The 221578-nt window shown below is 45.9% G+C and overlaps 5 protein-coding genes and 1 long non-coding RNA gene across 13 annotated transcripts; 3 read left to right on the forward strand and 3 right to left on the reverse strand.

The window, feature by feature from the left end:
- Nucleotides 1-5261: 5261 nt before the first annotated feature.
- LOC8054076 (V-type proton ATPase subunit e 1) lies at nucleotides 5262-18777 on the reverse strand. Its single transcript, XM_040219927.2, has 4 exons — nucleotides 18486-18777; nucleotides 18381-18428; nucleotides 18216-18317; nucleotides 5262-5400 (listed from the first exon to the last, which is right to left on the reverse strand). The coding sequence occupies exons 1-3, from the start codon at nucleotides 18581-18583 to the stop codon at nucleotides 18224-18226; spliced, it is 240 nt and encodes a 79-aa protein (XP_040075861.1). The 5' UTR covers nucleotides 18584-18777; the 3' UTR covers nucleotides 5262-5400; nucleotides 18216-18223.
- Nucleotides 18778-19089: 312 nt separating this feature from the next.
- LOC115332591 lies at nucleotides 19090-29394 on the forward strand. The gene is made up of 8 exons (XM_042287276.1): nucleotides 19090-19181; nucleotides 19526-19609; nucleotides 19972-20043; nucleotides 21137-21208; nucleotides 21906-21989; nucleotides 24842-24925; nucleotides 27286-27357; nucleotides 27441-29394. Exon 8 carries the CDS (start codon nucleotides 27614-27616, stop codon nucleotides 28412-28414), a length of 801 nt encoding a protein of 266 aa, XP_042143210.1. The 5' UTR covers nucleotides 19090-19181; nucleotides 19526-19609; nucleotides 19972-20043; nucleotides 21137-21208; nucleotides 21906-21989; nucleotides 24842-24925; nucleotides 27286-27357; nucleotides 27441-27613; the 3' UTR covers nucleotides 28415-29394.
- A 2715-nt stretch (nucleotides 29395-32109) lies between these two features.
- Nucleotides 32110-35775, reverse strand: LOC115332592. Its single transcript, XM_029995003.3, has 4 exons — nucleotides 35726-35775; nucleotides 33716-33948; nucleotides 33152-33314; nucleotides 32110-33077 (listed from the first exon to the last, which is right to left on the reverse strand). Exons 2-4 carry the CDS (start codon nucleotides 33940-33942, stop codon nucleotides 32811-32813), a joined length of 657 nt encoding a protein of 218 aa, XP_029850863.3. The 5' UTR covers nucleotides 33943-33948; nucleotides 35726-35775; the 3' UTR covers nucleotides 32110-32810.
- Nucleotides 35776-37506: 1731 nt separating this feature from the next.
- On the forward strand, nucleotides 37507-46469 carry LOC121833742. 4 transcript variants are annotated; one of them, XM_042287279.1, is made up of 3 exons: nucleotides 37507-37592; nucleotides 38580-40725; nucleotides 43841-46469. In XM_042287279.1, the coding sequence occupies exons 2-3, from the start codon at nucleotides 38580-38582 to the stop codon at nucleotides 44251-44253; spliced, it is 2559 nt and encodes an 852-aa protein (XP_042143213.1). In that variant the 5' UTR covers nucleotides 37507-37592; the 3' UTR covers nucleotides 44254-46469. The 4 variants fall into 4 exon arrangements, 3 of the variants coding, with proteins under 3 accessions (XP_042143213.1, XP_042143214.1, XP_042143215.1); XR_006076801.1 differs by having other exon boundaries at nucleotides 37514-39498; nucleotides 40503-40725; XM_042287280.1 differs by having other exon boundaries at nucleotides 37514-40725.
- Nucleotides 46470-46524: 55 nt separating this feature from the next.
- Nucleotides 46525-179777, reverse strand: LOC8054077 (protein slit). Of its 5 annotated transcripts, XM_042287277.1 has the most exons (33): nucleotides 179712-179777; nucleotides 138042-138113; nucleotides 137427-137498; nucleotides 136460-136531; nucleotides 131303-131374; nucleotides 126561-126632; nucleotides 126330-126496; nucleotides 120345-120486; nucleotides 117155-117226; nucleotides 115885-115956; nucleotides 115758-115829; nucleotides 110013-110084; nucleotides 107377-107448; nucleotides 97990-98153; nucleotides 97269-97419; nucleotides 96404-96478; nucleotides 96273-96344; nucleotides 84672-84743; nucleotides 84542-84613; nucleotides 82929-83000; nucleotides 82707-82873; nucleotides 80380-80509; nucleotides 78694-78762; nucleotides 76375-76446; nucleotides 72796-72867; nucleotides 67672-67743; nucleotides 67457-67620; nucleotides 65189-65405; nucleotides 61074-61213; nucleotides 59020-59113; nucleotides 54617-55356; nucleotides 51949-52158; nucleotides 46525-48445 (listed from the first exon to the last, which is right to left on the reverse strand). In XM_042287277.1, exons 1-33 carry the CDS (start codon nucleotides 179729-179731, stop codon nucleotides 48222-48224), a joined length of 4098 nt encoding a protein of 1365 aa, XP_042143211.1. In that variant the 5' UTR covers nucleotides 179732-179777; the 3' UTR covers nucleotides 46525-48221. The 5 variants fall into 5 exon arrangements, with proteins under 5 accessions (XP_042143211.1, XP_042143212.1, XP_029847396.1 ...); XM_042287278.1 differs by lacking the exon at nucleotides 126561-126632; XM_029991536.4 differs by lacking the exons at nucleotides 131303-131374; nucleotides 136460-136531; nucleotides 137427-137498; nucleotides 138042-138113; nucleotides 179712-179777 and adding an exon at nucleotides 127576-127840.
- Nucleotides 122824-126352, forward strand: LOC115329848. Its single transcript, XR_006076802.1, has 3 exons — nucleotides 122824-122922; nucleotides 123438-123472; nucleotides 126154-126352. It is a non-coding gene; the product is annotated as an uncharacterized LOC115329848 (long non-coding RNA).
- Nucleotides 179778-221578: the final 41801 nt, after the last annotated feature.

The following is a 221578-nucleotide window of genomic DNA, read 5'->3' on the forward strand; positions in this document are numbered from 1 at the left end:
CGCCGGAGACAGGACAACTGGAACCCCTCTCTACCGTTCTCATCCTGTCCGACCATAGTTGCCAACACTTCAGTGGCGCATGATGCATCGCCTCAGTCATGTGCCCATCTACGTACATACAAGCTGAAAATAAATTGCCAGGCTCCAAATAGCTTTTTGAACGCCACCTGAATTATCTTAAAATTGTGGATCCAGGCTGGGACACCAAAAAACCGATTGAAAATGTGTTTATTTATACGTGGCTGAGATGACCGTCACTCTCGCCCAAAAGCATCAGTACGAAAGTGGTAGAGGAGAAAGGGTGTGGTATTCTCAAACGAATTGGCCCAGGTTGGCTCGGTGGATATATGGGACCGAGGCTTGGTAAGCCGTGGTCCGGCGCCATGCTGGGCCGGATAGGTGTGTGTGTTCCTGGTTGGAAATGACAGTGCTGCGGGTTCAGAATCTGGGCCAGGGTGGTGGAGCGGCAAGATGCTGTCGCCAGACATTCCAAGACTGTGACTTTCATGGTGCTTGCAGCGACAGCAAAAGCCGGGGCTAGGAGAGGTGGGCGAGAGTGCGAGGATGCCCCAGTGGGCCAACACAGATAGCGTGATGCCCGTGCCCCCTTACGATGGATTGCAGCAAACACTATGAGTCATGGGAGTCAATCTAATGCAGTGCGAGTGTTGCACGACATTTGGCAGAGGCGCAGCTATGTGCAGGTTGTGTAGTCATGTGAAACGTTCACGGCGCTCGATTGGCTGCAATGGCTCGTAGCATCCGCCACGGTCCGTCTAAGAAGCTCATCTTTTTTTTTTCACCATTAATACTTAAAAAAACAAAAAGCAAACATGAAAAGAAATCGAAGGCTGTCTGTGTGTGTTAGTTTTTTCTGCAGTGGCAAAAGCTGGGAGCCGCCATTGGAGAAACCAAGTGACGAGGATCGAGACACTGGGGCGCCTGTCGCTATGATGCTAATCGCCTGGAGCTCGAAACACTGCCCAAGGAAAATATTTTTTTGTTTAGTTTTGTTTTTCAATTGTGGCATGGTGATCATTCTATTTTCTTTTTTGTTTGCATTCTCTTTCCACTGTCCTTTGCCGTTTTCTCGTCTTCAACTCTGTCATTTGAGGCAGGTAGTTTGCGAGCAGAGCGTGTGCTAGTAGGAGGGGTCGGTGGCCGAGTGTGCTATACTCGAGGACAACTTTTTCTGGCATTTCCAAAGAAGTGAAGACCATGCGAGCACAGCTGTGATCGGCACTCAATGTGCACAAGTGCACGGGTACCCATAGCTTTGGCTTCATTGCCCAAAAAAGTTGTCCCCAAGTATAATGTACTGCAGCTCAAAGCATGTGTAGCAAAAGCTTGCACTACAGAACCCACCCAAGCAGCACAGAGTTGGCCAGTCATCGGCCAATGGCTGGCAATGGTCCTTGGCCAAGTGGGCAGAGACTGGCCGGTAACTGGCCTTTATATGGCCATTGGCTAATGGCCACTGGCCATCAGCCATTGGCCAAGCATTGGCCAATGAATGGCCACTCTCTGGCCACTGGCGAAAAGACCATCGCCAGACATTGGCCATTGCTTGGCCAAAATCCGTCCTACTTGGGCAGTGATCCTGGCTTCAATCCCCACCCCTGCAAATTTCAATATGGATGAGCATCGTACTGGTATGTGATCATGTAACGCCGGAGGCATCCATTTTATAGAAGCTTATTTTAGAGACCCATTTATAGAATCCCATTGTAGAGAAACCCAGTTTAGAGAAAATGGCAATGAGCCTCCTTTTAGTGAACTCTGCCGCTGTGAAGTGGCGTGTACGAGTGGACCAGGTGGGTTAACATTTGTGTAACGAGCCGCCGCAGACTTTAGCCGGCAAAGTTCCTTAACTGGAGGGGGGAGGGGGAAAGGGGGGGGGGGGTTGCGGGTGCGAGGTTGGGGGGTTAAGACACGCCCCAGTGATACATGCACAAGTAGGGGAGTCTATTTCTTAAATGGTGTCCCTTTTTCAATAAACGGCCAGTTTCGATAAACGGACAGTTTTGCCATTCTCTAAAATGTGTGTCGATGAAATGGCATTCAATCTACCGTGATGGACCCATCTATCACTACTGCGTGAGGCATGTTAAAGACTCCAGGCTAGCGATTGTAATGCAATGGCTGAATATCTCATCTAAAGTGGGTAACAATGTTGCCATATTCTGGCAGACTCCCGCCGTATTAACTACTCATTGCGGTGTTGTGGGTGCTGGCCGGTTTATTTGGCATGCAAGTACAGTACCTTGGTACTGTTTTCGAGCGGAGGCATGCGGTTTAGAGAAGCTTGTTTTAGCGAACGCCGTTTTACCGACCCCGGTTTATCAAATGCCTTATAGAGAATCCAGTTTAGAGAAAATGGCAATGAGCCTCCTTTTAGCGAATTCGGCCACCACAAAGCGGCGTGTACGGGTAAATCAGGCGAGTTCACATTTTTGTAATGAGCCGCCACAAAGCGGCGGGAGCGCAGCGGGGGGCATGGATTAACACACGCACCAGTGATACACGCGAAAAGTAGGAAAGCCTTTTTTTAAAAAGCGTCCCCTTTGCGATAAACGGCATTTCTCTAAACTGAGGCACTGCTTTCTCTAAACCGTGCTTCGATGAAACGTGCCCATTCTCTAAAACGTGCTTCGATGAAATGACATTCAATCAACTGTAGTAAACCCGTTTTCGAGCACTTGTATGACCACGTAATTTACATACAATGGTGTTAACGATAAAAAGTAAAGATCAAACAACGAAATTAAGCATATCTATAGACCGACACGCTGTTTACAAACAAGCCTGCGTTTGCCCACACAAGGTGTGGGCACTGCGCGTGCGCAGAAACCAAATTCGCGCGAAGTGAAGCGTCTGCGCATGCGCAGTGCCGTTGACAGCGCCACCGCAGCTGTGCGACGTCAGGGCCGCGTGTTGGTCTATTAGTTTTGCTCTCCTTTCTGTGGCACGGGTTTTGTTGACTACTTTTTTATGGCATTTTTAATGCAGATGACGCCGAGTCGAATCCACTTTTTTTTTTTTTTAACCAGTGGCAGCTGTGATCTTTCCTTTTTTTTTTAGCAGAGAAAATGCACGGGCGGCCGCAGTCTAAGGTAGGGCTACGAACCAGTTTGATCCGCTTCATGCTTGTTGAAACCGGTAACCAAACATATTCCAATCCAGAGCTGAACCAGAACAAATGCAAAACAACTGAACCAAACCAAAATAAAAACCAGTTCGACTCCCTGGTTTTTTATGGGAATCTAGGTTATTAGTTTATAAGAGTGCCATGGTCTTTATCTTCCATGTTCCAAAAACCTTGCCTTACAGTGTCTCCTAAATGAGCCCAATCTTCGTAACAAAAACATGTATATCATCCAGGGAGCCTGCAAGGAAGGATGCTCCTCTTCTCAATGGTAGTGTTCAGAAAAATTTAAAGCAGAAATTTAACGTAGAAGTTTGGGCTAGTTAGTATTTCCATGATTAAAAATTAAAACAGTGCAAGGACACGGACAAGAAGGTAGACGAACAAGGTGCTGACTTACAACTAAAGTTTATTCATGCTAACATCAAGTATAAATACTGCAACGTTTGTTTGTTATAACGTTACAGTATTTACACTTGATGTTAGCACGAATAAACTTTAGTTGCAAGTCAGTGCCTTGTTCGTCTACCTTCTTGTTCGTGTCCTTGTGCTGTTTTAATTTTTAATCAGAAATCTAAATTTCTTTTACAGCAGATGCAAAAGGTGAGGAATAAACTAAAAACAGGATAGCATTGCAGCACTACCACGAGACAGCAGAAAACTGCACTAACCCGTGTTCTAACAAAGCAATGCAATGTCTTACCGTAAAATATGGAAGAGCCCACTATTAACATTTAAGGACTTTTTTTACTGGTTTTTAATTTGCACCGAACCCGAGCGCACTGAACGTAGTAACATAATGAAACTTTTCCTTTCTCGAAATTCGCTTTATTTTAAAATTTAGATGCAAATTAAAATTACAAAAACAAGCAAAAAATAACCTCCTTCATGACGTCCTTGGTCGCTTGAGTGGCCGTGAACTAGAGGAGGGGTAGTGAGCTCGGCGAGCGCTCACGGCTGCCGCACTCCGTGTCAACGGCTCGAGAGGGCGCCACTAAAGCATATTCTGGATAGGCTGTAAGGGTATGAAACGGGCAGCCAGGGTGGCTCGCATTGCATTTGCTGCGCGATGAAACACTAATTTGGCATGACACTTCATTGGCCACAAACGACAGCAAACACGGGGTAAAGATCAGTTCAGAACGGGAGCCACTTCGCGCTGCCATACCGCAAGCCAAAGCTGCTTGCCGAAGGCCTTTGGAACGCTCGTAACCGGTCAGATCCTCCAGGCCATTTGACCGCATAGCTGCCGCATACATCCGGGACTTTTCTTCACTCGCCGCTCGCTGGTGCCCGATACCACTACACCTTTCTAGTATGCGCCGCCTTTTCCACCTCTTGGTGGCGGGTATGCCGACGGATCATTTCTTGTTTCCGTACTTTCTAAACTGCATTTGTTTCTTTTCTGATCTTAAAATAGTGAACAAAAACTACTTTTATAAATAATAGAAACGGTTCACACCACTTGTATTTTCTATTTCGACTAAAAAATAAGCTTTTAGTGGCTCTGACCAGTAGTAAGCCCAGGAGCAAGGACGTCGCATTTCGCGTGCTTTCGGCACCGCGGGTCGCCCCCATAGGTGAAGGAGGTTTCCGCGTCGTCCGGTTAAAATATGACGCACTGATATTTAGTTACTCTCTCCGTGTCCGCTGGCTTGCCCGAACCTCAAGAGGCATGGAAACCGCAAAAAAGGTAAACGCTTAAATATGATCGCAGGGCCCCTTTCAGTGCTTGATTTGGCCGGACAAGCAGCTAAGTTTAGATTAACCCAGTTTTCAGTGAAACTGTGGTAGGCACTCCCCTGGTATTTTACGGTGAGTGCTTGTGCAGTGTATCTTTTTTCCTAGGCTCTCTTAAGTTCAAAACATGCTTTAGAAATATTTTGGGTCATTTCTTTTTCCAACCTAATTCAACTTGTTTTCATTTGCTCGGATTTCTTCTTCAACCTCTCTTTTTCTGTTCTTTGGGCACACAAACGGATTTTGCCTCTTGGACGATCACTTTGCTGCATAGGCTTTTCAACACCTATAATCAACATCTAGGCCAGGAAACTAATATTTTTTTCTCAACAAAGCACCTTGGGGAAAACTTTTTCCTGCATAGAGAGGGTGCAGATTGGAAAAATGCAAAACACTGCTTTTATTTGCAGATACTTCAGTTTCAGTTTAAAATGCATACATTCTTGGTTATTAATGTGTTGAATCCATGACTTGTACTGGAAGGCACTTGGTTACTTGGTAAAGATGTGAACTATCTGAAAAGAAAAAAAAAAGCCATTGTGTATGTTATGAGTTGCATAAAATCTGAAATTATTTCCCCTGCTTGTGGGTCCCTTGATAAAAAAAAACCGTGCGTCACTTATTTTTTAAATGTGTAAAATATTGCTTTAGCTACAATCTGTGCAGTACCAAATAATTAGGGACAGCACAAAGGACCACAAACTAATTGCGAGGTCTTTGCTTGCAACAAAGGAAGGCCCCTGTGGCTGCAAATATATATTTTTTATATATATTTATCAATACTGTTGGCTTTTTCTTGAAAGTCATTACAGGAGAGGGTGATATATAGTTACACAATTGCACCAAGCTTGCTACAAACGAAATAACTTGGAAAACTTAGAATAACTTAGATTTACAATTTATACTTCCATTTCGGTGTACAATACTTGCTGCAATAGGGTGAATTCAGGTAAGATCGAACAGAGTGCAGCTGGTTGATAGTTTCAAATTGCTTCAGAATTTTATGTCATTTTTCAGTCCCTGGAATAAACAAAATCATAAATATTTTCACCCACCAAAAAAAAATTCTCGGACACAAAAAATTGTTGTTTACGAACAGGTGAAAAGTCGCATTTATGTGCGCAGCCAGAGTGGTCGCCTTTGGCGATAAATAGCGGAGCTGTACTTTCTGAGCGAGTTTTATCATTTTTGGACGCAGTCTGGATGCTTCATAATAAAAAAAAATAAAATTGTTATTTTTTTTTTTTTTTTTATGATAAAACAATTTTGGCTAGTTGATAAGTTTTCCCCCTTCGAAAAAGGGGCTCAGTAGAGGAGCTTGCATCTATTACACCAGTGGTTCTCAAATGGGGTCCGCGATCCCCTGTCTCATGAGTCAAGCCCGGCAATATAAGTTGTCTTTTTTCACATTGAGAAGAAACGTTTCAATTTTTGAGCAAGTTCTCTCATGAGTATGTCATTGAGGTAAGTCTACTTCGCACTAGAAAATAGCTATATTCATTTATAAAATCATTATCATGATTAATGTATACCCTTCTACTCCCCTCGCCCCAAACGGGGTCCTCCATTATCTCCGCCTATCTACAAGGGGTCCGCGAAACATCAATGGTTGAGAACCACTGTATTAGACCATCAATATGTTGCAACATTTTTTAATGGATATTACACTCAAATAAAATATAATGATGAAACAATTTTCAAAAAATCAAGAATTTTTTTTTTTAATTGTTATCAGGAGCTTTTTTTTTGTTTCATGCTTTTCTTGTGTTTGCGCGTCCAGTGACGTGATTGGTCCGAATCATTTCGGAGCAGCTCTTGGAGCAGCAAAAATAACTTTTGTAGCATCATTCTTATGCATACTAATGCAGACATTATGTTAAGATTAATGTGTCGGCGTGTCCCACTTAAATGCAATGTCTACATTGCCTTCTCACTGACGTGCGACCCTTAGTTTGCATCAATTGCACAGCAGGAGGGAGTCCCTCAAACACAAAACTAGCGTTTAGTTGCGTGGAGAAGCACCAGAAAGGCTGAGTGATGAAGGACAGTACGAACTGCTGTGAATGGTTATTCTAAGTACTGAATGCCTGTGAAATAATAAATAATATAGAGCCCATAAATTAATGTTTCCTTCAAGTTCTAAAGGTTGTAATAAAACAGCAATTCTTAATTCAGATATAAAAGCACTTGTCATTGGATTATGAACGTCAATTACCTTTTATGTGTAGAACTTTATAACAAAAACGGCATGCAAACATTCTTCCCGAGCTTCCATCCACTGCTCCTGCCAACTTGGTTCTAATTTACTCAGATCTATATAAAAGTCGCAGCTAAACAGATGAGTTTGCATAAATAAATAAACATACGAAGGAGCGCATATAAATTTCCTTGCAATACCAAAGTGTCCTTGCTAAATCTCGATTTGGAAAAAGGTACTGCCAGGATATCGTAGTCTATCAGGATATCGTAGTCTATCAGATACGTATAAAACCCAAGTTTATTCAGGAATTGTGACGCATCTCGCTCTGGATATCGTAGTCTATCAGGATATCGTAGTCTATCACATACATATACAACCCAAGTTTATTCAGGAATTGTGACGCGTCTCGCTCTGGAGGAGAGCTTTCCCCGTAGCACGGGGGTGCGCTGTGGCGAAGCAAGACAAGCAAAATCACGATGCTTACTTTGCGGTTTTCGCTTCTCTGCAGTACACCAGTGCGCGAGGAAAAACGCACTCAACGAGACTAATCCTCCAGCAAAACTGAAGACGAACATGAGAATTATTGTGAAACTTCCGGGTACTGTCAGCCTTTCACACGAAATGCGATCGAATAGTATGTTATCCGAGACAGTAGTCAAAAATTCTGAGAACTCTCATAAGCATATCGTAACGGTCCGGCCGGGCAGCGAGGCCCGAGCTTTTATATTTTCAGTATTAAAGTGAAATTAAGTTTTGGCACAACGTTGGTGGAAATTCCTCACATTTTGGTAAAATGTAGCAGGATGTAGCAAAGTAAGCACATTGGCGCAGTTTGGCTCAAATGGCGCAGCAATCACATCACTGGCATCAATAATTTAAGAACCCTTTCATAATTAAATTTGATTTCTGTGTCAATTTACTTCCACTTATGACTAGAATATTGTATCAAAATATCACATTTATGAATTAATTATTAAGATACAGGTCTGTGAAGTTGGGAGGGGGGGGGGGGACGATCAAGTAGCCGAAACTTATATTTCCTTATAAATTATTTTTATAATATAAACAATAAGAATAACTTCTTCGCATAGCTAAGTACACATAGATTGCATCCAAAAATTATGAAACTCGCTCAGGAAGTATAACTTGTTGTTTATCACCAAATGTGACCACTCCAGCTGCACACGTAAATGCTACATCCAGCTCTACGTCATCTATGATTTTTTTTGCGCCTGATAATTTTTTTTTTGTGGGCGAAACTAATTATGATTTTTTTTATCCTGTGCACTGGGAAAGAACATATAAAATTATTAATCAAATTAAAAAGGTTCATCTTATCTAAAATCGCTCAATAAACCTTTGTCAATTTACCATGATATTGTCCACGTTTAAATCTGCTCACTTACATGGGGCAGTATTACCTCGATTCTGCAGAGGTGGCAGATGAAAAAGCGTTGAAGTTTGGGGAAAAGTCTATAATTGGGATCCTTCATTAAAATCAGCCGTTTTGTAGAACTGTTCCCCAAGATTTTAGAGACTACAAGGTCAGAACAATGCACCAGGTTGTCATTACGTACCGTAACATGTGCAACTAATAAACTTCTTAGTAAGCTATATACAACTATTACGGGTAACTTTATATATTTTCTGGTGTTTACTTGCCTGTCTGACTTGTATGCAATTTCTTTTTTTCTATAACAGCAGCATCACAGCTTAGGAGGTGTGCACACTACACGTCGAGCGGTAGCTGTTCTTATGGCGCCATCTCCAGAGAGGCGCAGAGAGTAGACGACCAGGTTGTCTGCTTTTGACTGCATCATTTGCTCGTTGAGATTATCTGAAGATGGCACCACAAGTACAACCATCTCTAACTTGGTCATCTGTGTCAATGTCTGCCATTGACCCCGACAAGTTTGCTTTATTTTTCTAAGGAAGCTGCACCTTGGAACCTTACAAGGTAAAAAAAAAGCATCACTAAAATATAACTGGGCAGTTTCACTTGAATTCAGGCAGTGGGGTAGTTCCAATTTTTATTTTCCGTAAAATTTTTATATGCGATGGAGCATACCACACACACGACAATGATTTTTGTTTCAACGTTCATTTGTGTTTAGTTTTAAAGATGTAGAATTTCAAAGGAGCGGGAGAGAACAGTAGGTTTTTGATGACTGTTGCCAGTGCCCTTTCTGAATCAAGCTGGAGCCATACATTTCTTTGTGTTGCCTAGAAAAACATTTATTTCTACTACAATAAAATTTTGTAAAAATGCCCAGAATACCTTCACTAACAATTATGCACTAAGCATCCAGATTTTTTTTTTCTTCTAAATTTAGCTTTATGGGTATTGCATCCGTGCTTATTGTAAAATACCGAGCAAGCACCCATTCAAGATTTGAAAATAATAGCAAAAAAATAGGAGATGGGCACATGTGAGGCCATCAATTTGACAATATATGCACAGCGCATATTTTTTCAGATGTTTCAAAGTTTGGGGGTGGGCGGTGGAACGGGCTGCACGATATTCTATGGTAACTAAAAGACAGTGCACGCTCATTCCGTTTAGATGAATAGTGTTGTTTTATTTTATCATTGTATTGTCTTCTGTATGTGCAGGGACATCGGCCTAGTCAAGCTTCCTACGGGAGCTTTTTTAGTCCGGTGTCCTCGGCAAAATTTCTTTCAATGAAGTTCAACTGATACCACTTACAGCATGTGTCATTGCCTTCCAAACGATGCAATGTTTTTTTGTATTTTTATTGTTTGTTTATGGCACAAAATAAATTATGAAATAGGAGACATTTCGAAATTTCGTTCAGCTTGGGCAAGCTTTTCTTAAAAAGGTAGTTTTTTTTTTTTTTTTTTTTCCGCCTGCATTTTTTTATGGCCTTCTGTCTGTTTCAGCTTAAATCCTGACACAGGGGATGCAAAGAGCTAATGGGACCAATCAAGCAGTGAAGGTGGGAGACCCTTCACCGACCTTTCTCAGTCTTCTAGCGACGTCCTGCCATTCTTGAACCCAAAGTGCCACTCAAAACACCTCGCTGCTTTTTTACCGTAAGCCTGCCGCATCACTTCAAAGGTCTTTGTTTCACCGAGTTTGTTGCAGAACTGATGTTTGTTCTCATTCTGGTTTGCAGTCAATGCTGAAATCACCATTGTTCTCACGCGCGTGCTCATAAAAACTTCTGTAGTGCAGCTCTAAATGTTCACAGAATGGCACCCTTTGGCATAACGAGAGATGAAGGTCCCCACCTTTGACAGCTGTGTGCGCATCACCGTGCTGCCTTCTGCCTTTATGCTACAAACTTGGCTCTGGAATTTTTGAATCGCACCTCATGTAGTTTTGGAAAAGTATAGGTAATGCATTGCCACTAGCTTAGGCTTGAGACTTAGTGAAGCTTGGCACCAGATGCCAGTTGCCAAAAACCAGCCTTAGCCAGTTACTGTTTCACAGCACATTTAGAGGCTCGACACTACAAAACTATGATTTTACTACTCAAAATATATGCAGGCTAACAAAGCCAGAAAATAAAATGTAAAGTGACAAAGTAAAAACAAAAATTAAAAATTGCCTTTTTTTCTTAAAGTGGCCTAAAGATTAACAAATTTGGAAACGTCTCCCATTCCATAATTAATTTTGCACAATAAGTAAACAATACAAAAATTAATTGTGCACCGTTTCGAAAAACAAAAATTGGAAGTTCAGGGCATGCTGGTTTTAGAGGAGCATTTTTTTACAAAATTCTGGATTATACTAAAAATAAATGCTCTTTTAAATATTGTTTTACTAGGAAATACACACATTACCCTAGCAAAATATTTAATCTTTGTCGCTAGCAGGTATGGATCGAGCGAGATTCAGAAAGAACTCTGGCGACCACTGTCCAAAACCCTGTCCTTTTCCCGCTACTTTGGAATTTTATATCTTTAAAACTAAACACGTTCCCATTAAAGACCCGCTCACACATTGGCGACTCTTTAGAACCAAGTTCCCTGTAGCCTTGCTTGTGAAGTTAAACATGATGTCACGAACAAGCTGGAGGTGCCGAATATCCCAAGATGCATCACACTCTCCGATAGCTGCTCTTTTTTTGCTGGAATCCGCCGTTTGGAAAGAAAAATGTAGACATTCGTTCAAAAACAAACGTGTGATTGTCATTAGCAGATTTTGTTTATCATGTTATTTCTTATTTATTTCTGAAAGTGACTTATATTTTAATTTTCATTTCCAGTGTCCTCCGACTTCTTACCACTTTAGCAAAGCAAATGCTGGAAAGGAGGCACTTCCTCTCCAGCATTCGCTCTACTACAGTGGAAAGAAGTGGGAGCAGAACTGTATATAGAGAGTTTGGTCAATGGGAGAAGCGGGCAGAGCCAGGACGTGTACCAGACGCGGAAAGAGGGCTTCACATGCTCTCTTGGCCAACTAAAAGCCAAAAATAATTCCCTAGCGGTGGTAGCGAGAAACAGCTTTAACGAATGCGTTTAGTGTTGAATGTAGTAACTCTTCAAGGTTGGAAGTATGGTGCAGGTGATATTTTAATTGTGATCGCAAAGGTTGATAAACCTACACAGTGGGTCAGTAGCATGGGTGTTGCCACCAAGAAAGACGGTGAGCTGCGGATTTGCATCAATCCACAAGCACTCAACCAAGCTCTCAAGAGGGAACGACACATGTTGCCAATCCTGGAGGATGTGTTGACAGAACTGACAGAAGCAAGAGTATTCTTCAAGCTTGACCTGCACAATGGATACTGGCACTGTATGCTCGACCCGGAGTCTAGCCTGCTCACAACCTTTCAAACGCCATTTGGACGACACAAGTGGCTTCACCTGCCCTTTGGTTTAACAGCTAGCAGAGAAACCTTTCAAAAGCGGCTGAAGACTGCATTGGAAGGCCTTAGTCAGTTAGCGGCAAATGGCCCTATAGGTAGCGGCAAATGCCCCTCAAAGGGAATCGGATATCCCTCCGCCACCTCCGCATCCAATAGCGTCCCACCGTTTCCGTGACGTCGCGGCCAACGCGCGAGGAAGGGCTTGCCTTTTTGTAGATATTTGCTTTATCTTTCGACTTTTACTTAGCATTGTGGAAGGCACGAGAGGGAGATTAGAGTTCTCCCCCACCGACGGAAACAAATACGACTTTCGGGGATTAGCTTCCCCCCCCGATGGATACAAAGGCTGCTTTCAGGGGCTCGGTTCCCTCTCTGATAAATACAAAGGTCGCTTTCTTAAAAAGTGGGATCGGAGACAAGTGGGAATCCATTGAAGCGGAACAAGGAGTGTTTCCAGTGAACTCTTCTTTCGACTGCGGAGAGATTTGAAACGGGCGCATCACGCTTGTGGGTGGAGCTTCTCCTACCTTCTTGACTTGTAACCGACTATAGAAGGTGTCACCTGCGTGGCGGATGACATCATATTGTAGGGAAAGGGCCCCAACAAAGCCGCTGTACAGAAGAACCACGGCAAGAACCTTCACAGTCTTATGCAGAGATGTCGTGAACAAGGCATTTGCATTAACAAGTCCAAGCTTGAACTAAATGCTGAAGAGATTACTTTCATGGGTCACAAGCTAACATCACGTGGATTGGAGATTGACCCCGACAAAGTCAAAGCCATTGTCAACATGGATGCACCTTCAGATGTGAGTGGTATCCTGCAGTTTTGAGGAATGGTGAACTATCTGGCAAGGTTTGTGCCAGGTACGTCCGACATCATGGAGCCACTCAGGAGACTGACAGCTAAGCATGCAGAGTGGGCGTGGACTGATGAGCAGGACAGAGCATTCCACAAAGTGAAAACTGCTGTCCTCTCCACCGGTTTTCGACTTCTATGACCCACACAAGGAACTCTCAATACAGTGTGACGCCAGCGAGAAAGGCTTGGGAGCTGTGCCGCTGCAAGAGGGCTGTCCAATCTGCTATGCCAGCCGAGCTCTGACAGCAACTAAGACCAGGTATGCCCAGATAGAGAAAGAGATGTTGGCCATCCACTTTGCTCTAAACAAGTTCCACCAGTATACCTTTGGCAGACATACCACTGTGATCTCCGACCACAAGCCACTGCAGAGCATCACAAAAAAAAGCCCTGGACAAGGTACCCGAGCGGCTACAAAGCATGTTGCTGCAAGTGCAGAGATAAGACTTCACAGTCAAGTACTGCCAAGAAAAAAACTAGCTGTGGCAGATGCGATGTCAAGAGCCTACTTGAAAGACACACAATGTGACTCACCTGCAGAGGAACTCAATGTTGTCTGTCGTCAGCGCATAAAGCCTACAACCCTTGAGACAATCAAGGAACAGTCCCCAAGTGACCAACTGCTGCAAAACCTAACAATTAACCCTGAAAGGATGGTCAAAAGAGAAGTCGAGTCTCCCGGAAAGAACCTCAGCATACTTCAACTTCTGTGAACGAACTTGCAGTTGAGGACGATGTGGTCTATAAGGGACAGACAGCATTCATACCTTCGAGTATGCGTGCTGACATAAAGCAAACCCTCCATGCGTCGCACCTGGAGATAGAAAGCTGCCTTCGAAGGGCAAAGGAGTGCGTCTTCTGGCACGGAATGAACTCTGAAATCAAAGATTTCAACCTGTCCTGTGAGGTGTGCCAGAGGCACAGCCACGCGCAACCGAAGGAACCTTTGACGCCTCACCCGCAGCCAGCGTATCCATGGGAGAGAGTCGGCACCGACATCATGAAATACACGAATCGAAACTTCCTCGTGACAGTCGATTACTTCAGTAACTTCGGGGAGGTGGATGAACTGACTTCAACCACAGCTTCTGCAGTCATCCGGAAACTCAAAGCACACTCTGCCAGGTGTGGCATACCTGCAATGCTCATCAGCGACAACGGTCCTCAGTTCGCCAGTGCTCGATTTGCAGAGTTTGCTACTCAGTGGCAGTTTATACACAATACCTCAGGTCCAGGTCATGCCCAATCTAACAGAATGGTGAATCGGCCTTCAAGACTGCAAAGCCGCTTCTCAAGAAGGCCCTAGAGAGTGGTCACAATCCACAGTTGTCTTTTCTGGATCGCCGCAATACCCCATGCCACAGCAGAAAGGCAAGCCCAGCACAACTAATGATGGGCAGGACTCTGACCACACTACTGTCAACAAATGCACTCTTGAAGCCACGCACTCTAAACCAACGAACAGAGTGGAAGAACAAGACAAGACGGGTGCAAGACTACTACAACAAGACTGCGAGAGAACTCCTAACTCTGAAAAAAGGGGACACCGTCAGAGTTCAACCGTTCACCCCTGGATCACGATGGGAAAAAGGTACAGTCATGGCACCTGTGACATCCAGATCGTACAACATAAAAATCCATGGCAAAACATTAAGAAGGAATGGTGTGTAAAGTGGCAAATGTCGATTAACTTAGACAAGACAGTATGTATGACGATCACTCATAAACGACAGCCATTAGAATATGTGTATATGCTGCACGGAAAAGCATTAAGCCGAGTGTCAGAGTTTAGATACCTTGGTCTTACAGTAGCCTCAAACCTAAGTTGGACACTGCACGTTAGCAATATAATCGGAAAAGCTAATAAAAGATTAGGATACATCGGGGGCTCTTTTAAACTCGCTTCCTCAGAAAGAAAACTCGCAGCATACAAGATGCTAATAAGGCCTTTATTAGAATACGCACGTGAAGTCTGGGGACCCGCATGTTAAATATCTTATATCAAATCTGGAGCAAGTTCAACGGCGTGCATTACGTTTTGTTTTTTCTTGCTATAGACGGCTGGACTCTGTGTCACCTCTTTATAAAAGGGCAAATCTACCCCTCCAAGTGCGGAAGAAGCAGAAGCGGCTTAACCTTTTTTATAACATAATGAATAACTTGGTTCTAGTAAATAAGCAACAGTATATTAATGAGAGCATGTCGCGTATAACCCGCAACAAGCATGCTCGGTATGTGGAAGAGCAGTTTTCCAAGGACTGTTTTAGGTATTCGTTCTTCTTGCAAACAGCGCGAGAATGGAACAAGCTACCGGCACATGTCGTGACCGCTGAAACTCGAGAAGAGTTGAGTTCCCTTATTTCAGAGATTTCTGACAGCAGTACCTAGAGTTGTCATTTCATCGTTGTGTTGAATATGTGTTATTAATCTGTGCATTTTAAGCGCATGTATTTTTTTGTGTTGTGCAAAATCCACTCCTATCTTGGTCCTGTGTAGGACCGATAGTATTTCAAATAAATAAATAAAAATAAAAACGGTACATCTACGACAAGTTCCTGCGCCTGCCCAAACGGCAGCAAGCCCAGTGAGAAACCCAACAACTATGCAAGCGATAACTACTGGCACAGACACTGCTGATACAGCATCAGAGCCAGCACCAGTCACGCTGCATGATTCTGCGAGCAATCAATCACCAAAGACAGTGGACACTTGGAAGGACAGCTCACAAGAACCATTGGTAGAGTGCACACTCTGACCTGTTGGGAAGAAGCTGTTACCGCGACACCTCAGTAACTTTGTAGTGTCATAGTTGGGACTGTCTTCTTTCCCTCAAAGAAAAGAGGATGTTACAATATGTTATGGTTTCGTTTTGTCTTTGGTTTCAGAGTGCTATTATCAGCTTTATCGGACAATAAAACATGGCAGTCAGTGCACATGCTGCTTCGTTGGTCTCCTATAAAAAGACACACAAAACACAATAATCTGTTGGAAACAAAGCCAGAGTTCCCAAAACCAGTCGTGCACGGCTATAGATCCGCTCGCACACTTGCGGCTTAGAACCGACTGCCTTAAAACCTCTTGAAATCTCAAACGACGAGAGAACACACTGGCACGCTAGCGCCATCTACGTAATAGGGATTGTGTGGATATTTATACAGCGTGTAGTTGGTGAGCCATTTCAAAGTTGCGACGAGCCACTCGTCGCACCTTTGAAATGGTTGACCAAATACACGGCGCCATCTATGTGGTGACCCTGGAACCGCATTTTACTAGATCGAAGGCTTGGTGCTCTTGGCGAGGTCAAATGTACTATCGCAGACAATACGAGTTGAAACAGCGCAATGGCCGGCGCACGGTAGTACCTGCGCCGCCTTGCTTTGCACACACGGCACACCCTGAAGCCGAGATAAATTATCACTTGCGCTCTTCCAACCGTCTGCTAGTGAGACGGCGGGTGCGACAGCGGGCGTGTGTGGTAGGGTAGGGGGGAATAAGATTACACTTGTCGTCCCTCACGTAGAATCATGTAGAAAACGCTGACTGGTGAAGAAGATATGTTGAAGTATCTTAAATTGCAGATGCGATTATTGTTTTTTAAAGTTGCATCAAAAGATTTTTTTTTTATTAAGTGCATGAACAAAGTAGAACATCGTAAAATTTAGGCCAAAATCTGTATACCGGATGTAGTCCGGCTCCAAGGTTTTTTTTTTGTTTCATTGATCACAGCTGTTTAAAAAAAAAACGGTAATCATACTGCAAAGGTTTTGTGACCTTGATTGGTATGAAAAGGTTTAAAAATAATATTTATTACTGGGCCCACATGTTTGTTTCAAACAAAACAAGTTGCTGACAAGACACCAGTCATTTATTTACAAATTCCTTGTCTTAATAAAGTGGGATAACAGTCATATTTGCCAGGAGAAGAAGCTTAAACTTCATCGAAAGAATATTCGCAGAGGAAAATGTCAAACACAACAGATTAATAGTCGGCGTGGAAGTTCAACGGCATGATACAAGAAGATTGGGATCAAGGATGCAGCACACAAAAGTATGCGCTGGTTAGCGTCAGTGTGTCGCAACCGTAGCAGCAAGTTTTGTTCCAATCGGCAGAAGTCCGGTTCAGGGGGTCCTGAGGGGCAGTAAAACTTACAAAAGTATATAATACCGCGTCACTCTCCCCTGACCCGCGACCACGGCTCTCATCCTGTCTGGTAAGGAACCATAGAGCGCGGCCACGAAGTCTGGTTCGGCCCAAAGCCTCTCCCATTCACCTCTCATTGCTTCCCACAATTCATCAGCAGTGGCGCTGTGGAGGGGACGCCGTGACATGGCAACCTTGATTTGCCTCCAAACGTTTTCGATGATATTTCGATCGGCTCGTCTTGGGGCCAAGGCAGCTTCGTCAAACAGCGTCTTGGGGCCAAGGCAGCGTCAAACAACACATTTTCCACTTCGGCGCTTTCTTGAAATGCACTGAAATGCATGTAAGCTGAAAACGTGAACATTGGGCTGCACGGCATACGCATCGTGATGGTGGTTCCGTCGGCCAATATTTTCGCTAGCAGACGGCCGGAAGAGCGCAACGGTGCAGTGAGCGCAAGTGAGAATTTATCTCTGCCTCAGGGTGCGCCGTGTTTGCGGAGCGATGCAACAGGCGCCGCAGGTAGTACCGTGCACAGGCCAGAGCGCTGTTTCAGCTCATATTGTCCGCAACAGTACAGTCCGCAGATAGGAAACGTATGCATGCGCTTCCTCTCGTGTTCGCAGACATGCCCGTTTTTTTCGCTCGCTTCCGTCGCCTCCCTCTGACGCGCACCCGTGATACACGGATACACGCGTGACGAAACGTCCCTACAGCGCGCAATTTGCGTAACGCGTGTCGATGAAACGTTCGTGTCGACGAAACGCGTGTCCATGAAAAGTTGTCCACGAAACGTTAATTCCACGAAAGGAGTTTCGACGAAACGATAGGGACCCGTGAATGGGCCTCGCGATCTATACATTTTGCTTTCACTAGCTGCAGCTCACTGCTGTGGCCCATCACTCCGCAGTCAATGAGCGTACGGCTGGAAATAATAACTTGATAAGCCAGGCGATTCCGGAGCTATCGCTGACCGCAACAGCCAAGATTATCTACGGGAGCTCCCTTTGGGTGGCGGCTTTGGGTGGCCTTAATGGCGCAACAAGTCACGAGACCGCGTGCAAGTTCTGACTTCCTGTGGCAACCAAACTACGGACGCCCGTGCGCTCGCGCAACTAGAGCGCGCTGATCAAAGCTGTGCACGCGCTCTCTTCTGAAATGCCACAAAGCTATAAGAGCGCGCGCGGGCAGAGAGCTCCCGAGCTGGGGCAGGCGCCCCCCGTGTGCGCTTCTGTTTCTTTGAGCACAGAGCGAGTGCCGTACTCCCTCCCGTACCGCCCGTGCGTACTCACCTGGCGGTTTACTTCCAGTAAGCTTCGATGGCCACCACTGTGTGATTGTTCAGGCTGGGCCCCACCAACGGGTACATCTGAGACATGTAGGTGCACAGCCAGCTGCAAAGGTGGACCACCGATTGCGTGCCTGTCTGCGCCATGGGGACTACGGCGGCTACTCACAACATGTAGCAGGAGATCGACGTGATGACCAGCATGGCCTGGATGATCCTGCAAGCGGAAGGGCGTCACGGAACGCCGGCGGCATTCGGGGCGCCCGCTTCTTACCCGCGCTGCGAGCCTTTCGGAATGAACCAAGGCACGATGGCGCCCACGATGACCCAGAAGACGCTCACGATGGCCACGGGGGCCACATCAGCTGCCATCACTACCTCCTGGCCCTGCACACTGCGAATGACCGAGAGCCAGCTGATGTAAGCTGACGCGACGCCGTCCCCCTTCGTCGGCGGCCAGCCGCCTGTTGCTGCCGGCAGCACAGCACGTGACTGACGCGATGCTGCACCGCTGCACGCCGGCACGCCTCTGTCGCCTCTGTTTCGCAAATTTCCGAACCTTTGGTGACGAATTTTCGGCCTCTTCGGCTGCTTCAGGTTTCGGCCAGGTTCGGCGTTTCGGTCGCTGGTTTCGGCAGAACGTTTGGTGTAGGTTTGGTGTAGGGTCTAAACTCGTCAAACACAAAGTTGGAATGATAACTTGGCGAACTGTGGAGGCTGCGGACCCGCACCACCGGAGCAATGCACGTGGTGGTGATAACACACTCCACCATTAATAGTTCAATAGGTTTGCCGAACTTCAGATGCTTCAGACTTCAGATTCGGCAAAGTTCGGCACATGACGACTTTTAAAGTAAAGTTCGGAAAATAGGGAACAGCGTTGACAGATACGAGCGGGCGAAACGTCGCCGGAGTAGCTCGGTTCGCCATGTTCCCCTCTTGCAAGCGGTGCCAGCAGCGATTCTAAGCAGTGAGTAAAATAATCCAGTAGAGCTTGTCTGTCAGCAGTGGCGGCGCCAACCATTTATGACAGTCTCGCACGGAGTGGCGTCACAAGGGGGGGGTCGCGGTGGGCCAAGCGGGCGGGCGGGCGGGGGGGGGGGGGGGGGGGGGGGGGGGAGAGAGAGAGGGAGGGAGGAGGGTTCGGGTCGTGTCGTGTCGTGTCGTGTCGTGGTGTGGTGTGCCATTAACCCTAGTGACGCCACTGCTCGCACGTGTTTAGGCTAGTCGTGTGATATGCTGTATGGATGCTCATTCTTGCACAGTATCGGACGGAACTAAAACATCCGATAAGTCGACTGTTGGTAATTTCAGATGCTGCTGGTTTTGCAGCAGCAGGTCACTCTCCTGCTCCTCAGGCACAGGAGACGTCTCCTCAACCAGTGCCAACTGCAGAACGTAAGCCTGTGCTTAATCAGCTACTTTTCGTAGCTAACCGCTTTGAGTGCCTAATTTGTGCGAACATCTCTAAATTACATGGTAGTGGATTAGGAAATGTCGAACACAGGTGTGCAACCTCTATCTTGTCTCACAACCCTTCGTTTTGCTTACTTTAGACACTGAAAGCAGTCCCAGAACAGGCTGAGACATTAGACATACAATACCCGTAACACAGGAGCTCACAGCCAATTGGTTGTTTGCTGTGCCTGCTTTTGGTGCCCTATTTGTGTAAACATCTCTAATTACATGGTAGTAGGTTATGAAACCTCGAAAACAGGTGTGCATTATCTCACAACTCTTCTTGTTGCATACTTTCGAAGCTGCAAGCAGTCCCGAGACAGAACAAGGCTCGGAAGGTGTCATACCCCTATCACAAGACCACACAGCGCCAGGTAAATAGCATAAGCTCAGGAATTACAGTGCACACGTCAATTGGCTGTTTGCTGTGCCTACTTTTGGCGGCGCCCTATTTGTGTGAACATCTTTAATTAAATGGTACTAGGTTATGAAATCTCAAGCACAGGTGTGCACCTTCTATCTTATCCCACAACTCTTCTTGTTACTTACTTTAGTGGTGCAAAACACTGCTAGGACAGCACGGAACTCCAAAACTGCCATATCCCCAACACAAGAGCATACAGCATCAGGTACTATCGTGGACCAAGGTCCCCAGGACATGTGAGTGGTGACAAAAGCACACCGCTTTGCCGTCTGCCAATGGCTTGTCTGGTTTTGAGACCATAGAAGAGCGCTTGCACGTCCTACTGTGCTCGCAGGCGCGTGTTTTTCCACTGTTCGTCTCTCAATGCTTGCCGCAGATACTGGCGTGAGGTGCCATGATTGAAGATAGCGCTTTTAGCTTTGCCGTGCATATTGCTCGATCAGCCACCTCGGCTTTCAAACGAAATGAGCTCCTTGCTCAGTTGACTGGCGTGACTTGTATTCATTGGTGCCATATCATCGAGTGTGCCCTTATAATCACAGTATGAAGAGGAACATTGAATTACCGAATTCAAAAGCCAGGCTCGTTATCGGCCAGCAATTTGAGCCGCAGAGCCGCAAGCGTTCTCTAGTGGCTGCATCCGAGGCAGGCGTCCATCACCTGCGACTGCCAAAGTGGTGCCTCGTGCCAGATACTGCGACAAGTACTACATCGCAGAAGAGCAGATAAACACACATCTCTGCAGGCACAGCAGGATTTGCATGCGCTCTTCTGTGGTCTCGAAACCAGGTGAGCCACAAGCAGGTGGCAAAGTGACGCGATTGAGTCCCTGCAGGTGTGTCCTGGGGACGTTTGTCCACTGTAGTACACAACATAAGCTCATGACTTACAGCACACACGTCAATTGGGCTGTTTGCTGTGCCTGCTTTTGGTGCCCTATTTGTGGGAACATCCCTTAATTACATGGTACTAGATTAGGAAATGCAAAACACAGGTGTGGATCTTCTGTCTTGTCTCACAACTTTTCTTGTTGCTTACTTTAGAAGCTGCAAGCAGTCCAGAGACCCAAAGCTCCGAAGGTGACACACCCCTAACGGAGGACCACACAGCACCAGGTACTGAACATAGCTCAGAACTGACAGCGCACAGCAGTTTTAAAGAGAAGCTACGGAGGCTCTTGAAAAAAATAAGATTGAGGCAAATTTTAGCAATTTTTACCCTGTCAACCCGAATATCCAAACCATTTGCTTCGCAGGCGTTGTTTTGCGCGAGACGACACGAAAAAGAGTCACTGTATGTGACGTCATCGTCGGAGCATTAGGCTACCGAATGCCAGAAGGGCATGGTTTCAGCTCTGTTTTGAAATCACTCTTATGGCCCTCCGGCACGTTGAGTTGAAACATAATTGTTATCTTTATTGGTCTGAAGGCCAAATGAATGCAATTTGTGTTTCTGATCAAATACAGAACTGCTCTACCTCCCCTTTAATACACTAATCTCATTGGTCAGTTTTGCCACACCATCGCTGCCATGATCCACAAAAACACTGCTGTGGGCCTGCGCAAGCAGAGCTTGGAACGGTACGTGCAGTCTTGTGCACTGCCGTCTGGCCCCTGTGAACTACATTTATGGTGCTGCCAAGCATGCACAGAACAGCTGGTGAGATCGGTCTATTGGTTGTTTGCTGTATCTGCTTCCGATGCACCATTTGTGGGGCCATTCTTTAATTACATGGTAGTAGGTTATTAAATCTCGGAACACAGGTGTGCATATTTTATCTCGTCTCACAACTCCTATTGTTGCTTACTTTAGATGCTGCAAGCAGTCCCAGAACGGACAGCGACCCCGAACATGACATCGCTGAACCACCTCCAACACAGGAGCATGAGGCACTAGGTACAGTATGCTCAACTGTTAACTGTAATATGCGAGCAGCGGCTGGAGAGACTGCATGCATCATCTGCCAGCACAGCCTGGCCACTCACGGCGCTCTTTTTTTTTTTTTGTTACACTCCCACTTTTAATCTGATGACCGATACATTGTAGAGCAATAACAGAAAAACATCTTCAGGCTTGTATGTTTTTTTGATGCTTAGATTAGGTTTGTGCTTATCAGAGAAGCTCCACAATCATCGGCATAAGGCAACCCACATGTGAAACTCTGTACCATCTAGGCCAGGGGTGGCCAAGTTGCAGCTCGCGAGCCGCATGCGGCTCTTTGCGTGTTATAGTGCGGCTCGCGGCTCCCTCGCCTAACACCCCCCCACACGCACACACACACTCTTTCCCCCCTCCCCCGCGGTCACACGAGCACTTCCCCAAGAGAAGAAACGGAACACGTTTTAAATCGAAAAACAGGTTGCGGTTTGTTAGTCTTGTGCTACAGCTATCTTACATCCAGTTGGACTGCTTTTGATTTGGATAGACTGGAAGTAGTTAGACTTTTGTTTATTGCTCTGGACAAAAGTTTGACCCCCCCCCCCCCTTGCAGCTTTTGGAAGTTTCGCGGTTTTGTTTGCGGCACTCAGGCCGGTTTAGCTTGGCCACCCCTGATCTAGGCACTCGTCATACGTGGTTCATAAGGAACTACTCCTGAGAGCGATTAAATAAACTTCTGATTCGTAAACTTTGTCACTGATTTTAGAACAAGCACGAAAAGTCGTGATCAAATTCGAAATGGAGCAGCGAATAAAAACTAAAAATGAGGTTGACAAAGACGGGAAGGTCATGTGATAACTATAGGGGAGTGCCGACAATCTCGGGAAAGGCCGCTTTATCCTCTGCAGCATCGCTGATTTAAGGGAACGTCCCTTAATTACATGGTACTAGATTAGGAAATGTAAAACACAGGTGTAGATTTTCTATCTTGTCTCACAACTTTTCTTGTTGCTTAATTTAAAAGCTGCAAGGATTCCAGAGAGCCAAAGCTACGAAGGTGACACACCCCTAACAGAGGACCACGCAGCGCCAGGTACTGAGCTCAGAACTGACAACGCACAGCAGTTTTAAAGAGAAGCTACGGAGGTTCTTAAAAAAAATAAGCTTGAGGCAAATTTTAGCAATTTTTACCCTGTAAACCCAAATAACCAAACCATTTGCTTCGCAGGCATTGTTTAGCGTGAGACGACACAAAAAAGAGTCACTGTATGTGACGTCATCGACGGAGCGTTAGGCCTCATTCACACAGCCGGCGTTTCGCCCCATCCCGGCGAAAGCGCCGTGGGCGCCGTGCCGAAAACGGGACGGTGCGGGGACAAAGGAGTGTTCGAACCAGCGGCGGCGGCGGAGCTGCCGGCGATGCTGGCGGCTGTGCCCCCTTATATTGGGCGGTAGCTTGCGTCACCTAGCTTAGACATCTTCGTGCACCTTTTAAATTTTGCTTCGAACGTTTGTATCCCGTAAAACTGTATAACCGATATAACCTATTATTTCGTGCGCAATTACACACTTCCCTCCATCTCTATTACGAATCTTGTAATCCTGTAGTTGTAGCTACTTTGTGGCAGCGAGGACCACCAAATGTAGCGGACGATCGGCGTCGACGGGCGCAGCCACAATTGTTTTGTTCCTCAGAGCTTGCGTTTGGCTCGCCGATAACGATCTTGCATGTTTCAATACATTTTATTTGTCTCCACGTTTTGAAACCAAAACGACAACACCCACCGCGAGCACATTTCACATCAGTCACTCCTTGCGACGCATTTCGTCCTCGATGATCGACGACCGTATTTTGTTTCTTCAGCTGTTCTTCCTTAAAATCACATTTAGGTCTATTGCAAAGGAATCGATGTGGTCTCACCATTTCGAGCAGCAGCTCAGCGGTAAATCCAAATCTCTGTATGCACGTTGTTTAAGAACCGTAAACATCACACAATGCGCCCGTCGTCTCGCTGGCCTCCATCCTTCCCGAAAAGAGCTTTGTTGGCTTCGTCGTTAGGGCAGTTAGGGCGTTAGGGCACAATACGGTCAACTCTCCCTCCCACGGCCGTGCCCATGATCACCCATCTTTTGCGAATCTGCCAAATTTAGCGAAACTTTCCTATTTTGTGATTGGCCGCCCCTCGATGGGGCGGGGCACCGGCGTTCCCGCTCTCTCGCCGGTGCCGGGGATGTTGAACATCCTCATAGGGCCCTTTTCGGGGCTGGCGCCCCGATTTCGGCCGGAAACCGGTGCCAACATCCTCTCCCCCGGCGCAAAAGACTGCCGGCGTTTTCGCCGGGCCGCGAGAAAAAACGGCTGTGTGAATGAGGCTTCAGGCTGCCGAATGCCAGAAGGGCATGGTTTCAGCTCTGTTTTGAAATCGCTCTTATGGCCCTCCGGCACGTTGAGTCGAAACATAATTGTTATCTTTATTGGTCTGAAGGCCAAATGAATGCAATTTGTGTTTCTGATCAAATACAGAACTGCTCTACCTCCCCTTTAATACACTAATCTCATTGGTCAGTTTCGCCACACCATCGCTGCCATGATCCACAAAAACACTGCTGTGGGCCTGCGCAAGCAGAGCTTGGAACGGTATGTGCAGTCTCGTGCACTGCCGTCTGGCCCCTGTGAACTACATTTATGGTGCTGCCAAGCATGCGCAGAACAGCTGGTGAGATCGGTCTATTGGTTGTTTGCTGTATCTGCTTCCGATGCTCCATTTGTGTGTCCATTCTTTAATTACATGGTAGTAGGTTATTAAATCTCGGAACACAGGTGTGCATATTCTATCTCGTCTCACAACTCCTATTGTTGCTTACTTTAGATGCTGCAAGCAGTCCCAGAACGGACGACAACCCTGAACGTGACATCGCTGAACCACCTCCAACACAGGAGCATGAGTCACTAGGTACAGTATGCTCAACTGTTAAATATAATGTGCGAGCAGCGGCTGGAGAGACTGCATGCATCATCTGCCAGCACAACCTGGCCACTCAAGGCGCTGTTTTTTTTTGTTACACTCCCACTTTTAATCTGATGACTGATACATTGTAAAGCAATAACAGAAATACATCTTCATGCTTGTGTGCTTTTTTTGATGCTTAGATTAGGTTTGTGCTTATCAGAGAAGCTCCACAATCATTGGCATAAGGCAGCCCACATGGGAAATGCGTTGGACCATCTAGGTACACGTCATACGTGGTTAATAAGGCACTACTCCTAAGAGCAATACAATAAACTTCTGATTCGTAAACCCTGTCAGTGATTTTAGAACAAACACAAAAAGTCATAATCAAATTTGAAATGGAACAGCGACTACAAACTAAAAATTAGGTCGACAAAGACGGGGGGGGGGGGGTCATGGTGATAACTATTGGGGAGTGGGGAAGATTCGCTTTATCCTCTGCAGCATCGCTTTTAATGCAGAGGGCAAGTTTGTCTGCTTCTTGCGCAGGGGGTAGTGGTGACATCAGAACGCTGAGCCCCGATTGGCTGATTGCGACCCCCTATCCGAGTGTCGTCTGCATCTGTCTTACCTTTCCTGCGACTTTCGGAAGTACAGGTCTTTACGAGCGAGCTCAACTTCGTCTTTCAGAGAGGGCAGAAAAAAATAACTCGAGTGGTACGTTGCTTTTGTCTAACAACTAGCAGACGTGCATCAAGGAGAGAAGTCAAAGGACTCCCTGACGAGGTGTCCCGAGGCGCCGAGGTTTGTTTGCTAAGTACCGAGAGTGAGGGTGGTTAGTGTCTGCAAGTTCCCTCCCAAATACTTTTTCCCTTCTTTTGTGTGCGGCGAGACTCCTCACTCTTTGACAGGGTTGGCATGGTTGGCGCAGTTAACGTCATCTGCTTTACGTCTGCTAGTTAAAGCGATGGCTGCTTTACCTTTCCTGCGTCTGTCGGAGATTCACCGCTGTGTGGAGTCTCGCCGCACACGAAAGGCGGGAAAAAGTATTTGGAAGAGAACTTGCGCACACTAGACACCCTCACTCTTGGTTCTTAATAAACAAACCTCGGCGCCTCGGGACGCCTCGTCGCCAGTGAGTCCTTCAACTTCTCTCCTTGATGCGTGTTTGCTAGTTGCTAGACAAAAACAATGTACCGCTTGAGTTATTTCGTCTGCCCTCTCTGAAAGGCGAAGTCGAGCTCGCTCGTAAAGACCTGCACTTCCGAAAGTCACAGGAAAGGTAAGACAGATGCAGACGACGTTGCAAAGGAGCAGACGACGTTGCAAAGGAGCAGACTATGCTCAGATAAAGGGTCGCTATCAGCCAATCAGGGCTCGGCGTTCTGACATCACCGCTACCCCCTGCGCAAGAAGCAGACGAACTTGCCCTCCATAGAGTAGACGGCTCCAATATCAGTTTCGACCACTGCTCCCACATTATGTTTGCAATAAAACGCTAAAAGTAGGCCAGTGGTTTTCATTGCACCGTCGGCACTATGATGAAGCTTGGGATGCGCCTACTGCCGAGTGAGGGCCTAACACATCAGTGTAGGATATTGATCGAAATGACAAATAATGAAGGGGATAATAACTGGAGAAACGAAACGTGTTATGGAGTGAACTTTTGCCCAAAACAAAATAGAAGGTTAGCGTCGCAGGCATCAATGTCTGTGAAACAGCAGGAACGAGCGCTGCGGCGAGACTACTCCGGCTCGCCACGCAGAGCCCCTTATGTACACGCAGGGGCTTCTGGAATAATTGCCGCAGAAGGTTTGTCGCATAGAACGTTCGAACCTCCGATAAGCGACAGGGTTCGCGAATTCGCCAGAACGCGTCATTTACAGAAACAACAAGAAGGTGCATCCGCAGCCAGGCATCAAACCTCGGCCCTCCAGCGTGGAAGCCAAGCACGATAACCGCTCGGCCACGGACGCGCTGCATACTTGGCCAGCTGCGCTCGTGGCAATATGTTAGACCCCAGCCTGGCGGGTGCCAAGCTTTGGCGTAGAGACAGCAGTGCACTGAAAACCCATCGGTCTATTGTTCATGTTTGACTGCGTCCAGACTGTACATGACGTTGTCGCTCCGCCCTTACAGGCACGTGGATCGTCATTATCACAGCCGGCTTCGCTTGCTCAAGCGAAGCCGGCTGCGATATTGACGATCCGCATGCTTGGAAGTGTGGAGCATCGACGTTACCGGCGCTCTTCCCCGCTTAGTTTCGGTTTCATGCTGTATGCTACGAATTTTGTAATCAGAATTTTTTCCTGTATTATTCTTGTCTGTCCTTTCTTACATGCTTATTGTTCTGACAATCTCAGGCTCGGACGGGCTCATCGCCGAGAATTCAACTCAAACGGACGTGGTGGTAGCAGTCCCTTGTTTCATCTGCTGTAAGTCAGTGGGACACGGTTTAAAATCTGTCCCAATTCTAGAGTGGCACTAATATTTGTACGAAATGTGGCCTGCTTTTCAGCTTCCAAGTTTGAAGCCCTGCAGAAGGAGGTACATCGCCTTCAAGACAAAGAGGCGAAACTTTTGGCTGACAACCGAACTCTACGTGAAGGTCTGCAAGACAGACGAGTAACATCATTTTCTGCCGAGCAGCTCACTGAATCATCAGTGCAGTTCTATACCGGCTTGCCGAGCATGGTTATGTTTTCGCTGATCGTCCAGTTGGTGCGAGAAGGCACGAAGTACCTGCCAAGGGCCGTCTCCCTTGGGGATGCTGTCTTCATGGTGCTGGCTAAGCTGCGCCTCGCTCTGCTGAATCGCGATCTTGCTTTCCGGTTCAATGTGTCGGAGGGGACAGTTGCAAACATTATGGTGAAGTTCATTCCTTTACTTGCCGAGACTTTTTCTAAATTTATCATTTGGCCTACACAACCAGACATTGCACGGACAATGCCCACCCTTGTGCGTCGCTACTATCCACGGTGTCGTGTGATCGTAGACTGCTCAGAATGCCGCATTCAGCGGCCACTAGCCTTCACTGCCCGTTCGCAAACATATTCGCACTACAAGTCGTGCAACACTATAAAGTTTCTTGTGGGTGTGACACCGTGCGGTGCAGTAAGCTTCATCTCAAAGGCATGGGGAGGAAGAGTGTCGGACAAGCGGCTTACACAGAGAAGTGGGCTGCTGGACAAGCTCGAGAATGGGGACACTGTTCTAGCCGACCGGGGGTTCCTTATTCGCGAGGACATTGGCAGGGTCGGAGCTAGGCTGGTTGTGCCAGCGTACACAAAGGGCAAAAGACAGCTCCCTGCAGAGGAAGTGGAGACAGCGCGGAAGATGTCAAAGATAAGGGTTCATGTAGAGCGTGCCATTGGTCGCATCAAGGTTTTTAGAATTCTTCAGGACAGGCTGCCCATAACGCTACTGCGACATGCCACAAACATTTTACTAATATGCTCTGGCATCACAAACCTAAAACCAAAATTGATGTAGGGCTTTTCGTGAGGCAGGTACTGTGCACTAATTAAAAAACTCCTGAAAAGAAAAAAAAAAATTTGTTTTGAACAGTCTGGTTGCGACACTCATGTCAAAAAATAAATTTTATGTGAAACTTTTTTTTTAAGATCAATACTGGCGGCAAGAGATTTATTTGAAATTCTGTGCGAAGACGACGTCGCGTGTCACTCCGGAATGACCATCTCGGTCGCGAAGGTGAAGCCGATCCACCACTCCTTCCTGTACCCAAAATGCCGAGGGAAAACAAGTGGAAAGGCGGCGACTGTCAACTAAATCGCATCTCGCGGCATCAATATTGCTCTAAAAATTTTTTCTTTCGCATAGAATTAGTTATTTGACATGCATGTCCCAACCATGTTGTTAAAAAGAAAAAAAACTTTTTCTTTTAGGGGCTCTTTAAGGCAGGGAAACCTGCCTAACCTGTGTGCATTTCTTTTTCAAAGGAACTTCCTGGAAAGCTCATTGGCCAAAGACATTTATTTTTTTCCTCAGACTTTTTCGAAGCCAGCTGCCACCAAGGGACCTGCATTTTTTAGTGATGGCTGTCACACTGAGCTTTCCAAAGCATTGTTTTTGTCAGCATTGTCCGTTGTTGTCTTTAGATGAAATGCATTGTAAATACTTTTGTCCCCAACAATTACATGAACAGGGTTTCTTTGTTAAATGAATATTTATCTACAACTCTTTCATTACCTTCTACTCCTTTGTTCCTCCACCGTCAATATTGAATTCATATTTTGTTAAAAAAAATAAACTGGGCTGTGTGGATGCTTAGACAGCGTTAAGTTAGGCAGCTATCAAAATGTGGGCACTTGGTTTTCTTTTGTAGATGCATAGTTAGGCCAATGTCCAGTACAACTACTAAGCCATGGTCTTTAAGGGGTACTTCAACGAAATTCTAAATATACCCGTCGTGTTCAGAAATAGGCTGAATATGATCCACAATATCTGTAAATGACAATCACACGTTTGTAGTTTGAACTTGATGGCTGTATTTTTCGTTACAAATGGTCCACTCTGGCAAGCGCCCGGAGAGCAGCCAGCAGAAAGCACATACGTCACATCCGGCGCAATCGTTAAGTAGTTTTCTTGGGATGAGCAAAGCTGCAGCGAGGCCGACGTGGTCAGGATGCCCTAGCCGTTCCAGCCACCAAAGCGGTTGAAGCACACCAGCAATCGGCCCACTGCGACTAACCACGCAGCTGCTTTTGTGTGAATTTTGAGTGACGGGTTAATCTTCTAGAGGTTCCTAGATGGGCCTTACAAACGAGGCTTTAGCAACATCCACCAGGTGCTCTTTGCTAATCGTTTAATCAGCTTGAAAATTCTTTTTTGTGTCTTCTTTTACAAGATATTGGTGCGTCCGATGCGATACTGCTCCTTTGAACACGTATAAACCCCCCCAAAAAAAAGCTTGAGGTACACCTAAGCATTTCTTACGAGTTGTGAATGCGAAAGCATGCAAGCCGCTTGTCCGCTCCCTTTGTCGCTTGCTCGATGCATGGTTTCAAAGCTGATGACGTCAGCTCGCTCCATGAGACAGTTAATGCTTGCGCGTTAATAAGTGCCGATATTTCATTGTAGTGTTCCTTTAAAGTGTACCGTGCAAGCAGTGATTACACGAACACATGCTGGCACAATGTTCAGCGAGATCGGTGGGCACTGAACCAGTCCAATATTTTGCTTCACAAGTTAGATTGCATTTGAAAATCTAGATAATTCTTAAAAACAATTTTTCTCTCCTCCCCCCCCCCCCCCCCCCCCCCCTTCCTGACATATTGAACCGAAAAGCAAATTGTGATCTACATAACGAGGTGCAGTACCATTATATTCTCCAAACTGATAGCCAAGGTGCCCCTCCATCTTAAGATTGTGGTGATAAGGCTGTGCAAAAGCTTAGACATGTTAAACTCTGCCAAAACAGAGCCTAAGTGGGGGGAAATGCTTCTTTTGACAGCAGAGACAATCAAGGAAGCTCTAGATGTTGGAGAATCTCTAGGAACAGTGTTGTAGAAATACCAGGTTGCACATCCTTTTACCTAGTGAGTTGCACATGCACGACTGCCATTTCAGTTTATTTTGACTACTTTCTGTATTTGCTATGGAAATATACTTAAAAATCTTGTTCTGCCTGTTTAGAAATGACATGCTTTTGTGTACTCTCCAACGTCCCTAATTATTTTTTGTCTTTTTCACCTAGATGGGGAGACATTTTTTTTGTCATGTCGTAGGAAGCTAAAGATCATAATAAAGTTTGTTTCTCTTTTCGTCGCAGCCCGTCTCATTACTAGACCACCGATTTATTGTAACCATTGTGGCTGAAATTTAAAATGCCACCAAGGCAACACTGCTTGAAAATTTTCAGTGCTGTCTTGAGTCATGGTCTATGCTAGTCACTATCATGGACACCGGGTAGGCACCTTAAATATGCATACCATTTATTACATGCACAGCAAATAGACAGCTTGAAGATGGTACACAGTATTGGATATGTTAGCAGGATTCAAAGAAAGATAAGGAAATAGCAATCGATGCTGAAACTTATGCACAGGAACCAGGACAATCGACAAAACCTAAAGGGATGATGGACCGGAATTCGCCAAGCAAGGCAGCAAAAGCATCAGACGGGACGCTACAAACCCCCAAGACATTACCCATACGGCAATAACTTGGACGGATGGCCACATTTTTTAACAAAAATGGTAGAATAGAGCAAGGCGCGTGCTGTCTCGTATCTTTTACGAGAGTTGGAGAAAATGTGACGTTGCGAGTTGCTACACCGCACCCTTTTTTTTCAAAAATGGCTGTCCATTCGAGATATTGCTTTGAGTGGTGCTTACGGGTTTGTAACATACTATTGGGCGCTTTTGCTGCCTGGTTTTGTGAATACAAATTATGGTTCATTAACCCTTAACAAAAGTGATGACAGTGGCAAAGCAAAGACTATTTTCGCTAGGCCCCGGTACCACACTGTCATCTACCCTCTGGACCGTTCTTCCATTTTCATTGGTGGACACCACAAACTCACAGTAGCTCTGGTACGACATGGTCAGCCCAGAATGCTCGTGCTTTCTCCAGTACAGGAGCAAAGAAGCATCTGTCAACAGGCACAACCGTTAAAACCCAATCGTTTGGCGTCCATACAAGGAAGTGCGCCACTTCCTTTCGGCAGACATGAAGTTGTGTCTGCACCTGTGTGTAATGTTTGTGTGACTCCTTTAGTTGCAAGTCATCTCTAAAGCACTCGTGCTGTGTGGCACTGGACGTCTTATGCCGCAATGACCATGGGCACTTGACCTCCAGTGTGCCCACACCGTGACAGCTGCAGGTCCAGATCCCATCTGGAGAGGCCCCAAGGAAGTTATCCTGAACACATCCAGTAAAAAGAAAAAAAAAAGAAGGGTGATAATAACAGCACGCCCAGACATTTTTTTACATATGAAGCATGAGATAAGTTCTCTATGCGAGCTTTAAAGGGATGGTGAACCGAAATTTGGATTTCGAGAAAACAATGCAAGAGATGTAGGCGGGACACTACAATCCCTACAACACTACTCGTAAGGCGATATCTCAAATGGACAACCGTATTTTTGAAAAAAGAGGTCGAGATTGAATCAGGCCGACGAGGCGCGTGATGTCAAGATACCTTGTTTCCTCCTCCCTTTGCTTCGCTCCATCAAGGCGGCGAGGCGGAGAAGACGCGAGGCCGTTCCCTGTCCTTCTCGGAGAAACATGACATCAACATTCCTGGCAAATGCGCCTCCTTTGAGAGATACGGTCATCCGTTCGAGATATCGCTGTATGAGTGATGTTTGGTGTTTGTAGCATCCCGTTGCACGCTTTTGCCGCGTGTTTTGGGGAAGCCAGATTTTGGTTCAGCATCTCTTTAATGCATGATTCAGCGATATCTGCACCTCCACTGAAGAGCGACGTATGTAGTGGGTTGAAATTGGAATAAAGCATTAGGTGCTTCTTACTCTTATTAGCAGTATATTATGTACAATAATTGATTTGATAATAAAATGGATAGTTATGGTAATGCACTTTTCTGGGGATATGGAAGAGTGTAGTTTCGAAAACTGTTGTTTGCTTTGTATGTTACCGTGTTTAAAATAAGTGCTAGGAAGCAGAAACTGCAGCCACAGGAACCCAAGGTGTGGAGTGCAGAAATAGCCATGTTGACAATGGCAAGTCATGCTAAGGCACAGGCTGCTTAAGGCACTAAAAGTGAGTTTACAATCGTTCCCGGCGCATAGATCCTCCAGAATGCAAGACATGCGAATTGTTGCATTATATCAGGTCGGTCAAGTCAACCACCAACACCATAGGACTTGTTGCAGCAGTGTTACAGTTGTTGCCATTGCAATATAAATCAAGAAATTTGCGTCAAAAATATCTGCTTTTGCATATTCAAAATTGCGATAAATGTTGTAGGTACAACCTTGACATCGACCACAAATCCAACGTCGCAGAGCCGAAAGTCGTTGTGCTTTGTGCACATGTACTCCTGGTATGCTTTCTTCGCCACTGGCTCTTTCTCGATCCCCCAGCGGGTGGCCTCAGTGTCGACGGGAGGGCTCCTCTGCAGGATCAGGTCCAGGGTGGCCTTCGGCGACGTACTATCCCTCATCGTCTGCACCTGTTGAAGGAAAAAGAAGACTGCATACTAAAACCTCCCTGCAAGAGGCGAGAAAATGTCAACAATTCACATACCTTGTTCAGTACCGAGGCAGTTATTCTTCCATACCGAACTTGCCGCCAGAATATGGTTACTGCCTGGCGTCGCGTGCTCTTCTCGATCCGCTCGATTTCGTTGATGGGCACAAACATGTCGAATGGCAGTGAAGCTCTCGTTGCCCCCGTCCGTCTCACTTTCCTTCAGAAAATTGATTTAGAAACATTACAAAAAGAACTGGAAAATGGGTGTGTCCCTCATATATGAATATGTGGAACGTCAACTTCTGTCCCTGATGGGTAATGTCTTTCACAATGAGGCAGTAAGCACTGCCACAGTCAAATTTTGTTGGACAACTCTTGCACTTATGAAGTATCGTTGATTGTTATGTAAATGTTGAAGCTAGCACAAGAGAAAGCACACTTGCCGAAGACGCGACTGCTCGGCCCAATAGGATACAGATGTCAAAAAAACCCAAGTGTGTTATAAATTGTAAAATTGCTCATCATAGTCCATGTTGTCTTATGCCTCAGGAAACATAGCTATTGTAAGCTAGTTCTGTTGATGAGATATTTAATAACGGGAACAAGCATTTAACTTGCCTTAAGAATGTGTAAGACTGCTCGTCTTCAGATGCCGAATCTGTGTCCTCGTCGTTCATCTTAGGTATAGACCTGAGGACGACCGCTTTTGGGTTCAGCCTCAGGATCTCCTGGAAGAGGGCCCTGTCGTCGGGGTTGTAGTCATGGGCTACATGGTTGGGCTCATCAGGAAGACGCCTGCTTGGCATCCCGGGCTTACTTAAGTCCAGCTTGTGCACGGGGACCATGTCTTCCTGCAGTGGAGACAGTCACATTTGCACCGCACTTGCTTTAAAAAGCCCCACAAGTGAAAAAGAGGTTTGGTCTGACAAAACAGTGCTGAGATTCCAAAGTAATTTCTTGCATCTGGCTGCCTCTGAATTTCTAGTGCAGTCACAAACATTTTGTTTTTTCAGATAGAGCAGTACAACCCCTGAGCCGTGTTGTACATGCTCCAGAAAAAAAAAAAAGAAAAGGAATGAAAGTTTGTACCTTCTAATTTTTGGAACGTGTTCCCGTTACAAGTTTCTTATGTGAAAAAGGAACTCGCTCCCGTTACAGTTAAAAAAATGAAACGCATCATTACATATACGTTACATTTGTATTTTGCTGATTACCATATTGAGTTAGATCAAGTAAATTTTTTTTAATCTATCCCATCAAATGGCAAAATACGAATTTGAATGCAGCGAGGGAAGGGCACCAGGAGAAGACACGCGAAAGCAGGGTTTCATTTGCTGATTTATTCACCATTAAAACTCTCGGCTTTTTACCATCTTTTGTGGTGGTTGATCAGACGAGCCAAATGTACTGTTACCCCAGATTGCACGAGCGTATTACAACAATGTCCCACATTTCAATCTCACAAAGTCCCTTGTTCGAATTTAACAGTTGCTTCTTGATGTTGGTGTCCACAAGACAAGCAAGTGAAGAAGAGGGTAGGGCTTTTGAAGGTCAGTCTTGAAAACTACAAGGTTTCTTCGTGAAAGTTGGATTCGTTGTTCAGTTTCAAGGTTTGGAACAAGGAGAGAAGAAATGAAGTTTTTTTTTTTTTGTATCATTTAAGTGACCAATATTTGGGTTACAAGAGTGTGTTCGATGTCAGGTAACCTGTTCTTTTGTTGTAACTGTAAGTCTGTGGAAGTTCAGTAATGGCTGTAGTCGGCCTTAGAGTTCTGGGTGTATGAGGATTCGTGTTTGCAAACGAAGTAGCTAAGTTTGAAACGTCCCTCTTTCTGGGTCTTTTCCTTCGACGACAAATTTTGGTTTATGAACCGCAATCTCGGGCACTGAAAAAATAAGCAATGTCCACTAGCTCTCCTGCACCCGACCGTTATTAAGCGAGGACTCCGAAAAATAAACGTTGAGATAAGCAACCAAAACTTTTAACGAGATCCTGCTCTTCAAAAAGGTATTGTTTTTATATTTTTAGAATTTCCCTCTTAGAAATAAAATACAAATTAGCCCACTGGACGACGAAAAAAAATGCCGTTCTTTTTTTATTTTAGTAAAAAGGTAACGACTTCCCGTTCCACCGAAGAAAATGGAACGGCAACGTTCCTTCGTTCCTCCTAAAAGGAACGCGTTCCAGGAACGCCGTTCCATACAACACTGAATAGGCATACTTTATGCTTGGATATCCACTCATGATTAAGAATTTAATTGAAAGAACAAAGGATGTGGCTGTGCGAGACTAAATATGCAGGTATCCGACTACTATCCACGAAATGTGTCGATACAGGTCAGGTGCACATACGGCGTACTGCTAGTGCATACTGATTGCGATCTCCTAAGCTTGCACATTAGAGGGGGGATGTTTGTTGTCATGACAGCCAACCGATAATAGCGTACTAATAAAAAAGAAATGTGTTGATTCAATTATTTTGACGGGACTATGCAAATCATAGTACATTTCAGCACCCTGCACATGGCAAGAAAAGAAAAAAAAAAAGAATGAAAATCATTCTCACGAGTTGTGAAAATATTGTATGATAGTAGTTAGATGTCAAATATATCGGGGATAAAGCATACTTTCTTTGTCGCACTCCTGGTCCATGCACAAGGTTGGGAGGTGCATGATGAGGCCTCTTGACACAATCTTGAACTGTACTCAATACCAAACAAGACTGCTGCAATGTGGCTGCACACCTCACCCAGACTGGAAGGAAAAAAATATTGTTTATTCATATCTATTGCTTGGGGTCAATGCTGTTACAGATGAGGTTAAGCAGGGACTTACCCAGCTTTACATGTGCAATGGCCAGAATGTACCCGTCCTGAGGAGTTGTCGAGGCACACCCAAGCATCATGAGGCGGGCCAGTTGCCCTCTGTGACGGTCTCACATTTGCTCGAATGAAGCATGTGTCGTGTCCGTCAGGCTGCCAGAGTCTGATGTCCTGCACATGGCCTGGACAACAGTGCAAAGCCAATACATGCGTTTTAACTAAATCCTTACAAAGTGTATCATTTGTTTTGAGATCAGCCGTTATTCTGCAATGACCACACTGGCTATGACAGCCTATGTTTCAGAAAAATATCGAGACCAGCCCTGCACTGGCAAGTGTTTGCAAGCATGCTGTGCCTGCATAGTATGCACATGTGCAGGGTATGTGTGTTTCATGAAGCACATATAACATTGGTCCTTTTTTTTAAACTTTACTTGCACAGGGTACATCTCAGTGGATCCGTCACGTAAGGACACTGCGGCAGCTTGAAAAATATTGATAACAGCCTTTCAGCTGTACAAGAACTACTGGGCAGACTGACGATCACGATCTGTAGTGTACCAGGAGCGCAATGGGCGATCAATAAAGCAATATCTCTGAGAATGAGAGACTGCATGAACTACCGAATTTGTTCCGAATCGCTAGGAACACTTAACCGTACAAATTGGCCCTAAATGCGGAACGTTCCCGATGCAGAAGGCTGAGAAACGCAGATACACAGAGAAGAAATGCAAGTCAAGATCAAGGACAGCGCCTGTGCGCGTAAAGCACGCAGCAATACTGCAAGTGCGGTTTCAAACCTAAAAGATATTAAGTGAGAAAAGAAAACAACGAAGACCACAGACGGAATTCTTGGCGGCTGCGGTTACAGCGAGCGCGAAACGCGGCCCGGGTGACGGGAAAATGGTAGCCGCAGACGTGCAATATCGTACGTTTCGCTAGATTCGTTGTTTTTTGACGTAAATCTTACAAATCTCGCTACGTAGCACGGAAGTAACGAATTTATCGTATCAGTCTGAGCCTCTGACTTGAAACCGCCGCGCTCGACTTGCACCAGCTGGATTGGGCAGGCACTCTTCACTGCCGCTGTGCTTACCTGAAACGAAGTAATTGTAAGCCTCCAAGGACTTGTAGGCCTCCAGGGTTTCCGGGGTAAATTGGCTCGGCGTAAATAATAAATACAAGGTGATGTTCACCATAGTGACGGGTGGCCACCGTCGACTCGCTAGGGTCCATTCTGCGGCGTCCACGCCGTACGGGTCGCCATGCATAACACTATTTACGCAAAGCTTCGCTTTGTATCGCACTTTTTCTGCCTCACTTAGGCCACTTACATAGTCAGACATCTCTCCGGGGACGCACAGTCATCGACAACGAGTAAAAACGGTGAAAACAGCGAAAGTAGACGATGTCAACAACGCCCCAATGCGTTGCTTGCATAGGACGCCGTGGTTTTCTGCCCACACCCTATCGCGCATGCGCGGCCGCCGCTTGTGCCGCTAGGGGCGCGCGAGTTTGTTTGTAAACATGAGTTGGTGTATACCGAAACTGACGTCAACGTTTCAAAGCTATTTTGAAAATAAAAAATAGGTGGCGCCCTAGGCGCTCCCCCTTAGGGAAGTATTCTCCCCTTCCGTCTTCATCTTTCCTTCGTTGATCGGAGCGACGAGTCGTAAGTTTCATCGCTCTTCGAGCCTTTTCTTTGTTCTCCGGAGATTTCAACCGATAGAACTCGGAGAGGCTCACTCTCGTCAAGAGATTGACTTCGCCTTCTGCGAGGTTTAGAAGAAACTTTATCCGACCGCTGAGTAAACAATTTTGAACCTATTTGTCGCACGTCCGCTATCGGTGCTAGGCCTAAGTTCTCGGGCCCCGGCCTCGAACAAAGGCAGTGGAGTTTCAAGCAGCGGAGTTTTAGTGGCTTGAAGGACCCGTTCCCGCTCACGTCCTATGGGCTCCGGCTCCGGACAAAGCAGGACTATTTTCGGTTTACAATAGGGTCCGATCCCCCTTGTTGTTCTATGGGCCCCGGCCCCGAACAGAGGCGGCGATCTTAAACTACTTCCGGCGTCCTCGCTCGCGTCCTATGGGCTCCGGCTCCGGACAGAGCAGGACTATTTTCGGTTTACAATAGGGCCCGATCCCCCTTGTTGTTCTATGGGCCCCGGCCCCGAGCAGAGGCGGCGATCTTAAGCTACTTCAGGCGTCCGCGCTCACGTCCTATGGGCTCCGGCTCCGGACAGAGCAGGACTATTTTCGGTTTGCAATAGGGCCCGATCCCCCTTGTTGTTCTATGGGCTCCGGCCCCGAGCAGAGGCGGCGATCTTAAGCTACTTCCGGCGTCCCCGCTCGCGTCTTGGGAGCTGCGGCTCCAAACGACGCAGCGCGGTCTTAGACAGTCACAAGGGCTATTCAATAAGCCAAACTGTCCGATCCCCCTTGTTGTTCTATGGGCCCCGGCCCCGAACAGAGGCGGCGATCTCAAGCTACATCCAGTGCCCCCACTCGCGTCTTGGGAGCTCCGGCTCCGGACAACGTGGCGCGTTCTTGAACAGCCTCAAGGGCCACACTTAGCACCTTTATCCCTTTCGTTCGACAACGGAGATCAGTGCGGCGGTAATCGTTTCTAACCGATATGTGACTTTCTTGGGCTTCTCAGATGTCAACCGCCGAGATCGTGGAGCTCCAACGAACGGTGGCGAACATCGCTACTTCGGTAGCGGTGCTCACCAACCGCCTCCCTCCGTTAGCCACGGAGGATGTCGAACTCCGACATAGTGAGCGGAGCAACTCGCCAGACCTGGACCCTTTGGGTCCCGCTGACGAGCCCCATGCCTGGTTGGGGAGACCGACGGAGGGCCGTCCCCGGGAGGTGGACCCTGCCCTCCTCGACTTCCTCAAAGAGCACTGGGGCCCCGAAGGGCGCGCGGAGCGGTGCAGGGCGGCCCTGACGAGCTTCCCGCGACCGCGGCTCCCCTTCGCCACAGTGCCGGAGTTAAATCCGGAAATGAAGGCCCTGGCGAAGGAGAGGAGCCGCCGTCCAGAGGGTGGCTCGGAAGGGCCCGCCAACGTCGCTGCCCGGGACCAGGCACTCCGAGAAAGCCAAGACGGAGTGGCCGCTGCTATGGGGCCACTGGTTGGCCTATTAGAGATTGGCCTCACGGAGGAGGCCATTGATAGAAAGACGGTGGCTGACCACGTGGGGGCAGCTACCGCCCATCTCGGGCGGCTCTTCGCGTCGCTCTCCCGCGAGCGCCGGGAGGGGGTGATTGCACGAGTGGCCCCAGATCTCCGCCAGATGGTGGCCCATGACGGCGGGGACGAGGGATCCCCACTGCTGTTTGGAGAGGGCTTCCTGGGGCAGCTGCGAACGCGGAACGAGACCATCAAGGTCCTCCGGGAAGCCCGCCAACCGCCCCCTCCCGCCGCGGAGCCAGCAGCCAAGAGGTCCCGCAGCTCGGCTGCCCCAGGGACCAGTGCCCAGAGCCGGAGTGTGGGCCGGCAGCCCTTTCACGGGGGGCCCCCTTCCCGAGGCTACACGAGGGGGGCCTACCTCCGCCAGGGACATCGAGGCAACGGTAAGCCCGCACCTCTTAGCACTGCCGCCCGCGGGCCGACTGGCATATTGCCGCGAAGCGTGGAGGTTACTCACCCACGATGCTTGGGTCCTTCAGACAACACAGGGGTACAAGCTGGAGTTTGCACAGGTACCAGCGATTCAAGGGTTGCACAACGTGCCGACCCGAGGGCAGTCAAATCAGGTCCGGGAGGCAGTGTCCGAGCTGGTCAGAAAGGGAGCGGTCTCTCGGGTACCACCCTCCGAAGTGAAGTTCCTCTCCCCCTTCTTCATAGTACCAAAGAAGGACAACAAGATGCGCCCAATTCTAGATCTCCGACAACTAAACGAGTCGGTGCAACACAACCACTTCAAGATGGAGGGGTGGCACTCTGTGAGGGATCTTATCCAGCAGGGCGACTCCATGATACGTATCGACCTGAAGGACGCATACCTGTCTGTCCCAATCTGCCACCAGGACCGCCCCTGGCTCGGCTTCCGAGAGGGGGACAGGGTCTACCGTTGGAACGTGCTGCCATTTGGCCTCAGATCGGCACCGAGAGTTTTCACAAAACTACTGAAACCAGTCGCGGCCTATCTCCGGTCCAAGGGACTTCGCATTGTCATGTTCTTGGACGATATCCTTGTCATGGACCAATCCCCCTCCCTACTCGCAAACCAGGGACATCTAATCGTGAACCTCCTACAAAACCTGGGTTTTGCCGTAAACTTGGAGAAGTCGGTACTGACACCAGCCCGGGACTTGTTGTTTCTGGGACTATCGATAGACTCGAGACGATTGACGCTCGAGCTCCCTGGAGAGAAACTCGCCAACCCGTTAGACCACCTACAGCAGAGGCTAGAGCAACCGGTGATCTCGGCCCGCCAAGTCGCAAGCTTGGCGGGACAACTGAATGCATGCCTAATGGTACTGCCGGAGGGTTCCTTTTATATCAGGAACCTTCAAACAGATTTGAGACGGGCCCTACAGAGAGGTACATACACGACCACTCTTACACTATCCAGGGACACGCGGCAGGACTTAGCGTGGTGGATCCGAGCACTGAGGAAGACCCCAAGGGACCAGATCAAGACACCCCCAGTAGTACAGACGATACAGTCGGACAGCTCGCTGAAGGGGTGGGGAGCATGCTCGGAGGGGTGGACGATCGGGCATCACTGGACACCACTCCAATCCACTTGGCACATCAATGCCCTGGAGCTGATGGCAGCCTTCCTGGCCCTTCAGGTGCTGGCAAAGAATGTGTCTCGGGGCTCCATCCTCCTCGAGCTAGACAACACAGCAGCAGTAGCGGCCATCAACAGGAGGGGCAGCACCTGCTCTCCACAACTCACCAGGATAGCCCACGAGCTATGGTCGTGGTGTTGGACTAACCACGTTTTGCGCTTTGCGTGTGCTATTTAGCGTGCGATTCATCACGAATCTTCCTCTAAGGAGGATTCGTGCTGAGAAGTTGGCTAAAGCCAAGACGAGCACAGTTAAAAAATGGCGGCTCCGAGGAGTCGCCATTCTCCTGGCGAAGTTGTTCGAACAACTTTTATTCAGTGGGGATACAAGCCTTACTTGCAAAAACAGGGCATATGCATCGGCTCGTGTATCGCGCCTGTTCTAAGCGATATATATTTAGCACAGCTTGACAGTACTCTTTACAGCCGGCTTTAAAGATCAAAGGTTAAAAAAAGTTTAGGTACGTAGATGATTTTTTAGTTTTCATTGCATCTGACACAAACGCTTTTGAAGCAGAGGCTGTCAAAACCCTGACCATTTTTACGGAATGTTTTGGCCCACTCGAGGTCACGCATGAGATACCTGTGGACAACACAATTCGCTTTCTTGACATCAGATTTATTTCTCGACGACCACATCTGTTGGTGTTGGGCGGCGGAGAAAAGCTCACTGGAGAAAAGCTCACGGGAGATAAGCTCACCGCAAAACCGGCATATGCGGAAAAAAGCTCACCGGCCTTTGATCGGATGCGGAGAAAAACTCGCCGATTTTCTTTTTTAACTTAAGAGTATTTTGTGTCAAACGTGTCGATTTAACACAATTGGCATTCTTCACTTCATTAAAAATATATCCTCTTTTTGTAATATTCTTGAAGTTCATTGGGCATAATTACTAATTCCTCAGAAATTAGTAATCACCCATTCTGTACATTATTGAAGTTGCAAGTATAAAACCAGATCATTGTACACCGGTAAAAAATACAACAATTTATATACAGCTGAAAGTGCGCCGTCGGTAGCTCTGTCAGATAAAGAGGTTTGTACTTTTCGAGCTAATATGAGTAGCGATGTGTGAACCGTTTCAGCTCCAAATATTGTGTAGTGCCTAATAGATAAGTAGGTGTTTGCTGCTGTAATCAGTGTCGGCTACGCTGTTTTCTTTCTGTTAATTTCACTAACAAACTTTAGTTACGAGAACAGCTTCGTCCTGTCGTGTTTGTTGTCTTCACTCCGTCATCGTCGTTTGAGCGGTTTTCAACTTGTATAAAGTTTACCAACTCGCCCAATTCGCTATATTACTGAAGACTAATTCTTATATAGGTCACGAGAAACAACATGCCAGTGTGCAGCTCTGAAGGTCATGGGTGGCTCGTCGTAGAAGGGCAAAATCACACAAAGGCAACGTGTGGAAACACCAGCACGAACGGCTACAAAACGTGCATGTCCGTAGAAGAAAGTCTCGACATCCTACTGACTGTTTTATCCAGTTTTCAAAGGTTAACAAAAGCTTCAAAGAGAATTTCAGGCACCGCATTGTTGCGCATGCACTTTCGAATTTTCGGCATTTAGAATTTTGACTTTTAGGTTTTAGGCAGGCATTATTATGTTTTCAAACTTTTTCCTGTTCTTCAAGTTCATAAAGTTTTCAGTTGGGCTTTCGTTGCCTACAGATTAAGCCACAGAAAACACTCGCCCGCAATTATTAAATTGGAGGCAATATACACAATAAGCTTAACAAATATTACAAAAAAAGACACTTTCTTTTCTACAAAGCTGATGAATTTTAATTATAATAAATTGATATATGTTACGCATGATCCAACAGCCTCAATATAAAACGAAGAAAAAAAATCGGTGAGCTTTTTTTTTTGCATACGCTCAATGGCCGGCGAGCTTTTCTCCGCATCCGCCGGTTTCGCGGTGAGCTTTTCTCCGGTGAGCTTTTCTCCGGGATTCGTTGGTGTTATGAGCCACGTGCGAATAAGCCGTTACTTCCGTTTCATTCGGCCCACTTCAAGCTAGTCAGAAGAAGTATTGTTACCCTTTGTTTCACCAATGGACTCAAAAAGTTCTGTAAGCATTTGATCAGTAGTGTTGACAATTGGGCTAGTTGGTCATTCATATTAGCGGAAAACAAACAGCGCAAGGACAAGGACAGAGTAGAAGGCGATAGGCAGCATTGTGTGTGTCTATCGCCTTCTACTCTGTCCTTGTCCTTGCGCTGTTTGTTTTCAGCATTTGATCCCCAGTGGTTTTGATCAGCAAGTTTTGCGCTTGCTCGCAACTGGGTACCCTAAACACATCCTTGTTGCGGTCGCGGAGGGCCTTCTAAGAAAGCGCCGTCTCGTGGAAAACAATGGGAGCCAGCTGAAAGACAAAAAGGAAAAGTTGTTGTGATACCGTATATACACAGAGTGTCGCAAAATTGAAAGAAAGTAGCAATGCAATAAAATGTAAAGGTAGTGTTTTCTGCGCCCAATAAGCTCATGGACCTGTGCAAACTATCAAAGCCTGGCGTGCGTGCCAAACACTGATGTGAAAAGAAGCACAGAACGAAATTTGTCAACTGTACAGAAGGTGTGGTTTATCGCATTCCGTTGTCCTGTGGCAGGCACGACGTCGGGCAGACGGGGCGCTGCCTACATGACCGGCTTCGCGAGCACAATAACAACGTGCAAAAAAAGAAGGGTGGCTTTCTTGACTTGCATTGCAGGACATGCGGTTGTACCCCACTGTTGGATGGATGCATAAAAATTGGGAAATGCAAGTCTGCGTTAACACACGAAATCATAGAAGCCGAGCACATTGATTATTTAGGACACACTTGTGTTGCTATGCCGTCAATTGCGTTATCAGAGAAGGAATTGTTTTTCTCGAGAACGAGATAGTGTTATTTTCCAATTATGCTCTGTGATGGTAGTTCTCCTTTGCTTTTGTTGTTTTGTTGTCATTGTGACGATGGTTGAGACTATAAATACCGGAACACATATTCAATAAAATTCAGTTGAAAGTTGTGCCTTGTTGTGTGCTGTTCTCTGCTTTTGTCCTCGTCCTTGCTGCGCACATGGTTGTATAAGATGTCAAAGCAACTCGCCCAAACAACCACTCTTCTCAAGCCCCAGTAACGACTGGTCCTGCTCCGGACCTACCTCCTGCCCCGCCTCTTCCCTTGGTTGGTCCCGGGTCGCTGGTCCTGCGGCCTCCTGAAAAAGCTGGACACCAGGGTCAAAGCCTCCACGCCGGCCTGGCTCGACCTCCCCCACGACACACCACTGGGGTACTTCCATGCCCCGGTGGGGGAGGGTGGGCTAGGAGTGGTGTCCTTGCGGGCCTTAATACCATCAATGCGCCTGCTGCGACTGGACGGGCTGCGGTTCTCCGACCATCCAGGGTGTGCTCCGGCCTTGGAGCTGCCCCTCCTGGCTGGCTTCCGCCGGAGAGCGCTGGCGGCCTGCTGCTACCAGGGACAGAAGCTCCTCAACAAGAAGTTGGTCCAAAAGATGTGGACCGATCTCCTGCACTGAAGTAACGACAGGGCCGCCTTGCGCGACTCCGGCGAAGTCCCGGGAGCACACCGCTGGGTGTCTGAGGGGACCCGTCTCCTGCGTGAACGACAATTTATGAACCTGATCAAGCTCCGAATAAACGCCATGCCAACCCTTGAAAGGACCAGTCGAGGCCGTGGTGTGGACGTTTCCTGTCAGGCCGGCTGCCGAGCTCCAGGGAGCCTGGGACTTGTCCTCCAGTGCTGCCGCAGGGGACACCGTGGTAGGGTGAAGAGGCACAACCTCGCCCGCTACGTGTGTAACTGCCTGAAACAGCTTGGATGGATGGTCCTCTGGGAGTCGCACTTCCCTCTGCCCGACGGGACACTGAAGCCCGACTTGGTCGCCTTCAAGGAGCAAGACGCCCTTATCCTGGACGCCCAGGTCGTAGGAACGGGCATGGGTCTCTGCTTCCTGCACCATCAGAAGGTGGCCGAATACTTGGGGCCACTACTGCAACTCTCAGCTCGAGCCGGACGGAGCAGCACTCTACTAACCTCCACCATCACCCTCAACTTCAGGGGCTGTGTGGTCTGCAGAGAGTGCCCGGGACCTCCTTAGTCTCGGGTTGACGCAAAACGACCTGAAGCTCGTGCGAAGGCAGCGAAGGTCTGACAGGAACGTGCGAACATTTCTCGGCGAAGGCAGCGAAGGTCAGCACACGAGACCTCTCTTGCCGAGGCGACGCAAGCGGACACGACCGGTCGACTGCTCGCGTCGCATTCTCATGTTTAAACAAATCTAAAATGTTACTCTGGACCAAAAAAACTTGTTTTTTTCTCAAGTTACAGTTACAGTGTCTGAAATAAAAATTGTGACTATGTTGGTGGCGTTCCAAGCGCGATATGCTTGGGCTTTTTCGTCGCGGTGGTGAAACGCTATTCTAGAACTAGGGAGTTTTAGACAACGTATGCAATTTTAGCACACGCTAACGCTAGATTTAGCGCTTGCGTTAGCGCACGCTACGCAAGAGTTTTAGAATAACGTTTCTCCGCCGTGACGCAAAAGCCCAAGCATCTCGCGCTTGCAACGCCACCAAGATAGTCAATTTTTATTTTCACAAACGAAATGCTGTAACTTTCCTGCCCAGCATTCCTTCCAGAAACTTCTCTTTCCTAGAAATTCAATCACTTTTCTCCGGCCTCCTTTTTATGAAAGATTTCACTTCAGCAAACTTTCCCTTGTCGTTTGTTTTGACAACAGGAATTCAAAATTCATTCAGTGGACTTCCTCAGTATTTCTGCATGATGGGCAGGAAGCAAAGGGTGACTACACCAAGCAATACCCAGATTTTGGAATGACTGGCTTGTTTTTATAAGCTCTGAACCCAATGACACTGAAACCCCCCAAAACTCGTATTTTTGTGTACCACGAATGAAAGCTACAAAAAGTGCAGAATATGTGGTAAAAAAATAAATTTCAGAAAAGCCCTCCCATTTTGCACAAACATAAACTTCGCAAATGCAGGGCCGTACACATGGGTGACCAAAATGGCAACTGGTGAGACAACCGGAAAATGCCGGAAAAAGTGCCCACCCCACTTTTACTGAAAACTGGGATAATCTTGACATGGGTGCTTGTCCAGTCAAACTGGGCACTTAATGTATAATTTGCTAAATACCCAAGTTTGTTTTAAAAATGTTAATAGTGGGCACTTCCAGAATATTTTACGATATGTCTCCAGCAGCAAGATGCGAAATTTGCCCCCTTGGGAATGAAGTTGTGAAAGCAGGTTTATACTGGAGCATCCCAGCATGAAGTGCAACAGTCTCTCTCCAGCACGGAGAGAGACACTGCCACGTTTGGGCAGCCCCAAAATATTAACGAGGGTTGGTTTCTTCTCACTTGCCTTCTCTGTCACTGTCCGTGGGTCTTACTCATTTCTTACTGCACACTATTATTTTCAAACAAAGTAGGGCAAAGCTGCATAAGCTTGACGACAAAGGAGAGAATTGTGCATTGGTGAGGCTGAACTCGGGCAGCACAGTCAACGAGTAAAACACAACAAACAACCCTCAGTAAAACTTTCTTTTCGGTGAGATTGAACTGATCGGGTGAAGGAGTGTTTGGTGTACATGACTTGCATCGACGCCATATCGGCTGCTGTTTTGGTGACAGTGCGTGTACGTTCAACAGCATGCATTTTGCAGCACCAAATTTGTTTTTCTTGGCCAGAAGCAGGAACGAGCACTAGCATGGCGTGATGTCGCGTGCAATATATATATAGTTCGGTATCCCAGTTGGATGCTGCATTCTTTGGTTCAGAACATTTTATTCTTTCGCATAAATACAGCACTATTTATTTTTGCGACTCCAGATTTGTCCATCACAAAACAACTGCACGAAATAAAGTGCATAGTGAATCCAATTTCATGCTGCAGTGTGGCAAAATCAAGTTATCACTGCAAGACTGATGAAATAATCAGTTTCAGGTCATACTTTTTCTACAGAACTAAGTGCAGAATATTGAAAGTAATAAGCTGGTACTCTACTATAAATGTGTCTAACTGTAAATTCTGCGAGTTCTTGGTAGCATAACTCCTTTTGTTGAGCATTTTGTCAAAACTTAACTCAACCATTACTGCACATACTGGCAGTTGCCAGCAAACCCTGTTGTTTTTAGTGAACATAAAACGGTGAAAATTAGTTAGACATTCATAGGTCGCACGAGTGAAACAAGCAGCGGACGCAAGTGCGCACTCTGAATATGTCTTTTTTCAGGGAACAAGGTTGCACTTGTGTACTTACAGTTGAGGGCGGGAGATTCTCTTGAACATGTTTCCTCCTGAAAAGAGGTGGCCAGTGTCCTCTGGTCAACACCCGGAATCGGTCCATTGGCATGCTTAACCTTGCGTCAATATTCCCGTTTCACTTTCCCACTTGATGAAGCTCTTAAAAAATGTTTTCATTCCTCCCAACGCAGGCAAGGAGAGCTTTGTATGACCAAAGGATGTTGTGAAACCTTACATCTGTAACTGGACCACTTCACAGAAGTGTCCCCAAAATTCTAGTTCAATGTTGCCAGAGTCGACCGTGACAACTGCCACAGGAAATTGGGATCTCTGGCCTACCGCTTCGCTGCATCGGCATAGTGGAACTATACGGAGAGCCTACTGGTGCAAGAATGCCAATAACCTTACGGGAGAAAGCTACATTCAGCAGCATATTGTGTTGTAAGGTGCCTCCAAACATGCACCGGAAAGCATCGCTAGGAGCAACACATGGCCAGTACGGTATGTGGTGCTGGTGCCCAAGGGGCAACAGTGGCGCCCGCCCTGCTCTGTCGTTTCTCCCTCGTGTAGCCTGAGGATGGCGGAAACAAGGGCACCACTTGATTCGGGGAAGAACGGGCTGCTATCGTTCCGACCCTGCAGTCTAGTCTGTGCAGGCTGGCCCCTGTGACTGCGTGGCTCGTCGTCCAAGCGACCTATGGTCAGAAGCTCCCCAACACTATGTACATGCATGCCACCATCGCACTGAACCCAGCACCAGAATAAGGCTCTCGTCGTTATCCTCGCATTCCAAGAACAACTGGAAAAGTTGACACAGATGGAGTGGTAATGGTATAAATTACTGCAAATGCCTAATGTAAAAAAAAAAAGATTGTTTTGTCTTCAAGAGCAGTGCTTATTAAAGAACGAGTGTGGCAAGTGCAGTCTTGTGGGAGAAACGGTGATTTCTGCCTGCGGCACTCGATCGAGATTGTGCACACGGCCTCGTCGACGGAAAACATTCCTCTACTTCTGTACACGAACGGCGTATGAAAACTGGTACTCAAGAAACGTGTCTTGGTTCGCATTAGAAAAGAATCCAAGGCGAACGAGTGCATTGTCTCTCGTGCTGAAAAGTGGGACCACTGCGTCACTCGGGAAACAAACCACGAGGAGGAGTAATGACTGTGTGCTGGATGTGTACAACCACAGGGGGAGCCCGCTTGGTGTGGGTCGGCTCCCTAGCACTTGCGAGAGCAGCCACACTTGCGGACCACTTCCATGTGCTTGGTATACGTTCTGCCCAGGGGGCACACCATCTTGACGCTGCGTCGTTTTGTCTTGTGCGCCCGGCAGCAGTGCGTGCCGCAAGAGCCGATGCACGCGGCCATCTTGACCTTCTTCTGAGATCGGCACCCGGCGTCCTCGAGGTGGTCTCGATACTGCTCCTTCTGGCACGTGGGCGCTGCAAGGGCCAGGCGAGTCTTTAGCCGTCTGCTACAGTCTTTAGCCATTTGCTACAGTCTGGTGGCGTGTTTGAGGAATGCCACCAACGCTGCTCTATGCGGTGGACAACAACAAAAAGGCAGAAAACACAGTCTCGAAACTGTGTTCTCACAGATTTACAGGCACTTGGACATCTCGTCCTTAAGAATATGATTGTGGAATAAGCTCCATTTATTTCGAAACAAATATAAAAAGATCCATTGGGGGATCCTTAGGGAATGCGCTAGGATGACCCTTGGGAAACGCCACACACGTCCCCTTTTGGGAAATGCTAACGCTGACCCCCTCACTCTTCTGTTTTGGCTTTCTCTTTTGCTTCCTCTATTTTTTGCTGCCCCTTTCTGGCTTCATTACGGGGTCAGTGTTGGCGTTTCCCAAAAGGGGACGTGTGTGTCGTTTGCCAAGGGTCATCCCAACGCATTCCCTAAGGATCCACCAATGGATCTTCCTTTAATTTTGGCCGGCGAAGCGGACTCGCCGAGCCTGCTTTGCCCCAGCCTCTGTTGCACGCAGACCCGCATCGGCTTGCCGCTTTTTGCGCCACATTTCGGCCAGCTGAGCTGCTGCTTCCGCTCCGCCGTCTCGTTCGCTCGCCTCGCACACTTAGCCACGGCATCCGCTGCCTGACGCTGCTTTCGCTGTTCACCGGTTTCCCACGCGCGCAATGCATTCCGCCTTGAGATGTTGCCTCCCTCTCGCCTCGCCGTGCCGCGCGCGCATTGGCTTCAACCTAATGAAGTCACCTCCCTCTTCCCTTTGTCCTTCACTACTCCCCTCCTCTCGACATGGTGCACTTCCCTTTCCACTGCTTTGTCCGCAGATGGACGGCATCAGCATTCCCTGTCATGTAGGTACTAATGCTAACGCATTAATAAATTACTTCTCTACACAAAAGTGCTCGTTCAACAAAATAGAATGAAGTCGCCGTTTGTTTCCTACGAGTCCAATGTGTTTTTATGACAACTACAATGAATACCTGTTTAACAAATAGAGCACGTGGCCCTGCGAGCATAGATGACCTGTACTAAGAATTTTCTGAGTAAAAAGTACTAACTGATTTTAGCAGTGGCATACCAGAAAATACTTTTGAGGGGTGTTTTAAAATGCTGGTGTGATCACAAAAAAAAAAAAAATATATATATATATATATATATATTTATACACATTTATTTAGACAAACACTGCCTTTACTTTAAACTATGATCCATTCATAGGAAAGTGCACAGGAGAGTCCAAGAACTCAATTGGAAAGGAAACATTTTAATACATGACTAAAAAAAACAGAAAAAGTTACAATGGACAAAGATTTGAATACTATAACATAGAAGATAAAAGGTTCTGATATATAAGGCAAATGCGAGAGTGCAAGTGAATAACTTTCTTTGATCTTCCCACTGCAGATGCGTTCGTACAGCAAACGAATGTTCTGAAAAAGTGAGCTTCTTCCAATATTCTTCACGATATTCATAATTTGAAGAATTACATTTACACGAGCTCTCCTACAAATGAAGCACCAGTTTAAACAAAAAGGACAGGGAACTTAAGCAATAGCGGTTGCTAATGTTTATTTCTTTTTGAAAAAAGTTGTCACCTGACTCGCTTACTTCATTTTCACAACAGTTGCACGGCACCACGCACGCGGAACACCACCTTACAACCTTTTGTCAAGCACAACGATTAAACAACGCGAAAGTCAGTTCGTGCACTCAACTGCACGGAGGTGTTATCCCTATGGAGCCTCCATGGTCATCCCTATGCATTCTACACTCGGAGAAACGAGGTGACCAGAGCATGCCCCTCTCTATAGAGTAGCTGTGTTCCATTTACTTACACGTCCTGCACCAGTGCAGAAAAGTGTAGGGCAGTCTACTTCCAGTATGTGTATTGAGATACGACCGGAAGTACACCACCCTACACTTTTCTGCACCGGTGCAGGAGGTGCAAGTAAATCGAACGCGGCTACTATGCCACACCTGTGTACCGTGTTATTGCAGCATCAAGACCTGCCTCACCAAAACTGCCCATTCTGGCTAACACAGACATGCTGAAAAATGCTGCAAGTATTTCATTATTTGCATGCCTTTGTAATTACCTTAAAGCAAGTAGGCATAGTCTGTCTTTTGGAAGTGCTTGGAGCAAACAGTCCTATCGCTCGACGGATCGTTCTGCGAGCAGTTATTTCCTACTTTTGGGAAAGAACAGACTTTTCGTAGATCATACACAAAAGCTTTGCACTACTAGCGGGAGCTTTTGCCATCACATTGAGTATGGATTGAACTGGCGACCGCAGGTCCCGAAATTTGCACCGTATGCAATTTACGAAAAGTCTTTAATGAATTGAGAAATACCAGTTCCTTCATGTTACACTGTCACGAAGCAGAACAAAATTTCTATTGTAATGCGCTCGCTTTTTGCATTAAAACTGCACGATGCACGAACACACCGACCAGAACAATGCGGTAACAGTAGAACAAAGGCCGACAATCCCCGCTCCTCTTGTTCTTTGTTCGTCTGCGAGAGGGCGAGCAGCAGGCTGGAGTTGCGAATCGGATATAATTATCTCGCAATCTTGCCCTAGCTGCATTCTCTCATCCTCCTGTTTTCTTCTTTAGCATTTGTTCCTGCGCATAGGTATACAAATGTGAGGAGTGTTTCTTCATGTGCTACCTCCCCTTTGGAGACGAATGCCCTATGCATTCCTGCCTGGTCCTTTGCCAATGTTTTTTTATTGAACGCTCCAATTCCACCCATTCCTGCTGCCCTCCCTTCTATAGCATTCTTCTCACACAAAGTCAGGATTACAAGGAGGTTGCTCCGTATCACTACGAAGCATTTTAATAAACCCGTGTACCAATAAATCCTCCTGCCTTAGCTGCTCTTCTATTTCCTCCCAGTTCAACCTGTTCCTGTCCCAATCAAGTTATTGTAAAATGCCAAGCATGAGCCCATGTCACAAGAAATACCCACCCTCTACTTTTTAAATATTTGAAGTATAAGCAAAGGACATATCAAGCACCCACTCCAGCAAACTTTTGAGCTCACCGAGCAAACTGAGGTGTGCTTCCGCATCAGCTGCTCCTCGAAACCCGTGCAAAGCAGTAATGCTTTACCCGCATGCACTGATGCTTAGCGGTGAAGCTTGATGCAAGAGTGCCGGCGCGAAGCAGGCTTGATGAGAGTGGCGTAGCTGTTCTAAAAATGAAGGGCTCTGCCAGTTCGCTGCACTGCTCCCATACCATTCCATCGGATCAAACAAGGACACAACCTACCATGTGCACCTTCTGCTTTTCTGATCTCAAACCTAACAAGTGCCCATCCACCTTTTCCGGGATTGTCTTTTGAATGGGCACTTGCTCTCAGTATTTTACGATCGTCAAAGTGCTAGGTCCCAAATCCCAGTTCAAGGTGCGATAATCTTCCGAATAAAATGAAGGGGGACTGTTTCTGAAGCATGGCACCCACCCTGATCGCAGAACGGGCCGCTCCAGCCGCTGCGGCAGCTGCATTCGTAGTTGTACCTGTCCACTGGAAGGCACTTGCCCCTCTTGCACAGGTGGCTCTTGCAAGGTTGGGGGTCGTCGAACTCGGCACAGCCGGGCGACACTCGGTGCTGCTTGTTCGCATTGCCCACGTCCATGGGCTTGTTGTTGATGAACAGTTCTTTCATGCAGCCTGCACGGAAGGAGCCAGTATGCTTGCGTGAGGCCGGCAAAAACAACAAGAGCCGAAGTAAATGACTGAAGTGCAAAACCAGACCTCGGGTAACGAAGTTCCTGCAATAGAACAATTTGCAACGCCAATAAAAATGGGAGAAACAACCCACATTAGTTTCTCAGAGGAGCTGGCCCCTGTGGAGGATAAACAACAGCACAAAGAACACAGGGACGAGTAGGACACAGATTCTGCACTGATAATTCCAAGCTGTCGTTACTGCAGGATCCACAGAGAGTGAAAGGGGACACCAGAGCAACCAAAGTAACAAGAATAAAAAAAAAAAAAATTTCAGCCTTTCCATTCTGGTGAAGAAGGAAGAGCAACGGAGCTGTAGCTTCTGTTCTTGGCGGCGGCTTTCCAGGCGAGCGATCTGCTTTTCTTTCACAAGAGAATCTGAAGCACTCGACACAGTGGAACTCGAGGCGACAACGGCTTTGCGGCAGTTGCGGACCCATTCGCGCTGCTGCGTACATCGCCGCTCGTTCTGTTCCCGCTCTTCTTCCTCCGAAGAAATGTTGCCGCCATCTATGAGCGACGGCAGCAACCAGTTGTCTGGTTGCCGAGCCTAGAAAGGTTGCCGCGATTTAGGAGCGACGGCGGCAAGCAGACAACCGACAAACACAACACTCTGGACAGCTACCGCCATCCATGAGCGACGGCAGCAACCAGAGTGCTGTGTCGACCACGGTTGTCGACATTTGTTTGGTACCGGACACGATCCTGGAGAAACTAGCCCTTAACAGCTCTGCTGTAAAATTTTTGTTGACAAGATATTGAGATATCCGAGGTCCCCCCTAAAGACTCTTCAAGATAAGTGATGAGTAAATGCATTGTGCCTATGGGAATTCATTCAGTGACAAAGAAATCTTTCAACTTAACCGATATTTCAATATAGCTAAGTTTGAGTTCATGAGGAATTACTTACGGCATCATATTGTAAACCTAATAAACCTCAGGAAAAAAAAGAAATTAATAAAAAAAATTCACAAAAATAGCATTTTCTCTATTGTCAAGAAAAAGTGAAGTACCAAAATTTACTTCCCCAGGCGAAAATCGGTCCACTTCCAGCTGGATTATGGAACTGGAAATGAGGCGGTCCAGCCGGATTCCAGGTGGGTCCAGCTGGAATCCAGCTGGACTGCCTTATTTCCAGTTCCATAATCCAGCTGGAAGTGGACCGATTTTTGCCTGGGTCTTTTATGCACTAAAACAGTTTGTCAGCATTCCTTGATTACGTTACCACTGAATATTTCCAGAGTACCACAACTACTGAGCTTCATTTCGATACTGTGTTGTGGCACTGTAATCAATGGCTACAGAAAGGCAGCTCTTTGGGGCAGGCAGACTTGGCACCGCCTGCTTGCCATTGTGAAAAGGGGCCATCGTCCTCCTTTTGCAGACTAGACTATGAGCTTTTTGATATGCTGGCAAAAACCAAGCCGCCTATCACCCTCCAACTGGTCGTAATAGACCTGGTAAAAAATCCCAAAATGTTGCATGCAACAAAATATGCAAACGTCCCACACTTTCCTCCTTGCTCTAGCAAGGGCGGCCAAGCTGCGGCTCGCGAGAAGCATGCGGCTCTTCGTGTGTTAAAGTGCGGCTCGTGGCTCCCTCCCTTACCACCCCCCCCCCCCTTTCCGCACTTCCCCAAAAAGAGAAGAGGAACGCGTTTTAAATCGAAAGATAGGTTTCGGTTTGGTAGCTGTGTACTACTGCTACCTTACGCCCGGATAGATTGAAAGTAGTTTGAGTTTTGTTTATTGGTCTGCATAAAAATTACGCCGCCCGCCCCCCCCCCCCCCCCCCCCCCTGCGGCTCTTGGTAGTTTCGTGGTTTTGTTTGAGGCTCCTAGGCCGGGTCAGCCTGGCCACCCCTGATCTATAGCGTGGCATTGAAGAGAGAGAGAGAGAGAGAAGGTAGTGCGGGTTGCATGCCTGGCCTCGCCCGCTCGTCTGCATTGCCTTCATCATTTGTTACAGCTGGTTTTATACAGCTAGTTCCCAGAATTGCTAGTGGTGCTCGTAAAGGCGGCGGAAGGCGCTGCACGTATCGAAAAAGCTCCATTTATCTTGAAGTGAGGCGCCAAAACAACGAGGACACAAGGAGGGAAGCAGACAGGACGAGGCGCATGCATTTATCGGCTGTTCAGAGCTCCCCGTTTTATTGTTTGCTTTTTTTTTTTTTTTCTCCCGGCTTCAGGATGACTGATAAATCGAGCTTGGCTAGCTCGAATGTCCAGTTGAAGCGGGAGCTACTGAATGTGGTACCCTGGGAACATTCGGTGGTTACATACGCTAGTGTCGTCATGTGCGCAGACTGCCGCCACCTGACCGAATGACCGTGGTCGCCCAAGCAACTGTGCCAAAGGCACCTGGGCAAGATCCAGTGGCGAGAATGATTCGAGGTCACCCACCCAGGAAACTGGAGGCATTGCGGAGGTGCCAATGCTTGAGAGCGACGGAGGCCACCTCTTGCGGGAGACCTCCGATGTAGAGTGGCGCCGCCACCTGGAGGTATTCCCGGGGCCCCTCGTTGACAATGCTCCGTGAGACGCCGCCATCGACGCTTAGCGTGACATTCTTCTTGAGCAGCAGGATGCTGACCGTGTGGTAGTCCCCGTCGGGCAGTGTCTCGAAGCTGAACATGTTGGAGACTGGGTAGTTGCCCACGTCGTAGCTGACGCGGATGCGGCCCTGGAACAGCTCCACGGCCAGGTGGTGCGTGTCCCCGTGGTAGGCGATGACGCCGTGCTGCTGCCGGGTGGCCAGCTTCAGGGTGATGTTGGCCATGGGCTTGGTTTGCAGCGAGGGGTACTCGAGATAGGAGTCCTCACGGAAGTTCAGACTTGACACCGTCTCGCACCGCTTGCCCGTGAACCCCGGAAAACACTTGCACACATAGTCGCTCACCCCGCTCGGCTGGAAACAAGCACCGTGTTGGCAGTCATGTTGCTGGCAGGGGCTCGTGCGCGGGTAGAGCATCGACACCATGGGTGCCAGCTCGCACAACTTGCCGCTGAACCCCCGGGGACAGAGGCACGAGTAGCCGTTGATGCCGTCCAGGCAGCTGGCTCCATTGAGGCAGGCATGTTCCACGCAGTCATCCACGTTTGTGGAGCAGTTGCTGCCGGTGAAGCCCACAGCGCAGTGGCACCTGTGCACATGCCGAGAGGTGAACACACTGTGCCCTAGGACATCTCCCAGATCTGGTCGATGCATTACGGCACACCACTATGGAACCAGAAGCATTTTCAACGGCTTCTGGTTAATTCAGACGTTCAAAGCGCTAAAAAACAATGGACAAGTGAAAGAGACCAACACCACAGAGCGCTACTTGCAACTGAAGTTTACTCGTGGAAAAACATATATATGCACACCATGAAATCAGGACACATGATGAAAGAACTGCAACATCATCACACTAATGCTTATTAGTCTAGTGTCAGCGCTCCATCGATAGCGCTGTTTGACTCTGAGGTGGCATTTTTAAAATCTTTCGAAAAGTAAATGGTAGATTGATAAGCATTGGTGTGATGATGTTGCAGTTCTTTCATCACATGTCTTGATTTCACGGTAAGTATATATATGTTTTTACATGAGCAAACTTCAGTTGCAAGTAGCGCTCTCTGGTATTGGTCTCTTTCACTTGTCCGTTTCTTTTTAGCACTTTTAAGCTCTAAACTATGAATCACCACCTAGCCCAAGTGCATATCCTTCTGTGGCTTCTGGTTAGGGTACTTCTGGCATCCTGCAAATGTCCATTCAACTTTGAATTCCTTTTTAGTGACATTTGTCAGCCCAAATAATCCTCCCAATTTGTTTGCTTTTATTCTCGTCTGACAACACTGGGTCAAATAGAATAAATGTTTCTGTTAGTAACAACACCTAAGGGATGTTTTCGCATTCTCCTATCAATTTCCGACGAAATTTTGGCAATTCAGAAGGTTTCCATACCACCTGGATAGATAGCCTGTGGCTTGCTAACTTCAAATTACATTATAATTAGCCTCATGGTAGTAGTTGGTTATTCACACTGATGACAACACAGAACCCACAGACACCCAGAAAAATCCAGTTCCACCTTAGTTTTTAAATCCCTCAACTTGTTGCAAATTCTGTCGGAGGTTCAAATACCCAAGGTTTGAAAGCTAATGACTACAATAGTGGTGTTATGAAACACATTTGCGTTTGACTGTGACTGACTGCATTGTGATCTCTTGCAATTTCTTAATTAAAGGGCAACTCCGGTCGAAAACGAAACTAAAATAAATTACTGGTACCGCTTTAGTGGCATGAAATATGATCACGGCCGAAATATTACGTCCAAGTGAGGCCGCATACTTAACTAAAACCGATTTTAAAGATGCGACCAGCTGGTTTTTAGCAGGCGGCAAGCGGGTTAGCTTTTAGTCAAGCAACACTGGTGCAGCACCCTTGTGACGTCACATAGTGGTGGAGCTGCAGTTGATTGGTTGTACCGCGTATCGCAGCACCAGTGTGACGTCACGTCGCGGCTGTACTGCTGATGATCAGTGTTGCCCTCTCTCTTGCAGATAGTTTCGGTTTTGCCGTAGACGCCCGAAACCAAACTTTGAGCCGTGATATTTATAAAACTACACACACTATTGAGAAAAAAAATTATACCTATTTTGATTCAGGGACACTGACTGAGCTGACAACAGTCGTAATCCCAAATTAAAAAATATTGACAGGAGTTTAACACACTGGCACCACCTATTAGATAGCCCTGGCACAATTCTCAGCAGCTGAAATGCTCATCATCACTAACATTAAAAAGTATTGGAGATTACAGTAAGGCTTACTTTATTTCAGTAAACCAATAATTATGCCACTTTCTGGACGGCTATCTAGAAGGGTTTCCTAATTGATCCGTTGAAACAAATTGAACTATGTTTCAATCTATCGTCTCTTCTGTAGCAAATAAGTATATCCCATTTAAGAAAATTCTCAATCACGCAAACACACCCTGGTACAACATAACCCTAAACGGGATATCAAACAAAAAGAAAAGGCTGTTCCAAACAGCAAAACAAGAACCAACAAGCGCCTGCTGGGATGCATATCAAGCTATCAGTTATACTAACAGATATAGCAAATCAGTTAAAAATATGAAGTATAATTTTAAAAATAATACACTTGCTTCTATGCTACAGAAAATAATTCTCAACAATCTTGGAGCACCGTTAAAACCAGTGATAATAGGAATTTATCTCTTATCTCTGCCCATGGGCAAACCATATCTGCCACTGAATGTGCCGCAGTACTAAATGAACTTTTTGTCAAATAATTTTCCGTCCACATTAACATACGGCGTTTAACAGATTTGTTTGAAAAAAAATTGTGAAAGCTATACAAATGCGGTTTGTGCAGGTGAGTTATACGATTAGTGGGACATAGTAAAGGGTGCTAATCATAGTGATCAGCCAGCTAATAACTAAAATGTGCTAACGCTTCCTAATTATCAAAAATAGATATATGATTTCGATTAGAAACTTGCTGAACGTCATCAAAAACCGCTAAACCAGTCAATATTGGAAAGACTTGAAGCACGTGGGAAGCACAGGGGAGCTCTAAAGTTACCACTCCTGCAGCAGGTGCAAGGCTACCGGTGCGATAACGCACCTGCGCTATTTTTCCAGCTCTTATCATAGCCCCAGCCTTGTGCTTGTTGCACGAGTGGCAACTACTGTGCTTCCCACATGCTCAAATTTTTTCTAAAAATTAATTATTTCGTGGTTTTCGAAGATGCTCAGCAAGTTTCCAACTGAAAATAATCATACAAACAAAGTAAAGAAATCTGTTAAGCTTAGAAACACCCTGTATGTGTTCCCTCGAAAACTTCGAGTGACTTTTAACTAATGAACTCTGTTGATGCTGATGTACTAGGTCAGCGGTTCTCAAACTGTGGTCTGCAGAACCCCCCAGGGGTCCTTGAGAGCATTCATAGGTGTCCACACTAAGTCAAAAACCGCTCTAAAAAAAAAAAAAACCTCCTATGTCATAGCACAAGACCTCTGGGTGGGTCAGGGGGTCCATGACAGCCAAAAGATTGAGAACCGCTGTACTAGGTATTTTCAACATAACAGATGGGCTGAAGGTTTCATCATCTGCAGGTGTTAATATTTATTCTAAATTAAAAAAAAAAGAAAGTATTTTCTTATAATTTTTATTCTTTTTTATTTTCCCAGTCACTCGAATCAGGCACTATGCCCAATACTGGAAGGCGAGTAAAAGGGTTCTGTTGCATAAAGCAGGAGACAAACATGAAGCATTCATTACCGTCCCATTTCTCTAACAAGCATTCTATGTAAAATCCTCGAACAAATCATCTTAGCAAGCTTCTTAAAATCCCAGAAATATTTTATGTCAGCTCAGCATGGCTTCAGGAAGGCATTTTGACTCAACTTGTGTCCTTCACCCATAAACATCTTCATTTCGTCGATTGTAACCCTCAGACTGACTGTTTTTTTTTTAGATTTCTCACAAAGAAGCTTCTTGCCAAGAAGTCTCACCTCTTTCTTGATGAGATTTCTCACCAAGAAGGGTGTTATGAAACATGAAGCAAATATAAAGAATCACAATTTTCTGGAAAAAAAACGGTAAGAACACTAAGTTGTTTGGCAAAAACTTCAAAATGTCTGCAAAAAAATGCAAATCGTCTGGTGAAAACTCAAATTCCTCAGGGGAAATCTTCAAACTCTCAACGTCTGCCAGTGTGTTGGCTTTTCTGGGATGCTCGAGACCATTCTCGGGGGAGCTGGGGAGCCCCTTTTTGAGGAACAACGGTCACACTCACGTCAAGTGACCCTTGTGGTCTTTGCATGTGGCCCCGTTTTTACATGGGCTAAACTCTTTGCTGCAAAAGTTGATTGGCTTCTCGCAGTAGGTTCCTGGAACACCAAGGTGAACAATGCGTGAAAGACACGGGAAAAGCACAGAACAAAATGCACACAGAAATCCGAGTACTGAAAGACCCCAACCTCATTCTCTATGCCCTCTTACATCAAACCGGCGAGGTATTATTACAGTCGCCTCGCAAACTCACAAGACAAATGACACAAATTAATTAGATTTAGATGACTCTATGGCAGTGATTTGTAAACATTTTGGGAGACATACCCCGTGGTAACAAATTCAGCGAAAAACATGAGGACAAGAAAGGGACACAAACACAATTACCAATTAGCCCAATTATCAACCCTAGTCCCTTGGTAAACTTCTGTTATTTAATGTACCCTGACTGTGTAAAAAAAAGAAAGAAAGGACAGCCTATTCTTTATGGTTTCCAACTAAGAAGATATATTAATGCTCAATAATTAATTTGATGACTCAATAGGATACATATATTCCTGCTTTCTGAAGCACAGTTCACTAATTAATTGGTGGTGGTGTAAACAGTTTGAGCCCAGGGTTACCTAAGTGCAGTCTCAAATCTTTCACACTATACTTGGCTGCTCGATGATGTGACGCAGAAAGCTGGTTCAAAGGTATGTGGTAGAAAAGCACGAGAAACTAAACAGCCTTTCACGCAAACTCAGATTCTCTGCACCCAGAATATTGCCAAGCCTCTGCCAACAAAAGCTTTTACCGCCCATCACCACAAACGCTTCTTAGAGGCTCTTGCTCGCACGAAGAAAGGATGAAGAATTGGCTTAGCTTCAAATGCTGGGAACCAAGGTTGAATCAAGAGTTCTAAACCGACTGAAAGGTAATCTACATGTGTCGTTACAAAAATTAATTCGACTATGCTTTCGTGAAGTACCCCTAGGGCTACGAGCAGCACAGCTAGAAATTCCCTGCTCTAGGAACACAACTACATCGTATCACGCCCAAAATGTGGCAAATCGGTCAACATTTTCATGAACTGAGTTCACCCACATACGGTACCTTTACGGAAAGCAGACACAGAAGGAACGCAGGCAAAGACCATGGGCTGTATTTTCTCACAGAAAATTGCACCTTCTTATGATTGCCGACCTTGCATTTGCTTTTCTGGAGTACATGAGGAGTCAATCAAGGAGCAAATCACGAGACACCACTAACATTGGACCAAGAAAGGCAGCTTAGGTAAGTTGGGGGACACAGAGTGTGGTGTGCATATGCTCAGAACGGCACCACGGCAAATTAGCACATGATGAAACAGCATGCAACAAAGCATGGCCAAAACAGCACGCATCGAAATACCATGGCATCAAGACGGCAAAGCAACAAACGATTATGTCTTTGAAGCACGCTGTCTGAACACCACATAATCTATGCATAAAGGGGAGACAAACGGCACATCTCAGTTTGTCCCTTTTTTTCTGTCCCTTCTGTAATGTAAATGCATGTGCTGTTTAACCAAGTTCTAGTTTAATGCATGCTGTGTCGACTGTGCTGTTATCTGGCATGGTGTTTTATTATGTGTCATTTTGTCGCATTCCTGTCCAGAACCTAAAAAAGAATGTTGTTCTTTTCTTGGGTCTGAAAGTGATACTAGTATGTGCCTCATCCTTTATTGGGTTCGTAAATCGCAGTGCTCTCCGTGCACTCTACAGGAAAGTGACGCGGACTTTGTTCATGCATGGTGATCCTTTTTTGGGAGAAATACAGTCTATGCTCATTACAACAGACTTTGTTACAACAGGCATTTGGATATAACATACCGATCTGGGAAGTTAAGTTTGTCTTTCTCTACATACCATTGAGTCAACTTCATATCTGCATACAACATATGTACTTATTTTACAACAGACCGAAATCTTTGTCAAAATCAAGGTCTGTTATAACGAGCTTAGACTGTATGTCAATTCCAGAATAAATTGTGGAGGTTCCAATGCACTTAAGAAATTTGTAATGTATGATGCTTACCAACAAAGCCAGGCTTGCAAATGCAAGAGTAGCCATCAACTGCATCGACACAAGTAGCATTGTTGTCACACTTGTTTTTATAGCAGTCATCTTTGTTGGTCTCACAGCGATCACCTTGAAATCCCACAGGACAATGGCAGCTACAGTAAATGAACAAAAGAAACGCCACCACCAAATGGTCAAGAAAACTGCGCACAATTATTCAATCAATTGTTTCCATATGTTGCTGTGAACAAACATATATCGACAGCTCGAGTGTAACTCAAACGAAAGTCATTCAGAAAGTTTGAATACTACCGAAAGTTTTAATACCAGGTACACTGACACACTATTCCATTGTATATCGGCAAAAATTACCATAGGCTAGAAGCACGAGTCTGTCTAAGTTGCTCTTTCTGACTGCCTGCATCCAGCAAAGAGTGAATTTCAGAATCAATTTGCATTTTATGACTGTAGCAAGCCCACATTTAGAACACATCTATGCCAACTCTTGCATTGAATGTGTTGAAGCAGATGCAAAAGCTGCAATAAACCTTAAGATGGAATGCGCACTTGGGTTTCAGAGCTATACCAGAGGGTGATGCCCAAATGCATCCTGCACTGTGCTCCTGGTCTTTCATCAGCCACTAAGACTTGCCCAAACCCTGAACGACATAAAATTGTCTTGATTAAACTGACAAAGAAACTGGCTAAAGCTATGCACCAGTGCACAGCTGCACACAGTGGAAGGTTGCTGAGAGAGAGGAAACACCAAGGAAAAGGCCTTCGCCACTGGGAAGACCCGAGAAAATGCGGAAACATTTATCTGTTCCCAGATAAATCAGGAGAACTCTTTGAAACATTTATCAATTGAAGCTTCTCAAATCGTATTCATGCAAAATCCAAGGTTGTTTAAACTTGAATGCATAAGTCCCCAAACTGACATTTACACGTCGAGGAAATTTTTTTAAATAAAAAAAAATTAGATCGCTTAGAGACATAGTAGCTGGACTAGCTTTTTAACTACATTTTAGCTCTATCTTTATTGACAGTTGTTTTGTTTTTTAAATGTTTGCACATTCATCCTTGGTATCGCTGTCGGACTCGTGTTAGTGCCGCAGTCAGATGTTCCCAATGGTTGGATCAATCAAAGTAGTGACTATATGTAAAGACGTTTGGAATGCACCATGCACAGTTGCATATCTACTAGCGATGGACCGAATCTGCCGAACTTCAGATTTGGCAAAGTTCGGCACATGCCGCGAACTTTTGAAGGAAAGTTCGACAAAGATTCGGCACAGATTCGGCAAAAATTCGACAAATATTTGCGCACGCGCGAGAACGTGGCGGGGCTATGGATTGCAAATGGACTATGTGCAGTCGTGCAGTTACCATAGTACAGTGTAGTATAACCAGCGATTACGGCTAGGTGTGGAGTAGGCAACATGGTAACTCTGCGTTTGCGAGCGAGTGTGGTTCTCTTCAATATTTTCTGCCTCAAGAACAGAAGATCAACCAGGAATTTACGCAGTCCACTGCGATAGTGGCAAGTGATGCGATACATTCTGGATAACGTGATTTCTATATGACCTTTCCAGTGATGCAACAAGGTAGTTGAAACATTGACTGACAGTAACTTTTAAGCACTCCTCGCAATTATAACAATCCTGTTTTCGGCTCACAAGTACTTTGTGCCAAAACAAAATAATATTGCTTTTTCAGTTAGCGTTATTTCGCGATTTTATGTATCTGCATAAAACTAAACACAGAGCTATCATTGCCGTCTGCTCGTTCGTTGGCGGCAGTTGGCGTCGCGACCGCTTGCGCCATCTCTTGTCTCCCGTGTGAAACGGCGCAGTATTGTTTGAAGACCGGTGGTTTCGCTGCGTTTCCACTGGAGCTAAGCCTTTTTCTTTCTTTATTTTTTACTCAGGTAACTTCGCTCTTTGAAAATTTTACAAAAAAAAACGCACCATCTGTGGGCAACACTGCACAGAGTCATAGCGCGATAGGTTAAGAAACCGAATTTTGCGGTCGATTTAAAGAGCCTGGCCGCTCCTTGAAACACCCAGTAAATCATTAATACTTAAAGGGGCCCTGCAATCATATCTAAACGTCTACCTTTCTTGCGGTTTCCACGTCTCTTGGGGTTCGGGCAAGCCAGCGGGCATGGAGAGAATAACTAAATATCAGTGCACCATATTTTAATTGGACGACACAGAAACCTCCTCCACCTACGGGGGCGACTCGCGGTGCCGAAAGCGCGCAATATGTGAAGTCTTTGGTCCTGGGTTTACTACTGGTCAGAGCTGCTAAAAGCTTCTTTTTATAAGAAATACAAAATATAAGTGGTGCGAACCGTTTCAATTATTTATAAAAGTAGTTTTTGTTCAGTATTTTAAATCAGAAAAGAAACAAGTGCAGTTTATAAAGTACGGGAACAAGAAATGACCAGTCGACATACCCTCCACCAAGCGGTGGAAAAGGCGGCGCATACTAGAAAGGTGTAGTGGGATCAGGCGGTGACGAGCGGTGAGTGTAAAAAGGTCTTGGATGTACACGGCGGCGCTGCGGTCATATACGGACTTGAGGATCCGACCGGTTTCAAGCGTTCTGAAAACCTTCGGCGAGGAGGTTTGGTTTGCGGTTTGGCCGTTTGGCGGTATGGCAGCGCGAAGTGGCTGCTGTTCTGAACTGATCTTTAACCCGTGTTTGCTGTTGTTTGTGGCCAATGAAGTGTCATGCCGAATTAGTGTTTAATCGCGCAGCAAATGCAATGCGAGCCGCCCTGGCTGCACGCTTCATACAGCTTATCCAGAACATGCTTTAGTTGCGCCCTCTCGAGCCGTCCACACGGAGTGCGGCAGCCGTGAGCGCTTGCTGAGCTCACTACCCCTCCTCTAGTTCACGGCCACTCAAGCAACCAAGGATGTCATGAAGGAGGTTATTTTTTGCTTGTTTTTGTAATTTTAATTTGCCTATAACTTTAAAAATAAAGTGAAATTCGAGAAAAGAAAAGTTTCATTAAGTTACCACGTTCAGTGCGCTCAGGTTCGGTGCAAATTAAAAACCATTAAAAAAGTCCTTGCAGGGCCCCTTTAATGACATAGAAACTAGTGAACCATTGACAATTGCCAGTGCAGTTAATACATACTTCCAGTTGGTGTTTATGCCAGATAAACTTGAAATTCTTTCTATCACTAATGATTCACATTTCACAAATATTGGTGACGTAGCTGTGTGTGGTCAGGGTGTTCTTAACCCGATTTTGCATTTAGTTCATAAAAAACGTTTGGGCTCTGATGACACCCATAATTATTTTCTTGTTCAAAACTCTTTTTGAACTAAACAGTTTTTCAAAAACTGTCATCAACTGCCACAGTTCCTTCGTCATGAAAAGTTACAGAAGTCCTTCCATTGTGTAAAGCTCGAAACACAGATATGTATTGTCAGAACTAATATCCTCGACATCCCAATTACACAAATTATTAGAACTCATAATTTGCAAACATATTGTGGAGTTGACTGAAACTGACAATATTTTCTATGATATTTAGCACAATGCTCAGAGTGGGTATGGCAGTAATATTTTACAACTAACTGAATTTGCGCATAATATCAGTCAGCTTTTTAAAATTACTAACCAAGTTGACTCAATAGTTTTTACATACTTATCTAAGCCCTTCGACACAGTTCTTCATTCTCAACTCTTACGCTAGTTTAAAGTTCAAGTAAACAATCCTTCCCTCTTTAATGGCCAGGATATCTAGTTTTTTCTGCTCATAGCTCATCCAAACCTTGTGCTGCAGTTGTGTCACCAGGTGTCCCACAAAGCTCACTTCTCGGACCCCTTATCTTTTTATTACAGATCAACATTAATTTGCTATGTGACATCTCAACAAAAATTTGTCTACGCTGACAGTTGCACCCTTGAGCTTGCCATTAACTCCTGTCGGGATCCCCGGCAAGCTTTGGCGTGTGGTACAACACCCGGGAAATGAGCCTAAATTTCTGAAAAACCGTATCCTTCGTGTCCTTTTCTAAGCACTCGTCCCCTTTCTCGTTCACCTGTTCGTTTGACGACCCCTCCCTGCAAAGAGCGTTTGCAGGACATGCTAATGGTGCGGCGCCCCCACCTGAAGCGGCCCTCTTCCAGGACCTTGCAGGTGCCGTGGTTCTCGCAGGGGCTGCCGTAGCAGGCGTCCACGGGGTGCTGGCAGTTGCGCCCGTGGAAGCCCGGAGGGCAGTCGCACTCATAGTCCCGCAGGGGCACCGGGCGGCAGCTGGCACCGTTCTGGCATGGGAAGGTGTAGCAGGCGTCGCACTTGGCCAGGACGTCCGGCTCCGGTTTGTCTGCCAAGCAAGGCGTGCATCTCAACATACGCCATCAAGCTCCTCACACTGGCACAAAACGTCCGATTTTGGGCTTTATTTTTTGCTCCAAGTCACAGGTTGCAAACTAGGTTCCTAGGGACCCAGGGGTTCACCAAAGTACCCCTCGTGTGTTCCCCGAGCTCCCGAATTTCCTCGACCATCCTTGCCCCTCGGCTTTCCCTAGGGATGGTCCCTGCCCCATAGGGTAAGCAGGTCTGAGCCACCCATTGATACATAACTTTGGACCAAACACTCCCAAAAATGTGCATTATTGTTTGCAAGACTTGAAGGCTACTGCACTGTTTTAGTGCATCAATGCCGAGACCGGGAGGGGTTCCTTGGTTGGGAAGGTTGAGTCTGTGACGTGTGACGCAGCAAAGCTGAACCTGTTGATGGCAAAGCAGCATGAATCTTTCCGAAAAAAGTTGTCCAGTGCCACATGGAACAGCACATCATGATGATATCGAGCAACAGCAAGGTTTTAGGTATATTTTTCAACTTCAGGCATTTTTGTTTTTGAGCATTCTCACCAAATATTTATTCAACTTTTTCCAAATTTGACTATGTTATATCTGCAATCCTGCTTCGAGGTTCTCCATTGCTAAAAATGGGTTTTACATTGGAAGTATAAAACCAGGAGAGTGAAACAAACATTAGTTTATTATATCTTAATATTTGCTATTCCCAATTTTTTTTTATGAATGGGTCTGATGCATTTACGGCCAAAAAAGATCCCAATATTCAACATAATTTTTGAACTTGCCCTCTACAGTGTATCTTTATCTTCATTCGAGCATCCCTTTAAAAAAGGACTAAAGACATCATATTTTTGGGTTGTGTTTTTACAGCGGAGCTGTTCGTTAGTTTCCCCGGGATCGTGTCCGGTACCAAACAAATGTCGACACAACACTCTGGTTGCCGCCGTCGCTCATAGATGGCGGTAGCTGTCCAGAGTGTTGTGTTTGCCGGTCGTCTGCTTGCCGCCGTCGCTCATAGATCGCGGCAACATTTTTTCGGAGGAAGAAGAACGGAATGAGCGGTGATGTGCGCAGCAGTGTGAATGGTTCCACAACTTCCGCGAGGCCGCTGTCGCCTAAAGTTCCACTGCGTCGAGAGCTTCAGATTCCCTTGCGAAAGAAGAGCAGATTGCTCGCCTCGAAAGCCACCGCCGAGAATAGAAGCTACAGCTCCGCTGCTCTTCCTTCCTCACCAGAGTGGAAAGGCTGAAAGTGTTTTTTTATTCTAATACATATAGTAGCCCTGATCATGGAACGCAACCAAGAATACACCAGAATGCTGTAAATACTTTATTATCACGGTATTATTTACTCAGTGGTTTTGGTTTTGCTTGTGGACAACTGGATCTTGGGATGACATTACAGACCAGAAAGCGCAACTATAACAGCAGTCACGTAAGCTCAAAACACTTGGGCACGATCGCGACTTTGTTGCCTCAGTTGACTGCTGCCACACTTGCGCTTTCTGGGCTGTGACATCATCTTGAGATTCCATCTCCTGGCAATCAAAACAAATAACAAGACAGCACATAGTATTTACAATATCTTGGCATATTCTATGCTGTGTTCCATGAGATGTCACATGCATTATCTAGAATAAGAAAATGCGGTCCAAAATCTATGGGTTTTCAAACTGGGTACCCCAGGGTACCCTCATAGATTCCAAATTTCCTCGACAATCCCTGCCCATAAGTTCTAGTTCAAGACTATTTTAGCACGTCCGGGCCACCCACTGATGCGTAGCAACGAGTAAATACTACCTAATACATGCATTATTGTTTACAAGGTCCGTAGGCTTCTGCATGCAGCTTTACTACATCAATGTGCCAAGACTGGGAGGAGTTCCTTAGCTGCTCTTCAGAGCAGGTACGAGTTCCTCGAAGTTGAAAAGTTTGACAACCCCTGCAATGCCGCCATTTGCTGTGATCAAGCTTTCTCAGAATATGTATCAACTCTGGGCCTCCGCGAGAGCAGAAAACAAGGACATAATCTCCAATAAGTTCATCAACTCACCCACACACACAAAGTGGTTGGAGGGGGCCGTGAGAACCAGCTTGTCCTTCATGGACCGAGGCTCCGAGCAGCGTGCGATGCCGGGCTCAATGTAGTCCTTCTTGATCCAGTCCGAGAGCCAGCGCAGGGTGCAGTCGCAGTAGAGTGGGTTGGCGCCCAGCGCTCTGCACGGCACGCCAGTCAGCTCGAGCTCACGGGGCCCGCTGAGCACTCACATGTGGGTGATGGACTGCAGGTCTCGAAAGGTGCCCTCCGGGATCAGGGACACGTCATTTCCATGCAGGGACCTGAATTCCATGCATCCATTCAGAAAATGCACCCTGGCATTTTACCAGATCACTGGCCGATCTCAGGCCCAAAGAGCAAGAAGAATGCAGCACACAATTGGGAGAGCTAGCACCCTGAAGGACCCTTCTTTAGTCTTTCAATAGAAGAGCCGAGAAGACAATGTGGTGCAAGTGTTTGGCTCACAGCAATGAATCGACGTGTCGTTCAGCCACATTCAAATTTTTCCTCGACTGAAAAACCCCAGAGAACAACACAGCTATACTTCGTCTCACCCTATGATGGACTAGGGTCCGAAGGCTGGCAGGTGGAGCACTATACTGACTATACCGCAGAAAAGCTTGCACCGCATTGCAAAAGAGTGTGCGAGAGAAATTCTGATACGAAGAGCACTAATCGTACACATATGGTTTTCTGTTGTGATAGGGTGGTATTTTATATTGGTGAAGTTAACCTACATGGTACTAAGTTTCATAAACATTTATATGCCATATTTTGTAAGCATGTCAACTGTTTGGAGGAGATGGAGGGTGCGCAGGCAACACTTACATAAAGCCGTTTCACCTTGGCCGTGACAATCCAATCCAATCCATCTTTGTGTACCGTACATAGACCCGTATCTCACTTTCGCAACTACATACGCTCCCATGTCAAACACTCGATCTGACTCATCTTAATTTCTTAATGGCCGCTGGTTCTGATACTGGGCTCTCTTCGCCACATTGCTTCCAGACAGTATTTAATCGCTTCAGTAGTCATCAGTAGTAGCAAGTAGACGGAGCCAATGCGAGGCTTCGATAAGCCTCCGCACGACGCGTCTTGGTGCACTGATACGTACGACGGAGCAAATATATCATGTGGTTTCTAACAAGCTCGTGACTGGACCCGGTGGCCTGTAGTATTGGGCTTTAGCCCATCGTAGGATAAGACAGAGTATAACAACAACAAGCAATAGCCAGTTTTTTTTTTCTTTTAGAATTGTAAATAGTGCTAATGTCACATTAGCACTAACTGCATCATGCAGTGTATGGGGGGAACCGAAAAAGAATGAGAATTTCGTTATAGAGGTGGGGTGGGCATTAGTACTAATATTTGCCGGCACATGTTCTACACTACCCTCTGCATCAGTTGGCCATGAGGCGTCGTTGGAAAAAGGTTTATTACATCAGTGTGTTGATTTTCTCAAGCCTCTGTTACCGTCTTCATCCATTTTGTGATGGCAAACGTGAATGAACAATGTGTGTGCATCAAGTTCTGTTTCCTTTGGGAGAAAACTGCAGCAGAAACTGTCACAATGTTTTGAGAGGCTTTTCAAACAACAGCTTTGAGCCAAGCAAGGATTTTCGAAGGATTTTCTTGATCCCAACGTGACAACATGTCGCTTGAAGACCAATAGACCTGGGAGTCCTTCGACTAGGAGAACCAAACAAAACCTTACAAAAATTTGTGATGCAGTAATGTTTGGTCGCTATCGAACAATTGATGAGTTGTTAGCATTGACTGGAATTCCTAGGCGAGTTTATGTCAATGGATTCTGACAGAAGAACTTCACCTGAAACGAGTGAGTGCAAAATTTGTGCCCTGTTTGCTCCCCGAGGATCAGAGAGTCAACCGCTTGGACGTGTGCTGTGAACTGAAGGATTAATTGGAAACTGATCAAAATGGGATTAATAAATTTTCCCACCTTCCATAGTAGTACTTCCCGAACCTTGCCACCTGCGATTGTTTTTTTATTTTCCTGACTGAAAAGGAACTTTATTAACTCTTTCCTGACCACGGGAAAAGCAGCAATTTTCGAAGGATCCGTGCAACCACTTTTATTTTCCTAGCTAATTTGCATATGCAGAAATATGAGACATCAAAGTGTGGCCAATTGGTTGTTCTTTTAAAAGAAACAGAGATTGGTATAATGTGGGGAAAAGATTTTAAAACATAATTTTTTGAAAATACAATGTATGTGCAGAAGGCGTATAAACGCAAAAACTTCTACAGCTATGTCGAATTACTAAACGACAAATAAAAAAAATTCCGAATATACAAAATGTGCCCCACACCCACGGCTACTACTTCTCAAAGTTAGTGTACTCTAACTGACGTTGTCTATTTTTTATTTGTTGGAGAGTTAGCCTCCATAACACATGTGCTTTTCAGCAAAGGAATGCTTATATTGGTAAAACACAGATAGTACACCTCACATCCCCAGCAGAATGCTTTCTTTGTGTTCTATCTTGGTTTTGTCATAGTCTTGACTGCAGTTTCTTCATATTTAGCATTTCTGTCCACCTTGTTGGGAACATAAAATGTGCACGTTGGCTCAAGACAGCATTGGAAATTATAGTGATGCTTAGTGACAACCATCTGTTAAGTGATGCCTGTAACATCATTTAAAGTGTCTTCAGAGCTCTTGACGTCTAAAAATATGCCACAATACAGTTGAATTATGTAAATAATGCTATCTTTGTTACGAAAACTGATGCAAGCAGTTAGCCGTGTTAAACAATTGTGCAACCACCGTTCCCAGGACTATTTATTAAAGCACATTAGCTTGTGATCAAGCTCAAACCTACTTTGAAACCGAAACTACAGTATGGAAATGTTCAAAAAAAATTAATAAAAATTGAAAAAAGAAATTCTCTTTATAAAAAATCTTCATTGAAAAAAACGAAATGAGAACTCGCGTTTATATAGCTTCTCGAAAACAAGTTAAATATTTAGTATGAGTTCACCCACTGCTCACAATGTTCCATTCTACGACCAGTGAATAAATCGTGAGGAAATTTGAATGGAGGCTTGGGCTGATTTCGTAGATTCCAAGTAGTTTGAGTTTATGGCAAAAACAAGCAAGCCTGTTATTAGCGAAAAGCCATAAATGCCTCCTCAAATAGTGCAAGTATTGCTTAGCACCACTTTATCTGCATGTTTGACTGAACTCAATCCATTAGAAGTACAAGTCAAGGCACAGCAAACAAACCAGTGCATTTAAAAATATGCAACTCAATATTCTGATTATCTTCAGAACCAAAAACAACTTTTCACAGTTAAACACATATTTCCAAAGCAAGAGGTGCCTGTAACACTGCCATCAGTTCTTTTTACTAATTACTAATGGCTACATCACATTAATACCTAAATGGCCAAATGCTTCACAACTAGCATATAATATCTACACGGAACAAACCGTACCAGTGACGTCGGCCACGACACAAATCCCATCATTCAAGTTTTGATTGACACTTGCTTCTAAACCTGGTTAATAAAAACATTACAGTTCTCCCGAGAATGTAACCACCGTAAAATATTGGGGGAGCGCCCATCCCACTTTCATTGAAAGCTGGGTTAATCTAGACATAAGCACTTGTGTCAGAAGACTAGCCAATCAATATTTTGTTACAGTGTCACATATATTTTTAATAAAGTAAAAAAATGCAACTGCTTGAAACCGAAACCTGTGTACGGAGGCTGGGAGGAGAGAGTTGCTGCAGGTCACGTGGCTACGATGGTTTAAAAAGCGGAAAGGACTAAGAAGAGAAGGAGGGGACAGGAAAGAGCACTTCTCTTCTTAGTCCTTTGCGCTTGCTTTTTAAACCACCGTCGAGATGTTCAACCAACTAGCCCCCCCAATTAATTTTGGTGCAATTTTTTATCAATCTCTACCCAGTGTTTTTCCGTTCCTCTGCTTCTCGGGCGTGTGAAGCAGACGACGAGAACAAGGACGTTGCATACACCGTTTGTTGTGTGATTGTTTCGCACTTACATCCCTTCCCCTCACTGTTCTGTGCTTGAAGATTGATTGGCCGGTACTACGAACGAGTTCCAAAGTAGCGGTCCCACGTCCGTCGCAACGTAGGTCCATCGTGCGCCACCATAGCGTCATCCAGCCCGCGGTATTTCGCCATAATGAGAATGACATGTACATGCACTTCCTATGATCTGTGCAACATTTTAGAGCGCAGCTCTTAGGGGCCCGTTCCGGGCTTGAGCGGCGTCGGTGTCGGCGTAACCAAGGGCACCCCAAGGTCACGCGACCCCCAAGGTCATCCCAAGGTCACCCCAAGGTCAGGTGACCCCTCCCCCAGGGTCACGTGACCCCCAAGGTAACGTGCCACCCAAAGTCACGTGACCCCGAGGTCACGTGACCCCCCCCCCCTCCCCCCCCGAAGTCACATGACACCCCCCGAGGTCACGTGACCTCCCCGATGACGTCATCATCACTGATGACGTCATCAGTCACTGATGACCTCACCGGCATCCGCATCATCATCATCACTGATGACGTCACCGGCATCCGCATCGTCATCGTCATCATCACGAATGACGTCATCAGTGACGTCACTGATGACGTCACTGACATTCGCATTGTCATCGTCATCATCGCTGATGACGTCATCGGAGTCTGCATCAGCATCGTCACGTGACCCCCAAGGTCACCCCAAGGTCCCGTGACCCCAAGGTCACGTGACCCCCCAGGGTCACATGACCCCTCCCCCAGGTTACTTCACCCCCCCCCCCCGTACCCGTCCCTCCTCCTCCTCAAGAGCTGCGCTCTAATTCGGTATTACAGGGAGTTGTAAACGGCTTTCACTTTTTTTTTTTTCGATAAATGTATTTGCAGCTTGTTGGAAGCCACAAAAAAAGGGGTTCATAATCTTTTCTATTTTTAATAGTGAATGTGTGCCTTAAATAATCCACGACTTTAAATATATTTAGTATGCATCAGTTTGAAAGGCACGTGACCGTAGAAAAGAAACTGAGTGCGCCTGAAACCGGTCAATTCTCGACCGGCAGTTTCTGGGCGTAAAGAATAAGAATTTCGAGCCGTAAATTGTGTTCTGGGTAGTTGGGCTCTTGTTAGTTATTTTCAAATCAAAACCTTGGCATGCATAAATATTTTATCAGTGTCTCTTTAACGCAAAATTTGCAGAATTTCAAAGTCTGGGAAATGTTAATAGTGTGTGCTTGAACGAAGTGGGCGCTTCCACGGTATTTTACGGTAGAATGTAATTTTCTCCAATGTTAAAATTGTAGGGTGCATAAAAAAATGGTTCTAGACTTACAATATTCGCAGGGACTTGAGGCCAATGAAACTGTCACCTTGAATACACTGCAGCTTGTTATAGCTCAAAATTCTGGAAAAGCAGAACACATTTTATTCTCTGTAAATAACCGATGGCTTCAATACTACAGGGCAGACATGGCTTGTGGTAGACTGTCCAGTCGACTTTGGAGCACCCCCAAAATTTGATCAGGCATTCAGAGATTAGCAAGTCTTACACTGAAAGTATTGTTTTAGCTCTCACTTGGGACAAATCTTTTTTACTGGAACATGGGGCTAAACTATGGATGTGCCCCCGTCTTTACCGCCCTGCTTCATTAGGCTTGCCACCTTTCCTCGAAAAGAAAAACCAGCCATTTCAGGGGGGAAGGAGGGGGGTAATTTTGTGAGATTGAACTGGTAAAAAAAAAAAAAGACGCAGTTGTTGACAGCCTTACCTAATTTATACACGGATTCAATTAATTTTGATACAAGCTTCCCAAAGTGAAATAAATTAACACAGATCTATTAATACACCATAGCAAATGTAAGCACATGAATACACAACACTGAACTCAATAACATATATAGACGCATACCATTTAGTCAAAATGAAAGCGCAAAAAATAAATCTCACACCTCTACCCATCCTGTGTAGCAGGTGGAGAACCTATTATTAAAGTTTACACAAAAAATGGCTGCGAATTAAAAAAACATTTCGAGTAAAAATGGCTCTGAGATGCTGAGCATGATGCTAAGCATGCAGATTTCGAGTGCAAATCTATTATTTTCAAAAATCGCTGGTTCTAGAGGTTTTTCTGTAGTGAACGCGGGTATAGACGACAGGCACCGGCACGAGCTTGAAAGCTCACAGCCACTCATGAATTCCTGTAAAGCAAGCTTGTTTTCATACCTCTCAAATCTTATGAATTGCAAAAGGACAGTGTCCTCGGATTCAAAGTGATGTCTTGCTCGCCATTCTCTGATCTTTTTGGTAAATCGGTGAAAGTAAACGCGCCAGACTTTTACGAAAATTATGTCTTATTTGTGACTAAATAAACAATTCCACGCACCAAGATAGAATATGGATATACCTATAAACCCGATAACGTTGATGATCTAAAATATATTTATAACCCCTCCCCCCCCCCAAAAAAAAAAAAGGAAAATTGTGCTTGGATAGTTGAAAAAAACTGGCAAATAAAGGCCGGTTTTAGATACAAACCAACAACCGGCCTTTTATAAAAAAAAAAAAAAAACAAGAAAACGGTTGTGCTGGTCAAAAACTGGGCAGGTGGCAACCCTATGCTTCATACGTGCTCTTTGCCAGTTGCTCTTGTCGTCCGCCACAATATGAAGACAGCTGAACTCTTGACATGTGATGAGACAAAGCAAAACTCGTGGAGCATACAGCAGCCCGAAGTTTCCCGGAAAGAGCCAATTGGTGCAGCTTAACACCACTGTCCAGTGTGATAGCACGGAAAACTACAATATGTATTTATTTTTTAGAATTTTTGCCCTAGTTTCCGCCATGTTCACCATAAATTTTCTCAACTCTTGGAATTTTTGCTTTGTTGCATCCACGGGCCCGCTTCCGACTTTTTAAAGCGATAGCTTTAAGGGTGACAGTTTGCAGGGATTTCGGTGTCAGCATTTGTTGTCTGTCTTCGCAGCGAAGATGGAAAAACCCTTCTTCTCCCCCCTCATGGTGCAAGGAGAGAGAAGTCAGATGTTCCCATTGCCTGCATTGTGCAAAGAGCGAAGAGAGGAGAGCTCTGACGACCTGCCAATAACGGCGCGAGGAGGAGAATGCGTCAGTGGAGGGTCTTCTCCTGTCATCTGCTAACGATTACTGCAAAACAGGTGTTTTCAAACATTCTCACATTATATGAAATCCTACTTTGGCAGTGTCCAGCTGCTATGCGTAATGTTGGAGGGTTTTAGAAACTTCTACTGTGTTCAATTTCACTATAACACCTCTACTTCTCGAACCGAACTCGAAACGTAATATATGTTCTGCAAAAACTCGTCGCCTTGCACCCGCCCCGTTCGTCTGTATGCATCCCCATCTCCGCCTATCGCTGAACATCAACGTAACCCACTCCCTTCACCACTCAACAACACCGGAAAAAGCGTCACCACAGCCGCAGACTCTTCCTGATGGCACTAAGGACATATTTTGTCCCAGGGTCAAGCATGGAGGAACAGCTGGCTTCAACGGCTTGCAACTGGCCTTGCGCCCACACTGACCACCACCGAGAGGCTGCTCGTGCCACACGTACATGGCGACGTGAAGTTCCCGACGTATGACAGCGCGAGGTGGACACGCACACACGGCAACATACAGCTGTCACTTTTACTTCGCACATTGTGGGCAAAAAGGGCACTTTTTTCGTTAAACATGGGTTTTAAGTCATACGAAAAATAGAGCCCAACCAGGGGTATGAAGCAAACATTAGTTTGTTATATCCAATATTTTGCTATTTTCCCAGTGTGCCATAAATGGGTTCTGTTGTAAAGCAAATACACTTCTGATTCCTGTTGATCTTGTTATATATAACCAGTCTCGACTGTAGTATTTGCACAAATACTGCCCGACTGAGTAAACACTGCAATCAAATTTTTGAACCAAATCCTTTTTAAAGGGGTCATACTGCCATACCACAAGTAAATTTTTTACAGGATATTATTCCTTTGATATCTCAGGATTGATATTGGAACTTCTTGGTCTCCTTTCTTTTTTTTGGTAACAACTTTATGCCCTCACAAGCTCACATACCTACTACATTTACCTAAATCTAAGGCAACCTTGAACCTAACACTACCGCCTAAGAACACTCAATACTGAAAAACAAAGTTTTTTTAACGGTTAAGCCTCGACAAAGCAAGTGGTGCCAGGCTTTATTTAAGCGAGCTATTGTCTTTTAAGTTACCCAAATGCCTTGTAAAGGGAGCAAGGTCTGAAAGCCAATAAACAAAATAAACAATGGGTTATATCCGTGCCTGCAGAGGGTGCCAACTAACTCTTTTCCCAAAAAGCACTTTATTATTTTCATTTAAAAAAAAAATAAAAGAAGCGCAGCGAGGATGTTCCCTACCATGACAGAACTGGCAAACAAAGGGGTTCCTTGTCTTGGTTCAGCGCTTGTACAACAGATATATTTTTCTTTCAGAATCTTTTAGTCTTTGCAGTGGGTTTCGGACGTTTGAGTCTTTTCCCGCAGCTGGATTTCAAGATGTTTTCATTCCCCATGTCCTATTGCTTCGACTCTCTCTTCTTTTCCTGTTTTTTTTTTTTTTCAGAGCACAAGCTTTGAGCTATTTGTACACAATTCTAAGACGACTGCTTTAGAAGTGTCTTATACCTTTGGGAAAAAGCTGGTCTTAGATCTGTGTAAACCCTACAGTATCAATCAAACATTTTGAAGAAAGCCACGTGCCGGAAGTGACTTGTACGCCTCCTAAAAAGTAGGAACACAAAGCGGCTAAAGCCTTCTATGAAGATGAGGGTTGTCCATGGTTCAAGTGGGGAACATATAAGTTTAGGAACTACAACTACGTACAATTTGTATGCACAGACATTGGCAAAAGGCATGCTCACAGTGTTGACAACTTGGACAAGTTGGCAAAGATGTTGTTTGGCAAGATGGATATCTGGTTGTTGCTCAGGTCTCTGCACATAGGGCAAAAAAACATGGCACAAATTTCACGGTACAGCAGGCACCTCAGGCAGAGGCTATTTCTGCACACCAAAGGTTTAGGAACACGTCCATTCAATGGCAGAGGGTACTCTACACAGACAAAACACAAGTCAAAATTCTGCGTACAAAAGGAAAAAGTCATGTTTTCTTGACACATTCCTACTAGTATAGGTGGAGAGTTTGACAAAAAAAATACAGTGCTGCAATTCATGACCTTAACAGTAGTAAGTATTGGCTGACAAAACAGAAAAAGCAATACTCTCCAATAAATCCCCCTGTATATTTCAGCTCGGACACATACCGTGGCATTAAAGCCGCCCTGTTTGTCAATGGATACCAGTAGTGCAGGGAGGCTAGGGACACAGTTACAATTATTTTCAGGAACACCACAGGCCTCGCACCACTTAAGTCCCACCCCTTATTCCCCCCCCCGATGGAAGCCAAATCAACCTTTATGACGGGCTGCAGATTGCAGTTTTCTCCGCAAATTTTAGCTCTCTCGTATGATCTGATTGCCGCTGCCCAAGGTCCGACCATCTGTCAACAGGGCCACTGTATGTATGCCAAAGTAATGCCACGCTTTTCCCTGTGCTGCCTTTCGCCACAATTGGTCCGTGCGTTACCGTGGAGCAGGCTTCGTTTTCATGTCAACAGACTGCACCAAGGCTTGCCGAGCATGCTCGGGCAGAAATTGGGCATCGTCTGCTAATACCGCTCCCCTACGATACTTCAACGAAAGACCACCTTCCTGAGGCATGAAGTTTGTGGTGGACTCCATCTCACTCTGTACAAGTTCAACAATCCACGTTTATATTCACACGACCATTCAAGGTTCCAAACTTGAATCAATATATGCTGGAATGAACGAAGTGCTTAAAGCCATAAAATAGCCTGTAGCATTGCATGATTTCTAGCTGCTTCTGGTGTTGTGCATCTAGTACTTTCACCTAGAGCCTATGATGCAAGATAAAATTGTGATTTTTTACACGGATATACAAAGCAGATATTTGATGATTTCCTCTACAAAGGCTAATCATGAGCAGGTATGCTACACATGAAACATTGGTGAAATGTATGACACAAGTTTATTTATCTCTTAAAAATATTGTTGATTGTGGACTGTTCAGACAGCACATGACACCTCAAAACAAAATTAAGTTTGTTCATCCAGCAAAAAAGTTGTCCACTGTGGACTATTAAGCAAGGGACACATTAGCGATGAAAACTGGTGCTGAGCGACAGTTTCCATAGCACGTTGCATGGACACTGTGACGTGGAGCTATGCCATGCCGCCACGTCGCAACATTCATGCAAGCTGCCATGGAAACTGCAGCGTGATGCCCGTTTTCATCGTTCACGTGTCCCCTGCTTTAGTCCCGTTAAACACGCTTCTCTGCAGTGCACCAGTGCCCGGAAAGAAGTGCGCTTAATGGGGACTGTGAGAACAAAAAGTTTGAATTACACAAAAACGCCGTTCAAATAAAGCGGCTTATAAATGCATTGAAAACACAGTGGGTCAGCCCAAATCTTGAAATCTGTTTGAATTAACCGAAAGTATGAAATATCCGAGTTTGAATTATCGCGAGCCTACTGTAGCCAAATCTGCCGTACACAGTGGCTCTATACGTCACAACAGAGGCATTAACGAGATTTGCATCAGTAATTAGTTTTATCACAGTTTTTGTTTTTGTCGTTGACTAGGTGGCCAAATAAGTATTCAGAAAGAAACTATGTTCCCTTATCTGCCAGACTGGGGCCCTTTCATATATCTTTCATACTTATTATTTGCCAGCAGTGTGGTGCAGTTTACGCAATTCAAAGCATTAGCAATCGGAAACATGCCGCATCTACTATATGCCATTTGGTGCTATTATAAGACGAGGGTGGACATGCTGTAATATGTACTAGTAAAGTATAGCTTGTTATATTATGAGGCTTGGATGGAACAGCGCGGATATACGGTCACTCTCACAGGCACCCAAGAAGGAAAAAGATTCGCAGCGCTGCGAGTCTGTTTCCTTCTCGTGTGCCTATGAGAGTGACTGTATGTCTGCGCTGTTCCATCCAAGCATGAATTACCAACTAGCACAAGCATCCATATTATGAGGGTGCTTAATACTGAGTTTAGGAAAACTGATTGTGGAATACTTCATTTAAACCCTTGAGTGAATCACCTACTTAGTTAGGAGTGCTCAAGGGTTTCTATGAGCTGTACTTACATCCTCGTCACCTCCTTCAGCATGTTTATCTCCATAGGAATTGCTGCAATGTCATTCACATCCAGGTACCTGAAGAAAACAAAGAGCAGCTGTCACATCACAGTTGTGAAGCAGTATTCTCGGGCCCTAAGCACCCCAGGGGCAAAACCACAGGGCCAACGTTTTCTCTCATTCATCAAATCACATATCTTCCAGCATATGCTATTGGAATGTAACTGTGAGGCATTGTTTATAGCTAATTAATTGCACATTAAAATATCAGAAATTGTTACATGGATGTGTCCACAAAGATCCATGTATGGCAATGCCATTTGACGACGGTTTTGAGAATTATCTTAAACAAAAACGGTTTCCATCACGTCAGAGGTATTTGCACGATGGTATGTTGACTCGATTGTAGGTTGACCCCTAGATCATTATGTGCCAGCGGAAGAAAAAACACAATTGTATCCATAAACCCATCCTATGACATGTTGTTAGCAAAAATAAATCTTCCTGCATCTTGCAATGATTTAAAGAAAGAAAACTATTTTTAGGTGCCCATAGGTGTGAATTTAGTCCAAACAGAAAGTGCACTGTCGTACTGGTTGCCATTCTGCTTGGCTGCACTTTTTCATACTCGCTTACGCTACACGCACAGACTAAGTCGAAATTAGGAAGAGAAGAAGTAGCAAAATAAGTGCAGAATGGAGCAACGTTGGGTAAAGTTATGGAGGAAATTTGAACTGAAGCAAACCGGAGGGCTTCCGATAGCTCAGTTAATTGACTTGGCTTTGTCCAGGGTGGCATGGTTTAGCTCCAATTAGAGGTCAAACCCCGAGTTTGGGATTTAAAATCCCTACAATCGTGTAAATTTGACACATATGAGATAATGCTTAACTGTGTCGTATACCTAGTAAACATACAAAGAATCCATATCAGCTGTCCATTCAGTAAGATCAAATGTAAAACAAAGGGCATAAAGAGAAAGAGGATAATAAAATGTCAACATTGTTAACATGGGTGTTTCAAATGTTGAGTTTTTTTATTTTGATAATAGCCTCTTTTTTTCTTTTTTTTCTTTCAGCCACTTAGTAAAAAGTTTTAGAGGCAAATAATAGACAGATCTCGCCAAGCATTCGGTGCATGCGTGAGACCACCATAACTTTAGTTCACAGAAGGCAGGCGGCAATGCGCAAGACAGTTTGTGCCGTCTCATGCTCTACACGCGCAGCACTTCAGCAAGGTTGACCGACATGCAGAAAGACCCCCTCAATGCATTGCAGCCGAGGCGGTGTAAAGAAACTGGCTGGCGAGATCGGTCTATTCCAAAAAACATTCAGATGTTAAGGTGAAAGTTTGCAGAAGTCATTGAAAGCTCAACGAGACAGGTTTATCGTAAGCCAGCTTCTGGCATGAGGAACAAAAATGTGTGATTTTAATCTGTTTGGAGTTGAATGCATTTTCAGAAAAAAAAAAGTGCAAGACACCTTACGGTGATCACACTTTAAGAATGGCGATAACTTGGAGCAAAGTTTTGAAACTAGGACAGCAAAGATTGCACGTGCATATCCCATACACTGCTAGACTGATGCATCGGGTGCTACAGATAAGGCAACCTTTCAGCAAAGTCCAGATGTAACGAACTTTCTATCTCAAAGTGACTACAGCTCCCAAAGCAAGGCTCAGTGTCAAAGGGGCCCTCACAGTTCCGTTGTGGTTGCCTGGATGTTTGTGGGAAGCTGCTGCAGGCGCTGACGAGAGCAGTGCACCGCATGTCCCAGGCAGCTGCAGCCACGGGGGCAGTGCTCGTCGAAACCGCAGCCTTCATCAGCGTCTTGAAACAGGACAAGGTGCAGCAACAAGCTTTCACTCAGCTCCCACAAATTAGTGTCCAGGGGATCATCTCAAAACGCACACCAAACACTGGATGATGACATATGCAAATAACAAGTTTAGGTTAGGTTTATGCCTATAGTTTTAGGTTAGGTTTAGGCTAGGTTAATGCTCACGAAACACAGCCTCAACAAAGCAAGTTGGTGCAAGCATGTGGAAAGACTTCTCTCTTCCCACATAGAAAATTAGTCGTCGTAAATTCTTTCGAACAGACTTCTATATCGGAATCACTCCGACTAAAATATGTCTCACAAGGTAACTACTGCAATTATATATATATATTTTTTTTAAAGTGCAACAAAATTATAGAATTTCTTTGCTAGAAAATCAGTGTACAATTTCGCACATATGCTTAATTCACAGATTGTAACAACGCCACTCGCATGTTTATCTCACTCCGTAAACCCGTTAATAAAGAATCACGTAACTTTAATACTAAGAGCTTCAGACATATTTTCGGGTCAACATTAGCATTCAATAGCTCTTCCTTACCATCCCCCATGAAACTCTGGAACAATCTTCCCAATGCCATTGTTTGTATTTCAGATCCAGAAAATTTCCGCTCAGAATTAGTAATCATTTTCATTACATAATTAACAACCATGCTTCAATAGATGAAATGTTTTAGATAATGATATAATATATCCGTGAGTCAAATTTATTTCATGTCTATCTGCTCGTGTTTGATTTACTTGTGTTAAAAGCTCAAGTTAATATGTATAATTGTTCTGTCAATAGGTTGGCAGTGTGTGCACGTCAATTTTTAATCAATCTGTACTCCTTTATTTTTTGTTTTGTTCGTTATTTATCAAGCTGTACAGCCCCCCTCATGTAATGCCAAAAGGCCTCCGAGGTATTTTAAATAAATGAATAAATAAACAAGTGGCCTAATCATGCGGTTTAAAAAATGTTTTTTTGGGAGTTTGGGGAGTTTGGTTGGGTTTGGTTTGGGGAGTTTGGTTGGGTTTGGTTTGGGGAGTTTGGTTGGGTTTGGTTTGGGTTTGGAGAAGGCATTTTCCATTGTCCCAGCTATAAATTTTCACTTGAGATGGTAAACTATAATTTGGGTTCCATGTTTATAGATCCCAGAAAGTAGCCTGCAAGCTAGTTTTCTCAGAATTGGGGGGAAAGGCCAAAAACCCTGATTAGGAGTTGTCTTGAAAGGGGAAACAAGAAAAAGCTTCATGGGAAAAAATCTTTGTCTACAGCTTTATTTTGTTAACCCAGGACACAAACCACACTCAACTGCCTGTGAGGCTGCTTTTCTGTTTCGAAAACAACACCCCCAGGTACTTCTCTTGTCGGTATCGAAACGCCATTCGAGTATTGTCAGGTGTAGTACTCTGGGGGTTGAGCAATCCTGCCACCGGGACGGTAAATGCTAATTTTTTGCCGACACCAAAAATAGGCTCAAAGCAACACCCAAATCCACGGGAAAAAGTAAACCAAAAAGAAAAACCCCTCGAATTCAAAAAGAAATAAAAGAAATAAACACGGAATCCGAGTTAAAATTCAAACTCCCGCACGGCCTCACCTAGTCACCTCCATTATTTTTTGACTCATCATCCACTCGAATGTAACCTCTATGAGAGCCAAAATTGTGCATTGTACATCAGGGACAGGACCCCTCTGAATGGTGTGCAAAGACTTGCGCTACACACTCAACAGTTACAAGCCCAATGTTTTGCTATGAAACTGCACCACCGTGTAACCATTCTACGACTGTCTAGGCAAATCCAGAGCCACTGAATGTCCCCAGAGTACCGAAGCTCTCACACTTCGGTTCAGAGCTGCGTCGCGATGCTTGAATCGACACCCACAATATGGACGCCCCGTGAGACCAATCAAACTGGGCAGGTGAACCCTGCAGAGCCTGCTCGTGAGCAGGAAAACAAGACGCCATTCTCCTTCGGCAGATTACACTATGCGCACCTTGATGGCACAAACCAACATGCCCAGAACCTTCCAACCAGCTGTGTTTTTTTTTGTTGTTAAATGCATGTTTTTTTTTTCAAAAGTTAAGACAAAAACACATCATGAGAATGCTCAATTGGCTCAATTTTTCAAGTCAAGCGGGCACCAAAGACTGCAGTACTCTGGCAGCACTGAGTAGCTCTAGGGAAATCCCGGTCCCTGACCAGAGCAGTGTTCCAGCTGGCTCGAAGGGACATCTTCGAGTGCCACATCCTGCAGGGCGACCGGAGACTGGCAGCGAGGCTTGCCCGTGACCTTGTCTCCCCCGCGCAGCCAGTCCGCCAGCCAGCGCAGGTGGCAACCACAATGCAGTGGATTCCCCAGCAGGTTCCTGCACGAGTGTTGCTGAGTACGGCCACCCGTGAGCACGGCCACCGGACACTCACAGGGTTCTCAGGGAGGTGAGCCGCTCAAAGGCGCTCTGAGCCAGGCAGCGTATCTTGTTGTCGTACAGAGACCTGCGCACAGACGTGCCAGAAAGTTGCAACTTTGGCAAAACGACTACACTACATTAATGTCTAGGGTGATGCATCAATTTCTGCAGCGGCAGTGAGGTAACAGTGACAGCGTGGAACGAGAAGAAGATGAAAGCCGGTGCGTGGTTCGGTGCAGAAAGGGAAGCAATAGAAGAAGGAAGTGGAACGGTCCTGGATCAAGAAGACTTCCAGGCATCGTCAAGGGCACAGGGCCCAAAACTTCAGGCATGTAACTGGTCTTCAAACTCCCAGTGGGCTCTGGTGGAAGTCCTCTTGATTCAGGACCAGTCCACTTTCTCTACTTCTTTTTTTACTACTTTTCTTCGGCCACCGAACCACCCGTCTGCTTTCATCATCATCTACTTTTTCTTCCTCACCATCACTGTTATGTCACTACGGCCCCGAAATCACATCGCCACAATGGCCCGTACTCCCAAATGTCTTTTTGTCCTACTCCAAGTGAAATCGAGTCACATTAAAAAACACCTGCGTTAATATACAACCAAAATCAACTGTTAAAAGGCCAAGCTGCAAAATCTCCTTCAGTGGGCCCGAAAAATTTTCCCTTCCACTTTTTTCATTCATCACAAAGAAAGGAAGGAGGACTGTCATGTTAGAGGACTCAAAAGACTTTAATTTTACTTAATTGCTCGCAGCCAACAAGAATGGGGAAGTCGATAGGTGGGACAGGCTGCACTAAGTTCTTGGTATAGCAAACTCACAATGCTCTGTGCTACCATACTAACCTAGCTACCCGAGGGACTCGTGTAAAAAAATATGTTTTGACCAAGTTTTGAAAAGAGTCATTCTAAAGGCCCGTTCACACTCTTGCAACCGAGTATGACAGAGAGTAACGAGATCTGTTAAAACTTCTTAAAATTTCTTAGGACGAGAGAACACACTGGCACGCTGGCACCATCTATGTGGTGACCCTGGAACTGCATTTCACAAGAGCGAAGGTTTTGCGGGATTTCCGAGGTCAAATGTGCGTAATACCTATGAGAAAGGCTCATTTATAACGTTGACAAAAGTTTTTGAACCAAGAAAGAAAGGGTAATGCACGAGAGAAATAGAAAATATGCCGGACCGCCAAGTTTACACTGCTACCCAATAGATGGCGCCAGTGTGTCCTCTCGTAAGAGGTTTTAAGGAACCCAGTTTTAAGAGGTCGCAAGAGTGTGAACAGGCCTTAAGACACCACTTCAACAGCTGGAATCTTGTGAATCGACATCGCAGATATAAAGGCAGTATAATGGGACAAAAAGAATCTGGCCTTCAAGAACCCATTAAACACCATAGTCTGCAGTAGTGTTCCGTAGAAGAAGGCCACCTTCCTATTAGGAGGCGCATCAGGTAGAGATGTAATCAAACAAAGTACTATATACGTAAAAACACTCCCTAAAAAAAATGCCCCAGGGGGCCAATGAAAGCGCATCTTTGCTTTGTTGTTGAACTGGGATACTCTCTGCCTAAGCAACTGCGCCTCACTGGAACTTGAAGCGAGGTTGTGAAAGGAGACTCACAGGAGACGCACAGTGGTCAAATCTGCAAAGGTGTCGTTGGCGATGAAGCTGAGCTGGTTGGAGCGCAGCATCCTGGAAGAAAGCCATGGAGGTGGACCATGGCAGAGCCGTGCGGAGAGGGTGCACTTACAGCGTCCGCAGGCTGCTCAGGCCCGAGAACATCTTGGGGCGCACCTGGCGCAGCTTGTTCTCCATCAGCAGCCTGCAGAGAGCGTCCAGGGGGACCTAAGAGCATCACCCTGCGGTCCCTCCTGGCACTACGCAGGCTCGGGTACGGGCCCGTTTCTCTGGCAAAAGTGTCTATACCTAATCATTGACAAAAGAAAAGTAAATACACTGTACCAAAACTTTTTATGTACGAAAGGCTAGTGACGTCGCTCCCCACGTCGCAAGGTGCCGTCACCGCAGCAGCTTGCGCGACAGTAACCTTTACCGGGAAACGTATGCAGTGAACGCTTGTTGTTTTGTGCTTGTTTTTTATTGAACCCTAGCAAAAATTCCGATAGAGATTTGTATCGGACCAATAGAGATTTCTATCGGTCCGATAGGAATTTCTATTGGTCCCATAAAAATCTGTATCGGTCCCATAAAAATTTGTATCGGTCCCATAGGAAGTTGAATTGGTCCCATAGGAAATGTGTATCGGTCCCATAGGAGTGCGTATTGGTCCCATAGGAAGTTTTATTGGTCCCATAGGAGTGTGTATCAGTCCCATAAGAGTGTGTATCGGTCCCATAGGAGTGTGTATCGGTCCCATAGGAGTGTCTATCAATCCCATAGGAGTGTGTATCGGTCCCATAAGAGTGTGTATCGGTCCCATAGGAGTGTGTACCGGTCCCATAGGAATGCCTATTGGGCCTATAGAAATTTCGATCGGTCCAATAGGCATTCCTATTGGCCCCATAGAAACTTAGACTGGTCCCATAAGGACTTTATTGGACGGTTAGGAATCTTCATCAGTTAAACCAAAAGTTTTGTTGGCCAAATAGGAATGTTTCCTTGACTAGTGGAAACCTCGAATCATTCAATAGGAATGTACCAATTGTGCATGTCAATATTTGAGCAATAGGAATAAATTAGACATATGTCTGTCAGAATAGTCCGTGTCAGAAATACACCAGCCCATTTGATGCATGTGTTATGTAACCTGGGCTCTGTGATGCAAATATCTATTCCAAGTGCAAAAAAATGTGTCCACTTTAGAACAGCATGCATAAAACTACATCAGTCAAGTTAATTATGTTACGCTTTTTTTTTCCTCAATATTTTCGAATGGCAAAAATGGTTAAAGCCCAGGTTACATAACACAACATCATTGTAAATCAATGGGTTATAAAAATTCATATAATTTTGTAGCTTGAAATAATGCTACAATAAGAGACTCACAAACAGTCATGCACAATTTAGAGGAAAATAGCACAATGAAATGCTTGATTTTCTGAATAAATTTTAGGGCAATATTCTAAATAAAACTTGGGACCCTGGTGCGTCAAAATAATTTACTAATAAAATACTGTAAGGAAAGTGTAAATAAAAGTAATCTCCACGAAAAATAAAGAAAATATCTTGATGGGTTGAAACAAAAAAATCTACTTCCTACTCCATTTCACCCAAAACAAATGGCAAGTCGGTACTAGTCATGATTTACACATTTATTTTATGTGCTTATAACAATAATTAAGTTTGTAAAGACATTTTTATGGCATCCTCCATCGCGATTTGGCCAGTTTCGGTTTCGATTTTGTAAGGAGCTCATATTGTTGAAAAACAGCATGGCTGGGACGAGGACAAAAAGACGAAGAGAACACAGGAAAGCGCCTGTCCTGTGTTCTCTTCGTCTTTTTGTCCTCGTCCCGGTCGCGCTGTCTCTCAACATGAATTCTCACCAACTTGCCCAGTTATCTATTCCTATCGAGCTCGTACTAGTTACAGCACCCCATCGCTAGCGACACCACACTTTTTTTTTTTTCCCCCGACATTGTTTTGTCGTGCGTCGGGTGTGTTTCTGTCAGGGGACGAAAATGCTTTTAGACATGGAAATGTGCTCATTTATTCAAGTTTACCTATCTGTGAAGTCTCCTCTTATGTTGAATATGGTCAAAAAGAGCTTGGAAGACCCACGACGCGACAGTCTAGCGAGCACCTCAACACACTTGGTAAGTATGCTTTTGGTCTTTGTTTGCGTTGTAGACGCGTGGAAGTTTGAACATTAGGGAGTTTCAGAACGACGTCCGCAACCTCGAATAAATAACGTCGTCGCTAGTGCGAATGCGCAGACCCAAAACGAGCATTGGGGCTTGGGCTTTGGGGCCCGTTATTTCTCGGAAATAGCGCGGATACCGAAAATGGCGGCGCCCACGACATTCCGTCGATCGCGTCTTCGACGCCCGCCGCCCGCTTCGGACTGCATGAGTCGCACTTGGCGACCGCGGTTGGTATATCCATAGCGTACAGAAAATGTCATATACCGTTGGATTCAGAGCTCAAAGCTATCAAAGCGCGTGTACTTGCGATCGCGGCAGAAATGTAAATATGCCGGGGTTGTGGATCGGCGTGGCCTCGGAAGTGCAACGGAGCAGCTTGACAGTGACAGAAACATGCGGCATTGAGTATAAAACAACTATAAAAATGTTATTCCAGACGATAAGCTTGTTTAATTTTAAAGATATAACATTCTAACTTCAAAATAAAAGCTATTGTAACATCTTGGTGGCGCTTTAAGTGTGAGATGCTTGCGTTTTGGGTCCCCGGCAGAGAAACGCTTTTGCCGTCCGTAATGCGAGATAAATTAGCGCCCGTTATTCTAAAGCTCCCTATTTTCTCGGCTCACTTTTGCTTGTTAAGCTATTTTTTTAACTAGTTGTGCTTGTTTGCCTGTTCTTATGTTTGGAACTGCGCGTCGCATAGAGAAAAGTTGTCACTCATTCCGGGTGTGGTCCGAGAAAGTGTAGCTTATGTCAACAGAGCACACTTACTAAATTCCTTAATGCTACCTTCAATGCGTTTCTTTAGAAAATGTCTTACTGGTCTAGCAGTGGACTGAAGTGGTCCCACTATAAATTGATTACATTGATCATACTTAATTTCATTTGAAAAGTTTTCCATAGTATTCGGTTCATGCAGAGCCGACCTTTGACCTTTGCAGTCAAAATGGTTCGAAAATAGCCATCTTTATAAAACGCGTGACAGCATGCGACTAGTTTTGAAGTTATGCAAGTGGACTGGATGGTACTGTTAAGCCAAACAGTGCAAACTTCGATCCCCTGACTTTCCCGAATTAATCTGAGTTTATATACCTACTATGTATTTGTTGACCGAACTAAATGAAGCGTTGTTAGGAATCCCACAAACAAAGCTGATATTAATTTTACATTATTTAATTTCAACGTTCTTCAGAAGGTTGATGCTTAATAAGTTTTGAAGGCAGTTAGGCTCATGATGAAGACAGAAAACAAAGAAAATCCAGCCTCTTAATTTTATTTTCTTTAGTCTGAAATTTAAAATGCTCGAGTCATCTATCGAATGGCTTTAGCCTTAATCACTTTCTGTGGTGACATCATCCTCCACCTTTGTCACGCCGCCGATTAACTCTTTTTGTTTGTTCTGCTGCTCATTTCAGGATTTCAAGCAAGAAGTATGCCCTTACGCTCTGGCACCTTCAAGACTCGGTTTGTGACAGTGTTCAGCGTCAAGATGCCCTCATAACAGGAGCAAGTGTACCCCAAGACCCTTTTTTGCATAATAAAATGTATAAAGGCACCACCATACCCTGTGTGCTCATGCGGATGGCCTATATGCCAATGCACAAATAGGCCCATTCACCAATAGGCCCATACGCCAATAGGCCCATACGCCTATAGGCCCGTACGCCTATAGGCCCGTACGCCTATAGGCCCGTACGCCTATAGGCCCGTACGCCTATAGGCCCGTACGCCTATAGGCCCATACGCCTATAGGCCCATACGCCTATAGGCCGATACACCCATAGGTGTCAATAAACCGATAGGCTATGGGAATTCTCTATGGGAATTTTTGCTAGGGAAACTAATGCTGATCTGTATTTTGTATGATACACACTTTTCACTTCAATCGCTGAAGGGTTTTTTTCTGTGAGGACGACAACACGAAAAAATTTCAGAAATCTGACCTGTGAGTCATATACAGCTTCGCTGTAAAATAGGATTATTTTGGAACAAAAAGTTAGGGCACGAACAAGCTGGTGAAAGTTTAACATATTGGACAAAACCTCGAGACTGGGGGAAAAAAGGACAACACAACACAAAGTCTCAAACACAGCTGAAATTTATTGGACAGAATACAGTATTGTGGTTTTATAGGGCACAGGTGTCCGGAAAACTAAAAGGAATGAAAAAGGGGGACAATGAACTTCATTTTCCCGAACACACAAGACAGGGAGAACATTGACCAATAGCCACACTGGTACTGTTCTAACTCAAACAAAAGGGGGGAGGGGGAAGATCTCTTAACCCACTACCGATTCTTCACTGTCAGCGTTGGTAGAAAACTTTGTCTATGAAAGTGCGCCAGAGCTGCAATTCTCAGTAGAAAGACCTGTAAATGACTGCCTGCAGTTTCTAGATATACAGCTAAAAACACGTTCCGGTTTATGTTGGCAGTATGGCAAAAAGAAAGTCAAACCGCTTCATCTTTTCAAAAGTTGTCACTCGAAGAATATCAAGGCTGGCATAGTCAGGAATTCAGTAGATAGTGCACTTAGGAAATCTTGTTCGCACTCCATTGGTTCTGCGCTCCAATGCCTTTTTAACCGTTTCAGTGTGGCAGGTTTTCCCGAGGATTATGTATTCAGACAGTTGTTGTACCGGGTTAATATGAGAAAGAAATGTTCAAAGGTTTGTGAATCTGCCAGGCGTGTTGTTCTCCCTTTCTTCCATCGTATTTCTCATAATCTAAAATCAGCCGGCAACTGTTACGGCATTAGCACTGTGTTCAGAAATGATTTCAAACTAAATCGATTGACCCTGTTCAACTCGGCCAGAACTGGATGTACCAAAAAACAGAGAGAAAAAGATGTTGATTGTGTGTCGGGCGTAGTTTACAAGATTCCTTTTGCCTGTGGGTTATGTTACATTGGACAAACGAAGCGGTGTTTGAATGATCGTTTAGCTGAAAACAAACGTTGTACTAGAAACAAAAATCAGTATTCAGAAATGTCAAAACATGTGTTAGAATGTTATAATTGTGTACCTCTATGGAATTCCACATCGGTTATGTTGACCGAGAGAGAGGATCATAAACACTTAGTGAAAGAGTCCCTCAGTATTATTAGCCACAAAAATGCAGTAAATAGGCCGTCTTTTAATTTGGACACGGAGTTGAAAAGATTTCTGCAAATTCAATTGTTTGAAGGTCACCTTTATATCTGTGTAGGATGTTGTTTGTTCGGGTTTCAGTTTCACCCCTGCCCTTTGTTTTGGGTATGATGAATGTCGGGGGTTGTCCGCTTTTGTCCATGTTCAATCTTTCCCCTAATGGGTCACCATCCTGCAGCCCTTTCTTTTGTGATGTTATCAAGACCTCACCGAGGTGGGTTAAGAGATTTTCCCCCTCCCCCCTTTTGTTTGAGTTAGAACAGTACCGGTGTGGCTATTGGTCAATGTCCTCCCTGTCTTGTGTGTTCGGGAAAAAGAAGTTTATCTTCCCCCTTTTTCATTCCTTTTGGTTTTCTGGGCACCTGTGCCCTATAAAACCACGATATTCTGTCCAATAAATTTCAGCTGTGTTTAAGACTTTGTGTTGTGTTGTCCTTTTTTCCCCCCCAGTCTCGGGGTTTTGTCTAATAGGATATTTTGGCATTTTTCACACAAGTCGGCAGACAATTCCAAGTAAAGACTTGGCCGGTGGAAGCCGAATAAGACTTGCTTGTTTTCCGCAGCCGAGCTTCCACAAAAAACACTTTCTTATGATGTCATTTTAGTAGCAATGTTTTTCTAGGGAGCTGCCTTACCCTTCGCTCTTACTTTGAAACAGTTGCTTAACCTTTTGGAATCATGTGAGTTTTTCACTTGTAGGCCCCTCTAGTCAGAATTAATTTATGCGAAAAAAGATAAAATCAATGAGTGACTTCAAATTCAACTCTTTATATACTACGATCAATATGTTCAATTTGAAATAACTCTGCATTGTCCTGAATCTTTTCATTTGAATTATTTAACTATATACTAGTGATATTTGTGCAGCATATGATACTTTTCAAAGCAAATGCTGGGGTGCAAGCCAAGGTATTGAGTGCAGTTTTTACAGTAGAAAACATTTTCATGTCTTTGCCTTTTAACTTTTCTGTCACTGCAAACTGCGTAGTCTCGAGGCTGCACAGTCCCTAAAACGCAGACGGAGTAAAGGCTGCCATCTTGAATACCCAAAAGCATGCGCAAAATGCCCGTCTGCGCATCTAGAAAAAACAAAAAATGTGTCGTACCTCTTACGGCACCTGTTGGAGGGACAAAAAACTAAGTATGCATAGTTTACATACTCGATAAGAGATGGCACAAGCTGAAATTGTTATGAGGCGCCCGACACTTGACCGCAAAGGAGAAATGGGCCTGTCAAGGGAGCCCCAACACTTGTCCAGAACGGGAACATTTATTTGTCGGGAGATACCCGACATATGACCCCAAACGGTTAAAGGCTAAAACATGGACACTGATTTAAACACGGATTTTTCCTGCCACTGCCAAATATCATTAGTGTAGTTGATGAAGTCGAAGCACTTGCATGAATTAACTAGGTGAAAAATTGTGAAAGCTTGAAATGCTACAGAAGTTCAGAGTACACTCGAAGCTAGACGTCACTTGTTTTCTGCCCCAATGTGGACAAAATATGAATACCAGTATGTATGTCTGTTCTGAGTAAACCAAGCATTGTTCTGCGGCATAAATTTAGCAACATGAATTACGAGAAAGATACTACTTGGAAGGGAAGTAGCACCAGAACCTCGATTGGGTCGATACTTCTGGTCAAGCGTATGAAATGTGATACTCTGGGAAAACTCAGTGGCTCTAGACAAAACCAGGGTCACTAAATATTACACTTTGTAGCTCTGTTTGGAGTGACTCTATGCTCTTTTTGTTAGTTCAATTTTGTGATTACGAAAATGATTATTATAGAACAGTTGAACCTCAATTTAACGAAGTCACCGGGACCTGCTATTTATTTAGTTAAATCGGGAACTTCGTAAAATTGAGGAAGGGAGGCCTCGTACATAGGCTGTGCGGGGAATCCTAATTTGTTGGTCAAATCGGAAAATTTGTAAACTCGGGTTTCGTTAAATCGAAGTTCAATTGTATGTAGGCATGTACAAATAGTGGATTTTGAGTTTGAAGCGAATAGTGGTTTTGGACGAATATTTTCATATTGAATATTGGATAGTTTCTCCAAGCCTTTTGCTACTGCACCATGCTTAAGCGAAAGCCCAGCTGAACTCATGAAGATGGTTCCCAAGCTTACAGTTGTTCATTTCTAAGCTAATTTTAATCTAACTATATTTATGAACTGTGGCCTCAGAAAGTCTAATGCCTACATTGGGATGGCAAGTAAATGACGCATTTGACGTAAAATTGAACCTATTCTGTGTACTCTCGTCCCCAGCCACCTAATAGGCGTATCCGGTATGGGCGATGAAAAAATAATCCAACGTTTCAACCTGCAAATAGGGAAAACATAAAAGGGAGGCAAAACGAGAAAGTGTGACGGTTACATTTATATCCGAAATGCCTTCCATTGGCGTGGCAAAGGCAAAACAATGTTTTCGCCCATACTGGAAGTGACGTCAATTCAAGATGGCAGCGCACTTGCAGAAAAGGTCTATAGAGATGCCCAGCTATACCTAATCGAAGAGATTTATTAGTGTTGGGCAAATATTCAAAATTTCTAATAATAGTCTGGAATAGTACACTATTCAATATTCACTTTGAGATGAACTGCAATATTCATATTTTTCTAAGTGTTGATCGCAGCTTCTCACCGGGCACGGGTGCACTACGGAGAAGCAACACCCGCGGAAGCGAGCTCCGCAGGTGTCGCTTCTCCGCAGTGCATCGGTGCTCGGTAAGAAGCGCACTCAATGGGTTAACGTGCCACGATCAACACTTTGGAAAGTATGAATATCACAATTGAGTGCATGGGAAAAAAGCACTTTCAAAGCAAGATGGTGCACGCACATACCTGGTGTATTCAAAAAGAAATGGGAACTGTGAATGTTAATATCTACATTGGAGAAAAATTTTCAGAAATAAACTGTGGCTGGAATGCAAGTGTATATGTTAAGCAGAGATGCCCTGATAATTTTATGTCAAATCCGTCCTTTACTTGCCAATCCAAGGCATCAAGCTTTCCGAGGTCAGTCCATAAATATACAGAGTGATTCAAAGAGACACCAGGCTCTTTAAATCGACCACAAAATTCAGTTTCTTAACTTATCGCGCTACGACTTTGTGCAGCGTTGCCCACAGATGGTGCATTTTTTTTTGTAAAATTTGTAAAGAGCAAACTTACCTGAGGAAAAAGTAAAGAAAGAAAAAGGCTTAGCTCCTATGGAAACGCAGCGAAGCCACCGGTCTTCAAACAACACGGCGCCGTTTCGCACGGGAGTCAAGAGATGGCACAAGCGATCACGACGCCAACTGCCGCAAACGAACGAGCATACGATGCTGAGAGCCGGCGTCTTTAGCAGACAAGAAACTGCAGTTCCTTGTTGTTACCGAGCCTATTTTTGTTTCTGCGACTGTCGACGCCTGCGGAACGCGTGCCGCTTTTGAGTCGAAAAGAACATCTGCTAAATACGCCGGCTCTCGACGCCGTATGCTCGTTCGTTGGCGGCGTTCATTGCGCCCTCTCTTGTCTACCGTGCGAAATGGCGCCGTGTTGTTTGAAGACTGGTGGCGTCGCTGCGTTTCCATAGGAGCTAAGCCTTTTTCTTTCTTTACTTTTTCCTCAGGTAAGTTTGCTCTTTGCGAATTTCCCCCAAAAAATGCACCATCTGTGGGCAACGCTGCACAAAGTCGTAGCGCGATAGATTAAGAAACTGAATTTTGCGGTCGATTTAAAGAGCCTGGCATCTCCTTGAATCACCCTGTAGTTAGATTAAAAGTAGCAAATGGACAAGTGGAAGTTTGGGAAAAACCTTCACGAATTGAGCTGGGTTTTCGTTTAAGCATGGTGCAACAATATAGTGAAAGGCTTCGAGAATCTATTTGCATTTATAAATATTTTTGCTATATACAAGTATTCTTTTTTCAATCTCGAAGTTTAAAAAAAGGACAATGACTAATGATGAATGCAGTGTTGTCAGGGCACCTCTGCCTAACATTATAGGCATAGTTCAGATTTGAAAATTTTACTGCAATGTAGATTTCAACATTCACAAAGTTTCCATTTCTTTTTTTACACAAAGTGCTGAAAAAAAAAATTTACAGTACAGGGTTTTTTTATTGCAAATTTAAACTATGCATTGCCAAACGCTCATTTTCTGCCCAAACGTAGTGCTAGTGGTCAGAACCAGATGCCAAAGTTTCAGCACTAACCATTATTTTATTCAAAAGTTATAAATAATTTTTTGAAATTTTCAATGGGAAAATGGTGGCCGACAGAGCTCATGAATACATGCTCTATGGCTTCAGTTACCGAAAACAGATGAAAATGGACCCTATTATCCCATTGAAATTTTAAAAAATATCACTTGCAACTATTGAATAAGACAATGATTAGTTCTGAAACTTTAGCATCTGGTTCAGACCGCTAGCACTATATTTGGGCAGAGAATGAGCTTTCAGCGATGCATAGTTTATTTTTGCGGTGAGAAACATAATAAATTTTTTGGGGGGACACGCTGGACGTGTATGCACCGTCCTGCTTTTAAAGTGTGCTTTTCTCCTAAGCACGTGACGACTGCAATATTTATACATTTCGAAGTGCTGACCATGGTGGGTTAGCCCTGTTGAGCACGCTTCTAATCGGCCACCAGTTTGGAGATGCATTCATGCACAGCACTTCAGTACACCACAGCCCCAAGAAAGTGTTGCTGGATGAAAGGCTGATTGGATGTGCAAAAAAGACTATGGCGTGCTCGACAAGTTTTGACAGAAGCTTCTCGACACGGACCCGGGGGAGTACTGGGACCTGCGTCGCGTCAGCCGGGCAAACCTTCTGAGGCTTCTTTCATGCATGAAACCAAGAATCGCGCAACAAAATGAATCAGCGAACGCACAAAACACAATGATGTGCCATCTTTGTTTTGCTTGTCCAAAAACAAAAAAAAAAATGTTGTACTCTTGCCAGTTAAACGCCCCCCTTTTTGAGTCAATAACCCGCCAAAATTTCACGAGAGAATGGGTGCTCGGCCATTTCAGTCCGCGCTTCTGCGGATGAGGCTCGAATCGCAGGAATCGGTGATGTGACGGTCACATGGTACTTGGTTTGCATCTGAATCGGCCATCAAAAGCGGACTCAACGGGGCTAACCTGCCACTTCCAAAAATATGAACATCCCAGTTCAAATCGAAGCAAATATAGAATGGCATATTATTCGAAACTACCTAGCACTATTCAAATATTTGAACATTCGCACAACCCTAATAGTATATAATGCCCCCTGAAGGTCTTTGGAGGCACCGAGCATCCCAGTTCAACACACAAAACATTGGCTAGCTTAGTTTTAGGAAAAACATTGACTTCCCAAAGTAAGAGCAACACATCAGCCATCCAGCCAATGTTACAGCCGTGTTACTAGGCCGAATCCAGGAAATAGAAGCTATACTTTGTTTCACGCCAAGTCCAATCAAGCAGCGCCAAAAGTGTAGGGTCGAGGCATTTCTAATCTTTCTTTGCATGCGCCGGCATCGGCTAAACCAATGAAGTGCAGTGAATACGCTGTGACCTTGCGCTTTTAGTTTGTGTCCGTGTTTCTCCGTGTTCTATATCCTTTGACTGCTCTCCGACATAAAATGAAACAAAGTATAGTTGTATGTACTATGGAGCCAAAATGAAGAAAAGCATGTTTGCTCTGTTCCAAGGTGAGTTCCCAGTGTCCCCAGCCATAAGGGTCTTAAAGACAGGAAAGGAAAAGGAGAGAGATACAGTTCCACAGCGTTCCACTTCAGAAAGAACAGCAATATCCGATCCATGTACCTGGCCTATTGAACCCGAGACAGAGGAATAATAAAAAAAAACGGAGAGAACAATGAAGTCAACATTGTTCTGTTCTTTTTTTATTATTCCTCTGTCTCGGGTTCACGATAGATGTCATTCACCAGCTCACATGCATTTTTTTCTCTTTCTTCCCTATATAAAATCCTGGTTACATGTAATTTGGAAGGTTTGGAACAGCAGTCATTAGCCAAGAGTTTCTAGATAGCAGAAAGAGGGGTAAGATACCTCCTTTTGTGTCGCTAGATTTCATTTTTGGCAATTTTGTTTGAGTATATACTCAAACATTCTGCTGCTGAGGGAAGCGGATAAGTGATAAAATGGGATGAGGGACTTAAATAAGCAAACCGCTCAGCTCAGCAGCAATTCTATCCAAAAGGACCTATAGTGACTGTCAGAAAAAATGCAGTGCAATCGAGTCGCTCGTTTCCTGACACAGTCCCTGGGCAAAGGCAGCCATTATGCCGTGTTTTGAACTGGCACAAGGATAGCAGGTGCCAAAATGTTTGTTTCCAAAAGAGTGCACAGAGCAGAGCAGGAGTTCCACTCACAGATCAGCCAGTTGCTCGGCTCCCAGGAAGGCATTGTCCTCAATGTCAGCAATGGCGTTGTTGCGCAGGTCTCTGGGAAAAACATGGCATCTGAGCTATGTGTCGTCAAGCATGGCTGTAGATGCACTCACAGCTTGATCAGCTTTGGTAGCTTCTTGAATATCCCGCTGTTTCGAACCTTCGTAATGTGGTTGTCATTAAGGCGCCTGCAAAGAAACGGTTTTTATTAGTCCATTGCAAACAGTCCTATCTTTGGTGGATAATTCATATGCATAGTCAGCGTTTAGTTGTTTGGTTTAACCAAAATTGAGATTGAATAATTCATGTTACTTTTGATTGAGGAACAACTTTAAGTCCATTTCACAAACAAGTCCAGTGTCAAGCTGAATCCTTCTAGTCAATGAGGTCATTTGTACCTAGCTGCTAAACTGATTCTGTAGTCTGTTGGATCAGTCTGTGTTAGGCTGCATATCTCCCATTGTCGAGAGGCATGAATTCTCGAACTGGACGAACCCAGGGGTTTTCCTGTGCACTTCCAAGCACCCAAATTCACTCAATCGTCGCTACCCCCAAGTGAAGTGTTGTCCCAGTTAAGCTACCTTGGCCTCTCTGAGTCATGCATTGATGAACAACTATGATGCAGGCATTCTATCTGCCTGCCACTGCATTCTTGAAACAATGTTGAGGTCATTCCTCAGTTGTCGCTCAAAGCAGACAGGTGTTCCTTGAAGCCTCAAAGTCACCTGGTCTAGCTAATTAAATCCTCCAACTGGGTTCATACAATCCTAGGAATCGTGCAAGGACCGCCGAGGTTTCTCAAGTGCCCAAACTCGGTGATTCAATCGTTAAAATATAATTTTGAGCAAAATTGCCACTTCACTGAAGGCATAACTTGCTGGGGGAAAATTTTATGGTGCAAGAAACGACCTGACTGGCACTAACGGCTGCGTCATCTGGCAATGAAGGAATTGTTAGGTTGGGGCCAGCGCAACTCACAGTTCGGTCGTGAATGTGGGCAGGTCACTGGGGATCTCCCGGAGGCTCTTCCGAGAACAGTCGACGATGGTGCCCTCGCAAACGCAGCTTTCCGGGCAGTCCCGATCCACAATGCAGTCTCCAGCCAGTCGGGTCCGGTGTTCCTCTGACCCTGCGAGCGTGCGCAACGGAGAGCTTGGGGCGTCGCGCCTTCCCCCGTCCAACCCAGAGCCACCGTATACGACAGCTTTAGGTGTAACACTACGCTTTCTTGGTGCCGCCTCTCGGCACAAATGGTCGGTCTGTTCCCGTGGTAATAGTCAGGCCTTGCTCGTTTTTCATACTGACTGTGCCAAAAATTGCAAAGGGTTGCCGAGCAAGCTTGTACAGCAATCGGGTGTCGTCCGCTAATCCTGCCTTCCGACAATACTCCATTGGGAAACTTTTTCAACGAGCCAAGCTCGTGGTGGTAAACTTCTTCTTTGTCAAAGTTCAGTTAGCTTTTTTTTTTTTTAATTTGCATCTATACTGATCGCATCACCGTACCGCATCCCTAATTTAAATCGATGCACTCGAACAAATGGTAAAAGGGCACGCTAGGTGCTGCTAAACATCCCATTGCTGCAATATTTTTTGGAATCAAAATGGAGGTCACCAGCGCTGGTGTCATGCGTTTAGTACCTTTGCCAAGTGTCGCTACCCTGGCAGCTCAAGCTGCCACCTATGGGGGCCCCAGCCCAACCTTTGCACTTGAACTTGGAGTCTCCGAGGAGGGTGAGGCGGCGTCGATGCATGCGTTTGGGACTCTCGCACCGAGCGCCGCTCGTCTCCACGGGGTACTGGTGCAGATAGGTGGCCAGCCAGCGCAGGTTGCAGTCGCAGATGAAAGGATTACGTGCCAGGTGCCTGCATGGCACAAACTGCTAGCTTCCAGTTGGCGCCCACAGGCTCCAAACAGGTGTGCTCAAGGTGCCAAAGACAGACTCATGTGGAACCACCATCGTGCAAAATACGAAATGGAACTCCCGGGCACTTGCAGGTGGCACTTACTTTTTAGCTCGGGGATTCTCAAACTCTTCAATCTCGAGAACGCTTCTCTTTTTTGATTGACAGCCGAGAAACCCCTCTTAGTCTCAGCACTGATGCAGTAAAGCAGTTCAGAAGCCGCTTACAAGCAATAATGCAAATACTAGGAAGTGTTTGGCTCATACTAATGCATTGGTGGGTGGCTTAGATCCGCTAAAATAAACTGGGAAAGCACTTCACTCAGGGGCAGGGATATCCGATAAAATTTGGGCCCTTCCATGACAAACTACTCGGGTGCAAGCAAGCACCAGTCGGAGACCCACCAACCTTCCTATTGACCGGGTAATCAGAAAAATTAGCCGTTTGGCTAGTGGTACAGTATAGACCACTCACAACGTAACCGCTTATAGTGCAGGACCGGGTATAACGCGACTTTTTTATACCACCGGTTCTCCTCCCATAGAACTCCATGTAATTATATACCGCTTAAAGGGGCCCTGCAATCATATTTAAGCATCTACCTTTTTTGCGGTTTCCACGTCTCTTGGGGTTCGGGCAAGCCAGCGAGCACGGAGAGAGTAACTAAATATCAGTGCGTCATATTTTAACCGGACGACGCGGAAACCTCCTCCACCGACGAGGGCGACCCGCGGTACCGAAAGCGCGCAAAATGTGACGTCTTTGGTCCTGGGCTTGCCACTGGTCAAAGCCGCTAAGAGCTTTTTTTTAGTCGAGATACAAAATAAAAGTGTCGCGAACAGTTTCAATTATGTATGAAAGTAGTTTTTCTTCACTATCTTAGATCAGAAAAGAAACAAATGCAGTTTAGAAAGTACAGAAACGAGAAATGACCCGTCGACATGCCCGCCACCAAGCGGCGGAAAAAAACGGCGCATACTAGAAAAGGCTAGTGGGATGAGGCTACGACGAACGATGAGCGGAGGAGGGACCCGGATGTATGCGGCGGCGCTGTGGTCGTATACCGGCTCAAGAATCCGACCGGTTCCGAGCGTTCCGAAGGCCTTCGGCGCGGGCTCTGCTGGCGATTTGGCCATTTGGCGGTGCGTCAGCGCGAAGTGGCTCCTGTTCTGAACTGATCTTTACCCTGTGTTTGCTGTCATTTGTGGCCAATGAAGTGTTATGCCGAATTAGTGATTAGTCGCACAGCAAATGCAATGCGAGCTGCCCTGGCCGCCCGCTTCATACAGCGTATCCAACACGTGCTTTAGTGGCGCCCTCTCGAGCCGTCGACACGGAGTGCAGCAGCTGTGTACGCTCGATGAGCTCACTACTCCTCCCACTCCTCCTCTAGTTCAAGGCCACTCAAGCCAGGACCTACGACGTCATGAAGGAGGTTATTTTTTGCTTGTTTTTGTAATTCTAATTTGCCTATAACTTTTAAAATAAAGCGAAATTTGAGAAAAGAAAAGTTGGATTAAGTTACTACGTTCAGTACGCTCAGGTTCAGTGCAAATTAAATACCAGTCAAAAAGTCATTGCAGGGCCCCTTTAAAGTGCAGGTGCGCGAAGGGAAATACCGGTTATAGTGCGGTTTTCGGAACAGCCCAACGACCGCGCCGACTGACCGACGCAGAGAGCACGCTTCCCTGTGCGACACTAGATAACGGCGCGAGCCGCAAGCGGCACTCGCGGGGCAAGGAGGTTGCTCGAAGAAGCGGGGAGAAGAGAAGAGAGAGGCTTCAGTTGCCATAGCGATGGAGGGACGCATGCACGTGTCGTTCACATGCGTGCGTCCCTCCGCTGCGTTGGAAACAACCGCAACGGCAGACCAATCGCAGGTCGAGGAGAAGTGTTCGTTTGCGGCCGGCTGCTTCTATCCGCAAACATGGCGTCGGTTTTGATCGTCGACGTAGAAGGCGCGGTAGAAGCTCACCGTTCCGCGTAAAAGCGCTATCCTTGACTGTGAATTTTCGTTGTGTGTCGCTATGATAACCCAGCACGTACTAGAAGGGAAGATCCACCTACTCGTGCGGTGATGTTGTGGCGGCACTCTCAAGACGGCAGAAACGCCCGTGTCGTCGTGTTTGTTTACTTCGACTACAGTGGTGCTTTCTAAGCATTTGTGTTTTCGAACATCGCCCGGATTTCTTATTTGGAGCATTTCATGCCTGTGCTCAAGTTGAAGGTATTATTGGCGCGTACCGTATAAAGGATGCGAATTTTCACGCGTTTTCATCGCCGGAGAAAAGTGATTAGGGTTAGCAATCTTGAACGCTCGCAACGTCCGTCCGCAGCCCGCGATGCCGTTAAAAGGCTGCGCCAGGCAAAAGTCGCTCATTTCTTTCAAAATGTGTGACATACTTGAGAGAGAAGTGTACTAGTCTGGTGAAATAAAGAAACTAAGCTTTATTTTTCATTGAACATAAAATAAATTCTTTTACAAAGGCAAGTTGTCTGAGGGCATGCATTTTGGCCTGAAAAATGGATGTTTTGGTTATAGCGCGGTACCGCTTATAGTGCGGATTTTCGCGACTCCCGCGACATACGTTATATGCGGTCTACACTGTATTTTTAACAAGTTCCTCACACAATCCAAACGCTGACACAAAAGGGTGACAGCAGGCCAGAAAAAGTATGCTTTAATATTTTGGTGTTATGCTGCCGAGATATTTCTCTCTCGTTTGGAGGAAACCGACAGGGTGGGATTGACCGAGCGTGAATGGCACCGTAGCTTCTCAAACAAAACATGAAGGCGGCCGAAGCTTGTGTAAAGAAAAATTGGCAGCGACCTTTATCACCAAAGTTCTATAATGCATAAAATGCAGCATTTCGAGAGTGATCGTTTAAATGTGTTAACAAGACATTAAACAGTGATTTGAGGAAGTAAAGAAAAAAAGCTATGTTTTTATAAATTTTTCCGCCAAATTTAGTGGTGAAACTAAGAGTTATATAGGTTATGTGACATCATTTTCCACACCAAATTTAGCAGGGAAACTGTACTGATGCATAGGTCATGTGACGTCAACCTTTCCAGTGGGTAAACAGACTTGGTGCATATTAGGGGTGTCGCGAACCGGCCGCGGTTCGAGTTCGACCAGGTTAGACTTTTTCGAACTTTTAGTGGAAAGTTCGTCGAACCTTGTATTGAGGTTCGACTCGTGTGCGCATGCGCGACAGGCTGGCCAGTTGGCTTCGGATTGGATGGTAATGGCTAAGAGATGAATTAAGTGCAGCGCTGATCGGCTATTTCAGTCAATACAGTACTAAAATTTAAGTTATTAACTTCTTCAGTGAATAGAATTAGTTTCTTTTAATTGCAGTTGTTCACACAATAAAATAACCCTTTGCATAAAAAAAAAATTCTCCAAACCTAGACATGCTTGTATCAAGGTCTGGCCACACTGTCCACAAAGTCGAACCGGTTCGACCCAGTCGAACCCCGAAAGTTCGACCAAAAAATCTGGTTTGACAAAAGTTCGCGACACCCCTAGTGCATATAGGTCTCGACGTCAGTTTCCTCGCTAAAATTAGCATCAAGACTGAATTGATGTGTAGGCCATGAAACGTCAGGTCACATAATGTTCATTTCCCCCCTAAATTTAGCAGGAAATGCACTAACAAATGGACAGACACAAGTTTGGAATTGGAAGGGGGGGGGGGGGGGGGTCCATTAGAAAGCCTTTCATGCTTTAAAAAAACCTGAAGAAGTTACTACTTCTCTGTGGTCTCAAAGTGGCAGCCAAGACGGATCAATGGTAGAGCCCGAGGCTTTAACCCCTTAACTGCTTTTAGTTTTGGGAAATTTCTGACCTTCAACTGCTTAATTGTTGTCTTCAAAATTACATGTGTTGCCTTCAAAATCAAGTTTCTAATTACAAAAAAATGGGAGCAACATTTTAAAGTTCAGTGCTGCCATCTGTTGGCAAAGCCTCAAACTTAGCCATGAGCGAGCCTGGTTCGTCCAAAACAGTTCAGTGCGTGAACCGGGGAAATCAGATGAGCTACACTCGTAAACATATAGCATTAAAACAGTGCAAAAAAAAAAAAAAAATGACCGCATCTCCATATGGTGAATGATGTTGATTGGGGCGAAGCTCTGGTGGTGTTGATGATACTGATTTTGCTCACAGGTAGTGCTGATGGTGCTGATATTTTTATTTTCATAGGTAGTGCTGAGTTCTGGGTTGTGTTTCTACTTCATTATTACTGCTTTATGGTCGGTGAAATGCAGAGCCTGTGGTTCTTCTAGCGGATCAGCTTGGATCCGCTAGAAGTCATGGGAACGCATCTCCACCGGGTAAGTCAACGGTTTATGTCAGAAAGAGAATGTGTGGTATGCAACGTGGTTATATACGCACTTGAGCATTTGACTGCAGCGCCCTCTCATCTATAAACGTTGAGCCAATGCATGCAAAGTTTAACGCGATTATATACGCATTTCACCGCAGTGCCCTCTTCTGTATAGACGTTGAGCGGCTACATGCAACGTTTCATCCATGACAGAAACCCCAGCTCTTGAGTTACTACCACATCTCAAAGCCCCCTACTCGTCCCGCAGTCGTGGCCGAGTGGTTAAGGCGATGGACTAGAAATCCATTGGGTCTCCCCGCACATGTTCGAATCCTGTCGACTGCGCAAACATTTTTTCTTTTTTTAAGAAGACAAATGGGATGGCAATCGATGTGAGCACGTACACTGGACAAGGCTAGACCCTAAGGAGCTTCGCCCCTAAAAAACACAAAGTAGAAGAAGGACACAAACCATTCAGGACGAGCTATACTCATCCTGAATGGTTTGGGGGCAACTGCACGTTGACAAGCTAGGCTCGTCCAAAACAATTAAGAGGTTAAGCCCGTGGAGGTGTAGCCGATCCAGCCAGGACAAAACTGTGAAATGCTTACATTGTACATCTTGCAAAGTGATTCTGCCATTTCTTGCTACAAAAAGTACACTGAATGTATACTTCACTCGTAAGTTCAATACCCTACTCCTTTTCCGAATGAACCTTGGAAGCATAGAGTGGCTTAAATCAAATATAAGCTCTTCATCCTATGAGTCTCCAGTGCTGATAAATTCTTCATTTCAGAAATTCAGCAAGAATAGCTTTATCAATGATTTATTTTATCTACCTCGTCCAGAATGCTTCCTCCATTTCAACATGTGATGCCTTTTGTTTTTATTATTTTGCTTTAACTCATTGATCTCTATGATGATTTTCACAAAGACCAGTGCTTCGACCCCTTTGGATCTCTTTTCTCCGCTGTCGTCTCCCCCTTTAGCTTTTTTAGTCTGATTCTACTGCTTTCTTTGCGTTCCAATGTCGTCTGGGCCCCCTTTCCTTTGTTTTCCTGCTTGCCTCTGCATCTAAACCAGCAGTGGAAGGTCACATTGCAATAACGTTGTCCTCTCCCACTCAATCCCCACCCCTAGACCCTACAGAGCCTTGCCTATCCGCTCTCTCCCTTGCCCCATTCCGTCTGCCCTCTACACTGACCAATAATGAGCTGGCTGCTGCCCTGAGACTACCAGAAACTTTCTTTCCAAAAAACACTGCAGCTTCTAGTTTCTGAATGACAGAAATGTCAGGATTGCGACACGCTTGTTTATATTTTTCACAGGGTGCAGGATGGCAGTGTTTAAAGGACAGCCTAGAAGAACTTGTGGTAAGTTTGTAGACCAGACTAAAAGGTAGCACCTTTCACTTACCCTTCTAATTATGATACATCATTACCAAAATGATAAAACTATTATCGACAAAACTAAACCAAGAAACAAGACGACATAACATTTGGGAGGAACAGTAAGGTCATTCCTTCTCAGGCTCTTAAAAAAAATGCTTAAAAGATTGTTATTATGAATAGAAAGGGCTATTCATGAAAATGCGGAGAAATGAAACTTCTTCTTTTAATTTCAAGCTCCAGAGGGTACCTCTAAGTCTCAGATATATAGCAAAAGAAATTTTCCATTTTCTGCCTTTCCTATACCGGGTGTTTCACTAAACATCGGCCAAACTTTTCCTGCAAATTCTATGCATCACTCACTGCCGCTGAGGGGGCAATTTATTGCAGTACATAGCACTTCAGATAATTAAACCCTTAAATAGTTTTGAATAATTTTTTTTTTTTCTATAACCAAAAAATCAGTTATTCAGTTGGAATGGTTCCAATTATTCAATTGGAACCATATAAACGTATGGTTCCAATGGGTGTAGGACAAAATGGTCCCAGATAAAAAGGCCCCAGGCAAAATGGTCTCAGAAAAAATAGTCCCGGACGATATGTAAACCCGGATAAAACGGTCCCAAGTGATTTTTTTATACTTCGGGCACTCTTTAATAGTTTTAGTGAACTGCTACTTTGAAGCTTTTTTCAACACACATGTAATGTATATGTAGTTTTGAGGTATTTAAGATTTTCGGTATACTATATATTTTAGAAAACACCTAAACGAGTTCATAAGCTCATTAAATATTTATTCTCGCTTACTCGGCTCTATGGCTCCTATTCGCATAAGTCAGAGCCCTGCACAAAGCTGGGGCCTAGAAGTCGCTAGATACTACGTGTAGACTACAAGCAGGAGGTCGCGATGCGCACATTGCGCTTGATTGGGCGTGCCGGTGATAGCGTATACAAAAAGATAGGCAAATGTTAGTGAATTTTGTTTTCAACACTGTCCTATCAGCTCGTAGTGTGGGCTGCATTTTTACATTAGTGAACCTATACTCCATTTTTTGCTTAGTATACAAAGCTAGTGGCGCGAGCACGTGGCTTCATCTATGGTTTGGTTTGCACGAGAACACATGCAAATGATCAACAAGATCAAGCCCCATGCTCGCGCCAGCAACTTTGACAATGTTGTATTTAAAGAAGCTGTGCAACAATTTCAGGGCTTTGCTTAAATTATTGTGGAAGTTGATGCCTGACACTTCTGAAGTGAACTACAAAAAACAGATTTTGCCTAGATACCCTAGTTTTTATTTAAAAAAAAAATGAAAGCCGTTTACAACTAACTCCCTGTAACGCCGAAATAGAGCGCAGCTTTTGAGGAGGAGGAGGGAAGGGTACTGGGGGGGGGGGGGGGTCAGTTGACCTCGGAAGGGGGGGGGGGGTCACGTGGCCTGGGAGATCACGTGACCTCGGGGGGGGGTTACGTGACCAGGGGGGTCACGTGACGCTGACGTCATCCGTGACGATGACGATGACGATGTGGATGCCGATGATGTCATTGGCATCCGCATCGTCATCGTCATCGTCATCATCACTAATGACGTCATCAGTGACGCATCCGCATCGTCATCGTCATCATCACTGATGACGTCATCGTCACGTGACCCCCCCTAGGTCCCCCCGAAGGAACCCGAGGTCCTCCCGAAGGAGCCCGAGGTCCTCCCGAGGCCCACCCGAAGGAACCCGAGGTCCTCCCGAAGGATCCCGAGGTCCTCTTGAGGTCCTCCCGAAGGAACCCGAGATCCTTCGGGAGGACCTCGGGTTCCTTCGGGAAAATTTACCCATAATGCACCGCGCGGTTACGCCGACGGCGACGGCGACGCCGCTCAAGCCGGAAACAGGCGCCTAAGAGCTGCGCTCTAAAATGAAAAAGATCCAGGTTTTTGCCGCCTCTCAAGCCGGGTCACATGCGCAGTGACGTTGAGGGGGTAGGCGCGGAGTTCCGGAAAAGTTCTCTCTTTAGAGCCATCAGTGAGCAGCGAGAACTCATCCGCTCGCGACCGCGTGACCTGGTGCTGGCGGGTGCAGCGCGAACAATATGGTGAAAGGAGGAAAGTTTCATCCGGGTCCGCACATACCCGTCCGGCCCTGTCCCCCTCCCCCTCCGGTTTCTGGCGGCTGTTTGCGGTAGCAGACAGAGCTGACGGTTTTGTGGACCTAGGATAGATAGCGCCACTAAAACTTCGTATAATAAAAGTTTGTCGATGATACCAGGTTTTTGACGCATTTATATATATGTTGGAACAACAAGATTTATAGAAAAGTTACCTTTTATTAAGCAGGTATTCGCACAACTTGCTATCTTTCTACAAGATTTCTCATTGACATCACGCCGTGTGTTTCTCATGGCCACCGCTCGCGGCTGCAGGTCGGGAAATATTGTAAGTTTTGCCTCGCTATTATGTGGCGGAATCGCAACATTTCGATGAAAGGAGGCGTGTTTTCTGTCATATGTGACAAGGTGAACAATATCAAAAGCAAAAGATGCCAATTCTTTTAACGTTAAAATCGTTGCACAGCTCCTTTAAGTATGAAACGGGGTATAGTAGAGGTGTGAGATTAAAATAGATGCAGCTTGTGAAAGTATTTTCTTAAATTGCGAATTAGTACAATAGAGTAGAAAGAAACTGCATGTACACTATGAATCAAAGAGATTATTATGCACATACCAGACATTTGTAATGGCGTGCTATGGACACATTATTCCATGTATGTACTTGTATATAATTACTTCTATATTATATTTTTTCTTTTCTTGGCTCAGCTACTGGTGCGCAAGGTGTTTTAAATGGAATGTATGAACTTTAAAATGGTTAAAATGTCATAACTGAGGTATTCAGTAATACAGTCTCTTGTCTCTGTTCTATTTGAATTTAGTAGTACAAACAATTGACTAACCTCAGAAGAGCTAGCAAACTAGTTTGCTGCAAACTTTACCTGGAACCATTTTGACTGGGACCATTTTGTCCGGGACCATTTTGTCCTGAACTATTTTGTCTGGGACCACTTTGTCCGGATCTCGGTTCCAATTAGACACTTAATGAGTGTCATCGAAAACCACCAAATCACTAAATTTGAGAAAGACTCGGAGCATGTGGGAAGCATGGTGGTGGGCAAAAGTTTGCGGACAGACAGCCTCAAGAAAAAGCACAGTCAATTAAGATTCCTTGCCTTGAGAACGGTTTCTCTTGAAACTGCCTTAGAAGACAGACTGCTTTCATTTCAAGCAAGCTGAGTCTGACCTCTGTCAGTGTCGTCAACATCAACCACATTCTGACTGCCCTTGAACTAGCTCCTTCATAGCTTGTGGTACTGCTCTGACCTACAGCTACAGATTAGCTAAGTATAGTGACTTGGAAATAAAACCCATATAACAAAAGAGTGTTGCGATGATGAGGAATTTTTCATAGTCTCACAGTGTTTGGATATTCTGCAGGGATGCAAAGGTGCCGGGAGCCAATGACTGAATGTTGTTGTCATAGAGAGATCTGTAAGAGAAAGACAAATTTCAGATGCCATGGGTGCCAGTAGTTTTTCATGAATGATGTGAAAATTAATAAGTGAGAAAATAATTGGTTTATTTACAGACCTGCCAGCACTGGAACACAGAATAACAGACAGCCTAGAGAATGGGGTGATTAGTGGGAGGCTATGATTGAGAAGAACATAAATGAAAACAGCAGGCAAAATCAGTCTTTTCCTTATTGTAGCGATACCTGAGTCAGCTACTGGCAGCTTCAAGACATGTTACACATGGAAATCCTGACATTTTACACGAAAGTAGCTTAATCTCTCACAATTTAAGTTGTGCAAATTTAGTGATCTGAACAATGTTGCAAAACCTAGATCATGTGAATATATCACCTCATGATGACATGTATCATTTAACCACAGCTAGCGGGAACACGGGAGCATGTGACATCGGGTATTATCATTTGGGGCACTGCCCGAATGAGTACCACACGCAAGTGGTTACCATCATTCTTCCACAAATGTTTTTATTCCAGGGAATACTCTTCCCAGTGAGGCACAGCTGACAGGCACCAAAAAAAAAAAACAACCTCGAGGAGCTACCTCTGGGCTCTTTCAACTCTTTAAGAACTACACCCACTTCAGATGAGTGGAGAGTTCTTGATCTGCAAACCTGGCATTGCACTACGAAGAATGGCAAACCAGATCCCAATCCAGGGGCTGTCCCGATAAAGGGCAGTCGGAACTTGGGATTTCGTATAAAACCAATGTGACACCTGCGCCAAATCTGAGACTGGCAATCTTATGTGAAATGCTAAGGTTGCAGTCACTGATCTCTACTATAGGGGGGCTGGATGGCGCATAGCTGCTCTCCGAGCCTGGTGCAGGTGAAGTCACCGGAAGTTTGATGCTTGTCTTGGAAGTCGGGTGTCTGCTGGGCTTCATAGTGTATTCAGTCTATGTTTTGGTTCATGCTTTCTTGTGCTTTTGGATGGGTCTCAATAATCCCGCTTTGATTTAAATCCCGCTTTGATTTAAATCCCGATAATAAGGTCTTGATTAACTAGAGTCTCAAAATGTACACACCGGATGGCTTTTGAGGAGACTTCTCAGGTCTGCATGCGTGGTTACTGCTAATTTCAATTCCCCAGGAATTGAAATTAGGGGTGGGTGTCTAAATTTTTATGCTTAGGCGGAAGGTTAGAGGGGGGAGGGGCGGCGGCATTGGGAATAGAGGAGTTGTTGCGAATTAAGGGGGTGCCTTCAGAAAAACAAAGGGGGATGTACACCCCCCCTAGGGGGAGTGTAGGGAAATCACTGGTTACTGCATAACAAGCAGGCTCTCTTGATATGACAATAAAAACTTCAGTGCCATGAACCAGCACTCGGGAGAGTTGAAAAGACTGTCAAGTGCTCGCTTCTGGGACAAGCCGCTTACTTCCGGTGGCTTCATACCTGTCTGCTCAATGCACCATCCAGCCCCCTAGTGGAGATCAGTAGTTGCATTCACAAACTGCGCAGAATGAAAATTGCTCGACTTTTCTTCATTCCATAATATACCGAAATTCTGCTGTGCACTGCTTAAGTCAAAACATTTCAAGATACTTTTTCTGAGACCGCTTTTTGCCGAGAGTCATGGCTGATGGTAAACAAGGCAAACACGATGAACAAAGAACATGAAAGCTGAAACGCGAGCTGAATGAATAGTGGTATAGTGAACTAAGAGGGGGTGGTTTGACAATTGCTTGCTTTACCCACTGAGCAAGAGTGGTCCTGCGATTGACATTATAGGGCAGAGTATTACCTGCAAGTCGAGAGTAGCGCCACAAATGTCACAATGCCATCGTGTGCTCATGGTAAGCCCACTTACTAGGAGCACAGGAAGGCACTGCCGTCAAATTAGCGATGATAATTCCCTCCATATGCTGAATCACGAGACCGCTCTCACCTGCGCAATCGTTCACACCTCCCCCTTTTAGCCTACCATACTTGGGGCTCTGATAGGAACCATACGCTGCACGAAGCATCGTCACCAAAAATAAAATTAGCTCTGGAAAAGCGAGTCTCACTCTGTCAACTTACACACTGTATGCAAACATGGAAATGTGAAAATAATTATAAAATTAAAATAAAAAAATGAATAGTATGTTCTCACCCGAGTTTCAAAGTATTCTGACTTGAATCTTCTTGCTCTGAGTGATGCTGCATTATTGCATGCTGTCTCATATTGCTTTTCATATGTCCAGAAGCTCAACTTATTTCGAGACATAAGACACCTTGTTGCAAGCTGTCTGAATACCTGTCTGGTCCTATTTCATGCAAAATTATCAAATTGAGGACTGCAACAGAAGAAAGAATGCAACTAGTGGCAACGCCGGTTCCTGTATGTCAATTAACAGCTAACAGTATGTCAGCAGTTGAGACGCGTGTGTTTGTCCCTTTCTTCTCATCCGTTCATCTCCGGTTTAACTAGTGTGTAAGATATCCTGTTCCAGGAGATGTTGGAGTGCACATGAACAGCAGAAATAAAGTGCCATTACCAGCTGAAGAAAGACAGCAAAAAGCGCTGCAATACACTTACAGCAGATTCAAGTTGTGAAGATCTCGGAACATATCCTTCCTGATGCATGATATGCTGTTGGCATTGAGAAGCCTGCAAATATGAGCAGGCTATTATTAAAGGCCAACTTCAATAAAAAAAAAACATTATTTCAGCTCCCATAAATCGTCAACCTGCCTGCCTGCAAATACCTGCAAATGCAAGGCATACAAGACAAAGAATACAATACCAATGTGAATCTCCAAAAATTTTAGTTTCAAGCACCCAGTGGAATTGCTGTGATCTCATCTGAAGACATTCCTCTGCCATCCCCAACCAAGGTGGCTATAGATCAGGGGTGGCCAGGCTGGCCTGGCCTAAGAGCCGCAAACAAAACCATGGAACTTCTGAGAGCCGCGGGGGGGGGGGGGGGGGGCAAACTTAATTTTTGTTCAGAGTCTGACTGTACGTATGGGGGCATAAGGCTGTACGACTGTACGTATGGGAGTAAAAGGCTGTCAAACTGCAAGCTGCAGTGTGCTTTATTCTGAAATCTCTTTATTTTCCTGGGGAAACGCGGAAAGGGGCGAAGGGGGGGGGGGGGGGGGGTTGCCCCTTACGAGGAATCCGCGAGCCGCACTTGGACCAGGAAAGAGCCGCATGCGGCCCGCGAGCCACGGTTTGGCCACCCCTGCTATAGATAGTCACTAGTCAGCACTCCTCCTTCGAGAATGCACTGCATCTTCCTATGACACAGGCTTGGACAAACATATTAAAATACAAATGCAAAATTAATAATAAAAAAAAAAACTCGAGGTACACCTACGCACTTCTTATGAGTTGTGAATGCGAAAGCATGTACGTCATTCTTTTGCTCCCTTATTTCGTCTGCAGCATATTTGCGTTGATGGCAGAGCGGCATACACTGCCAGCGAGAAGAGGGCCCCTTTCCTCGCTGCTCTGACTTTGGACGTTTTGGGTGAGCGGCGCGCTGACGGATATGCAGCGCCATGGGGTGGCAGTCGTTGAAACTGACGCGCAACGGCCAATGGGAACCTCGTCGACGCGTGCCAGCCAATAAGACTGAAGCCAAAGATCCATCAGCTTTACTCCGCTCCTTTGGGATCAGGGTTAGGTGCCATTGGCTAGCTTTTTGCGTGGTCTCATAGCTGGGAGCTGGCTTCACTCGAAGAAAGGATTTAAGGTGCCGTTTGGCGCGGTTTCAAAGCTGATGACGTTGGCTCGCTTCATGAGACAGTTAATGTTTTCGCATTAAAACAAACTGGAAATACATGGGGTGGCACAAACATCTGGATACCCTCTAACCAGCACCTCCATGGAGTAGGCTGAAAGTTTTATCAAAGCTGTATTTTAGTGCTCGGTTTTACCTTGTAAAATTTCAAGGCACAGCACCATTCCTGTAAAAAATGAAAACGAAATCACTGCAAATTTTAACTCCTGATGCCGATGTGACGGGCATGTCGGGACGATTGTCAGTGCAAAGAGCTCCCCAGCAGTCACTATGGGACCGAATCAACAATCTGCTGCCAACCTAGTCGGAGCTCTACCACAAGCCCTTCCATTACGGCCTCGCCCGAGAAACAGAGTGGCCGGATTAAGCTCTGTGCACCAGCAATCTCGGAGGCAACGGGCCGACAGTTAAGTTGTGTGCCACTTGCCGCAATCAGAAAATGGCCCAATGGTGGCGGTCAATCAAATTCAGAATTATCCTTGTCCAACGTACCTTGCCTCTAAAATTATTCATGTGCAGGGAGGTTAATGAGAGGTGAAGTGAAGCTTTTGACAAGCTGCTGTCCAAAGCTTTGCTCACCCATCCTGCCTGTTTTCAATGACCTGAGGCATCACCTGTCGACAGTAGCGCTGAACACGACTGTCAGCTCAACTTGGCCGTCTGCATCGGCATGTCACTCAAAGGTTTCATTTTCATAGGAACAGAGAGCCTTGAAATTTAGGGAAAAAAGGCAAATTCAGCTTTTGTAGAAATACGGGTTCCGGAGTAAACATATTCGGTAGCCTCTCTCTCTTCGTCCTGGTTGGGCAGGAAGGAGAGCATGGCTTCTTTGTATACACTTTGGGGCAGAAGAATCTCGTGATTGGAACAAATGCTCTTTTTGGGGGAGCTGTATCTAGTTCATGGTGTCACAGTGAGCCAATGGGATATACCAGTGAAGCAGTTTGCAGTCAGATAGTGCTCGTCTCCTAACCACATATTCTCGAAAGAGTATTTCTACAAGAGGTGAATTTCTTGCTTGATATCTGGATGTTTGGCTCTCGAGACCAAACACTGATGACAGCCAGTCTCATTATTTTGCATCACCATCTAGCCTAAGTTTGTGCTTGCTGTGGATTATACTTCACACTTCCATTCGGCCATTTGGGATCACATGGTGCAATGCCGAATGCAATGATGGAAGTGGCATTTGGCTTTTTGTAGCAGGGTCTGTAGGGTTGAGGGTTACTCTTTGATACTGAAGCATATTACTTATTACCGTTTGTAATAAAAACAGGGTACAAAACACAAAGCTTTCTTTTTAGAAACAAGGCTCTGGTCAGAGTAGGTTCAATTTACAGTGGCTACTAAAAATGGTTAAAAACTGAATCTAGCACAACACTTCAATTGGGATACAGCCTTTCTTCCCTCCCACTTTTACACGGGGTAGTTTATTTAGCCTATAAGTATAATTTCCGTAAAATGCCAGCCCAAACCAGCATATACAGTAACACGTCTATCAATAAAAATGCGTCCCCCAAGCTTTATAAACCTACCGAACTGAAGATTCTGATATGATAAACTGCCAAAACTGCTCTTTAGCAGCGTTGGAACTAGACTCGAGTCAAAGTTTGCTGCTCTTTCGATCACATTTTTTTCTCTTTCTCAGCACAGCTTTTTTAAAATTGGAGATCAGCCTACAATTAAGACCAAAGATGGCAGACTTGCAATAGTACTGAGTATAATTTTCGAGCCTACCGCGCTAACCCAGGTGCTTGCCCATGTCAGCCGCTGCTCAGACCATAGCCTTCTATATAGTGCCCAGACATTTCAGAAAGGTATAATACAAAATTTGGGGGAGGGATTTCCCCCCGTTTCACTACCATTACCCTCCCCCTCTCTCTTTCTATCTCTCCCAAACAATTTCTATGGCACTTCCAAACCCCTATTTTTTTGTGTGTGTGTGTTGGTCGTACCTCGCCATCCCCCGTCGCCCCTTCATCTCTCAGACACTATTAACGTCACTACATACACCGCCTCTGAATGACCCTGGTAGCGTTGTTGACGGTGGCATAAGATGACCTCTAAAGCCGCATACACCGCGCACAGCTTCACAATATCACAAAGTTCAAATTTCACCTCGATTCCGAAGCAAAGATTTTTGGCCTCCAATAATTCCTTCCAAAAGTTGTGAAACGTCACTCTTTCATCGCCTATAACTTCTACAAACGACAATCTTGCGACGGGAAAGTTCAGAGTATTCACATTCTGCCTAGGGACGATCTAGACAGCATTGATTCTAACGCGGTATAGGGATGTAGGGACATGTGGGCGAGACGTCATCAGTGAAGCCGTTCAATCGGCTGGCCCCACGGTGTTGCTTGCGTGGGCTTCGATGAAGCTCGCTACTACGTTGAGTTTCCATATCTCGCTGGAATCTAAGCACTGAAAGAGTTTAAATGATTGACATATCGTCCCGGGTGACGCCATTGCTGCAAGAATCCAATCAGCACGCATGGCGAACTTCAGCCCCAACTTTGTGTTTGACGAGTTTAGCGACCCAGTAAGATGAGGCTGATATGCCTTTCCTACCACAGCGAGATCAGTGCTCTTAGGATTCACAATGTGAACAGTGAAGAATCATAAAATTTCAATAGGCTTTTGGAAGAGATGCTTTATGTGCAACAGGTCTTATTAAATAAAAATGTTTTATTTAGGATTATTCACAATTTTGCACATACCTTCCATTTGGAAGACAAAACCGAATTGCTACTTTTGCATCGCAATATTGTTTATGCGAAAAATAGACTTTGATATTAAAGCAAAGAGCACTTGTTTAGATAAGAGATGGAATGTTTCGGTGTAAGACTACAAAAGTTCATAAAAAAGATTTGAGTTACAGGGTGTCCCAAAAAAAAATTTACAGGTTTTGTTTTCACCGCAAAAATAAACTAGGCATCGCCGAACCCTCATTCTGCGGCCAAAGGTAGCGCTCGAGGTCCGAACCAGATGCCAAAGTTTCCGCATGAACCGATATCTTATTCAAAAGTTATAAGTGATTCTCTGCAAATTAAAATGGGAAAATGGTGGCCAATGGAGCTCCACAATACATGGAGCTGTAAGGCGCCAGAAACCGAAAACGGGCGGAAATGGGCTCTATTTTCCCACTGAAATTTTCAGAAAATCACTTATAGCTTTTAGATAAAATATTGGTTCGTGCTGAAACTTTGGCATCCTGTTCAAACCTCTAGCGCTACCTTTGGGCCGAGAATGAGCGTTCGGCGATGCCTAGTTTATGTTTGCAGTGAAAAAAACCTTGTAAATTTTTTGGGAGGACACTCTGTGCACAATTATTCAAATAGTGCAACTATCCGACTTCAACGCTCATTTTACAAATGCTCAAAATATACCTACTGGCATGGAAGCTCACACTCTTTCGAGACAAAATTGTAAGCGGTCAGTTTTCTCGAACAAAATTTTACACGCTTCTTTGTGCATCCTTATTTTTTTTTTACTTTTCCTAAACTGTTAAGGCTAAGACGCCGCCTAATAGGCTGAAATGCGCTACCGTAATATCCCTAGAGATAGCCCCCTCAAAGTCGAAAGCACATAGAGTGGAAATAAGGAGTGGGCTAACTTTCGGTGCTTGGTCAAAAAAAAAGTTGAAGAAATGCTAGTCTTAGATTCTGTGACCTGCGAATGATTGCAGGGAGGCCAACGATGAACCAAAGACGACTGTCCTTCCCAGTCAGCAATGTTCGCTTATCTCCCGTCTTGGCTAAGTAGCACCATTCCTGCTGAGGTCACCATTGGCCAGAGCCCTGCAATTATTAGCAGTGGGCTATCTTTTGGCGTTTTATAGAAAAATAGCAAGTCGTGCCAAAATACGGGGCGGATTATCTTTCGGGAGTGGGGCTATCTCTCCGGATATTACGGCAGTGTATAGGAGGAACCGGTGGCTGAGTGCGTCAGCGCACAGCAGCTCGGACCATATGAAATGAAAGCGCGGGCTCCAAGAGCCAGGGATCCAGGGCTCAATCCCCGCACCTGCCCGTTTCGATCTGGACAAGTGTCGTACCGGCGTGCGGTCGTGTATCACTACTGAGTCATCTGTGCCAAAGGCCCCAGGCTATACTTGGTTTCTCCTCGAACGCAGCCCATGCTACGAGCCAATGGGACCACTCAAACAGCACCAAAAGCGGAGTCATGATGTTCGTCATGTTTTTATACCTGTTTTATCATATCTAATCATGTACAGGGACGGTGCAGTGACTTGCACTTCTACTACTATGCATGTTAGTGGTTGTACGTGTTCCTGCCTTCGATTACAGTCCGACTTACGATGAAACAAACTATAGCATGTCATACTGCACTGGCTAAATTTCGCATTTGCGAACCAGTGCCACCATATAACGAAGGCAACCGACCTTCCGCTGTCCAAACGCTCGCGTCCGCTTTGTGCTACACTAGCTGCCCACCGTACGCGGGAGCTCCGAGACATCCATTTGGTACCTGGAGCCTGAGAAGCCGTGGGGCCGAGTGAAAAGTGTACTCACAGCAGCTGCAACGACGTCAATCCGTGAAACAGGCCCGGAGGCAAATCCGAAATGTTGTTCCCATACAGGACCCTGTTGAGCAAGCAATTGAGAAAAGGCCCCTGGCTGCAGGCTGGGCACTGCTTACAGAGAGGTGAGTGATGTGAGGCCGCTAAAGGCGTCCGGCGCCACCTTGGAGATCAGGTTGCCACTCAAGTCTCTGCGGAAGAAGAAGCACCATAAGGACGCCCCCCCAGAAATGCGAAAGCCACTGACAGCCTTCTTATGTTCACATTCATTGCTTCGGCATTCATTCTTATCGACTAAGGCCACAATCTCACTGGCTGCACAGCAATAATAATTAGATGCACGAGGCTCACCATGCCCTGCGTTACAAAAGCTACACAAAAAGACTATAAAAAACTTCACGAAATACTCAGAAAACAGGGAAGCACAATGAACTAGGAGAGGGAAAAAAAAAAAGCATCAACTAGCGTACGATAAAAGACTCAATTGGCTATCTTGCCACGTGTCATCCGTGGAATAACGCAAAATTTAAGTGTGCTTTGCAGTCTGTTCTTAGCGAGCCAACTATACATCAATTTTTGTATTTTCGTTTTTTATTAACTTCTGCTGGCCTTCTCCCCACAGAGCAGAACCCAATAGCTACAGGATCTAGAACAGAGCCCAATTACTATATTTCTGGCTTGACCAGATTTGAACCGGAACTTGTTCAGATCTGAAAAAGCCAGAAATAGTTCTTTAGTGTTATTGACCTTAACTTTAAAACAAGAACCAAATGAAAAAAAAAGAAAAAAATTCTGAAGCTGTATTATTTTTAGCTATTGACTCAAATACTGTTTTAAACATCAATTCAGCATTTTTTTGTTGATATTTTTGTATCATATGTTACCTTAGCTTTGAATATGAAAGTGACAAAGACTAACCAAAATTTGAATTGCAACTTTTAATCTATGCAGGATTGAAGAAAAAAAAGCATGAGGTGGCACACAAACAACTACAGTTTTTCACCTATTACTTAGTTAACTGGGTTTGCCTTAGAATATTATAGTATGTCATGATCACCTTTTTGCTTGCAAACTTGCACCATGTTAATAGCCTAGTGTAGTGGCATAATCTAGAAAAGGGATGTGTGTCCAAATGATTGTTGGCACATTCCTTGCACAGGCATTCTATGTGTGGGGGAGCCCTTCTAGTGCTTCCAATTGCACTCATGAAGGAATTGCTAGCCAATGGGTGATTAATGCACAGGCAACCTGGCCTGTAGACTCGATCCTCGTCTGTGCCACCAGAGAGCCCCACTACGCTCGGCTCCCAGGAAAATAATAAGTAGTGGTCTTACACACAGTGTGAAGTTGTGTCAAACACAGCGAAAAAAACAACAACAAAGGACTCACATTCGTCGTATCCACTTGAGCTGGGCGAAGGCGTGCGATGGAATTTCAGTGATACGATTCTGTTCCAGTCTCCTGAAAGGAGACAAACACAATGTCATTGCTGATGAGAGCAGAGTATGCCTGAAGGCCTGCTATGAAACAAAGCTTCAAGCTTTGCTGCATGAGGCAATAGCATGGCCAACAGATCTCACAACGAGTCTGATTACTCCAGAGAAAGGCTGAGAAAGGTTATGCACATAGTGTGACCTGTACAAGGAGCTCAAATAGTCAACTACAACCCCACCCCGATCAGCACACAGACTCCACGAGGTCGAAAAAATAATGACTGCGGGTGTTCAATCAGGGAGATCAGTGGTCGAGTGTGTTAGTGCACAGCAGATCGGAGAACGTGAAGCAAAAGCTCACGCTGCAGAACCCAGGTATCCGGGGTTCATTCCCCACCCCTGCCCATTTCGATCTGGATGAGCATCCTACCGGCATGCGGTCGTGTATCACTGCTGCACGATGCAGGTTAAAGAGCCCAGGCTAGCAGTGGTACTGGCTACATTTGACACCGGGTGTAGGAAAAAGATGTCCCCAGAATAAATGTCCCCGGAAAAAAAGGCCCCGGAAAATAGGACCCTGGAAGAAATGGCCCCAAATGGAAAGTAGGAAAAAATGGCCCCGAGTGGGTAAAAAAAAAATATTTCCCACAGAAACCATTTTGAAATGGGAAATAATAACCTTGCCAAGTTCTCACCTAACTGTTATCACATTATAGTTTGAAGTTCTGTCCTTTTTTTAATTTGAAATAAAATTATAAACTAGGAGATGCACTTCAACACACTGACGTGAACATTTTGAGTACCACGCAGAAACGTTACATTTCAGTGCCGCATGATACTCCTCACAGAGGTCCTTGACGCGGCGTTGCTTTTTGACAAGCACTGACTTGTGCCTCTTATTGGGAGGATTGCCGACCGGGTCCTTGGCCATCTTTATGATTACGGACGATTCCTTCGAGCGTACTGCGTCGATGGCCTTTCACACCATTGGATGGCTCATGGCTGTGACCGACAATGCTTCCAAACCTTGCATTTCACGTTTCACACCAGTGTGCCCAAGTGCATCTGCCTAATTCTTTTCATTACCAAATAAAAAAATAATTATCACACTTCATACCAGAATGTAATTACTGTGTTGGGGGGCAAGTCTGTGAGGCTACTACACCTCTCATTTCCAAATAAGTTCCGAGGGAAATATGTTACAGCGGAGCGGTATATGACTTGTTGGTCGGACTTTTTCTTGTCGGCGTCCTCACGGAAAAAAAACCCATCAGCGATTGAAGCGAAAAGTGCAGACATCATGCATACAACACAGGGACTCTAAACTCATCAAACACACAGTTGGGGCCAAAGTTCACAGAGCGTACCGATTAGACTATCACGACGATGACTTTGCGCTTTTGTCGCTGGCGTCCAACTGGCGCGCTTCGCGAACTTTCGGCTCCAAATTTATGTTTGACGAGTTAATGGCCCCTGCATTTGTTTCAATAAAGAACAAGCACAAAACAAGCATCTGAACCAGATAATTGATGATAAGGCACTCCTGATAACAATTCAAAGCACATAGCGCTCACCACATATGTTTCCTGGTAAAGATTACTGTTGCACAAGCTGCCACGGCGATGGCAGCTTGCGACGTGGGGAGTGACATCACTATAATCTGTTGCAACTCAAGAAGGTAGGACGAGAGAAAGGAAGGCCGGGGAGGAGGAAGCCGACGGAACGCTAAAGAGAGAAGGAGGTTTTCCCTTCTCTTCTCCAGCGTTCCGTCTGCTTCCTCCTCCCCGGCCCTCCTTTCCCTCACCCTACCTTCTTGAGTTGCGACGGACTATAGCCTTTTATATATAAAAGAAGAACCCGCCTACACTCCGCTTCACCTTACGTCTCGACGCAGCGGATGCTACGAGCTATCCTAGCTAATCTTGTTTCGTGGACGTAGCCTGTGATTCGCTTTCCGCACGTCACTGTGTCCCCTCTCTAAGGTCACGTGAAACTCACACGGCCTTGAATTGGCTCCGATGGCTCGTAACATCTGCTGCGCTTGGACGTAAGGTGAAATGGAGTACAGCAATTGATTTCATTGTTGTTGCAGCACTGCTATGGGTAGGCCACGCATAGTTAGGACTAAACGAGGAGCAGCGCGAATACGAAGAGCAGCAAAGGGAAAAGAAATGGCAATACGACCAGCGGCGGCATTTGGTATAGTGCAGTGGGCAATCATAGCAGGTGATACCACAGCTTCGCTGGCCAACCACCTTCACAGAGTAAATTGGAGCCCCAACTTTTTTTTCTATCCCGAGCAGTGAGAGCGACGTAAGGGACACAAATTCGAACGTTACAAACAATGAAGGGCCTCAGATCTCTCCTTTGGACACGAGAGTGCCTACGGCTGTGGTCACCACTAGTCGAGAAGGGTCGTCAAGAAACCAATCAGATATGGGTTTGACGAATAACTGTTAGTCAAGTAGTTGTTAGTGTTGACGAGTTACATTTACATGCTTTTGTTTAGTGTGCTTTTCTTGTCTCTCCTAGAAGGAGAGATGTGGTATCAGCGTGGTAAGGGTGATCTGCCAACACCATGACAAAGCTCCACGCGGCAGATAGGGCATGTGATGTGTGTACGATGCTGGCAATAAAACAAGCGAGCGGAATAAAACGAGGGTTCTTTTACCCACACGACAGTACCATCTAAGCTAGTGATGCTATGCGCCATTTATAACACTGTCAAAAGTTTTTCGAGCTAAAAAAAAAAGAATGATGCGCGAAAAAAATGAAAGTACACATACGAGAATCGCTTCCACAGCTATCCGACAGATGGTACCAGTGGGTTGTCACAACTTAGAGGTTTCAAGGTGTTCGGTTGTAAGCAGACGCAAGGTGTGTAAACCAGCTTTCAGCCACGCTACCCCTAAGTGCCGTTCACACACTTGCAACTGAGTAAGACCGAGAGAGACAAGACCGGTTTTTAAGCCTCTTGCGACTGCGGAGGACAGGATGCGCTGCTGCAGAGCAGGTCCTCTGCCGTCACAAGAGGCTTAAAAATCGGTATTGTCTCTCTCCGCCCTACTTGGTTTACCCCCAAAGACTGAAGAGTCCAAAGGGCACGCCAAGGGCGCTCGAGGGGAGGGTCAAAAGGATGCACTCACAGTTCAGTAGTACCAGGTGGCAACCGCCGTGGCAGCGCAGTGAGACCCCGGAGTCGGCAGTCGACCACACCCTCCTCGCAGGTGCACGGAAAAGGGCAGGAAGCCTCAGTGACGCAAGCCACAGAGGGCGGCAGCACACTCCCTGGACGAGGAGTCCGCGTTAAAGAAGCACTCCGGCGTTTTCTCTGTGATCCCCGACTTGCCTTAGAATTGACCAAACGGGCTAACAAACACAGCCAATTAGTAACCCAAATATTAAGCCAAAAAAGTTTTTTTTCTGCGAAGATATTGAATTTACAATTTCGGTCGTCAAGTGTTTTTCAAACTAAAAATTTCTACTGGCAACGACGAAAAAGTGACTCCAGCGGCAGGCAGTGGTTCACTCTCTGGACCGTAGAATTTGTTCCCAAGTGATTACAAGCCGCTTCGTTATGATATGCCTAGAAGGCGCCCCCGACTGGTGAGGTTACCGCGTCCAAAGAAGTGGTTTCTCGATTTCCGCCTGGTGACTTCGTAGAAGTGTCATGCTGTCGCCGGTCGCGATCCTGGCGGCATCCCAGCAGCCGCAGCGTGTGGCAGATACCTGTTCTGCTGCAGGTCGCCCTCCAGTGTAACAGTCCACGGAAGGTCAGGCAGCCAGAAGTTGGGACGCCGCGACGACAGTGACACTCACATTCGCTCGTGCTTTTCGCCATCACTTCTACGACTAACCACCAGGATGGTGACATCCGACAGCATGACACTCCAGCTTCTGTGACATCATTTGTTGCCACTTTGGGGATCACTTTGGACGTATGGGCAGAATACGACGCTAGACACATCAGTCGGAGACGCACTCCAGTCCCCGTGGCTTCATTGTGTCAAATGAATGCTATGGAAGCTCACTGCAGCACCTGCACAACAGCACGAAACAAATGTTCGGCATACTCTGTTTTTTAAACTGCCCACTCGACCTGCAAGCCTGTCTGCTAGTGATATCACAGCACCGAAAAGTGTGGGTATATTTGAATGTCGGTTTGGGCATCACCTTCATTTGCCGATTTCATAATAATTATTCTCAATTCAGATACTCAATAGCCTACCAGAAAAGGTAAAAGCCGGGAGATTTAGAAAATATAGTTGTTGATAGGTTACAAGTTCAGGGCGAGAGAAAAGAAGGCTGCAGGAGGAAGCAGGTGGAATGCTGGAGCGAGGCGGATGTTTTCTCCTTTCCTCTTCATCATTTCATCTGCTTCCTCATCTCCCAGCCTTCTTTTCACTCACCCTGAATTCTTAGCCTCTCATCAACTATGGTTGGGGTAGCTAAAAAAATTCTCTGGAACACACCCAAGAAATCCCAATGGCAAATTTTTTTTTTTTTTTCTCGCCCGATTTGGATTAAAGGGTTACATTTACTTTTATTTTCTGTGCGGCGATATGACCCTATTTTTTCCTGATCTATTCTAGCTCTCGAGAAAATTGCGACTTTGTGGCACATGTTTTTGCCCACCTTTTTTTACAATACTTACCTCAAAAACTACGGAAAAGTATGTCTATATCTTCTTAAAATAAAAAAAAAGAGCACAAAAAAGATATTTATAGTGTTGGAATCATCTTAAAAAATGGTCATCACACACTGAAATCTTTTTAGTTATATTTAGAAATGAGTCACAATCTTACAGTAAAAATTCTTTGGAAGTCCTAGTCTTATTGCACTCCCAATTTATGAAGTATCAAATCTATAAAAACATCATAACAATCCAAGCTCAAGATCCAAAGATGAAGATGAGCATAACTCTGTGTTTTGAAAAAAAGAAGTCAGAAAAGTTAGAATTCCCCCCAAGATAATCAGGTGGGTTCAGGCCTACCTGGAAAGCCGAGGCAATTTGTTGATGTAAACAAGTTACTCTTATTTTCTACATGTTAAATCCGGTGTATCCCAAGCATCCGTCTTTGAGCCGCTACTCTTTATTATTCATATTAATGATCTAACTGAATTCGTTGGCCCAAGTGTTTCACTGCAATTGTTCGCAGATGACTGGTATTTTTGCTGAGGTTTCAAATATCAAAGACCAGAAAACTCTTAACCGCAGACTAAATTCAGTAACTGAATGGGACATGATGATTAACTATTACTATAAGACTGTTTATCTTAAAATAATAAATAAAAAATCCCATCTGTTATTGACGTGTAACATAGGTCATAACCTAATTAATGACGTTTCAGAGTTCAAATATTTAGGGTTAACTCTTAGAGGTAATCTGATGTGATCAAGACATATAGATATTATATGTTCACAGGCCCGTAAAAAACTGGGCTTACTTAGGCGACGGCTCAGCAACATCCCGAGCAATGTTAAACTCCTGGCCTATAAAACCGTCATCTTGTTCGTGACTGGAAGGAAGCGCTGAAAGACAGAACAAAAGAAGTGGGTAACGACGACACGTGGCGCCACGTGTCGTCGTTACCTACTTTTTTTGTTGCCGTCTTTCAGCGCTTCCTTCCAGTCATGAACAACCAACTAGCCCAACTTAACATTCTGTTGCATCTTGTCCGCCCTCAAGTGTGGCTGTACTGTATGAGACCCTCATCAGAAAGGTGACGTAGCGAATTAGAAAAAAATACAGTCACTAACACTTAGATTTATTTACAGAAGATACTGTAGAGTAGACTTTATGTCTAATATGCTGAATCCAGCAAACCTTCAGCCTCTCTGCATATGCAGAAAAATGACCAGATTGAAGTTTTCCAATCACTTTATTTTCATAAATTAGCCTTGAAACTTTCTGTATCGAAAACGCTCAAACACGCCAATCACGACACAAACACTCACAATCTGTCGAGCCTCTTTTTGCAAGAACTGACACATATAAGTATTCTTTCTTTCACAATTAATGATTGGAATGGATAACATCCACAGCTTTTCAAAACGATAACGCCTTTCTGCAGTGTATTTCCACATCATAAAGTGTCTTTGGGACTTGTCATCTCTGTGTTTTTGAAGTGTGTTATGTTTCTAAAATTTCTTTCTGTGATTTTGTGTGCACACGTGATGACGATGCTCGAGTCAATTTATTTATTTCTGACTTATTCCAATGACGATTTCTTTTTAGATGCCACTACCATTTCTACGCTTCTGCATCTAGTGGTGGGTTTTTTCCACTTTGGTGTTTTGCATGTTGCTTTCTGTTGGCTGTGCTGCATAATCTACTATGTTTATTTTTGTTTTTTCTATACAGGTGTATAAAAAATGTTGTTTATTTTATAAACAACACTTCTTTTTATCCCACCCTGCTTGGACCCCTCCCAGGGGATCCAAACAGAGAAAAATAAAAACAATTGTAGAATGGTTTCATTATTATCAAATATATACAAGATTTTTTTTTCAGTGATACTTTTCATGCACTTGTATCGCTTCTTTGTGTACAAAATTAATTTCCCAAAATGTGGCTTTATGAAGGGTCGCTTGGTAGAGAGCCTAATCATTGTCAGCTTATGCAGTTCTGTGGTCCAATCATTGAAAACTGAGGGCAGGTTGATGTGGTGTATTCAGACATGACAAAAGCATTCGATAAGGTCAACCATGAATTGCTTCTAATTAAGATGTCTGAATATAAGTGTAACTAATGAATACATAAAATGGTTCCGAATATTTTGTCGGGCGTTCTAACTTTGTCCGCATGTGTCTCGTTAGCCTCGTACACTTCAACTTCTGGAGTCCCGGGGTCTAATCTTGGTCCCCTTTTGTACACCATATTTGCTAACAATCTCTTTGAGTGTGTTCAGTTTTCACAATTGTTGCAGTATGCTGATTATGTAAAAAATATTTCACAAGACTGAAGCCCACTGTGACTGCATGGAAATGAAGAATTTAATGGTATCGATGCAGGCAATATCTGGTGCTCAAATAATGGTCTTAAGCTAAATCCGAAAAAAAACAACAAAAAAACTAATATTATTACATTTAGTGGAAAACATATAGTAAATACATACCCTTACACGCTCAACATGTCCCGAAATAGAAAGAACAACTTTCATACATGACCTGGAGTGTTATGGGACTCCGTGCTTCGGATGGACTCACACATTAGTGCTGTGGTGGCTTCATTGAGGATGCTCGGCATGATGTCAAGAATTGTCCGCGTTTAAAATACTGTCATATGCACTCGAGCTGTATAATTGATTTGTTCGCTCAAAATTGAAATTTGCTTCTAGTGCCTGGAATTTTTCAAACTCTAAGTGTATTGAAAGCGTCCAGGGACGCCTTACTATGCATATAATTTATGACCGATTCCTCGAAAAGAAATATTATTATGACTATAACTGGCTGCTGAGCAACATGGGTATGGACACACTTTTCGAAAGAAGAGACCTTCATGATTTATTATTTTTACACACACTTTTAAATAGCAAAGTGTCATGCAGCAAACTTTTAAACACCAAAGTGTTTATTATCCACCATAAGCTTTTGTTTGTTTCTTTGCTCTTTGAGGTCAATGGAAATGTTTCATGTTAGTGGTTGCACCCAGCTTTCACCTGCCACCCAAACAGAAGCTTGCTCTAATGAAATTTTGTCACCTTCGATTGACAAGTTCATGCCTCTAGGCAATTTTAAAAACTTAGTAATGTCAGAGCTATACTAAGATATGTTCTTTTTTTTAATTTGTCATTTTTGTGTGCATATTGTGTGTTTGATGTGTGTGTACACCGGTATGTTTCTTTTTTCGTCTGTGTTGTGATTCACCATCGGGAAGGCATGTTGCTATTGGTAGGCATCAATAAATAACCATAAAACATAAACATACCGAAAGTAATGCAAACTATTATACTCAGCTTTCCTCTTTGCCAACACCCTCACCCTCAAATATTTATCAATAAAATAGTAAGCGTGGAGGCGAGCAGCACCATGATAAATTATACCTGAGACTGTGGTAAGAAAAGAGAAACATAAAACAGTTGAAGACGGTTGTCTCTCCAAACAGGTGTCTCTTCAATTGCTTTGACCACAGACTTCAATTGCTTTGACCACAGACACTAATGGATCATGGCAAATATTCATCTTTCCCCTCCCGGCAGACGACACCATTTTTGAGCAGGCCAAAGAGACGACTGCTGCGTCATCATTTGCCTCAGACTCATGTCATCACTGATAGTCTTCGCCCAACACTAATGAAGCACTCGAGTCCAATCCGTGCCTATACTCCGTTCACCCTTAAGCTCAGACTACGGTGAGAGCTACGTGCCCGCTGGAACAATTAGCCGCCTCCATCTTATCAACTGATCTGGCTCTCCGCGCATGGGTATGTCCGGGAGCGTGATGACGTGGCGAAAAAGAGGCGTATGACTGGTCGAACGAGGACGTAGCTTCCACTGCAGTCTCAGCTTAGAAGAGAACGAAGTATAGCGTTTGCCTTCTTAGGCGATGATTCAGCCCTCCGGCCTTCTTATCTAGGTGTAGGCCGCACTAAAAATTGCCGTCGGCTGTCAAGCAGAGAAAGAGGGAGAGAAGGGTCTCTACCCCATGGAGAGAAGTATCGGGGCATATGGAGGCCCTTTTTATAAAACGCCAAAAGGAGGCACTGTTGCATTTTACATCCCTGCAAACTTCCAGTCAAATTAAAGGACAAACAATCCCCGCCATAGCACAGCTGGTTGCATGTTCATGAAATATTGTACGACCAGTTCTCCAGGTGGTTAGCTAAAGGACCGGTTAGAGAGAGAGTTGCTGGAGATTTTTTCATACTCCCGCAAGATGACTGATCCTTTCTTATACGTTAGACAGTGCACTATAAGGACCTTGCTAAATCACCAACTTCATGATTCCCGTAGAACTTCATCGTCCTAGGAATTGTGACATCACAGTCTCGGAAGGCCTGCCGAAACGGAGCAACTGGAAGTCCCTCGGGAGGCAAGGTTTGCATTTGCAAACGTGAAAAGCATCCATAGAGGAGCCGGAACCCGCCTCAAACCTGGGCACGCCAGCAGGGCCCAGCTGGAGGGCTCACCCGGCTCGCAACGCAGGTCCGTCTCGTGCAACTCGGCCAGCAGCTTTCCCCGGAGCGGCAGCGGGCGGCTGCAGCGCGTGAGCAGCCCCAGTCGGGGGTGGCGCTGCAGCCAGAGTGCCAGCCAGGCCAGGCGGCAGTCACACACCAGGGGGTTCTCCGAGAGCCGCCTGCGGCGCACGCAGCACGCCCTGCCATTGCAATCTCCCGATGAACCCCGTCGCCACCACTTACACCACGCGCAGCTTTGGCATGCCTTCGAAGAGCTGCTTCCCCAGGGTGGTCAGGTTGTTGCGGTTCAGCGTCCTGAAAAGCAAAATGGACGTCGGGAAGCCCGTCTAGGGACGGTTTCCTTCAAGCCCAAGTACAGGGTGTGGCAATATGAGCTGGACCAGCGGTGTTCGGGCAGAGGCGGCACAAAAGTCGTACAGGGAGCCCGGCTGTCGAAAAAAAAGGTGGACTATCACATTTCCTATCGTCACTAGGTGGTAGTCACTTTCATTGCATAGCAAGACAGAGGCACCCCATGCGGAATTTTATCCCTTTTCTTTGCAACATTAGCACTAAACTGGGCCAGCTCATATCGCGACTGTACTTGCATTGATTTCTTGGCACAATAAGTGTTTGCCAGGAAAATGGAAATGTGCCGGTGAAAATGAGCGAGAAAAAAACCCATGACTGACGCAACTCTTGCCACATCAAACTGTTGTCGATGGCTGAAAATTTGTACCATCGAGAGTGATACGAAAAAGGTCAAAAGAGGGCGTGAAGGCTTTCAGCACTGGGATTGTTTGATTTACCTGCACCAGACTACAATGGTACAAAAAAGTGTAGGGTGCTGTAGAAAAGAGCAGGGCAGTGTACTTCTAGTATGGTTTTAACATGGGCTGCACTCGTAAACTGAATATGGTGGTGTGCACTGGGTGTATATAGCTAATGCAGGATCGGTGAAGCTAAACACTTAGCATACAAAAAAAATCTACATGATCGGCAGTACTCGTCCGATACTTAGCGATCATAGGATTAGCCTCAAGCAAATGCAAGAAAAGCAGCGACGGGTGACGGATGATCAACAAGTGGTCCCATATAGATTGTCAAGATTAGTTCTGACAACAAAGGCGGGTTAAATGTTGCTTTAGTTTGAATATAACAAATGTAAGTAGACTGTGTGCAATATAAAGACTTAATCAAAGTTTGAGTGCGTATCCGTCGTGACTATCACTCTTGTCCGAACGCTTGATAAGTTTACCTTTGCAAGCGGCCTTTGTTTCTTCAAACTCAATCCACCATTTTCGAAAGAAATGGTGCCACCTGTCGGAGACTTGGTTCGGGGAGTCCTTATAGGAGACAAAGGGTGCCATTAGAAAGGAGAGGGAAGAACCTTTGTATGAACTTGAAGACAAAAGATTAGCTACAATGGGCACAAACGTGACGTTTCAGGAGCTCAATCTAGGTCACTGCACCTCAGCAGAGTTCAGTTGACTAAGGGAATGGTTGTGCTTGCTTGTGCCATGCCCACAAGAATGTTCCTCGCAAGAAATCCAAAACTGGTGATTTCTGAAAATGGTGCATTTATGGTTGACGGTTTCATTTGGTTAAAGTAAATTTCATTGTGAATTGTATGACTACTAGCGTAGAAGCCTATTGGTAAAAGTGACTACTGAATAGGGTGACCACAATCCTGAAGGTTGAAAATGGATCCCGTGGTGGTGGGGGATTTTTAAAAAATAAATTTGTTTTTATTTTAAACAGATACCACAGTAAAATCAGCATTAGGGCACAAACAGATGCAGATTGAGTTAAGTTTCAGAACAACATGAAGTGTCCTGCTGCTGATAGTAATCCCTCGTTATAACGAAGTCAACGAGACAGCAAAAGATTCCATATAAGCGGTAGTTTTATGAATGCGATAGAGCCAAAAAAAAACAGCGCCAGCAGCCTTGAAGGCGGACGGGGACACTGAAGAACACTCTGACTGTATCCATGGTATTCCAAGGTAAACATAAACAAGTAATGGCGAAACTTCCTGTGGCCGAGATATCGTCCGGTTGACCAGCTTCTTATGTATGCTTCCATGAGCAAGAATGAGCAGCGCGTCTTTTAAGTTTTTCTCGGCGGAAAATCGAAAGAGGTATATTGAAAACCGAACGTAAGAGAGATCAGTGTGTGTTTCTGGACCATACGGCCCCAAGAAAAAGCATCGCATCTTGTTTTATTTGGCCTCCGTGGCGAAAGTTACGTGGGTCAAAGAGATCGATGGCTGTTTGAAGGAACGGCATAAGTCGGGTTCTTAATGTATCGTGCTAGGATTTACTACAGAGGGGCCTGAAAATGGTACAAGCTTTTGCTAAAATTGTGGAAAAATTGACTCACCTAAGTGAATAAAAAAAAAATATAAAAAACTGTTTTCCCTGTACAATAAATTTGCATATATGTACACTAAAAAAATATTGTGTTACTGTGGCGCTCATTTGGGCCAAATGAAGTGAAGAATAGGTAAGCCAATTCTATTTTATTTCCATTTCACAAATTTTTCAATCATAGTAAATGCCAAAATAGCCCACAACAATTTTCTGATGATTTTGAGATAAAAGGCTTAGCGATAGTTTTTCCATAGACACAACCAGTTTTTATTTTATTTCTTTTTTGACTCCAAAGGTTTCATGTATTCATACTCTCAATTAATGAATGCACCAGCTACGAGCACTTCTGTAGTAAGTCCCAGCGCGATAAGTTAAGAAACCAATTTATGCGGTCTCTTCAAACCATCAGCATCAATCCATCTGGCCCACGCGGTAGTGTACACGAGACATTTACCGAAGTTAGACGCCCACGAACATGGCAACGAATCAACCAAGGCATGTAATTGTTTCGTGTTTTTCGTGCATGGGAGAGCGTGTGGGAGAACAGCATCGCTTCGTCAACTGCGTAGCGTTTCCATGAGTGTTCGAGCTGGCCCAAGCGAAACTATGCTACGGTTGTCGGACGTAATTGAAGGAGGGTGCGAATGATTGGGCTACTTGTGCTCAATTGTGCCCGGGAAAAAGCGAGCAGTGCGTTTTCGACGACGAGTAGAGATATCGTGATTGGGACAAAGCCTGCCTTGCTTGTTTTGCAAAATGGTGGACAGTGTCGAACAGCTGATGCCGGAATGTAAATTTTTTGGCAATTTCGGATGTGGACCGGCCACTTTTCTCAACCTCGAAGATGTGCTAAGCGACTTTTGGTAAGCACTCCCACTCTCCCATACGATGCACGTGTGCGTGATTTGTACACTAGCTTCGCTCGATTTCCCTGCACCTCCTGCACCGGTGCAGAAAAGTGTAGGGCAGTCTACCTCCGGTATGTGTATTGAGATACGACCTGAGGTACACCACCCTATGCTTTTCTGCACCAACGCAGAAGGTCGAGGAGGTGCCGGTAAATAGAACGAAGCTGCTTTATGCCGCAGGCTCACGGAGCCTCCCGAAGGGATCATTTCCTCCGGACTCCTCTGGGCTCCATCGCTCCCTTGACCCGGTTCTGACAGGAGTCAGGTGGAAGCAAGGGGCGGGAGAGCGGGAAGCCGGAAAGTGTTGGCTGGCGTCGGCCGCAGGCGCCATGAGTAGCGTCGAAACGTGGACGCTGCTCCCTACCCGTGTCGGGCACATCTGCATCGGAGGTGGTGCTCCGATCACTCTGCCCTCAGTCACCCGTTTGCTTCGTATTCCTGTTTGCCATTTTCCCAGACAGCTGTTTGTTACAGTGGAGAAGGGGGAGGGAACACAAGGGTCTCTATGCGCCTCCATGTAGGCTTGCATGCTTTCAGCACCACGGCCTTCGTAATAAGCGTGGTCGACCGCCAATATACTTCGAATAATCCGGTTCAAAATGCGTGCATTTCGGTCGGGACCACGTTGAACTTCAGTAAAAGCGATAATTCAGAAAAAGCAATTTCGTTATAACGAGGGTTACCATGTGTAGACATACTTTGTTGAAGACTGGTTTTCTAAGCATGACTCGGTTCTGTAAGAAGCTGTGAAATGTGACGCAAGTAGCATGGCTTGCAGTGTTAAAAGGCATTACAAAACTTCTCTAAACTGCATTCGTTGCCATTTCTGAACAAAGGTGGAGTGTTTTCAACCAAAGTTCTACAGGCCCATACCCAACGCAAATATATATAAGAACAAGCTAGTATTCATAGTAGTATTCATTCATAGACGCGTCTTGGCGGAAAAAATATAGGAGCAGTCATAACCAGATACAGTTCTAAATATGTTCATAGCACATCCAATTTTACAAAATTGCTCCTGTATAGCGAGTAGACAATGTTTCAGTTCAGAATGATGGCGTGTGGAAAAGCTTGCATCAGAATACTATTGCAGAGTCTCTGGGGTACAACTGGACTTGGTTATGCCTCATGCATAGAGACCTCGTACAGTGCCTTGGAGAAGACTGAAAATTCATCGCAGACCCCAAACTATTATTAGAAGTCTTGAGAAGTATGCTTGTTATAATCGCTTCTTATCTCCAAAGTGGTGCTAGAGGACTTCTATGGCATCGTGTAGCATGTCTCTGTCCCTGGCAATCACATGACTGCCACTGCCACTTCTCTGGCCAAGTAAACCCGAAGGTAACCAAATTTTTTACTAGCAGACAAGCTGGAGTTCTTGTGAATTGTTTCGATGGACTGCTCTCAGATTGCCCACTATTGGGAAATTTGACGCGATGGTGAGCTTCACACTTGGTTCCCATGTGCATTGCGCTCTGGAGGTCATTTGTCTGAAAAATGGTTTGTTTCCATTCCACTTGTGAGAAGATTTGATCTAGTACTTTTCTGCATTTGAGGTCGCTGGAACACACTGTCCAGTACATGTACCTCAAGCATTATATTTAGCTTCCTGAGCTAACTGTTGTTTGCATGCCATCTATCAGCTATGGTGGCACGGCAATGGAAGACATTACAGAAGGAAGCACTTTCCAAATTGAGTACTTACAGAATTTCCATGTTCTTCAGCCCACGAAGAACTGATTCATCAATGCAGCTTATCTCGTTGTTGTCCAACTGACTGAAAAGAAAAGTAGTCTTTTAGTCAAGAAAATGAAGTCCACAAATAAACATGCATAAAAAAGGAAAACAAAAAAAATATCCCTAGAAAAAATTCTAATAAAGATTTCTATATGAGCATTACAGAGTTCTATTGGACTGATAGATATTTCTAATGGACCCATAGGAAACTCTAATGGACCAATAAACATATATTGGACCAATAAAAATATATTGGACCAATAAAAATACATTGGACCAATAAAAATGTCTATTGGTTCTATTGAGATTTCTAATGGTCCAATAGAAATGGCTATTGGTGCTATAAAGATTTCTATTGAACTGGCAGAAAATTCTATCAGCCAAGCTGAAATCTCTTTTAGTCCAAATTGGTCCAGGTTAAACACTGAAAACTAGCCCACTCTTAGTAATAGTAGTGTTGGGATCGATAATGGCCTCGGTGTAAATGCTGCTAGTTAGCTATGGCTGGAAAAAGCGAGCGTTGCTGACAGGGAAGTAGTCATCTTTGCTTCGTTAGCACTCGTCACCATAACAAGCTTAGAAGGGACACGACCTAAAAATAGCAATTTTTTTAACTTTTCTTGATTGTACAACGAAGGTTAACCTACTCTATATTTTCACCCAATTTTCTCTTGATGTTAAGTGGGCTATCTCTAGGGAATTTACGGTATGCCCATTAGTTAACATGCGTCCCCCCCAAGTTTTATGAACCTATCAAACTCAAGATTCTAATATCATAAATTTAAAAAACAACCACACACCAGTACATTATGAAAACCAACTGTTGTGCTTTAAAAGTGACACTATGCGTTACTGGCGTTGTAATCAGAGCTCAGTTGGCTGGCTTTAACTAACTATTGTACTTTAAAAGTGACGCTATGCGTTACAGGCATTGTAATCAGAGCTCGAGCTCTGATTACAACGCCAGTAACGCATAGCGTCACTTTTAAAGTACAATAGTTAGTTAAAGCCAGCCGACTGAGCTCTGATTACAACGCCAGTAATGCATACTGTCACTTTTAAAGCACAATAGTTAAAGCCAGCCAACTGATCAGTTGGCTGGCTTTAACTATTGTGCTTTAAAAGTGACACTATGCATTACTGGGATCAGTTGGCTGGCTTGAACTATTGTGCTTTAAAAGTGACACTATGCATTACTGGCGTTGTAAAGAGCTCAGTCGGCTGGCTTTAACTAACTATTGTACTTTAAAAGTGACGCTATGCGTTACTGACGTTGTAATCAGAGCTCAGTTGGCTGGCTTTAACTATTGTGCTTTAAAAGTGACACTATGCGTTACTGGCGTTGTAATCAGAGCTCAGTTGGCTGGCTTTAACTAACTATTGTACTTTAAAAGTGACGCTATGCGTTACTGGCATTGTAATCAAAGCTCAGTTGGCTGGCTTTAACTATTGTGCTTTAAAAGTGACACTATGCGTTACTGGCGTTGTAATCAGAGCTCAGTCGGCTGGCTTTAACTAACTATTGTACTTTAAAAGTGATGCTATGCGTTACTGGCGTTGTAATCAGAGCTCAGTTGGCTGGCTTTAACTATTGTGCTTTAAAAGTGACACTATGCGTTACTGGCGTTGTAATCAGAGCTCAGTCTGCTGGCTTTAACTGCTGCACGAGAACTACCTTATTAACTATCCTATTAGTCAAATAATAGACCTACACTTTTTTTCCCTTTCTCGGCAGGGCCTTTTTAAAATTAGAGGTCAACCCTACAGCCAAGGCCAAAGAAGGCCTACTTTTTATAGTACTCAGCACAATTTCTGAGCCAATTGCACTAACCTAACCCAGGCGCTCTCCTAGCACTTCAGTGCAGAGCAGTGAAGCTTGACATTTGCATGCTGATGTGAGGCAGTGAACGTTGCAAGGCACTGCGGCGCAAGCATCACGGTACACTGGGACTGTAGCCACAGTCAGTACAGAGGTAGGTGGCAAACATAATAATCAGGAGATTTTATAAGTAGCTAAAGATCCTGGTTCTGCATTATCACAGTAGTCACCACCCCACTATTTTGCAAAATTTTTCGTACAACTTTTAGGTCCCAACATTGCCAACGTTGTCTGGAAATTCAGACGATGACGCGGCCAGCGCGCTTGATGAGCATGCAATATCTTTAGTTCATTTTAAGTCAAATGACAGCCAACGTTACGAGCCAATGGGACTACTCAAACAGCATCAAAAGCGCGTCATCATGGCATTCGTAATCTGTTTGTAAGGGCTCTTTCGTTGGCCGAATCAATTAAGCGCAGTGAATTCCCCGTGACCTACACAATTAGTATGTGTGCTCACGGTTGTGTGTGTTTGAGTCTTCGACTGTGCTCTGACCTAAAATGAAACAAACTATACAGTGAGCATAGACAATATGAAATAAATATTTATACTATTTTCCTGCCTGAATATTAAAGAAGCTGTGCAACGATTTTAACGTTGAAAGAATTGGCATCTTCTGCTTTTGATATTGTTCACCTTGTCACTAATGACAGAAACACACCTCCTTTCATTGAAATGTTGCAATTCCGCCGCGTAATAGCGAGGCAAAACTTAGAATATTCCCCGACCTGCAGCCGCGAGTGGCGGCCATGAGAAACACGCGGCATGACGTCAATGGGGGGTCTTGTAGGAAGATAACAAGTTGCGCAAATACCTGCTCGATAAAAGGTAACTTTTCTATAAATCTTGTCGTTCCAACATAAATATAAATGCGTCAAAAACCTCAAAGCTTTTATTATACGGAGTTTTAGTGGCGCCATCTATCCTAGGTCCACAAACCGTCAGCTCTATCTGCTACAGCGAACAGCCGCCAGAAACCGGAGGGGGAGGGGGACAGGGCCGGACGGGTATGGCCGGACCCGGATGAGACTTTCCTCCTTTCACCATATTGTTCGCGCGGTGCCCTCCAGCACGTGGTCACGCGATCGCGAGCGGGTGAGCTCTCGCTGTTCACTGATGGCTCTAAAAAGAGAACGTTACCGGAACCCCGCGCCTACCCCATCAATGTCACTGTGCACATGACCCGGGAGACAATGTACGAGTTGAGAGGCGGCAAAAACCTGGATCTTTTTCATTTTTTAAATAAAAACTAGGGTATCCAGGCAAAATCTGTTTTCTGTAGTTCACTTCAGAAGTGTCAGGCATCAACTTCCACAATTATTTAAGCAAAGCCCCAAAATTGTTGCACAGCTCCTTTAAAATCGACCAAAACTAAAAAATTTGTATTTTTTGCTTCGTTTAGGCCCATTTCAGCGCAGGTATGTGCAGTGCAATTTTTAGCAAAAATGGATTTTAGTGCAAAATGTAGATGTAGCAGGCCTTCACTCGTGGCACAATTTAGCAAATGGCACGATAAAATTCTATCACTGCTTTAGAGATGTCTATTGGACCAAAAAAGATGATGATTGAGTTGACTGCGTTAGTCTATTGGAGCAATGAAGATAATTACTGGGGCGTTAAAGATATAGAGTGCTCGTCAAACTTACACGGAACACTTGTGCAATATTGAATGCAGAAAAAATATAATATGTGAGAGAACAGCGCATATTTATGTGAATTGAAGGTATGCTACGGACATAGTGGGACAGAAAGAGAAATAGCTTAGGGCTAGCGGCAGCTATGCACGCACATATAGAAAGAAAAAAAAAAAATAGAACAAGCGAAGAGTAGATTTAGCATGTGTTCTATGAAAAGTTTGTTGAGCACTGTACATACAATGTCAAAAATGACAAGTGATGAGGCGGCGAATAACTGAGTAAACTGAACGTTTAATGAACCACTTGGTTATAGTCCGTTGCAACTCAAGAACGAAGGGCGAGGGTAAGAAGGGCCGGAGAGGAGGAAGCAGACGGAATGCTAAAGAGAGAAGGAGGTTTCCCCCCTGTTCTCCAGGGTTCCGTCTGCTTCCTCCTCCCTGGCACGTCTAACCCTCGCCCTTCATTCTTGAGTTGCAACGGGCTATAGTCATGTTTATTGGACAAATTAGGCAGTTCTATCGGATCTCTCATACCGCTGTGAAAATACTTTTCAGAACTAAAACGTCCATGGGATATTCATAAGGCATAACAAACAGCCATATGAGAAAAATCCAACGTGTTACCTAAAAATCACTGCTCCTTTCTCGAAAGTTCTATTTGTTTCCAAAGTTGTATTGTCACGGGTGGTGACCAATAAACAAGAAATAAACAGGAATAAATAAACGTTGAATGTGGCGAACTTGTGCCAAAAATAAAAGGGTACAAAAGATAATAAGAGAGCGTCGCGGGCGTCGAAGTCGGCGTAACAGCAGAGTCGAACGCTGGGGCGAAAAACTGACTTTGCTCGCCTTGCCGAATCCCTTATGTACCCTCGTGGGTTTCTGGATCGTTCGGCGTAGAAGGTTCGGTGTGTAGAACATTCTAACCTCGAATCAGCAAGACGGTTCTCGAATTCACTAGAACATCAAATTACACTGTCAACAAAAATGTGTAGTCGCGGCCAGGAGTCGAACCCTGGCCTTCTGCGTGGGAGGCAAGCGCGATAACCGTTAGGCCACGCGCGCGCTGCCTACTTGGCCAGCTGCGCGCGCGGCAGTATTCAACGATCAGCCCACAACAAACAGTAAAAAAGACACGCAAAGTGGTTTTGCAACAGAGAAAGCCACTTATGCCTGTTCGCTTATAGAGTTTATACATCAACGCGCGGTTTCCAAACAAGCCTGCATTTGCCCAAACTAGGTGTGGGCACTGCACATACACAAAAACCAGATTCGCTTTAAATAAAGCCTATGCGCACGCACAGTGCTCATGGAAGAGCCACCACAGTATCATGACGTCTGAATTAAAAAGGTGTATATTATACCTATATATAACCAGCTTCAACTGGCACTAAGAACAGGCAAGGTTGCAAGGGGATGCTGTGATCTAGACACCATCAACATAGAAGGAATATGAAAGAGATGGCAGCATTCATACAGGAGCATTAATCTGAATGGCAAAACATGTAACACTAAAAAGAAACATTTTCTTGAACTAATGGATTGTACAAGAAGGTGCCAAGCCCAACCTGAAATGTTCTGTCTGTTAAGAAGGGTGTGCTGGACTTACAGATTCTTAAGCAGCAGTGAACCGTGCAGCATCCACTGTCCCAGTACGGCAAGCCGGTTGTGGCTGAGGTCCCTGCATCAAAAGGCACAGCTAAACTGAACACTTGCCGTCCAACAGACGTGCAGACGTGGGCGACAATCACTGCAAGCAAGAGGAGCACGAACAGATTCAGTGATCTGTGGCCCATGGGTTGCTCAAATAGGTCCCAGATAAAGATTTGCCTACAAATATTCCCATTAAAAGAGTTTGTGTGCACAGGAGATGAGTCGTCAGGCATTCTCTTTTAATAGTCTCATTCTAACATAATACAGTGATGTCTCGTTAATATGGACACCTCCATTGCCCCCAAAATTCCTCCATAATGTGAGTTTTTCATAATAATTAGACAAAATGCACATATTTACACGGTTCGTCTCTGAAAAGATGTCTATAGTATGGTAGACATATTGATGGGTCCATATTAACAAGACATTCCAGAAATCACATATAAAAAACCGGGTAGCTTCTTTAAAATCCCCAAAAGGTATCACGACACCGCAATAAAAAATATTTGACCAGTTGATGACTTGCACTGATGGTGTCGAGTTCTCATGCATGCCCTCAGAGCATTTTCGGCGTCAGTGCAGAAGAAAAAAAACTTGAGGTACACCTAAGCATTTCCTATGAGTTGTAAATTCGGAAGCATGCAAGCCGCTCGTCCACTCCCTTTGTCGTCTGCTCGTCTGTTTTCTTTGTCGTCTGCTCGTCCGCTTCTTTTGTCATCTGCTGCGTACTAGCGCGTGCGCGCTTTGGGATCTCGGAGGCCATGGCGCAGCGGCCAATGGGAGCCCTGTCAACGCGCGCCAGCCAGTGGAACCGAAGGCGATCGCGGGAACTAGGAGCCGTTTTTGCGCTTCAAACTGATGACGTCAGCTCACTTCATGAGACAATTAATGCTTTCACATTGAACATGAGAAGGTGTACTTACAGGCGCTGCAGGCTGGTCATGGAGGCGAACAAGGAGCCTGGTAAACTGCGTATCCGGTTGTTGTTTAGACGTCTGCAAAGGACGAGAGGCACCGCCGCGAGAACGCTACAGCCTTCAAAGCAACACGAGCGACACATGGCAGAACAGATAATTTAACAACACAAGCAATACATGGCTACATTCGCTTCTCACTTGAGGCTTCATACTAATTTCATAGCCTTCTCGACGATGTTAAAATAGAATTTGCTGCTGTTATTGCCTCTAGCAGCTCACTGCCATTAGTTGAGCCCACATCATTGTTTTACCAATCCCGTGGTGCGACCATCTCGAAACGTCTGCAAGCATCAGTGCACGATGCTATACACTACTCGGTGTCAACTATTTTGTGCTACGTTGTGAAAGCTAACGTAGAGTGCAGCTTCCGCAGTGCTCCGACGCCTTCAAAGCGTGTGGCACGAGCATATTCGAATGCAAAAGGAAGTCCCGTGCACGTGCTCTCGCAGCACTGCAGCATGGCAGAAGCCATGCTAGCCTTGACAACGTAGCAGCAAATAGTTGACGCCGAGCAGAAAGTAGATGAATGGATGGAAAGCGATAGTGATGGGGAGTACTCACAGTCTCTCCATGCTCGTCAGGTCAGCGAAAGCGCCCTCATGCACCGTCTCGATCTGGTTCTCCATCAGCTGGCTGCACCAACGAGTCTTGAGTCAATGCCAAGCTGCCGTCATTGGGACTATAGAGTTTTGACTACACACCGAATCTGAGCAGAGGGCATATCCTCGTTTCCCCCAAGGCCCATAATTTTTTTTTTCTTATTTTCTTAGAACAAGTATTGTTATGTAAAACTTCACATGAATGCCCACCCATTTGCAAGAGACAAGTGGTGAAAAATGTTGGGTGGGCAATCTTTGGGAATGAATCAGTAAGTCTATCTAAAATGACCAATACCGTATTCACTCGCACAATGAATGCACTCGCGTAATGAATGCACCCCCCAAGTCTGCTCTCAAAATTTCGACTTTTTTTTTTCACTCGCGTGATAAACGCACCCCCAACTCGGAAGTCAAAATTTTGACCCCCTCCCCCCACGCGCGCGATGAACGCACTTTTCTATCCTGGTGCAGTGAGGTCGCGAATCCATGGGCAGCGTGGGCGAACATAACGCCTTGCAAAAGGCGTTAAAAAAATTGGCAAAGATCCAACGGAAGCAAGAAAAAAAACATGGAGAGGAGCTTTTTATTTATTTATTTATTTATTTATTTTTTTGCACAGCGCAGTTTGGACTTTGGGTTCGCGCGCCGCCGCGCGCAAGGAAGTAAGAAAGAGGAGCAGGGAAGCCTTCTAAGCAAACAAAACAGCTTGCGAAAGGCGGCAAAAAAAAAAAAAAAGAGGAGCTCTTTTTTGCACAGCGCAGTTTGGTTACGGGGGGGGGGGGGGGGGTCGTGCGTCGCGCGCAAGGAGATAAGAAAGATAAGCAGAGAGCCCTCGCCTAAGCAACGCCTAAGCAAACAAAACAGCTTGCTAAAGGCGGCAAAAAAAAAAACCAAAAAAAAAAACCAAGGAACTAAAAGTAAAAACAAAGTTTTTTTTTTTTTTTTTTTTTTGCACAGCTTAGTTTGGTTACGGGGTCGGGCGCCGTGCGCAAAGAGATAAGAAGTTACTTCGATTTTTCAGGATTAAAGGGCCGTTCATTATGCGAGTAAATACGGACTCAAAAATTTTACTTCGCGTAATGAACGCCCCCCCCCCCCCCCCCCCCCCGAACTTTGCATCGATTTTTTCGGAAAAAAAGTGCGTTCATTCTGCGAGTAAATACGGTAAACACCACGGAACTATAATACTGGAGGTCGCGGACGCAGCAGCTTCGCGTTTCACGGTGCGATGAGCCAATACCACCTAGAACACAAGGCCTGCGCGTTTCCTCCTCTAAACGTCATCACTAGTAGATCCCCTCAGCGTCCCCTAGCTAGCCCGGATGAGCAACATCGTCTGCTACATCGTCTGCTCCATCGCCTGCTTCGGTGGTTTGTGTAACAGATAATGAAACAGATGCTCACGAAGAGTGTCTATTGGAAATAGCATACGATCACGTGGAGCGTCAAATGCATGAGTGAAATTGCCTTACTGCTGCGCGAAGGGCTGAAAAGCCCTTCGTTGGACGCTGGACGCTGACACTGGACGCCATTTTCGAGGGCGCTGTTGCTTCGAAACGCTCTACCGCAGAACGAGCGCGCGCGCTAGAAATGCGCGTCTCAAAGCCAGAAGGGCGTGCTAGCTCGCGCTCCTGGCCGAGGGAGCGTTCGCGTGCACGTCGCAAATGCACTGGAAGCTCGCTATCACTTCGCGCTCAGCAGTCACGCACACAGCTGCGGCCGCAATTGAATGCGACGTAGATGCGACGCGGCCCCTACTCTGCCTACTCTCGTCAAGCTTCGGGGTGTTTGCCGCTTGGGGCGGGTCGGGGATATACTAACGAAACGTCATGCGCAGGCCTTGTCTTCTAGGTGGTATTGGATGAGCACACAGGAACCCGCTCGAAAGCCGATATTGTGCGCGCATATCGCGGACACACAAAAAAAAAAAAAAAAAAAAAAATTGTATTTTGTGGTGTGACAAAAACACACAGGGACCCGCTACGAGCTCGCATTTCACGGGCACGGGATCCGGACAAAATGGTCCCGGTCAAAATGGTCCAAACCGCAAACCCGGACAAAATATGGCCCCAAGCAAATTTTGAGACATAGTTTGCTCATTCTCAGTGGTGTCCCTAGGGCCAGCGGCCCGGGATTTAGTTGAAACGACTCCGGAAGACAAACACCGCTTCTTCCCGCCGGTTATTTTGAGGAAATATTCGTTTCTGGTTTACGAAATCAAAAAAGGAGCGCTCACAGAACACATCAGAACCAACAGGATACACGCAGTCCCTTTCAAAATGTTTACTACACACGCGAGAGGTTCTCAAATTTCGCTTTCCCATTTTCAATTTGATGAACCAATTCCTTTCTTAAATTTATTTTGTCCGAATCATAATAAAAAATACACCCTATTTACCGTGGTAGAAGTTGTAGTGAAATAAAGCGCGCTGGATATTCTATTTTCATTATCCAGATATTTGTACTGGGGTCTGAGCACACCATCATCCGAGCGCTTCGACACCTCAACCGCCTCAACGCCAAAAGTGTTTGTTGGCACGACTACGCGTGACACGTGCGGTTTCAAACTTTCGTAAAATGTCCCATGTAGTATTTTAATTTTTCACAAGTTCTTTACACGCTATTTAGATGACGCCACTCTCCACCATTGCGCCGTGTTGTTAGGGTTGCGTCCCCGTGGCGCTCTACCTCCATATTTGTTTACCGTTAATAAACGGAGTTACGCTTCAACCACGGACCGCATCGGACGTGCCTCTCTCACCTTCCGGGGCTCCCGCGCCCGGCTCGCCGGTCACCACTTCGGCATGTGAGACCCCTCGTTTTTTCGCAGGCCCACGCAGGCACTGCTCTTCGTTATTTTCTCGGGTGTCCGCGTTTTCTTTCAATGCTACATTTTGGCGACGAGGATTTACCGAGGAATTACTACATCCTACTACAAATATCGCTTTGCCAAATAAACACATGTGAAACGGGCTTTGCTGCACGTTACTCAAACAGCGCATGAAGCGAGCTGACGAGCCGACTGATCCAAGATCTGCGCGGTCTATCCCAGACTCCCAGTCTGTCCTACCTGTGGCGTCACACACGAATCCCGGAGAAAAGCTCACCGGAGAAAAGCTCACCGGAGATAAGCTCACCGGAGAAAAGCTCACCGCAAAACCGGCGGATGCGGAGAAAAGGTCACCGATTTTTTTTTTCTTATTTCTTATGGAGCCTGTTGGATCATGCGTAACATATATCAATTTATTATCACTAAAGTTCGTCAGGTTTGTCGAAAAGAAAATGTCCGTTTTTGTTTTATTTGCCAAGCTTATTAAGTATATTTCTCCCAAATTAATAATGGCGGGCCAGTGTTTTCTTTGGCTTACCCTCTAGGCAACTAAAGCTTAACTGAAAATTTTATGAACTTGAGTGACATGAAAGAGTTCGAAAACTTAAGTCTCCCTGAAACCTAAAAATGAAAACAGTAAACACCGAAAATCCGAAAGTGCATGCGCAACAACGCGGTGCCTGAAATTCTCTTTGAAGTTTTTATTAACCTTTGAAAACAGGATAAAACAGTTAGTAGGATATCGAGGCTTCTTTCTTCCACGGACATACACGTTTTCTAGCCGTTCGTGCTGGTGTTTCCGCACGTTGCCTTTGTGTGATAGTGCCCTTCTAAAGTGAGCCACTCATGACTTTCAGAGCTGCACATTGGCACCGTTGTTACTCGTGACCTATATAAGAAATAGTCTTCTGTAAAGTAGCGAATAGGGCGAGTTGGTGAACGTTATACATGAAAACCGCTCAAACGACGACGACCAAGTGAAGACAACAAACGCGAAAGGACGAAGCTGTTCTCGCAACTAAAGTTTTCTTAGTGAAATTAACAGAAAGAAAACAACGTAGCCGACACTGACTGCATCAACAAATACCTACCTAACTATTAGGCACTACAGAATGTTTGGAGCTGAAACGGTTCACACACCGCTATTCATATTAGGTCACACAGAACAAACCTCTTTATTTGACAGAGCTACCGACGGCGCACCCTCAGTTGTCAATAAATTGTTGTCTGTTTTACCGGTGTACAATGTTCTGATATCATTTTTGCGGCTTCATTGATATACAAAATGGATGATTACTAATTTCTGAGGAATTACCAAATATGCCCAATGACCTTCAAGAATATTACAAGAAAGAGGACACAGTTAAAAAAAAAAAATCGGTGAGCTTTTCTCCGCATCTGCCGGTTTTGCGGTGAGCTTTTCTCCGGTGAGCTTATCTCCGGTGAGCTTTTCTCCGGTGAGCTTTTCTCCGCCGCCCGTCACACACGATGGTGATGATAGCTAGAGGAGCGCCCCCTGTAGTTCGTACAATTGATATAATCTACCAAGTACATGCATCAAACAATTATAGTTATCATGTCCCGATGGTTGTGTCCCCATTGTCCTCCGTGTGTCCTCGTTTAGAGTGGATGGATGGATGGATGGATGAATACGGCTGAGCCCTTTGGATCGGGCGGTAGCTTACGCCACCTAGCCATTTTGTTTTACCATTTAAGCTTAGAATATTTAAATGTGAAATCTATATTCACTCCGCAGTGCAAAGAAAGTGAGGCTATGAAACCCCCTTGCCATCAGTGAATAAGAAAATACCTAGTTTTCTCTCGATTTCTGCCACCATTCACTTAATCTTTGCTTGGTAATCTCTACAGTCTTGAAATCCACTCTCCCTTCGCTGTCTCTAAAACCCAATGACTTTATTAAATCTATGTTGTCTTCGGTAGGCATAGGGTGAAGCCCTTTGCAGTAGAGTATCAAGTGCTCAGCCGTCTCGTCCTCCTCTCCACAAGCAATGCACACTGTATCCATTTCCTGGTACTTCACTCTGTATGTTCTGGTTCGCAGAACACCCGTTCTTGCCTCAAACAGCAATGAGCTTCCCCTAGAATTGTCATAAATGCTTTCTTTGGCAATAACTCTTTTGTTTAATCTATAGCTTTCCAGAGCAGTCTTTGTCTGCATTCCCTCTAGCCACCGATCCCTTTCTGTGGCCTTAACTTTCTTCTTAACTGAGACTTGCTCTTCCGTATCTTCGCTATAGCCCAAAAACTTTCCTCTTAATTTCCTAGTGCGCTGTCTCCACTTTGTGTCTACACTCCTCATGTATAAATAGCTGAAAACCTTTCGTGCCCATTGCTCCCCATCCATTAGCCTCAACCTATCCTCAAATTCTACCTTGCTCACCGCTTCCCTGCTCTCAAATGATGCCCATCCCATGTCTCCTTGTACTCCCTGGTTTGGCGTTTTGCAATGCGCCCCCAAAGCCAGTCTACCTACTCCGCGCTGTTTTATTTCTAGTTTCGCATGCACTTCGGATTTCATGCATAGCACTGCGTTTCCAAATGTCAAGCCAGGCACCATGACCCCTTTCCAAATCTCTCTCACCACCTCATACCTGTTGTAATTCCAAAGTGCTCTATTTTTCATTACAGCTGCATTTCTGTTGCCCTTACCTATTATATACTTTTCATGGTCTCTGAGATATTCTGCACCATCACATATCCATACTCCTAGATACTTGTATTTACTAGCTCTCTCAACTGTAATATTCTGTATCTTCAGCCTCTCAACTTCATCCTCGTTAAAAATCATGACTGCCGATTTTTCGCTACTGAATTCTAAACCTAATTCCTCTCCTTCCCTACCACAGATGCTCATTAATTCCTGCAACTCTGTCCTGTTGTTAGCCATTAGTACAATATCATCCGCATACATCAATCCCGGTAAGGATTGCTGAATTTTTTGGCCTAGCTTACTGTAAGAAAGGTTGAACCCAAGCCCACTCTTCTCTAGTCTATCCTCCAATCCTCTCAGATACAACATAAACAGCAAAGGCGATAACGGGCACCCCTGCCTAAGGCCTCGTCTTATCTCTATTTTCCCTGTCGCCTTTCCTTCCCATGTTATAATCACCTTGTTATCTTTGTAAATGTTCCTTAATAGTGCTGTTAGTCCTTCATCTAGGTTTAAGTTCTCCATTATGTCCCACAGGTTTCTTTGGTTCACATTGTCATAGGCACCCTTGATATCCAGAAATGCCAGCCAGAGCTGTCTGTTTTCTTTTTGCGCTATTTCTATACACTGTGTTAGAGAAAATAAGTTGTCCTCCAACCTTCTTTGTTTTCGAAACCCGTTCTGTAACTCGCCCAGTATGCCCTCGCAATCTACCCATTCCTCCAGTCTGTTCTTTATAATCTGCATTACCAACCTGTAAATAACCGGTGTCACGGTTATAGGACGATAATTTCTAATATCAGACTTATCTCCCTTTCCCTTATATATCATACTCATCCTACTAAGCCTCCATTCATCTGGAATATTTCCTTTTGTTATCATGGTACTCACTACCTCCCTTAGTTTTGCCTTAGATTTAGGACCCAAATTCTTCACCAGCTTGATAGGGATACCATCTGTGCCTGTCGACGTGCCACTAGGGACTCTTCGTTCCGCCTTTTCCCATTCTCTTTGTCCAAAATCCGCGATGTCACAAACTGGACTGCTACTTCCTTCGGTTCTCCTATCTTCCACATGTACCCGTTCCCGAAATTTCTCCTCCATCACTGCTCCTATATATTGTATCGCATCATCTCCCTCTAATTGATCTCCCTGATGCGAGAGTATGAACCTCTGTCTAGCTTGCGTTGTTTCACCGAGTGAGTTCAAGTGCTCCCAAAACTTCTTGGCAGCATTTCTATCTTTCTTACTTACATTACTCATCCATTCCTCACCCTTTCTCTGAATTTTCGCATTGATCAAACTGGATGCCTCTCGGCGACATGTTACAAAATTGTCCCATTTTCTTTTTACTTCCGTTTCGGACTCCCCACTACGCTTGGAATACCTGTGTTCTCTAGAGGCTTCCTGACGTTTTTGTATCGCTTGCTTCACTTCTTTGTCCCACCAACTTTTTGGTCTATGTCCTTGCTTCCCCTTTCGTTTACTCTTAACTTTGTCTAGTTCTAGAGAAAAAAGCCTAGTTAGGCTCTCATAGGTCCAATCTGTATGCCATTGCCCTGAAACTGCTGCCTCTATTCTTTCAACAACTATTTCCAACTCTTTGTCGCTGCAGAAAGTTTGCTTTGAATTATGTTGTCTAGTTTCAGCATTTACTTCTCTGGCAAAATTCAGCTTAATACGTTTGTGATCACTACCAAGACTTTTGGAACCTTCTTCATCTATTTTCATTACTTGTAACTTACCATATATTTTGTGTGACATGAGTACGTAATCTATAGTTGAATGCAGATTGCCAGTTTCCCAAGTTATGTGCCCGTCACACTTCTGACTGGTATTACATAAAACTAAGTCATGTTTTTCCACCAGTTCTAGTAATATGCTTCCAGTTGAGTCCGTATACCCATCCAGACCCTCAATATGGGCATTCATGTCTCCCATAATAATTATTTCGGAGCCTTCGCCTAGTTCACTAATGTCTCTTGATATGCAATCAATCATTTTTCTGTTTTCCTCTTTAGCACCTGTCCCTGTCCATAAGTAAACCACTCCAAGGACTGTTGATTCCCCAGCGACTTTTCCTTTCAGCCACAAATGTTCGGCGCACTCCTTTCTGATCCTTTGAAAGTTCATATTCTTCTTAATAAATGCTCCAATTCCACCTCCCTTCCTCGTTCCCTCCATTCTGTTGCATTCTTCCCACACATAGTCAGGGTTGCAAGGTGGCTGCTCCATGTCTCTGAGATGTGTTTCCACAAACCCATACACCATTAAATCCTCCTTTCTTAGTTGCTCCTCCACCTCTTCCCATTTTAACCTATTTCTACCACCCTGCATGTTAATATATCCAATGTCTGATTGTGCTGATTTTTTATACCTGTTCTTACGTTTTCTCCTCTTTTTAACCCTGGGTGCCTCTCCTGACTTTGTTGGGTTTTCAGTTACTTCAGTGCCCCCAGGGCCCTCGGTCCCCCCAAAAAAGCAGTCACCGTGCGGCCCATCCTATCCCCCACCCTGTAACCCGTGGCCTCACTGTAGTGAATGCCATCTGCAAAAGGGCGGGAGCCAGCCTCGTACACTTCTCTGTTTACTTCCATTACGTCGTACCGAAGCTGTCGACTCATACCCTTAATTACTCCATTGGCTTCGACAACCCTCCTCTCCGTTAACCCGGACTGCCCCCGAACTTCTGGAATGGTGCACACAACCACATGCACATTCTCAGACACGTCCCTCAGCTTACGTATTCCCACGTTTAGCTGCTTTCCGAGGTTCTGGCTCCTGCCCTTCAGCACATCATTAAGCCCCGCATGAACTATTACTAGGTTCCTTCCCTCCCGGTTATCCCACACCCTCTCACGTGCTGCGGTCATAGCATCCACCATACACTTCCCTGGCTGGACCTCTACGGTTACCCTCTGGTCTCCCTTCACCCTGTTATGTACACCCCTCCTAACCCGTGCTACGTTAGAGCTCCCCACTACCAGTACCCTAGATCCCCCTGGTGCCTGCGCGCCTTTGTCCTGCGACTTATCTCCTGTCACCTGACTGCCCGACGCCTGCTGCTCGAAGGCGCCATTGAGCTGAGGTTCAATCAGCTCTCCAGCGTCGTCGAGCCCGCCTGCCAACAGGCCGGACTCCCGACCACCAGGGACCCCAGCCTGCAGACTGGTGGTTCGTCCCGCTAGAACTGACACTTCCTCCTTTCTTCCCTCGCTACTCTCACTCGCTCGAATTACCCCTTCCAGGCGCTCTACCCTACTGTCACACTCCCTCTTACGCTCCTCTAAACCCGCCTTCCATACTTCCCCCAGCTCTTCCGCCTGCTTCTCGAGGCCGACCCGCTGCTCCCTCTCATGATTAAGCTGCCTAGTCAGCTCCTCTACCTGGGCCTCGAGACCCACCCGCTTCTCTCCTTCTGCCTTAAGCTGGGCCTCAATCTCCCGAAATCTACCCTCCCATTCCCCAGTTACCTGCTGAAGCTTCACACAAAGCCGACACTCGAAACTCACCTCCGCCGCCACCTCCAGGCTCCCGAAACCCGTCTCCTCCAGGTAACACCACCTCCCACACCCCTCGCACTGCACCAACTCGTCCCCACCCTTGTCATGCCGACCCAAATCTAGACCCATGTCTAGACCGGGAACAAACCGTCCCTTCCCGCCAAAAATTCAAACAGAGCCTACTTTGCGAAACTAACGTTAACTGCTGCTGTTCAAACCTAATACTGCTACCGCATAGTCACTTCCAATCAACTCTCAAAAAAAGAGAGAGAAAAGAAGAAAAACTGGCACTTAGCTTCGGATGCTCGAGGAGAACCAGGAAACACGTCCGCTCACCGCAACTCAGTCGAGAGACCGGCAAAAGTGGCACTTCCTCTTCTGCGCCCCCTAGTTTTCGGGGTTCAAAGCTCCCAAAGTGTTCAAAGAGTTTTGCAGGTTTTGCCCATTCCCACCATCACGTGCCAAGCGCGCGACGGCAGGTCGGCGGGGCTCATGTCCCTTGGTACCCATTTATTGACGCATCTTTTTCACCTTGATGTCGAAAACGACGTCAAGGTCGTCAGGTCCGTCAAAGAGGGTGTGAATGTGAAGGAGACCGTACTGCCTGCTCTTCATACGCGCGGTGCGATGGGGTGCAAGCACAGCGGGGGCAGATCCAAAAGGGGAAAAGGGGGCGGCGCCCCCCCCCCCCCCCCCCCCCCAAGCAAAGTCGATCCCGCCCCTCCCCCCTTCTCCGAGGGCAATTTGACATAGGTGGGCCCCCGGTGCTCAAGAAAGAATGAGAGAATAGTATCCTTACAAATTTTCCGCCCCCCCCCCCTCCCTCCACCCAAAAGGGAGTTCTGGATCCGCCCCTGAAACAGAGTGAGCTGAAATGGTCTACTGCACATACCTACAGCGCAGTAGGAGGTGTGTTTTCTCACTAAAGAAAACACGGCTACAAATTCAGTTTCGACGGTTTTGACTGAGCGCTACAATACAAATCAATCACCAAAACACAGTATCAATTAAGTGATCGCTAGAACTCAGGAAATAGATAAGATAGGTAAAAAATTCAGCATTTTATTGAAATAAGAGTTGTGGCGCAAGCTAGCTGGTGAACGTTCATACTTAGAAAAGTAACCCCGAGACAGGTGAAAAGGAAGGGACGAATACAACGAAGTCTCACATTTCATCTCCAAACATCATTGTTACCAAGTGCCCCCACGTGTAGTACGAAAAGCAAGGACCTCGCGCTTGTTGCCTTCTCTGTTTTACACGTTAGGATGACACACAAAAAAATTTTAATCGCAAATTGTTAAAAAAAAAAAAAGAAGAAGAAGAAGAAGAAAAGTATGACTCGATTCGCTAACGCCCCAGACGTCACCGGAGGAGCACTACGGCCCTGTCTTTTATGCGGTGTTGGGCGGGCGAGAGGAGGGAGTGGAGGAAGAGGCGCCGCCAAATAAACCACTCCACCAGGGGAGGATTCGGCGCGGCCGTTGTTTTGTCTAATGCAAAGGACACGAGTATCCTGTGTTCCCCAAGCAAATAATGTGCTACTTCTGCGGCTGGGGAATAGAAAGGGAAACGTGCAGAGGGAGGGAGACTGAGAGGAGGAGGAGCCATTGTCGTGTGACGAAAAGTCCGCTTGGCTGCGGCACTGCAAAACGTACGGTTTGCTTCGTATTTGCTTTGCTACTTTCTTGACAGGAGGAGGAGGTTTGGAATTTCGAGATGTAGTGTGCAGCGTGCGGAACGTTTTCCCGTACGAAGGCGTCGCTTTTTTCCCTTGATTTTAGGGTTACGACTGTTTTTAGTAAAGGGTTTCCCTAAATTACAAGGTGTAGTTTTATTTTATGATTTTGTGTAGTTTTGTAGATATATTATCTCAAAGTTTTATTTCAAGGGTCTATGGCGAAACCAAAACTACCGGCTCGAGCATGATGGCAAAACTTGTGATTAGCTGCATGGCCGTCGTGTGACGCAAAGTTCGTACCGCGGTACCGCAAAACGTACGGTCTGCTTCGTATTTGGTACGTTTTGCGCTAGCGCAAAACGTAGCAAATTCGAAGCAAAGCAGGTTTTACTGCTTTGTCATATGAAGCAAAGCAGGTTTTACTGAAGACATCAAACACCCGTAAGGAATCACACATTCATCAAGTCGTCGGTCGAAAAGCAAGTTCGCCACAATGAGCGCAGGCTCCGCGCAGGTTCAGAACGAGCCCGGCACTTATCTTTGAGAGGAACCACAATCTTGGTGCTGCAGAAGCGTTGTGGAAGTTAATCGTAAGCTCGCGCTGAGCAAGAACGGACTTAGTCAATAGGGAGTTTTAGCAGGTCGTTTCCACACAAACGGTTCGCCCTCGAACGCATCCGCGACGCCACTGCACATGCGCGCGCGAGTCGTTCGGGGAATCGGGAGGCTCTTCTTGTTCGTTTCTCCCATTCTGGTCGCTGGAATCGTCACCGTAACGCAGCCAGCACCGTTCTCGACTCGGGTAAAAAAAAAAAAGATGGCGGTCGGTTCAGCGACCGCCTTCGCCGACCCAGCCGAGCGTTAGGCCTAGGACAGCGGGAGGCGATTTGCCGTCCTGTTAGTCTGCTTTATTTGAGAGGTTGAACCAAATCATTTCGAGGACTGTTCACAATCGTAAGCGATCGTGAATGCTGTAAACTGCGCATGCTAGTAAATTTTAGCGATCTGCGGGCAGACTAGCTGGCGCGTCGACCGGGAGCAGACAATATGATTTGGTTCAATGACACACAACGTGAACGATCGTTCAAGTTCAAGATGACAGAGACACACCACATACCTTTACGGTCGTTCAGACACTTTTTACTCTATCTAGCTTTGCAGTTCTTGAAATTCCGACCGGCAAATGTTACGTCGGCCGTCTTGTTTACATCAGTCGTACGCCGGACAACACGAACCGCCACCACGGTGTCCGCCACCTTCGCCACACGTTGCAGAATGTTTCACATGTTTACTAGAAGATGGCGCCACCGTTAAGCACGATCATCATCATCGTTTACACGGTCGCGCCTGGCGCCACTTTCACGATTCGCTAAAGTATGTCAAATTTGAAGTACGGTTTCACGAAACGGACCAGCTGTACCGTTTGTGATTTCGGAACCGTGTGCTTGAAAAACGACTCGCTAAAACTCCCTAATAATCTCCGTGTGCGATCGCTGAAGAGCACTTTAAAGGAATACTAACGAAATTTGAAATATTCCTGTCGTGTTCCAAAATAGGTTGAATATGATCCACGATATCCGTACAATCGCCCGTTTGTAGTTTGAGCCTGATGGCTGTATTTTTCGTTATAAACGGCCCACTCTGGCAAGTGCTCGGAGAAGGCCCAGTAGAGACCACGTGACAGCCAACACAATCGTGACGTAGGTCGTCTCGGGACGAGCAAAGCTACGGCGAGGCTGCCGTCGAGAGGATGGCCTAGTCGTTTCAGCCACCGAAGCGGCTGCTTTTGCACGAATTTTGAGTGACGGGTTAATATTCTACAATCTTGTAGGGGGACAATAGCGACTTCTGCGACATTCTCGGGAAGAGGGGAGTTCCTCCTTCCCTCTTCCCGAGGGCGTCGCTGCGTTTCCATAGGAGCTAAGCCTTTTTCTTTACTTTTTCCTCAGGCAAGTTCGCTCTTTGCAAATTTGATAAAAAAAAAAAAAGAAAAGCACCATCTGTGGGTTACGCTGCACAAAGTCGTAGCGCGATAGGTTAAGAAACCGAATTTTGCGGTCGATTTTAAGAGCCTGGCCTCTCCTTGAATCACCCTGTAGTTCGTACAGGTATGCAGGCATGATTTATTTTCTAGAACACGCACAATCCCTGGTAATGTGTTTGTATTATAGCAGGAAAAACAGCCAAATTTCACCCAGTTTCCTGTACGAGATGTATTGAACTGCCCAAAATATGCACATCAATATAGTGCCGTAATTTGGAATGTTTATGGGTCATTCTCCCGAAGATTAAACATTTTGGTTCATGAAAAGTTAATTTGGCGACATTAATTTTAGTTGATCTTATTTTGATCAGTAGGTAATTCATTTGTTATTTTCATTTAAAACACAGCCGAGCTCACAGATGTTTATTTATATTGTTAATAACAAATATTGTACAACATACTCAAGATAAAATTAGCATAGCTATTCTATGGCTTTATTTTTTTTGTGTGCTGATCAAAATGTTTTCGGTTTTCATTTAGCGCAATATCAATATGTGCCAATAACATACATAAAACGTATAAACCCAAATGTTATGACTAGATTAGAAGATAATCTTGCGAGGGCTGCGTTACTCCGCATCTTGTGTCCACTTCAAAACTAAGGTGACTGTTCTCGTTCGCATGCACCATTTGTGATAGTTTTCAAGCGCGCACAAAACACCCAGTGTCAGACGTATACCAATCTTGCAACGTTGGATCGTCAACGACAAGTGACACGACCGATCAAACCGTGATTAGAGGGACCCGTGACGTGACATATCCGCGAAACGTCTGCTCGTGACACGGCTGATTCGTGACGCAATTGACTCGTGGAACGATTTCCCCCTTATACGACGTACAGTTCACTCACATTCAAAATCTACGATAACAGTCGCGCGTCCTACAAATTAATTTCCATCCAGGTATGTATTTGTTGACAGATGCTGTTTTAGTTGAGATATTTAAGAACACAGGACGCGGGGTATTCGTTATACCACTGACACACCGGAAGCACACACACTGTATTTTAATATAATTTAGAATTAAGCTCATGAACTTCCAGGTTTTCACACTGAGTGAACAATGCGACGAAAAAAAGCTGATAATACTGCATGATTATATACTAAATACCAATGGGAAATTGAAATTTTTTTTTAGAGCGCAGCTCTTAGGGGCCCGTTTCCAGCCTGAGCGGCGTCGCCGTCGCCGTCGCCGTCGCCGTCGGCGTAACCGCGCGTTGCATGCAACTCAGAGGAGATGCAACAGGTTGCATGCAACCTGACATGCAGCAGGTTGCATGCAACCTGAGATGCAGCAGCTCATAGGAGATGCATGCATGCAGCCTGAGATGCAGCAACTCAGAGATGTAACAGGTTGCATGCAACCTGAGATGCAGCAACTCGATGAAGATGCAACAGGTTGCATGCAACCTGAGATGCAGCAACTCAGAGGAAATGCAACAGGTTGCATGCAACAGGTCACGTGACTCCCCAGGTCACGTGACCCCCCGGTCACGTGACCCTGAGGGGGTCACGTGACCACTCCGAGGTCACGTGGCCCCCTCCCCCGAGGTCACGTGACCCCCCCCCCCCCGATGGCGTCATCGTCACTGATAACGTCACCGGCATCCGCATCGTCATCGTCATCATCGCTGATAGCGTCATCAGTGACGTCACTTATGACGTCACCGGCATCCGCATCGTCATCGTCATCATCACTGATGACGTCATCGGTATCCGCATCGTCATCGTCACATGAGTGACGTCACTGATGACGTCATCAGTGACGTCACTGATGACGTCATCAGTGACGTCACTGATGACGTCATTGGCATCGTCACGTGGCCCCCCAAGGTCACGTGACCCACCCACCCCCCTTACCCTTCCCTCCCCCTCCTCAAGAGCTGCGCTCAAATTCGGCGTTACAGGGAGTTGTAAACGGCTTTCACTTTTTAATTGATGCGACTGACTTGTGCTGCGATTCACTCGCAACACAACTGATCGTTACGCGACTGGCCGTTATACGACCGTTATACGAATGACCGTTACATGACCGATAATGCGGGCAAATTTATTTTTTATTAAAAAAATACTTGTTAGAATTTAATATTGTTAACAACACAGGAACGTATGTCTGTTTTTTCACTGCAAGTTGCTCATCATCGAGATCTTATGAAAAATAGCACATAAAATATCCGTTACACCACTGGCACATCAAAAAGGTACGCGCTTATATCTATTTATGCATAAGCTAATAAATTTTTAGGTTTTGGCCCAGGTTGAATGGCTCTTAGTTGTAAGACTTTCCTGAAAACGCGTTGCACAGCCTGCATACTTACAAATTAAATATGGGTGGTAGAAGTTTTTAAATAAATTTGTTTTCTTTTTAAAATTAGTAAAAATATGATTACTTCAGCAACACTGGACGCTGAGATGATACAACAAATTGAAGCTGACGCATGTGAAAGGTTTCTTAAATCAAACTTATAAAGGTTTACTTCGCAAAAATAAAATGTCTCGCCTTTGAAACTTGTGAGGTAGTTAGCAGATACAAAACAAATGCCGATATTACACATTGGACGCAATCTAAACTGAATTTTGCTAAAACAGTCTTAATTATGAGAACTTGCAAATATTTGTTTTGGGGTCGCCGTCGTGCTATTTTATACAAATTATATTTTAGGAATGATGAGAAGAAGGTGTTTGAAAGTTACTTGACACTCACATTAAGGTTTATTTTCAGGAGAATGACCCTTAAACTTTTTCCTGACATTCTTTCTTCATTCCATCTTTGTGTACGGTATTTGAAAAATAAAGCGTTTAGTTTGAATTGTCATTTCCAGGTAAAAGCGACACTGCTACAGGTCCCCAAAGCTTCCTCAGCCTCCAAACTTCATACAGCTGGACTTTCTGACATTAGAGGACAACAGGAGGAATAGAAGTATTCGACGGCTGTCCCGTGGAAGATGCTGCACTAGTAGCAGATAATGTGGAACCTGTGGAGGGTGGCAGTTTGCGTGAGAAAAGCTTCAGGTATTTTAGCTTCAGGACAGTTTGATTTAGCGAAAAATCTCAATTTTAGAGTCCGTAAAACGTAAATTGTTGAGAAGGGACTAATAACGGGCTAGACACCTTCACTTACATTAATTGTACACTACTTGAGGGATATTATAAACACGTCCACAGATACCACCAGTGGAGTTCACTGAAATACCATCCGAATCCAACTAAGGTCAAATGCGAGCAATGTAAACAGATATGAATAAATAACTGGTATATATGCCTGTGTTCCTTATTCCTTTACTTTGCTCCTGCACTTGGGCTGTCTCACTTGAGATTCTCTCTCCATGGCGCAGACTATACTTAACATGTTGCTCGAGCAGCATGCAGATTTTCTGCTTCTGCAGTTTTGTGTAAAAGCAGAAATAAAAAGAAAAAAACGTTCAGCCTTTCCACTCTGGTGAAGAAGGAAGAGCAGCGGAGCTGTAGCTTCTGTTCTCGGCGGTGGCTTTCCAGGCGAGCGATCTGCTCTTCTTTCGCAAGAGAATCCTCAAGCGCTCGACGCACGCGGCGGTTCCGGACCCATCCGCGCTGCTGCGTACGTCGCCGCTTCTTCCGCACCCGGTCTTCTTTCCACGAAGGGCACGCGGCCGACCCATCGTGAGTCCAAACCGAAGCTGATAAGAGCGTAGGAAACAGCGCGCAAAACAGACGAGGACGAAGAAGGAACACACGTGACGTGCGCTGCGCTCGTCACGTGCGTTTCTTCTTCGTCCTCGTCTTTTTTTCACGCTGTTTCCTATGATGAATTCCCACCAACTCGCCCAGCTATCCATTCTTCTGTGGTAGCTAGCTGGAAAGGTTGCCGCCATCTATGAGCGACGGCGACAACCATACTGGTTGTGTGCTTGCCGCCGTCGCTTATAGATGGCAGTAGCTGTCCAGAGGCGTTTTTGTCGACAAGTGTTTTGTACCGGACACGATGCTGGAGAACCTAGCACTTAACCCCGCTATAAAAAAAAAGTAGTATACATAACTCGTTATTTCATTCAAACCATCAGCAGCACTGATTGTGTGGGATGTAAATCTATATAGTGATGCTCTTGCAAGTGTGGCCTGTGGCCACCTTTCTTCCTTTTCATATACAAGCTGCGATTCATGCGCTCCCTGCCCTGTCAAACATGCCTGAAATCTTGGTTGAAGTTTTGCCTGCAGCTACAGTCCATACCTCAATAAAACCTCATATGAAAATTCACACTTCCAACGAAAAACGCGCACAAAAAGTATGAAATAGAATCGAGCGCGCCAAACAGCTAACGTCGTAATAGCCTCCAGAGGCGAGCAGGGCGTGTCAGGGAAAAATTGTGTCCTCGGCGAGACGTCATCCCGGTTCAACGTAAGGGGGCGCCACGCAAACCACTCGGAGCTAAAAGACGACTGACCCCGTAAGTGATGCCGTCGCAACATCGCGCTCCGCTCTAAACAAACTGTTGCTAGGGCCGTCGTTATGGACAAATGCATAGGGGCTCGACGTGAGAGACGTGGTGAGAAATTGATTAAAAAGTAACCAATTCTTTGTAAGTGTTCTGTCTTCTCAATATCTATAATAATGACGACTTTTTTCTATCGTCTCAGTGCCATAAAGCGATGACAAAAGCCCAAGTTCCACAACCGGTTTTGCCTTGCTAGCAGAGGGCACAATGGCTTCGCGGGTTCAGTGGTTCTTTTAGTACACGACCGCGTTGAATGAGGCTGGTGACGTTCAACGAAACATCCGTTTTCGGAGTCTACTCTTTGCGGGATTTCGGAAGCAAAGAGGGCCCCTGCTCAGCTTTGATTGACGCTCGAGGTGCGCGAGCGCACGAACGCCTTCCGGTAGAGCTCGCTTCCGCAACATTTCAGAAGGTGTAAACATTGTGAAGCCGAATCACGTACGACGACATCGACGTGAAGTGTTTTAAGGTCGAAGTGCAGGCCAGCACACGTTTCAAGGATGTCTGGCAGCACAGTTGCTTCAGTGCTCATCGTTGTGACCAACGAACTGTCCGTAACAGATGTATTCATTGCCGCAGATGGAAACAGATTGACAAGCGTAAATAAAAAAATGAAGATTTAATCGGTGAACTTGTGCCTAGAAACAAAAGAAAGGATGATCGTCGACGGCGGCAGCAGCGAGCGACGAAGCGTCGGCGTGAGAGCTGGCTGTGAGTCGACAAAGCCACGCCAGCCGCGCTCGGCTCCTTATCTAGCAATCGGCATCTCGAGCATTCGACTTGGAATGTTCGTTAGTGAGCTAGAGCGAGACTCACTAGGCAAGGTCATTCTGGTCTCCTTATCTTTTATACTCGGGGTAAGAGTAAACTCGAATCCTCTAGAGGCACGGAGAAAAGTTCCTTCTCAGTCATGCACGCTTGGGGTCTTACTTTAAACTGAAGAATCAGTAGGATTTTTTTCTCAGTTTGATGATTACAATGCAGGTACGAAACACACACCATATTGCGAGCCTGAAAAACAAAGTTTAGAGTCTGGAACCGCTCATGCTAGAGTCAAAATGATTCCCTCTTTCATTACAATGCACGTAAACTGAAAAGTCAGAAAGAGGGCCCGACGGTGCTTTGATATCATGCTCTAAACAGATGCTTTTCTCGCTGTACTTAGCAGATGCGTGCCCATGTGATGATTATCGACAGACCCGTATACAGTGGTGTTACGAGGGTCAGCGGCACCCGGGACGGTAGGCCAGCCTCAATACCGCCCTCCCTCCCCCTCCCCTCCCCGCTCTCGTGGCCCGCCGCGACACCCCCCTGAGTGCTGCGCCCGGGGCGGTCTGCTCCCCCCGCCCCCCCTCGTGACGCCACTGCCCGTATCGGAATACTTCAGTGCGTTCGTCGTCGGCAACAGGCATCTCGAGACGTCTCGAGGAACGGAAGTTGCCGTCGCAAATACTTCAAAAACAGTCGATTCTCGGAAAACGTCTGTCGCAATAAGTGTAAAATCTTAGGCTTCCTTCATCTATTATTTTTAGACGTTTAAATTCCACGTCCGATCTTTGATAGTTCTTTCGGAGCGGAATCCAGTCCCATGTGTTCGTCCATTACAACGCCCCTACAGCAACGGTACGTTTGAAGCGATGACGTCACACTTACGGGGTCAAGTGCAAGCGTGGCGACTGGCCGCCGCCATGTCCCTGCTCGTGCGGGACGTGCGGGAAAGCCCGCGCACGGTGCAATTACACGCTTTCACACGCAATTACTACTCAGAGACGTTTCAAGCGGCAGCAACCAACTTTCACATGACACCCCTGTGGCGGTGATGATGATGACAACTAAACACTTGGTTCTGTTTTGAATTGGATCGTTTTTGGGAATAAACCGTTTCGGAAAGGTGGCCAGTAATCTTAACGCCATTTAAATATATAAAAAGCAAGAGTATAGCACGTAATTGTGTGTCTAAATGGTGAAAAAAAAATTAAAAGTGAATGATGATGATGGCAAATCGTGGCACTTTGGTTGCTGCGTCTGAACGCGGACGGCCCCTGTTGCCGGTGTTGCAACGTCAAGTTGCTGGAAGGCCCCGTCCGAAGCGGGCCTAACCAACCGGTATACGGAAACAGTGGAGAGTCCCGGTTCCACCTGTCTCACTTGTGGTGTGTACACGTTGTACACTACTTGCTTGGTTCGTTTTGACAACTTTTGGCTGCCAAACTTCTCAAAAATCCTTCGGAGCGAACAAAGCGGCGAGATCACGGAATGTATTTGGCGAATCGATGCACACGAGAAATACGCCATGTTTGTGTGGTGGCGAAGTAGAAAACTTACCGCGAACCATAACCCAATTTGTTTGCACTTCCAAGGTCAGCGCGTTGTACGCCGCAGATTAAAGAAGGGAGCGAAGAGAGGCGTGCGTGCTTTCGCATCCACAGCTCATAAGAAGTGCTTAGGTGTGCCTCGAGGCTTTTTTTTTTTTAATTCGTTTTGCTTTTATTGCCCACATTTATTTTTAAACTAAAGCTACATTACAAAAAATATATTACGTTCATTTTAATAAACCACGGTTGCGACGACCGTGGTCTATTAAAATGGACGCAATATTTTTGTCTCGATAAAGAGGTAGCGACATCTATCAATACGTGCGCCAAAAGCGCCCCGCCACTCGACTCGCTATTTGCAAAGCTGCATTCAGTCTTACTGGAATCAGGGTCGACATGGTTTAGAGGGATTCTCCGGTGAAAATCGGAAGTTCTTAAGATCTTGTGATGGTTAAGGCAGGAGCCTAATGACTAACAATGACATTTTTATTTTATTAAACGACGCCCCAATTTAGTGTAATTAATGACGGATAATTATACGAAACTCCATGTCGAATTTCGCAAGTAACAATGGCTGCGCTCCCATGCCTGACGTGACGTCACACTAGGCTTGCAATTGTCAGATCCTATGCTTCATTCCTCCGTGGGTACACAGTGCTCCCGACGCACCGCAGTGTTCCATTTTACCCGCCACTGTAAATCTCGCGGAGAAGCGTGGAGCGTGACAACCGGCCAACGAGAGTCCCCTTTCATTCACAAAAACATTTCTATCGCAGCAAGGAGAGTGAGTTACGTCGTAGCGCTCACGCGGAGGACAAAATTCAAAGGGTGCTTCCGTTTGGCGCCATCTTTGCGTTATGCTACGACAGAGCCTCTGCTGCTCTGAAGGGGGAAGAGGTGAAAACGCCGTTTATGCACGCTCGGTTTAAAATACAATTACTCCCCGTTCAGGGAAGCACACAAAATTCAGATTTGTCGTGGAAGATGCTCTTGGAGCCATTGACAATGAGGTCTAGATGTTTTCTTGAATACGAGATTTGACCGGACAATCCCTTTAATAGGTTCCCAGTGGTAACCCCCCTCGTCTTAACTGACGTGGGGCGAGAAGCTGAAGCAGCAGAAGGCGTAGCGACCTTTTTGACATAATCATCAATGAGCACAAGTTCGAAATAGTGCACTAAACCAGGCATAATGTTACCAGCGATTCGTGAATCACTTGCTGTGAACGGGCTACAGCGAAACGACTGCGACGCGACCATCCATTTCCGGACAGCATTCGCGTGATCGCCGCAATCGGTGAAGAGCGGCGCAATGCTTGTTCAGCATTTTTCGCACCACGCACATAAAAAAAAAACACACACACACACACACAAATAAATTATATGAGGTGCCTGGACAAAACATGTATGTCCCGAGGTAAACTTTCTCCGAAAAAAAAAAAAAAAAAAAAAGAAAAAGAGGAATTTAGCACAATATTCACGTCGCCATTTATTTAAGCACATCCGCGACATGCTTCTCTTTCGGGGCGACATCTTGAAATAAAGCGTATTTCGCTCCTAGCTAGGTACACGCGAATAGTGGATTTTGAGTTTAAAGCGAATAGTAGTTTTGGCAGAATATTCTCGAATCGAATATCGAATAGTTTCCCCAAGCCTACTACTGCGTCATGTTAAACGAAAACACAACTGAACTCGTGAAGGTTGTTTTCAAGTTTCCGCTTGGTCATTTGAAGCTAAGGTAATTTTAATTTAACTATATGTATGAACTGTGCCATCAGAAAATCCACTGCCTGCATTGGCATGGCAAGTAAACGACGAATTGGACATAAAATTAACCCTATAGAGACCAGCTGCGCCTAATTAAAGGGCATTTATTATTCTTGATATATGCAAATATCCTTTCTTCAATCTCGTATTTGAGAACAAACATAGACAATCATGATAGCAACAGTTTAATTTTGAAAGTTTTACTCCAGGGATGGGCAAAATACATGCAAATATGTATCAAAATAAAAATACAAAATACTTCGTCAAAAATGTATTTAATTACCAATCTAATTACATTTTCAAAAAAGCATTTAAGTACAAGATACAAATACAACCAAATGTATTTGGTCTCCTCCAAATACTTTTCCAAATACATTCCTCAAAATTTGCGTCAGCCACTTCAGGGCACCTGAAACGGGTTTCTGGGTATATCATTTTAATTTTGCATCGTACACTCGGGAGATAGTGTGCGAGGCTCTAGTAACGTAATAGAAATATAATCGCAAAAAAATGTAATCAGCTTGGACGTAATAGGTGAAACAAGTACAGAGTTTCAAGCAGTTTTTTTTTTTTGTCGATTACATTTTGGTATAGACCAACAAACAACCGAGACGACCAAGACGCGCAGCACTAGCTAGAGAATTCTTTTTTTTTATTGTTGATACTCGCTGCAGTTACGAAAATCTGGACGACCCGCGGATTTAGAATGTTCCAGGCAAAAATATGGATGGAAATCAGGCTGGAAAGCATTACAAGTAGTCACAGGCACTTATTTAGCCAGTCTGCCAGTGAACGTCGATTTCGTCACTATTCTTGCCCTGGATTAGCACCGTAATCACAAAGTCACTAAACGCGTGTGCCTGATTGAGAGACACTGCATTCGGTGCAGAACGTAGTTTTCTTCCTGCTCTGGACAGTGACAGTAAATTTGAGGGACGTATTTTCGCCCACAAAATTGTATTTAATTACAATTGTATTTGAAATACCCACGTTTTAGTATTTAAATACACACGTCAAATACATTACCCAATTTGTAATTAAATACAAATGCAAAATGCACAAAGTATTTGAAATACGTATTTGAAATACTGCCCATCCCTGTTTTACTCAAATCAAGATTTAAAATGTTTCCGTTTCTTTCTAAATGAAGAGCGGGATGGCGCGCGTACACACCATCCCGCTCTTCAAATGTGCGTTTCTCCGAAGCACGCGACAGTGATATTTGTACTTTTCTAAGTTCGCGTCGGGTTATCCCCGTTGAGCGTGCAACTTATTAAGCGCTGGTTCACTGCGGAGAAGCAACACCCGCGGAAGCGATCTCCGCGGGTGTTGCTTCTCCGCCGTGCACCGGTGCTGCGTAAGTGCGCGCTCAACGGGGCTAACCAGCTGCGGTCAACACTTTGAAAAATACGAATATCGCAGTTAAAGGAGCTGTGCAACGATATTCAGTTGGAATGTTTTTCACTATACACGAGCTTACTGGCACTAGTGGCAGTCAAGGATACTCGCACGCAACTCCGCTGGCCAAGACAAAAGCGATCATTTTCATTCAATCTTTCCTTCGAAAAACCTGATGACGTAACGTGGGTATCGCAGTACACCCATATGACGATATTTGAATGCTGTTCATAGATTGGACGCGAGCATTGCGTGGGCACTCGATTTGGGCTCGGGATAATTACTAGCTCGAGAAGCATTCGGGTAGTGGCCCGTGTCCAATCGCTGCAACGACGACAATAGCCGAACAATAACAGTATCTGGAACTCAGCGCGTGCCCTGTGCTTTGCCAACCCCAGCGCGTGGCTCTGATCTACATTGGCGGCATATAAACGGCTCCAGATCACGTGGCCGCTTGTTCTGGCTGCGAGTTGAGGGGTGAACGCTGTTCGTTTTTCTTTAATTTTTTTCTGGGACTTCTGTTGCGTGGGGTGAAAAACGAACGCGTGTTTCATGGGTCCTTGATGTCAGGGATCCATTCTAAGTGGTATTTGCGCAAAGTACAAAAATTGTTGCATCGCCCCTTTAACTCCGAAGCGAGTATCGAATAGCGTCTTATACGAAACTACCATTAGAACATTCGATTATTCGCACAATCCTACTCCTAAATCAATATGTGTCTCGCAGCCTAATTATTGCGCTATTTCTTTGTTTATTTGCTTTCGGGGAATTTCCTTTTTATAGCTCAGCTCTTAGGCGCCCGTTTCCGGCTTGAACAGCATCACCGTCGCCATCTGCGTCGGCGCAACCACGCGCTGCATTATGGGACGTTTTCCATAATGTCGTCACATGTGACATCACGAGGGCCACTAAGGTCACGAGTGACATTACGAGTGACGTCATGAAGGTAACTCGTGAAGGTCACGACGAAGGTCACGAGTGACATTACGAGTGACGTCACGAAGGTCACTCGTGAAGGTCACGACGAAGGTCACGACCTTCACAGGGAAGGTCACAACCTTTCACAGTAAAGTTCACGTGAAGGTCACGAACTTCACGAGGCCTAAAGAAGTGCAAAAAATACAAGGACGAGGAAGTAAACAGACAAGAGCGCTCTTGTCTGTTTACTTCCCCGTCCTTGTATTTTTGGCGCTTCTTTAGGTGGTCATGAACCAACTGGCCCAAATTGCTACCTTAATGCAGTTTATTTCTTTTACATCGGGCTCTTTTCAATGTTACCCCGCAAACGCTCTTATCTGTTTACTTCCTCGTCCTTGTATTTTTTGCGCTTCTTTAGGTGATCATGAACCAACTGGCCCAAATTGCTACCTGAATGCACTTCACGAGGCCTTCATGAGTGACGTCTCGAGGGCCACTAGGATCTCGAGTGACGTCACGAGGGAGGAAGGGAGGGGGAGAAGGAAGGGAGGAGAATGAGAGAAGGAAGAGGGAGGAGGAGGATGGAAGAGGGGGAGAAGGAGAGGAGGAAGAGGAGGAGGGAGGAGGGGAGGGGGAGGAGAGGATATGGAGGAAGAGGAAGGGCATACCCTCCTCTCCGTACTATCCCGTCCTCCTCCTCCTCAAGAGCTGGGCTCTCATTCGGCATTACAGGGAGTTGTAAACGTCTTTCATTTTAGAGCACGGCTCTTTGGCGCCCGTTTCCGGCTTCAGCGGCGTCGCCGTCGCCGTCAGCGTAACCGCGCGGTGCATTATGGGACGCGTGACGTCCCTAATGACGTCATCCGTGACGCCATCGGTATCGTCACTGATGACGTCATCAGTGACGTCACTGGTGACGTCATGGGCGTCCGCATCGTCATCGTCCCCAATTACGTCATCGGTATCGTCACTGATGACGTCATTGGCATGGTCACTGATGACGTCATCACTGACGTGACTGATGACGTCATCGGATCAGCATCACCATCGTCCCTGATGACCTCATCAGTGACGTCACTGATGACGTCACCGGCATCCGTATCGTCATCGTCACTGATGACGTCATCGACATCGTGATCGTCCCTGATGACGTCATCGTCACGTGACCTAATAGGGGTCACGTGACCCCCGTGAGGTTACGTGACCCTCGTGAGACGACGGCGACTCCGCTCGGAGGGAGGGGTAGCAAACAGGATGAGGAGCTGAGGAGGAGGGAGGAAGGATATACCTTCTCCTCAGTACCCTTCCCCTCCTCCTCCTCAAAAGCTGCGCTCTAATCCGGCGTTAAAAGGAGTTGTAAACGGCTTTCATTTTTTTTAGTTGATATTAATATTGATGAACTGAAGTCAAGCGGCGCAAACGAGCTGGTATAAATTGAACATGACATAAACTTCGAGACTGCAGGTAAAAACCGACATATTCACCGAAATGCCTCAAACAGACCTTTTTAGTGTATGTGTCGTTTTTTTACCTGCAGCCTCGGGGTTTATGCCATATTTAATATTGATATTATTTTAGCCCAGGAGAGCCGCGGCGAGGCAGAAAGACAAGTCGCCTGTACCATGAGGGCCTGCGGCACCGCGTCTAATGATGATGCAATTGTATTGTAAAGATGAAAGAGAAATGGTGATGACGGTTCAATTTGAGGTTGTGGGTGAAGGTGAGGGGCTGATGTTGCGGATGATGTCATCTTTCCCTTGGGTCTTTGCTGCGGGGTGGTCTTGAGGAGGAACCATGGAGTTCGGATCATTCAAGACCATCGCTTGTGCTCGCTTTGCAGTTAGGCTGAACGCTGAGCATTCCGACTAGCTCGAAAGCGACAAATTTCGGCAGTACATAGCGTATAAGTACTCATACCTGGCCAAAAACCTACCTAAACGGTCACCAGGGGTAGTCTTGGGATGGCGGTGGACCCTTTAAAAAGGGCCGAAATTCACAGTGCTCGGCACTGCAGAACTCAGGGCCTCCGCCCTGTGTTATCCCTCCTGTTTTAATTCAGTAACGCGTACAAAATGCCTATTAGCAAAATCAAATTAGCAGTTATTTATTTAGATGGGATCGGTGGCCGAGTAGGCTAGCGCACAACAGCTCGAAGCACGTGGAGCGAAAGCTCGCGCTGCAGAACACAGGGATCCTGTGTTCCATCCCCACACCTGCCCGTTTCGATCTGTACGAACATCGTAGGGGCGTGCGGTCGTGTATCACTACTGCGTGATGCAGGTTAAAGACCGAAGGCTAGCAGTCGTATTGTACTGACTAAATTTCTTATCTACAGCGGGTAACAAGGTCGCCAACTCTGGCAGATTAAACTCCTCTGCAGGAGTTTAATTTGCCAGAGTATGGCAGATTAGCGCAGCGGGAGTCGAACTCCAGACTGTGCGAACCGCGGTCCAACGTCTTTGCCCGGTACCAGCAGAAGGAAGCGAACGAAAGCGGCTGGACCAAGTACGACTCACGGGGAGCCTGAGGCAGCTGGCTACCGTCGTCGCCCGCAGTTTGCTCCCGAATGACGAAACGAAGCTCCCTACGTGATCTTTCAACGTCAAGGAACAGACAATAGTGAGTTTTAATATTGCGTATATGAGCGAACGCAAGCACTCTGCGTTTGCTTTCCGTGTTCCACAGTGCGCGTGCGCGGAACCCAAACTGCGGCCTTAAATTGACGCATGGAAACGACGCGCATGCGCAGCGTGGAGCACGCAACACACAGCGCTTGTGTTCGCTCCTATACGCAATACTAAAACTCTACTAAGATTTAAAACGCACAGATAGCGCAGCGGGTGCATGACGTCATGTCTTCCCACAGCAGCCAACAAATAGCGTAGCAGGCGCGATAAACCGCCTCCCCTCGCGATAAGGCATCTGACATAGACGTCACCACCTGTCAGCAGGGTGAGACACCTCCTGCACCAGGCGAAGCGTCTCGAGATCTGACGTCACCATCCATATAAGGCCAAGCTTGACGACACCTCCCAAATAAGGCGAATCGAGCACAGCGCCCTCGGACGGCGCTCTCCCTAGTCGTAAATTACTTTGGTAACAAGGGTCCATTGAGCCTTGTCCGGAGACTAGTGCGGTGATGAAATGGTTGTAATAAGCCGTACACACATCGAAGGCGAAATCAAGGACAGCGTCTGGGACGACGTCGAGGACGAGGTTCTGGAGGAAGACGTCAAGAACGACGTCTAGAACGACCTCTAGGACAACGTCAAGGACGAAGTCAAAGACGACGTCTGGTCGGTCTCTAGGACGGCCTCATGGACGATTTCTAGGACGACGTCAAGGAAGTCAGGTCACGTCAGCTTCAGCTACCGACGCTTACGCAACTGGCGCTTACGAGCTTACGCGACAGGAGCTTAAACGACCGGAGCTTACGCGACCGAAGCTTACGCGACCAGAGCTTACGCATCAGCCACCATCGCTTCAGTCACGGGCGTTACCTATCCTTAATCCTTGAGCGTGGTTGTGAATATAAAGCTGCCGCTTTAGAAGTAGGAAACCCTCCGCCTTGGAGGGTCGTCTTCGATATCTCCCTTGCTCTCACTATTCCGTTCCGTAAAGTTGTAGTCGTTTCACAGTTGTAAGATATTATAGTTTTAGTAGACCGTGTTTTCAGGCCACGCTATTTGTAGCGGGAGCTCGCGCTGCCACTTTGATGCATGCTCAGAAGCGCGCGCCCGTAGAGTAGCTGGCTTTCGAAAATGATCTACTAAAGCTCCAAATAATACTATTTTCTAAGTTGGTGTGTTTGAGATCTTCCATGAGCGCGCTGACTGCGAACGATTTCTTTTGTACGAATGTTTTACCTAGAATCACTGAATGTTCCCAGAGTACCGCATTCCATAGCCTCCGCTTGACCTGGAGAATCGAGCTTTCTGATTGGCTGATGTCGGCCATCTTGACGCTGGGAGAAAACAAAAACAGAAAACGTTTGTACAACGTTTACGCGGGATCTGTGTCCAGCTGGTGGATTACAGCTCACTGACAGTAATTCACAAGCTGTTTTCAGACTACGTAGCGTGTAATTTAGATTACAAAAGGAGAGTGCCATGCAATTTGCTCTCCCCGATTCGATTCGAATGCACAGCTAGAGACGCCATTATGAAGTCATCAGTTGCAACGCCGCGACGAGAGCGACTGAGTTTTACCAGATTACATAGCGTCCGCTTGACCGGGAAGCGTTGAGCCGTTCGAGTTTTCTCGTTGGCGGATAGTGCTGGCCAGACGTGGTGGGTGGCGGCCATTCTGGCGCCATATGGCACCAGCGAAAACATATCGAAAAACGCAAACAAAACGTGTACGTACCAAAGGCCTGAGGAACCGATGAATAACGACCGGCCAGAAGGTAATAGTAGGTGTGTTGGCGTTCGCTAGTGTTTTCCATATCAAGTTGCCCGTTACCTAGTCGGCTAAAGAAAAGGAAACTTCCGGCACGTTTGCCCGCCCCAGTTCTGCCAGGAGCTGTTCGAACGCTAGGCCTGAAACCCCAAACGTCGACACAGGTGACTTTTGGTCATCAAAGAGAGAGAGAGAGAGAAAGAGAGCGAGATGCAAGACGCAACCGCTGGGAAATGACTTTCACAGGAACACACCAGTGGGGCTGCCGCAAAAGCTGTTCCCTATAGAACGTAAATTCAAGCATCATATTCCCAGGATATTTAATATTACGTGACGGGCAACTTAACCACGTAATAAAACTTCGATGTAGCTCTTGTCATGGCGGTCACGGCCTTAGATTCAATGCAATCGCTAGACAACTTATTGCCCACCGCGTGGATGCTGCAGAATGTGTCGGTCGGCTCCCCTGACCGATCCTTACAGCAGGCCCGCAGAAAACTAGAGCTAACGAGATTGTCGGATCGGGTGATGATTTCACCACGAACCTAAATTTTGATGAGGAGTCACATGAAAATTATAAGGTGTCAGAGAGGGACATTATTGAAGCGTAGTGGTCTGGCCCGAGGCTTTCACGGTCGGTTGTTGACACGAGGTTTCCGCACGTCGTGCCTCCGCACCTCTTCACTATTCGCAACTCCAGAGGAGGCGACGCCACCTAGCGGAAGGACGTGAAGGGGAGAAGTGTGGAGCTACCACCTATTCATACTGCTGAGGCCTGACGAGGGGAATGTGAAACAGAGCAAAGGGAATTGGATGACCGAGGCTGGAGTTGCGAATATACTCCGACGAGATAATCTGTAGTCTGGCTGTCGGTATTGTATCAACATAAGATGAGTACTGCAAAAACATCGCAATAGAAGTTTCACTTTTTTAGCGTTGTAGATGTAGCTTGATATCAATATCAGAAGCATCAAAAGCTTCCAGTTATTTTGCAACGTGCATTCCATACCATCAATATTGCCGACCTTAGCAGTCTATTAATGTGAGCTCGTTCTAAGCATGCGCTCTGAACAGCGCACTCAAATATGGCGTCCAGTGAATACCCTCTATAGGTGAGCAGCGTTTGGCAACTTCCGGTTCCTTAGGAAATTTTGTTTAGCTGTTGACAAACGACAATGATTATCTGCAAGCCTGTCTAAGCGTGGTTTTGAAAACTACAGTCTAGAGCAGGGGTGGCCAGACTGACCTAAGAGCGGCAAACAAGACCACCAACTTCCAAGAGCCACGGGGGAAAGGGGGGGGGGGGGGGAGGGAGGGCAAATTTAGCACTAGACTACCAAACCGTAAACTGTCTGTCGATTTAAAACGCGTTACATTTCTCCTTTTGGGGAAGTGCGGGGGGGGGGGGGGGGGGTAGGGGAGGGAGCCGCGAGCCGCACCTTAACACGCGAAGAGCCGCATGCGGCTCACGAGGCGCAGCTTGGCCACCTTTGGTCTAGAGGTCCTAGAATTATGCTTTCACAAGGTTGCAGCTCATTGTCGTCGTTTGTCAACAGTGAAACAAAATTTCCTGAGGAACCGGAAGCTGCCAAACGCCGCTCACCTATTGAGCGCTGCCTGACGTTCTTACGTCAAACGCTCGCTGCGATATCTCTTGGCACATTATGAAACACCCGTGATGTCGTGAGTGCAGTTGGGGAGCTACGCTTCGTAATTCGGGAGCCAGCTGCTCGCGCCGACGGTCGCCTGCAGACTAAGTATGCTAAACTAAGTATGATTCGCCCCCTACGGTCGCCTGAGGACCAAACAGGTTGCCTGAGTCGGCCGCTCAGCGCTGAGATGGGGAGCCCATGACAACCCGCCAGTAACAACGCGACTAAAGGAGAGTCTTCCGTGGCATCTGTTTGAAAGACTTGTTTTCAAACATTATCGCGTTATGTGAAATCCTACTTCGGCAGTATCCACTTGCTACGCGTAATGTTGGATGGTTTTAGAAGCTTCCACCGCGCTTACCCACTTCACAGATCACTGGCGGCAGTCGTCAGTGGCATCCACGACGTTAACCCCGACGGCTATGAGAATTAACCACGTCGCACCTTCGTCCTCAAGTATGTGACGGCACGATTCCACCCGCATCGCGGGACAGTGCTACGGCTATCGCTTTCGTTTCATCGCACACTGTAAAGAAAAAATACTTTTTTTTTTTTCACTCGGCACACACTCCGCTTTGGTGGGAATTCACACACGGCGTAAACGTTAAAGGTGAATACGCCACGTGGAGGCAGATAAGGGGACTAGAAGCGCCTGTCGCAAATTTCTGGCCATGTTTTTCTTCCGAAGCGTGTAGCTAGGCCTTGAATTCTTAGGGCTTTTGGATTGCGAGGAATTCCTAGTGGCAACCAAAGTAACCGCAAGGGGAGGAGGCTTATCACGCACTCTGCGCTATCTATTAACTGTTGTTAGAAGTTGTGACGTCATCCGCCTGCTGCGCTATTGCTTAGTACGTTATGATCCACCCCGTGATGTTGCGAGTCCACGTCGGAAGCCAGGTTGCATCATTCGGGAGCCAGCTGCGAGCGCCGACGGTCGCTTGCGGACTAAAGATTTATTCCCACGTTGCATATTTTCAGCGCGCAACGGTTTAGCAAAACCAAGATTTCACGCAATTGGCCGGTTCACACGATGAGTTTGACGAGCGAAATGTGTGACGTATTTACCCGCAAAAAGAGTTTCGAAATTGCCCATAGCACGACGCTACGAATAAAAGCTAGCCTAATCAGCATCGTCCATTCGCTGCTATGGCAGCAAGAGGCGTCGCATTTTCTCTTGCCATAGCAGCGTAGTGTGCGGTGCCAGGTCTCCTATCAGAACCTCGCACGAAAGCGCGTGAACAGAAACATCGAACTCTTTCGCTCCTTTTACGTCATGTCGGTACGTAAACGCAAAAACTACAGTGGCAGCTGTGTTAGTGCTGTTGCTGTTCGAAGACAAAGCCCCTCCCCTCCCCCCTTTTTCCAACACACACACACACACACAAAAAAAAAATAAATAAAACATACACCTTGGGTTAAGAAATACATCCAGAAACATGAGCAGACCGGAGCACACTATTCGCTCACTCGGGACATCCTGAAAGACCCGACCGAGTTTACTTGCGGATGACGCTCGAGGTCTTCCAGCGTCTTGCGGATGCATGGTATTCGAGCCGATATCGAGAGGCAAAACACCGTCATGAGGACGGCGAATTCCGCGGAGGAGCGGCTCGGGGTTTTCCTTGCAAGCGGTAATTTCGAGCTCACTGGTTTTACCGAAAAGTCGTAGGCAAAAAAAAAAAAAAAAAAAAAAAAAGTTTTTTTTTTTTTTTTTTACGATAGCGGATTGAATTAGGTGGACCCAAATCATTAAACTAAACTAATGCTGCCGGAAGAGAAGGAAGAATATACCAGAACGCAAACAAAGTTTGAACCCAAACTTGCCATATTTCACTAATGGTGTTTGCTATTCGACTGGATGCGTAGCATAGGCATTGGAGGTTTTCTAATATTAAGAAACTAAAAATAATGTCCGTAGAACTCTTCGGTTTGCTGTTCAAGCTTTTCTGCTTCGCATCAGCACTCCGGCGTCAAGCTTCACCATTTCGCACCGTCAGGCTAGGAGAAATGGACGACAAATAAATTATCTCGGTTGGCTCGATGGTCACTGAAATTTGATCGCTATTTTAGATCAACCTTCTATGATTATAATTATACTTCGACACCTCATTCGAAAAGACAGTCCAGTAAAGATATACATAGTTCCAATAAAGAAAGGGAACTGGACCAATGTCATCCATATAATTGTAGACACTGAGTCAACCCGTGGCACAGTTGAGCAATCTACAAGCACTTCACCGAATTCTAAAAATACGATAAATACCTTGGGTTCAACAAGGACCCATACCAGATATAGCTAGTAAGAATGTTTTGACCATTTGAAATAAAGATCCTCACTTTTCCGCCATGATTCTGACCAAGGTCTAGTAGAAATGTGTCTTTTGAAATATACTGTTATTTTCGTACGTATGCTTTCTAGAAAATATTTCCAGCCATGATTTATTTAACTATCTATGCTAAATTCACAATAATGTAAAATATTTACATTCAACAATATTGAAATACGATGTGCAGTCAAATTTAAATATTTATATTCAGTTTCCAATCAAGACTTTTATATTTGCCCACCCCTACATATTTTATTTGGAAGCTGCTTGTTAATGTTGTTTGATTTGTTTTCGTTTTTATTTTCTAGAAGATTCTCTCAGGTCTCTCCACTGCCAGTATACTTGGAAGGACACAACACTGTGCACAGCATTGTGCACAGTACGTACAATGCACTGTACAACTATCTGAGACAGCGGTACGCGATAAGTGGTATTTTAAGAGCTTTTTATTTGACTAGGATAGAAGAATCCTTTATTAACAGAGTTGTTGCATTTGCTGCTGCGTGATAACATGAACATATCTGAGTACTAGCTGGTTATTCTTTTCATTTCAGGTACATAGTTCTGCCAAGAACTGCACACGAGTGGAGAGATGTGGCTCAAACGTTTGAAGAAATTTGGAACTATCCGCACTGACTGGGAGCCATTGATGGGAAGCATATCAAAATGCTTGCCGCACCGAACACCGGGTTCGAATACTTCAACTACATGGGCAATTTCAGTTTGGTAATGCTGGCTGCGGTAGATGCAGACCTGAAGGTGTATCTTTGTCATCACATGTGAATATAGACCCTCTAGGAATTGTAGTTATTTGACCAATCAAATAACTCTTGGCGTACTGATCAGAGCAGTGATTATAACATATTTCTTCAGACAATATCACTTTCACACATCTTGCACTGCAGAAGGTATGCAGGCCCCGTACCTACTGCTGGGGAGAATCCTCCTTCTGTTTGAGCACATCCACATCTGCATCCTCATTCTCGGTACCTCGATTTGTGACATCCTCCTTGTGTAGTCACAAGCATAACTGCCTCGTTTAGAAGCTACCCACGCTGCCGAAGGTGGAACAGCGGTGCCTGTTTCGTTATACTTGCCCTGCAGCCAGTCAGTTGACGGAAAATACAGCTTTCAACACGTCAGGATGTCGCAACAATACAAACATTGGTACATGCTGTCTTCTTTGACGACACTTCAACCAACTGCCAAAAGTTTGATAAGTGACGAAACGGACCACTGGATCCTGCGACATATTTTACCACCACGTTGGAATTGCTTTAATGCATCGGCGGAATATCACATTAAACTCATCAATCGGAGAAACATTGCAGGTATCTTAAAATGAAATAGATTTAATACGCTTGGATTATTATAGACATCAAGGGGGCCAGACATAGTATTGAAACAGGTCTATATGTTGTCTACACAAAACAAGCAATTGGTATTTGTCCTAGAATTTTGGCACTTATGGTTCGGCTAACACAAATTCGTAAAATTCTTGATTGACCAAAACGCATCTGGCTTTGATTGTCCTTATTCCCGGGCCATGTATATTGATGTGGGAACCAGTGAAAGGACACACGACTCCATCACATTCATGAACAGCACGTTGTATATAGGCTTGATTGAAAATGCTCTGAACCCCACCACTCCTGAGCCTCTGCCAGGTGATGCGTTTAATTCTTATGCTGGCAGTTGACCTTCCACTTTGTAAATAAGACTAATAGACTATACACTTTTCAGGTGCGCAATGCGCCCATGCAGCCATTTGTTTTTAAAGCAGATGCCATCTTCCCAATCGGCGAAGGTCTGATGCGTCCCCCAGGGAAGGCGAAACAACCCCAGCTCTACAACTAGAGGTACCGTGTAAAAATGGGAATGTTAAGCTTGACTGTAGGTTACAGCAAGAGTTCTCTAGGTAATTCACCATAGTATTAACACTCAAATGAGTCTAATTTGTAAGCAGGCACCCCTGGGCACGGAGTGTGTCGGAAAACTTCTTCGGGCACTCGCCCAAAAGTTTAGGATCCTCCTCAAACTCATCCAGGCTCTCCCAAAAATATGACCACGCTAGTCCTGGTCTGTTGTGGGCCCCACAACATGCTTCTAGACGAAAGTGTTGACTCCGACATAAAGCCAGAGACAGCGTCGGATGTGGGTGCCTTCTCACCCTTGCCAAACCGCGGCGTCCACCCTTCGGTCACTGCCAAAACTGTCAGAAAGGAGTTTTGTAGGAATTTTAATCAGGAAAGAGCCGTGGACTGGCAACTAGAGAATGTCAATGAGCCCTAAGGCTTTAGCAGGGTATGCACTAGTGTGTTTAGAAACTATCAAGTCTTAATGAAATGCAAACGGCGGAGTGTGCGGCTTTCAATTGATGATGTAATCTGGTGAGCGCGTGGGGACTCATAAAAAATCTGCAGTAGATCATCATCTCTACTGCACTTATTTCTGAGTTTCCAGGAGCCCTTCATGTGGCATAGCATTAATTGGAAAACTCACGCTTCCCTCTTCGCATTTCGTTAAATTGGGATAGTACACTGTGTACATTTTTGTCCCCGAATGTTATTTTTCTTGTTTCTTTCGTTAGTTAAAATTAGATGTAAACAGAAAATAAAAAAACACACACACACATTGTGTATTATTTACAAATTGCGTTTGCACATTCACTTCTCTGCAAGGCATAGGTGCCGCATATCTTCGTTGTTTATATATAGGGCAGCACAAGCGGATCCGACGCTGTTAAACGTGTCTGAAGATTCGGCGCCTACACAAAGAAAGCTCAAACCTTCACCGAATGTGTACTCAGCAGGTAAATATTAGCATGGAAAATGTCAAGGCCCCCATACTTCTTTGCCTGTAAAAATTGAGAGCAACAAACTTGCCAAAGCGTAGTCTGCTTGCTGCTTTTATCGGAGATAGCGCCACAAGTTAATAGCGTCGCTAACTCGATCGTCTTTGAACGCACACTGCGTTGACTTTGGTAAAGTTTGTTGCTCTCATTTTTTATAGGAAGAGAACTACACCTTTAAATTTCACGAAGTGAGTAGAGACAGTCTGAAATACATATTTGTAGCGTTTTCCTTGCCTTCTACTTTTCTAAATAAGTAAACCAATAAAAAAAAAATAACTTCAATGTTTTTCTTTTTATTTCGGTGCGGTATGGCGCCATTCTTAGCAAAAATGGCATTTTGACGCAAAATGTAGCAGACTTTCGTTTATGGTGCAATTGGGCGCGAATGACGCATCACTTGCTTATAACTTTGTCGAATTATTGAAGAACTTTCACATAATTGATGTTTACAACTTACACTCTGCACTAGTCTCAAAGGGGCCGTGCAACGATATTGTGTAGGAATGTCGGTCACTTTACAAAACCTTACTGATAGTGGGACCCAGGCAGTGGCGTCACAAGGGGGGTGCGGGTGGGTGGAGGGGGGCCGGGGGGGGGGGGGGGGGGGCTGACCGCCCCGGGTGCAGCGCTCCGGGGGGTGTCGCGGCGGGCCGCGAGAGTTGGGGGGGGGGGGAGGGTCGCGGCGGGCAACGAGCCGGGGGACGGGGGGAGGGGGAAGGCGGGCAACGAGCGGGGGGGGGGGGGGGAGGGGGGGGGGGTTGGGGTGTAGGCGCGGACACTGCCCCGGGTGCCGCTGACTCTAGTGATGCCACTGGGACCCAGGGAAGTATATACTCTCGCACAACGTACGGACCAAGAGGCACCCTTGTCGCCGTGTAATGGTACGTTTACACTTGCGGATCCGCCAGCGAATCCGCCCAGCTTTTGCCGCTGGGGCGAAACGCTGGGCGGAAAACGCGGCGGCGAGCCGTTTAGCCTCGCTGACCGGATATGACAATCTTGCGCGGCGTGACGCTGCCTACGTCACGAGTACGCGTTCTTCCGGGAGCAGCAAAGCCCGGGAGAGAGAGAGCCGAGGTGGGAACTCTCGAGTCTCGCGCCTTCTCGTCATATTTGACGAGACGTTGCGGGAACCGCTGCCGCCACTGCTCGAAGGTAGTCCACTGTATCGAAGGAAACAGATGTAAACGCAACCCGCTCGTCGCCGCCGCTGCCGGGAGCGGATCCGCTCCCGCGGCAGCGGATTTCTTCTCAGGTGTAAACGTACCATAATTTCGAGGCTAAAAGCGGGCGTTTTCTTTCAGTCTCTCCTTATTAAAACTCAAAGTTGTGGGGATCGCATTGTTGGCTTTGTCAACAATGTCATCCCCTTAGCGGTCCCCACGGTGACGATGTTCAAATGCGGCTGATACAGTGGACACGAGAGCACTGCGTGAGCAGTCCATTTGGGCTCGTGACAAAGGGAGTTTTACAATAAGGGGCCCCAGCGCTTGGGTCCCCCAAGCAGCTTGAGGCTTTGCATTGCGCATGCGCAGAACTTCTGGCGATGCTCTGTGCGACACCTCAAGCTGCTCAGGGGACCCAAAGCGGCCACCTATTGGGCGCGTTAAGTTAACGCGCTCGAGCGCGCTCCGGCGGTCAGAGTGCACTCGAGCTAAACTAAACGACATCGTCTCACTTCCGGTGCACGGTGGCGGAGCGCGCTCCGCGAGCTCCGTCGTCGGAGATGGTGCGCGAGAGCTCGAACAGGCCGGTTTCCGGTGAGATCGTCAAACGTGAAAACAACGCAAAAAATTGAACAAAGGACAAGTGAAAGAAGTGCACGGACAAAGCGCTGGCTGTCAACTAAAGTTTAATTTTCAGGCGAACCAGAAAAATAAACACAGAGCATAGGAAAGATGACGGCGTTTCCGCTCTCGCGGCCAGTCTCGCGGTTACTCGCGGTGGTTTCACGCGGTGGTCTCACACGAGACGGAAGAAACATCAAAACCCAAGCGTTTTGGGCTCCGGGCCGGGCCGCCGGGCCACTCTGGACCAGAGGCGTCTGGTGTGCGCAATCCCTGGTGAGCGAGTTCGCTTCCGAACGCTCCGAGGATACCACCGCGCTCGCCTTGCTCGCCTCGCCAAACCTCGCCGACCGCGACCGCACCAGTCGAACCCCGCGGCCGAAAGGCTCCGGCGTAGCCTTTCGGAATGGCACCGAGGTAGGCCGGTCGTGAGTAGGAGCTGCTCGTTCTGAGCTACCATGCAGTGCTCGGAGCTCTCGGCGTCGTTCGTGCTTGCGCCGAAGCCACCGAAGCCTTTCGGGACTCCCTCGGAGGCGCAAGTCGCGCCTGCTTGGATGCGTGGATATTTCAACGGCGATCGCCTGGCAGCTCGTGCAATCGTTCCGTCATCGTGGAAAATAAAACAAAAGCATGGTGCTGGTGTAGAAAGGTATGCATACATCCTTCAAATGCTTGTCGATGTACCTTACCGCAATTTGAGGATCAGGCGAGCCAATGAATTCGGCCATTCAGCCGTTATTCTTTAAGGCTTTTGGGAATTCAGAAGGCGTTCGGCGTACCTTTAATCGCCGCACCAACAGCGTGCAGCACAAATACAAGCTCTTGTTTTTGCCGCCGTCTCCGCGCACTTATTTCATCGAAGTCGTCGTTGAACAAACACTTTTTCGACGTTTCGACGAGACGGGAGCTATGTTTAAGCGCGCGCCAGAAAGCCGGAACCGGAAATGTTAAAAATATAGGCGTCAGATGGCGCCTCGGTATTAAAGTGCGCCGTTAAGCTACGCTCCGAACCCGCGCGCTCGAGTGCGGATGTCCGGAGTCTGGAGCTCACTAACTTAACGCGCCCGTTGTCTCTAAAGCCTGGTTCAGACAGTTGCGTTTGACTGCTTTGACTGCGTTGCGGCCGCGAGCCACCAGGACATCCCTGCTGCTTATATCGCGTGCCAAAATGATTCCTTGAACTGGATTCCACGCTTCATACGAAGCGCAGATGTGCCGGTGACTCGCTTTCGGTTCTCGACGCAACGCAGCCAAACGCACTCAAACGCAAGTGTCTGAACTGGCCTTAATGCCTCGACATACATTTGATCACGTACGTGCTCAATCGCCGACATGCATTCCCAGACTTGTACGGCACCCATTGCATATAATCAAAATACTTGTAATCCATTACTTCTTCGATGATTTCATTACATTTAAAAGGATATTTTGATTACTTTCAGGAGTACATTTTGCTATCTTTCCCTTTCTAAGATGCCCTTTCTTTTTACAAGCTTGCTATTCCACGAAATTCTCGAGCCGAGTCTCCACGGGGAGTATGGTCTACCAAAATTGGTCAAGTGAAAAGATAAGTGATATTTCGGTGATTTTAATCCAACAATTAAAAGTACAAAAGACACAAACCGGCAGAAAATCTGTCGTTTTTAAAAATCTCGAGTAATCGGAAATATAGCGGTTACTTTTTCACGTAACGTCCAATCACTTTTCTTCTCAAGTAATCAGGTAATCTAACCGAATACCTTTTAACTAAGAGTCATTTTAATTGTAATCTATAATTTTTTTCGAGTAACCTGTCCAAGACTAGATGACGGGAATAGCCGAACCTGGACAATGTCTTGGACTCAGTGCGTGTCCTGTGCTTTGGCAACCCCAGCGCGTGGCTATGATCAACATTAGCGCCATATAATCGGCTCCAGATCACGTTGCCGCTTGTTCTGGCTGCCAGTTGAGAGAACGCTGCTCGTTTTTCTCAAATGTTTTCTGCAACTACAAACGCGTGGAAACAACGAAAATAACTCATATTTTGTATGTTATGAACGTCGAGGGGCTAACTCTAAGCGAACAAACGATAGTTCCCATATTATTAATTTTACTCTCTCAAATTTGTTAAATATTTTTTTAATTAATTATGTTTGTCTTTACAATCGAAGCTCCACAGATTTAGGCTGACATTTTCGCGCTTGATCGTTTTCTTCTCTACATACAGGTGAGGTGTTCGATTATTTACGTTTCACTCCGCACTCTTTGCATTCATGTGTGAATTTAGTTGTTACCGAGATGGCAGTGTCACTGTACGTCTTTTTGTTTGTTTTGGTTTTCCGTTGACCATGGAAGGGGCCCGAGGACTAGCCAAGCTGTACTTACACTGCAGCTGTTTTCCTCGGGCTTCCCCGTCAAGTCGATGGCGGGTATTATTATCAAGGCGTAAGCCTTATATGTCTCATCGTTCAGTCGACCTGCAAAGTCCTTGAGCGACAACATGTCGGCGACAGGAAAGGTACCAAAACGTTTACGTCACCACTCAGTGGATGACTAAGCGAATTAAGATGATGACTCAGCACATTGAGAAGGATGACTTAGCACATTGAGAAGGATGACTCAGCACATAAAGAGGGATGACTCAGCGAGTAAATCATGTGTCTGTCTTTAATGCATCGGCGCTTGAGCTTTCGCCTTCAAGTCTTCTTAGGGATAACAAGCGTCAAACTCCAGATAGAACTGCTGTAATGACTTGGTGATGATTCAGCTTATCTAGAAATGATTCGATTCTAGCTGGTTTTTGCAGCCCTTGATGGCCTTGGCGAACCTGCAGTCTGCCTTGACTATGCTCGTCCTTCACAAATCAAAGTATTGTTGCACTCCGAGCGCAGTCAAAGCCCCGATCCTCGGGAGCCAATTCATCACTGCCAAAAGTGCATTGTCACAGCGCTCGTCGCCTTTGTTCCATCTGTGAACGGGTCGTAGTCAAGAAGTTGCGTGAAGACCGCTGCCTTATCGCGGCCACGGCCGCTTTCGAGGATTGGGTCCTATCGTCCTGAAAGCCGTTCGTTAGTCTGATATTTCCACCAACTTCTTTCTACAAATTACGTTGTTTTTTTCAATATAAATATAAGCAATATCTCCTTCCCCACACGTGGCTAGTTTGGATTCATTCAAGACGTACGCCTTATATACCAACTCATGTTTACAAACAAACCGGAGCGCCCCTAGTGGACGCCACCGGCGCCACGCATGCGCGATGGGGGTTTGGGCAAGAAGCTCGCCGTCGCCCGTAAACAAACCATTGAAATTCGGTGTTTTCGGCGTCGGTGTGAGTCCCCCTGCCCTTTTTCGCGTTCGAATTGTTGATTCTACGTCTTCCTGGCAATGAATTGATTGATTGAGCGGCCTCAGCGAAATTAACGAGGCTCGTAACACCGCAAAACTTCGCGTGAATAATGTGACATGCAGCGATTCATTCCGCGTGGACGCCGCAGAATGTACGCTAAGGCCTGATTCGCATGATCAGATTTCGCTCGCAATTTTCAGTCGCGACGACGCTCCGGCTGCAAAAGCGTGAACCGTAGCTGAGATGGTCGACGTCGGTACTGAAAATCTTAAGCAGAATCGGACCAAGTGAATCAGGCATAACAAGTCGGTGATGGCCACTGGTAACTATTCTAAATATCTCCTTGTATCTACTGTTTACATCGAGCCTGCTCAGCAACCTTCAAACTTAAGTCTTTTGAGGCCCGCACTTACCTCTTATCGCAAGTACCGGTCCCAAGTTTGGTCTACGGGCCGGTATCGTCTAAAAGAGCAGACGACAAGCAGAAACGTCTGCAAGAGCAGACGACAGTTCGAACGATCACGCAGCCGTTTGAACTTGAAGACGCACTGAACGTAGTCCGCAGGTGGTCCGTACAACTTGACGGTTTTCCGGCGTTCATGTTGGAACAAAACAAATAAATCTAATAACCACAAGTATCCGTGAATTCAACCCAAAGTGCTTCCCGCCCAGGCAATCATGGTCCGACGGCGTCTGGTTTTCCCTTTTCTCGGCACATATCCACGTTCTCGGACGAACCGAGCACACGAAAACTGACATTCAAACCTTCCTCGACTCTTTTGGTACAGCCCCAGTCGCGGCATTTTAACTAGAAAGCAGGGTTTTGTCCTGATTCCTTTCAAAACAACGCATGGGGGCTTCTGCCCACAGCCCCAGACCGGAAGTAGGCCCGACGCGCCACCACCGCGCCGTGACTTAACAGAGACGAGTTCGTGTATAGTCACGGGTTGAGGTACAGTGTCCGGCAATATGAAAGACCCACTGGGAGCGCGTGGCCGAGGTGGTGGTTGGCGGGGGCGCTGCGAGCGCTCCGGGCAGTTCCATTCTGCTTCAAGGGGAGGACGCTCACTCGGGGCTCAGCTAAAGCGCGCTCCTATCAGTTTGTGCTGAGCTTGAGTGAGCGTCCTCCCCTCGAAGCAGAATGGAATTGCCCGGAGCGCTCGCAGCACCCCCGCCAGCCACCGCCTCGGCCACGCGCTCCCAGTGGGTCTTTCATATCGCCGGAGACTGTACATATATCACGAGCCACTATATACGCACAGAGTTGGGTAAATTATAGAGCACCAACAGACCAATCTCACCGGCGAGTTTGGCACTGCCGCTGCAGCGATGCATTGGTGGGGACTTGCCAATTAAAACGGTGGCGCGTTTGTCAAATGTACGCTCCATGCTTCGCGTATCGGCTTCCCTTCCGTCTAATCCTTTCGCGCGGTGCGGCATCATCGCTGCTGTTCTGTGCGTGCTCTGCGGCCTGCCTCCTATGAACTAAAGTTAGGGCGGCGTCACGTGTGCGCCGACCCAATTAATCGAGCCCTGTAGGGCGAGGTAATTTCGCTTAGCAGCTGAGTCACCTGCCTCAGCGCGCATGGCTGAAGGCCACACGACCCTGGAGGCATTCAGCGGCCCCCGAAGACAGACTGGTCCCCGTGCGCCAGGGCGCCTCTCAGAAGTATAGTGGCAGCGATAACTTACAGAATGCGCAGCTTGTGCATTCCCTGGAAGTTGTGGCGGTCGATCACCGTCAGGTTGTTGCTTTCCAGGTCTCTGCGAAAGACACGAAGAAAAAGCTTTAAATGACTCGCGATGCCTCGAAGTGTAGCCGGCCATATATTAAATACCCCGAGCCAATTAACAAAAATTCATGGGGAGAGGGGAGATGATAAGAAATACTAGAGTCCAACAGACGACCTTCGTCATCTACCTTACGCCACACGGCCGCCATGTGCAGCTGTTGCGGTCACTGCTTCGATCCCGGAGGGGTACTTGATATGTGTCAAAACGGCAGTGAGGTGCATAATTGAACATGTTCTCTGCTTCCCCTTCCAATAGACCGCAGCGGACGAGCCATCCCAGCTAACCCAGCACTGTGATCGCTGTGATCGCGCGACGGCGCTCCTCCCAAAAATCACGTAACACTCCCACGGCACTGGATTGGCTCGGATGGCTTGCAACCTCCTCCACGATCTGTCAAACGGAATATGGAAAGCGTCGGAAACTTTTACCGCGCCCTCATTTTTGCTTCCTGGAGTTTCTTCGTGGAGTCACGTGCTTCCGCCCGCCTCGCGATCCTTTCGCGGTGAGACAGCAACGGAGCAGCGTACAGACAGACACCTGTTTCGGCCCCCCTTCTGGAGCTCCACAGTGATGAATGAAAGTCAGTTTACAAGCCTCATAGAAGGCGCCTTTTCGAGGCGCGTGGATCGCTCGGTGGTGCGCCTAGATTAAAGAGAGGGTCCCTCTCCAACCACGGGGGCTGTTTGCAATTTAATGGCGGACGCCTCCCTTGCCGATTGGTCACAACTGCGCATGCGCTGCGTTGTCGCGTGGCGAGGAGGAACGCAGGCGGAGACGCTCTCAGACGCTCAACGCTACCTCCTCGCAGCTCGTATTGCAAATATGAACCACGTGACCCTGATCGAGCAGTTGGACATTCCCTGTAATTGAGGCTCTCTAGATGGCGCTCACTGTTATGAGGCCGCCCTGTGGACAGAAGCGGCGGAACCGGTGGAACGTTGCATGCACAACCTGCGGTGGATAGTGATTCTATCTGTAGTCTTTACGTCGAACATTAGTTTGCGCCACAGGAGTGTCGTTAGAAACTGGTCTTTCTCGGTTGCCCGTGGGAGCGGTGCTGCTGGTAGAAACGCTATCCGCTTGTATACCTGCTCGCGTGCGGGCAACGGAGAAAAGCTGTTTCGTACGGCGCTCTTAGCCGATAGACCTAAGAACGTTCCTGTAGCCGTAATAATTGTGTCGTGTGTATGTTTAGACAGCCGAAAGTTAGTCAGCCACAGTGGGCGGCTGGTGTCCCAGCTATTCGCGACTCCAGCGAACTATAGGGGGCGCGCTGGTCAGGCAAAATGGCGGACGAAAGGAGGTCGTTTTCGTTGTTCAGCACGCGGACCACCATCAATTTCTTGTCCTACAGCGTAAAATCGGAGTTACATATGAAAGCAAAGCGATTTTCGGACCGTAGAAACCTTCTTCTAATCAGTGCGTAGGAATGACATGGCGGAAGCCTAAAAATAATTACAGGAAACGATGTTTGTTTCTATGCTATCTACGAGAACCAAGCAGCGATAGCAGACGACAGAGTCGAAAGGACCTCCTGTCTTTAGTTTCTCAGTGTTGCCGCTACACGGCTTCGATTTGGCTAGAGTCGCCAATAGATAAAAAGTTTTGTAGGCGCAGAACCTCTCATGCTCTCCTGAGGTCTTTAACGTGCATCACGCAGTAGTGACGCGCACGTCGGTACGATGCTCAACCAGATCAAAACGGGCAGGGGTGGGGGGATTGAACACTTTGGGTTCCGCAGCGCAAGCTTCCGCTCCAGGTGCCGCGGTGCGCTAACTCACTCAGCCACCGGTTCCCCCTGCAGCCGGCCAGTTGACGGAAACAACAGGAGCTACGGGATGGCACGACGTAGTCAACGATGCTTCCGAACGCTCGCCTTCTTCAACAGCACTTCTACAACCGACCGCCAGGATCGCGACAACCGACAGCTTAGTCGACAGCTTCCGTGATGTCTTTTGTTGAAAGCTGTGAATGACGCCGCGCAAGTCGACCGAAACGCAAAAAACGAGAAAGCCTGATCATGTGTAGGACCAAGCTCCACCCCAGCAGAGAGATTTTTCTTTAGTTGATACATGCCGGGCCCTAAGCTCTTTGTTGGGGGTGTTTTTCGAAACATGAACCAAATCGTTCCTGCGTAAAGCACGGAGAAAAAAAGGTTAATGTCGCATTACTCTCAGCCAAGAGGTCCATTTAGGAAAATCAATAATGGTCGGTATAATTAGTTTATTAATCACTTCCGAGTAATTAACTTTTTAATGAGTGAATGTATATGCATGGTTTCAACAAGAAACTTGCTGAAGATCATCAAAAAAGACAAAATGAACTCTTTTTTTTTTTAATATAGAGACAACTACAGCATTTTACTGCTTTCCGAAAAAAAAAAAAAACCCGCTCCATTTGGACGTGTCTCGATAGACTTCAGTTTTCTATCGGAGCGCATCTTCCCGCCTAGAGTAACTGCATATGCTCCGCTTGCGGAGCAGAGTACCGCAATGGTGCCATTCTGGAGCCAAGCACTGCGGGAAGCCACGGTCGGTTTTTGCAGGGGACGCGAAGGCGCAGACGCGAGGAGCGTGCTGTGGCGTGCTGCGGCGCGCTGCGTAAGGAAAATAGTGCGGTGTGCAGCGACGAGCCGCGCATGCGCCGTCATCGTTCTCCCGTCGTTTCCTGTTTCCCTCTCGATCGCAAAAATCGCACCCGCGGATCCTGCGGGTCGCGTGTGAAGTGAACTCGTCAATTCATTGCGGTAAACGACGCAGCGGCTGACGAAAACGCCGTCCCCTCGCTTTCGGACGAGAGCTCGCCGACTCGCCAAGAAGGCCAGATGCGCCGGTCGCATATCCTGTATCACTCCGCGAGAGCCGCAGACGCGAGCAACGCGATCGTCGTCCGTGTCGTCTGCTTCCCATACCTTGGAAACGGATGTCCTAAAACATCGCTCGCGTTATAAAAACAGGATTGTATTGTACCCAGCTGACGCACATAATGTTCAATGACTCAGGAAGCTTTCGGTTCGTTCCAGTTTAGTCTGGGATCTATATTTTGCGAACTCAAAGCGGAAAATATGTTCCCCCGAAACTCGGCACTCTGGGAGGCCGCTTTCCCGCACGAATGTCGGATCCAGTTCTGCCCACGTGACCACTCCTCCGCCAATGCGGAGATGGCGGCGAAAGGAAAAGGAACGCGATACTCTGGCTCTGCAAGCAGAGCCTATACAGTTACTCTATTTCCGCCAACCGTCATGCCCCCGAGCCCCGCAACGCACTTGTGCCACACTTCCTTCCCTCCTACAAGAAGGAACGAAAGCGATAGCTGTAGCACGGTCGCGCAATGCGGGTGGAATGGTGCCGTCACGTACTCCTGAGGACGGAGGAGCGACGTCGGTCGTTGTTATAGCCGTCGAGGCGTCGTGGATGCCACTGACGGCCGCCACGAGTGCTCGGTGATGTGTGAACTAAGTGAGCATAGCGTCGTGGAAGTTTCTAAAAGCATCCAACATTACGCGTAGCAACTGGATACAGCCAAAGTGGGATTTCGAATAACGCGAGTAATGTTTTGAAAACAAGTCTTTCAAGCAGACGACACGGAAGACTCTCCTTCGTCGAGTCGTTACTGGCAGGACCGCTGACGAAAAGGTGCGCTCCGATAGGAAGCCGAAACATAAAAACGCGTCCAAATTTAGCGTTCTTTTGTTTGAGCGCAGTAAAATGCTGTACGCGACTTCCAAATTTCTAAAATACGTTGATTTGGTCGTTGTTCATGTTCCTGAGCACATTTCTAATTGAAACCATTCATGATCCTCAGCAAGTTTCAAATGGAAATATAAGCTCACAAATTTAAAAAAAAAAGTTAATTACTCGAAAGTAATTAATAAACAAATTGTATGTGTTGCAATAGTACGCTTAGTACGCGACCGACGACAGCGCCAGTGTGCGCCCATAAAGTACACTATGGGCGCTCACGCCCCCCTGCTCGTAACACGTACGTTGAAGACTCGCCAGTTCAATAAACCATGTTCCTGTTCCCGCTGGCTTGTTTATCATAGACACTATAATGTGGAACCTTATTAATTTTCCAAAATGGGCCTTTTGGTAAAGATGAATACGACATTTAACCTACTCTGCGACGCGTACTTTTCGCAGGAACGATTTGGCTCAAGTACAGCCAGTCTAGTCCAAGAGAGTCTATGAAACGCGTGGCGAGTCCGTTGTGCCAGAATCACATGACGGACCGAATCGCGATTGTCGGCCACGGACCGTGTAATACGTGAGCATCAAGTCACCGATTTCTCCGATCCGCAACTCGTCCGCGGACGCGCGGACTGAAATAGCCGAGCGCCTTTTCACTCGCGAATTTTTGGCGGGGGACTGTCTCGAAAAGCGTTTAGTCCGTCAACAGCGCAACGTTTCCATTGAGAATCTAAACCCTGAGACGAGGATGAATAACATAAAATAACATGTGCGTCGTCTTGTTCGTTATTTTATTTCTTGTCTCAGGGTTTAGGTTCTGATGTTTTCTAAACAGTTCGGCCTGCATACTTTCGCTCCTTACGTTTTTCTTTTTTTTCGTTCGGACCAGCAAAACAAAAATGGTACATCATTGTGTCGTATCCGCTCGGTGGTTCGTTTTGTCACGCGATTCTTTATTGCACGTGTGAAAGAAGCTGCATGAAATTTGTCCGGCTGATGCGCCACAGGTTCCGGTATCTCCTTCGGGTAAGTGTCAAGAAGTTTCTGTCGCATTTCGTGTAGCACGTCGCGACCTTTTCTGCACGTCCATCCAGCCTTTCAACCAGCCACACCTTTCTTGCGGCTGTGGTGTATACTGAAGTGTTGCGCGAGAGCGCGCGGTGCATGAAGGCATCTCCAGACGCCCATCCGCGAGCCCAGGACTTCGTGGCCCCTACGCCGAGCCTCCTCGAGCAGGACCATCTATACCGTGTGGCTCATGCCAGTCTGCACACGTTTCAATCTCAATACTCATCACAATATTTTGCGTTTTGGTGCGTGAAGTCAGAGGAAGAAAGGTTTGGTTGCCCGAATTAGTGAAGAAAGTGTACTTGGTCTTGTTCTGCCGTGATGTCCTATACTAAGAGTCAGCCAGTATTGTGGTGGCGACTGCCCGTTCGACGTGGCGAGGATCGTTAGACGCGGAGATTCTCAAGTGTGGCGATAAACTACGCATATAGTTACGTCAAAGACGACGTCTAGGACGACCTCAGGGCGATCGCAAGGACGACCTCTGGTACGACGTCTAGAACGACCTCTAGGGCGATCTTAAGGACGACCTCCAGGACGACGTCGAGGATGACGTCATAGAGCACGACGTCTAGGACCTCTAGGACTACCTCAAGGACAACCTCTAGGAAGACATCAAGGACGACGTCCTAGAGGACGAGGACGACGTCAATGTCGTCAGGTCCTCCGAAGAGGGTGCGAATGTGAATGAGTGCGAGAATGTGAGCTGCGCATGCCTACTGCGCATTAGGAGGCTAGAAAGTCCAAGAAACCCGAGACGAGGAACGATAAAAAAACGGACACAACACACGAGGTCTCAAACTCAGCTACTAGTTTATTTCACGCATTCGCTCTGATACAGCCGTCAACACCCTCTCCACCAAACCCATACAGCTCCCCGCAACAGCAAAACACATATCCGAAATAACCAACTACGAAAAAAAAGAACCCGGGCCAGCAGTAATTTTCGTCTAATTTCCCAAACACCGAAAATCAACCCCTCTCCTTTCAAATAGGAAGGGAAAGGAGGAGCCGAGAGTGCGCGGGGATATCGGAACGTCAATCTCTGGTTCGAATGATTAGTCGGTAGACGAACGGGTTCGAATGCGAAAGCCAAATTCGGGACGCCGGCGTTCCTCCTTCTAAGGCGTTCGACGAGTGCAGCGGAGACAAGGGCAGTAAGCTTCGCCTCTATCCACTGATCATTCCAACCAGAGATTGGCGTTCCGATGTCCCCGCGTACTACCGGCTCAGTCCTTGTCACCTTCGTTCCTCTTCTGGCAATCTGGGCACTCCGGCAATGTATAATTTTTTTTGTTTGTTTCTATGTCCAGTCTTGATCCGGTAGCGAGCCCTCGATTTCAAATAGAAGTTAATTGCGAGTACGCCCCTTTCTGTCTACTACTTCATTGTCCCTGAATTTTTTTTTTTTGCGTTTACCTACGTTATTATGAACCAACTAGCTCAAATCGCCCCTTGATCTGCTTTGTACTTGGTAATCTATTGTTATATTTTTTTCTTGCAAGATGATAATTTATTAAGCGTTTTGTTTTGGTTACCCTACGCGCTTATCTTAAATCTACTCCTATTTTTTTCGTGTAGCACTATTTTGGTGAGGATTGCTGTAGTTGCTGTTCTCCTACACTCATGGCGAATTCCGCTCGCATATTAGGAGCGCTCCAAAAGCGCCCCCTTTGCATCGCGCATCTTCCTCTGGCACGTCCGGGTGAATTTGATCATCTTCCGCTCGTAGATTTGTGGCAGCGCCCGCCCCGTGGAGAGCATCTAACCCGCCTACGCCGCATTACAACTTGATCCATAGGACGTAGCTTGGCGGAAGTTGACAGAAGTGCGCTACGTCATTTCCTTTAACTCGGCGTTGCGCATGCGCGGTGAGGTTGGCGAGGTCGCCGGACCGGCCGCACCCTCGAGTTGGATCTGTTCGAACGTGTCGGTTGTTTGCGCGAATTGAGACGGCTCGAACGCTCCTACCTCACGTGGATCAGGAAATTACTTCCAAAATGTAATTTAATTACAATTACAATTACTTTGCTCCAAAAATAATTTAACTACAATTACAATTACTATACGTTAAAAGTACTTCATTACAAATTACTTTTTAAGAAGTAATGCAATTACTTTACACTTACTTATTTCTGAGAGCGACCCGACTTAGACCATAAAACTTTAAACGAGTTGTTTAGAATGCAACACATTTATTACTTCCTTGCCCCAATGTTTGAGGAGCTTCGCTGTGTAAATGCAACATATCATACTTTCCTTTTGGGAATTTTGTTAGATTATTGATAGAACTTGAAAGCTTGGAACAATGAAGTACTAGGTACTTATATTTTTAATAAATAATAATAAATTAGTTCATATACTCGAAGACACCAGATCGCAAAAGTAAAATTGGGTTGACATACTTTTGTTCGCCAGGGAAAGAAAAATGCGACGATTAGTCATATCTGAATATTTTAATTGTGGTAATATAAAACTGCAATCCACACGCACTAATACGACCACATTCACATACAAACGTTCATGTAAATTATTTAGATTGAGTTCAAATTATAATGGCTCAGAAATGTATAAGAACGAATCGGGGCTCCCGAATCGATGGTGACAATGGTCAGGTAGGTGCGAGGTCAGTCTTCAAAATGCTTATGGAAATAATATCCGAAACAAAACCAACAGGAAACAAACTTGAAAACAATACAAAAAAAAAAAAGAAATAAGCCACAGTACTGAAAAACAAAAAAAAAAAAACAAAAAAAAATCTTCGTAGACAATATAGAATTTCCAACCGCGGCTGAAAGCTCAATTTTGTTTCTTTCAATATTTTGGCATGTCCAGGCCTTTGTTTTCTGCTTGCACCGCAGACGTCGGCTCACCGCGCCGTTGAGGTAGACTCCAAAAGGATTGTCTCACAGCCCGCAGTGTAAGCAGCAAAACAAAACAAAAAAAGCGACGCCATATTTGTTGTGCGTGTGTGTGAGTGCGTGTCTGTGTGCGAGTGTGCAACCGAGTGCTAGGCCGCTTATGCGAGCGCTGAGGCTTTCAGAGAGGTTTCGTGGGCGTAGCAAAGTCGCGCAAAAGTGATTGTAATTGTGCCTAAAATTTTGCATTTACTTACGCTAGAAAGTCATTAAATTACAAATACACTTCCTTTTAGCCGAAAGCAATTAATTGCAATTATAAATTACAAAGATAGTTAAATTACAGTAATTCAGTTACTGTAATTGAATAGTACTACCCATGTATGAGGCACCGTCACCTCGAAGTGCACCCTCTGATTTATTATTTTTCTTGGAGGATGAAACGCGAAGCATGCAACGAGAGCGGACCTTATGCGGAGGGCCCAGTCGAGAAGGAAGTTTTGAGAACGGTCCTCTCGAGAAGGTCGAAACGAGAACGTGCTCAAATGATAAGCACCCCCCTCCCCGGTCTGCGTTTTGTTTTCGTTGTTGATTGTTTAAGGATGTTTTCGCCCAGGCGCGCCCACCCCGCAAACACACAAAGAACGGCGTGGCCCGGCCCCTGTTCACGCCTGATAGTTGTAAAAGCTAGACAGCGCAGGCCAACCAGCTACGCGCTTTGTGCCACGTGACTTCCCACTAGGGGGTTCCTGTAAGCAGAAGATGCGTCGACGATGTGACACCGGCAGTTTATTGTAACAGCAAAACTGTATTATAAAATCTGCAGTAAGTTTAAACGGAGATCGGCCATAAACCCTCGTTACTTTCGACGGCAGGCAATGAGCAGGCAGGGGAGCGTTGCCGAAACGGGCTTCAGACTTCAAAGCCAGATTCTTACAAATGAGAATGTTGGAGAACGTTCCAGTTGGGGCCGGTGGGGGCTGTCGTTAGCGGACTGTGCACGCGGGAAGTTCGACCTCAACTTTAGGGAAAGGGAAGCAGTGAATAAGCAGTGGCTGACATGGACACTGCTGTTGAGACAGGAGAGAACGTGGACGCATGCTGATCACTGATGACAATACTTTTTGATAATTTCTTAACGGCATACTCAATTCAGCTGTGACTTTGTGCATTCATATTTTAATTTGGTCATCATTGGTAAAAAAAAAATAATAAAGGAGGTCATTCGGTCGCATAGCAACCTTTATAAAGCAGCAGCCTTCGAAACGTATCCGAGAGAAAGTAGAGCATTTTGTTCTCACTACTTAACCGTTTAAATTAGCAAATATAATGCTTTAGCAACATGAAGCAGCCAATGCGAGCATGTGGGATCAGTGTTTTGCAGTTCACCGATGCTGAATTAGGATTATTTCGAGTGGTGTGTGCTCCTCCATAGCAAGGGTAATGCCAAAATGTATTCGTCGCATGTTCATGTGACGCAACACTGTCTCGGTCGATTGCCGCAAGACCCATTTATCTCAAACACCAGTTTAAGTAATTTATTATTTCATAGATTCAACCTCTTAAGTTATATTTATCTAAACATATGTGACAAATATTATTGAGTGCATTTTATCCGCGTTTTATTTTAGATAAGGCAATAAATCCCGCCCCGGAAGCACATAGTAGACATTGAATAGCTTTATGGGTTCCTTCGGATTAACGCAAAAGTAATCGAGTAAATTAACGATGTAACTAATCGATTACTTTCTACGGCGAGTAATTTGTAACGGTAATCAGCTACATTTTAAGTTAAGTAATTGTAATTGTAATTAATCACTTTTTCCGAGTAAAGAGCACAAGTCTGGAACAGACTATCATTCTAAAAGAAGCCCGTGCGTCTACTTTCCCGCACAACACTCGGAGAGCCAATCACTGCAACTTATACGGAGGCAGTTGAGCGAATGAACGATGCCGAAACATGTGTTTAGATTAAAAAACGCAGTCTGAGTTGTGACATTAAGCAATGCAAGCGCGACGTTTTGCATTGCTTAATGTCACAACTCAGACTGCGTTTTTTGGTCTAAACAGATGTTTCGGCACCGTTCATTCGCTCAACTGCCTCCGTATAAGTTGCAGTGATTGGCTCTCCGAGTGTTGTGCGGGGAAGTAGACGCATGGGCTTCTTTTAAAGTGTAGGCGAATCGTGCAAGTGATGGTCTCTTCGTGTTATCAAAGTTTTCCCAGCAATCAGAGCTCCACCGATGGCGATCGCTGTGTGTGCCTTGCCGCTCCGAGGCGACCGGAAGGTATACGGTGGCCAAGGCGGACGTCTTCCTGCTCCGTGGTACGGACAAAAGCGGCCGCGGCCAGTGTCGCGTGTTGCTTCCGCAGCTGGACAGTGACAGCTCAGTCGTTCCTGTGATGTTCGAGAGCAGCGGCCCTTTTGAACGGCAGACCGTGTGCGGCGGGTCGCTCCAAAAATGCGAATCCGCCTTCCGCTCGTCGATTTGTGGGACGGGTCCCACGGAGCAGATTTTTGCTTCCTTCGCAGATTTTGGAAAGCGCTCCGAAACTATACCAGCGGAATTCACCATGGCCGTGTTCCAAAATTTACTAGATCTTACACCAGCGTAAAGATTTTGTACCTTGGCGTTCAAAAACCTCCCCGCGTCCAGCACTTTTCAATCTGTGTTGTCACTTGACACGACCCGCCGGAGTAACTCGGATCCATTTGGGTAAGATTTGGAGCACAGCCCATTAGTGACAGCAGCCCATGGCTATTCGAATGTGTTGAGCGTTCCAAAAATATTTTAATCTGACGTCAGCTTATACGGCGGTTGGGGGTCAGCGCAAGTGTGCGTCTTGTTTTCAAACCCCAGCCGCTTTTTCTTGGGTTCAAGTTGGTACTCTGCGTCAGCAGATAGTAAAGTAGTAAGCTGGGCGAGTTGGTAAACGTTGAACATGGTTAAATGATCGCGCACTAAGAGACAAGGACAAACGAGGAAGGAACACAGAACACAGACAGGCGCCTGTCTGTGTTCCTTCCTCGTTTGTCCATGTCTCTTTGTGCGCGAATTTTAACCGCGGTCAGCAGCTAGTTGTGCTCGTCTCCTTCTCAGGATGCGGCGAGAGGACTGCGACATAAAGAGCACAGCGAGCTTCAGCGATCTCTACTCAGCACGGCGCACGCGCAGATACATCACCTCACGCAAATGGTTTCTGCGCATGCGCAGTGGCCAAACCTGGCAAACACAAGGTCGTTTGTAAGCAGCCCCCCTATAAGCCCTCCTTTCTTCCGAAAAACATCAGTGTGCTGAGTGTTTCCAAGCGTAATTGAATTATTTGTCAAAGTGTTTGTCCTGGGAAAAGACACATGCATGGAGCAGGTATTGAGTGTCTTACTTCAAATAATTTTGCCAAGTACCTTGTACATTTGCACTCTGTCCTCTCTGGGTCGACCCCGAAGCCTCTGAAGCTCTCAATTATCCCAAGGCGAGGAGGGACCCGATATCCACGACGAATCACACTCTTCGTTTTTTAACTTCTTCGGCATTCTGTCAACGATTCACTCGTGTTCACAAAATTTTTGAATTATGATTTTAAAACTATGTAGAAATCTCAACCGCAAAGTATGGCTATTTACGGCACTATCCTCGACAGAAATGTACGCGTGATTTTAAACAACAAGCTATTTATATTTCAGCGAACCTGTATATAACTCGTTGGTCAGATATCTTCGTGTCGGCGTCCACACGAAAAAAAAAAAAAAAATAAAATAAAAACCTTCAGAGATGGAAGCGAAAAGTGCATACATCCCGCATACAACATACAGCACAGCATTCGTTTCAATAAAAAACAAGCACAAAACAAGCATCTGAACCACATAATTGATGATAAGGCGCTCTCGATAACAATGCGAAGCACGTAGCCGTCCCCGCATGTTTTTCTCGGTAAAGACTGCGGTTACATAAGCTGCCGCGGCCACGGCAGCGTACGAAGTCTTTCATATATCAAAACGTTTCGGTGCAGTGCATTTACTTTTCTTTCGTCAATCAATTGGTATAGACCCTTTTGCTGTTTACAAACATGAACTGCGCCGCTTGCATCCCAAGCGACTTCCAGTCTCCCCGTCTTTGCAAGCCTGTTGAGCTTGCTTATGTCCCCGGTGCTAGAAAGCAGAAATGCTACACGTACAACAAAGTTGGAGATATAACGGGGGCCTTCGGCTGTACAATATTACATTTCTTTTTTACGTGAATTAGACCCCTTTTCTTTTCCTTTTCATTTGCGCTTTGGGTGCGTCTTGTATCCAATTTGCTAAATACGGTATTGTTCATATTGAAGGTAAGAACTGTATCGTTTTGTTAAATGTTGTTCCTCCCTGCCACGGCCCACGGGCCAGCAGTACGTATAAATAAATAAATAAATAACTTACAATAGTAGACGATATACGAAATTCATAGCACCATCTAGTACAACGCCGAAAACTTGTGGCCGAGAACTACGTCCGCCATCTTGGCAGCGGCGAGAAAACGAAACTAGCGACCGGTCCGGCAAAGAAAACATGCAAACAAGCGGCCACGCTTTCTTCGACAGGTGCGATGCCAACGCATTGATGCGTTCCGCTGTGCAAGTAGTGAGAGACTATCGGTTCACGAGGGAACAAGATATATACGAGAATAAGGGTAAGTTTTCTTTTTTATTTGGTACTTTCCACGCAGCTTTTGGCGAGAGATGCCGGCCCTAATGCGAAGGAACAAGCGGACGTTCTCACACCGCGTGAACCCGTTTAAAACGGTTGAACTTTTCATCCTTTCACGAAGTTTTATCAGATTAGTTTCTGAACTCGTACACTTTTCTGGTGCACGTTCAGGGCTGCCAACCCGAGGGAAATTTCCAAGATTAAGGTAATATTCAGGTGTATGTGGGAATAAGGGAAATCTTGCTAGTTTGAGGGGAATTTTGGGCACCGCGTATATATCTGAAATTTTATAGGTCAATTATGTTTTTTTTTTTCTAGATAACATCGAATTTCAGCGGCTTTGGCTACGATTGGGTTATTCCCTCCAGCCGTTTGGTGGTTTGTTGTGCAACCATCTGGCAACACTGAGTGTAGTGCTCGAACAACGTTTTTCGTCAAAATTAGTTTTCAACTTTCCATCTCCCCCAATGAAAACTACGGAGGAATGGACCAGCCGAGTCGCAGCTTCTGAGAGCGCCGCCGTGTCTTCTCGAAAAAGAAAGCTTGAGTGCAAGAAGAAATACTACCGTGTCTGGACTCTGGAGACACAAACTTACCATGACTAATAAAGCGCGAGGCACATGGACGGCAGAATCGTCCGATCCGACGTCCGGTCCGACAGTCCGAACGCCGCTCCGAATCGCCGCACGCGACAGTTTGAGACACAGACTTCGGACCTTGCATGCGACACGACGATCCGTTCGGCTCCGCCCAAAAGGTCCAAGCGCTCCAGCGGAGGTCCACGTTCACCGATTTCTGGTCCCAGATTGACGGTTTAGCTCGCACGAGCGAAGTTAGGAGCTTGTTTTCGCTAGCGCGTGCATTCTTTGCTGGGGCCATCTTTCTCGAATGGGTCAGCGGGATCCACGCGTCCGCTTCCCGTCGCCCGTCCCGCCAGACCCAGTACGTTGTCATGACGTTCGCGCTAGCTGTGCCGTCTTGGCTGGACGCTTCCGAGATTCCGTCCGCCGTGCGAAACTATCTAGCACGTTGGACGCACGTCGGACCGCCGATCCGACGTCTGAAGCGACCAAATTTTTCGGATCAGACAGTCGTACTGCCGGATCGGACGTCGGATCGGGTGGATTTTTACGAGCATGTGTCTCGCGCTTAATATTTTGTGAAGTGCCGTGCACGAAATGGTACTTAGTGTCTGCCGTGTTACGTGTGTGCGAGTTCGAGAACTTTACCTTTTGCTTTGGAGTGACTTAGAAAAATCGCTAACGAAGTTATTAAGGCCGTACCGTGTTCTGATGGCTTCATTTGTCAGTTCGAATTCCCCGGTAACACTTCCCCTCGCCAGATTTGCTTTGGCTACGGGTATGGCCTGATAAACACATTTTTGCGAAACGTCCGCGAGGTGTAAAATCCATATATTTATATATATATATATATACATAATCGTAAATACCCAAGAGACGTAGAAAACAATGGATGTTTGGTATTAAACAATTATTTGGGCACGTGAGGGAAAATTTGGCAGAAATAGGGACATTTCGGGCATTCGCTAGGGAAATTCTGGATTTTCGTGTTGGCAGCCCAGTTTACGTTGTAAGGACGGTCTGTTTATTTCTTTATGCGAAAGCTGCTCAAAGTGTGTGGACAAGACCAAGCCTGTGAAGGCGAACCAAAAAGATGGTGGAATTTCACAAATCTATAATTCTATAATTTATTTCTATAATGGCTAACAGCGAGCAACAAAATCAGTAAACACCAGGGTCCTTTATTTTAATGTCATATAGGGAAATATTTCTTAGAACAGCCATAAAACCATTATTATGTAGCAGTGCTTCCTATGCATATACTTGACATGGCATCGGCGAACGAGCTTTGTAAACAACAACGCATCTAAAAATAAACGATAGAGAGCGTTTGTGAAATACTTTTGAAGATTTGTGACGCAGGTATGCAGAACGGAAAACACAACACACATGAACGGTGTGTCTTTTTCCTCACGACTCTTTTAGAGAGACAAAATTTTGCTGTCGGTTTTGCCGAATGACACGCTCGATAGATCACATCGCTTCGTTAGATTCATCGCATCAGCTAAAACTTTATCTCGGCTACGGCAACACAGCGACACGACGCTTCAGACTACGATTCGAGCACCATCGGCGACGCCAGCGTCCATTCAAAATCAGACCTTTTTTTCTTTTTTTTTTTTTTTTTTGTAGTTGAGGTTAAAATTGTGTTTGTTGCGAAGAAACTTGGCGGGTACAGTTTCGGGAACGTCGGGTTTTACAAAACCAATACCGAAATGCAGTCTTTGTGTCAGGGTTGGGAAAAACCTCGTTTACCGGCATCTGTGCTTTTTTGAAGTCAAAGCTACCTCAAACCAACGTGAGCTCTTTGCAACCTCTAAGAAAAAAAAAAAATAAAAAAATAAATACCGAATGCGCAGTTTGATTTACACGACCTCAGAACTTTCGCCGATTAAAGCATCGCCAAAAACAGACAGAAAAAAAAAAAAGCTTGAGTTGCATGTTTTGGAAAGTATATAGTGGATGATATATGCTCCTGTCGCTAAACAGTAAATTCTAACACCTTCGCGCTGAAAAGAAAAAGTGTTATCAGAAACAAAGGGAACGACCGCCCGCTCCTTCGCCCACACTGAGTGATCGAAAGTTGAAATACTTCGAGGATGCAGCACCACTATTACTGTATAGACGCTTTACACACGCGCCAAATTACAGCCGCCATGGCTGACCTTCTCTTGTCTTATCGAGATGCCGAGTAACTGAAACGCTAGTTGACGATCCTCTGCAAAGGTCGATGCTCTAGAAAAGGACACAGTTGAGTCTAATATGGCAATAACCTGGCCTGCTATGGTAATGATGAAGTGAAATAAACGGAGTAAGAGGAAACAAAAACTGAAGGTCAGTTATGGCGGCGCCCATGCACAGCTGCTGCAAAGCGTCTATACTCGAAATGGCCAGGAACCGAAACTTGGTAGCGCCAAGTCTCGCAAACACGCGCGAGTGCAACGTGCGTGAAAGTGTTTGCGCCTCTTGAACAGCGTCTTATTTGACTTCAACGACCGTATTTGTATCTTGCGGCACTCGCGTGCGAGAAACGAGTTTGTTGAAGTGGTGTTCAAAAACGTACCTACCGTCGAGCGCTGCTCCACTGCGTTTCTCTGTGTTGTCATGTGACGTAAGTAATTCAGATTTATTCCAGTAGATTCCGAACATAGCCATGGTTGATAGTGCATGATCGCAACCACAGATGTTTTTTGTTCACTGATAGCAACCACTGATCAGTGAGAGTAACTCACCAGAGCAGATGGACGATCCAGAACTCCGCGTCCGATATCTATATGCAGGTTTTTTGTTTTTTTTTCTTACACATTTGTTTAAAACAAAACATGAAAGCTACACTAATGCGGTATGTGCAGGTGCGTTATGCTGCCAGGCGGACATTATGTGGGTGGCTAATCTTTTCGATAAGTCGGTTAATGAATTAGAATTCGTTAATTAACTTTTTAATTAGTGAAAATAGACATATAGTTCCAATTAGAAACTTGTTGAGCATCATCGAAAACCACTAAATCAACTATTTTTGGAAGGATATAACGCCGGGGCAGCATTTTACGGTGTTCTGTAAAAACGCTCCATTTGAACGTGTTTCTAGATTTCGGTTTCTTATCGGAGCGCATCACCGCGCCCGCGGTCCTGCTCCCCAGTGGCTGAGACGCGCAACAGACGTGCCCCCAACTTCCTCCATGCTACGAGGGAGGCGAGGGGGTGGCTTCGCTCCGCGACCACCGGGGAACAGGACTGCGGGCACAAAAATGCGCTCCGATAAGAAACCGAAATCTAGAAAAAAAAAAGTCAAATTGGACGTTTGAGTGATTTATACAGCGTAAGGTTGGTCTGCCAGTAGGGGCGACACTGGTTTACACTGTAGATGAGCAATTTAGCCAGTGCGGTACAACCGCTAGCCTGGGGTCTTTAACGTGCACCACGCAGTAGTGATACACGACCGCACGCCGGTACGATGCTCATCCAGATCGAAACGGGCAGGGGTGGGGCTCGAACCCAGGATCCCTGGGTTCTGCAGCGCGAGCTTTAGCTCAACGCGCGTCGAGCTGGGTGTGCGCTTCAGCCCACTCGGCCACCGATCCCCCCCCAAAATCTAGAAACGCGTTCAAATGGAGCGTTTTTACAGAACACCGTAAAATGCTGCCCCGGCGTTATATCCTTCCAAAAATAGTTGATTTAGTGGTTTTCGATGATGCTCAACGAGTTTCTAATTGGAACTATATGTCTATTTTCACTAATTAAAAGTTAATTAAGGAAATTTAATTAATTAGCTGACTTATAGCAAACATAAGCCACCCACATAATGTCCGCCTGGCCGTATAACCCACCTGCACAAACCGCATTTCACGTGTTTTTTTTAAACAGATGTGTAAGAAAAAAAAAAAAAACACCCTGTATATGCAACAAATACACGGTACGCGCGGCACAGCTTCAAAACTTTCCCGAAGGGTTAATACATCCACACGGCGTCGATTCTTGCTCGGTATCCAAGCGAGCGAAGGCACATCGACGCAGCACTTTGGCGTGCCAAAAAGGCATGCCTTTTGAGCACGCCACGTGCCGCGAGGCGCGTTCGGCGAGTTTTACCTTTTTCCTGTGGTGATGCGCTTTTGTAAAAAAATTCCACGGGTTCTTAAAGGCAGTTACGACAGTTTACACGGGGTTTTTAAAGACTTCTTTGTGAATGCACGGCGAACGACCAGAAAATATGTCTTTCAGCACGCAGCAGACCACCTTGTGCAGGGTGATTTCAGATAAGATCGACCAAAGGGTGGCTGGTCGACATTTTTAAATCAACTGATGTTGTTATATGACATTGTCTAGTGTCTGGTATAAACGAATCCACACTTAGTTTTGACCAGAAAAAAAATTTGGAGACAAGAAAAATCGTAAGGCAGGGAGAGGTGGACAGTTGCAATAACGCGCACTGATGGAGGGGGCAAGTTTGAAAGTGAATAATTAAAACAATAAAATTAGGAGAATTTTAAAACTTTTTACAAACAAACTATGGGTACAACTTGCTTGTAATATAAAGTAATAATATTTATTAAAAATTTATTTAGTTTTCTAAAAATTGCCAAACATGCCTGCTCGAACGACAAATGGCAAACTTTGGAAATCTGTATCTCATGAAATAATTTAATCATTATTACATAACTTGCAGACATTATTTTACTAATATATGGCTATTATTGAAAAAATAAATAAGGTATCTGAGTGACACAATAGTTACAATATATTTAGGCAAACATGGGAAAAAAATCAAACAAAGAAAAATTCCAATGCGAATAAAAAAAAAAAACACCACCTTCGATTTTTTTAAAATTTGGGTACCCTGTTATACTCTATTTCGGTATTCATTTCTATTAAAAACATGTTGCATCATTGCACTGTGAAAGAAGAAACAACTCCCCAAAGTAGGGTCCTTTTTCAAAGCCTACACTTAGCAGTGTCCTATACAAGAAGTGACTCTGAGTTCCAGTTTCATGAAACTTGCACAAATCTTTTATATACATTTATTCAGATGAGGTCATTGATAAAAAGAGCGATCGGTCACACAGTAAAAGGGAGGAGAAACTATATACAGCATTTTACATAAGCGTACAAAGTGGTATCATATTAGAGACTAATGATTTGAGAAAAGATGATGCAGTGTGAAGTTGTACCTTCCGGTATATTTTACATCTAGAGTAAAATAAATAACTTTACTTCCACACACAAAAACAAAGATATAATAGTAAGATATTTAGGTTGGCTGTGTATTTACGATTACAAACAATTTCAGGTGACGGATGCCATAGTGCCTAACTGGAGCAGCTTCGATGCTCTCGGTGTATGAATGAATCGTGGCAAGCCGATATATTTTATCCTGCTCGAGGATAATATTTTGGGATTTTTTTTATAGTGATCAGATAAAAATTATTAGTAACCACCAACAAAAACAGTAGGTTAAATACCCCGTGAAGAAAAATGTGATAAATAAGATGTCCCTGCATTCAAAATGAGCAGTCCTTGGGAAATCAAATTCGGCACTTTACGCTAAGGTTTTCCTCGCTGTACCCATTTAATAAAGTTGCTTCCAAGCAGATCCGACTGTCCGTGCTACATATACGTCACAGGTCCCTTCTGTTGATGACTTGCTGAGCCGCCACGCGTGCCAAGACTGAATGCCAGGGAAGGCGCGCACCGTCAGCCACTCTTCTTTTTTTTGTTCACGATACCGAACAACCTCATTTTCGTCCAGATATACAAGATGCACGCCTTTCAGTTTCTTTGATAGAACGCTCACCATTGTCCTGGCCGTCTGAATTGCGCTTACTGAACGTTCTCTCAGGTTGTTCAGCGTGGCCTGGTGCTTCACGAGTCCGCCAACTCCGTCACATGCATTTTTCCCATGTCCAAATGCAGAAAATAACCACTGGGCTTGTGGGCAATCGTCCTTTGCAAATTGGTGAAGCTGGTAGCGATTCTTGAAATGACTGGCGGCGCCGTCACTTACGTACGTCACGTACGAGAATACCGCAACGTTGTCTTCAACCCACTCCTTCACTTTTTCTAGAGCCAAGCAAGCGTGAGCGGCGTCGTGACACAGGTCCTCACTGATGATGGCAAAGCTGTTTGTAGATTTTCTTGTCGTCACTACACATGTAAATATCGAAACTTGTTTTTTTTTCCAGTGATATGCTTGCACTTCGTCAGGAAGCACGATGGTCCAGTTTTCAGCAAAGTCAAAATGAAAGACAATGCTCCCGCGTTGCATGCACTGTTTTTCATCGTAGATCGCTTTACCTTGCGTTTGCCGGATATGGTTGTGAAGTACCCAACTTCCAACCGTCACTTGGATGACTTTTAGGAAAGTCTCAGGTTCCAAAGTTTTTTTCACAAGGTCGCCGGACTCCCATGTTGCAAGCACAATCTCTTCATCCTCCGGGATATCAAGTTCCTGGAGTGTAAGAAACTGGCCTTTTGGGCAGTGATCACAGTCTCCTTGAAGGCACAGTTCTGTTGCTGGGTCGCACAGAAATGCCGAGTTCATTTCACCAGTGTTGAATGTTGAGCCTGTAACGTTCTCTAGAGCGGCAATACAAAGATAATAATTGGCGCAGCGCACACAAACGCACACTTCCTGGTGTGGAATACATTTGACCCATCTAGGGCGCAACGAATAAAATTTCGTTAGCCCAACGCCGGAATCGGGATGCTTGTCTTTGTATATACGGAAGGCCTCTCGTATTGAGCGTGTCATGAAGCGCTTTGGCACGAACGTTTTCTCTCCGTTGAGCATGACAGAGATGACGTCCTTCTGGTTGGGACTTTGGCGCGAACATTGTAGCTCGTCTTTCGTGAAGTACTCTAGGGCAGCAGACAGGTTCTCAGGGCTCACCTTGCACCTCGTGTAAGGATCCGGCTCATACCACACGCCATGCTTTTCCTTGAGTTTTCGGGATTTACTGATGAGGTACATTGAGGCCTGTGGAATCATCTTTTGAACCTCATTCTTCGTCAGTGTTGACGGCAGGAGTGTAAGCAGTTGACAACGTTCCCGGAGAGAGGTGGGGGTTTCAAAGGCCTGCCGAAAGTTGTCCACCCACTCAGTGCATGTGGAGCATGTTGGTTCGGACGACCCCGATGGTGCGTCCCTGTCGTACGCAATACGTAGCCTTGAGCGTATATTCTTGACAGCAACCTGCTCCAGTTCTGTCTGCTTTCTCTTGACATAGGCAGGCCTGTCCCGACTTCTTACGACGCTTGGTTGTCTCAGCGGCGACACATCTGTAGGTAGTATGCTGCGATTTAGATCTTCAATTGCTTCTTCAGCTGGCACAAATATGTCAGGGCACTGCTCTGAGCTTCGCATCGAGATCTCCTTAGTGATGTGCATGAAGCAATGGTAGCACAGGTAGTCCGTCGCACTCACTTTGGTGGAACAGTCAGGCGGAAGAATTTGCTTCAACGAGTTTAGGTCCAACTCGCCAACACTTCGAAAATTCCGCTGCTTTGGTATAGTCTTTCTTGTGTTTGCAAAAGTAATCTGCACAAAACACTCGTTCGGAGCTCCAGGACGTCTTCATAATGTATACATAAATAATAGAAATTAAACCCCAACTGATGGCACATAATTGCCAAGTGAAAGAACTACTGGGTGCACAAGTGACAAGTCCGAGGCTGAGGAGCTCACTCACTGCAAACGTACATTTGAAAAGAGAGGTCACAACTGAGGCTGTCGGCAAAGCTTGATCCACGTCAAAGGAAGAAAGAGGGAAAGTCTCCAGACAAAAAATTGTGGTCAGCAGCCTTCGAAAAAGACTTTCCGGAATCGCACTGTCGTCCCTCCACGCGCTGATATGAAAGCACCCGAGCTTCTACCACGTGGTTCATGACACAGCCTGAGCCATGTCGGCGACCGGTTCGCGAGGGGTTGGCGGTGGGGTTACGTTGATGGTCACTCGGATTAGCCCTTGCTGTACTGAGCTACCGCCTGCAGTGCCTTATCGCCGGCTGGTGTCAACAACGAGAACACACACACCCTGTCTACACCAAAACTACAAGTGTTCACCGCACACGCGTCGCCGCCGCTTTTAAGCTTTTGTGAAATTGCTTTCTTTTGCCGCGGAGAACCGCCTTATCTTAACTACGCGCCTGAAATCCTTCCAGGCGGGCGTACACAATATCAAGCGTTTCGAGAAATGCCCGTGGAGTAGAACTATGGGAAAATTCGGAGCCCGCGATGTCGATATCGTCGCCGTTGTGTTAGTACGCCGTCGCGTACTGCAGTCCCCCGTTGGGGGAGGGGGGGGGGGGGGGGCGGTCTTACTACGATAACATGGCGACAGCGTTTACACTCTATGTATTTACGCGAGGCTCGAGTATTTGGGGATAATGCTGCCGGTTGGTGTGCCCCTTTGTGCCTGATATTATCGCCCGTGACGCCAGCGAGTGAGATGGCGACAGGCATGACTGCTCAGTAAACAGGCGTCGGCGGCCATGTTTTGCTGGTTGAAGCGAACCCCCTTGTCCTTGACAGCGAGCGGGGAAATGCGAAAAAAAGATTGTATCGGCCGTTTTGCCAGAACTAGCGACGAGTGTCGTCTGCGGTTTCCGGCAACTATTTTGCCATAATCGTGAGCTTAGCGAGGAAATGATTTTTGCTAGCCACAGAACACTACCACGCAGAAAGGGAATGCTTGAACATGTTTTTGTTCTGGATATATATCAGGGATATATATGAGAGAGAGAGAGATGAAGGTAGAGCGGAAGAGGGAATAGCATATAGTGTCGCAGGAGAATAAAGTAAACAAAGTTCCTAGTGGCCGATGGCTGCATGATCTTTTCTCGGATCACTAGTCCGTAATATGATACCTCTTTGTACACAGTAGTTTCTCCTTAATTTAAGTGTGTGAACGATTTCTTTAGTTATCATTGGCCTCATCTGAATAAAAATATATAAAAGATGTGTGTTGGTTTCATGAAACTGGAACTCAGAGTCAGTTCTTGTATAAAACACTGCTAAGTGTAGGCTTTGAAAAAGGACCCTACTTTGGGGAGTTGTATCTTCTTTCTCAATAAAATGATGCAACATGTTTTAATGGAAATGAATGCCGAAATAGAGTATAACAGGTTACCTAAATTTAAAAAAAATCGAGGGTGGTGTTTTTTTTTTATTCGCATCGGAATTTTTCTTTGTTTGATTTTTTTTTCATGTTTGACTAAATATATCCTAACTATTGTATCACACAGATACCTTAGTTATTTTTTTAAATATTAGCTATATATTAGTAGAATAATATCTGCAAATTATATCATAATGATTAAATTATTTCATGAGATACAGACCTCCAAAGTTTGCCATTTGTCGTTCGAGCAGGCATGTTTGTCAATTTTTAGAAAAATAAATAAATTTTGTATAAATATGATTACTTTATATTACAAGCAAGCTATACCCATAGTTTGCGCCTAAAACGTATTAGAGTTCTCCTAATGTTATCGCTTTAGTTATTCACTCTCAAACGGGCCCCCTCCATCAGTGCGCGTTAATGCAACTGTCCACCACCTCATGCCTTACGATTTTTCCTGTCCCCAAGTATTTTTTCTAGTCAAAACTAAGTTTGGATTCGTTCATACCAGGCACTAGACAATAACATATAAAAACATCAGTTGATTTGAAAATGTCGACTAGCCATCCTTTGGTCGATCTTATCTGAAATCACCCTGCAACGCTTCACCCGGCAGATTTACACAGGCCCAAGACGACCGATTCAGAACTTCCGGTGGCCGCATTCGCGGAGCGGGAAAGCGCGATACAGCAAATTGTCATAAATATCAGAAATTTGAACCGTTCGGCTGCACCTCCGCGCTCACTTCTTTTTGAGTGATTCCTTCTTCGTCCCTAATATGTATTTATTTGTTTCAATGCCCTCAGGGCCGACGGCATTACGGAGGGGAGGGGACAGTAGAAAATATCAGATTATATAAACGTAATAACAAAGGAAGGGCACAAATCAGTACCTCAAATGCAGCTCTGTAACTGCAATTCTCAACACGTTATCGGGCTGAATTGTTGCGACGGAAGTGGGAAGGCGGTGGAATGTGTTAGCATTACATATTGCTATTGGCATGCCTGCTTTATAAGGATAATCGTGGCATGATGAAGTAGCATAGAAATGTAATACAAGTAGCGTGAGACATATAGGGGGCGCGCCGCTCCGTCTTGGCAGCTGGTGGGCAGCGCCACCAATGACATCGTCCACGTCGCAAAGTAGGGAGTTTTAGCGAGTCGTTTCCACACGAACGGTTCGTCCTCGAACGCATCGCCGATGACAGTGCGCGTGCGCGCGCGAGTCGTTGGGCGCTTCGGGATGCGCGTTCGTTTCTCTCACTCCGGCCGCTGGAGGATCGTCACTGCAACGCAGCCAACACCGTTCACGACTCCGGGGAAAAAAGATGGCGGTCGGTTTGTCGACTGACATCGCCGGCCCAGCCGAGCGTTAGGCTTAGGACAGCGGGAGGCGATTTGCCATCCATGTTACTCTGCTTCATTTGAGAGGTTGAACCAAATCCTTTCGAGGACTGCTCACAACGGTAAGCGATCGTGAATGCTGGAAACTATACGCATGTTAGTAAATTTGTGTGACCTACGAGCTAGCTGGCTGCCATGGCGACCGCGAGCAGACGAAACGATTTGATTCGACGTTTCGACGGCACACAACGTGAACGATCATTCAAGTTCAAGATGACGGACACACACCACCAACCTTCGCGGTCGTTCAGACACTTATTACTCTGTCTAGCTTCGCAGGTCTTGAAATTCCGACCAGTAAATGTTACGTCGGCCGTCTTGTTTACATCAGTCGTACGCCGGAAACACGAGTCATGGACTTGCACGCTGCAGAATGTTTCACATGAAGAAAAAGAAGAAGAATACTAGAAGATGAAGTGAGGTAGAAAAAAATAGGTTAAAAGCGGGAACAAAACGGGGACAATGAAGACACACACAGGACAGGAAGGGCGCTTTAAATTAAGAAGCCCTGTGCTGATGAAATATGTTGCATTAAAACTTAGGTTTGGGCTAGTGGTCTATACTGAATAAAAGGTTAAAAGCGCCAGCAAAACGGGGACAAGGAAGACACACACATGACAGGACAGGCGCTTTAAAGGGATCATGAAACGATATCGGGTTGGAATGTTCATGACATTGCAGAGGCGTATACTGGTAGTCTGGCCCAAGTATACCCCCACAGACCGCCACTGATTCAGAAGCTTCTTTGTGGCAGTGAAATTGCGAGGATAAAAGGGGACTATTTCTTTCAGTCTTGCCTTCTCAAAGCTTGATGGCTTAATTGTGGGATCAAAACCACCCGCCTGACGATAGTCGAGCGCGGCTCATGGATTGGACACGAGAACTGCGTGAGACCTCGACTTCGGCTCATAACAATGAATGCCTCGGCGGAAAGTCGGGTAGTGGGTAGTGTCCAACCACTGCGGTGATGAGAATCGACGAACTCTTAACAATCCCTGGAGCTCAGCATGCGTTTTCTAATTTGCCAACCCCAGCGCGCGAGTATGATTAAGGTTGGCGGCACAGGATAGGCACCAGGCCACGTGGCCGCTTGTTCTGGCTCCGAGTTGAGGGGATGAAGGAGGCTCATATTTCTTGAATTTTTTTGGCGCCTGCCATTGCCTAGAAAGAAAAACTAAGGCAACTTTATTCAGTGATTAACGTTAGGGAGTGCTTTTAGGTAGTATTTAGCGAAACTAGAAAAATCGTTTCATAGCTCATGTAAAGGAAGGGGCCCAGTGCAGAAGAAAAATGCTTCATTGAAACTTGGATTTGGGCATTAAAACATGGTTTGGCGTAAGAGGGTAGAAACCCTCGTACGCAACCCCAAAACATAATATTCTACGCAGACGCAGGGCGCAACCCTGATGGAAAGACCGTCGTCGCATTCCGCGATCTCCGGGAGGGTCACACACAATGTGTGAGAGCAGCTCTGATTCCAAGCCCCAAGACAGAAGAGAGTTTAGCTATTTCGGAATCCCTACAGAGGGTAACCCAAAAAACGGAACATCTGGACGGCAAGAACTTGCATCTCTTTACGGATTCAAGGGAGGCCGTGGGAAAATGCATAAATTTAAACGAAAAAAAAAAAAGGTAATAAACAGAAACACCGTGCTGAGGCGCATCAAGGAAACATGCTAACAAAAACTCTCACAGGGAGGGGAAACACAGTTATCATGGATACCGGGTAACGAGGAGGCTGACCGAGCCGCAAGGAATTGGCTAAATGCTCATGAACGCTCTGAAGGCTCTGTCTGCCCCTTGGGTCATCAACACACGCAATCCACACAGAACCCCTCAAACGCAAGGAGCAGGGCAGGAGATCAAGGAAGCACCGTCTGGCGGATCTGCTGCCTCGTGATCCTGGTCCCCTACCACCCGAGTATTCGAGGTGGGAGAGGATATATCTCAGGAGACTGCAGACCCAGACAGTAAGGCGAGCGCAGTTACACAAGCCAACACACCCTGGTGATCATGGACCCAACCCGCTTTGTGCTCTTCGTGCACTGTGCCGGCAACTTCCATCCATATCGTCTGGGAGTGCTGGAAACACGCTCCCAGAAGAGAACTCACAGCCGAATTCATAAACAGGCCTCGACTCGAACTCGACTCGAACTCGACTTGAACTCGACTTGAACTCGAGTTGAACTCAACTCGAAACTCCACTCGATGCCGATTTCGCGCTTTATAAACCGACCTCCACTCCAAACGCTCCTCGACTCGAGGAAATACTCGACTCTTTCCTCGAGAATCTCAGTTTAGCCCACATACCTACTGGTCACAGACCCACAACGTATGAGGAGCGGACAAGTCGCTGATCCCAACAACGCCGCAAGAAAATTTTAGAATCATTGCTACAATACATAGGGCCAGACATAGCCATGTATATATTTAAGTTCCCTTTCACCCATCATTTTCTTTTCTCTCTCCTCTCATTCCTTACATTTTAAACCCCCCCCCTCTAACACCCCCAGCCCCAGGTCGGACCTGATGACTCCAGTTCAAGGCATCCCGCCTCTATCGTTTTTCGTCCAATAAAATACGTTTGGAATAAATGAATCATCGTCATTTATACGGTTACGCCAGTTTTACGATTCGCTAAAATACGTTAAATTGAACGTACGGTTTAACGGAACGGAGCAGCTGCACCGTTCAAGATTTCGGAACCTTGTGCTCCAAAAACGACTCGCTAAAACTCCTATGAAGCGCTGCCCTGTTCCAACCTTTTCTAATGCGCACTTAGCATCTTAGCTGCATCTACGCCTTCCCGCGGCCGTGTTTCTCGATCTCGCTCAGAGTCAAGTTTTGGCACCTCGAAATTTGAAAACCGACGCGTCCCCAGCGTTGCTCTGTACACGTGTTTTCCGTCATTCGACCCGCAGGAGTTGCTCGGAGCTCGGCTACAATCGCGTGTCCCGCAGTTGTGAGCGGCAACGACGCCAACACACATTGCCATGTTTCTCGTTTATCTGCGCTGGAGGATGCCTCTAGAAAAGGTTGGTGTGTTCGACGGTCCGGAAATTTACTACGGGACCACATTCCCATCTGATTTGAAGATTCCCATCCAAGTTGAAGGATTTCAGATGGGAGAAGGAGGCAAAAAGAGGTAATGTCTGGTGGCTACAAGTATTATGCATTCAATGGAAAGACCAGCACGTCGTACACATGATGAGCGTACATACTAAACAACTGCATCACAAACATCCCCCTCTCCCCCCCCCCCCCCCCCCCCCCCCCCCCCAAAAAAAAAAAATGGAGAAGCGGCGCAACTGCAAGATGTGTTACGAGGAGTGGGAAATTGAACACAAGAGATGTGTATTCTGCAGTACCGGCTACGTTCACCAGTGTTTTACCACACCCAGAAACTGCTTCACCGAAAGGCATGCACGCCACGATGATTGAAACTATGTGGTAGAACTTTATGAGTTTTTTTTTTTAGTTAAAGCACTGCAATTTGCAGTCTGTCTTGCTATTAAAATTTGGCATATTTTATACATCTTAAAATTTTTAGCTGTCATATCTTGCCGAGATATCTGCGTATCGTACTCATTTTTGTTGTGTTGCCCACTATATTTCTGTTTTTACGGAAATTAAGATTTGCACCAATTTATGATACTCCTATTTTATACTTATATCATTAAAAAGAGTTTTTTTTTCTGTGCTACAGTTTGGCATACTGCGACAATTTTAACAGTAAATGTTCTCTTTTTTTTTTTTAAGAATACAGGGATTCTTCAATATTGGGCAATGCTCCCTTGGTGAAGAAATAGTTAACTGATTACCAATACCTCTGAGAATAACTGGATAGAAATATTGTATTACTTTTTTGTAGTTGTTGTATTATCGGTACAAAGTAAATAAACCGCGCCTGTTTCTCAACACTCCGGCGCAGGTGTGGAAGGACCGCAACGTTATTGATGGGCTCAAGAATAACAGGTCATTGAATACTTTACCATCAGGTATTCCCCTGCTACATCTTTTTCACAACCCCAGGGAAAATCCCAAAACATTCGCCCGGCCCTTTCACGCACAATCATGAAAAATGCAGTGGTAACACAGAATGAATCGAGTGTTAATTCACGGCGATGTTGGCCAAATCAACTCGGTACGCATTTTTTGCCTCGACGGCGTGAACATCATCGCGCGTAGTTTCTGCGTAGCAACACTCGATGCGTTCTTACAATTATGTGTCACCACTGCCTTTGCCACGATAGTGCCGGAAAGGGGCAAATGTATCGCTTCTTCGGTGGATTTGCTGGATTGAGCAGCTTACAAGGAATCCGCAACATGGCGCGACTGTACCATCATCTTCGTTCCGTTGGGCTCCAGTTGCCGCTGCGGCAGAGACAGCGGAGCTACGATGGCTTCGCTGAAGTGCGGATTGCAGCCAGTTCTCCCAAGCCGGCTCGAGCTTCTCAACGGATGTCCGTGTTTGATGCTCGGGAGAAACCCCCGATGTCTCGAGTAAGCTTTTGAACTCAGCCGACGTACCGTGGTCAAACGATTGCTGTGTGCATGGACTTTAACAAAGGCGTGGATGAACTTTCTCTAGGTCACCTACGCGAGGCCGCGGGAGGCCAGTGCGGACAGACTGGAGATGAAAGTTGCGTCAGAGTTTGACTGGGATTCAAGAAGAGACACGCAAGAGCCAGTGGCACGTTGACGCAGCTTTCGTGCGACAGTCTTTGTCGCTGTATATCGCGAAACAGGAAACTGCTGGGTGCCAGTCATGTAAGACATGCTACGTTCAAGCATCAATAAAAGCTCAAATGAAGCACTTCAGTTCACTCAGGCCACCTCTAATCTTAGAGCGTGGCGAGCAGCTTTATCCTTCTCACTCAGGCAGAAGAGTATTTATTTTTATTAGAATAATCGCCGAAGCATCACTGGAGAATGAGCAGCACGTTGTAATTGGGCAAACACCAATAGATCACAGCCAGCAGGTTAGCGCGTGTGTCGTCGCCGTGCGTCATCAACACGCGTCGGATTGAACAACTGAGCGTAAGCTTGTGCGAACCATCTGTATACATTTATAACACCCGGATGTTGATAAAACTGAAAAGCACATGTAAATAGTATTGTGTAAACCGTCTCATATGAAAATACTAAGGTATTCGTTCGTGAGGTATACGTCGAATTCTCCTGCATCACGGTGCAATTTTGTCTTCAATCTGGGTGGCGCAAGAAAATACGTCGTTTATAGACTTGTGTTCATTTAGTTTTTTTGTTTGTTCTAAACTGGCAAAGAAAAAATAAATTATTCTGCTTGCAGGCTCACAAAGGGAGCCGGCCCACGCGCAGTACATCGGAACAGTTCCAGATTTCTCCGCGCGGTTCAATGTGGGATAACTGCGAGGTGTCTTGGAATTTTCCAGAAAGGTCTCCTTCATGGCGGCACGAGTTGGCGCAAGAACGCCCGTCAGCGTGTTCTGGGCACGAGAGAGAAGAACGCACCACGAATGAGAAAGCACCTCCAAGGACGCCGCGACTCACGTGACACCCAGACTTGTACCGTACGCATTACAAGTAATCAAATTACTTGTAATCGATTACTTTTTGGAGTAATTTTGTAATCAGTTGATTACTTTTATTAGGCAGTAATCAGAAGAGTAATCTGATTACTTTTTGGAGTAATTTTGTAATCAGTTGATTACTTTTATTAGGCAGTAATCAGAAGAGTAATCTGATTATTTTTTGAAGTAATAAAATTACTTGTAACCGTTACAATTTGTCCACGGCCGCCCCCCCCCCTCCCCCCCGGCACACGCCTTTTTTTTTATAAAACGACAAAAATATTTTTTTTTTTTTTTTTGAACGGAAAGACGAAAGATTTTTGCCGAGCTGTAGGAAAGAGGTCAATCTCTTTCTATGTACAGTTTCTGTGGAATATCCGTTTTTTTTTTTTCTTTTTTTTTTAGCTGGTACTGGGAGTGGGAGTGGGAGTGAGTGACAAAGGCCATTCAGGGCAAAGTTTGAGGAAGCAGAATGTAGCTTTGTGAGTCCTTCGTTCAAACTAGCCCCCTCACGCACACACACAGAAATAAAAAAAATAAATAAAAAAATCCTGCTTAGGGTACCTACTCGCGGCCCGTAGGAGAACCAGAACCGAAGGATGCCTAAAGCGGATGCAAAATATAACAAAGGCAGTTGAAATATTTCCCCATTTCTCCTACGTGGTTTTTGTGACAAGCAATGTTTCGAGTTGAGAAGTGGTCGGGGCGATCTCTTCCGCTAATGATACTACACACATACCTCGGCAAACCTCACTCATGAGGGCCCTCACTCACCCTCACTCACCCTCATCTTCACAGGTGAGGTGAGGGTGAGTGAGTTCCTGAACCAGGAAAATTCATGAGTGTGAGGTTGAGTGAGGGCCGTGAGGGGCGATGAGGGCCGTGAGGGCTGTGAGGGCTGTGAGGGCCGTGAGGGCCGTGAGGGCCATGAGGGCGGTGAGGGTTATGAGGGCCACGAGTGCGTGAGGGGCGTGAGGGCGGTGAGTGGCGTGAGGGCTATGAGTGCGTGAGTTGTGTGAGGGCGGTGAGTGTGTGAGGGGTGTGAGGGCCATGAGTGCGTGAGGGCAGTGAGTGGCATGAGAGGCGTGAGGGCCGTGAGGGCCGTGAGGGCGGTGAGTGCATGAGGTGGTGTGAGGGCCATGAGTGCGTGAGGGCGGTGAGTGCGTCAGGCCCCCTTCAGATCGAGCATCTTTCTCAGCAATTTTGGTGTTAATGGCGGGTTGTTCTCTAGCTTTCCCTAGATCGACACGAATTGCTGAGATGGGGTCCGGCTCGAAATAAGCGAGCAACTCGGAGCAATTCGAATACGTTTGAAGCGGCTGCATTCAATCAGGGACGCAAAATTTTCACGTCATACCTCGTGCCGGTGATGATGACACCGAAAGACTTGGTTCCGGTTTGAAATCGATCGTTTTTTGGAAAAAAACTGTTTCAGAAAGGTGCATTAGTATTCTTAACGAGGTTTACATGCATAAAGACACGTTTATAACGCGTAATTGTGTCTAAATAGTGCAAGAAAAATAAAATTTTATGATGACGATGGCAAATTGCAGCAATTGGTTGCTGCGTGTGATCGCGGGCGGCCCGTGTTGCTAGTGTTGCGACGTAAAGTTTCTGGGTGAAATTGCCCCATCTGAAGCTGGCCTGAGTGGCGTGAGGGCCATGCGTTCGTGAGGGGCGTGAGGGGTGTGAGGGCCGCAAGGGTGGTGAGGGGCGTGAGGGCGGTGAGTGGCATGAGGGCGGCGAGTGGCGTGAGGGCCGTGAGGGCGGTGAGTGGCGTGAGGGCGGTGAGTGGCGTGAGGGCTATGAGTGCGTGAGGGCGGTGAGGGCCGTGAGTGGCGTGAGTGCGGTGAGTGGCGTGAGGGCCATGAGGGCGCGAGGGCCGTGAGGGCGGTGAGGGCCGTGAGGGCGGTGAGGGCCATGAGGGCGGTGAGTGGCGTGAGGGCCATGAGTGAGTGAGGGCCGTGAGGGCGGTGAGGGGCGTGAGGGCCGCGAGGGTCGTGAGGGCGGTGAGTGTGTGAGGGCCGTGAGGTTCAGTGAGGGTGAGTGAAGGGCTGAAGGTGAGTGTGACTGTGAGGGTGAGGATGAGTGAGGGGCTGAAGGTGAGTGTAGCTGTGAGGGTGAGGGTGAGTGAGGGGCTTAGGTGAGTGTGGCTGTGAGGGTGAGGGTGAGTGAGGGCGACCTAAAATGCCGACCTCTGACTACACATGATCCGCTTCAAATCCTGGAGCTGCTGCTCTTCGTATAACATGCGAGCTCATCCACATGTGAATAATAAAATGAGCGACGCAAACTTTGAGCGACAACACTTGCTTTAACAAAATCTAGAACCCCTTCCGCTCCCCCCCCCCCCCCCCCACACACACACATACTGGCGAACGCCCAAATCATCAAACGTCTTCAAACGAATTCTATGCTTGTGTCCGCATTGTGAAGGTGCAACAACCACGAAGAGGGAGCCAGTTTTTCTTCTTCAATACTTGTGCAAATGTGAAATATAGGTTTGAAGTAGTTCATTGTTATGAGCGCTAAAGATGTGTCTTCACACAATAAAGTAATCGGAAAAGTAACGATTACTTCTTTAAGTAATGTCCAATTACTTTTGCCGTCGAGTAATCAAGTAATCTAATCGAATACTTTTTAACCAAGAGTAATAGTAACTGTAATCGATTACTTTTTTTTAGTAACGTGTACAAGACTGGTGACACCTCACTTCGCGGATTCCTCTCCCGCGTTCTAGCAACCTTCAGCTCGTGATTTCTTGGGGTCATTGTTTAGTAAAAGTAGAGAAAGGATTTCATGGTTCCTTTATCGTAACATTCAAGATGCCTCCGTCGTTCGGACATATACCCCGTTGGATGTAACTTCAAGTACCCAAGGGCACGCACCTCTTCAAAATATAGCTTGTGGTTTTTTCCTCGAATATTTTGGTCCAGGTTTCGGCTCACCGCCCAATTTTTTGGCGACTGCAACATGATCAATGGTACCTAGCGAGTTGAGGCGGCAAATTCGCTCGCCAGCCTTCTCTAGCAATTGAGAAATTCATAGCGCCTGGCGGTGCAAAGACGAAACCGTGAAATTAGTTTTCAAAACAAGCGATGAAAGTCGCAAGGAGCCATTCTGATTATCGCCTTATGGGCGTTGTCATCTTTGTATAGACCTTTCCAACAAACGCCTTCTGCGAGCTGCCATCTTTTCTTACTGGACTGTTAAACGCCTTCTGAGCACGCGCAATAGCGCCTCTTGCGAAAAAATCGTACGCCGCGCCTGCGTAACAGTCCAGTGACTCGACATTTTTCGCCTGGGCGATAAGCGATGGAAAGGTCAATACCGGGCTGTGGAACGCGGTCTGAGCATGCGCAAAAGCTCTTGCGCACAATATCCCAGTGACTCGGCATTTTTCTCCTGGGTGACGTGCTCCGATTGTGGGCGTTGATCAAAGGAGTTGGAACAGGTTGCTCGCATGTGAAATCGTCTCTGGACATTGTCCACCGCGAGGGGGTCTAGTTCAATCGACCACGCGAGCGGCACTCCGCCGCCAATAGAAGACAGATGCAGAACCAAAAATTACGTCTCATCAAATTTCAGTTTCGGTTTCGATGAGAGCTTTGAGTCCTTAAAGACGATCAATGCTTCATACTGCCAGCTGCGAGAAGCTATTCAAAACGCCCCAAAACAGATCCTGTTCAACGCTGCCAGGCCCTACAAAAACATCGAGTCAGAACTTGCGGTGACACCCAATGGCTTATTTTCTGTGTCACAAAGCTCGCCCTTCCAGCGTGGCACATGCTCAACTCACTCACGCGTCATAAATACCATGTGGAAATCGTTAAAAGCAAGGAAAACCATGCAAAAACAATTGGGGGTTTGCATGGGGTCTTGTATCGCCCCTGTTCTCAGTGACATTTACCTTGCACACAATGACAGACTGCTGCAAAAAAAGCTTAGACTCCCGGAAGTCGTGCACATATTTCGTTACCGAGACGATTATATCACTTTCCTTGACGTCCGACAGAAGCAAATTTCCCACCACGATGGCCAAAGTTCTGCATCTGAAGAGTGCATGAATCCGTTGGAGCTTCCCGTTGAACGATCCATTGGATTCCTGGGCCTACAAATATTTTTATTGACTTTTCACGCATGCTGGTTGTACGAGCCGCGAGGAAACAAGCCGCTCCTTAACTTCAATTCTGCACACTCCAAGCTGTTTGAGAGGGGCATCGGCAAGCTTTGCCTTAAAAACTCCCTTAGAAAATCATGCAAACATATGATCAAAACAAGCTTCTGTACACAAATCTGTCGCCTGTCATCAGCAGAGTATCCCACTCCAGCTCGTGGGTTCAAGCTCGAAGCTTCAAGCTCGCAGGACAGCACGTAGGAAAGCTTAAATCTACGGGGGCTCTGAGAGGAGTATCTGTATCGCTGTAGTGAACTTTTGCAGTGTTCAGCGTCACTTTTCTGTTTTATGTCACAAACTTTAGTTTTGTTAAATTGGTAATTTACAGTGCTTTTCAGGTGTTCTTCCAACCTCATTCGCTAAGGTAGGAGGAAATATTGTGTACTGCGAATGAATGAAGCAAGAAGGTTACAAGATGGAAAGACGCCAACCAATCCAATCGGGAACGACGAAGGACCGTTGCGAGTTCGTATCCCGATCACCAATTTTATGGAAACTAACACCAGACACAATAGTATTGTGCTTGCGTCACTAAGGCTACAAATCCAAGCAATTCTGTTCTCCAAATGTAGAATATGTTAAATGTATTTTTTCCGTAATACCTTAATAAATCGATCAGTCCCTGGATTAAACTGACTAACCAAATAATTAATCGATTAAATGGTTCGGATTAATCGTTTAAAAGTTCTTAGTTGGCGCTCTACGAATAACGAATAGCTAGTTATCAGATGATTCGAGTCGTTTAGGTTACCGTTCACCCCATTTAGGAATATGTAGGCACTATGGGAAGATTTAGGGGAGATTGAGGCATTAAAGGCAACCCTGACTGGCTTGGTGCTCTCGTTGTTCTTCTTTACCCGAGGAAACGCTCGGCCGCCGAGCAGAGGGAAAGTGTTTCTTCCGGGTCACCGTGCACGTACACTCTAAAAGAAGCCCGTGCGTCTACTTTCCCGCACAACACCCGGAGAGCCAATCACCGCAGCTTACGGAGGCAGCTGAGAGGATGACGATGCCGAAACATACGTTTAGACCATAAAACGCAGTCTGAGTTGTGACATTAAGCAATGCAAGCGTGACGTTTTGCATTGCTTAATGTCACGACTCAGATTGCGTTTTTTGGTCTAAACATTATGTTTCGGCATCCTCATTCGCTCAGCTGCCTCCGTAAGTTGCAGTGATTGGCTTTCCGGGTGTTCTGCGGGAAGTAGACGCACGGGATTTTTTTTTTTTAAAGAGTGTAGTGGTGCTTTCAGAAGGAAAGCACCGCTCGCTAACAGCCGTATTCGCTCAAGGCTCGTGCAACGTGAGCGCACAATTCTTCCTTGACCTCGCTTATGGCGCATTCACACTGGCGCTTGAGCTGCGTTAGCGAAGCGGTTGCGGTTCGCGAACGACCCCGTTCAGACACACCGAGAAGCGATCGGCGGTTTCTCGGCGATCACGCGTGATCTTTTGAGACTTGCGTTTGGCAACCCTGTTTTATAATCCAAAATCAAGTTTAATCCACGATCCAAAACCAAAATTTAGCTATTTCGGCACCCTGAAGATTTCTCTTCGGGTTGTTCGCACGCATCACGAGTTCAGGAAGCAAAACAAGAGACATAAACCCGCCTGCGATTCCCTCGACTTTGCCCACAAGCAAAGTCTGCAGCTTTGCTGACTCACAAGAGGATACCCCCGACCCGTTCTCCGAAGTGGACCCTTCCCGCATGAATAGCTGACCTGGTTTTCGGGACAGAACGCCAGCTTTTCCCCAGCATTGTTCGCTCTTATAATTTTCGGAGTTGTGAGCGGCACTGGTGGACCGCGTGGTGCGGGGAAAGTGTTCGGTGCTAGCCTGTCGTGGCTTCGTTGGTGGCAGCTCCTCTCGTCACTCGCACGTCGATTGAGTCTACTGTTTGTTTGACATTAAGCTCAAATAAACGCCGTATATGGATTACCTATGCATTGTCTGGTACGTACAGTTTATTTCTTGAGTTCCCTTAATTGCTTTTGGTAGCAGTAAATGTTACAGGTCGAGGTAGCGCAGGTACCCTGCCAGCTCCATGTTAGTGGTTTAGCTTCGCAATTAGGCTCACGACGTCTCTATCGGTATTAGTGGTGGAAGCTCTCCGTAGTTCACGCGACTGTTTCAGTGGGTACAAAAGCTGTCATTTCGGTTGATCAGGGGCGGGTTCCGACGTTCTACGGGCAAAGACCAAAAAGGCAGCGAGCAACGGGCTTTGTCAACCCGAATAATAAACAAACTCTTACCCGAACCAAATCACCAGAGCGAAGCCCGTTAAGATTGTGATTCGAGTTTTTTCGCGGCGGATTCATGTGCACAGACGTGAACATCGCGTTTCTTCGTTGATTCGTCTGCTGCAACGCTAGGACTACAGCGCCTTGGACGCCTCACCAGCGACAGATCCCATCTTGTTTCGAGAGCCACCAACGTCACGTCAGCGTCACGTTGCAATTGGTTGCCGCTTCGCAGTTCGCGAAAGCTGTTGGGGCAAATCGGTCCCGACGCGGTTGGCAAAAACACGCTCCAACTGCTGGATCTCAGGCCCAGCCGCCTTGCGGTTGAGAAAGCGCGGATCCACTTCGCGTTTGCGGATCCGCTTCCAGTATGAACGCGCCATTAGGCAACGAGCACCATTCCAGTGGTCACAAATCCACCGAAACTCCGTTTCACATTATGTTGTACCGCAGCGAAGGCTAGAAGCGCAAGCTCATAGCATTTGCAGCTGCCCTTAATGCGCGAGTGATTGTGCCGACAAGAGTGCCCTAGAGCAAGGAGCTCGCGCTTGTACATTTTTCCTGCGGTACATCATAAGGTGAAACAGAGCATAGCAGGCGCACGTCCGTTGCTTAGCAAAATGAGCAAAGCACGTGCCATACGCACGAACGCTGAACATGGACCGACCAGAAGCCCCCTTTTTTCTTTTTCTTTTTTTTAAAGTTCTATGCACGTAAAATCTCATGGAGAAGAGGGGACGAGAGGGAACGTCGGAACACCGAGCCCTGGGGGATGATTCGTGACGCCAAGCTACCTGCCTCTGTTTGTAGTCACTGTCCCAACGCGTCCGGACGCCGGCTTCCCTATAGTCGAAAGCAATCTTTCTCAACACCGGGAGGGACGCAAAGCCGACATTGTGGCGAGGCTGAGACCGAGCGAACTGGTGCCGACGCAGCTGCATGGTGGTCTCCTTCTCGAGGAAGCTTTGCGCAGCTGCGTGCAACCCAGGAAGCCGCATGCCCGGGATCGCTGAATTCGTGCCCCGAAGCACTATCGTCGGCAGGACACCTGAGCGGATGACCCGCCTCCGAAGGTTCCATAGGAAACTATAGCAGCAAATTCTTCGGCCCACCTGCGGCAGGTGCGGCACGTGCGTCGCAGCGGTCAGACAGTTTGGCCCGCACTCCCAGGAATTTGGAGCTCGCAGTTGGGGTTGGAAACATCTTTTCAGCCTTGTCATGCGCTCCCTCCGTACATTGCGGCGATTGGCTCTCCCAACTGCTTTACGGAAAACGCAATGCCTCCCGCTAGATAGCGATAAATTTACAATGCCGTTTGGCCGTTGGTGGGACTCTTACCGATTTTCAGATCATATGTTAGCATTTCTTTTTTAGGTCTGAAGTGTTGTTTGGTTTTCAACTACCAATCTTAGAGAGCTTAAATTCCGCGGTAAGTTAATGAGGTCGTCATCTTTGCTTACTTTAAGCAAAAGCGGTTGTCGCTGAGACTAGTGCTCGCGAAGCCACGGGTATATTACGGTGGCAAACATTGAAACATGTTTTCAACTAATTTGTGCGTGAATGAATAAATGTGTTTTTCAAGTTTTTCCAGATGAAATGGGCCCAGTGAAGAACGCACAAGGATTTAGTGAATAGCGAGCTGCGAAAGTTCCAAGCAACGTCAGATAGCTCTCCTGAATAATATATATATATATATATATATATATATATATATATATATATATATATATATATATATATATATATATATATATATATATATATATATATATATGTGTGAATTTGATCGCTGACGCTTTGTGTGCCACCAAAAGTTGCACAAAAGATCGGAACGATGGAGGTGTGCGTCCGCAGGAATGTCAACACACCTCAGCAAGAAGATGCAGGGGACATCATTCTGTGCATGGAAGCGGTTTGAGCGAAAAAGCTGCCTTCTAAGGATTATTTCATTTATTAACACCGTTTCTAGACTAATCATAGCAGTAAATTGAGTTAACAGGTCATCCTTTCCCTTCGTCTAAAATTTAGCTGCTTTTAGGGATTCCTATTGCCTGTGTTTTGCTTTCCCAGTTGGCAATGCTGCATATGGATGGATGGATGAATCCGGCAAAGCCCATTGGATCGGGCGGTAGCTTATGCCACCTAGCCATCTTGTTTTACCATATAAGCTTAGAATATTTAAATGTGAAAACTATATTCACTCCGCACTGAAAAGAAAGTGAGGCTACAAAACCCCCTTGCCATTAGTTAATAAGAAAATACCTAGTTTTCTCTCGCTTTCTGCCACCATTCACTTAATCTTCGCTTAGTAATCTCTATTGTCTTGAAATCCACTTTTCCTTCGCTGTCTCTAAAACCCAATGACTTTATTAAATCTATGTTGTCTTCGGTAGGCATAGGGTGAAGCCCTTTACAGTAGAGTATCAAGTGCTCAGCCGTCTCGTCCTCCTCTCCACAAGCAGCGCACACAGTATCCATTTCCTGGTACTTCGCTCTATATGTTCTGGTTCGCAAAACACCTGTCCTTGCCTCAAACAACAATGAGCTTCCCCTAGAATTGTCATAAATACTTTCTTTGGCAATAACTGTTTTGTTTAATCTATAGCTTTCCAGAGCCGTCTTTGTCTGCATTCCCTCTAGCCACTAATCTCTTTCTGTGGCCTTGACTTTCTTCTTAACTGAGACCTGCTCTTCCGTAACTCCACTATAGCCTAAAAACTTTCCTCTTAATTTCCTAGTGCGGTGTCTCCACTTTGCGCCTATACTCCTCATGTATAAATAGCTGAAAACCTTTCGTGCCCATTGCTCCCCGTCCATTTGTCTCAACCGATCCTCAAATTCTATCTTGCTCACCGCTTCCCTGCTCTCAAAAGACGCCCATCCCATGTCTCCTTGTACTCCCTGGTTTGGCATTTTGCAATGTGCCCCCAAAGCCAGCCTACCTACTCCGCGCTGTTTTATTTCTAGTCTTGCATGCACTTCGGATTTTTTGCATAGCACTTCGGATTTCATGCATAGCATGTCCCGGGAGCAGCCCGCGCCCCCTGGCGGGTGGATACGACTAAAAGGGAAGTTGCACTTAGAACCACTAAATGCGCTTCAGAGTAACGACACTTGAGCCATATTGGTGCTTTTAAGGATTGTTGCCAGCTGACTGAAGCTTTATCCGAAATCGCAGAAAACGCTTTCCGTCCAGCTCGTTGCTCGCCCTCCCGCGGCGGAAACGGGAAACACAGAGGGTCCCCCGGTTCTCTTGCTCAGCAGGCACGGCGGAACAGCTCGCGATCATGGCTAACGAGCAATCAATTCTGAATGCAAACAACACTCTACACTGTCTCAATGTTGTGCTGCAGCCGGTATAGGATTGCACATTGTTAGAGAACTTTAGTATTGCGTATAGAACAGACAGGCACGCAGCCAGGATTTTGTTTCGGGGGGGGGGGGGGGGGGGGGGGGGTGGGGCGCCCATGACAAAATGTTGTATGAGGGGGAGGGGGAAAGGAGGTCCCAGCAAAATGGAAGGTTTCAGAAGGGGGGGCGGGCCCCATGCCCCCCCCTGGCTACGTGCCTGGTATAGAAGCAACGGTGTGCGTTTGCGTTAGAGGCGCGTGCTCCACGCTGCGCATGCGCGTCTTCGCCATACTCCAATCCAAGATCGCAATTTCGGGCTCCGCGCACGCGCAGTGTGGAACACGCAAACACACAGTCCTTGCGTTCGCTCGTATACGCAATACTAAAACCAACGTTACTAGAACACTCAGTTGGGAAACTCCCATAGAGACAGCTTTGTAAAAGTGGCTCCAATCTGCCTCCGAGCACCGAGCTAATGACGAACACAACGCCACCATTTCTCCCGCAGCGGCCTCTCGAAGAACTGCACGTGACTTCTATTTTGGCTTAAGAACAGATACAGCGGAAGAGGTTACAGGGGTGCCACCCCCGTCTCCCCGGCGGACGCGCCGCGGTCAACTACTGACGTTAAAATGCACCTAGGTCAGGACGTGCTACCTGAAAGGCCCGCTGAGGCATGGTTGTATGAAAACAATATTAATTGTTCCGCAAAACCTTGCGAACTAAAGATGATAAAAACATCACGCGCCCATCATTTGGTACTAAACTCCAATAAATTCCATACAAAAAGAGTTTTTTCCGTTTGTTTTTACGCAAAAACAGGCTTTCAAAAAGCTCAAGGGGACCACAGTACAGACAAACGATAAAGAGTGGCGCTGTTGTCGCATTTAGCTCGGTCTCGGTGGACGCCAGCGGCCCAGGTTTCGACGGCGAGTTTCCCAACTGAGTGTTTTAGTAACGTTGACTAAAACTCACTACTCTTCCACCAGTTTCCAACGCCAACGAAACGGTCTGCATGCTGTGAGCAGACGTGCAAGCGAATAGGCGTTCCTTCGAACTGGAAAGGCTGAGATTGGCAAAACGACGACGCGTAAACATTGAAGAAGCTGAATGATCTGGGAACATTGGTAATTAAAAACAACAAAATCCGTTTCGATTTTTTTTTTTTGTCTGAACTTAGATCATAAGCAACAAATAATATGAGAGCTTGAAAAACTACGTAATAAAATATCTGAATTGTATTATTATTAATTATTAAATTATATACGAAATCCAGATATAATCCAGTAAGATTTCTTGCTCCGTAATCCACATAGCGAAAAGTTATATTGGGTTTTGGGGTATATGGTAGGCCCCCAATAAACGCCACGATCACAAAAAAATACGCCATTTAACCGTAATAGACTTTCCAGAAATATCTCATTTTGTTTTCTTTTAGCATATGAAAAACTGACATCGCTATCAAAATAGACAAACAATCAAACACTGGATGTAATATAAAGTCCCCATGCGTCACGCGTTGGTTTAAAGAAACACACACGCGTCTAGTGTGTGACTCGCATCGTCTTTGGGTTTTTGCAGTGAGAAGCGCGTTTCTTAATTTATACATTTTGTGAACATAGTTTGAACGCATCATCCGTGGCGATATTTAATAAAATTTGGATTGGTTCTGAAATTTGGATTGGTTCGCAATAATGTTAATTCAATTAATTATCTAAATACCCAAAATCCCATTTAAAGGCCCACAGTTCATTATTTCACATAATAATTATCTGAGCGAGAAAAGGCAGCAAGAACACACAAATATCAGCACCGAATTTTTCAACAAATGCAACATTCTATGTTACCTCTAAGCTGTATGAAAGACCGTCTTTAAAGGGACAGTGAACTCTCCAAAATAATTTGAAATGCCTGAATCGGACACGTATGTCACAAAATAAAGTTTTCGCGAACTTCTTTGGCTCAATAATTAGGCTGTGAAACACATCTTGAGTGACGAAAGAATCCGAAATCAACACCTATACCGAGTAATTATATCCAGAATTGAGGTTAGTTTCGGTTTTGTTTCAGAATTAAAACGCTTCCTGGCGTAAACATTACGCTATACAAGGTTTTTTTGTTTTCAGGATAAAGATGTGACCTGCGCTCATAACACCCTAGCTTCTTCGTATAAGAAGGAGTAATTTGTGTCGCTCAGTGAGGCCGGCACACTAGACAGGCTCAGCAACTCGTACACCGGCACCACTATAACCGCCATTTTGGAAAACGAGTGGCGCCACCTATAGTGAATTGGAGTCGCGAATAGTTGCGGCCAAGGTGTCTAAAGTGGCCTTCAGACACCTGGCATGTCCTTTGAGGAGACCACACTTATAGATAGACAAGGTGACGAGGGAAGTGATAGAGGCCCTTTACATAGAGGGAGCGGCGCGCAGTGCATCAGCGAGTCGTCGATGACGCTATTTGAGAAAGAGGGCACCGGTCATCCACGCGGCACGTGGATGACCGGTGCCCTCTGTGATGAGGCAGAGAGGTTGACATATCTGTAGACTGCCGCCTTACGTGTTTACTTTTTATGTTTTCTGTAATAAAATCTTTAGTTGTGAGTCTGCCCCTGCCCCGTCTTGGTTGTTCCTTCCTTCTTGCCTTCGTCGTTCTGCGCTGTTTTGCCTATTTTATGTTTAGTCTAAAGTGGCGCCTCTCTTTCCTTCGTTTCAGCTTAAGTCCAGGCGCAGCCGGCGCTACAAGGTGATGGGACCAATCAAGCAGCGCCAAGAACGCAAGTCACTAGGCCTTTTCTGCTTATGATTGGTTCAGCGATGATAGAAAACGTAGAGAAACATGACGAACACCACGATGGGTCCGCTTTTGACGTTCTCTGAATTGTCCCATGAGCTCGAAGCGTACGTCGGCTGCGTGTGAACCTATAAGGTGAAACGAAGTATAGTTGGCAGCTTTCCTTGCAAGCAGAGGCAGTCAACACGACAGACAGTGACGGTGGGAGCTTCCCAGGTCCACGTCCCACCAGACGGAGACGGCAGACGAGAAAGA

Source organism: Ixodes scapularis, unplaced genomic scaffold (assembly GCF_016920785.2).
Source record: "Ixodes scapularis isolate PalLabHiFi unplaced genomic scaffold, ASM1692078v2 PGA_scaffold9__187_contigs__length_104089568, whole genome shotgun sequence".
Taxonomy (NCBI): Eukaryota; Metazoa; Arthropoda; class Arachnida; order Ixodida; family Ixodidae; genus Ixodes; species Ixodes scapularis.

Bases quoted from the DNA above. Each gene is read 5' to 3' on its own strand.
- LOC115332591 (XM_042287276.1), top strand. From the start codon at position 27,614: ATGGTTATGTTTTCGCTGATCGTCCAGTTGGTGCGAGAAGGCACGAAG.
- LOC8054076 (XM_040219927.2), bottom strand. From the start codon at position 18,583: ATGGCAGCTGATGTGGCCCCCGTGGCCATCGTGAGCGTCTTCTGGGTC. The intron at 18,429-18,485 runs GTAAGAAGCGGG...TTCCGCTTGCAG, and splicing joins CCGAAAGGCTCGCAGCGCGG to GATCATCCAGGCCATGCTGG. The intron at 18,318-18,380 runs GTGAGTAGCCGC...CCACCTTTGCAG, and splicing joins TCGATCTCCTGCTACATGTT to CTGGCTGTGCACCTACATGT.
- LOC8054077 (XM_042287277.1), bottom strand. From the start codon at position 179,731: ATGCACAAGCTGCGCATTCT. The intron at 80,510-82,706 runs GTCAGGGACCGG...TCCTGTTTCAAG, and splicing joins CCAGCTGGAACACTGCTCTG to ACGCTGATGAAGGCTGCGGT. The intron at 78,763-80,379 runs GTGAGGGCCCCT...TGTTTTCTTCAG, and splicing joins CAGGCAACCACAACGGAACT to GTACCTGGATGTGAATGACA.
- LOC121833742 (XM_042287279.1), top strand. From the start codon at position 38,580: ATGTCAACCGCCGAGATCGTGGAGCTCCAACGAACGGTGGCGAACATC. The intron at 40,726-43,840 runs GTGCTGGCAAAG...ACTCTTCTCAAG, and splicing joins CAGCCTTCCTGGCCCTTCAG to CCCCAGTAACGACTGGTCCT.
- LOC115332592 (XM_029995003.3), bottom strand. From the start codon at position 33,942: ATGGTCCCCGTGCACAAGCTGGACTTAAGTAAGCCCGGGATGCCAAGC. The intron at 33,315-33,715 runs GCAAGTTAAATG...AATTTTCTGAAG, and splicing joins CAGTCTTACACATTCTTAAG to GAAAGTGAGACGGACGGGGG. The intron at 33,078-33,151 runs GTATGTGAATTG...TTCCTTCAACAG, and splicing joins CTGCCTCGGTACTGAACAAG to GTGCAGACGATGAGGGATAG.